The following is a 288,358-nucleotide window of genomic DNA, read 5'->3' as shown; positions in this document are numbered from 1 at the left end:
TACTGATAGTATTGCAAGTTTTGGGAATGCACATGTCTACAATCAATTAAGACCGACAGAGATTTATTTATTCTAGTGTATTTTGTCACAGTTCTTTTTAGCCAGGAGCTACGTATGAGACCCGACTCCATTGCCACAGAATCAATTCTTTTAAAAGAGCTTTTATGCAGTTTTTACAGTAAGGCCATAAATCAGAGAAAACATGATTTTTCAAAGAGGAAGTATTTTTAGATTATGAGGCTTCATGAAGATTAATACGAGGACAATATTGAGAACAATATCTGCCTCAAGATATCTGCAAGTAGTTGTCACAGACAGCATAATTTTAACCTTTTTATATTATAATGTTTATAATGTTAATCTTATTTTTAAAAGATTTTAATAGGAATCAATGGAAAGTGTCTTTCAAAATAATTTATTTTTCTCTTATTCACAGCTTTCAGACATGACAATCTTATGTCACATGTCAGTGCATGTGATTTACATAACTCTACATCTACAAACAAAAGCAGCCGTGAGTTTGTGACTGAAAATAGCACCCACTTTAAGTCCAAAGTTACAGTTGCTTGACTAAGATCAGTTCATGTTCCTGTACTGGATCAGTGTTTAGTGTTTTAGTTTCAGACAAACATAATGATTATGGGTAGATACAGTCTGAGCCAGCACATCTGCACTGTGTATGCGCAACAGTCTGTTGGTAAAAATGATTATGTTAAACGGAGAGTGGAGAGCAATACAGAACCTGGTTGACAAGGTGGTAGACACTGCCTCCGGCTGAGGGTTCACACAGCTAGGCCCCTGGCCATTAATTTGTTGGGCTCAAACCACATACAGGCATGTTCTAGCGCAGGAGGAGCCTCCTGCTGACATGGGCAGCAGTGTAACATAGTGGTAAGGAGCAGGGCTCATAACTGAAAGGTTGCTGGTTCGATTCCCCACTGGGGCACCGCTGCTGCACCCTTGGGCAAAGTGCTTAACCCACAATGGCCTCAGTAAATATCCAGCTATATAAATGGATAACCTTTGTAAATTGCGACATATTTAAGTCATGCTGGATGAGAGCATCTGCAAAATGACAATAAAGTAGTGTAAAGCTGAAGACTACAGCCATGGTCCACCTTCCTGTTATCACAGTCCCAGCATTGTGGAACCTTGAATAACCCCATCCTCTCCAGGCCTGAGGTTCAGAATGGAAGCTGAGCAACAATCAAACAGTAGAAATAAAGGCACGCTGTTCTCTTTGTGAAAGGAGTTTACCACAAGTGGATCTCCTAAATGCCACCCCACTCCCCATTGTCACACACTCACTCACTATCAGATAACTACGTGATCACGCGTCTCCACCTGCATGGAGGAGACAGGAAGGCGCGCAACAGCAGAACCCTTCACAAAGTCTGCACACGGACAAAATCTGCACTGGGCATTTGTGTTTTCTAAATGCGCCATGTGTTATGCGCTTATTGTCATAACTGATCTCGCTGCTGTGAGACGACGGAGCAGCGTGAGTGAAGAGGAGGAATGTAATGCTCAAAACAGGACACTTTTCTTCAGCTTGGCACTTTTATTGGCCGTTGGGGTTTATTCAAATTGGTTCATTTGCCGCTGTATAAAGATTGGAATTAAAGCTATAACTCAAACACCCATTACATGTAAAATGGAGTGTGTGGGGTTTTTGCTGGCTTCCTTTCATCATCACCATATCACCGCAGACAGCTGAGAGTTTAGGGTTCTGTGTTTATTGGAGGGAAGTTATGGTGAAACCATGCTGAGTGATGGGCCGGGTAACCAAAATAAAATTACACCTTGCCTAATAAATATCAGCATATTGAATAAGGGAAAAACAGAGAAGCCAATTTCTAGATTGTGGAGATGAGATAATGTTTTCTCATTTGTAAGCCTTTTTTGATGCAAATCTCTATGTATACAGACTGTGACCTTCAGCTGCACTGTAAGGAGCGATTGTGATTACAGAATGTAAGCTGCTTTTAAAAATGGATCTGGAAAGTCTAACATTCCAGCCAACACATTCCCCATGTTTTTACTCTGGACTCTCCTTCCACTTGTGCAGGAAGAGGAGTGAGACTGGCCATCACTTACACACTCATAGCAGGGGAGCTCACTGGCCTGGGGAACAACTAAATGGCTGAACTGGAATTAAAGGCTGCCAGTACTTCTGATGGATACCCTCTCCGTACAAGAGCTGTGGTCTGTGACACAGAGACAGGTTTGCACTGATGTCCCTGCACATGCAGAGAATACACTCATACTGTCCTATGCCCATATAAACATGCAGATTCAAAACAATTCAGTGTATTGCCTGCATTGTGTGTTAAGTTTGGGATCAGACAGTAACTATTAGACCACAGCCTTAATGAAAATAGTCATATTTAATGACAGAAAGCATCAGTCTATCATCTCTAACCCATGAGTACTGGTAAGAAAGACACTCCTTTTTTCACTGCTTCCCCCTGAACACAATGTCCCTCACCCTAATCAGAGCAAATGCTGTTCAATGGACACCAGCTGCTGAATGACTCGTGTAAATTTAACAAGTCCACAAGATGAAACAGAGAGTATAGCCCTTTTTTGCCTTCTTCTTCACTTCTCTCTAGGAAGGGCTCATGCCGGGCTGACAGGAATAATTCAACTCATGACGAACATACAACTAATATTTATAAAGTGTTCTCATGATGGCCATGATGAATGGCCATTTCTCACTTGTATGAACGTGTGTGTATGTTCATGTTTTTATAGCAAAGCTGCACAGAAAACAGCCTGCTATCTTTCTGTATCTGATAGGAATCTCAGTACAGCTTAAAGATGCAAATCAGTGTTTTCTTCCAAAGTACTTAACTTGTGTACACTTAACATGAGACTGATGACAGCCTTTCAGACTGTCTGGCTTGTTGGGCTTCAAGTGTTTAATTATGCGAAGCTACCATAAAGCTGCGTTAGAAACGATCTCAGAAAATTTGCCTGAAAAACACAGTGACTTATCTTCACACACTTATTGAGAGAGCACTTCCGTGAAAGAGCAGCGCATTTAACAGACATAATTGGCAACAGAGACTGATGAATTAATCATAATTAAAACATTGGCACTGTTGTGATGAATAGCAGTCATTTTTAAACCGGACAAATAAACGACAGTTTATTAAAAAATAAAATGCTGTCAATTAATGAACTGCTGTGATCAACTTTCCTTTGAGGCCTCAATAAAGAAGCCATGGAGGTGCAGCATAGACGTGCTGTGGATGCAGAATGAATATGCATTAGCATAGGAAATTTACATGTCTTTAGTGTACTGCTCAACAGCTGAGGTATATGTTTTCATGGCCCGAATATTCACCAAAATAAAAATCTTAAGAGGTTATTGATTTGAGGCAGTTGGAAGGGAGAGGCATGTAACTGTGATGTGATGAAGTTAAAAAGCAAAATAATTCCTCTTTAATTTTCAGTTTGACTCCAGTGGAAGCAACTTTTTCTATCCGTAAAAGTTACTTTTCAGGTTTACTCTGACCACTCATCTCTTGAAGCCTGTGCAGCCCAAGAACATGAGGTCCATTGCTGTACAAATGAAGGAGTGTTAATTGAGCATGTTTATACGCATTTGCACCAGGGAAAATTGAAGCTTACTTTTAACTTTCACTTTAAGCAAATTAATAGAAACCTAACACTGACCTAGATTTCAAGAATTCTAAGCACTGTTGACAAATAATGATGCCATTTTGAAAGAAAATCTCATTTTAATCTGAAAAATGACCAACTCAAACACAAACCTAGGCTTCCTTAACTGCATGCCCAGTGATACACTGAAATTTTGGGAATTGCCAAAGTCATGATTTTATCTACCCATCCATCTATCTGTCTATTTATTAATTAGAAAGGCATTATATCTGGCACTGGGATGTGGGCAAAATAACAGAGAAAGAGGAGAGAAACTTCCACAGCTTCAACCCTCATGAAAACACCTCTGTGCAGGTGCTGTGCAGAATTGAATTAAACATTGAATAATGGGAATAGAAATGTGCATGCGCACACACGCACACATACACACACACACACACACGCACACACACACACAAGATTATGCAAACAGAAACAGAAAAGTTGCTTTTGGTGACTGGAGTCCCTCACTGGCTGGGTGGGGATACAAAATCCTAGCTGTTGTCCACTCAGGCGCCATGTGGACATGCTATCTGCATGTCAGCCTGATGCTTACGTGTAACAACGGTACTGGGAAACGTCCTTGGAGACTCTCTGAAAACCAAGCATGGAGAAGGCAGAGCTGCTTGCGGCTGCTGTAACTGCCGAGGCCACAGAACAATGGCCTCTACTCCCACGCAGACAGGGCCTGCGTTCCTCTATGGAGTCATCTGCACTCGTGAACAAATGGCAGCTGCCATTTACTGTCCTCGGGGCAGGAAGTGTCTTATTATACTGTGGGCTGTGAATGTGTGCCACAGAAGGAGTGAAGTTTCTCCCGTTATGAAAATTTCTTTATACTCAATTTATTCAAACCCTCACATTTTGTAAACATTCACCTGTGGAGCCATATAGAATGTCACTGCCGGTCACAGTGGGTGGAGGTTTTTTTTTCCTTGTTGGACACTGTCAGCCCTATGTAGGCAGCAACAGGCCAGCTGTCAAACAGAGCAGCATACGCTGATACTGACGTCAAAGGAATGTGTCGGAATCAATGTGAGTATGCATGCCATATGTGTAAAGTGTAATAAGTCTTCAATGAGCAGAAAGTGTGACACTAGCTTGGTTATGCTAGCCAAACAGGCCACATTACTTTTAGATGATTATGCCTACTAGGCCCATGGTGTATTGTCATCTACAAGCAAAGTGTGTCACAGAACAAAACTAGCGCACACATATGTCCCTTACGTGCATATTCCTTACAGTGGGTACAGTGAAATTATTGACATTCAAAAAAATTGAAATGCATAAACCTAATCAATATTTGAAACTGATATGCAACACTGTCCTTGCAAAAGTATAAAATAAAGTTTTAAAAAATACACAATTACACACAGTAATGAATGAATATGTTCAATCACAAATCAAAGGGAATGGGAGAGAAAGTTCGAGAGGTTAAGCCATCATGAAAACTATTCCGTGTAGCTGCTGTGCAAAATTGTTAAAAGTTAAATAATGGGAACAGGAATGCATATGCAAACATGCATGCACGCACGCACGCACGCACGCACGCACACAAGATGATGCAAATGGAAACAGAAAAGTTGAATTTGGTGTTTGGGGTCTCGCACTGGCTGGGTGGGGATCCAGAATCCTGTTTTCCACTGATGCACCATGTGGGCATGCTATGTGCAAGCGAACCTGATGATTAAGTGCGTCTAACCACCCATTATCTGATGATCATTTTGGTTAATTATTTAGTACACGTTAAACTGGAAGGTAAATGAGTAAATGAACAACACCTGGCTTTTATTCTCTGAAAGTACAAAAACTGTTTAGAAAATACAAAAGGTGATTTTTTTTATAGCCATACACTATATTTTAATTTTGACACATTTCCAAGGGGAGGGCAAAATGTTGAACCAAACATTAATATTAACGTTTACTAAAGCTGAATTGACAGGTTGCACCATTGTATACAAGCTGCTGCAAATGAAAAATTATTAAAAACGATGGCCAAACAAGACATCTTAGAGTGAGAGAGTGGACACAAATGTCCTGGAACCATCTGAGCGTGTCTTACTGCTATCAAGGTAGTAGACGGTCAGACCCACTTACTGTTTAGCAATTGCTTTTTAACAAAAATATTACAACCTGTTCGCAAAGGAAAGTGGGTTTGAAGATCTTCCAAGAACTTGCAACATCATTCAAAACCATGTGTAGAGGAAAACACGAAATTTGCTCCTCCATTCACTGCCTCTCAGGTTTTGACAGAACACATACTGAATTACCAACCTTTCCACGATGCCAGTTACCATGCATGTAAAACACTGAATACAGAAAAACAGTAGTTTAAAAATATACTGTATTTTTATTTTGCTTGAAAAGATTTATATTTAATATTCTAACTATAGTTGTATATTTCATATTTTTAAAATCATCATCTCCTCAGATTTTCATCTCCCCAATATGTGTTTTTGTATTAGCTGATTTTTTGGACAATTTAAAAAGCTAGCACCAATTCCAAGGCCAAAACATATGATCAGATTCCTGTCACATTTACCCAGCACAGAAAAGGAGGAAAGAAAATGGTCATTTTTGTCGATATTTTTCACCCTCTGTGCTAATCCTAAATTGCATCATATATTGTGCCCTCTAAATAAGGCCCCAAGTGTCTAAGATGTCTAAGGTTACTGGTTGGAGTTCACTTCTGGGATGAGAGCCATACAAATGCGGAGCTGCAAACTGTCTGGAATCGGAAAAAAGCAATCCAGTTTCACCAGTCATATGCTGAGGGCAGTACTGCATGCTGACCTCTGTTGGCTCTTCACCATCAGACTGTTAAGAGTTCAGTCCCAGTGGCGCTTCGCTGCATGACTGAGGCAGCACTAAGCGTGGGAGATTTTCTGCGGGCCTTCACTCCTCTTTATACAGGTGGATGGAACACTCAGGGCTGCCTTCATTACTACATACTGCTGCAGATGGACTATTCATTATAGATGAGCACTCTGACATGACAAGATAGGATGGATGACATCATTTTCTGATGAGACACAAATAAAACCAGGGAAAATAAGCTGCATAGACGACTAGAATATATGGCTCGTAATCAGAGGAATTTTCTACCATACTTTTAGTCAATCAGTCAGAAATTGTCAATCATCGCTTTTCATTAAAAAAAAAGTGACAGTGCAGGAATATATTTAGCCTCTGTGTTTACACACAAGCTGCCCCTGCCATCATCGCTAACTGTATAATTGTTAACGAGTGTCATAATTTAACTGAGAATAAATGCTCAACTAATCATCAGTATTCTATGTTTTACTTCAGAAATGCTAAGCCGTGTTGATTACACATTGTGATAGGTAAATAAAAAGGTACCGCCAAGTCTAAAACCTTCAATACTGCAGCATTTAGCATATATCCTGCTAATAGGGAAAGAGGAAGTAATGTTTTACCAGCCTGATATTAATGAAATGTTGTGCATTTCATTTGAATAATCTTGTCTCTTCTCCCCAATCAAAGTGTTAATGAACTCAATTTCTTTTTCTAAAATTCTAAATAATTCATTCCTCTCTTGCTTTTCGATCATTCATAATAAATGCAATTTATAATGAATAATTAACAAACTCATGTTTTGTGTTACTAAATAGACCCCTTCGGCCACTGTGGAAGCCAACTCCAGGCTCCATGTGCAGGGAATGGGAGGCGGGGTCTCTCCCCTGTCAAAATGCATGATTCCTCCGGGAGTTCTGTCAGAATTTTCTCAGACCCCTGTTGTCAGGGCAGGAGAAGATACAGTTCAGCTGGAGAATAAACTTCACCTCACCGTCAAGATCCAAAGCAGCGTGCTCCCCAGTGACAGCCAGTGAACTGCTGATAATGACAGAGCTTGACTGGCTAGCGTTGAGGGGGATATTTCTTGGATACAAACACAGAACCCAAAAGGGAATATTGCCCTCCCCTCAGTCTAACTGAGACGTCAGAGATCATGGTTTGTTCTCATCTCATGATGAAGGATAAGGGATGGCCAATCAACCAACCAATCAATTTCTTTCTCCCACGATTTGGCCTTCTCATGAAATCTGTACATTTCCCCACAGCTCATCTATGGTTTGCAACACTGCAAATTTAAACAAATATGCAACTTCAGGGATCACAGACTATTTTCATGCCTGGTTCAGTTAGAGAGGGTTTTTCAAATCAGAGATTGTTCCTGCTTCAATTTGACACAAGGTAGACTCACAAGGTAATCTCACACTAATTACACTGCAGTTCCTCTATGAAATTCTCAGCTGTGAAAGTAACCTTTATATTTTCCAGAAAGGAGCTGCCCATTCATAATGTAATGCACCATACTGCGTATGTTGATACCAGAATGCATGTGTATGTAAGAAACACAAGTCAGAACATTCATAGAACCTGACCGTTAGCAATACATTAATTTGCTAAATTCATTCTTTCTTCCCCCCTGTAAGCAAAACGTATTCAATATAGCATCTGCATAAATGGCTAGCCTGTCATGAATTAACTTCTTCAAACTCAAAGTAATGTTGTTCTGCACCATGATAATACAGTCTTTACTCTATTCAGAAGAGGCCTAAAATTTTGTCTTGTTGAAACACTCAAGGAAACATTTATTCATGGTTTTCCACATCTTGACAGTACCATGATCACATGTATTAGACTAAGGGGACATTAAAGAGTGCAAACTGAATTAAAAGGAAAACTGAATCTCAAATGGAGGTAAGAATTAAAATCAGATAGCCTGCGCTTCACGTCATTTTGATCAAACATGTCGATATCGGTAATGAAATACTATCAAGGGCGATAAAGCTTACTACTTTAAAATAATTAAGGGATTATCTGTTCTGTCTTTTCATCATGTGTTGATGGCTTCATTGCGGCTCCACTTAGTTACGACCTCTTTACACAGAACCATCTCTGCTCCTAACAAACCTACTTCATACATCCATCTCACTTCTGTAAACTACACCAGGAACACTACAAGCATTGCACAGCTTAGATGATCCCACTTTGAATTGTATAGATTACTTTTCAATACCAATATCGCTGTATACTTATACTGCAGCTGTGTGTTCTTCAGCTAAAAGACCCAAGTCGGAGCTTGAAGGAGATCCAAATGTCTTCTGCTGTAGAGTGCTCCCTGTTTTTATTTGAAACTAAAGTCTAAGACCAGATAGAAAGACTACATTAATATGAAGGAAAAATTACATGTTACTGTTTGAAGTGATGATGCTGTCCTGCATTCAGTACATGCCCCAAAACTAAATTCCTCTTTCATCTACACAGGTAAGTTGAAGTAAAGCACAAGTAAATAATGATTTTTTAAAAATCTATGGCTTTCTGTGGATCTATCTATGGAACCTGATCCATAAAGCTGGAGATAACAGTGTGTGATTAAAATCAGAAAATCTATTTTATCTCCAATGTTTATTTAGCTCGTTTGTTTTGTTACTCGTTGTCCCTAATGTAATCGCTTCCTGCATGAACTCTGTACTTTTGCTACATTCTAGTAAACAGTCAAAAGAACTTCCACTGGCACTAGAAAGAGCACACAGGCAGTTTAAATAAAACCACTGTAGAGAGGTATCATTTCAAAGCAGAGCAGGCTGAGTGGGAGCACTATGGAAATGAAGAAAAGAAGCCTGTGTCTAATGTGTTTTCTGCTTCCAGTTTGTAAGTATATCATTTTTGATATCTGTGAGTACATTTTACTATACCACAAATCATTTTTATCATCTTGAATTATATGGTATGGGCTAAGATATGGCAGGTATTTGATGGAATGGGTTTGGACTGACAGATTGGATTAGAGTCTACATAAATGCATGCATTGCTCTTGACACCCATGATCCATCACATGAAAATTACGGTGTTGCAGGGGCTTAGTTCTTCACACAAGCATGTACCTGAACCCTGATAGAAACAATATTTTTCAAGATCTAGTTTATCCACAGGAGCAAACAAACAAGCTCACGGATGTTCTCTGAAAATAACTAAAATAATTTTGTCAACATAAATTCATCACCGTCCAGGCCCTAGGGAGGACGCCCAGCGGGCGGTTGTCTGTGGCCTTGAGTGTAACCAGTGACCTGAATCAAAAGTAAACCACAAAGCGTTTCTCGCTGCTCCCTCCTGAGCTCCTCAGAGAAGCTGACACATTAATAACCAGCTGGAGCAAAGGCACAGGAAGATCTTACAGACTGGGTGAGGCCTGCTGAAATGGTGCTGCTCTGTTTGTGTCACAGTTTTGCTATCGCCTGCATCCTCGCAAGCAACCACAAACTCCAGCAGCTGCTCCGTGGTGCCCACACTGATTGAGAATCTGTCCGCTCAGCTGAAGGTACACGTCTCTGCCTCTCCACCAAGTGTCACAAGCTGACCAGCAATGCTCAAAACACCCACTTGCTTTCTTCACGCAAGATGTACACAGCTAGCTCTTAAAATGGCTGAGCTCCTGTGTCAACATTAGCAACCATTATCAGCCATTATCATATCTACGCGGATATTTCACCATGGCTTTGATACTCATGCGCAACGCTTTAACTGAAGATTATTACAGCAGGAAGTGAGAAAAGCTAATGAAGCTCTTTGTAAGTAAATGATGTGTGTCCAGATAGTGGTGGAATGTGCGGAGACACATGCAAGCCAGTGGGGAGAAAACGATACTGCTATACTGCTGGACTCCCTTCGCAGAACCACTGACGTGCTGCAGAAACACCAGAAAACTGGCAAGGATCACACCGCCGGATATCGTCCTCATATCCTTTTCACACACGCTCCCATCTCCACTGTAATGCCTGCACAGTCCTACTTCTGCACTGTAACATCTGTACACACTCATACCCGATTCATTCTCTTTCTACACTGTAAAGGGTGCACACATCTTGGACCTCTCTGTAATGTCTGTCCTAAGGAAAGCCATGGTTGTGTATTTAAGCTTTTTGGTTTAACCAACAGTGTGTTTAGATGCCGTTCCTACACAGTGTCCAGCCCCAGTGGTCCACAGTAAGGGAGGACTGGTGTGTGTCACCATTAAAGAGGCACGCTACTGCAAGCCTATGTGTAACAAGGTACTGTACAGACATTTCCACACTAAAAGGACAGAGCATATCTACACTTTCAGAGAACAAACTGCTCATGTACACCCTCAAAGGGCACAGCTCATCTATACTCTCCAAGGTCAGAGGACACTGCTAATCTACACCCTTACAGGATACTGCTCACCTATATCCTCACACTAAGAGGCCGCTGCTCATCTACACCCCCACACTGAGGACATACAGACAGCACTAAGGGAGACCAGGGTTACAAGGATCACAGAGATGACTAGTTGAAAGAATTTCACCAAGATATGCATGCACAGGCAGCACAGAAAAGGTGAATGTGGTAGAGGAACCACTATGTTCCAAAAATCTACAACATTCTATCTAGAACAAACCTGTGTTTCTACAGGAAAATCAGCTTTAGACATAAGCGTAACTCAATTAACAAGGACATCTGTTCTTCACTGTGTACACTAAGCAAGCCTCAAAACTTAAATGCATATTTATTTAATGAACATATTTTGAAAATGCATAATGTGTTATGCATTAACACATATCATTCAACCCAGCTTGCCTGTTAATGTCACAAATGTTTTTCAGTGTCAGCCAGGCTTACTGGAATGAACACACTACTTCACTTTTCATTTCTCCCACTTATACCTTCTTTATAGCCTGCATTTAAGTATCTGCACATTCTGAGGTTCATCTTTTGCCAAGCATGGCCACTTATAGGCACATTTTATGACCCCTTGAGTGCTCCAGTTACTGAATGACTGCCATTCCTGAAAAACGGTCATTGCTAGAAGTGACAAGTTTCACTGATTGGCTTTTGATTATGTAAACAAATAACATGCATCTACTTATACAAGGTATATCTGTATTGCATACAAGCTCACCAATAACCAATCATCCTTTCTCTGTCTCATTGCTGAATCTGGCTGAAATCCTCACTGCCAGCCTTCCTGACACAACAGTGCCCCCTACTGTCTTGTTCATTTACATACTGCAACACAGCATGTTTTTACTTAGGTTGAATTTATTCATATATTCCAAGGTAATGACATTGATAACAAATTCGACCACATACTAGCCTTAACTAAACCTTATACCAACGCTGACAAACCCATATACAGTACCAGCACTAACTACATCACTATGTAGTCACTGACCAACAAGCATACTAGGATAACTGAGAGTCCAACTGATAGACCAACACTAACTAAACTCACACCTTTCATTTAACACTTCTGAGTCACAATAACATACCACGCACAGAATTCAAACACTGCCACGTTAGCCTGACTAACCAGTGCTTTACCACAGACATGTTACTGTTCACTCCATTGTACAGGACAGTATTATCTGAGTACACAATGTACTCCACAGGGGTATGATTTCAGCTTCCTCAGGAGAAGCCGACTGTATGAGATATGCAGCGCACACACCAGGTACCTGTGGAACACGTTCTACGTTGGTGGGAACAAACTGGCAGTCTGCAACAGTGGGTTTCCATGTTGATTGGGTATCTTTTTTGGAGGGGTGGGGGGTGGTAAAGAGTAATCATGTGTATGTTTTAAAGGTGTTTACTAGTTAGAATCTGCTGGACCGAAGTCAATGGGTCCAAGTGTGACCACGTAGTTTACAACAAAAAAAGAATCCATTTTACAAACTATATCCATAATAAATGTTCTCTTGGTGTCACTGTGGTGGCATGGTAATGCAATCGCACTGCTGTGACATGACAGAAATGTTTTGAAGAAGTAATGCTACCTGAGATCCTTGATCGGTTGTTGATTAGACTGTCTTTGCCTCTGTGCGCCTGGGCCCCATGGCAGTTGTGCTTGATATTCAGTTCATGAAGACTAATCTCCCACAACACTTCTTTCCAGAGTCCTCTATTCAAATCAGCGGCGCTGTGACCGCCTACTTCCCAAAGGACCAGGACTGCCTGAAAACCAAAAGTGACCACAATCTGGAGAAGCAGATAATCCAGACCTTTGTGTCCGAGCTCAAGAGCGATGGCATCGATGGGAACCCGGAGCACGAGTGCCTTATCTGTGGATAACTCCCTTTGTTGGCCATCTAGCCGCAGTAAGTGGGCGAGTGGCCTTCACTCACAGAAGGACTCTGTTACTGTTTGTTGCATTTCCGCAACTCATTTTAAAACTGGTGCCATGTTCAGTAGTTTGATCTGCATCACTTACCAGATTCTCCATTTTCTCCTGACAAGATCTCCAGAGGGTATCAGATGAAAGTAGGATTACAACAAGAGCAAGAGCCAAGGAGGAGAGCCACCTTTTGCTGATGATCATTTCACTGGATAGACACGCATTCCCACAGAGGGGAGACAGCTAGCAGGAGGTGTTAAAGCCAAGATGTAGTTACTGAAACACCATGTGCTGGATCAGTACTTAATTTTCATCTTTGCAGTACGGCTATCTATCTGTGGCTCTTTGATGTGAATTAAAAAAAATTCCAGTACTCACGAATTGTAAAATGTGTGTGCTAAGCTCTGCCTTTGGACATGTGTGTAAAGCAGTACACTTTTTTCCCCAACTGTAGAATAACCAGCTTATAAAATTAACTATACCTGTGTCATATTTCTTCAATTCTGTAGTGGTAAACTTGTGTTCCTGCTGAACCCCGAATGAAATTCTGAGCTACCTTGACTAAGCAAACTGTATTTAAGGTCCATAAACTGTGGCATACATTCATTACTGAACAAAGCTGAATTCAATGACAGCTATAGTCTTTATTTAGCATGACACATGAGTCATGCTTCACTTAGATTAAACAATATTAATTCTCCTGCAGACAATGAAAAAGATCAAAAATCTCAAAGCTCATTGTGTATCCAATGACTGCAAAATAACCCACAAGACAGACAGACACAAAGGGGGTACTGGACAAGGCTTTAAAATTAAAATGGGTTCAAACCTGACATCAGCAAAATTAGCATTTATTATATCCAGGCATTTTCTTAATGTGTGGAGACTAGGCCTGCTGGTCTTACATGACAATAAAAAAGGTTTAGGGATGTAGAGGGGAAATACATCTTGACAGTTGGATTTTAAAATAAAAACCTTGCCCAGTAGAGCGCATATTCACTTCTAAACACATTTAATATGAATCACATTAATCAAATGATGGAGTCCTCTGTGAATAACATTTTAAAGACAGAGAAATGGGCAGCAATACCATACAATTTGATAAACAATTTGACACTATATTATAATGCTAAATTATTGAATAAACTTTAGACCATCTCTGACATAAATTGATCCCTCCAGTCATTCAACTCACAACTTTCCCTTCAAAAGGCTGCTGTCCTTTCACCAAGGTTTTTGAAATGTTATTTTAATGTCAGAGCGCTGTTGGGTACAAGCATATTCTTATCCTACCCAGGCTGGGTCTGTCGGAATCTTGGAAGGCGTCCAGGCAATTATAACAGTGCGGCTCTGCTTTATGTGCATGAGGCCGAAACGCAGGGGGCTTCAGCCATCCTCAAAGCTGCCATTAATTCCCTCCGTCACCTTGGCTTTTTAAAGAGCAGCCCGCAGTGTCTCTCTGTACCTCCAGCACAAGCCATCGCCTCGTTAGCAGTGAATCCGCAAAATGTAGCTGACCCTGTCTGAATCGTCCTTGTTATGAGGGATTCCTAGGCACAATTACTGAAGGCTTTCATTCAAATAACGGGCAACAATCCGCCCCTTTTACCCCCATGGGGCTGTTCTGGAGACATTCAGATCCAGATGAGGGATTGTTTTTAAGTGGAAGCCAAATGAATGCCCTCAAGATCAATTAAGGAGGATTGGTCAAGTGACTTATCTACAATTCTCACAGGAGAGGAAAAAGTTAGGGAAATTTAGTTGGTAAATTCCATCGGAGACAATCCAGTCAAAGGCATTTAGAACAAATTATTCAAAACTCTCAACCCCCCTGGTGAAGGGATTTACAGGATCAATGTGAAGAGGTAGGTTAAAGCCTGCTTTTTAGTCATTAATTAATAATATAGTCACTTTAATCATTAAGAAAATGCTATTAGCTATAGAAACCTACAAAACTAATGCTGAAATGCATATAATCATTTGGGTTTGTCTGAAATAATCCAGGTTAAACCCCTTCCTCAACATCAAACCATCAGCACTCAACCTGGGATTTGAACAAATCCAACTTGCCTAACATGTAAATGTCGTCAGGGGACATGTTGAAAATGCTTGATTTCTGGATCCATATTGTAATTAATTCAATTTATCTAATTAAATCAATTTGTCATTCAAGGTGAATATCGTTTGCGACTGCAACATAACATGGGATGAAGTGGATTACTCTCCAATAAACAAACAATTATACAGTTTTCCTGAGAGTCTGGTAGTGATCTGAATGTGCACAACACAGTCTCAGAAGAAGGGTACTCTCCCTTTCATATCTCAATTCTCACCCTGTCTCATCAGTCAGAATGCTATGTTTCCCCTCTCCAACAGATTAGAAGTGAATACATACTTGATTTCAGACTAACTGCAAGGAGTATTTTAATGTTTCAGTATGGGCCCTCAGGCAATGTTCAGAAGGTGGTCCTGAACTAACTAGGACATTTATATTTCAGAGATATTATCTGGTAAAATCTCAGTTGAAATGGGTAGTGTTCAATAATCCTTCTATTCATATGAGAAATGTATCCAGGAGATTTTCTGAGACAGTAATTACCATGCAGATTGGTTGAGTAAGTGTAGCAAATTTAAAATGAACTTTTTCCTGCAAAATATAAGGAAAGGGGGCTCCTTACTATAGTTCCAATCATAGTTAAGGCAAGGGACAACACACATATAAAATAGCACTGGAATTATCCATTTCACATGTGGAGTACTATCATGGCCTCTAGGTGGCAGTCTGGTATCAACTGTATTCTACTGATTTCTTAAATTGGCTTTAAAACAACATTTTACTGTTTTTATTCTTTTTATTGTTCTTCTTTTTCTTTTGGATTGTGCTTTTTGTGTCAATACCTATTTCTTTATTGGACAACCAATTCAATCACCAACTGAACAATCACCATTAACTAAAATGGACAGACCACACAAGCAGTTGATGGGCCTGCTACAGCAGCCACACATACAAACTTTGCTTGAGAGACAGTCTGTAACTAGTACTGCCAATGTGTGTGTGTGTGTGTGTATTACGCAGGTACAAGATATTCAACTTCAGAAAAATAAAATATATACATACTGTATATTTAAAATTGAAAATTTAAATTTTTTTCATGGAATCTCTTCACTGTTTACATTTGCACATAATTACATAACAAGCTCTACAGGCGTCACTTTAGTTTAACACGCCTAAATATTTATGTTTGAACATGATCTGATGTGGATCAGTTTTGTCAGAAAACTTAAGCAACTGACCATATGAATACTTTTTGTCTTTTCTCTGTGGACTACATTTTCATTGCTTTAACTGGGGCACTCCTGTTTGCTATGAGTCCCTTGCTCTTGTAGGAATATAAAAAATTGAAAAGAGCAGAAAAAGTAAAAAAAAAAAACAAAAAAAAAAATTGAAAAATGAAATTCTACACTGTAGTAATTTCATACACCACTAGAGGTCAGTCTTCAATTACAGAATGGTATATATATATATATATATATATATATATATATGAATATGCAAATATGAAAAACAAACTAGTTATACATATACATATACATTTACAATAGTGTGCACTAATGCCAAGCAGTATTCCATTTCCCTGTTATATGTAGTTATATTCGGTTTGGCATAATTATTATCATGTCAAAGGTAACATGAAAACAGGGCAAAGGTTTATATGATTCTCTGAGGCTTTAAATGTAGTCATAAAGGAGGACAATGCAATCCACAAAAACCCAGCTGCCATTTCCTACTGCAGAATATATGGGTTTAAAGGCACCCAGATCTAGTAAAACATTTAATGCAACTACATACTAAACAATGTGTAACCCAAAGGGAGGCCACAAAATTCTGGATCTCTTTCAGACAAGGTCACGCACAAACATTTCTAAATATCCAGAGGACATGGGCACGGGTGCGAGGGCTTCGTTTCATCCATGGTTTACAAACCCAAATACTTGCCAGGTATGCAGAATGGAGAATGCATGGTGTGAGCTGGGAAAGGGGCAGAGTCACTGGTGGGGGGAAGTAACAGCTCTCAATCACTTTATATTCACAATATTATAGTCACAAGTGATGAACACAAAATGCAGGAAACATATCCATTGTTCTTAGGCTCTAGAACCAGTTCATTCAAACCTATAGCTGGCATAAGTATTTCATACAATGTGATGCCAGTATTCAAACTGTATGTAAATCTGAGCACAAGCCAAAAGTAAGAGGTGGGTACTGGCAAAAAAAAATCTCCAGGAAACTGATTATCCACTTCCACTTTGAGTTTCTGGAATCATAATATTTTAATCATAATTTTGCAGGCTGGACTGCACACAACTAAACCCAAGGTCATTACTACTTTTTTTGCAATATTCCTACACTGTGACATTAAATAGGAACACATGATTTTTACCCATGTGATCCCAATTTGTTAATTCTGGTAATTTCAGCCAAAAAATCAAAAAGTAAGTCTGTACTTTATTTAAAGAACCTGTTCTGAGTCTGATTAATGAGACCACTGGAGAAGACAGATCAGAGCATGAAGCAATAGGCCAGCAGGCTTCACAGAGGCAAAGTATCCAGTGCATCCAGGGGCTGTCTCCCCTGGTAATGAAGGAGATTTGTGGGAATGGTGCTCAGGAGAATACCTCTCCCCATATGATTTAAGGGCCGGAGGGGCTTCACTGACTTCCTGTGACAGATTCTGTATCGATTTCCCCCTCTGTCAGCTCTTCACATGCCAGAGGGCGCTTGTGCTTCTTCACGAATAATGCAGGCAACAGATCAAAGCCTTAATTAAAGAGATTGAGCTAATGTTGCATTCTTTACACTTCCTGGTACTAACAGCACCAAACTCTACCATTCAGCACTTCTCAAACAGCGTTATTGGTTTTTTTTTTTTTTTAAAGTACATGGGCTCTCGGGTACCCATAAATAACCAACAATTACAGTCAGATGTGTTCCTGACAGAGCCAATCCATTTAAATAAGGTCCTGTTTACCAGTTTGCCATTCTCCAACAACATATTCATTGGCAACTAGTGAACAAAAACTTCACGGGTTTGACTGTAAAGTCCTGTTGTTTCAAATTATGACCTACTTCAAATGCTAATACAAACCTACCAGAGTGCTTAATTATGCATCATCAGTGGTCGCATTTTTAAATGCCTTTGTCAATGTCATAATGCAAGATACAGTAGCTTGCATAGCACTCAAAGAGTAGTACTTACAAGTACTATTCTTTAAGTTTTGCTTTCATGTTAACATGGTAAAATGCGTTTAAAGGTCTGGATTTGTTTGGGTATTTGTGATTTTCCTGTGATTCTTAATTCACTAAATGGAGCCAATTCACTACATTCTTGGGGGAGGCAACATCCAGGCTCTCTCTCCATCACTTATCCTGCTCAAAGACCAATGGGCAGCTCTACACTGTGAACTCCATTCCTGATACAGACAGCAATCATAGCTAAAATTCCAGTCCACAAAGTTTGTACTCCTCTGAATGTCCCAGAGGCTCATCATTACATCAAAGGTGCCAAGCCATCATTTATAACAGAAAACAAGTGCAACGTGTACGTACACACACACACACACACACACACACACACACACACACACACACACACACACACACACACACACACACAACACAACACAACACAACACAAATACCAGTTCTATGAGTTATATGACCAAATAACAAGAATGCCTAATGTGTTCTAATAATCTGCTGTTCTCTAAATGGAGAATTAATCTCTCCCACTGGCTATACATGTCTTCCTCCACTATACGCATTTTCATGTGTTATATTAAATATATGGGAAATAACTGCATATGTTTACTAACATGAACATTAGGATTTCTGGGAATGTTCCGCAGTAATATGGATGAAGGCCGATGGTGCTGGAGGGAATATTTATGCACACTGCACCCTGTTTGTTTTTCATTTATGTGTATGCCCCGAGACCTCAAATGAACCTGCTGAACACTCGGGCCTGCTATGAATGTACAGAGGGCGGTGGAGAGATTATTTCACTGTAACACATTTACAATTAAAGGGTAGGAGGAAATCATTTCCTGCAAACTTAACAGGGGGTTTATTTCAGTATAACACAACTGCCTACACATCATCACAGTTTTATTGGGAGAGTTCTTCTTAGGCTAGCAGCAATACAGCCCTGTTACCTTCTCCTCAAGGTGACTGATGCTAAGTGAGGCTGGGTTTAGTGAGTGCTTGGATGGAAAATGTTCTGGGGAGGGAAAATCATTTGCTGCAAGGAGTGTTGGGCCAGTAAGGGAGCAGTCTTCCTCAAGTACCACACATAAGATCATTGTCCCTGTGCAGTGTAGGGACAGAGCTGTTGAAGATGTCCTCTGGGTAATATGCTGATATACTGTCTTGTTGTGATCATTAAAACCCCACAGCACACACCAGAAACAAAAGGTGTTCCCCAATGTCCTTCTAAATCTGGTCATCTGATCATCACCCACAATTTCCTCTCTCTCTACTCTAAATGTATGGGGGATAGAAAATTCTAGTACAAAATGGCTAAGACATCACCCACATAGCTGAGTGCTAGAAAGCCCTCCTCTGCTGAGAGATTTATAAAAGCAATCCATTATTATTTAAATTTTGTACAGTCATGTAAACATTCAAAATTACACTGCATAATTAAATTCTTAAATATTTATACCCTATTTTAAAAACTGAGAAAATGAATTAATTAAATTGGCAGATTGGAAGGCAAACTAGGTACTGTGTTATGTACCCAATGACTGGTAGCTGCAGGGCTTGACTGGTTCCCTGCCAGCCTGTCCATGGAAAAAAGCCTTGTCCACAATGTGTTAAGAGTATAGCAGATCCAGACACACAATAAATCAAACACACATTTGTGCTGTCTCTGCTGTTGGAGCAACTCATCTCTCTGCCTTTCTGCATTTTCTCACAGATTCATATCTGACAGAATTCTGATCGGGGGTAGGGAGGAGCAGGTGGGGACGGGGGTTGTTACACTCTGAGCGTCCAATCACACAGAAAAGGAATTAAAAATATAATTTCACTGCTGCTGAGCATTTGGATTCATTCAAATATCACCTTATAAATCTCAATTTGTTCAATTTTTACCTGTGTACTTCACGAATGTGATGGAGTTTGTGTCGTTATTTTTACAATGAAAATTTAAATACAGATTATGTGCAGTAACACTGCACAGCATACTATGGATGTTATTAATATAGCTGGAGAAGAAGTGCAGTCACTTTCGATAGTTTGCATTTTCTAGGTCATTCTGTAATTACTATGATATTGGCATTTAAACTCCAAAGACCCCCCCACACACACTCAGACTTCCTCTCTAAAGGGGGTCACTCAGCTGTGAAAGGCAAAAATGTTATCATTCAGCTTGCAATTACACGCTACCCAGCTTCACAGAAAACAGGTAAATTAATATTGCCTTCATGCTTTATTAAGACCCTCTAAGCAATCACTATATATGTGGATTATAAATTTTCTTAATAATGCAATGTTGCTTTAGACGTGTCGCATTAGACCTGATGCTGTACTGAGAATCCTTAGACTCTTGTGAAACAATTTTCCATTTCAGAAGGATGGCCAACATAAAGATTAGCTATTAAACACCAGCTACCTGTTCTTGGATGAGTATGAGTGGGTTATGGCTCTTGTGGCCTAGCAAACAATTAGCAAATAATATTAATGATCAAAGTTAACCTCCTTTTAAACACTTATCAAGTAAATACAATCATATTTTAATGTGCGTACAACTACACATAATGTAATTCCTGCACAGTGGTTGAAGGTAGTGGTCAAGGCATGTGGAAATGAGAGCTCTTATATTGCATGTTTATTTAGAAACAATGCCCTAGGGACAGAAGATTCTGAAACACAGGACAACTTGTCCTCATCTGCATCCATTTCCAATTTTACAATGTAAGGAATTCTATCTCAGTGTCTGTATGGTAGTCACTGTAAATCTCACCATTCTGGTTTAAACCTTTGTTTTGTTTTTGTGTGTATTGAGTGTGTGTGTGTGTGTGTGTGTGTGTGTGTGTGTGTGTGTGTGTGTGGTGTGTGGGGGGGGGTACCTTTCCAGCTGACCTTTCCTGCCCCTCTATTTGGTTAAATTCTAAACTCACTGTAACAAAGTTATCCTATCGAATGTTCTTAAATTCTTCCATGAAACTTGTACCTGTGTTTTAACAGACCTCAAGATCATGCTAACATACAGAATGACGTTACTTGCATTACACAGTAATAAAGAGACATACATATAATACCATTCAGAACTGTTCAGACAGCAAGAAATACCAGTGTTCACACTGTCAAGAGAGCATCACATATTACCAATCATAGTGACCTATCCCCATGTGCTGTAAGAGCTTTCTAACAACAGATGCTGGGGGTACAGCTTAGTGTAGCCTTCAACCTGACATCGTACAAGTTTAACATTAACAAGAAAGGCACATCCTGCTGATGCCAACAAGTACCTGTCCTTGACATGCTGTCAAAACAGTAGCTATCACATGCAGTAGTGCAATGGAGACATAAACACATTTCCGAAGCTGAATAAATGAGAAAGGTTTCCAATTAGATTCATAATGGACAAACCCACAACTGAAAAGGGACTATTACACTATAAAAAACAAATTGTTGACCACATATATGTTACCACAAACTGGCTGCTACCAACACAAAATGGCTTGTGAGATTATCACACTTCAGCGAGCTATGTGTGCATTATGTCTTTTGGTACCAAGCCAGCTAACGATGATGTTTTTCCACATCAAAATAAATAAAGGCATTGGGAGACACGTTTGAATACCAGTGCACAGTTATTCATCCAACAGATACAGTGGTACTCTGACGAAGCTGAAAGGACTTTTTCCAGGTGCATAGGCTAAGTGTGTCTGACAAAAAGATCTACATTAACCTCCAAAAACACTGTGGTCCCTAACTATAAAATGGCTGAACTACTTTTGGTCATTAAAAGCTACATAAAGACCATTATTTCCTTTAAAAAGTACTGAAGACAGGTGGCAGCATTTCACAACTAATAATTTATGCAGACCAGGAAATTTAATTGTAGATTTGAAGCTTCACTAGGAGAAGGGCAAAAATAAATTGGACAAAAATATTAGCTTTAACATCACTGCTTGGAAGCATTTTTATTCCAAGCCCTATTGTCAGACTAAGTTCTCTGCCCGCCTGAATCAAGACCGAGACATGATTTCCCCACATAATGCTCCCCTTATAAGTAAAACTGCCACCACCACCACCACTCTAAACCAGCGGCTTTTACCAAGCTTATATCTCAGATAAAAAGGAAAGAACATTAGAACACAAATCTGGTTAAAATGGACAGTTAGCAATAAAAATATTAAGTAATGGAATCAAGAATCCAGATAAAATTAATAGAAACATACTCTTTACATACAGAAACACACCACAACTTAAATTATATCTCAGTGATGTTTAAACACAATGATTTGCCTCTCCCAGGTGTGCTATATAATCTTGGAGATGCAAGGCTACTGTAGTTGTTTAAACCTTGCATCTTGCAAGGTTTAAACCTTGCATGTGTATGGCAGGGCGATACACATTGGTCATACACATTGGCACATTTTTGAAAGGTTAATAGGTCTATATCAATCCCTTAATTTAAACATTTTAAAGAGTTTCCTAGACTAATAGTAAAGTAATCCTATGGAAATTGACCTTGCAGTCATCGTAGCGAGTGAACTACTCTCTCTTTAATGGTGCCTTTTCAAGAGATGAGGCATTTTCAAGACAAAACAAACCAGCACTAACCAGAGCCAATAGGTATCAACGCTGCACCTCCTGTTTGTACACTCCGCTCTTAATAATGCACCTCCTCTTTACTCTCCATGCTTTGTCTCTGGTGAACAAAATGCTGAGGATCGGTCATGACAACATAGCAGTGTAAATCTATGCCGCTATGAAATTAAGTACCAAACAACTATAATCAATTCTTACCAGATATATACAGCTTTAAAAAAAATAAATAAAAATTGTGTTACTGATATCGATCCATACTGAATTAAACTGTAAAGTGAGAGCTGCTGAGAATCAAATATAATTATGCTGTGTTCTCCTTATTTAGAAATATCTTAATTCTTCATAAATGCAGAGCCTTGCCAGGATATACTGTAGCAAAATGAAGGTATTTATGACATAGATCTATATAGAAAAATTTTACTGCACATCTTCAAAAGCAGAGACCACTGCCCTGCTTTATTTTCTGTACTACGCCTTAAAATAGTTTGCATGCAGAGAAAACAGTGATATAATGCATTGGCAAGCCTGAACTCACATCAATGCACAAACCATTCAGTTGATCTCAATGTGAACACACTATATTGCACAACTTGATATATGAACTGTGACCGTGAAATCCATGTGATGCAGAAGGTTTTCTGTGTTCAAATCCTCACCTGTTTCTAAGAAAAAAGAACACTTTTATTCAGCTTTTATCAACTGCTCTGTCTTGCTCCTAAGTAGGTCAGCCTCACTTGTCACCTCACCTTTTCTTCCTCTTCATTCTTTCCAGTCTAACTCTGTTGCAGTCTTGATTTTTTTCTTCTTGACATCTGGTGACAGCTTCCTTTGCTGGCAGAACAAAAAAATGTAAATCAATTGTGTGGTTTTTGAAAATATTCTCAGAGGATATCAAACACTGTCACTGTGTCTCTGATAGACTCAGCAGAAGTTTTGAGTAAGCCAGTCATATTAGTGGTTTTAAAAGAAAGGGCACAGTGGGCTGAAACTTCATAACTAATGGGTTATTCTCCACTTACAACGTTCACATTTTTCCCCTTTGAAGACTTTGTCCATAGGTCTTTAATACAATTATTAAGTGGCCCAAATTTCTACCCAAATTTCGCCACAAGACAAATAAATACAAAACAAATACTTGTTTACAGACGAACCATTTACACGTAGGCCAGTACACGTCTCCAACCGACAACGAGAACCTTCAACATGTGTTTATTTTTTTTTTAGAAGTTATTGTATATCTCTTTAAACGGTCTTTTGTCAACTAACTGGCTAGACAGCTTTGAGTGCACACGAGTTGAAGTGGCCAAAATATTCGACAGAAGGTCTGTTAGCAAATCATTTTCACATTAGCACAGTTTTGCCCCTCACGCAAACATAAGCACAAAGACTGCCACGAGACAAACCTCAATCCCGATTTACCGGTATCAGGTGCATTAAGTTTCCTGAAAATTAGAGCACATTTAACGAACTCTTCATTCCTTACACGTACATTACAAGCGCAGTATTCAGCCGGAGCTCAGAGGTGAAACCGTGAGTGTGTGAAGGCCTTGGACACCCAGCTGGGAGTGCCGATGTCAGGCCGGGTCATGATTCACGCCGAGCCGGAGACAGAAATCAGATCGGAACCTGCGCATCATGGGACATTTTCTATCGTACGTGAACCGCCGTCTACGGCGCACACCCACCGAGACACACGCCATTCATCACAGATCCCTTTCAATGAGCTATTAGACCTGCCAGTAAGAGTATTGTTTGACGTCTGTAAGCACCGTCAGCAATCAATAACTTTAATTCAGTGCCATTTGCTCCTTTAAAATTTGTCACATCATTCTTTACTTTATCCAATTTCCTGAGCGCTGTGGAAAGAATGGTTTTTGATCCAGTGCCACGAAGCACATTAAAGTGTGAACGCCTGCTCATTTATATGACCAGGAGTATATCATTTTGACATTCATTTGCTAAATTAATAGTAAATATTGATTGAAGGTTTTCATAAAATCTAGATTTATGCCGCACACCTTCATGAGGCTGGCAATTTTCCTCACAGCTCAAATTTGCAGACTCATCAAATTATTTATTCTGTGAGATTACTATTAATTTCCTCCCACATGTTCATACATAATCTAACAGTACATGGAAATTGACAGGTAGCTCATTATAACAAAATACTCCACATATTCAATTGTTAATTGGATATGCAAACGTGTATGCTAATAATTTATTCAATATTTTACAGGATTTTTAAGAATAAATTGTACAAATTTCTGTCTTTTAGTACGCGATGTGTTCGTCATACTTGCAAAAATGAACTGACAGACAGATATCTTCATGTGGTTGAGTAGAGTAGAGAGAAGCGCAAGTATTCATGGAATAGGCATCCAACCAACGAGCCTGTATATCTTAGTAAGGTACTGGCCAAGTCAGTCTGCACGATTTAAACTGAAAAAAGTGTACACATCGATACAGCATGCTAAATAATGTTCCATTTTTATAATGGATGTAATGATAAAATGTTCTACATTCCTACAATAATGTAATTGAGTTTTTGGTCTCGATTTTTAAAATGACCATTCTCGCAAAACCTGGTATATTGCTGACAGAATTAACCGACACGATTTTCTAGAACATGAATAGTGTAATTACAGTCCCTACAGAGTATTTACAGTCAATCCAGGAGAACTCGTTTACGCAGAGCTTTTTAAAATGATAAATATTAATACTTATTTTATTCAGCCAACGCTGCTTTTAATTGCTACAAGAACAGAAAATGAAGCTATCAGAAATGCGTAGCGGCTGCAGTATTACTGCTGGTCACTGCAAAAGCCGAATTCATTTATTCATTGAGTTAGAACCGATAAAGGGTAATACTTACAAAATCCGGCAGGTGGCTCTGTCTTCCCATGTTTCTGACTGATGAATAATTTCATGCACGATTGTGATTTTGAATTAAAATCAAGAACGTTTCACTGTGGTAATAGTTTTTTGTTTGTTTGGATTTTTTAATTAAAGTGATTTAAAGCATAGTTAACAGCTATATATTGTGAACTGCTGAGGAACTTGGTAGCTAGGTGGACGCTGCCTAGCTGTTAAAAGCAAAATCTAAAAAGAGATTGACCGCCTTTTATTTTTCTTCCACAGACTACTCGTGTTAGATAGCAGTTGTATGCATACTATTCCGCTGCTTAAGAGTGTTGTATGATGTATGCTCTGCCAATACACCAAAATGTTTAAACGTATAATGTATTTTAAACTTCTGGGTCTAAAATAAAACCCACAATAGACCATTCGCGTGTGTGGTACTAAAAACACGAATTAAAAGCCCGCTACACAGGCCTCCAGATTAGTGTTGTCACTATAGTGTACGTCAAGTACACAAGTGTATTCACTCCAAAACGCCTGTAAAAAATGGGTGTATTGAATGAAAATGCAATGTTGGTACGTGATAAGGACTGTAATAAAACATAGTGACAAAATGTGATACACCCACATCTGGACTGGAAATTATTTTAGGATACAGCAGCAAGATAATGATGTGTCGGCTGATTATCGACCCCCAGCTGTCAAGAGTGCGATGATGCTGGCGGTTAGCACTATGGCCGTTTTTCTAAATAATGAATTTATCTGACATTGTAATGATAATTTAGACTAATTCCCCCCTCGACCCTTCATTCTTTGACATCCGATGCCTGGCATTTTCAGTCGGCCACTGCACATGTTTGAGAGATAAATCGTTGAATGGGCCGGCTGTTAGATGGTAAGAATGTAGAGGATCGCCTAACATTGAATAAGTTGAATAAGAATATAGGCTAACGGCACTCCGAAGATGGTTGCATATGATACCCTGGTAACTTGTTGAAATCACAAATGAAAATGTAATATGTTGTGCCAGAACTGTTCCCAATCACTTCCCCTGCCGATTACGCTGGCTGCTGCTCGGGGAAAGGTAATTTAGTACTTCATCCACATAAAAAGTAGACCTGTTCGAATCCCGGTCACGCAGGGGATCAGTTTATTTTCGGCACGGACGCGCTCTTCATTAGAATGAGCAATAGGCTACAGTCTTCAGCGTCTTAGAAGATTCTCTATTTGCGGAATTTTCTAAGAATCTCCGAATGTGGTGCATTGAGGGGCAAAATGGTTCCAGTTGTAACTAAGTTTGTTTCATGCCCAGCTTTCACAACCCTGTCGGTATACTGCGAAGAAACGACAGTCATCTTGTCCTTCGTCTAAAATCGTTTGAATTGGATGTTTGCCACTGTTTAATTTCAAGATGCACTGTTGCAGTGAGCAACAGCGGCCCTTCAAGTAGCTACTGAATCTCCCACAGAGAATTGCTTGTTCGCAACAGAACACATTTTAATGTGCCTAGCCAGATTCGCCCAGTGTGTATGATATCATTTAGTTAAGTAAGTGGCTGAACAAAACTAATCAGCGCGCACGCTTTTGAAAGATGAAAATGGACCGATTTGTCATCTTTCGAGCTGTACAATGAAAAGCTGAAAGCGCGCTGGCTTGCTGCTGCCGCTTGGTCGAGACGATTGTACAGTGCAATTGAGTGCACGCACCAGAGTGCGCTCAGAGGGGAGCGAGCATCGCAGTCAACCGGAGTTCGTTGACCACTTGCACGTTTATTTTCTCGCTTCGCTGTGTTTATCTGTGTCTCCGTGAATTGTTCGTGTGCTCCAGGAACTGGAACTACTCCTTGTTGATTTCGGTTAACTGCTGTAGCGTTGGAGTAGATTTTGGGGAAATGGTTATTGTGTGAAATCGCCTGGATGCTTACGTGGGACCACTTGTCTCTAATGCTTCAATGGATTTGAATGTGAACGGAGTGGATTTGTCCGGGGAATCAAAACAATAAATCTCTTCAATCCTCTAAACGACAGTATTGTAAGTAAACAAGGAAAGAAAACGCGATGATTCTCGCAACTTTGTACATCGTGTTGCCTCTGCTGGGTAAGTTTAAATACCATTTTCACACTTTGTCAGTTCGTAAATACTTAAGTATAGGGCATTTAAAAATCATTCCAGAATAAGTGGGATATACAGTAATGTACTAGGAACATCTATGAAATAAAATGACAAAATGTGAGTTAGACAAATGAAATTAACTGCTGAATATTAGAGAATTTCATCAATGAATCCTGCATATTAGTTTGAAAAGTCCCTGTCGTATGACCTGGTCCAGCTATCTAAAAAGCTGAAGTGGATTCAGTTCTGTCGCGGTTTGATATACACTAGTTATATGTTTGTACAATGTGCAGTCTGTGGCAGTAGCCGACTTCATTTACCGAACTCCTTGTGTGAAACACGAAATTACGCCGATTGTGTGAAGTTTTCTTAAATGTTCATCTAGACGCAAAAAATGTAGGCTACACATATAAGCACGTGAGTGTTTTAATCTTTGCAACAGCTTGTGCGTATTTAATCATACGGTCGCTGAAAATATGGTCAGTGAGTATCATGGTATTTCCAAATACACTGGCTTAACTTTTGTAAGTATGGTAAGACATTTCTTTATTATTATTATTATTATTATTATTATTATTATTATTGTTTCAACACAGATGTGCTGTTGTCTGCTGAGGAGAGCGTGTTGTCTCGCACGGGCCGGCTGGACTGTGTGAAAGCGAACGAACAGTGTTTGAAGGAAACAGGCTGCAGCTCCAAGTACCGGACAATGAGGCAGTGTGTGGCAGGGAAGGAGACCAATTTCAGCATGGTGGCGGGACCCGAGGCGCAGGACGAATGCCGGAGTGCCATAGACGCCATCAAACAGAGCCCACTCTACAACTGCAGGTGTAAACGGGGCATGAAGAAGGAAAAGAACTGCTTGCGCATTTACTGGGGAATTTATCAGACTTTACAGGGTATGCATCTGTTCCCGTTTGTCGTTTCACTTCCTCGCATTAGTCCAACTGTGCGAGACAGCTTGGTCCCGTCATCGTACCATGTCCACCACCAGCAACAGAAAGCATCCAACTTAGAGAATGACTTATAACAGTATATCTGCATCCCGGGAATAGTTGCAGGAAGTAAGCTATATGGATGCAAATATTCGGCAATTCTCTCCATAACCACCTCACAAATAGCAGGCATGTACATACACAGATTCGAAAAATTAATGGACTGTAATATGCCTTCGAGACGCATGTAGGTTTGAAAGAAAAAGGTAATGGTGTTATGTTCCGCTGGCTTCCTGGGACAGCTGTGTTTGTGTCCTGAATAGTTGAGTGATTACATCAGAACTGTGGCAAAAAGCTTTGAAGTCCTGCGTTAAAAGGATTCCTTTAAATTAATGGCGCGTGAACCAATTTAGTCACTTGCTATTGCTAATCAAAATTTACAGGCAATGCCAGTGGGGTTGCGCGCTGTCCCGCCGCGCGAATGACCAGCATGCTTAATCATCCATTAATAACGTAATAGTCTAGTGAGAAAGAGATGCTGAGATAAAGTGACATGGATAACACTGGCCTTATATGAATACATTTGAAAACAATTGATATGTGTGTTGATACACTATAGAAATTAATATATTTTAAGCTACCACACGTTTGAAATAAATTAAAGCACAGGACTGCATTTTTCAGGCACGAAATTACACAGTTATCTGAACTTTGCTTCCTAAAAATTGTGCGATGTTCATCATTTCTGTGCAAATGGCTCCACAGTTGATGAACTCCGTCCAGATATACAGTATCTCTCTGTATAGAAAATGACAGGATATCCACTTGAGTTTACATTACTTTTTACAACTAGAATAATTTTGTAATTTTGTTGTGATTGTTTTGTGCTGGGCATCCTTGTAGAGCATTTAAAAACGAAACCTTCCTATCCCAGTATTTACCACACATAATGGCCAGGTATCTGGTTTGCATATAAATCCTTACATACATGTTCCCAGTCATATATAAGTTAGTATTGCATCACATCCAAATGATCCCAGTTTTGACATAAACATAACCCCCCAGAGAAAGGCACTAACTCCTATTCTTATGTCCTGTTCAGGAAATGATTTACTGGAGGACTCACCCTATGAGCCAGTGAACAGCAGGCTCTCTGATATATTTCGGTTAGCCCCCATCATATCAGGTAAGACCATTGTGTTTGGGTCATAACTTTTCCTAATGCTGAATGTATAAAAGAGTGCTAGACACCACCAGAAGCTGGTGCTGGTTCTGGGACACCCGGAGGAAGAGCGCGTATGATTGCAAAAGCATGCGCATGGCCGTGTGAGGAGGTGCACGCAGTTTAGGTTAGCTGTGCAGAATAAAAGTGATCTTCCTCTGCTTTATGTGTTTTTGTATCCCCCATCTTCCCCTTTGTTTCGTTTCCTTCGTGGCCCTGGTGGAGTGCATGTATCATTGTGGTGAGCCTGACCCTGTCAGAGTGGTGGCTGTGCACACGCTGAGAGCGCTGATGAGCTCAGAATGGAGGCCGGTGGGACCACATTACAGTAGCACAGTGAACCCGAAGGGGCGGCGGAGTCCAGCACACTCTGCTGACTAATATAACAAGTCAAAGAATTTGTTTGCCTTTACTGGAGACGTGGCTCTTTGTTGTTGCCAGGTAACAATGTCTTTTAAAGTAGGATGCTGACTGGGTCAGTTTGACAATACTAGTGGTTTTGGAGAGGGGGGGCTGGATGGCTTTAGAGAGCCAACTGCTGTGTCTAGCCTCTGGAACAGGTTCAGTGTTTCATGGAGGTGGAGAGACATGAATTGCCTCTAGATGGCGATCTTATTCACTGATTTGCAATCTGTCAGGTATGCAGTCAGAGGACTTAGAGGGCTTTGATCTAAGCCTCCCCTTGGTGGGTGTAACATGGGGGAAGTGGGGGTTGGAGGGATTGTGCATTAGACAGCAGGACCTGGGGATGATAGTGATGGAGGCAGGGTGAGAGGGGGTATGAGGGGGTTAGATACCTATACAAGGACAAAAAAATATAGTAGTTAAAAAAAGCGGTATCGTCTCTCTCGAGTGAGGAACACAGTGAGCAGACGATGGGTTTCACACACAGTGTGTGCAAATTCTTTATCCAGTATACTCATTTGTTTTTTTTTTTCCATGTTTTTTGCTAGTGATGAGGTCATCATTTCATATTGTCAGCTATTTTGCATATTTTCGGAACTTCTGCATCATAAAATGCCCCAGGCTCCAGTGCTGCAAAGCCCACGCTGGCTTCGTCATGTGGGGATAAACTCAGCAGAGAGTTCTGTGCATGGCTGTGAATCAGGACATCTGTCAGTCTGAACGCGTCTCACCTCCGTCTGCGTGACACTGCGTCATTGCCGAATCCAGTGGTACAGAGCCCTGAGCGTGAGTTTGCATCCTCACCGCCATGTCATTTTTTTTCTGGGGAATGCAACTGGATGAAGGCCACCAGTTTGTTGACTTGGAATAAATGGACTGATGTGAAATGTAAAAAGGCAACTTTGTTTACTCACTAAGATTGCTCAGTGTAAAGTGAAAATGGAGTGTAGATAAGGTGTGATGTTGGGAGCATAGTCAGAAAATGAAGTGGCTGGAACAAGGGCTGACAGTGTTCATTGGGGCTGTTCGGATGTGTAGGGAGTCTGTTTTGTTAACCTCCACATGGGATCAGTCAATCTAAGTAAAGAGAACTTTGTATGAACCTGTCAGATATAATACAGCAGGGATAAGACCAGAGCCCCCATGTCTAACAGAGCCCTTACAGAGAATGAGATAATCGTTTCAATATTCCTTCTGTTTTTTTTTTTTTTTTTGATAAAAAAATTTAATATGTGGATTGGATCACATGGGGATCAGATACTTCTGCACTGCTGCAGTGTAGTGTGGGCTCCAACGCACACAGCACTTGAAAGAAGAATAATTAGAGAGTTATTTCTAGCATGCCTCACCCCTCTGAAATAAACAGTGAGATTTATGGGAAGTGCTGGAATGTGAGGATGCGCCATATTCCCCTGGTGAAAAGCTTGCTTGTATATCTTGCTCAGAACCTCAAGCCAACAGGTCATCAATTCCTGCTTGTATGGGTGAATTTATTCCGCCGTGGCGCAGAGGCCGAGAATGAGAGCGAGGGTCTCAGCCTGCTGCGACTGACTTGCCACGCGCAGACAGGAGAAAGTCGCTGAGATTAGAAGCTGTTCTATGAGCCGGAACAAAGGCGATGTCCTAATCTGTAACTGAGGTCCCCCTGTAGAATTAAATACTATAATCTCCTCTGACTCGCCCATCACCATTATCTTCAGATTATGGAAATTCAGCGCCGTGCTTGAACCTCTCGGCACCCTCATGCTCGCGTAAATCTGTCTAATGGATAGAGCTGAATTTAGAATAAAGGACTGTGATGACAAATAACTAAATGGGCACACAGATGTGTGATTTCACAAACTAGGTGCTTTTTGTCAACTAATCAACCCACACAACAATAACCGTACACCGAAATAGCACCTTTCCAAACTGTTAAACGAACACCAAGAACTTTGAGCTTAATACCTATTGTTAACACTTCCTACACACTGGAGTGGAATTAATGTATTTTCACATGAATTCTTTTTTGGGTAATCCTAGAGCTTGTAACTTTGGGCTAGTTCAGAATGATTCACTTTGCTATACTGTCAAAGTGTGTTTATTTAGCATACTCACACTCAATCACAAACTAAGTATCCTACCATCACCATACACAAGTGTTTATTTAGCATACTCACACTCAATCACAAACTAAGTATCCTACCATCACCATACACAAGTGATATTAGTGCACTATTCAACATGAAAGCTTTAGGAACTCCTTTTCAGCCTTCGTATTGTTTTTAACTTGAGTTAAACAAACGCAGCGCCTTCAAGAAAATGGCCAAATATTTCAGATATACTGTAAAACAAAGTGCTCAAACATGCATTATTGATTTTTTCCCCTCCATTTGCTTCTAAAGACGTTCTCCTTTGTTGCACTGTCTGCATTTCCACATGGTCAACTGGCTTATTAACCCTTTTAGGCTTTCATTGCCTGTAGCACGCACTTCTTTTCATTAGTGAGACATTGCTTTTGTGTCTCTGTTAACAAGGGATTAGTAAAACAAATATGCAGCTCCTTCCCATTTTGTACTGGCCTCTCAGTTTGCCCATTTACGGCATCATGTGTGTTTGTGTATTTTTGTTTGTGTGTGTATGTGTGTGTATGTGCGTGTGTGTGCGTGTGTGTGTGTGTGTGTATGTGTGTGTGTGGTTCCATGAGAGTCTGATGCTTTGACTTTACCAGGTTTACAGGTTGAAAAAGCAAAGTAAGAGTATGCATCAGTTAAATAACAGCCCCACTGCCTGACCTCTTCAGACATGCTGTGCTACGTGAACGCTGCACATGTGCCCTTTTTTGCGTGTTAACATTTGAGAAATAGCTCCACTTTCCTCTTCTTTTCAACATCAAGTAAATCAGTGATCCATAAAAACAAACAGCAAGAGCCCATTTCTCTGAACTTCATGTGGACGTTGAATCATTGTCAAACTATTGAGCACTGACTGTGGGAATAGCACAGTGGCGAAAATGGATGAATGCGCCTGCCTTTCGATACTCATGAGATTCATCCATCGCTTGCTTCCCCATGTACATGTACATGGTTTTTTTTCAGTCATTTTTCCTGGGGAAAAAAAGAAACATGAAAATTCTGTGTGTTGCAGCCATTTTGGGGACACCGTCACAATCTGTGTCTAGGGAGTTTAAATACGCAGACAGACCGAGGTGCCGAAAAGGCCAGATTGTGCCTTCGATCTAAGTGAAAGCTTTAAAAGACTCACACCTTTCAAATCCTGGGCGTATCTCCATGGGAAGCAACGGTGCGATTGTTCAGTTGGCAGATAAACCCCTTTAATGTCATCTACTGTTCAGAGCTCCAAGGAGAAAAATGAAAGGGGAGGAAGAATCTGACGGGTAGTGTAATACCAGCCGGCCGAGAGTACGGCACGGCTGTCCTGACAGTGCGGAAGCGATCGGATAGGATACAGGCTAAAAAAAGGCTGAAGACATCAAACAATCTGGAAAGAGAGAGCCCGAACAAAGGCCAGTCTCTGTGTAATTGCGTCATTCTCTGATTTCTGCGGAATCCATTTTCCAATAAACTGCGTGTCATGCGAGATGACAGTGTGTCACTGCTCAGAGAGGTAATCTCACTTCCAAAATAAACCCTCTGCAATTGGGAGTGTGAGGGTTGTGGGGTGGGGGGTGGGGGGTTTGTTGGTAGTCAGGTGCAGTGATTAAATGTATTACATCACCTATCTCTGTTGTGTAATTAACATGGGAACAGAAAGTTTCCATCTCTGACCATACAGGGAGATAAATGTTCTTACCTTTCCACCATGATACCAGCTGTGATTATTCAAAATGCAATGCAGCCAGTTCAGTTGTGAGCATTGGTATCACTATTATTATTCCATATAGTATATCGGTTTAGACACGTATTTATGCATTAGGGAATTGTTGTTTTTGTGAGGAAAATAAAATCCTTAATTGTACACCTGTATGAAACCCTGCCTCCCCAGTGGGGTTGCTCGTCAGTGAATGCGTGCCAATGATGGATGCAGATATGCCTCCCATAAACAGAGCTTTCAGCGGTGCTATCGTTTTGCTCAGACCACACAGCGCTGCAAATCCCCTTGCAGACATGGCGTGGAGAGCCTGTCAGCACCGCTTAAGACAGCCACACACTTCCTCACGTAATACCTCCAAGCTCAGCTCCGTGCTGAGAGGAAAGAGTGCCTGGGTTTGATACGGCGAAGAAGAGAAAGAAGGAGAAGAAGGGACACGTTTCTGTGTCTGTCTTCTGGAAAGAGCCCTATTTTAAATCTTTAATATCATTTTGTATTCTGTCAGCTCCACCTCTGCGTTCTGTGATCAGAAAAGACTCTCTGCGCCGCCGGGGTTGTTGACGCTAAACTCCTTTGCAGTTCTCGCAGGCAGCCGTCTTTTAGTGTGAAAAAGGAGAGCTTTACGCCTTCCTTGTTTTGTAACGTCAATATTGCCTCAGCTGCACACTAACTCTCTCCCACGTATCCAATTACTGTAACTCTTGACAAAAAAAAAAACTCAAAACTCCTCTTGCCCTTGTAAAATGTCACTTCAATTGCTTGTTAGATGAAGCAGTTGAATATTCTGTGGTTTGTGCTTGTCTAAAATAGTGTCAATCTCAGCACACGTAAAGGCCTTTGAAGTACCAGAGTAGTGCTAGTTTAGTTTGTGTTTGTGTTTGCCTCTCGATACAGTGAGTACTAACTGTCTGCTCCCTCTGCACTTCTCTCCCTCTATTTAAAGCTCTTTGCTGAGCGTAAGACTGCGAAATCCTGTGTGTACACATCGTCGCTGGGGAGACGTCTCATTTGAAAGCTAATCAATACTAAACCATGTTAAAAAAGAAAACTGAGGATGTGCGTACAAGAAATTATTGATTTCTGTAAACAGCAGCCCTTTTTTGCCAAAACTCTTCCTTTTGGGCAGATCGAGACAAGAAGCATTTCGTCCTTAAAGCCCAGGTATTCTGTTGCAAAGAGAACACAGCAACCCAGGGAAACGGCTGATGGCTGTAATTCTACCAGGGTTCTCAGAAGAGTGAAATCATTATGCTGTACTAAAGCAGGATGCTGACTATCTCAGCACTAATTGCTTGGAGAAGTGAGTATAGTCCCAACACCACATTGTCTGCTGACATGGGCCAGCGTCCACTGCTGTTGGAAGTCTGCAGTCATTTCTTTGTCACAGATAGAGCTTAACCATTTATTTGACTGTGGTATCCTGACAGGAGCTAATGCAGGAGATTGAATGTACCCAAGCTAGAGTCTCATATGGGGAGTGGAAGAGGACTTCAAAATATATTGTCATAAAATAACGCAATACAGGATACTGAAGGAGGTCTTATCCAGTACTTTAGTGCCAAAGTCCACGTGATCCAGTGGGGCAATTATGGTGACATAAGCTCTGAAAAGCAAACATCCGCCTCTTACAGTGTTCACTGTTTCTTCAACACACTCCATCTCTGAACACTTGAACATGACTCACCACCACTCAGCTTCACAGAAAGAGAGAGAGAGAGAGAGAGAGAGATCGTGGGGGAGAGACACACAAAGAAAGACTGATGGAGATGAGAGAGACCCCATTTTGTCATTTGGCAGGTGCTCCTACCCACAGCAGAATGCAAGTACATGTATTACTATCTACTGTATGTGAACCAACGGCACTTGGAGAAAATGTCTTACCGCATCTCCATTGTTTGAGCGAGTGACTTTCTCTCAAGGTCTCAGCGTTTCCACAGCAGATGTGTGACACGCTGATGATGGGCGTCTCGGCGTTTCACGCGCACGTCGTTGCAGACACGCTATGCAGCTGCCAGCTGACGGAGGAATTACGCCGGTTTGATGGCAGCACCAGCGCCCCCTCTCAGTGGCTCCAGAAATCCCTTTGTTAAAGGTGACCAGATTTGAGTTCTCCTGTGAGGTTTAGATCTAAGCAGCCAGAGTGATTCATCATTGTTAATAGGAACTTCTAGCTGTGCCAAGCAGTGGCTGACAGGACTGTCAGCTTTGCTCTAATACAGTTCAGCCCAGATGTGAAAGAATTTTCACAGTTGCTGATGCCAAAACGATGAACTGGTCCTATCTAATGTTAGATTAACGCAGCGCTAAGACCTCTCAGATTGAATGCTAATAGCCTGGTGCCATAAAGTGATGCCAAGGACATTTATCTGGCATAGGAGACCCAGGGAGAACAGAGGAGGGCATGCAGGGTTTGAGGTGGTTGGCATGTGGTGTCAAGGTTGCAGAGTTGATTCTCAGGTGGGCAGCTGGAACCCGTAAGCAAAGTGTTGAACCTGAATTGCCTCAGTAAATGTCCAGCTGTGTGGATTAGCCCTGTAAACCATGTGGGCTCTGTAATTGTGAGCTCCATTAAGCCATGCTGGATAATAGCATCTGATGAGCAAATAAATACTAAGAAACGACAGTAATACATAATGGATTAACAGCTGGTAAGAAACGAACACAGAAAAAGCCAGTTCCCTCTCACCTCCTCAGAACACAGAGAAAAAGCATCACTTTTGTCTCAGCATGACTGCCACCCTCTTAATCAGGACTTTGGAGTTCTGAACATCTCCGACTGGATGAGACAAGCCTGCTGTGTTTCTGGTCTCTGGAGAATTCTCTGCTCCCTATTTCTCCACATCAAAGCCTCTATCCTGGAATTTCTTGGAAAAAAAACAAACAAAATTCTGTGGTATCCTACCGCCTTTGGCTCTGTGCTGTTTCAAACTCAGAGACTTACTCTTTATAACCTGTTCTACACGTAGTATTTAATCATTTCTAATTAATTTACCAGTTACATACACTACAACACTGATATTGCAAGATTATTTTATTGTCATGGATTTCAAGTAAAGAATTAAGTATTTTTTTTTTTATTTTGTGATTTTGATGGTTACACAATCAACTGTTCAATCAAGTCCAATCAAGTTAAAGTGAACCAGAGGTGTGTTTAATTGCAGTCTTTTCACCTGTTTGTATAAAGGTGATACTGTGTAGAGCGATATTACTCAGTCCTATGAATTAAAGAAAGCTGCACGCACTGAATCAGTCATACAGTTATTATCATTCTACAGTGAGGTCATTCTTTATTTGCATACTGTTACAGGCAGAGTGCTCTTCAGGAAACATTTATATTCCATTAAGATTCTTTCAGGAAACAGTGTCTAAGATGTAAACAATTGATGAAACAAATACACATGAAAATAAGTCAAAAGATAAAAGATGAATTTCAAATAGCATCAGTAAGATTGCAGTCTGTACTCGCAAACAAAGAGGATCAGAGATGGTGTAGCAACTGAGTGTTCGGACAGTTATAAACATCTGTGCTAGAGATAAAGAGATGTTACAGAAGTAGTGTATTCTGAAACTGATGTTGGATTGTCCTCCACCTCTAGACAGCACAGCAAGGTGCTTTCCCATCCTCATCTCTTAAATGGTGAAGTAACTCCTCCTACCCCTTAAACCATCCACATCCCCCCACCCTTCCTACTGCCTTGCAACTACACCCACCTTTGCCCTTTGCCCCTTGTTATGATACAGCGTAGCACAGCATAGCATAGCATATCGTAGTAGAACTACCACTACTACCATGAAGTAGTGCTGTTCATTCTCACTGAGTCCTGAATGAAACCATCTCTTGCAGAGGGAGGGCCTGCCGTTGTCTGGAACAGCACAGTGCCTGCAGGGCGGGGTGCACAAAGCCGGGGTCGAGCAGTGGAGCCACAGGACCCAAGTAGAAACAGGAGGGCACATCCCAATTGGGCTATCCTGGGTAAATCACCTGTGGAGATACTGTATACTGTGCCAGACCATGGTAGGAGAGAGAGGTGCTGGGGGTAATCATTTCTGTTCAGATGCTCAGTTGGAATCAAGCTACTCTTTTGCTTGTTTTAATTGACCATTGGAACCGAGGTATTGGAAATTCATGAATATTTTAGAAAGCGTATGCATTTATTTCTGGAGGTTTTCTATCTGGCTTGTCAGTGATAACAAAAGTGAGATTAATAACCTTTTATTACTAAGATAGTAAAGCATTCGTCCATTACAGCTCCACTACAGGCCCTGGAAGGCTGTAGCTATTTTAATCATGTTTCTGGCTATAAATAAGCCTTCAAACACTGTGGCCAACCAGGACCTGGGCTGAGCAGCCCGATTTTACATCATGTTGTTGTATCACAGTTGTAATATGACAAAGTAACATGTGGCGATAGAATTTGAGTGAGCAAGGGAGTGGAATGAATGGACTGACATTGCTGAGATGCTGCTGCAGATGGATTTGTGGTGCAGTTTGGCTGATATGTTTCGGTTTGGCTTGGTTTTCTGTGTTTCTGATCACTTCAAATTGCACTGTCATGTTTCTGTTGCACTGCTACACACTTACTTATACTATTGTTCTTACCACTGCATTTTTGCACAGCTGTTCTCATTTGTGAAAGTTTTCCACTTTTTTGCTCACTTCAAAGCAGCTTCCTCTACACCGACAAAGGAGTAGTCAATAGAAAAGTGCAAGCTCCCAACTCACTTGCTTGAAGCCAACAGCGTTTTTCCTAAGCAACTAAGCAACCTGGCAAGTTGCTTGAGGCCACTCACGAAGAGTCCTGGCCTACATAAACCCACTCTGCCCAGGTGGAATGAAGCCAGTTATATCTTTCCATTATGAACTCCTCCGTACCTGGCTAACGACACAGGCCAGAGACATGGACGTGATGGGTTGTAGTGCTTAGGCTGTGTCTTTACTGACCAGGCCTCTCAGAAGCCCCTTGTACTGCTGCACTGACCGCCAAACACCCCCTTGCTGCTATGACTGCTGCACACGCACCTGCTGCTCTGACCACTGTGAACATATGACTGCGGCTCTGGGTATTTATTGGGAAATGGGAAGCGTAATTTTCTCTCAGAGAGGAAATTCACTTTCTCACAGAACCACGGAAACTAACAAGATTCAGGAACACACTCTTAGGAGAAATTCTGTGCCAGCCATACAGCAGCATAATGCTTCCCATGCTTGGAATTCCCAAGGCTTTTCATTTCACTACCTCACATAAAGTGAACACAATCAGTGGAGTCAATGTTGTATAGTGCCACATTTACAGACCAAAGGTAAGTACTGTTGAGAATATGATTATGATTAATATATCTGTAAACTACTACCCTTCATTGTGACTACAGAGATACAGAACAGTGAATAGAATACATTGTATTTAAAAAGCAACATATTAAAACAATACATGAATAAACCAACATATGGATAAAGGGATACAGTTATAAAGTGACATGTATATGAAGTGATATATGAAAATAGCAAAATATAAATATAGCAAAATGTATGAATAAAGTGATGCAATAATAAATTTGTATATCTGAATGAAGTGGCCCGTGAATAAAGTAATGCACAAATGAATTGTCAGTGCAGGGTAGTGTGTTGCCATGGGGGGATACGTGTGAGATGCTGATGTGGCACCTGGTCCCTGCGACTCTCTGACAGATTCAGTCTGCAGTCAGAGCTACTGCATAGATCAGTAGGCCCTGCAGAAATCCTGCACAGGCAGCACTTCCCGCGAGGATGGTGAGTGTACGGCAACTGGCACATCAGATCCTTGCATCTTAAATAAGATGTCACAACAGTGCTTACTTCACCTCTCCGGCTGCGCTTTTTGAAGAAACACGAAATGAAAACATTAATGGACAATAAAGAGCAGATAAAATGATGGCGTCGTTACTCTCCCTTGAAAAGTAGCCCTGCTGTGCATATTTATGCCCATGAATAATGCAGCCCTCCAGCAGGCAGAAGGAAACTGGTCCCATTTGGCTTCTGTGTTGGGGAAAGAGGAGCCCTGAGAAGGTGCTGAGTTTGGGTGTAGTTTAGCTTCCGTAAATCCACGTTCTCTCCCCACTTAAATGCTATGCAGACAGGTAGATGAAGTGTTTATCCCTTAGTTGCGGTGAACCGCTGAAATCAGACTTGTCAGTTTTTTAATTAAACAGTGAACGAATTTCATGTGATTAATTGTATGTCCCTGTGTTTTTTAAATCTCATCAGTATTTGTCATATTTTCACTTTTTTACCTGTCGCATTATAGATCCTTTCTTTGTCATGTCGCATGTCATGTCACATTTCACAAACATATTCCCGTTCCACTGATTATTTAAAGCTATTACATTTATTTAGCCCATTTATTACATGTCAGTGTCTGTGTGGAAGCTTTTTTAATTATGTTTACTTTGTACATAATTATAATGTTGATTTTAGTTTGTACTCTGAATTAAGTTTATATAACTCTTTACAGCTGGTTCAGAAATTTTGCATAGACTTTAGTTAAGCTTTGCTGGTTACACTAATGCTGTATGATTTGGTAATTGATAGGTATGATTGAGCAAACATTTGAAAGCTAAATACGCCTTTGTCTTGGGACCAGAAGATTTAGCAACCGAACGAGCATGTATTCCTCTGAGTAATGCATGTTTAAATTAATTAAAAAGTCAAATCCCCTAAGAATGCTTTTTAGCATTGTTGAAGTTAGTTTGAGTGGCACTTAACGGGGGAAGTATTTCTTTGCCTACATATCAATCACATTATTAAAAGGTATTCAAAATTGTCTAAGATAATTGCTCATTTAAAGCAGTAATGTCTGGTATAATGATTTTTAATGGGCTATAAATGTCCACGTTACCAGGAGGATACAGTAAATCATGTCTTTGGCAGTTTCGAAATGATCTGAAATAAGCACCAAATGAGCAGCCATCCAAAGCTTGTGAATCTAGGCAGACATTGTCTTGGAACTGATCATTTTTTTTAGAGTTTAATCTAACTGCTATGTGTCTATAAAAGCAGTCTTAAAAAAATAGGTTTCCCCCTCACAATTTTTATCAAATTGTCTATACTCAGAAGTCTACTAATTTTGCAATTAAGAATTTTAAGAGTTGGGTATATTAAATGTATTTCTGGCCATAGATAACTTGTTGATATTGTTTACACAGGGTAATTGGAGTGACACTGGAGTATCCAGCAGTTTTTACAAGTAAATACTTTTACTGTCAAAAGAAAGTGTAATCCTCAAGTGGGAAGATTTGTACGTTTCCAGTCCCAGTGGGCTGTTATTCTGTTGTTTCAGAAGACTTATATTTTATTTTTTTTATTTTTCTGCTGTTGTCTCTGACTTACATAACTTGCATAACATAACACGACATGATCTGTTCTGGAAGAAACTTGGCATAATACACTTGGTGTATTATGTGGATGCCCAGAATTGTATTCATTCATTTATTCATTTATGTATTTAGTTTTCAGAGTGCTCGATCCTCAGCTACACCCTGTATAGCTATAAATGTATTCAGCAATTTGCCAGAATTCATAAGCTGGCTTACAACAGCAAAGCACAGGGCATCCATATTTGTTGTCAGAGATGTCTAGGGGGTGCCCTAATGGAATTGCATAGGTAAAGCTGGTATGTGATTTCATATGGTGGACATACCCTATTTCCTTTACTTTCCTTTGGAATCTTGTCTCAAACTCATTAGTCTCCTATGCCAAAGAACACAGGGGTTGGAAATCTACTGTACTTACCCTGCAGGCAATGGTCTAATTAAATTTACGGGGGAAAGATAGTAGTTGTGTCATTTGGTTTTCTAGCCATGCCCCATTGAATTTCACTGTGTAGAAAATGCATAATTTTGCACATTAACACAAGCAATTTCTACAAAACTAACCATTACAGAATCATGACAATAGACATATACATGGATCATGTACCTTTCCATGTGACTTACCATGTTATGGTGGCTGTTTATCTTATGGTGGATATCCAGTAGTACTTTCCTTGATCTGTGCCTTAAATAATCAGCATACGTTGCAGGCAGGCACCTAATTCATACTGGAAAAACACATTCTTTGATATACAAATTGCAGTAAATATTGGAAGCCAATGAGAACGCTTACAAATTTTTAAGCAAACAATATTTATTTACAGTTCCGTTTTCAACCAACCAGCAGGCTGAAATCTGAGTGTAGGTAATTAAAAGCAGAGCACTAGTTTGTTTTCCAGAATGTACAAATGGATAGGTTAATACACTGTCTGTGCACGCCTCTGCATATTTATGTACATAGATAGGGATTGTGGTGACACTAGTGGCATGAATTTCTTAAAAGGAAAACTGATCCAGACTGATTTTGAGCTTTTCGTATTTTAAACGTAAAGGACACATTGCTTGCAGGTGGCGCAATAGGGCAACAAGAACCGAGGCGGTTTATGTTGTAATGTGTGTGTTTATTCCGATTAAAATTCAAAATATTCACTTAAAAAACCTAGGGCTTCACCTACTGCAGGGGGCATGTTTTGTATGAATATTCCAAGCTGTTTATTGTGCTGTTGGAGTGTTTGCTGTGAGGGTTTCCATCTTGTTGCATACCTTTCATGTGTTTGTTTAGCGCTCGACCATTTGCATTCTGTGCCCCAATACAGAGTGAAAGAACTAAACAGGTCACCTAGATTTCCAAAACGCCTGAAGGACTCCTTGGTGAAAGAGCAGCCGTGCATACATAATTCCATACTAAAGGTATTTATAATACGTCTATCCCCAAGACCTTGAAACTTTATTTCAGTGCTCAGAGAGACTGAAAACACTGAAAATGGCTTCAGAAGAGACCACTTGTGTGTGAGCACGAGTGCACAATGTCTGTTTCTCTGTGTAGTTCTCAGTGTCTCAGCATATGCGTGCATCTCACGTTACATAAACAATGACAACTTTGGAGCTGCATACCATATTAAGCACCAGTATTTGATATAACTCAGTGTAGATACTCACTTGCACGTTGCACATTGCAAGGCTCTCAGTATCACAGCAGGGTAAATGTTTCAGTTCTAAATTCTTCTATTCAGAATGTTACTTTTAATACGCATGCATTATTGCAAATTGACTTTTTTCCAAAAAAATATTCAATAAAATGCTCACCTCAGACTTTTGCCACTTCTTGCACTAACCACTTTGGTCTTTGCTCAGGCAACACTTAAGCATGGATATAAAGTTCACTTTGTGGGTTGTTCTTGTACGGTCTTTTGTGCCCATCTTTACTCCTGTCAGCTAGGCATATATCTGTACACATTCAAAACTAAACCAGGATAAAAACTAAGCCGTTGTAACAGCTCTTCTTCACACTTTCTCTCAGCAGGTGTAAATTATGCTGGCATCTATACTATAGGCCAAGCGTGTGCAATGCTATATTAAGGAGCAAAGAGGCTTGAAAAGCTGTATTCAGTCTAATAAAAATGTAAGTGTGTACAAAACCTTACTACTTGAGTTTTAGTGTCTCAGTGTGTGTCTCATCTCTCTCAAAAGTAGTTGCACTTGAGTCAATAGTAGTTGCATCTGGATTGAAGACAACCGCGTGCACCAGGATCAAAGGTAATACTTCACCTGGATTAGACATTAGAAAGTGAGGAGTTTCTGTTCCGTCCAAGGCTAGTCTGACTTTCTGTCCACAAGCAATGTCTTTAATATCTGGTGTTGTTTTCCAGGTGTACAAGGTGAACCTCATCAATATTTCACTGCATGAGATTCGATGACACCTCAGAGGCTGGGAAGTGTTGAGGAAGGGGCGATGGGGTAGTAATTTGGCTTGCCGTATTGTGGAATAGATATTGTCAGCAGGCTGTCTGGCCCTTCTTGGGGAGGCAAAGGTGTGCAATGCCGGAGGGGGACAGTTCCATCTTAGTCTTGTTGGTCCAGCTCTTAGTATTCAGGTTCCAGCCTGGATGCCTGTAGCGCTGGTCCATTTAAATAATTTATAACAGCACTTTCAATAGACTGCAACCAGTGTACCAGCCTCAGTGCTTTTCTGCTGACTGAATGATGGGCACAGCAATTTCCAACCAATGGCTCCCAACAGGCACAGACTGCTGAGTGCCTGGTACCAGTACAGTACACAGCACAGGGATGCTGCATCACTGAGTCCCAGTTTAGTCCATGGCACAGAGACGCTGCATCACAGACTCATTTAAGCACTTCGATGTGGAATAATCTCCTCCGCAGGCTGTGCGTGAATGAGGAGAAGCTCCATATTTACCTCATATTTTATAGGAAAAGGAAACTGATTTTGAAGTGGACACAGTGCTGAAGTGTCCCGCATGTTAATCTGAGCTATGGAACAGCATAGCGATTTTCTCCACTGCTTTAGAGCGGGAAGGAAAGAGCCTGCCTATTTTCAGAACTTAAACATCAAATTTGGGGTGCCTCAGCTTAGGTAAAGCATGGAGGTTAGAAGTGTACACTGTTAATGGAAAAAGCTCTTGAGCACCTGCTACAGGTACAGAGTTAGAACTGTAACTGCAGGCACCACGAAGCCCCATCTGAACCATGCAAGCTACTACCATACAACTCTTATCAATATTAATTTGATTTTCATTTGGCATCTTACACTGAAGAGTCAAATATATCAGAAAACAAAGGCATTACAGTATTAAATGTGTTTCTATTTATGAGCAGAAATCATAAGCTGACATTTAATGCCGGATGTTTTCACTGTAAACATAATAAATTAAACTGACTTATTGCATGTAAATACTTACAGTATGAAGAGCTGTATTTTATTTATTATTATGTGTCACTAAAAGCATAAGATATGTAAATGCTGGAATATTTTGTTCTCTTCTTCAGTATGAGGAATGTTTCATTTTGATTTTCTGAATCTTTTCACTCCAGGCTATTTTGTCAAAACATTTTTTTTTTCCAAATGCAATCTCTTGAAGTTGTACCACAATCCAAGCTGCAGGCCATAAGCATGTAGTCTGGGATACAGCTGACACATCAACAGCATATTATTAAAATGCGTTCATATGAATTTTGAAAGATATTTCATGAAAGGCAACAGAGCCCTTACATAAAGTCATTTGATAGATGTAAGACGCTGGGAGATTTAAACGTAATGATGTTTGCCGCCAGGGAAGTTATTTCACCCGGCTTGCCAGCGTAGTTGTGGGAAAATGGATGGTCACAGTCTGCTGAGTCTAAGAAGCAGAACAGCAATGCTTCATTGACCTTTCTTTGAATTGATATTGACCAAAAAGAGAAGAAATTCAAGTCAAGCCTGTGTGGTAATGATGGAGTTAATGTAATGGGAAGAGTCCAGAGTGTGGGTTTACACCCTTAGTGAAAGCCAAGGCAGTAAGAGAGTCCCAATAGGAGACAGAGAGCAACAGAGTAAAGGGCTGCGTCCTAAACCATATTTTGGCTGACTTACATAAGCACTTCCCCTCAAAACAGCGCAAATTCACGGTGGAGAGTACCCCGGTCTGAAAGGGGAAGGGGCTTTCTCTTGCCCCCAGTGTCTCACTTTAAGGGAGTGTACAAGCTTGTACCCTTTACAACTGGCGTGGCATGTTAGTGTCCCTTTTTTTCGGCATTCCAGCGTGTGAGTTTGCACAGGTCGCATTTTGCAAATTTTGACTCAACAGCAGAGACACAGAAAAACACTGTAGTGTCACCACAGATGGTATTGACTTGTACTGTACATGAACATCTCTCACAGTCACAAAACAGTGGTAACGTTGAACCGAATGATTCCGGTGTGTTTTAATGAGAATTAATAGAAGCTGTGACTAACCACTTTGCATTTGCATTTATTCATTTTGCAAGATGCCGCGTCACTTTTGCAGGTGAATTTCAAGGCTCAGATTAATCTGGATCACAGTGATATGTGTCCGGTTATCAAACTGTCAAGAGTTGAGAAAAACACCATACCATGTATACCTGTGAGGTTCACAGTACAGGGCTTAGTGTTATGTGTCTTAATCCTGTAGAAATCAATGCTTAATAACCCAAGAAAATGTGCTGTTTCACCACCAGCAGCATTCCAACCTGCTACCCTGGGGTGGCCCAACCATACCATAACAAAATGTTTAATACCAATCACTAGCCCTTTTTTGCAATAAAGCCAGATTTAAGCCAGATTCAAAACTGTGTTGTGTTAAAATCCACTTTTAGATTAGTGAGGTTTTCCATGGTATTAGCTAAGATTTCAATGTGACGTCCAGATGTAACCACATCTGGCAATTCTGTGGTTTCATGTCAGTTTTTGAGCATCTGACACCTGCTAACTCTCCAAAAGAAATTCCAAGAATACATTGATATACATGACTGTGTTTTTGTAATTATACAGAGTTGTAATTACACACAGATATTAGCATATAACTATTTCATGACCCTTTTAATTAGGGTCCTGTGTGACAACAGTGCTATGGGGAAAAAAATGCTCTACATCAGAAGCTCTGAGCCAACTATTAAATCACTGTGCTCAGTAAGTCACGAAAAGCACCTCAGACTTCTCGTCTGTTACATATCTCTTTCCTTTCCTCTCTCTGCTCCCTCTCTGTCCACTTTGCATTCCTCCACTCTTAACTTTATGAACATCCTATATACACACACTCTTGCAAACATGCACATGACCGCAGATGCACACACACACATGCACATACACACATACCGAGTAACACATACACAGATAAAAGCACACTCATAACCGTGCTCACACACACACACACACACACACACAATCCTTTGCCTAGCACTCTCCCATCATCACAGTGTGTCACTCAGTGAGAACTTTTCAGAACCGAGATGCGAAGGCCAACACTTTGCGTGAGTGTTTGACAAGAAAATTGAACTTGTCCACTAACAAAATAAAACGATTAAGGTCTATGGGGGAGAAAAAAAAAATCTGTCAGACAGCACTTCAGGGAGCTGGCTTTCCAAAGCACAGTGTTACCTATTTAATGGTAGAAAGGAAGAAGAAGAAGAGGAAGAAGAAGCAGAGAAACTCAGTGTTTCAAAGCAGTGGGTTCCGCTGCAACGGGCAGCAAACAGCAGAACAGCAAACTCTAGCAAGCATCACATTACAGGGAGCACAACTGACAGGCGGGCTGAATAATCCTCCCCAGCACTGACGGCCAGCGGGCTGAAAGACATTAGAAATAATCGCGCTGCTACGGAATGAGGGAAATGAATGCGCAGATATGCCAGCAGCCCATACAATTTCTCTCCCTGACAACAATATGAATTTGTATCGAGGGAAAAACAGAACAATTACTGTGCGTGCGGTTTTGACAGAGTGCTGTAGTGTTGAGTAATGAGGTGGCACTTTGTTTAGAGAAGCCGGGATGTGCGCTGGGACTGAAAGGCAGTGATACAAGCATTATTAAAGGAGGTCCAAGCTCATGGTAGTAGGAGGGAAATCAGCTTTGTGTCTTGATTGAAGTTGTTTAATCAAGGATATCATTCTTGGAGTGGCCCTTCTGGCTTTGCAGCTGATATTCATTAGCTTGTGGACATGCTAATTTGGAACCCAAGGTCAAACCAATGTTGAAAGTAGCACTGGGTAATAAAATACACCATTTTTTAAAATTTTAATACATTGTGAATGTATGATATTTCATGAAATTGTCATTCTTTTCTTTTACTCCGAAAAATAAAACATAGATATGTAAAAATCTTCACCCCTGAGTGGCCAATTGAGCAATCGTCACTGTACAGGAACATTGTTTCCAACATATGCTCTGCGTACGCAGATCCCCAAGGTCTCTCCAGCCTTTCCGCAATGTATACACACCAGTCTCGCAACCAGCAGCAGGTAGCTCACAGTTTCACAGAATCTGTAAGGTCACACACAGCTGTCGTAATGTTGCAAATGTGTCCCAAAGCGTGTTTTCTGTGGTAATGCTGGGAACGCATCGGCATGTTCAGGAAGATGTTGTAATCAGCGTTTCATTTGCATTTATCTTATAGAATTTACTAATTAGGCTTGCAGCTGCAGGGCTTTCCTTCCCGTGGGCCCAAGGCTGAGTTCCACTGCCAGCGTGAGCCACGGGGCTAACCCCCAGAACACATACAAACATTTTTAGAACAAACACGCATAAGGAGGACCGGCATTATTCTACATCTAATAAAACGCTATGTTAACTGACACATGATTTAATCAGATAGTTAAATTTTTGTCTTAACATGTAAAGCAAAGATAGAAATCATAACTGAACTGCAGCAATACTTCATATCTAAAGTCAAAGTAATTTTATGAGTTATAGTATTATTGTATTTTGAACACACTTGCTTGAGGAAATCAGCAAATAACCCACTTTTCTTAGTAGAATGTGCTGAATTAAGCTGTCTAAAACTCAAATTTGGTGATCAGAGTCCTATTCATATATTCCATATATTGAAATAGCTCATCCAGTAACAGATTATTACTAATAGAAAAGTACGATAAACTCCCCAGATAGCACAAAACAGTCTCACAACATTGTTGAGACATTTTACCAATATGATACTGTGGCTGAGAGAGAAGCATAGTGAAACAGTTTGTCCTTCCCAGGTGGGAGTGACCTCAGCTAAAAATGGCATCGTTTACCTCAAATATGCCACATTACCAACCTGTTAATGAATTAGACTTCTAGTCATTACAATATGCAACTCAATACTGGGTGGAGTTAGTCCTCTGTGGAAACATTAAGGGCAAGCAGTCCATCCTGTCACATACATTATATAAATGTTATTTATTAGATGTTGAGGTTAACGTGTATGCCTGTGTTATAATTTGGAAGGTGAGAATTCAAAAAGTCATTTCTGTGCCAATAACCTTGTGATAAACTGATAGCTGGGAGAGTGATTAATGGCAAATCATTAACACAAGTCAGATAGTTCCCTCACATTAAAACTTTATGCCTCCATATCTCAGAGAAAATGACTTTGATAATCAATCACTCATAACCATTATTGCTGGGCCTATATTTGTCATCACATCATAATTTGATATTTTCTGGACTGCTCCTTACTGCAGAAAAAAAAGATGACAAAATCATAAACCTATCGGGAGCATTACTGTTCATAAAAACATGGAGGTTATGATTTCCCTGTGCCAAGAAAGCATATGAGCATTCTGGTGGCAGGAGAGAGGGAAAGTCTACTCTGTGGTACAAAGGACCAGTTCAGTGTGATTCTTAGGAGGAAGTGCAGAGACAGGGCCTGTTCCGATTTTTTCTGACTCATACCTGTGCCTGCATACAGACGATCCTGTCATGTCTCTCAGAGTTTAATCATAGCTGCCTTTGTGGTAGTGGGTAGTCTCATACCTGTAAACAAGCTAACCTCAGTGGATGTCCGCTTATACACATACTTTGCATAGTCTGTATTGGCAAATTGCTTAGGTTTTCTGGCATTTCTTTTTTATGCTTTATTCCCATTTATGCAACTGTATTTTGGAATAGGCCTGTCTCACTGTGACAACCTCTTGCCTCACTGAGGCAAGACAAATAAAATCCCGCAATAGTCTTGCTAGTTTTCATTCTAAGAGTCACACAGTGCACTACATTGGAGTGGACGCTCATTGGAGGATAGGCACTGCTCTACTGATGTCATCTGAGCAAGTTGTAGGTGCCCGAAGAATCACAGGGTGCTCGAGGGAAGTGAGACAAACACTGCTGACATACCTTCCCTTTCCACAGCAAAGCAAAAACAATTTGTTATTGACTCCCACTCATTGTCAGCCGATGACGTGGCTAGAATCGAACCCGGGCCATACAGCTCAGGCCCTAAACCGTCGACCTGCTCAGAAACCCAGCTTTTGGTATTTTAATTGAAGAAACCAAGGCAAGGTCACTTCTCAAATCTATAAATAAATGCATGATGCCACACTTGCTTACACACACTTCACACATTCACACACACCCTCCCATGCTCACACACTCCCTCACACACACATACATACACGCACTTCCTGACATCGATTTTTCACAGCGCTTTCCCAGTTGTCAAGGACATTAGGAAGTGTTTGTGGCAGGGAGGAGTTGTGTGTGTGCTATTAGGGGAGAGCGCTGAAAGGGACACTGTGAGAGTAAGAGCAGGGTGCTCTTCCTCAGACAGGGGGAACCTGATGGATTTAACATGACGGTGGCTGCAGATCATCCCACAGGCAGCAGGAACAGATATGCATTTATGAGAGCGGTGTGGTAATTATCGCGACTTGTCGTGAAGACGGATGCCATTGGTCTCCTTGTGGTGTCTGTAACGGGAAGATGAAGTGCCTGAAGCCCTGGGATTGTTCATGGCGGTGACTCTAGAGGACATCTCACGGCCCTGTGTCATTACACTCCAGCAGGTCAGCTGTTTACTGGTGGATAAGCAAGGCTGTGTATTTCCATACAAACTTCAAACGTATGCACAGTTACATTATTGTCATTTAACAGACACTCTTATTCAGAGCGACTTACATAGCTTACTATTTTTAACATGTCACTCATTTATACAGCTGGATATTTACTGAGTCAGTTGTGGTACCTTGCCCAAGGGTACAGCAGCAGTGCGCCAGTGGGGAATCAAACCGGAAACCTTTCGGTTACAAGTGCTGCTCCTTAACACTATGCTACACTGCTGCCCAGTTTATCACACACATGCACATACACGCATGCACACACAAACACGTGTGCAGTCACACACATACACACACACACACACACACACACACACACACACACACACACACACACACACACACAGACACACACACATACACACACGTGTACAAATATACATACATGCACACATGAACCCCCATACATTAATGAAAACTTGGGAAATGAGCTCGACTCTCTACCCCCTCCTCCTCCTCTCTCCTTCACTCAGATTCTCCCTCTTTAATATTGGCGGAGGTTTTACTGCTAACACAGGCCCTGTAAAGCCAGGGCCCCAGGGTACCAGGTTAGGTTGCTGCTGGTGGTAAAACAGCACATTTTCTCAGGTTATTAAGCATTGATTTCTACAGGATTAAGAGACATAACACTAAGCCCTGCACTGTGAATCTCACAGTGAGCAGCACACATACGTACGTACACACACGCATGAAACCGTGTACACACATGTGGACACCAGCACTTTCACACATACATGCACACATACAAACACAAATATGTACACACATTCAAAGCTTTCCAGTTATTATTGTAATTATTCATTATTACCATTCCACTCACTCAGTTAAGTTTGCAAACACAGAATTCAGATACCCTACGGATACATCCTTCAGGGTTGCGCAATGAGACAAGAATTCTAATTTACTTCAATTCACATTTTTTAATTTCTGGTTACTAATACATGGCTATAGTATGTGATTACAGAGGGCACATGGCTACAGGGTGTGATTACTGAGGGGACAGGGCTACAGGGTGTGATTACTGAGGGGACAGAGCTACAGGGCGTGATTACTGAGGGAACAGGGCTACAGCAGGGCTGGCACTATGGGGGTGCTTAGGGGTGCACAGCACCCCCAGACGGACCTCAGTGCACCCCCAGTTGTCTCCTTATATCCCGTAAGTATTATTACTTTTTTTAAGATAGGACATTTTGTGCCCCACCTGTGGATTGCAAGTGCACCCCTCTGTATTTTCTCTGGGTGCTGAGCCTGGGTTACAGCACATGAATAGTAAGGGAACAAGGTTACACTGCGTGATTACTGAGGGGACAGGGCTACAGGGCGTGATTACTGAGGGGGCAGGGCTACAGTGTGTATGATTACTGAGGGGACGTGGTCATTGTGTGTAATCCTCGGCATGACTGTTGTGTAATTACAGAAAGAAACACACAGTATTCATGCAGTATGCAGTACGCACATGCAATGCACACTGTATACAAACTGTTCAAACTGCTCACATCTGTTTGACTTTATTATTCTTTACTGTATTTACATTGGTAGATAATGAAATACATTTAGTGAGAATAAAACTACTTGAGATCAAGGTAAGTGAAAAATTTACATCTGCTTTGTTATTTTAAAAACCTAATAAGTCAATTTCATCATGCACACAGATGATTGTAGCTCTAGCTTTTGTTTCTTTTTTGCGGCAGAAGCGCTTTAATATTTATGTGTGTTTTGGCAACAGTTCAAAGAAAATAGGAGGTAATTTACTGTCTCAATATTATCTTTTAATTTGAGTAAATAAAGGAAAGACAGAAGCTAAACAGAAACTGACAAAAATATGACAAGTAAATATTCACACACGATCTCAGCAGTAAGATCAGTGAGCGTAGCAGGGTAGCAGTATTTAGCAGTAGAAGTATTTTCAGTACACATGACAGACGTGATGGCCCTACCTCATCTTGTACTCATATATATGGTATTTTATACATCTGGTATAAATGTGTGTGTCTATATAGATAGATAGATAGACAAGTATAGTTTGGACAGAACTTTTATTCTTTATTTTCAGTGTGGATTATTGGACTGATACACAGAGGAAAGTTTTTTTTTATTTCTCCAGTTCTTTACAGGCCTAACTGAAATACTTTCCATGTGGAAACGGGTATAACAATCATGTTACCATTTGTATAACTTCTTGAGAGCAGTGGTGTAGGGTAGAGGCCACTGTAATGCTCAGAGCACTGTACTGTGAAGCCGACCTCATCAAAGGGAGTATTTTATAGGGTCCAGGCTAAGGTTATCAGCTGCGTAAATAAATAAACAGTAAGTAAGCTTACAATGTAGAAACATTGACAAGATTAATATGTGTACAATGATATATGCTTTTATTAGTCATTGCCATGCTGTCATTTCATAAATGTTAAATGAAGCGGGACATAGGGCTTTTAGGTTTACAGTTGCATTAACTATGTGTTACTATTGCAGCAAAAGCCCCCCAGACTTATGGTAAATCTTGCAACTCTCTTATATGTAACTGCAAACAATCTCATTACCCTCTCTGAACCCATCCCAATTAACATGAACATTAATACATTCCACTGTATCTCTCAACTGTGGAACAGACCAATACATGTAAAGCTGTCAAGCTGATTGTCATCACCTCAATATGTGTGTGTTCCAACTGTGTGTATATGTGTGTGGGAGAGAAAGAGACAGGTAGTTTTAGGTAAATATACTTGGCAAACTAAGGGCGTCACTCACAGGTGTGTCTCTCTGTGCCTGGTATTCAGGGTCATTAATCACAGTGACCCACTAAGAGCCCGTGAGGTCAGTCTCAGAGTTGCCCACTTCAGCCCTGATGCACATCAATCTCAACTGAAGTGTAGGATAAACACATTAAACAAGGTTTTCAAACCCTCTCACTCAGCCTTGTCAACCGGTATGAGGCTGGACCCTTCCTGGTAACACTTCAGAGTAATGCTCACATTTTTCTAATGGATAAATGCATTTTACCACAGGAAGAAATGCCTGACAAGCTTGTGAGTTCTGATGACCACAACTCAGGGCTCTACACATAAGAAAGCCTTGATTCTAGCTCTACCTGAAACCTTGAATAATTTCACCAGAAATGTTCCTCTCTAAGAGGACCTTTCAGTGTAACTCATTTAGCTTTGTTTACTGCCCAATTTAAAAGGAGCCTTTGTTCTCTGTGGCCAAGCAAAAGCCTGCAGGAACTATTTTTCAGTGTTTCCGCATCTTTATCTCTGTGCTAAATAACACCTGTAGCCACAGGAGGATTGGAGGAATATCTGGGAAATGTCCGGAAAACATTCCCTGGCAGCTGCTGTGCGCAAAGTCTTCGGGGTCGCTCCCTGTTATTATGTCTCTCAGTAAATCTCACGGTTTGTTTTAAAATGAAACAGTGCTTTAAACAGAATGGTACAAATGTAGCACCGTTATGGGGTGTGATGGATTAATCAGTGCTTTTAGCATTAGAGCTGGAATGGACAGGCATGCTCTCCCTCAAACAGATGACAGGGTCACTATAACAGATGTGTGATAAGACCTCAGGCTTCACTAAAGAAACATATTGAGACAAAATTATTTACATAATCTGTCCAAGTTTAGGGTCTTACTTGAGTGTATAACAGCTGTGGTCCCGCTAGGATTTGAACCTTCAACCGTCTGGTCAGAGGTCCACTTCCCTAACCAATCAACACCTCAGTTTCACTGGAATTGCAGTGCCTCTGAATGGTCTTTGCAGAGCAGCACAGGGGTGGCACAGCTGCCTGGGTGCTCAAGTCGCAAGACGTGATTACAACAAAGCGACATGGGTTACTGCCACAAAGTCACCAAATGACTAAAAAACATCAGTTCCAGAGGATTCAGAGCCTTTTCTCTCTGTGAGCACTGACTGGTACATAATATAACAGTATGTCTGCAAATATACAACCCACAAGTGGCAAATGTAGGTTTTCTCGCTTTGATGTGTTTTTCAAAAGGCTGAGGTCTATATGACGCAAGGCAGGAGACCCGTCTGTTTTTACATCAATCGCCCAGCAGGGGGTTTGGTTTGGACCCTCTCTGACAATAATCAAACAACCCCAGTCACCACTCTGGAGAAATGATCAAAAGGCATTGCTCTGTCACACCTCATCAATAGGTGTATCAGCTGTCATTACTGTAGATCTATTCAGAATCTCACAGTTTACACTTTGTTCTGTTCAGTAAAAAAAGAGCCATACATTCTGCTGAACAGACATGTAATATACTTAGAAATAAGTTGTTTTAAGTTATTGTTTAATATTACTGTCATATGTTATGGTTAAGGCTGAGTTGAGGTTGTCAGGAGGTTGGGAAATTAATAGAGTTATTCAGAAAATTTCTGTAATTCAGTTGTGTCCCAGGAGTTACATTATAAGAAGACCATGTAATTTGTCAAGGTAAATGTACATATTCAGTCACTGAAATGTGCTCAACTGGATGGATAATTTCGCTGATAATGTTACTAAAAAAAAAATCAGTTTCTCTATTTTATTAAAAATTCTTCCTACATAATATGGAAATTTCCCTGGAGGGAAAATGTCCTGAAAAACCCCCTTTCTCTATCTCTAAGCCTTATTTTCTGGGTAAACTCTGATAGCAACCTTGCACAAGACACATTTCAACTGAAATTTCAAATGCACAAATGAATGAATAATATGAAATGCACAACCAAAATCGTTGTATATGTATATGTACACATAATTATTGTCATAATTATTGTTATTAGTATTATTATTGTTACCATCGTTTTTGCTGTCTTATCACATGGTTTCAAGAATGTCAGGGCACTAATACAACAGATTTGCTGGACTAGTTTGTTAATGTTACAGGTTTGGACAATTCTGAGTAGTTTTGTATGAACTACCATTGAGACAGAAATGGCATACTCCATTACAGGGCCCGCAGACCAGCTGCTAAATGCTACACACAAAAGAAAAATGTGTCTTTACCATTATTACTGTGACTGACGCTCCCGACGCTCACAGACTGACACTCACAGAAATATGAGCCTGCAGACATTATTCGGCCCAGGAAGTGATCCGTCCATGCGTTTGGCACAGAAATGACTCCTCGAAATCAATAACCTCTGGAGCTGAAGCAAATTGTTCTTTCCTCTACAATCACTTGAGCAGAATAAATCAATTATTAATTGTGTCTATAATGGGATTTTAGCTGAAAATTCATTGACATTCTCAGGTTCTGCTGTCATTTTAGGATGTAAGTCCTCATCAGCCCCCGCAATTGGCTCAATTACAAAGGACGCTTGTAATTCCAACGAGTCGTTTAGAAAATGGAGTGTCTGACACTTTCAGTTGCGATTAATAATCTTAAATACTAGTTAGAAGGAAGGGATGACTAAGAGGCGTGGGAATGTAACTCCAGGCTCTCATTCATGAGTGCAGTTTGGCCATGTGGTTCCCTTGCTTGTGCACCACTGTTAGATTATTGATCCATAAAAGAGATCCAGGGTATTTGTTGCCCTTCCAGTGTGGAGATTGGAAGGAGCCCTCTCTGTTCTCTCTTATTCTGACGCTACCCCATTAGAGAAGATGAGCCATACCCCAAGATCAAAAGTTGCAAGGAGAACAAAGGACCTATGTATTGATACCTTTTTAATGATGCACTCACACACACTCACATCACAGCTTTCTTTAAACATTTAGACATCAGTAAGCAATTCATAGGTCTTTAAATATACATCAGTAAGACTGGCTATTTAGCTGTAAGTACATATCAAAGCAGACACTCACCCAGAATCCTCTCAAGATGTATTAGCCCTGGACACTTCAGTTCGCATTTAGCGCAAGTGGCCACTGTTGTGATCCATCTGAGGTTTGGATCATGAGTCAGTCTTACAAGAGCAGAGAGGCGGTTCACCATGGGAAACTGTGAGCTTTATTTCTCTAAAAGGCATCCTGAAAGAGCAATGGAGCAGTGTTACTCAAAATGATTGTTAGAAGTCTCAAGGGAACAAGGACTTTGTACAGAAAATGCATTCACAATCTAACGATATTCAAAGGTTTGAAATCAGCTCAGTTTTAAAGCAGGTTTTTATTTGTATTGCCCATCTTATCTCATCTTCTGGGGTTGTCTTAACTGGTTTATTTTTGTGATATTTGAAAGACATCCCGCTGGCTTGGGATTCTCTTGGCTGAGGCGAGCGCCTCTGCATCTCTGCGCTCCTGCCCTTGTCCCGTCACTCACCGATATTGTGGCTGACCTCACTGAAATTAGGCCTCTCTCCGGTCCGTCCTCACGGTGGCCCCCGGGAGAGGCTCACGGCGGAGTGTTCTCATCCCTCCTGACAGACGCAGTCCGCGGGGGGCTCCTGCCACAGTGAGGAGATGGCACCTCTGCTTGCTGTTTACAGCCACTTGCATTACGGCACACGCAAGAAGCCCCGACCTCTCGCTGCAAAGTCAACGGAAACAAGTTCACAAAGTCAGACCCAAAAGTGATGCGCTTTGTGAGGGGTGTTTTTTTTATCTTCTTTCTTATAAATTCTGAGAATTGTTTTGCCTCGAACCGTTGTAATTACGTGCCAGTCTCTGGAGGGAGGCGTGAGGCGTAACGGACTGTTGCTCTGTTTGAGTCAGACCTTTCAGCGGACATTATTCAATGTGTCAGACTCGCCGGCCAGAAGTGAGAGCAGTCCATTTTTATAACTGCATTATTGCCATCTCAATATGAGGTTCAGCTCACAAATACTCGTGCCGTGGAATCGATTCTCGCCCAGACATTGATGGATGGTTTTGTTCTTGGAGTGTCAAAAAAATATGGGACATCTGTTCTTTATGCATCTGCAGATAAAACAACAGCGTCCTGTATAACCTTTCCTGTAAAAGTCTAATCAACTTCTCTAAAAAAGAATGGTTTCCACACTATTCTGCAGACGAGAGGCGTGTCAGTTTCCTCTCCCTCCAGAATGTAAGCCCCTGCTGGCTCAGTGGTGGCACCAGGTGAGTCACCGCGGGCTTTGTCACAGGAGTGCTGAAGAACGTGGAGCTTGTGCAAAAATCACAGCCACCTTCGCTAACGAGATTATTTTACTGTTGCTGTTGAAATGCTCAGACAATGTGATTATGCGTGGGCCAGCCGCTGAGCGAGGGCAGCAGGGTTTCCAAATAATTGCAGGGGAAGTAATTCAGTTCAAAATGATCCTGGGACGCCTGTGAAGTCATTGAGTAATTTAATTAAATAATGACCTCATGGCTGTGAGTTTAGTTCATTCTCAGTTTTGTGGAGGTACAGAGCGGATGTCCGTGCAGGGATGGTGAGGGAGGGGGATTTTTTTGTTTGAATTGAAAATGACAGTGCGCAGAGATGGACCCTGGACCCAGTCTGTTCAGAATGAGAACAGCTGAAAGATTTGTGCTGTGGTTGGATGCCCCATTGTGCTCTAGGCCTCTTTCTTTCCTTCAGTGCTGAGAGGGAAAGCTTGGGAACTGGATATTTCCTGTAATTAGGCTTCCTATATCCACCATATCTCTGTCAGGCCCTTCCAGTACCCGGCTAATGGTCCCAAACAGCCCAATCTCTTTTCCTCTCTCTCTCTCCCTCCCTCTCTGCAGCTCTCTTATTCCTCACTCCAGCCCTGTCCAGTGTAGTGCGGCTGGCAGACTCATATTTAACAAACATCAGTCATTAATTTAGAGTGCTTCTTCCAAACTACCGTGTCTCTCTCCATCATCCCCTTCAATCTCCCTTTCTTTGCTTATCTCTTTCCCCTCTCTTTGTCCATCAACTCCTCCATTCCCCCTCCCTCTCTTTCCCTCTCTCCCATTCTCTCTCCCCCTCTCTCTCTCCCTGACTGATGTATTGTAGTGCTAGTGCACTGTTCCCTTATAAGGAGGGTCTAAGCACAGGTTTTGGGTTCCTTGCCAAAGCTGCCCTGTTTTCTCCTTTTTCTGCATGCTTTGCTGTGCTTACTGCCAGGAATCCCAGAGCAGGAGGCATCCATCATCAGAGTGCACTGCATCACAGATGCCGAATTAAAAACGCTCCACGGAAAGAACTGGGTTATATGGGGTTTAAATGTTGAAAACATGGATTTGAAAATAAATATCATCAATCAAAGTTCCTATCATCGTGTGGAGTGAATGACACCAACGTAAATCAGATGCATCCTGTGAAACGGGATGCAGCCTCCTCCCTGAAGAAAGGCTCATTGACTTGAGAGAAATTACTTTGTTTAATTCGCTGCCTAGTGCCACCCCAGAGCAGCTTGTGAACAGGTAAATAATCACACAGGTGAGATTAGCAGGTCTCACCCGGAGGGAGAGCCGAGGCACAGCTGTCTCAGAAGGTGTGCAGTAGACCTTGGATTCACAGAAGGCTCTGTTTTGAAAAGTAGCAGTGAAATAGCAGATATTATTCAAAGTGAGTCAGTCTTCTACAGGGCCAGGCTTCAGAGATTACTCATGCGGAAATGCTTCATATTCATATCCAAATGCAAAAGACAGCTGAAGCTCCTTCATCTTCTCATTGCTGTGTGGGCAGAATTGGGGATATTAAGCAGGTCATCATATGGCCCGGGGATCAATTAACTCAGAAGCCCATGATCTAAAAAACGAAGTGATTTAAAGTGGGTCAGAGCACCACAACAATCCAGGGGAGAGTAACCACATGCATCTGGATCTGGATTTAAATCCAAATGTATATGCTTTTGATTTCAAATATGTTGGATTGTCCACCACTCCAACAAGAGCCTAAGCCTCCAATGAATCATGTGGGCTCCCTTTGAAGAGTAAATTACATTTAGATAATCTCATCATTATTCACTCAATTATTCATTCTTGGTGTTTTTGGACGCTTGTAACTTTGTGTTTGATGTGGCGTGTGAAGCTTGAGTCTTCATCTTCCTCAACAACAAAGCTTTGAATAAGCAGCTTGTTTTATTTTGGATTTTTATAAAAGATCACAGTATTAATTCAAAATTAATATTTCACTAGAGCCACGGTTGCACATCACTTTAGATGAAAACATGCACAATATATAGACCAAATCTGCATTCTGAATAGAGAAAGTGTTTGTGTGTGCATCTTATCACGGCTGCTGTTTGATTGAATTAATGGGTTTATGTTTTGAATTGAACTGTGTTTTCCTCATGGTATGATTTCAGCAGCTTCGTCTAATGAGCTTGCTTGTTTTCAGAGGATAAAATGTGGTGGCTCATGGCTAAACGTGGCTGAAAACACTCCCCGCGACACTTAACTATTAAGATCAAAATGATTGACACGTGAGAGAAACTTTCATGTGACTGGAACTGCCTGGCAACACCACTAGCTGCCAATCATGAGCAAAAGCCCTGTAAAATGATGATCCAAACACTGACATGGAACATCTGTTCCTTTATTATTGCTACTACTGACAATAACACTGTGGTTGTTGTTTCTGTTTTTAATTGCCTATCACACAATGGCATACTATATTTACTGCAGAGTTTACAGCTGTTCCCATTTTTATTCTACCGACTTGACACACTCCTGTTATGTGCTTGAGTCTCGACACTCATGAGCATATGCAGTTATTGGCAACAGACTGCATGTGGCACATACCCTGATCCGCAAAAGCAGTGGAGACTAGATTGGAATGACCCATACTAGCAGCATTGACATCTGTGGGTTAGTGGTATAAAAGTAAGGAGATGTGGGGTCAAGTTTAACTCTGAGAATGGTTTAAGGATGATCTGTTGGGGTGTTTGTCAGACAGAGGTCTTGGCTGGGTATGCTGTGAGTCACAAGGAGACCTGAGTGCAAGAAAGGGGGGAAAATCATTTTAGTGTCAATTTTGAAAAAAGGAGAGGAACTTACAGCTTTAAAGGGAGATCAGCACAGGGCCAAGAATTGAGCCCTGGGGTACATTCTCCATGTCTGAGGTAGAAACTAAACAGACATATTTAACTTGGTCATCTCATCGATTTTAAAGTTAGACTTTTAAGGGAAAAAAATGCTTGACTGCTTATTAGTTTAGAGCACTGAACAACAGAACAAAGCTAATAAAACAAATATTTCTACCCTTGGTTCACATTGCCTTACGGCTTAATACTCAGTGCAGAAATTTCCATAAAACCCATCTCCAGTAATGCTAACATACATTACTTCCCTCTTGTCCCTAACAGACACACAGCACACACAAAATAATTATGCTACCAGAGGTTAATAGTAATAGATTTGTTTAATACATAAGCATATCTGATGTTAATTGTAAGGCCACTGTAGGCTTTCGGTTAAGGAGCTGATCACATGCATTGTACATCTGTGCACAGTACTATATGAAGAAGATAGTAAGCTGTTTCTGTCGTGTCATCACTCATCTTTGAAGGTGGGCGTTTTTGCATTAAGGAGGGCATAGGGGTTGTATTTGCAGACATCATAAAAGGACCCCTCTTCTGCAGTCTCCCCAGAGGGGGCTCCTGTTACAGCCTGATCTCTCGGCTGCTTGATAGGCAATGAAACCACCGACAGAAGAAATTCATCACTCTGTAATGCAATATCCACGGAACAGTGTATGTCCGCAACCAGAGACTTGTCCCTAGGGGTAAATAGGAACATTTAAATGCAACTTTTGCCATGTTGACTGCAGGAGCCAAAAGGGGAGGGGGGCTGCACCCTGCAGGGATCAATTATGGGGGTCCTGCATTATCTGATTCACAGTGCTGTCATGTGGGGTTATTGGATTGGGACACAGTTCAGAGAAACTGTGACATTATTAAGATCCAATGGAAAAAAAAGCTGAAGCCTTTCTGCCCCCTCCCTTTCCATGATGCCTCTGTACTTTACTGCCTGTGCTGCGCTTTTAGTTTCAGCCCATTATAGAAGCCCACTGTAGCCTCTGTTAGTGCTAATCAGGCCAAGTGGGAAGTGGCCGGCGTTTTAAGGCCCTGCTGAACAGCCATTACAGATGAGCAGAGGGACACACACCTGTGACTGGGCAGGTTTATGTGTCAGTTTTAGTGGCCACCGTGCACATTTAAATACTGTTATTGTTTTTTTGTTTCTGTTTTTTTTTACTATACCCAGAAGAAACTTCACTGATCTAGTTTCATATGTTCAACTTCAACTAAAATAGGGTACCTATCCACTGTGACCTGCATCCTATTCATGCCCCACCACGCTGCCAAGTTTCTGCACCAGTTTCTCTCCATCACACACAGTGGACTAAGTGAGGCAATTCAGAGGAGCAGGTTCAGACTTGAGGACAGAATCTCTGTATACTTAAATACTATACACAGGTTCATCACATGCACCTCCTCACTATTTATCTCATCACAAACAATCTCACATTGTTGTTTATCTCGTCGCAAACACACTCTCACCATAGTGCTGTTGATCTCATTATAAACACTCTCACCACTGGGCTGTTTATATCATCACAGTTTCACCACTGTTTTTTTATCTCATCACAAACACACTGTCACCACTGGACTGTTCATTTCATCACACCCGTGCGCACGCACGCACACATGCTTGCACGCACACACACACACACACACACACACACACACACACTACTCTACACTATACTGTGGTTGTCACACACCACTCGATCAATCACAGTATAAATCATCGTATTCCTTTATGTATTTGATTTCCAGATGTTTTCGTCAGCAACAAAAACAGAAAGGAATGATTTCCTGCCTCATCTCTCACATTGTGGCCACTGTCACTGTGGTTGCTCTCTTCTCCTAAGGCCTGGCTTAAAAAAGCCAACAATTGAAGAAAGAGGAGCTGAAGCTTTGTATATTTCCATTGTTTATTCTGCATGTCCTCTATGCTCCAGTGCTCCTGTTCAGTGGATATCAGAAGCTCTTTGAGACCTGATCTCTTCTCACCTAAAGACTCACGTCTGTGGAGCATTTGGAGGCCACCAGATGGATATGTAAACTGGATTTATATTGGAATGGCTTTTTAATGGTTCCCTTCTGTTCATTTACAGTCATTATCTATCTGTCTGCTGGGTATTTATACACGGCGACTATTTCCTGTCACCAGCTCTTGGTACTGAAGCCGGGAAGCTGAAGGAGAGAGAAATCAAGCCTACTTCAGTGGCGTGTTAAGTAAACTCACGTCAGCTTACAATTACTGCCCAGATTTAATCAAATCCTTGACCCTCCACTGATCACAAATTGCATAGCCTGTAAAAATAAAATCTTTTGTGTTCATCAAAGGAGTGTGGGTTCCGTTATATGCACCTGCCACATAAGCAATTACTTTGTGATTTTTTCATTAACCTTTAGGTTAAGATTTTATTCAGATCTAATCTAGTCCTTCACCGCGGAGTAAGGGAGGGGGAAAAAGCTCAGACCCCTTATCAGAGAGGATAATTACATATTCCACTGTGCAGAGCACCGCAAGGAGATAGACCTGGATCAGCCACCGCCGTCGAACACCCACCCCGCAGACCTGTCCCAAAATATGCCACCCCTTTTTTTTTGCAGTATTACAGGCAGTCGTTAGTGTAACCAGAGTTACATGGTTGTAACTGAATATTAGGCATGAGGGGGGTGTGCAGCAGACACAGGAGGGGTAGGGACCTCCAGCTGCCTTGATGAGACCAGATGGCTCCTATGCGATTGGGCCAGGGGGGCGTGGCTTTGACGAGAGGCATCAGTAATAGAGACACGTGCGCTGGAGATGTCTGGCTGTGCAGTGGCAGAGGGTGCTGCCAGGCTGTCCTCGTTAGGCCCATCTGCCGCTGCCGCCGCTCCCCGGGTTCTGCAGATGCACCCAAAACACCAATACACAGTGTCCCTCAACCGCACCCAGGCCACACCCAAGCCGTGCCCTCCCACAGAGGAGACAGACATCTGCTGGGTGCTTGAACCAGTGCCACTCTTCAGTGTGTGTCATACCAAACGTCCACTGCCTCGCAAACACACAAATACGTGGGTTTAAATGAACATGGGTCTCATTTTTGTAATGAAATCATGTGGTTTGTGTGGTTCCCGTTTAGAGGTACATTCACAAACGTCTTATCACATGACATCAAAAGACAAACTGTGGCAAATTTGAGTTCTGAACTGCACTGACATTACAGTCACAACACTGCTTGGACTGGGGAGCACACACACACACACACACACACACATACAGAGAAACATTTCTAAAGTTATCATAATGCACAGTATGTCAGTGTATGCTCTGAGGCAGTATACACTGTGGTGGATGCGTTAAAGGACTGTTGAGACTGTGTTGCGCTGATTTATTTTTCCTCTGACAGCTGTAACACTGGAGTGTTATGGTGCTGTGACAAATCTTCCTGGGTTTGCTGCCAGTAATGGTGAAGGCTTGGAGGGGGAAGTGGAGATTAGTTATTTCCTAATGCGAAACCCTGAGGACAAGAGTCACATGTGTGACTGCCATCGTCTCATTGAGCAACACCCAATAACCTCCATAAATCACCTTTATTAGTAACCTTGATCATTTAGACACAGGTTAATATATTATCGTTAATGTGTTACCAAACTAGGCCATGGGCAATCACCACCTCAGTTGTGCAATGTATCATGAGAACAGTGCTCCATGTGGTTCATACCTTGCGTCCATATATGTGTGTGTGTTTATTTCTTGCTTTCTTTTCTTTTCTAATTACACACTGAATGACAGAAGTGATAGAAAACAATTGGTAAATGTGTAATAAACTGCCATATTAATTGTTAAATTAGAAATCAGTGTGTGAAACGGTTGATTCATATCCTGTAATTTTAGATTTGTTGTTTTAAAATGCATTTCTACTTTATATCAGAACATGGCTGATGAGAACAGGCCATTCAGCTCAAGTACACATTTAATGCTGTCTAATACTTCCGGGATATCGGAATAACTGTAGGTTTACATGTAGCCTCTTCCCTGCTGAAGCTCTCAACAGAGCAAGTTTTATGTGCATATGAAACATATTCTCAATTTTTAATGTAACCATTTCTATCATTCTCATTTCTTTCATTTTTCTTCTAAACTATTGAAAAAAAGTACTTATGGTTACTTTTTTATTTTTTATTTGTTTCTCAAAAAACATTTTGGCTACCCTTATTTCTTTTTTATTTTTAGCACCTATTTATACAATGTGCATAATCTCTGAACTATATTTATGTTTTGTCCAGTCTTCTCTTATATATGAAACTCTTCCACTCTTATATATGAAACTCTTCCAGTGATCTATTTTATCACTGTGGAGACCATTTATTGAAGTTATTTTTCCTTAAATTTGGATGAAATGATGGATGAAAATATAATAATCTCACTCACAGTTTTGTCAAAGTTATTTCCAGTCAATGACACTTAAATCTCTTGTCTTTAGTTAAAATGAGCCTAGTTAAAGTGGAGGAAGTGGCTTAAAATGGCCAATATACATATCAATAGATATGAATTTTTAAAACAACAAGAAGCATTTCTGATGAGGGTGTGGGAGTGCTGGGGTTTGGTTTGGTTTGGAATCCGAGGAAGGGAGTCACATCTTGCGTGGGCCGAGGCTGTTGACCCCCCACATAGACATTATACACAGGAAAACAAAAAAAGAAGGATATGGGGTGGAGGAAGGCTGTGGTGAACAGCTGACATGAAAAGAAGGTGGTGAGTGGGTTTTTTATATACTTGAGGATGGGCTGGGTTTCTTACTTGCATAGGAATTGTGTAAAACTCCTCCAAGATCTTCATTTGTAACTTCAATAAATGTTAGTTTTTTTGGTGACTTGAATTGCAAAATCTGTCAGGATTATTATGAAAAAAGCATTAAAAGTGATCGTTTACAACATCAAAGAGCTCCTGTTCAAAGTGTGCATGTGCTGACATATGTCCAGCAGGTAATAGAGGGGAAATTATGAACCCCCAGTATTATTGTCTCCCCTTGCTGACAGAAGATTTTGTCATGTTATCATAGAACATAATGCTCAGGTGGTGATCTGATCCCAGCAATCAATAATAACGTATTGCTGCATTAAGGCCCTTCTCATTTGCCCCAAGAAAATTAACCCAAATATCCTCACTAGAATTTAGGTGGTCAGTTCCTGCAATTGCCACCACCTTCAGATGTGTTTTATGTAGTTTGAATCACTTTGCTCTCCAAGATTTGTGTGCCACTGAACAAAATGTAAATCTTACAACCTGTGACTTCAATTACTTTATTAAAAACATACTTAATGTAAAAAAAACAGTTTTTGCTGTGCATTGCACAGACCAAGGTTGCACAAGGTTGATTCTGTGAAGTCCACCACTGTTGTGCAGACACCACAAGGAAACAGAGCATTGTAACGGTCACTGTCCATCTGTCAGACTGCCTTGGATCCCTTCCATACGGGTTGGACCACTGGCTTCCTAACCATGGCCTTTTGAAAGTGCTCTGTGTCCATGCTCTTGAGTTGTAATGGAATATAATGGAGTGTTTAGTGCTGTATGCTCCTGAGGTGCAATGGAGTGTTCAGTGCTGTATGTCCCTGCTCCTGAGGTGTAACGGAGTGCTCAGATGTGTTGACCTCTTTATTTATTAAGCTGCCTTCATGAAGCCTATTTATGCAATGTCAAGTGCCACAGCAGCACACCGTTCTCACCAGTTCCAGTCCACTCACAGTGGTTATTGGTGCTCATTAAAGAAATGCTGTTGTGGCTACATCTTGAAAGAGTCCAGACATGTTAATTAATATGGTTTTTGTGAGAAAGTTGGCAATTAGGGGAAGGTGACAGCTGAACGATCTGTGGTGTCACATTCTCTGATGATTCTGGCTTCTTGTCAAGTGTATTGACACTATGGGGATGAATTCCAATGAGACGTGCCGCTTGATTTAGGTGAAGGGAGGATCGTAAAGTCATTACCTCTGCTCCATACATTCACACATCTAAACTAAATTCTCTTCTTTCCTCCAAATGGCTTGTGACTATTAGCCAGGCGTCAAGCAAATGATTAAATCCAAATGCAAAAGTAAACGGGATACGATGCCGCTAAACATTATCATTAGGATCAGGATCATCAAGCCAAGCTTATATTAAGTTTATATAATCAAAATTATTATGATAACCAAAGTTTAGATATCCAGTTTACATGACTACAAATCCCTCCTTAGCAATGTCACGCTTATACAATCAGCTCTGGAGTGTTTTGCTCTGTGATGGTGCATTTTATATTCACCCTTTGATAATACAGTTTCGAATATATTTAAATCATTTGCCAAACTGATTACCTACATACATTTTTGGATTTGATGACTATGTTGGTCACAGCTGCATAACTGGAGAAAACTTCATCTTCAGTGATCCCGGGGTGACATTTATAACTATTCTTGCTAAAAAAAAATCTCGTGCTAATTATTCTTTTCTGCCCAGGTGAGCCAGCGGTGACGAAGGAGAACAACTGCCTGAACGCAGCAAAGGCCTGCAACCTGAACGACACCTGCAAGAAGTACCGCTCTGCGTACATCAGCCCCTGCACCAGCCGCGTGTCCACCGCCGAGGTGTGCAACAAGCGCAAGTGCCACAAGGCCCTTCGCCAGTTCTTCGACAAGGTCCCGCCCAAGCATAGCTACGGCATGCTCTTCTGCTCCTGCCCGCTCTCCGACCAGTCGGGATGCACCGAGCGCCGCCGCCAGACCATCGTCCCCGCCTGCTCCTACGAGGACAAGGAGAAACCCAACTGCCTGTCCCTGCAGGCATCCTGCAAGACCAACTACATCTGCAGGTGAGTCTGCCCTAGCTGCCATCCTGTAAGACCAGCTACATCTGCAGGTGGGACTGAGGCTTGGGTAGATATTGATTAATGGCCAGGAAGAGAATTTCAGTTTAGGGATTCTCTGTCTCTGGGGCAGAGCAAATGCTTCCACTCCAAGACGAAAGGGATAATGTAAAGACCAGATCAGAACTATAATGGTGTGGGTTTTGAATTTTATTTGGATGCTAAAAATTGAAAAGATCATAAGTTGATGAACAGCTACATGCACAGCATCATTTAATAGAAGATAACTCTGGAGTAGCCCATGGCAGGATTGGGTGAAATGTCTCTGTTTTTCAATAATAGTGATATATATCTTCATAATACTCAATATACTAGATGGAATTTGTTTTGTGGGGTGACAAAGCTCTTATTTGTGTTCCTGCTGTCCTTATATTCCTTGCTTATTTAGAAACCCAGCCTTTTCACTGGATAAATATTCATTCCTGCCAAAGAGAGTTAGGGAGCTCAGATAACTGCCTGTTAACCAGGCCTCTGGAGTTTCCAAATATATCTGACCTCAGAAGCGGGTTGCTTGGAAGTGTTACTCTCATAGTCTTGTCTTTGTTTTAGTTTGCAGTGTGGTGCACACTAATGAGAGGGAGAGGATCCGAGCGTCAGCTGCCATTCCTGCAGTGATGGAGTAGTTTCTCACACTGTTTTTTTTCCCTGGAACTGCAGGCTGGAGTGGGGTCAACTTGGCTAATGTTAGTCTTTAAGGAGTCTAGTCTACCTCTTTCTATAATGAATGTAAGGGCAGCTCTCGGAAAGGAAAGGTGCCATATTCTCTTGGGCAGCACTGACCGTTTGTGCTCATCCATATGTTATCTATAGAAACACACAGACACTGTATAGGGCTGCCCTACATCACACACAGATACTGTATGTAGCTCCTCTACACCACACACACAGAATGTATAAACCTGTTCTACATTACACATGGATTATGTATAGGGCTGCTCTACACCTCATACAAACAGAACATGAAGCTCCCAGTGCAGTCCATAGTGTTGTGCCGGTACTGACTAGAGCCTGAGTTAACACAACCTGACAGGACTTTGAGCCTTCTGAGGCATTAACAAACCTTTTGGACTCTTTTTAACTGAAGGCACATGATAAAGCAAGCTATAACTGCTGGGAAAAATAACACAGGAGACTCTCATAGCTGCCTCTCAGACATCAGAGAGTAATCTTCATTTGGGAGATAAACAATGTCTTGATGCAAAATCAAATATGGCATAAATTATCATTCCGTATTCCACTGGGCATATCAAGCCAAAATAGGAAACCTAGGCTAATGCAGTTTTAAACATGATGCACAAACTCTAACCTCAGACTCTTTAAATGTCACCTTGGGAATCACTTACCAGGCTTTATGGCATTATAGTGTATAAACATATATTCAGTTAGATGAAATAGGTTTTATGGAACTGAAACGGTCTGATTTCAGAGAGGGTGATAATGACTCGGTTGAATCAGAGACAGCTGCAGCCACTTCCAGAGCGGAGCACTGTGGGATTAGATGGAAGCATTAGTGCAGTTAAATGAGGTCTATTTGGGCTCAGGCCCCAAGGCTCTCGCTACACAATTTCATGAAAATTCAACAGTGAGGGTAATTTCTGGCAGCAGGAGGAGAGACAAGGTTTACAGAGGATTGCTAAGTTTAGACGGATTTACACTACAAGCTAAAAGTACTCCTTTCCCCACAGTCTTACGTATGGAGTTCATGTCATTTCCCATTTTTTTCTGAGGCACAGAAAGGCATAAATGCTTTAAACTAAGTACCGGCCCCAGCATCACATCCTGGAGCATGAATAATGTACCAAGCTGACCAATATCTTATCTCATACTGACCACTGTGATCTGTGCGTTGTTTAGATCAGAAGGGTCAAAAGTCATACAGTGGGGGTGACCGTTTGCATAAACGTCATGTTTTTCAGGTCACGACTTGCCGACTTTTTTGCCAACTGTCAGCCTGAACCTCGCTCTCTGTCTGGCTGTTTGAAGGAGAACTATGCTGACTGCCTGCTCTCCTACTCTGGCCTTATCGGTGAGTCACAATGCTACTTTTCCTAAACTCATCGCTGAGTCTCACCCATAACACTCCTGTTGTCTCTTAACTCATTGGTGAGCCCCACACTGTTTCTGCTGTTTCAAAACTCAACATGGAATCTCATCCACATCACTCCTGTCATTCCTAGACTCACTCATTAATGATTCTCTAATGTTTGCTAAAGGACTGGATAGTTAGCAAACATCACTCAAAATCAGTACATGTTGAGCTGCAACTTTGGATGTTTTATTTATGTGTTTGCAATGAAAACGTGTAATGAGCCACATTCAGAGTAGGAGCGGTCTAGGGGATTATGGGAAGAGAAGTGGGGCACACGAATGAATAGAGACCTGCTTTTTGCATTCCAAGCTCCTCACCTCTCTTCCATTTATGGACCTCACCTTCAATCCTCAGAAATGAAGTCATTTTAATTCATTCGGCAAGAGAAGAATGAACAATGAATTTCAGTGTCAGTACAGTCCAGACTGAAGCTGTTTACTTTTTCTGACAGAGACCAGCTCTCTCACTGTAGCTCACTTACCACAGAAACATTCCATAGTCTTTTTTTTTTTGCTCTAAGACTGGAGTGCAGATAAAACTCTCTATTGGGTCTCTGTCGTTGTAGTAATACTGAGGCCCTCATCAGGTGAGAAAGGCAGGGTCAGTACAGTTATACAGAGAGACTGGCTTTACGGAAAGAACAGGTGTATAGGAAAAGAATCAGGTGTACAGAAAAACTAGACGCACAGAAAGGGACTGAGTATATTGAGACCAGTGTACGAAGAGAGTGGGTATACAGAGAGTCCGGGTGTATAGGAAGAGACTGCTCAAGATGTACGGGAAGAGATTTCCTCATGTCATTTGACATGAGCAGCAGGGATTAATGGTCAGTGCATAATTCTATTTGTATTATTTTATGTCTATTCTAAAATGTGGAAAATAGTAAAAATAAAGAAGTAGGTGTGTCTATACTTTGGACTGGTACTGTATGTAGTTTTGCATTGATGTGCAATGATGTGGAAGACCTAGAGACCTCTCACTCCCCACGCAGGTACAGTGATGACCCCAAACTACCTTCGCTCTCCGCACATCAGCGTGTCTCCCTACTGCGACTGCAGCAGCAGCGGAAACAGCAAGGAGGAGTGCGACACCTTCACACAGTTCTTCACAGACAACAGCTGTCTGCGTAAGTCAGCTCCCTCCCCCTCATCACCCCCTTCCCCCCCAAACCCGCCATCCTGTCCTCGTCACTCAGCTCTTTAAAGACAGCCGGTGACCGCAGAGCACAGAGCAGAGATAAGACTAAAAAGGCTGCCGGTTCTGAGGCTACGGATCCCATTTTCACAACACTCCTATCAATGATGTAAAGGGGAAAAAGTGCTTTGTCTTTCAGTTCAGATTTGTTCTTGCATTTATTTAATTAAACCTCTTTTGACTGTTAAATATATTAATAATTCAGCACAATCCACCCTAACAAGAAAGCGGGAGACACATTGCAGGGTTTTTTATTTATTTATTTATTTATTTTTTAAATACCACAGCTACAGGTATACCTTTTGTCCCTCTGTATAAACAAGCCAACTGTGTCATATGCAACTGTCACTTTTTTTCCCATTAAAAACTGAGAAGGACTTCATTGGGATTAGTAAATACACAAAATGATCATTTAAGTATGTGTAAGACACTGCAGAAACAGTGATTACACGCTGTGTGGTGGTGTTCCCATGGGATCTGCCCAGCCCTGAACCTATGTGTGGTAGAAGACAGAAGGAAAAGGAGATGAAGGCTGTGGTGCTGAGCTGAGACACAGGGGTGATATCTGCGCTCCAGGCTGTGGACGTAAATGAGGAAGACCACTTCCTGGGAGGTTAAATCTGGTTAAACTGCAGCTGTCTCTCCCGGGGGGGGGGGGGGGGGCACCCTGGCAGGAGACGGGCAGCTCTGAGCTCAACCCTCCGCAGCCCTTCTGTTCTCATTAGACCCCCCCGTGCGCTAACGAGCGCTGACAGATCGGAGGCCTCGTTCCCGGACCTGTCAGCGCTCGCACGTCTCCGGCGCAAGCGGGCCTCTCTCTGACTCACTGGAGGCCTAAGGAGGGCCCCAGTCTGGGCAGTACAGTCCAAAGACCCCTGTCAGTCAGAACCACGGCCCACCAGGCTGCCCTGCTTCAGAGCGGCTCAGAGTACCTGAGCCTGGAGTGCCATGTTCACCCTGCTTCAGCTATTTATAGTTCTTTTAACAGGGCAAATATCTGCAGTTCCGCTCCTCAGAGTTCTTTTGCTACTTAAAGTACAGTGGTTGCAGGAAATGTCAGGGTGTGCAATCCACAGCAAGAGTGAAATACAAAGAAACACACCTTAGTAAGGAAAGAATAACAAGGGTGATTTATTACTGTGAGGCACGTGGCATCTAGGTACTAGCTATAGTTACTGGGAAGAACTTATTACAGCTCTTGTGGTACAGAATAAAAGCAGAACAGTACAAATAGGCTACGGAAATTACCCAGTCCTGTATGTGGCAAGGATTTGTAAGGCTCAACATCTACCCATTTCAATCAAAAGGCTGTCATTATCAGACAACCTTCTGCTGATTTCCACCATTCACAGTCAGCTCTGCCCTGTAGTTCCTTTTCTTGCGGGTCTTAATTTTGGGTGTAGAAGTAGTGTAGTTTCTACGATGAATTAAAGAAATTGTATTATTGTATTGTAAATTACATATATATAAACTGTATTTTAGGATGCTGGAGTAAGCGTTCAGGGGGGCTACTAACTCTTCTCAACATTCATGCCTTATTCTTATGTTGTGTCTAACTTGTATGAAAATACTGAACATCAATACTGCACTACCACACTGCATTTAGCTGTGTGGGAAAAAAAATCAATGATAGTGATGTTGACCATAATGATGATGATGACAATGATGGTGATGATGATGATAAAGGTTAGCATGTTTCCCCCAAGAGAGGGAAGCTCTTTATAACTCACACTGGGCGTTCTGCCATTCTCTGCTGGTTGCCATGTTGACACGCGGCCTGGGGTAGCTGGTGTTTGGAATGGTCCAGCAACAGCAGAGGTTTAGTGTAAAGCCAGCTGGTGGCCCTGCAGTTACAGAAGCGTTCTGGAAGTGGACGGTTGTGCCTTTGGCCCCTAGCTGAGTCACACAAAAGCCTGAAATGACAGTGCCTTTCTGCCTGCTGCTAAAACTCAGGGACGGTCAGGCTGCTCCAAGCCACTCAGGTACAGCGGGCGTAGGGACACACCGATCTGAGGAACCACAACTCAACTCCCTTTGTGCTCAGTTCAACCACATTATTTGATTTAGGAAAACAACACAAGCATCAATCATTACATTACATTGTCATTTAGCAGATGCTCTTATCCAGGGTGACTTACGTATGTCACAATTTTTACATGTTATCCATTTATAGAGCTGGATATTTACTGAGGCTGTTGTGGGTTGAGTACCTTGCCCAAGGGTACAGGAGCAGTACCCCAGTGGGGAATCAAACTGGCAACCTTTTGGCTATAAGCCCTGCTCCTTACCACTATTCTACACTACCACATGCAGCAAGCATGAGAGGGATGCAGCATAGAAAAGGGCGTGTGAGTGTAAAACTGCATACGTTAAAGGCAGACAGTGCTGTATGCATTATATACAGACAAGAGTTTTGAAAAATACTTATTCTTTCCTGTAGGACATCACAACAAGGACCTGCATGAGATGAAGGAGTAAGCCAATACAAAACAGGGGCATAGAACTCTGAGCAAATCACCATTAAACCCCTGCCAGCCTGCAAGTCCTCCCTTTACATCCCACCTAAACAGTGAGCTACAAAGCCCAGATGCAAAGATTGTTGGAGCTAAATTGCCACATAACAATATGTCATTAGTTACTAGAGAAAATACCATTATGTGGCATTGTTGGAGCACAAAAAGTCATATGAGCAGTAATACAGCGCAGGACACATGTACACACGTACACTGTTCTCTCTCTCCTGGACAGAGATCAAAGGGAACAAAAGAGCCAATTTACCATTTTTGGTTGAATGGGCATTTATTAATGAGCCCGCAACGATGATAGCGTTGCTCAATCACAGCCATTGAAGAGAGAGAAAGGATGTCAACCCCAGCATCGTGGAAAGAGGCGACCATGAACAGACTTCCATTAGAGGTCAGACCAAGTGGCTGCCCGCCCAATCACGGATCCATTACTGCAGCAGGGGGCCACGCCCTCATTGTTACCTGTGAATTCAGCCAGGAGTCAGATAATGGCCCCACTTATCAGGCCTGAATATCCCAGCGAGCGAGTCCTCAGAGCGTCACAGGGAGGGGGAGCCGCCCTGGCTGTCAGCGTTCGTTTCCGCATGAAAATGAAAGAAGTGACAGGAATTTGTTCCACTAACTCCTTTTTTTATATTCATGAAAAAAGTTTCTAATTGAACCACAGCTTTACCTGGACCCTGATGGTTTGATCTTAAGGTCATGTGGTGCTGTATAACATTAACACACAATTACTCTTCTCTACATTGACACCAAATTATTCTGTCAAATTCCTAATCCTTTACAGTCGCTCTCTCAAATTGGTTTAGGCTGCTGTGAAAAAGGAACAGCATCACGATTTAATATTTACCAAACTGATATTTGCCCATTACCAAGCTCAAACATAAACTTCTCCACTGCAGAAATGGTGAATGGGCGGATTGTAAATATTTGTTCATGGATATGTTACATTACCATACAAATATTGTCCAGCTCACTGTGGGTCCGCCGCAGGCATGTCTCTCCCGTGAGGGCAGACATTAAATTCCTGTGAAGCTTGGCATTCTACTCACTCCTGATTCCATTCTTTTCCAATTGGATATACTAGGCTCGTCTCACAACAACAGCCATTGTACTCATCCGGGAGCACTGGGGCGTTGCGAATGCATTCCACCCATATACTCACGCACCAACCGCAACTATTTTTCACTCCAAGTGTCCTAGCGCGCCAAAGTCAGCTAAGCGCCTCTTGGAGGATGAGTACAGCTTCACCATCATCTGAGCAAACAGCAGGCACCTGACGAGTCACAGGGTTCCAGAGGCCAGTGAGATGGGCAATCCTTGCCATCCACTCCTGCGGAAGGAGGCCAGGTTCTTCCATTGCTGTGGGCCAAAAGAGCCAAAGTTTTACTTAAGGTGACCGGCTTACTCACTTAGCTAGCCCTGAACCCCTCCTGACACCAGTCTTATGCTGATCAGGTGTGGACTGCTCCCATTTGCAGACAGGCAAATAGGGGTGTGGTTTGTGGTTTGTGTGCAGGAGTTGCCTGGGGGACTGAATTCAGCATCACAAGCCCAAATAGCCCAGTGTGTGTATCTAATCAGCCAGCCTAGAGGAGAATAAGCGGTGTCAAATGTACATCTGTACATCTGTTCATTTGTGTGAATAGTGAGTTGCTGATGGCTTTTGATTAAACTCTCTCACGTGACAAGAATAATTTCCAATCATCTGCCCTCCCACACACATAAACACATGGACACACACACACACACACAGTTGCATATAGCCACACATGCATTATCACTGTCTATGATGTGACTATCATAGGGACCAGCACTACAATGTAACAGAGATTTAGTCTCTTATGTGGGAGATCTGATTTGTGCGTTTCTGTGTGTTGGTCTCATTATACCTCATTACTATTATATTAGTTATACCAGACTCACATTTAGACCAGGCCTGTATATCACATTGGACATACATGGAGACCATTAAAACAAAAGGCAACTAACTTAACATGTGTAGCCTTGTGCACTATGCATAATAAACTATAAACACTGTTAACCAATCAAAAGCCAATAAAATTTATTGATTTTATCGGGATCAGCTTGTGACCAATGCTGAAATGCCCTATGGTCACTGTAACAAGTGAAGATCAGAACAACCATGCACTGGAATACAGGGAGCTGAAGATTCTTGAAAAATTGAGCTGACCATTAAAAAAATAAGCCATACAAATTTCCCACTTTCACCGGCGCTTTCTGTATTTTAAATGGGTTCAGTGACCCAGAGAGAAAAGGTGTAATTATTCTCAGAGCTGCACCCACGGAAGGGCCATCTATCTTTAGATCCCCCTGTCCGCGGCAGGTATGCTGAGCACCCATTATAAGCCACACCATCCACTCAAGTTTATTATTACTGCCTACTAAGATATTCATATCCCATAAACAAAGTAAATTATGTTTTATTTTCGAACAGTTAGATAAAAGTTTCCCTGGTGTCTTCTAACAATATTATAAAAATTGTACCATTAGAGAAAGTGGAAGCAAGGTTTTTATTTTAATATGAAAACAACACTAATCCATGAAAGATTTTGTATCGCACGCCAAGAGCTCCCCGGGCCTCTCTCTCCCACTCTCTCACTCCCCCTCTCTCTTTCTCCTTGTCCCCTCTCTTACATTATTTCCCTGCCCCTATTTACCCCTCTGCACTTTTGTTATCTCTCTTGTATACTTTGGCTGCTCTCTCTTCTTCCATCTGAATGGTTGGCTTGCTGTCTTGCAGGACTCAGTATGTTCTATGTGGTTCTCTGTGCTCTGCAGGAAATGCCATCCAGGCGTTTGGTAATGGCACGGATGTTGGGGTGTGGCAGCCCGTGCCTCCAGTACTGACCACTGCCTCCACCACTGCCCCGCCCCACAGGGGCAGGGACAGGTCTCCCAATGCACTGGATGCTGCCACCCACACCAACCACCTCAATACGGTCGACGGAGCTGTCTACCACTTCTGTGGGAGCTTGCAGGTGAGAACCCTCTACTAGAGTCACTATACCTTACTACAACGTCCAGTTAGCCTCCCAGTAAAAAAAGCCAGTAACCCCACTGTCCTTCTACACTACACCCATGTTGACCCTTACTACAACATCCTCTACACCTCCTACTATCGCTCCTTTTATTAGGACTTGAATCTCAGTTCTGGACACCAGCATTTACAAAAGAGTGTCTCTGCATGTGACTACCATCTCCATGGTGAATATGCAGACTTTGTCAGAATCTTGGGGTTGAAAGCCCTGTCATCGTGGGGTCCTTGAGGCTATGTAGCTGTGTTTCACTGTCACCTGAGGGAAAGGGGTGTAAATGCTACTGGGAAACAGAAAGGCCCAGAGACTCTGAGCCTGTGTGGTCACAGCTGGGAAAAGACAAAGCAGAAGGTCAGATTGGGAGAGCAGTGTCTGCAGATTTTTGGGAAATAGCTGCTTCCTCTCAAAATTTCCCTTTCCCACATACAGGGCTATAGCCTGAAAGGGTTACAGTTTCAGATGAGTCTACACACCCATACATTGACAGAACATCAGAATCAGGTATTTGCACACCCAAACAGACGTCACTCTGCAGACCTGACTGCTCCCTCTTCCCCATTCCTCCTGCATGACTGAAAAACTGATTGTTCTCTCTCTCACATTCCCTTGTTCAGACTACAGAACCGACTGGTCTCTCTCTCTCACATTCCCTTGTTCAGACTACAGAACTGACTGGTCTCTTTCTCACACATTCCCTCTGTCAGACTACAGAACTGACTGGTCTCTCTCTCTCTCACATTCCTTCTGTCAGACCACAGAACTGACTGGTCTCTCTCTCTTACATTCCCTCTGTCAGACCACAGAACTGACCCCTCTCTTTCTTACACGTTCCTCCTGTCGGACCGCAAACTTGTGCACTTTATCAAATTCCTCTTGAAGGATGCCGGGAGTAGAGACATGTTCACGTGAAGTCACTCTCACCTTTTAAAAGAAGGAAGGGCGCTGAGACAAGCATAGTTGCTTTGCACACCACACTTACCTGCTTGCCCCCTTTAATGGCACTGTTTCACTTACAGTAGAGCCAACAAAACCCACTGTGTAGAGAACAAAGTAACCTTCAGTCTCCTTGGAGAACAGAGCTGCGTGAAGACATCAGGGCTTGGGCTCTGGGAAAGAGTCCACAGCGGAATTAGCATGTCTGTCATCATCAGCACCCACTCCTGGGAAGTCACTTGTCAATAACTACTCTATGCGCTCAGTTAGTATTGTATTTACATGCAAATATGACATATTACGCAGATTGATTTTCACTAGAAGAAATTACAAGGCTCAGGGGACCTGTGGTGTACTGTCTGTTAAACTGGGAGAGCGATGTAAGGTTATGGGAGTTTGTTTAGTAAACTGCTCTCAGGAATGCAAGGTGTAACTCAAATCTTTACAAATTACACCCTTGACTAATTTTAAATGGTCCTATTACACAGATTACTGTAGTAATATCTTGTAAAATGTTATTTAATACCACAAATGTATGTGTTATAATGATCACCCGAATCGTCCCCTGTGAGCAGAGATGTGAGGTGACCCAGAAATGCGCCACTTCAAGTGCAGTGAGCGCATGTAGAGCTGTGGTCTCACATGTACAGTGGAATCATCTCAGCAGCTGTGATACCTGTAAGGGTTGAGGGAGTCGCATGTAAAATGTCTGTCACTCACTGTGACTGGCAGGAAGTGCTGGATGAGGAGGTCCACACAAGTCTCTCAGGCTTTCCAGGTATCACACACATGCACACATGCACACATGCACACACACACGCACACACATGCGCGCACACATGCGCGCACACACACGCGCACACACAGACACCACACACGTGCACACACGCACACACACGCGCACAAACGCGCACACACACACACACACACACACACGCACACATGCACGCACACATGCACGCACACACACACGTACGCACACACGTACGCACGCACACACTCACATTGATTAGACTGTAGCTAGGGGTATGGGTGTCAATTTGGTTCACACACTCTACTGCTGGACAGAATGAAGTTAATGACCATGTGTTTCTGTATCGGCCCTCTTCATAATGTCTGCAGAGAGTGGCTGGCTGTGAGAAGTGTGCTCTAATGAGACGCTCTGGGGACGTGGCCATCTGATGAGCTGTCCAGTCCATCCACTGTCAGTCCCTCCTGTTTCCAGCAAAAAAAGTCACAGGAAAGTAATGAAAGAGACATGCTTTTACTTTTAGTGAGAGAAAACGACTGATCTACTGGCATTGCCCATTGAGGAATGAACCTTATGGGTGACTGAGAGCATGGCTTACAACAGGGTTAATGTCTGACTGAGGGCAGGAATTATATATTACTGAGGCTGGGATTACTGGATGACTGAGGGTAGGGTTTATTCCAGTTTGAGGGCAAAGTTCACAGATGACAGATGGTAGGTGAATGTGGGTTTCTTGGAGGTGAAGCTTTCACTGATTCCTCAGACACCTGCTTGAGGACAGGCCAAAATATGAACTTGGGTAGCTCTCGGAATATAGCACTGTAACCCAGTTCACCTATCTGTATACCGTACTCATCCAGATCATACTATTGTGAAGTGCACTCGCCCAGACACCTCTACTATATTGGACACTCACTCAAGGCAGTTTACTGTAAACTTCATGGGCTCAGGTGATATTACTGTGAAGTGTATGAGTCCAGGTTATACTACTGTGACATGCAATAGCCTAGGTCATGCTGTGAAGTATAGCCTACTAGTTTGAGATACATTACTTTGCCTACTGAAAAGTGCTTTCTAAAACTCTCCCTACTTTCTCTGTAGTTGCTGAAAAAGAGCTTAAATTTTACAATATGGTAATACCCACACAATACACACAATAAGTTAATACCCACACACAATACATCTGCAACTGTGTTTAAAACTGCATTATAATCATCTGGGCTCCAACGGCAGTGAAAAATTCTGTTCATTTCTCTTCATGTTGTAACATTGGCACTGTGTGTAACACCAGCTTTAACAGGTTCTTTGCTAAGTACTTGTGTCATTGTGCCTGGTTCAGCATAGTCCCTCCTGTACATACTGTTCACACACAGCCATATGTAGTACACACAAAGTGCACTGAACTGTGCAAACTGGTCTGGGCACATGTACCCTGTACTGATATGAGCACATGCATACTGTACTGATATGTGCACATGCATACTGTACTGATATGTGAGCGTGTGTAACAGTGGTTTGGGGACATTGAGTTGTTCCGTGTCACAGTTGAGGAAATGGACTCTGTTACATCACTGCAGCCACCTCAGTCACATTTTGCACCAACCAAGAAAACAATTAGATACTGTTGTGCCTCATATTAAAAGACTCTGATTATATCAGATACCATCCAAATATTCAACACAGCTATTCATCAAATTGGCTTAATAGTGATAACATGATTTATTACCTGGCTGGGTTATACAAGAGAAGGACCTCCTGGCTCAGAATGAATCATGTTTTTTGGAAACGTACTCCACAGCAATGCTTCTCTTCTCCGTTTCATTTGGTGGCGAGTTTATAATGTTCTAAATCCACTGTGGAATCACTTTATCATGCGGGCCGTCTCCTCTCCTCTGTCTGTGGGGAAAAGCAAGCAGCCCACAAACACAGTGCAGGGTCGTTTATCACACTGTCACCTCCCCGCACGCACGCTCGCACGCGCTCACCTCATCAGTCATCCCTCACACCAGTCTCCCAGTCACTAGCCATCTCTTCCCAATGCCAACGCTCCCTCGTTTGCCAAAACCCTTACCCCCCACAACACACAAAAACCCACTCACAGTCATCTTGTTGAACCCCCCCCCACCCATGCTCCCTCCCTTGCTGAACCCCCACCTACCAACCATGCTCACACAGGCTCATCTTGCTCATTGATCTCCCCAAACTCACACACACACACACTTCCTTTCTCTCTCTCTCTCTCTGGCTTGCTAGTCTTGCTTAAATCACCCCCCTTGAACCAGCATGGTCTCTCTCTGGCTCACACACACTCATCTGGTCTCTCTGTGGCTCACACACACACTGGTCTGGTCACACTCTGGCTCACACACGCACTCGTCTGGTCTCTCTCTGGCTCACACACACTCGTCCGGTCTCTCTGTGGCTCACACTAACCTAACCACTGCTCTCAATGCTCGCATTCCCCCCCTTTCCAATGACTGAGTGAGAGGGGAACCTCAGTTCTAAAAGTAAACCATGGGTCTCGGTGCTGGGGCGGGGGTTATATTGGGCTGTTGTCTCATTACCACAAAATAAATTCCCAGGACGGAACATGAGAGGAACAGGAAGCAATGCTTCTTACAGCTGGAGGCTAACGAGTGGTAAAAATACCATAATGTCAAGTAGAAAGAGAGCACAAGAATAACATGGGGAAGGCGGATCATAATAGTCCTATCAAACATCACAAGGTGCTGATTTTAAGAACCGTTTTCATAAAGTGTGCTTTATTACCATAACACTCTAACTTATAAGTTTGTGTCAACCTAGTTTCTCAGGGAAAAATGTTTAGATGCTCTTGAGAAGATCCAGTTCATGCAGACAAATGGCAGTCAACAGCTGTCAGCATCTCTGGCAACATGAGACCCTGAAAATCCTAAATGAAACTGGGTAGGCTTGAGTCTTATGCAGCTGTTATTCTGTTCAGGTAAATTAATAATGATTTACAATAAATAAAAGGATTTAAATGTGAGAAAACATGCCAGTAAATTGGTTGAATGAACTCACATCAAGCCATTATCAATGACCATGACTGCTGAGATGCTCACATGGTTGTCTAATACTGGGAGAGAGACACAGACATGAGCTCCATCCAGCACATCTGTATATTTGTTTTCTCCAACAACTCAACTCCTAATCATGCCCTGCCAAGCAGAGGGGTTACTAACTCACACCAGTGTAGCCCCCCCCCCCCCCCCCCCCCTTTGGGTTTACATCTCTGCCCTTTGTTTCTGCAGGCTCAGAAGTTGAAGTCTAATGTGTCGATGGACCCAGTGCTGTGTGTGGTAAGTTGATATACAATGATCCACTCAATCACTCAGTCATCTCTGCGTGTTAACCTACTTTATTTCAACCAACTACAAACACAGCACAGATTGCGCAGGCATGTTTTTGGTCTTGCCAGGGAAACATGTTCATGTGATTCACAAAGATTTCATTAGCATAGACACTGAGCAGTCCAGGGTGCAGCACTAGCTCCTATGCTCCTTGGACATTCACATTAACACAGTCACTGTAAAAAAAAAAAAAAACTGTTAAATAAAAAGCGATGGAAAACCATTTGGTTTCCTGAACACTGTTAATGGAGTTGCGAAAAGTGAACAGGTTTGAAGGTGTGGCAATGCTGTCAGTTTGATTTTCACTGTTAGAGAGACACAGGTGGACGACAGACTGTGTAGATATCAGGGCATTTTTCCCTGAAACATCTCCTGGTCTTTGGGTCTGTCAGGCTGCAGTCTGTTCCTTATCTACTGCCATTTAAAGTTCAGTAAATGCCACCACATAATAAATCAACATCATTCTATGAAGTGACATTTAGTATTCTAGACGTAAAGTCCAAAGAGCTTCAAAAGAGGTGGCCCTTTTCTGCCTACCAGTGTAAAGGCATCTCATTACAGTATTAAAGATTTTTTTTGTATTCTTGAAAGCAATATGCCGCAGTGTACAGAACAGTTAATGTGAATTAAGTATTCATAAACCTGTTTTGTTCTGAAATGAAGTTATGTTTTTGTCTGATTGTCCTGTGCCTTGAACTAAAAATTAATGCTCAAGGTGGAAGGGCCAGACATTCCTTTAAAAAACATTATGGGCTATTAGAATGACCTATTAGGGTCTCTCATGTAGCTGCTGGTGACTTTAATCTCTATGCTTACAGGATCCTCCAATCGACGATCAGAGCCCATCGAACGCCATCTCAAGGAACTGCGCCTGGCGGAGGGCATCCTTTAGTCTGAGCTCTCTGTTGCTCACGATGGTCGCAGTGCTATACTGCACTCTTGAAGGCCCCCCCTCACAAGAGCTCTTGTAGCTGCTTTGGTGTCACACATGGACAGACATCATTTGTACAGAATTTCTTTCTGTTCCAAGTCGCCTGTTGTACTTCATTTTTTGGTTCATTTTCTCCAATTCTGGTTTTAGAGGCTGTGTTGAAGCTGTGTGCTAATTGGTGTAGCTGGATTTTTCTCTGTTCTCTCTGGTTTTTGAAGGAGAGTTCCTTCAGTGTTTAATGCTAAAGTGAATATTTGATATGTTGCTACATTCCAACACACAATGGCTGCTGGACATGTGAAGGCTGTTGGGGGAAAGACAGCGGTATGTCCCAGGGACTGTAGCACAGGGCGACAGGGTGAGAAATGGTACAGGATTTGAAGTGCGACAGGGAGTGGAGGAGGCTACAGTAGGAGTAAGGACTTACCTGAATGAGACAGGCAGTTTTTTTAGTGTTGAAAATCTTATATGTGGTGTTTGTGTTATCAAACATTGTCCATCTTTTCCAACCGGACAACAGCTGAGGATGAAGATGAGGATGAGGATGAGGATGAGGATGAGGATGAGGATGAGGATGGTCATGAAAGGGAGGCCCTGTAGATGGACAGAGAAGGCCAAAGGTCAAAGGTCACCTGTCCTTATGGCTCTGCAGGGACTTATAACTGACCTGTTCTAATGTTCTCTACTTTCAATGTTCATGTAAAGTGACTACACAACCCTGCTGCTAATGAATCATTTGCGGGCAACACATCCTTCTGATGTGATCTTCATGTCCATCTGATGACAATTATCGGGACTACTGTATCTGACAGCACGTAATATACAAACACATGCACGTAAGCACATACACACACACCTACACACATGCACACTTTTGTACCTTTGACTCTGAGCAGGTTTCATTCCCAAGACAAGAGACAGGAGACAAATTCTTACAGTAACTGTGATATTTAGCTCGTCTCAACTAGCTGTTATCTTGCAGATAGAAATGTTGAGGATTTGTTTTTTTTGTTTTGTTTTTTTTGGAGAGTTAGGAGCTAGGTTAAATAAAGAATAGTGTGATCATTGTAATGATGATGCATTTGAGATCATTTTCTGCGTGTTAGTAAAAGTGGCATTCGCACACCTGTAATTCTCTCAAGACACAGGAAGAAGAGCAAAATTGGTCTGATGAGGTGTTCTCATTCAGCTGAACAGCTGAGCTCTCTTCTGTGTGCTTCTGCACTGTGCAGTACAGTTAAAAAGAGCATTAAATGCCAAATCTGATTCAATCAGACATGGATTCATATAATGACCACTTCCTAGAATGCATCTCTGTAATTGCACATTATCACACAATACAGCCAAACCGGCAATTGTGTTCTCTTTACCAATTCACACCTACTTCACACTAAAGCTGTCAGTTGTTTTAACTCCGGAAAAGAGGACTGGATCAAACATGGTTTGACACCTGAACTAAATGGAAATATAAAATGTAATCCTTGTCAGTATTTTGTTGCGTTCTTTCGTATGTTTGTTAGAGTGTACGTTTACTCCGAAAATTACTAATGCAATATCACTTGTGCGGCATCATGGCATTTAAATGAGAGAAATGGTGTGATGATTGAAAATCTCATTCAGTTCTAAAATGAAGATAAATAACTGCCTATAACGAACCTATGCGCCCACCATCCATTCACCCCGCACACACAAGTCGCATGTGCAGTGAATTTCTTCGTCATCACACACACACACATTTGATAGTTTCAGCTGTGCTGCTTTTGTTTGTGTGGCTTTTACGAAATCTGTGTATATTACTCAGTGTTACCCAGCTACCTACAATGTTCACTTCTATTTACAGGGCATTATATGATATATGTATGTGCTTAATTAATGCCGATTGGGAAGACTGTCTCAGTGTTGTCGCTAATGAGAACACAGTTTGTGTGACTGGGATTTAGTATTTTCTTGAAAAAATCTATATAATTCAATCTGGCTTAATAATTATCATGACATATAAGAAAATGCATTCTTTTTTGATGACATGCTATATATTTTTATTCTGAGCACAATTTATGTATTCTTTCATGGATGAGACATGGATATTGAGTTGAAAGCCTTTTTTTGTCACTATGGCTGTCCAGCTGTCTCTTGAACAGGAATATTGTACCATAGGTCCATTTCAGCTGTTGCCTACATATGATATTGTTTATGGTAAATACCCAGTTATTTTTCTATTTCTTACATTGATACTTTATTTATTGTATTAATCTCTCCCATGCATTCATGGAGCACAGAATTGTATATGGATAAAATAATATGAATAGCGCATGGAGAACAATTAATGCAACAAAAAGAGAAATCATAAGTATTTGTTTATCCAATTTAAGCAGGCATTGTTTATCAGGCAGCCATGTGAGCTGTTTTAATTGCAGTGTTTTTGACAGGGATGGTGGGGATATTGATGAGGCAGCTCTGGTGGTAGTGGTGGGATTGCTGGTACTGCTAGAGGGCCCAGGGGTGGGGGTATTGGGGGCAGCAGTAGGTGGGGAACAGGGGAAGCTTAAGGCCCCAGAAAAGCAGTAGCGGGTCAAATTATTTAATATTTGTATCCCTCCATCTGCATTAATTTGGTTGTAAAATAAAATGATCAAAAATGTTTATACTTACAAAAAAAAAACAAATTAATGACACTTCAGCTACTGGCCACATTACTTCTTAGCTTGTGAAAATGTACAATTTATTCTGTAAAAACAATCATTAAAAATGTTGACTCATCCAACACACCAGAGTCCCGTAGTCTTTTCCCAAATTCCAAAAGTCTGTTTGTGAACATGGGGGTTTGTGGATTATATTTTCACTTAAGTTGCCATCTTGTTCTGAGGCTGACTTGATGAAACACATGACAAATACACTATTGGAATCATGAATACTGAGCACATCTGAATGTTTAAAGTGCTTACTGCACCGATACAGGATCTCTCACCTTATTGAACAGTTTACACCCCATGTTCATGGGAAACGGCAAATTATTAAATCCATTCATTATTATTAAATCCACAGACAGTAGATAGTGTCTACTGAGCCTTAGACAGATGAACAGCACAGACAAAGCTTTACTTACCCTGAGTTACAGCACAGACAGCCCTCCCTCTGCTGTGTAACAGCACACCCAGCCCCCTCTATGCTGTGCAACAGCAGTTACAGCCCTCCTTACAGTGTGTAACAGTACAGACAAAGCCCTCCTTACACTAAGTAACAGCGCAGACAAGGTTTTCCTGCCAGTGAGTAACCGCACAGTAAAAGCTTTCCTTACACTGCCTAACAGCAGTCAAAGCTTTGCTTACACTGTGTAACAGCGTACATAAAGCTTTGCTTTCAATGATTAACAGCCCAGACACAGCCCTTGTTAAGTTGTGTAACAGCTCAGACAAAACTTATATTAAAATGAGTTACAGTACACACATGGCTCTTCAAAGATGCTGATAGTCAGAAGGAGACAATTACATGAATAAAATGAGGTCTTTTGGTTCAAAAATATGTCAGTGTTAAATAGAATCTACAGCAAAGATAGCATGAACATTCTCACAGGGAGCTGCCCTATTTCTGAGCCATCATTAGGGCATATCAAGGCTAACTTCTCCACCTAACCCTTTCAGCCAGGCAGAATAAGTGCACACAATCCCCAGCTGACAGCGTTCACTCTCACCTGACATATTGCAGTGTGACACCACTCACAAATACCTGCATAAAAGCATGCCATTTTCACGGACTGCATTTAATCCAATTGACGCTGTTTAAGAACTCAGTTCAACCGCTGTTAAAAGTGGTGTAATTTATGGGATAATTCTGTGTCATAAACTAACACCACCCAGAAGACCTGGTCATGGTCACCATGTCAGTTTAGAAAAAAAATGTTCAGACATGCTCCTAGCTAAATGTGCAACAGATTACAAAAACAACAACTTTCAGTGAAGTGTATTTTTCCATTCACTGTGAAGACATGTGAAGACAAATATGTGGAACCAACACTACCCTTCAGAATCCATGAGTAAAAGGTCTGCCGTTTGGTGGCACAACTTGTCTTCACCCAGACGGCCCAGCTGAGGCAGCAGAGACGGGGTCAGAATAAAGGAGACTCTGGGCAATAATTGCTCTCTGAAAGTGGGAGGACCAGCGACCCTCAGGCTTGAGATAAAGGCCATGCATGTGAAGTGCACTTTCTGCACATGAAGAGGATATCACGTCTAATTACCTCACCTCTGACCTTTCAGTGCCTGACACAGGGAGAGGCTGTTCTCAGAAAATGGCCTACAAAGACACCCACTGAGCCTGACCTTTGAGTTTTCACAGATTAGACCCAGTTTGGGGATTATTACATCATATTTTTCTATTTCATATCTGAAATCAAAACTAAAGGTCAAGGACACTCACTTTGCTTTAAAAGACCAGATTGTATTTTTTGTCATTTTTGTGACTTTTTCTACCTTAGATTTCAAGAAGGGCACAAACAATAACATGACAACAATAATAAATGATAAAGTTGTAGAGTGGTTCTGCAGTGGACTAAGAACTTGGATGAGGATTGCAACACTGGCCAAACTTAGTGTCAAAGTTTTTAGTTCTTAGTAAAGTTTTCTGCATGTAAACAGGTGTGATTTAAACTGTTCTTCAGGGAAAAAAACAGAACTAATAAAAATATTATGTGTAATATTATGTGCACCCAATCTGTTTTTTGCATTCATCTTTTTATGAAACATGAAATTTATGAAATGTGCAGTATATGTGCCTCTTGCTTGTGAAAGTGGCATTCTAAATAGCTTGCCATTGTAATTACTGGATGGGATAAATTTCTAGGATACAATATTACCCTGAAAACCTTATTTTCCTTTCCTTGTTCAACTCCAACAAACTAACTATGGGTTTTTCAAGTTTTCAGTCATTTTCAAGTTATCAGGGCTGTGTACTGAAATGGTAATGTGAAACACATACCTGTAGATAACATGCATGGCTTTATTACACAATTTATAATAAAACAAGTGTAAAGAAAATGGTGAAAATGTCACAGACCAGCAATGATAGAATGATAACCATTTACGAAAAAGTATTACTGTCAAACACATGCAGTGCACAGTCCTGAAATTATAGCCCTCTGGCAAAATTGAACTGTAAAAAAGATATTGAGCATTAGTTCTTATGAATGTGGGGAATTGGATTTTTGATAGAAAGTGACAGAAATGCTTCACCACAGTGGAACGGTGGGACAGACTAGGTTTCCTAATGAGTGTGAAAAACCTTCTCTGTCTCTAACATAGTGAGATGAGTAGGGAGTCCTGCTCTCCTGTCTGGGAAATGTAAACCTAGAAGTGAACATTGTCTGGATATGGTTGGATTTTGTATAGAATAATAAAAGAAAATGAATATATTTATTAACATACTGAATACATACATATTCTATACATAACATGCTGAACACTTAGATCACACCTCATTCTAATGGTCTGGTTACACAAGTGGATTCTCTCTCAGCACCTGTGGTCTTTCAGGCTGTGCAGCTTTGAGACTGTGAATGTATGGCTCTCCAGCAGATCTATACCAATGAAACAAGATGGAGTTGCTTTATATTTCTGCTTTGTGCTGGGATACAAACACGTGCTTGGATATAAATAACGGCTCAGGCGTTCGGGCGCTGACCGCCCCGTCCTTGGCCTGCCGGACCCGAGACCTGCTACGCAGAGCAGAGTGATTGTACGCTAACCCTGTCAGCACCATTAAATCAAGTCACTCCAGCTTTTAATGAGCACCCCTTCTCATGCAATTCCAATCAGCCCCCCAGGGAAAGTTAAGAGGGGGGTGGGGCTCATTCGTTCCAGCTAATGAAGGGGGGTTGCGGGGTGGGGGGATACAAGAATTTTGCCTCTGTTGGCCCCTCCAATAAACCTGGGACACAGTCCAAGGCACTGCACTCTCTGTTGGATCACCTTCATCACCAGATAGGCTATTTGGTAGACACTCTTACCCAGATCAACACGCAAAGCAAAATTACTTAAGCACATATTATAAGGCATTACAAACAACAGTGAAATATAGAAACAGTCATAACTATATACAGTAGAGAGAAACATACAGAAATGTATAACTACATCTAGATGTGGGTACATCTAGACCACAATATATATGTATGTATGTATGTATATATGTATGTATGTATTTATGTATATAAAAGCATGCACTAATTTAAGTGATAAATATTATGGTCCTCAGATGTGGGCTGAATATATAACCGTGCAAAATGGAGGTGTATTTTGGTTCAGCCTTTTTACATTAATTTCCTAGAATCTTTTTTCACTTCCAGTGCATGTGACCTTCCTGAAAAGCATTCCAAGCCTCATTACATCAACATCATGAGACCTAATCTGTGACTGTGGGATGAAGCACGTCAGAGATGAACAGCTATGACACAATGACACAGTTCCATTTGGCTTTGGAGAGGATGACTTTCTGTCTGAGAGCTGTATCTTCCAGCAGGGGGTGGACCTCTCTGCCAGTAACAGGAAGTGGGCCATGGTGATAGCTTTTATCACATGACCCACACAGGCAGAATGAATCACACAGTGGAAATATTCACAAGCTGCTCCCCCACAAGAGCACAGAACACAAAAGAGGTGCTTTTTAAAGACCACGAATGTCAGGCACCCCCTAAATGACCTCTCCACTCCCACTCTGACCCAGACAACACTGTGCTGTGTCATCCCGTGACATCAAGTCACTCACTGGGGCAACACAGAGAGGAACTGTTTCTTTGCCTTGGTTCTGGTATGATGGGAGAGTACTGCTTGAAAAAGGAGGGGGGGTTCTGATGCACTAAGAGACCTCTTTAACAGGGTGGTCATCCTACCACCTAACTAGAACAAAGCTCTCCTTGTTCCGCCTGAGAAAATTCTGGCCAGTGGTCAGTGTGGGGAATGGTCAGGCTGAGTCTCAACATCATTACAGCTCACAGGGGCCTCGCTCTCCTCGCTAAGGGGTGTGTGCAGGCCATGAATAGACATCCACTTTGCAACTCACCCAGCCTCTCTTTGTGATCTGCCAGTAGAAGTGGAAGATTACTAGGCATAAATGGAACATAATGTTATGACGGTTTGAAATTACATGAATTTTCTGCACAGGTTTTTCCACAGAATAAACACCAGGCTAGCAGTCGGCATCTGTTTAGACGTTGTAAGTAATATGAAAAATGAAATGCCAAGATGTTAGCAAGCACAAACAGAGGGAAGCAAGAAATGGCACACAAAAAACAGCCATCAGAAACAACAATCAGATTCCTCCTGAGACACCAGGAGAGCTGGAGATATGAGCATTGCAGTTACTTTCACTGTCTTTTAGGAATGTGTTATTTTATTATAAATAGCAAACAGCTTTCAGAAAACTAAAAAAAATCCCATAATGAAAAAGTCACAGAGTCTATTATTTGGTTTTAAATAAATTCCTTACAAACTGTGATTCTTCCCGAGGTTGCCTGTGGAGGACCACCCTCTCCTATACATCTCTGATCTGAGGCTGAGAAAATGGACATGGTGTCCCAATAAAGACACACATGCTCTTCCTGTCCAGTATACTCCCATTATTAGAGCTTAGGGAAGATGCTGGTGTAAACTCTGACACTGTGGGCTTCTGACCCTTTTCTGCATCCCTGTCTGCTTCCTGCTCTGATTCATGCTCTTTTACATGCTGCTGGGTTTCAGTGAAGAGGATTGCAAGGAAAACATGAATATTTTATTGCTCAAAATATACAGAAAACATTCTGGTGTACCCCTCTACGCTGCCATAAATTTTAAAGAATATTTGTCTTGTAAGAAACCTAACATGATTTAATTCTGTTGTCTATGTAAGATCTATCAAACACAATGTTTGGTTGTTGAATATGTTTCCTACAGATGTTGCTAAGGAGCTTGTGTTTAAGAACATCTGTAAAACAGTAGAGAAAGCAGAAATACTTACTCATCATTATTCAGTTCTGCAGAAGGACTGAATAATGATGAATAATGACCAGTAGATCTACAGAAATAATGGTAGAACTAACAGATATTGATTAGGAAGGCAGACACTGTGCACTGTCTGTGCACACATCTTACGCGCTCACTCCCCAATGTCATTCTGAGGCCTGCCTGATGGACAGTGATTGGCAGTCAGTATACCCAAATTCTTCAGCAAAATCAGCTTAAGTGTTTTTTCACTCCCGTGTGCCTGTGTCAACTCCCCTCCCCGTCGGCCATCTCTCTGAGGAACGCATTCCAAACAATTAATAAAATACACTAAGATGTCAATCAGCTGCCTGTCTCCACCTCGGCAGTAAATCAGCGGCTCATTAATACCTCATCCCCTGGCAGGGTGATTTACTGCAGAGAGCGGGCTTTAACAGCAGCGGCATCCTTCACTCTGTCCTCCCGACGCGGCTCCATAAAACACCCCGCGCTGGCGAATCAATTCCGTTCAGATCAGAGACGCCGAGGCCCCCGTGCACCGCTCGATACAACAGCGTGAGGACAAGACCCCGAGGCAGACCCCATTAACACATACCTGTACCTGCGGAACACGCGTCACTGTAACCGCGGCCTGTCCCATGGAGGGGAGGGGGGGGCGGCGGGTGGTCAGTCCTCCTAAAGCGATGGACCTAACGACCAGGTGTGTTTGAAGGCCCAACCCTGGCCATCTGTGTACAGCAAACACAAGCTGGGACAGCCCATGCCCCCCCACTCCCCATCAGTGAACGTGCAGAGCATTTCAGAGACAGATGAGGCATCGCTTTTTAAAATTTCATGAGAATCATTTTTAGGGGTAGGTCTTGACCCGTAATGTACCTGTGTGATATTTCAAACGTCAGTAAGCGGGCGGCGATTGTAAAGAGACGGATAAATAGGTGAGAACACAGCACTGCCGGGGTGATCTCCTGACAGAGGAGCGGTGCTGCTGTCGTGCTCCTGCCCGGGGCAGCGGAGAAGCCTTTCTCCTGACCGCTCGCGGCGGGACGCGGGCCTGGGAGACAAGGGAGACAAACCGCCGTGACTGATGTGGGTTCTGCTCCGCCAGACGCTGGGAAACGAAATGGGGATAAAGAGGATGCCGTGGGAGGAACAGAGCTGAGGGGGGAAGTGAGTGAACCGTGACAAAAGAGCATCCGTGTCACATCCATCAGGCCACAGCGGGAGAGCTCCGTGCTCTCCACCCTGCTAAACCGAGCACGCTCAGAGAGGGTCAGCTTGACCCATGCAGACAGTTAACCTGGCCCAGTCAAACAGACAACATTTGCCTAGTTCATTCTGAGAGGGAGTGAATCTGGTCTGCTCTGAGAGAGAGCTCATCTGGTCCACCCTGAGAGTGTGAACCTGGTGTGAACAACTTACTTCCTCAGCTGGAGATTACCTGTGAGCAGACCATTCCCTGCACATTAAAAAACTAACACAAAAATGATCAAAACCATTAAATCTTAGTTCAGAAGGCCAGACTTCACTTTGACATTACATTTCTATCCTTATCGTTTTCTCATCCGGTGCCAGTGACGAACGATCCAACAGCATCTCTATCTTTTACAATGCATTCAAACAGCTGCCTGCAATAAGCAAACTAATGAACACAGTCATCGAAAATCAGCGACAAGATTCACCCCAGTGAGTTCTTCAGAGAAGAAGTCCTTCAAACACCTGCAGTTTAGCTGTGCTCTGGACAGATGATTGCCCTTGCTCATTAGTCTATCTTTTCCCTCCGATTTGAAGGAAGAGAAAATCAGCCCATTTAAAATGTGGTGAGCAACATAATTCACAAATCACTTTCACCACAATAGGTTATATTCATTAGATTCTAAAACATTCAGTTGCACTGAGATCTCAGTTACACATCTGAGTCCCACCATCCTTCACATAATGTTTGATATACATGGGTTTCAATTAATGTTGAACTATGGCCACAATACTCTCTTTGCATAAGCAGTCAATTGCTTGTGCTGGATTCCTGCAATGGCCACCCACACAGAGGTATGTGGGGCCAATGGGGTCAATGGGGAGCCCACCCTTCCTGCATGCTCCAAACCTCAGTCATCTTATATTTATATGTTGATCCATTATTTAAGTTATTTTTGCACACGCAGTCTGAATATGTGCATCACTTCTTCAAGACAAGTACAGCTATAAAACTGTGACACACAACACCAGGAGGGACATAAAGCTCTGTAAACCCCCCCCCCCCCCAAACAAACACACACACACACACATACACATACACACACACACACACACACACACACACACACACACACACCAAACCATATGTGCTGCAAACACCATGTATGTGAAAACATATTCAAATTGTCCAAATTCATACCGCAGAGAGTATGGTACAGTTAGACCTGTTCTTCCTGTGGGTGCTCAATCAGGTGGTTCTGCATGACTCAGTCTGTTCAGTATGGGCCACCTGGTTCTGAAAGGAAGACAGGACAGACAACATGCATTCTACAAACTAGTTCACACACCAAGCAATATATTTTCATACACAGACTTTTTTTCTTTATTACAACAGGTAGAAGCTTCAAAGCTTTTTTTTATTTATATATGAACATATGTCTGTATGAACAAAGAAATCATGTGAACTGTCCCTTGCTGATACAAATTTGTGTAAAATATTTCACTTGTAGAATTCACCTGATACAAAAACATGTCAGAACTCTTATTCATTTGTGTTTACATATACAAGTGTAGTCATTTTACATCACATTTCAAAACAATGGATAAAACAAAGAGAACAGAAAAAAACTAAAACAAAGCAGTTGTAAAATCAACCAAACCCTCACTTCCCCAAATACAGGGTCAGAGTAAAACTTTACCAGTAACAAATCATTCCTTTGCTCAGTGCAACAGATATAAAAATACTTTTGTACTTATGATAAGGGTGGATACATTCAGTACAGGTGAAACAAATAGGTGACCCAGGAAGATGGCATCAGTATAAGGGACATAAACAGGTGAGCTAAGGACACATGACACGTGGTGTTGAATAGAATTAAGAACGGCTGGTTTATTAAACTATTTTCTGCGTCAGTGTAGTGGACGGCTGTTTACAATGACACATCCACACCCTGAAGTCACACGCTAAATTCTGAACTGAAATCGCTGGGAGTGAAGAGCACAAGAGGACAAGCAAAGTGGCAGCAAAGATGAGACTGAGAAAGACTAAGAAGTGACTGAGAGATAGAAAGTCAGTTTATAAGGACACATCCACACCCTGAAGTCACACACTAAGACCTGAAGTGAAATTCTTGCGAGTGAAGTGGACAAGAAGACATGCAAAGAGGTAACAACAAGGACACTGAAGAAGAATAAGTGATTGAAAGAAAGGAAGAGGAGACTGGGACACAGGAAGAGGATCCTTGGAAATAGCAAGGCCAAGCGCCTGGAAGAGGAGACTGAGACGAAGACAAGATTGAGAGACAGGAAGAGCACAGGTAGAGAAGATGGAAAGAAATGGCAAACGAGAGGGAGAATAAACTGACAGTGTTTGTCTATACCTCTGAAAAATCACTGTCTCTGCCTTTCTGCCTGTCTCAGACAGGCTGCTCCACAGCCTTCGGGCCAATGGCATGTATGAGTTATTCATTCAGCTGACTGGGGGGATGTTGATATTCATCAGTTGGCGAGTCTGTTTCATAGCTGTGACAGCTCTGTGTTTGTGTCCTACCTGAAGAGACTGAATAATACACTGATGATGGGGAGGTGTGTTGGAAACTGAGGGCTCCGCAGTCCACAATCTCAGATCGGTTATAGCACACAGAATTTGGCAAACTTGCTATGCAACATGACCACCTCACCATGTCAGTCTTACAGTCACCGTGATGGAATGATAAAGGCTCTAAAAACAAGGCAGCCACGCTGTTTTATCAGCTGCAAACAGGAAAGCCAAGCTTCTTGCCTTAGAATGAAAAATCATTCATGGTATGAGTTTACACTGAATTAAACTTTGACCACATTTGTGTGACCAAATTTATAATAGTGTTACAAACAGTAGAAGAAAGCAAAATAATGCAACCATAATCTAATTTGTAAACATATACATTTTTTGTGAAAGTATGTTTTCAAAACTGACCACAGTACAGATGCTCCTTATCTTTTATCAGGGGGATCAGAACCTGAATGCTGTAATGCTCTGTAAACGGAACACATCAAACGCATTATGAGGGTCTCTCTCTCTCTCTCTCTCTCTCTCTCTCTCTCTCTCTCTCTCACATACACACACACACACGCACATACACACACACACACACACACACAGCTATGTGTGCTGTTCTGCTGTGAGAAGGGCTGTAGATGATTGTCAACTCGTTTCATGAACCAACTGGAAACAACACACGGATGTTCAAGATGAACATTTGATATTTTACACTTACAAAGACAATAATTACAACCAAAACAAAGACACATCACAAAACATTTTGATAAAAGTACACTGTATGACCAACAGAACCCAGATTTTTACAAGAAAAAGTAAGAAGAAAAATAGTATTTAAAGTATACTGAAAATCCTGATATGTACATGTGAATAATAACTTTTTTATATTACAACTCTGTGAAAAAGAGTGACCAACAACTGACTTCTCAGGATTATAGGATTATTACGACAGCAGAGGGCAGAGAACTGCACTGGAATAACAAAACGAATAGCATTTCCATCCTTCATTATTAAAAAGACAAATCATCACAAAAGTACAGACATTGTTTTCTCATTACCCTTCACATTTGCTGAAATTGCATGAAGTGGTTAAAGATGTCCCCTGTGGAGGCTGAAAGTGGCATCGCGTGGCCTTTCATCTACTAAGCTGGTCACTGTGAGATGGCAAACACACAGAGACCAAGACCAGGGGCCCGTGCCCATGGCAACCAGACAGCTATGTATTCTGCCAAACCAGTAAAACCTCTGCTGATTCCATCACCACATTTCCTAAACTCAATGTAATGACGTGAAAACCATTGCACTGGTGGGAGAACGACAGACCCTTCCACATTTATGTGAGGGTAGATGCTGCTCGGACCACCTCCCCAGCCCACAGAGTAAGCGCGGCTCTTTCTGTAGAGCAGCAGCAGAATGGGTACATGCCAAGAGCTCCTGTGTGTGATTCAGAGCCACAGCATTTCATGTCTAAAGAAGCTCTCAGCAACATGTGCCAAGCTCCTGTGACTGCATTTGTGTTTAACCATAGGCACAGACAACATGCACCTGTGTGCCCTCTCCCTTTACAGAGACATCAATGTCTCTCATGTCCAGTCGTCCTCCTAACAGCACCCCCAGCTGGTCGCTCCGTGAGACACCCCTGCGGGTGCTGCATATGGCTGCCCTCGTTTTGACAGTGTGAGCTCGCGGAAGCCTGTCACGCTCCTGCTGGCTGGCCCTGCAGGATCAGAGCGTGGAGCAGGAGGTGGAGGGGATGCAAAACAGACTGTCGGGAATTGTGGGTACGTGGTTAGCTAACAGAGTCTGGTTCCCAGGCCTGGTTTAAAAACAAGGTTGCAAGCGCGATCCTGCTGCCCCGCGCAAGGCCACGTGAGGAGAAAGTCAATCGCAGAGTGCGCGATGGTCCCGCGGCTCAAACGCACGTCCCCTGATGTGGCACGGGGTGCTGTTTGCGGCTCTTCAGACCCAGGCTCCTGTCTTTGAAGTCGAGAGCTTTCTGTGGTGAGGTATCGATGAGGGCACTGCCAATGGCCATACCTGCAGAGAACATACAAACAAAAAAAGCAGAGGTGTGGTGAACTTCAAAGACAAAGAGACTCAGAGGCCAAAAGCACAGTGCTGACAACCCTACCCACTCCTGTTTTGTGTGTGCCCCCCCCAAGGCTGTGCCCTCCTCCTTCTATCTGCAGCAAATGCACACTTCAATCAATGTTCCTTCTGAGACAATGCAGTTTACAGGAGACTGTGTGTGTGTGTGTGTGTGTGTGTGTGCGTGCCTTAGAAAGTGCATGCATCACTGCACTCGCGGGTGTTTTTGCTCTCCTGTCAACCAGCTGAGACCAAAGCACATGTTTTCAGTTCAGGATTTTAACTACAAAAAGGATTTTAAGGACAAAGACCTTGCTTTCATTTAATCAAGAGCAAACAAATATACAAGTGCAATTGCAGACTTCCCACTCTCAGTGCTACCAAGCCTAATCCTGTACTTTAGGGTACTGACAAAATCCATTTTTCGCATACACGTCCAATGACTGAAAAGCTCCTTGTCTTTTGCATAATGTGGGCCCAAAGTGTCACACTGTTTCACAGAGAATTAAAGGCTGATTACGGATGTGTTTCCTATGGGGACTGTGAGACTGGAACAGAGCTAAAAGCCAGAGTGATTGTTCCTCTTCCTCTCCAAACATTGAGCCCCCTGCCCTCCTCTCTGGTGCAAGAGCCTGTGAGAACTATATTCTCAGAAACACACAGGTAGCCAGATAGGAATAATGACCCGATGGCCTGCCTGATCATCTGCCAATCTGCAAAGGCACCTGTTCTTAATGTTAAATGTTATTCTTAATGTTATCCCCACATACATCACCAGGGCCTTGAAGGTGTGCCACATTTCTCTCAGCTTAGCGAGTTCCACACTCCCAAACATTTACCTCAGATATTTATCTCAGATAATTTCTTCCCAACCTGGTAGCTGTTGCCGTGATGAACACCGTTTGGCACCGAACAGGCTGCAAGGCTCCATGGGTATTGAGGTGTGCCAGCGTGCTGTCAGAGTTCTGTTAAAACCGGGTCACTCCCATGGATCATTTCTCTAGCTGTCACACAAATCAACCGAAATGCACTTCCTGTGTTCTTCTGGCCCAGTGCTGCTCCTCGTTACCAAGGCAATACAATTAACTGAAGGAACAATTCATTACTCCAGACTGCCCATCTAGAGGAATTTAATTTACCAAGTTGGGATAATGTAAAATGCTCCAGTGAAAGACGTTTTGCATTAAGGAAAAGCATGAACTTCAATGAGAGGTTTTCCACTTTCTGCATTTACCACACAATATTTTGACACAATGGGACATAAACAATGTGTCAGATCATGTTTTTTTTTTCCATATTATACCATAAAACAAGCTCAGTCAAGAAAACCTAAAACATCTGTAAACAAAATCAGTCTTCTGGATGAATGCATTTGACCAGCTGAGCTACAAATAATGAAGAGGTTAAACAATCAAATGAGCGCTCAGGAGAGTTCTGAAGTAAAGCTGTCTTCGTTAACAGAACATTAAACTCATTTTTAATGAGATTTTCTGTCAGGTGAGCTGGCGAGATGATTAACTGTGCTGCACTGGAAAAAACAGCACAGCTAATTAAAGTAATGGCTGTTTGACGAATTTGCAGAATCTGCTTTGCCCCAGTGACTTGGAGGTGAGTCCACCCAGGTAACCTGTAACGTATCAATAACGAGGCTGCAACATTCCGACAACACGATAAAGGCTTGACCCAGCTTTCCAGGGCCTCATCCAGCAACATTGCTCACGCTGAATCAAATGAAGTTTAATTCACTCCTAACATACAAACACCCACATGCAGTATTCATAGTCCATAACATCAAGCACAGAACTCAATTCAACATTATTTATTAACAGCAAAATAAAACATACCTGGAAATGGTCTCATGATTTCCTGAGTATTTAACATGATAATAATACAAAAATACTGTCTGATCTTATTATCTAATTCCTAGTGCCAGAACATTTGGTTCCGCTGAATTCAGCAGTAGTGGCAAACAGAGGGAGCACATGTCAGACACATCCATCCATTTCTCTCTCTTACAGCAACAGAAATTATCCTCCATCATTAGGCTTTAGGGTTATTAGTGAACAGCTGAACACCTAACCTCCTGTCACAAGCATCCTGGAGAGACAAATAATGAATCATTTTTTATCATAAAGAGCTGTTTAAAATGTCTAAGGGGTAACACCTTTAGAATATTTCTAAATGCCATGCATACAAAACTGTACACACAAGATAATTGTCAGTTACTGAACATCACTGATCAACAGCCATTGCTTTTTATTACTGCAGAAAGGGGGAAAAGCAGGCATTAGCACAGTGCTGTGATTTGCTTTCGCAGGAATACAAAATGAGACTCTGTCGACCGACACACAGCTGGGTTTTGATGTCTAATCTGCAACTAAGAAGGGCTTTGAAGTTGTTCTGACTTACAGAAAAACATTATTTTGAAATCATCTTTCTGGTCAGAAGCTTTAAAAAGATACAGGAGTTGAACTGAGCTTCAGAATTAACAGTAAGAAATTCAATCAGGCAAGCTGAACAGCCTGAATATAGAGTCAATGTGTCACAGTGCAAAGTGGACAGTTCACAATGTACACTAAACATGTCACAACACAGGGTGAACGCATTAAAACATAACGGGATATTGAGTGGGCATGTCAGAACACACAGGGAACGCTTAGGAATGTTCAGTGAAAATGTCAGAACCCACAGCGAATGCTTAGGAATATAGAGTGAACAGGTCAGGATGCACAGAGAAGGCTTAAGAATAAATAGAGTAAACAGGTACACAGGAAGCACTTTCAAACGCAGAGTAAATGGGTCAGAGTGTACTGTGAATGTGTCACACTGTGCGGTGAATGTGCCTCAACAGAGAGGACGCACATCAGACGGTACAGAAAATGAATCAAAACTATCTGCCTGCTGCTGTCTTTCATTTGAGCCCTAAGAAAGGAAGAATAACAAGATACTGCCAACAAAAGCAACAACCAATTTTACCATTCATCTCCATGAGGGTGGCGTACAGTTACACCTTGGGTATTATTTTCACTGGTGATTATAACAGCAGGCCCAGCTCCGGTTTATGTTCCAGTTTTTTGCTGACCATTGGATATTTTCCCATTATCTTTTTGTGGGGTCTTAATTTTTCAAACTCCCAGGTGAGAAGGAGAATCAAGGAGAATCTTAGCTTCAGCGTGTTTATGGTGTAGTGTTCTTTCTCTGATCACAGCAGACCCTAATGAAATAAAACATAATGCAAGTTTAAAATATGTTTTCCACTGGTCTTTTCAGTTTGCAGTCAGGCAGGAAACTGTTTTAAGGGCCAAACAGCCGGGGAGTCAAGCGTACTGAGCCTGACTGGGTGTCAAGACAGAAAACACACAGGAGGCAAAACAGGACTGCTATTTAAACATCTTGTGGGAACAATGTCTGCCCAAAATGGCTTCGTACTACAGAGCCATAATTCCACCATGCGGAGTAATCATCAGACCCGATGACCCCCTTGAGATGGCTTCTCAAAGGATAACAGATCTACCTCCACGTTTAACAGCTGGGAACAGGCAATGTGGGTTGAAGGCTTCCTTTCGGTTTCCCCAAAAATAAACCCATCAAGGTGTAGGTAAAAGAGAAAATACAACTCATCAGATCATATTACATTCTTCCACAGCTAAAAAGTCCAGGTTTGAGCTCACTACACCAGGTTATGTGATGTTGTGCATTGGCCCTAGTTCCAATGGGTTATTGAGTGGCAGCCCTACCATAACTATCATCCACAAAGTCACAAAAGACTAGATTCTATTCTGCAGTAATTTTTGAGGATACCATGCTCTCCACACATTCCATGCCATGCTCTCCAATCATTTTTATCCAATATATACTGCTAGAGAAATTATTTCCATTGTGCTTATTTAAAAGAAACTAATTTTATCCATATACAACAGATGGTTTAAAGCAAGCCTAGAAAAATCAATTGCTACATATAAATTAAACGTTTAGAGTGAACTGCAAACCATTTTGCACAAGAGATCATTGGAGCCACTGAAAAAACATCAGTCATTTGGTACTACAGAGATGCAGCCACAGCACCAGGAACACAGAACCAAAGAGGCAGGAATAGAGAGAGACAGAAAACCAGAGAGACAGAAACACAGAACCAAAGTCATAGAAGCAAAAACTAGGTAGCACTAGATACAGAATCATGAATAGAGAGAACCAGGGAGAGAGACACATAAACAGAAAACAGGAAAAAGAGTGAAAATCAGGATGACCGTGCCACAGAAGTCAGAGAGAAGGGAGGAGAGAGAGAGAGAGAGCGAGAGAGAGAAAGAGAGTTAGTTACAGAACAACTGATAAAAAGAGACCACAGTAAGGGGTGAGTTATTTTTCTCTGCTTTTTGAATTGCATGTTTTGGTAGACAGATAATTTAAGACTACAGCAAGCATGAGTGAAAACATTGATCTATACGTCACAAAGACTATAACACAAGATACAAAGTCTGAACCTCAGAATGTCTATTCCACAGGGCCACATCTACCAATGTGAATAGCATATCATTACATTTGTTGCATTGAGCTGTTTGTAGGTTATCCTGTTAGAACATTTTGACCATGTGCACTGAACATGTGTGAGCTTATCACATAATACTGCAATAACTAGTAGCATTGTAAATAAACTGCTAAAATAAATTTTTTGCATTATCACATTATGCAAAAAAAGGAAAGCTTTAAGTTCTGATTGGGTAGGGGAGCTAAGATGTAGCCTGAAGAGTTGGGTCTTCAGTTTTCCAGCAACTCCACTGTCGTGATCACTACAGGAGGCACATTTAAGCACATTGGGACCAGAACAGTCAGGGGTACGAGCACATTGCTGAGAGACAGCCAGGCATTCTGAGGTTGCTAAAACCCACGCAGATTTTGTGAGATCTGAAATGCAAAGACAATCACAGAGTCTACACCACCTTGAATCTAAAACACACAGCCTACACTACACATATTTCACCTTTCAAATTCTGTCTCATACAGCTTTCACCACACACAGCCTATTCCACTCAGAGTCTACACCACGCAGAACATATACCACACAAACCTTTTAAATCCACCATTTAAAGTCTACACTATGCCAAGCCTATATTACACAGGACAGGACCCATGAAGGCCACTGGTATAATCTTCATCAGGTAGTGTAATAGCTAACAGTCAATCAGCATTTACACAATGGTTCCACTAACCTTCAGGGATATTTTTCATGCCAAAGTTTCTGTGTAAACAGTGTAAAACATTAAGCCCTTGCGCTGTGATAAGAGGAACTGTGACAGACAGCCTGAAAAGCCAGCAGCTCTGGTTTTGTTCCATTTAAAAACAGCACCACTCTTCAGAGCCTTTTCCACCATTACTCTGTGTATGCCTGCGTTGACGTTCCTGTCTGGCTCTGAATCATTATAAAGGGGAGAGAGAGACAGTAGCACTATAAAGGCACCTCAGCAGAAAGGTCAGACTCATCTGTCTCCCTCTCACACACAACTCCGCAACACAAATGCACAACCCTACCACTCGCACACATGTTGAAAGCTTGCAAGTGCTGGACGTGTGTGTTGGTTTAGCCACCCCGTCTTTCTCTTGCTTTTCTCAGACTGTGTCTCCCAGTCTACTTAAAGATAAAATAAGGGAATATATGTATTCATCAAAAATTTAATGTATGTATGCACATGTGTGCATTGATGTATTTGTGTAAATCTCTTCCATACACATTAGCAATCTCCACTATCACAATGTCATGCGCTTAATAAGAGCCAGGGATGTCTCCAGTGATGAACCACCTGATGTGTTGGAACAACCTAAGCACAGGAGTGGTAAGATGGTCAGACAAATACAGAAACAGAGCGAATGTATGGACGCAACTGTATATACCAAACAGAGTTACTTTAATACAGTGGTAGTGAGGCTTAAAGGGGCTTGTCTGTACCTGAGATATGTACCTATACAACACAATGCAAATACATCTGGAACATCTGCCTCCTGCCTCCCTCTCCTCTTCATCCACATCACTGCAGGGGGGTGCACACAGGTGTGTACCTTTCCCCTGTAACTACACACTAGGCTACAGTGTACACTGTGAGGTAAATTTTCTGCCACCACTGTTAAAGTCTAAATGCACTTTAAATAACCCAGCTACACAAAATGTGCAGAGTAAAAGTCATAACGAATTCACATTCTTAAGGACATTTCATGAACTGCAAAGAGACATGCACTTTTCCCTTTACATGCATGAAAGCTAGCAATTTGCGGTTATATAAGAAATGTCCACACTGATTCAGCAACCGTCACCCAGGATGTACCATAGTGCTGTTAACGGAACACAACAAACATCCCTAGGACCATACATGTTCTTTCTCCCACCTTTTGGAAGCAGTTTGGTCTATATGAGACATTTTCAGTCTGAAGCTCAGATAATGGGGACGTAAAGTTTGTACATCTGTAAGTGCAATGGAAAACAGTGAAGACCATGTAAAAAGAAAGATGTGTAAATCTGGTGAAAGCTGGATTGGGCTCTATGGACTATGGATATTAGACACAATATTCAGTAATCACTCACCTGATATCTGTCTGCAGATGTATCACACACGCACATACACACACTCATGTACACACACATGCCTGCTGGTATGACTCTATACCCTGATATTTACAGATCAGCAAGAAAAAGGGAGTGAGATACAGACAGAAGAGAAAGAGAGAGACATAAAAATACAAATAGGCAGAAGGATAGAGAGAGACTAAAAAACAAAGAGAGAGAGAGAGACAGAGAGAGAGAGCGCAGCCTAATGGGGGAAATCTATGGGAGAGAAAGGTGATCCACAGTTAGCGGTAATGCGATTCCTGCACTGGGGTTATCAGCAGTCAGAGACGAAGACAAAGCAGAGAATGTCCAACTTCCTGATTGATCCTATTCTGCTAAACATAGACGGCAGAGGGCGGATCTGGAGCACTGAGACTCAGGTCTAGTGACAGACACACGCAGAAGCCTACACTAGCATCTAAAATTAGGCCTACTCTCATTTAGGTTCTCCTTTATGTAGCAGCACTGCTCACCTCATTTCTTATTGAATAATTGTTTGAAATAGAGGTCTGCATGCAAGTGCTCCGATACATACATTATAGAAGATACTCAACCAGGTAGGTGATTAAGCCTACACGTCTTGGTGGAAATTGGTGAGGAAGGTATTGCCAAGAGGAGAAATGATGTGCACACAAAAAATAGTCAGAGAAGTGACTCAATTCCTAATAATTCTAAACATATACACTGTATAGCTATAGATTATGTATATTATTATGCCAGGAATGAGGTTACTGGGGATGCAAGGGGGCAAGACTATATGATTCCATAGCAATTGTACTGTTTTTTTATGTGTCAACTGTAAGCCTTCTAAATGAAGTTTCAATTTAAAAGGACTGTTGAAATTAAATACATTTACAGTGTCAAAGAGTGATTTTGTGATTAATAATATCTGTGCAGTTTTCAAAAACATAAATATTTCAAAAGCAGAAAGACATCAATAAGGTGTGAACTCTACATGCACTGAACACATAAACATGTGCACATAGACACAGGATTTGCATAGTAAAATTTCACTCATAATTTACAGGAATTAAAGTTACTTTGAAGAAACTTACTCTGAGAATTCAACCGTGTTGACCACACCACAGCATGTTAACTACTTTTATTACATAACTGTTTTGTTGGCTCAAGGATGGTCAGCTCCCAGTTAACTAGTTGATACTCAACACCAAGTACAGTCTACAGTAGATGTTACATGAAAAAGGTAAAGAATAGAAAAAAGCAGATAGATATCAAAGGTTAGCTAGTGTGTGAACTACTGTTCAAACACAAAAGAGGTGAGATTATTAACATGACAGGCAGGTATCATTACTGTTACTGAATGTGCTAATTGTGTACACCCACAGAAAAAAATAATTTAGGCTTACGCTTACACCTTCTCTATAACTCAAAGCAATGTTTACAAAGGCAAAGCTAAAATGTATGTTTGTGTGTGTGTGTGTGTGTGTGTGTGTGTGTGTGTGTAGGGGGGGTTAGAAAGAAGAATCATTGTCCTAAAGGCTGAGAGGAGAACGACACCCAAATATTTATCTGCCATATAAAATTGTCAAATGTATTTGCTATGTATATGGGCAGTTTGCTTCAAGATCAGCAATTGAAATAGGTATGTCAGATTCCTCAGTCTTTGTTGATTTTGTTGGTAGCATTTTGTCTACTATTGGGAAACTGTACTTGCAACCCATGCTTTCTCTGTTTGCAATGTGCAACCACCCACAGAAATGTATTTTTACCAGGACAGATACACAGGTTACCTATCACATAGAATTCACACCTTCATATTAACAAAACATGGTTACTCTGAAAGGCCCAAATTGACAGGGACGGTAAAGATTGTTTAGGAGGAGAATTATGCTTTGTGTGATGACAGTCATTTGCAACACCAGCTGGAGATCCTGCCCAACCAGCTGACACCCACCCAGCCAGTATTTTTTTTTTTTGATGTACTGCAGATGTACATCAATCCCAACAATGACCTTTCGACTGTTTCCAAAATCCCCACGGCAGAAATCTGTCACAGTTACAGAAAACTTTAATCCATGAAAGTTTAATTTATAAAATAAGGTTACAGTTTTTCACATGAGCCTCTCAATCTGTTGGTGTTTATATTTGGGCATTATAAGCCCTGCATATTTGCATAGACCCATCTTTAAACTACTTCATGCTTGCTTCCCTTCAGTGCTAGACAGCAAATAGTGAAAGAGCTACCTATACAATTTCTTCTTCAACTCATTTTTCCTTGTATATGCTCCTCAGGTTGCCTCCTTCTGCTCCCTGATTCGCTCAGTGATTAAAGGCTGTTTGCTGACCAATATTCTACATGTAGTGTCGGGGGAAACGACTGTGGACTACATCCATTTGCGAGCATCTGGCATAGCAGACTTGGAGGATTTTCTGGGCTTGCTGTCTGGTCGTGTGTAATTGGCGCAGTCTGTAGTGGCCTTAAGACAGAGGGAGGTCCCTTAATAAAGCTGTGGCAGAGGCGGGGCTTACTGGCTGTTGGGTGCAATGGGAGGAAATGACATCACAAGATTGTGGTGTGTGGGGGGTGGGGGGTGTTTGGTTAAATAAGATCAAACAGGGCTGGAGATCCTCAAGGATTTCTCTGACCCCCACCTGACTGCTGGATGTGTTCTTTTCCTCTCCCCCTCCATCTCCCCCACCCCCGAGATAGAAAGCCTTTCTTTAAAATTCTGCTTGAAGTTTGCCAGGCGTACTCTTTGTGCTGCCTGATTTCCCCAGTGAAGAGCAGACTGTTGTTCTGAGGAGTGAGTCTGAGCTTTTAAGAGACGCACTCAGGTGGGTCCAGTATCAGTGTTAGAGGAAAGGGTTCAGCTCTGACTGAAAGGATCCATACATTTTCACTTTTTTCAATCACTTCTGTTTTAGGACCTCTAAAAAGCATGTGGGTTTTTAAAAATGCAAGCCCCTGTCAGTCCTCCAGGAGAGCAGTCAGCTATAACAACACAGAGCTTGGAACAGCAAATATTAATTTCTTCAGTCAGTATTATTAATTCATAAAGCCAGAAAACTGCATACACAAATGCCTGACTGTGACTGTAACAATGTTAATGGTTAAACCCAAGCTTCAAACCAAGTGCTCACTTCGGCAGGATGAGTAGCACAAGATTACCTTTATGCCAGATAGCATGCTAATAGTGTCCTTGAGAGCACCCTCGCAGCTTTAAAAAGCCCAAAGTAACCTACACAACATTTAGAAAACTCCATCATTATAGCTGCTAGTAAAGACAGAAAGACAGAGAGGGAGAGAGACAGAGAGAGGCCTGCAGAGAGTGTGAGTGAGTGAACGTGTGTGTGTGTGTGTGTGTGTGTGTGGAATATTGAGAGACACTGAAAGTGAAACTGAAGCAGTCACCAGAATTATAACACAACACAAACTAAATTACATCACTCACTGGCGGACACAAACAAAATGCAAAACAAGACAGCATGACCAAAAAAAACTGCATACACTGTGATACTGACCAGGGTAAAAACCCTGACCAAATGTGAAACGTACAGAGATACAAGAACGTATTACATCCCCAAAAAAGGTCTGTCCTGAAACAGAGAACAGAGAGGCTAGCATTCCTTTGGGAGAGTAGAGGGGAATATTTTTTATTGGCAGCGCAATATGTTACCATCTCAGACAATCTACTGGACCGTGTGTGTAAAGACAGAGAGTGAGAGAGGGGAAGATCACTGATCGCTGTTCTGCTCATTTTTTAAGACTTTTTCTCACTTTCTACCATATATGTATACATGTATGTATGGTTATATGTACGTATTTACTTATTCTACTCTAGAATATTCATTCTGCTTTGGCAACAAAGGTATGTTAGCCATGCAAATAAAACTCACTGAATTGAATTTTGGGAGGTAGAGGGGAGACTGCAGAGTTAACAAGCAACACAGACCACGAAGAGGGAAAGGGGGAAAGCTGTATGCGTTTGGACCATTTTAAAAAGACAGCATCCAGAACACCAGCTGTTAGAACTTCAAAAAGACACTTCATATACGCCTCTCGCACATTTCATGGGAAGAGGTCAAAGAAAGGAAAAGTCACCAGAAGAAATGAAAGAGACCAAGAAAAATAAAAATAAGCAGCTCATAAAAGATTCCTCTTCAAGTGAGTCCACAGAGAGAGAGATGGAAAGAGAGACAGGGAGAAAGAGATGGAGAGAGAGAGAGAAAGAGAGAGAGAGAGAAGGAGGGAGAGAGTTTGCTGTCAATGCCTGAGGTGACTTCATACAGACACACACAGATCAATGGTAAAACACTGCTGTCCCACTCAGTCTCTCTCTCGGGAGAGAGAAAAGTCTGTAATTCACAGTGCAGTTCCTCTCTTTCTCTGTGTCTGTGCTCAGATATCTCATATGACCTTTCTGTCCCTTTCTGTTTGGCATGGCCCAGAGGAAAGCCAGCTGAGAAACACAAACTAAAGTAAAGTAATCTTCACTTTCCTGCCATCTTCATAAGAACAAGCACTCTATTGAGCTGCATCTTTCTGAGCACAGAACATTCTAGTATAAAAAGATCTTCTTGGTCTGACAGGCTGAGCAGTATGTTTGAATCTACCGGTAAGTAGCCATGAAATTACTGTTCTATTTACTATTTTGCCGTCGTGCACTCAAGTCCAAGTCTCAAAATGACTACAAATTATTGTTCTTATGGAGTGCTGCAGCGAAAATGTTTCCTTGTTTTTGCCAGAGCCTGAATGCAAGCATTCCCTCCTGTTCTCTGCAGACAGACATAAGGCTGCAGACAGCCTGCTGTTTCAATATGCAATTATCAAGGTAAACATGCAGAGTGCTCACATTCAGCCGTCACGCTGAACAAAGACAACAATTAGCGGAGCCGGTACCACGCGGCAGTCGTTTCACACTGCCCAGATGGCGGCTGCCAGGAGCGAGAGTGCCCCGCACACGCCACAGAGGAGACGCTACGGTCTTTATTTGACCATAATCGGAACAATAGTGGACGCCTCAAACCTGTTTGTAAAAGGGGGTGTCGGCGACGTGATTAATGTATTCACCCTTCCATTAGTTGAAGTTTAATCGGCTCGTCTCCCTGCGGTTGGCGGAACGAGGCCGAGAGCCACGCCACGCCACGCAGACAGGCTGCCTCCTGTCCGCCGCATGTTTACACTGACCATTCATCTCTTCACCTCAAGCCCTGCACCGCCCCTCCATCTGCGAACCCCACTTTATCTGACCTGCACCTCTCCCCCATCTCTCTGTGTAGCTCTGTGATCTCTGCTCTCTTTCACATACAGATTTAAAATTCAAATTCCAATCTGCTTTACTGGCATGACCGTAAAGATACAGTGTGGCAATATATTGCAATGTTAAGTGATGTATTATAATGAACATTTATAAACAACAGCTCTGTGATCAAATATCACTAAAGCGAGATATACATTTATAAAAACAAGAATAAAAAGAAAGGAACCAGAACAAATCCTTTCACTTTCTTTCTCTTACAAAGAATACCCCTGTTGTGGCCCAATATCTCCCCACTGTCCCTCTTTCTGTGAATGCACCCCTCTCTCTCTTTCTGTTTGGCTCCGGCATCTCAGCTCAGCTGACAGAGAGGCTGTCTGCGCTAAGTCTCTACACCTATTTGAGATGATGTCCCCTGTCCCCGAGGTCCCCCTGCTTCCTCTTTCCCTCTTCCCACCTGTCACTGCTAAAAGCGGGCGCTAATTCTATATCTGTACCTGGGTCTGAGATTTGCCCGCCCTCTGTCTCCCCCGTTTCGTCGGCCTCCTCTGTTTCCACAGAGCAGCCTTCTCCTGACATCCAAAACCTGCTACCTCGCCAAGTGCTTCATTAGTTTTCTATCACAGCCTCCGCGATGCAGAGACTTTTACACCTGCTCGTATTTCAGCCAATTTATTACACTAACCTCCTGAGCTCAATGTCTCTCTCCCTTTCTCTTTCCCCTCTATCCCCTGTAGCAACTTGAGGCAGTGGCTGATGCAAGCTGATAGCGTTAAATGTGGGGAACTGCCCCAAATATCACTGTATGCAATGACAGGGCTTCTACTGTCCTCACACCAGATAATATCACACTGTATTTAGAGCTGCTGAAATATCAAATACTGTTTGAGGAGTGTGATGACCTCACCCATGTGATGACAAAATAATCAGATAGAGAAAATCAATTGCAAACAGGAATAATTCCACAAATTTTGTGTTTGCCTTTTTTTTTTTTTTAATAAACCGATGCTGAAGAGCCAATCCAATTGCAGATGTCCACATACAGATGGTATTTTACTCTCCAAATTGAACTGCCAGGAGGGAAGAAATAGATTCCCTGTCTGATAACAGACTGTGTTTTGTCTGGGTGCGGGTGGGGGTTTGAAGCAATAGTTAAATGGGGGGAGTGGAAACAGACTGGCATCCCTGGCCATGCTAACAGAACACACTTAAATCGACGCTATCCCCTGACGCCCCCGTCTGCACGGCCTCAGATAGTGCCGGTCTCGGCGGATGTGGGGAGCTTTACTATCTGCACCTTCTGTTGTCACATACACATGACGAGAACACTGCGTTTGTTAATAAAATAAATGGGGGGGGGTCATATTTATAAACAGAAATGCAACACACCCACGCCAAAGGCATATCCTGGACAGTCCCACCATTCCTCTGTGACAGACTGCAATACAAACATTGACTGTTTAATTTCACAGTCGAAGTGAACAAATACCAGCCGATTACAGAGAGCTGAACTTATGCCGCGTCCCCCTGTGTCTCACAGGCAGTCAGTTGGGAGACCAAGGACCCATTGAGTCAGTCTCAGAATTAATGGAGGTCTCATATTGCTCAGCCAACAATAGCTAAATTGAAGTAGTCAGCAGCTCTTACAATTGCTGGTCTATCTTAGTGGTGTATTAAACAGTGAAAATTGAAGCTTTATATAAGACAAAAAAAAACAGCTGGATTTTAAATTTGATCAGGTGGTCAATTAATGGTTCATAGTAAATCACTACACAATGCATCATTACACTGTTTGGTGTCCTGAGGGAATCTGTAAAAAAAATTTTTTTTTTTTTTTCCCTGAAATTTGCAATGATATTACTGTTGTCAATCAAGCTATCCCCAATCACAGCTGAAGACAATGCTGAGTGCACTGAAAGAGAGAGAGATGCGGTGCAGGGACAAGGCACCTGGGGAACAACAACCAATTACAGGCTGGAGGAGTGCAGGTGCCAGCCCGGGGGTGCTTTCAGACAGTGGCCCGAAAGGAAGTGGAAACAGCTGAGGTAAGGGGGGGGGGGGGGGGCACAGACGGGGTCGGGCGTGTGTGCGTGTGTGCGTGTGTGGGGAGTCCTTACCAGACTGGCCTGGGGGGGGCACGCCAGATGATGCCCGGGGGAGACACATAAAGACGGTGAACACGGCGGCCCGGCTCCCCGAGCACGGCTCTGTGGCGATGGGTTTGGGGGCGCCCTGTGGAGAAACAAGGGTTACATCAGAGATGGAACAGCTGCTGCAGGCATGCTAATGATGGAGTAAACAAGTCCAGTCAACGCCCCCCCCCCCCCCCCCCCCCCCCCCCACCACCACCACCTGCACTAGCTCCCCATCTACAACTCTGCCCATCCATACTCTCTCTGTACATATTTACCCCTCCTACAACCACACTACGTCACAATCTGCAACCCTCACCACAACTACTCCACTCTCTCAATCTGCTCCTTAACTACACCCCCCCGACACACACACACAATGCACAGTGTACCCACATGTACACTCTCAATCTACACCCCTTGTCTACATCTATTCCACAGCCCCTAATCTTTAACCCCACATTGAGCCCCCCATTCTACATCAACTCCCACACTTTTAATCTACACCTCTCCCTACACACACACATACCCCCACTTTTAATCTCCACCTCCCTTAACATCTACACCCAAAATTTTAATCTACATCCCTTACGCCTGTCCCTATCAGCATAGGTCATCCTATTTTCTGTCCCCGTCTCACATGTCAGGTCACTGACTTTGTGCTCAAACTAGTCAGGCAAAGGAACAACAACTGATTATGCGTTTTTTCAAATTTCCACAAATTGTCTGCAAAGTCATTTTCCCCTTCGGGGCACGCAGGACTCCACTAAGAGGACATGCATCGATAACCATTGAGGGCATGGGTTCGTGAGTGAACCAGGTCACATGACAGAAGGAGAACCCGTCTATAAATAAGGCAACACGCTGCATTTATGTTCCCGTAGCTCAGCAACTATTCAAGAACAGTTTACAGAAACAAATTAGAGAAAACTCTGTGCTGTGTGCTGCATTATTTCACTCACACCCCTACAAACACAAAAATTACTGTATGCTGCTCTGATGTCTTGTAAAATTAAACAAATGTTCCGTTAAGCTATTTATAAAAAAGACAACTGTGAATAACAGCTCTTCTTTTATGGTTTCTGTTTCTCCCAAACACTACCTTTGGGACTGGAACTCATATCCAATACCGATACTGGAAAGTTTATGGTAAACAAAAAGAGGTTCCACACAAAATGGATCTTCAATTTGATTTGGTCCTTCTGGACCTGAGAGGAGGCAGCAGTGTAAGTAAATGAAAGAAAGATGGCAATGATGATAAGGATGGTGATGAAGATAAGCAAACCAAGACCCATGTAAAAAAAAAAAGCCCCTGAATGAGTTATCTTTCCCCCACCACTCCAAAGTCTTGTCCAGAAAAGGTGCACTTAAACCAGTTCATAGGTGCCAGAGACCTGGCGCTTTCTGTAGAAACATACTTCATTCCACTAAGCTGTGAAATCACAATCATTCTCCCCATGTAAGGTTCACTTAGAGCTAGGCCTGGCTCGCTGCTGCCTGTCTCATTAATGCCTTTTCATTCCTCTCTCACCATTTCACAGCCTTTTCACATCTTCATGAGTGCAGGATGGATTTAAGTGGCCCTCACAGAAACCCTGTAAAGAGGGAGGCCAGACAGACTCAAACACCTGGTACTAACAGGCTGCTAACCATATTTATATAACTCTGATCTACAAAACCTCCCGGTGATATGTATGCTTTTTATGTACAATAAGATTCCCTGACATACAGTATGTGTATGCATGTATGTGTTTGTGTATGTTTGATTTTTTCTGTCAGAGTTGTGGTGTGAATGCATCTTAGTCTTTGAACCCTTAGCAGGACATTGCTGTGCTGCGTCTCAGAGACCAATAATGCCACCTCCTGTCTCTGACATGATGAGGAGGCCTGTAATGGAAAGCTCTCGCTGGAACGATTATGAGGAGAACATTACTCAGAACAATCTCTCAGCACTTTCAAACGGGATTCGGTAAAACTGTTTTATTCGCCCGGCTCGTTGTCTGACCGGGCCGTAAAGCGGCAAGGTCCCCTCACATCCACTCATAAGGATTTTACACTGTCCAGATGCAGGACAGAAGCGCTCAATTGGGCAGGACAGGGGCAGGAACATAGGGTCTCTTTCCATAGCCAGAGACCATGGCTGCACCTGGCCTGGCAATGAGAGAGCTCAGGCAATGAAGAGGATGAGACAGGGGGAGCTCTAGCTGCCCAGTCTGCTTAACTGATTACAGATCTATTTAGTGCCCTAAACCTTGGTGACAGGGGCTGTTCTGAGAAAGCCCTTCTTCAGCGGGGTCCGACCGGCAGTCCCTGCAGCACCCTGCTCATGCGATGCAGGTTGATGGATGGTGCGGACGTTCCGCTTCACTTCCGCTCATTTCCATGGCGCAACGCCATCCTGCCCCCCCCCCTCACTGCCGCCCCCTGGAGGTGACCCTCGTTTATATCCATATACCTCCTTCCCAACTGCCTGACAGGGCTCCAGGAGCGAGGCTCCACACATCAAAGCTCACATCGTGCTCCACTCTCAGGGTGGCAGGGACAGGGCTCTGAGGGCGTATCCATCTCATAGAGCGTGCTATGCTGGGGATAGCGTTTCGTAAAAACCTCCACTCGTACCAAGAGGAAAACAGAATGCCAGTGCTGGAGGCTTCCCATAAACACACATACAAAAGGCACATGTTTTACCACGCTCCGCTGAAAGGTTCCTATTGAAAGATGATTTAGCTGAAACAAGACGCTGGTGATCCTCTCTCTTGATCGTCCCAAACTCCGAATTCACGCATTTGAAAAAAAAAAATTCAAAGACAACAAAAACACAAAAGCATGTCAGGGCACCCATTTGAAGTGTGGATGAGACAGAGAGAGAGGGAAGCACTGGAGTATTACAGGAGGAGGGAGACAGGAAGCGCTCACGTTGCACGCAGCAAAGGAGCCGCGCGTTTTCCCCCACATCAGGTGAGCGTCTCCAGGTTTAATGAGCTCTCGCTGGGAATTGAGAATCTTTGTACAGCTCCAGATAAACAAACACTCGCTGGGTGAGCAGCCTGGCACTACTGACTGCACGCCGCATGGCTCTGCAAGAAATGAGGCTCTATTCTTATTACGGCGAGGGCCCGATGTGATTGATCGCCGCTTTCTACACGGCAGGTGTAGGTGTACGCTGGGTCTGAATCACGCGCTCCTGCTCATGTGCGTTTCACTCACAGAGAGAGAGAACGCCCTTCCACGAAGCTGAGGGACTTCTTGTCAGAGCTCAGAGTAGGATCAATAAATCCAGAACACCGCTCTCAGGCACACCAAATCACCAAACCCATTACCATACAAAAATACCTGACATGGACTAAAGTCATAGCCGAGGCCTTAAAACTCCACCAAGTAGCCAGGGAAAAGGAAACGTGTTAGGGAGAGATTACCCAGTGGGAAGGGTGGAGTCACCTCACGGCACACACTGACGTACAAGAATCGCAACGGCGTTATGACACCTCACGCAAATTCCAGCTCAGACACACAACAGCTTGACTGACACTGTGGTTTCCAGCAATGTTTTGATAAATTGGCTCTTAAAACATTTTGTCCAATTTAGAAGTGAAGACACACTGACAGCGCTTTCACACAAATGGGTATATAATCGGCACATTCTTTCTTATTTGACCAATGTTAGCCAGCGCACGGCCAACCCGACGGTGCAAAAGCAGACTGAGGCTAATTACACAAAGCGCTCAGCATTCCTAATTAAAGCGCATTTCTTCTGCCTCAGCTAGTGACAGGGTTATCAGATCACAATTACCAAGGCATTACCACTACAGATCTGGGGTGAAATAAGATTATAATCCATTAAAATGGCTGTAGCTTTAATGCTGTCTGAGTGCATATGAAAGCTCACAATGATGTTCAACAGTAATTAAAAAGAAAAGCACGCAAAAAACAGGGATTAATTTCTATCTCTGTACTGACATTATATCACAGAAGAACTAAAACATGAGCTATAATATCTACATCAAAACAAACAAAAAAAAAAAACTCAGATGTATTTCATTCCGCTAATGAATTCTTTAGCTTGATTAACTGCAGCGCCAGTCAGAGCAGCTTCCTAGGATATTGAACGTCTTTGGACCTGATACCCCAACATCCCCCCAGAGAGACACGAGGAACAGGGGTCAGGTGACCGCAGAGGTCATGCGGTCAGACCTTGTTTACACTGGCCCTGTCGAGGGGACCAAAAGGACAAGATGGCATTAGCCCGATACTTCAGCAACATCGACCTATCGGGAGATGATGACAGAGTGTGTCTGTAGCATCCTTCCCGCTGCAGCGGTGCTGAGACATACGCAGCCTCCCGGTTGGGTCTGCGCAGTTGTACATCTGCAGTCTCGTCCTTGCATCCAGGTGCACCTCTGAGAACAGGCAGGGGGGAGCAGTGGGAGAATGTGGGTTTCTGTTGTGAAAAGACACTCCATGCACTTACCTTTCTCATGCTTAAAGAGACGTTCACAGAGCCATCAGCTCTCAGCTACCCTTTCTGAAACGGCCGTAACCTACCACACATATGTCAGGCATTTTACTTATGTTTCTATACTTCGATACATCTGCAACATGCTCACTTCCTGTCTCTCTCAAGGAGACATGCTCACTTACTGTTTCTCCTGTGTGGCTATAAAAAACAGGCTCTGGCACATAGCCGCTCTGACTGACTGACCACCACAAGTGTGACCGGAAAATTGTTTTAAATTGACAAATTAAAACAACGGTAAAAGTGTGGCAGGTCTACTGACATCTGTCCCAAATAACAAAATAGAGGCAGTTTGTGAGAGGGAGAGAGGAGGGGGGGGGGGGGTAGTGATGAGACATTTTTAATTAACCTAATCCATCAAATAACTATCCGTATTCAAGATGCAATTAAAATAAAATAGAGCCAAGAGACATCATGTTTCTGATAGTAACAGACATGTAAAAAAAAAAACAGGCATGCATGCATTCCTGTCCTCAACAGTACAGCCACAACTCTTTATTTGTGTTCTGTGCCTAGTATTAGTTGTGGAATTGTTCTATATTAACATAATAATGTATTACTATAATAATACATCAGTAAGTCTGGATGTGTCTTTTTATATGGTTGAACTGAAACTAATGTAAAAGTAAGAGAAAGTGGTAAAAGACTCAACACACGGATGCACATTATTCAAACCCACATAACAATTAACATAGCTAATGAACAGCTTCGAGAACTGAAATTTGAATATTTCTCTCCCAGTTTCCTTTCCGTTTCAAGCTCCCATCTCCAATAAAACTAAAAACACAGATTTGACCTAGGTAGCAGCTATTAGCCTGAAGAAAACCATTATGCTACTGAAGTGGGCAGCTCTGGGAAGGATTGCTACACGTCCACAAGGCTGGTGGGGGGTGGGGGGGGTGGGGGGGGTGGGGGGGGCTGGTGAGAGGAGGTTGTGGCTGCGCGGGACAGCAGTGACTGCAAGAAACATGCCGTTCCCTCAGGGTGGGTTCCTGTTAATACAAGGGATCACTTTTCAGCACCATTAAACCCTCCTCCTCCATAACAGGCCTGACCTGGCCTCTGATCCTCAATGCGGCACGCACACACACAAACACAGAGACTCATTCGCCGGAGAAATTTCCTCCAGGAAACGAGTGGTTAATGGACCTGACCCTCCCTATTTCCTGCCCGGATTAATTTATCCACCCAGCACTCAATTACACAGAGCCAGATACCCCAAAACACACACATAAAAACACACACAAAAACTACCCTCATATACTAATCACACACACACTCAAACACCAACCATACACCCTTGAATCTATTTAAATCAAACAGAAAGTGCTTCTTTTTTCATGTAATTATATGTAAATGATTGAATTGTGCCTTGCCTCTGTGCTATTTGGTTTGATATGTGTGGTTTTATGTCTATGAACAACACCCTGGGAGGCTTTAGTGTGATGTCTGCTACACAAACATAAAAAGTCTTGACTGGTACAGAGCACAGCACAACACACACACACTCACACACACACACACACACACACACACACACACGTGTACTCGCAAATGCTGTTTCTCATGCTCACAAGTAGCTTGGTGTTTTCTAAGAACTGACATTAACACTGCAGCTCAGTAAATGGTTGACTTACAGCTTCATAAAGTCTTCACTGGTTGAACCTACTTAACAGTGAATTAAACCAATCCTGAATGAGAAAATTGCAACATTCAAATGAGATGTATTCTTTTATGTAATATTTGAGCATGTTTTTATGGAATAAAACAGTTTGTATTCCAGTTGTGTTGAAAAACTGAAAATGAAATGAATGAAATTTGACTCATGTTGTTTATAATTTACTCAGCATGACTTAACACTGTGTAGTTTGCTATGTTCCCATAACATTAAAATAAATGGTAAACACACAGATAGAGGAAATAAGCCTCTCTTCGCACATCCATTTATACGCAGGTATGTACAATAAAAATACTGATTTGAAAAATATTAATACTTTAAAAGCCATCATTAACAAAGCATTAACCATATGATCAGACCTCTGGCACAGCCCTGCTGTGTGCAACTATCCACACATTTTTGTCCATTTAATTTCGATATTCATTAACTCGTAATTTATTAAAATGACACCTTCAAGACACCGAACAATACAGTGGAAAGGAGTAAAACGATTGATGGACGACTGGTGAGGATTAATATCAGAGCAAACTGCAGATCGGAGCTTTAAGAGCTGGGAACTCTGTCCAAATTAATTAGGGAAAGTAGAGCTCAGGTATAAATCAACAGCCCACGGGTGAGTGGGGGGAGGTGTAGTCTCTCGACAATCTGTGGACATTAGAAGTGGTGGTAGCAGACATGTAGACCCACAAACCCCTTCACCAGCGGAATGATTAATTCCTCTTATTTGACATAACTGATTTGATAATGGGGGGGCACAAATGCAATCCTGGGCCCGGGGTGGGGGGGGGGGGGGCACTGTTGATGAGCAGAAGATGCTAACAACTATATTGCTGCCACATTCCTGACTCATGCCCTGAAACTTGTTCACCCTACCAATGCTTAGCTGAATTCTGACACACTGAGAAACTCAGGAGTCCAGGCGAAATGTGCTAACACACCTGCATGAGGTTTTCCATAACGACATGCTCATGATTTTGGATCAGCGCATGGAAACCAGCCTCCCATTTTACGTGTATAAATATTGCCATTTACTGTCTGTCTGGAACCCTTTTCTCCCCTCTGACTCACAGGAAAGCTGTTCGTGTGATCTTTATCTGGGAGTCTAACTAAAACTCACCAAGCTAAAATGGAAATTTTCTTTGGGAGACCTACCAAGCAAAGGGTCAGAGCCCCAGTCCTAAACCTCCAAAGAGTTTGACGTCCAAAGCCATACCCTGCAGTCTGTGATTTCATTGCTTCACTTCACGTCAGCAGCTGAGGGGAGGAGGCTCTTAAATGGCACTTCCTGTGACAGGGCAATCATGCAAGCAGCGCCTCTCTCTGCAGTTTTTTTTCCCCACTAACACTACCTGGATGCTGCACTATTTGAGCAATAGCTGTCCCTTTGAGAAGAAAAGTGGCCATGCTGAAGCTCTTAAACGTGTTTCAAAGTGACGGCTAAATTGTCTCTTGGGCAGGTGCATGGGATGGTGCTTTGCTTTATTTCCAGCCCTTTTGCCATTTCTGCATCTGCAGTCTCTCCTGAATCCAGGATTCCAGTAATAGCCCTCTCCCCCTATGCGCCTCTGAAGGACACACATATATACATAAAGATATAGCATCTACACAGACACACACACACACACACACACAAACACAGACACACACTGAGAGCATACATAAGTAGACACACACAAAACATACACAAATACAAACCATATCCTCTATCTTTCTGTCACTACCTGAAAAAAAGGAAAGATGGTTCTAATGAACCTCACAAATATTACTGATGAGCAAAACAAACATGACAAATAAGACTAAGACAGGAAAAATGAAAAAGTAGTCCTTGCGGATTTTTGCATCTGATAGTGTACATACATGAATGGATTACATATTAGGGCCAGAAAGAAGGAGGGGGAGAAAGAGAGCAAGTCACCGCATTCCACAAAAGTCACTTCACATGCCAGGAGCTCTGGGTAAGGATGTGTGGGCCATGACTCCCTGCATTGCAAACAGGAGGCCACTTAATTCAGACTCATGACCATGGAGACTGATGTGTCACACTTCTCTCAGCTCAGTCCTTTCAGCAAGCCCACTCCACCCTGTCCATCAAAGATAAATTCATTCTGAATCTCCTCTTCAAACTACACACCTCACACCAGTGCTTCATGCGCCTTGCACTTTAAATGCCTACTTCATCATCAGTCCTCTGAGACTGAGAGTGTTCTGAACACAATAGGAGCAGATTCCTCCCAGCATATTCACATTTAAAAACAAAGCAAGGGCTGTTGATGTATAATTATATTGCCTTTCAAATTTACAATGAAATTAGCACATTTCTATGCACAGGGATATGCCACATTTGATGTAAAATTCACTTTCACAGTCAAACAGGTACACACACACAGATTTTAAGCATCTTTAAACATCATATGCCTGACTGCTCACAGCTGAGGACAGGTAGAGCTGCTCCAGGATCACTGTGACAGTTTGGAACAGGGGGGACATGAGGATTCACCCTGCATTCATTTAGCCTGACCACACCTTTTCAAAAGATATGACTCACAGTACGAAAATAATACATCATTCAAATTACAGAGGGACACCAAAACAAAATGACCTTTTCATTACCTACAATTATTCCTGGACCGGTAACAGAAATGAATGCCCCTTAATCAATTTCAAAGTGAGCATGTATCAAATGGCTCATGTAGGGTAGGTGGGCTCTTTGTTTTAAAAGCCGTCTGACTCTGAGACTCGGTGTTAATACTGCATTCATAAATATTAAAATCATAAATCAAGCCAGGACACAAACTAAGAGAATTTACATATGAAGAGACAGTTAAAGAGAAAAGAACTGTGGAAACAGGACCTTTGACTCCACAATCGGCTGGTCTTTTCAACTGCCCATTAGAAGGACACAATTATACATCATGCGGCGGATGGGCGAAGCCTGGGGAATTAACGGGCTGTAAATCTCACGGCTGGTTGTGCAGAGAGGGGGCGGACAGCACGATGAGGATCACAGCGACCTGGAAGCATGTTCCAGAGTGCAGTGAGAGTGTGACACAAAAATCGTGGGGAAATAACATCCCCGCTACCTGGATCCCCTTGTGCGTAAAGGCTATGGAGACCGTAGAGTCGATTGGCGAGTAGGTGAACGTGATGCTGTGAAGTGATGTCTCTAATCCACACTTCAAAATTGAGAGACTGAGGGAAATAATTGGCTCTTAGACAGAGGGACTTCCACCACAAGCACTGGCCTATTGTATAGCTCCATGGAGCTGTAGTTTCAGTGTCCAGCACCGTGACATTACACATGGACCTCCACGCAGAAATACTAGGGAGGGACTGACACAGGCCTTTTCATCTGCACTGAGTTTTGTTCTCCAGAAAAAGAACATCACATATTTGGCCTATTTGAAGAGTTCACAAAACCTGAAAGAAACTAGTTAAAAGAAAAACATCTCTAGGAGGCCAACACATTAAAATAAATTAAATTTGCTTCCTGAGTTGTGCTGGGCTGCAGGGGAGACCACGGTGAAGGTGGGGTATTGGCATGGGGGTCTGTGATTTTGGGGGTTGGGAGGGTGCTGGAGGGCAGTTAGGTGTGAGAGGGTGTAGCCACAGGGCAGCCACTAAGATTGAACCTAATTTACTGCTGTGGGACCAGTGACACTTTGACGGTCCTCCACAGAGAAACACATTACTTATGCTTTCTCCGAGAGGCAATTTGTGCCAAGAGAAATTGGAAGGAAGAGAGATGCAGTGCAAGAGAGAGAGAGAAGGAGAGAGGGAGAAGTGCAGGGCTACTGCTCAGAAACCTCACAATCTCTTTATCGTTCTGCAACAACTTGTCCTGTGCATCCTTTTCTCCTCCCTTCTCTTTTCAATTCTTAATTCTGCAGACATTACAGCCCTGCTCCCTGTCAAACAGCACACATTTGCATCTCTTCCTTGTCTCTTAGTCCTGAGAGAGGACCTTACTGTGTAAAAACTGGCTCTGGCTCTTACACACACAAACACACACACACACACACAAACACACACACACACACACACACACACACTCACACACACACACACACCAACACACACACACCAACACACGCACACACAGACAGAGTCTCCATACACGCACGCAACCTGTGGACATTTTTGAACATCCTGGTTGCCACAACAGCCAGAATTTGGAATGTGCCATGAAAGGACAGTGACAAAAGAATACAAGGAAGTGGCCCCAGTTTAACCAAGCCCACATTACAGGCCAGCACATGAAGGAGTTCTAGAGTAATCTTAACCAATCACGCCTCCACACATATCACAAGAGAGAAGCAAAATCTGATTTAGGACAACACTGTCCTTGCAGTGAGTAAAACAACACCAGACAACACCACTGTGTGTATTGAGCCCTTCCCCTTCAAATCCCCCCATAACCACCAAGCCACCCCAGACTGCCTAATACAAAAAAATAATACCCCTAACTATCCGACCTCCTTCACTGCATAATCCTGCCAAAACACTTTATACCTCAATAACCACCAAATCAACCTAACCACCTAATCCCCCTTAACCACCAAATCACTTAACCCGAACTACCTGAAACTCCAAGCTCCCTGATGTCTCTAATCACCACTAATCCACTCTAACCATCTCATCCCCTAACAAATTCCTATATCCCCTCTCTCCCCATGAAAGAAAACACTGGTGAGGAGGCAGTCCTATTTGGACTAAACCCCCCACCCCCCAAACACACACGCACACACACACACACAAATGGCCCACACAGTGCAGGTCCAGAAGACTCTCCTCCCTCTGAACAGAAAATAATAAAAAATCAACTCTTGACGCAGACGGAGGAATGAATTGTTTCTGGAGAGAAAATGTCACTGCTGGTGCACACACCCTTTATCGTTCCTTTCCTCAACAGTAATCACCATCATTAAAACACATCATTTCAGAGGCCCCGTTATTTTTTCATTTCTGAAAGAGACATAAATTAATTTAAGTGCAGATTGTGCGGCGCACTTTCAGTTGCTGTTAAAGTGACAGCCGCAGGCGAGCTCTGTGGAGGTCAATCTCAGACGTATCGGCATGCCTGTGAGGAATTTAAAACAGGGGGGACAGGTTCCACACAGACACGGAGAGCTTTGTTCTGTGTCATTTCACTGAGGACAGCATAGTGTTCACCTATTATGGGCAAGCAGATAATTACTCTAATCTGAAGAGGATCTCAATCTTTCACTGTGAGATGGAAAGAGGAATTACTGTATTCATAAGATACAGATGGCAACGGCAATACTCATCTTACAAAAAACTCTAGTGAGTAGCATCTGCACCATCTTGAAGGTTATTTGCTGTTGTCCAGAGTGTTCTGCATGATTTTCTTATGAAATGAAACCTGGGAGGTTTTGGACTCAAAATAATTTCAGTGGTAAAGAGCAAAGTTACACTGTAGCATGAGATTAATCTTAACTATCTGCAAGACCACAGGCAGGACTCCAAGCACCACACTGTTTACAGCAGGAGCAGTGAGGGAGGGGATATGAGTATGCATTTCCTGGGGTGTAAAGTTTTGATGGATGTGTCAGCGAGGTGTTAATGTAGATGAGTGTGTCATAATGAAAGGTGTCGATAAGTGTGCTGGAAAGGGGGGTGTGGATGACTGCGTTGGAAGGAAGGGTGTATATATGTATGTTGGGGAAGGTGTAGATGAGTGGGTTAAGGAAGGGGGTGTAGATAAGTGTGCTGTGGAAGGGGGTGCACATGAGTGTGGTGGAGATATGGGTGTATTGGGGAGATGGGGGTATAGATGGGTATATCGGGGGTAAAGATGAGTGTGTTGGGGGAATACATCTCTACTTCCCTCATTACTCCATTATACCTGGGCCTGGAATAAGAGGGTCATGGCAGTTATGGTTTCATGGAGGGATAATCTGACACAGGTTATTGCGAAAAAAAAAAACAACTGAGGAAATCTCATGATGATTGGTGTATTCTCAGCAATAACATCATACGGATGCAGGAGTAGATGGAGTGGAATGCAGCCAGTGACACTTCTGCCGAAGCAGTAGAAAGATGAAGCAGGCTAAAGGTGCCTGTAGCGCGGAAGTTAATTAATCCCTGCCCCCGCCCTCCCTCCTCCTACATCTTTGAAGCTACATTCACATAACTTCATTTGCTTATTATACTATGCCTCCTACTTATATGTGCCTCTTAAAAGCTACATTTCCCTCCATTTGCTGACATCAGTGCAATATATCATAGGGTCACTATTGCTGTTAAATTAAAAAAAAAAAACAGCCAGGTTACTAAGAAATCAAGGAAATGATTGTAATTGTAATGACCAATTAAGAGACAGTTTTACAAAGCTGTTCTTTTTGTTGTTTTTCTTGTCTATGTAGTTAAATAGTAATAATAAATGTGAAAGATGCTTTTATATTTGGTGCATTGCAACTATTCATATAACCTTAGTGTATGCATCTTACTGTATACAACCCACTTATTACACAGTGTATCTACACACTGAGTTGTGTGAATACATTGCGAGATATAAAATTAGTGTAACAGTACCTTCATTGCGTTGAAACCCCTTACAGATTCTTCCTCAAATTGTTACAATGCTTCATGGTAAGTATTACAGGTCATTCTTAAATAATGAAAAACTGAAAACTATAATACAATTCTTACATAAAATATGCCATTACAGACAACTGTGTAACAAAGCATATCAATTTAACAACACCCCCGTATGAGTGTCTCCCTTTTCTGGGAGTCCACTGTGTATGCTGTTTTTTGTAACACATACTCATTAATCAAGTTAAACAAGAGTGAGTAGTGCCTAACACGTACTAACAATAATAGGTACAAGATGCCTTATACGATACATATTTACAGAAACACTTTCATCAACATAGATCTTTTACCAACATCTCAAGCCGCTATAGTCTAAGAAATTTCAGCTCAGAACAAAAAGCACCTTAACCATGCATAATGGATTGGGAAACACTGCCCCAAATGGATAAGCAATCAATGCAATGAATTTCAGTGAGTTTGTTTAGTTCAGAGGCTAATGTAAGTATCTGCTGTGGGACTAGGCAAGTTAGATGTCAAAGGACATACTAAAGTCAACTGAAATCAAATAACAATGCCGTTCACAATAAGGATATTCTTAGACCAATAATTCATAGACAGTTCATATGGGACATGCTACAAATCAATAAAAAAAAATCAATGTTAACATGTCACATAGTACATTATCATGCATGGTTAACTCTGGAGTAATTTTAAGCAGCCTCATTAAATGGCCATGAATGTGCTATGTGCTTATAAATACTTCATGATGCATTCATGAATGTGTCACTTAGTGTGTGTCACAACAAAACCATAAGGTGTTATGTCAAATATATTGTTAAGCTTTAATAATGCTCTGTGTGGTTGTTATATCATATCATATATCTATGTAGATTGACTTGCAAGTTATTACCCAATAATTTCAATGACAGCCCCATTTTTGCAAGTGTTTGTTTACTGACATAAAGTGCATATGCTTATATACTTACATATACATGAGTCATTTTTTGTTGAAATCTCATATTAACAGCTCATATTAACAGCTCAGCCAACTTTAATGTATTCACTGTAAAGCTCACTTTTTGAAACCATGGAAACTTCAACAATACAAGCATTACTCATGCTTTTATGGTTCAAAGAGCCCAGTTATGCTACTGACTCTAAAATATCTGTACAATATTGATAATCATGTATCCAAGAATTATCACTAAAAAGTATCCAACTGCTATGACCCCTTTTGTACCACCAGAGAGCTAACTTGGTTAGCTGATGTTGTATGGGAATTGTTTAATTGTATGGGGATTTTCCTTTGCTAGAGCACATAGTAATATCACTGTGATTATGCTATAATATGAAATAATCTTGCATGTCCCCCTCCCTTTTTTAAGAATCTCCTAAACAGGTTTTTGGTGATAGTTGGGGTTGAGTTCAGCCTCACAGCCAACACATCCAAACAAAATTTCATATCCAGTGTGACCTTTGACATGATCTGGATGTGCAGAGGAGTCTGCCTTCACATTCAGTTCAAAGGACTTTAAACAGTAGCAGTGACTGTTGTTTCACATTGACATTATTGCCTAAGATCCACATTCAACTGTATTTCCATTTTCAGTCCGAAGGCTTGCCCCGTGTAAGACTTTGCCAAAACATTCTTTCCAAAAGCTGATTGCACTGCAGTTACTTCACTCTGGCAGAATTACTGCAAACTTCAGATCAAAGAATTTATGTGCTTTTTGCTGTACTTTCATTACTTGTATTTATGTTCCACATTTCATATACACCTGGTTAATATCAGTCATGACACAGCAATAAGCCATAAACACAGCAGCCAGCACGTTCCTCTGCACTGGAGAAAGACTGCGCTTTCCCCCTTTCGTATCCCAGCTAAGATATTTGGCATGTTCACCAAAGACCTATTGGCACACTCTGGAACACAGCACACACCCCTTTATTGTTACACCACAAAACACATCTCTGTGAGACAAAGAGGACTGCTGGGCTAAGAACTGGGGGTGAGTCTAAAAGAGACAGATGAAATGGAAATAACTCACCATACAGCCATATACTATGCTTATGATCTCCTTTTTATTTTGCCTGGAATTCTACATTCGGTTTGTTATGAGGGCTTTTCTGTATGGGTAGCCTGGCATTGAGTGAGACTGCATTGAATCAGGTGTCACATCCGATGTGATACTCTCAGGAACTGAAACAATAGCAGACACACATTCAGACATAGTGGAACATCCCTTGTTTCAGCAAGAGATTTTTCTCAGCAAAGAGCTTTTCCTTAAACTGTGCCAGCATTGGAAAATACAGGTCCTACCCCGATTCTCTGCACATGTGTGAAAACTGTTAACCCCATGTACAGAAATCAATCAGGATGGTCACAGGGACAGGAGGGTGCCACACTACACCATCTGCAGTTTCTATGTTTTGGCACCATGGGGGGCTGTTTGTGTGTGTGTGTCTGTGTGTGTGTGTGTGTGTGTGCGTGTGTGTGTGTGTGTGTGTGTATGAGTGCGCGTCCAAGTGTGAGAAAGAGAGACTGTGAGAGAGAAAGAGGGAGGAGAGAGGAGAAAACAGCAAATTTGCACTAAACAGATCTCACAGAAAAGTCACAAAGCCAACTGCAGCAGCAAGACAGGCTTAGTAGACTACACTGGGCTGTCGTATTCCTGTGATGAATGGTCTGCAAGGACCTCAGAGCAAACAGGACCAGACTCTGAATGCTATATGTGCAGATGCAGCCAATGGACACTTTCGTGCAACCTTTATGCCATGTGCGCAGGTGCAGTCATTAAACACACAGCAGCACGGCCTGGTCACTGTCTGCACAGACGTAGTCTTTAGCCAAAACCCTAGATAAAAATGTGTCTATCCAGCAGAGAGGGTCTTCCCGAATATCCATTTGAACCTGAATGCTATAAAGTGAGCACTATTACTGGAGGAGGCTAGAATATTCCTCTCTCATTAATCACCTCCCTAATGCTTTATGGAAGCAAACCTTTTACTTCAAGCAGTGGAGTGTATATTTCACTTATTCTGTGCTATCAGAGGTAAAGATTAATGTGCTCTCTGGGACTGCAACGTGTAAAAAGGTTGAGTGGATGAGAAACGGCCCTCACATGCTGAACGTTACACACCCCATCATTTCCAAAATGTTTGCTTGAAATTCAGTATTGACTTTTCTGAAGGGAAATATCGACTGGAAGCTGAGGAGAACTTAAAAAAAAAAACTTAATAAAAACATTAAAAAATAGGAGAACGTTTATAGAAATAGATATTTAATGAAGAATTGAAATACTGAATGAAGTGAATCACTGCACAGATTAGCAGAGTGGTACAATCATAGCTGGCACAACACAGAGCAGACACAACACGTCCCTGTACATATTACACACGGCTCTGCAGACTCAACTCAGAGGGTTGATTACACCTTGTAAAATACATCTGCAAGCTGTAAACAGACTGATTGCACACTGTACAGAAGCAAGGAAGGAGGCAGACCACTCAAGCACTACATTCTGTGCTGCATGTGTCCAAACACATAAATATGCTTTTGATATATCCTTGCAGAAATTACACCTGCTGCTGAACAGCGGCGTCTCGGCCTCTCTTTCAGGATGTCTGACAGTTTTCAATTACGTCTCATAAGCAATCTTCAGAAATCCAATTCTGTCAGCATCCTGCACTAGCACAGAGATGGAGGGACTGAGTCAATTGACTCGTTTCTGTCTCCCTGTCTGTCTGTCTCCTCTGTTTCAGGCTGCCAAGGGCTGGCTCAGAAATGGATGCACTGGTTGTGCACTAAGGCTGGAGTGGGCCATGCAGAAAAGAGAGCATGGACATACTACAGTACAAATTTAAATGGGTATAGTCACCAAATGTATATTGTATATGGAGAGAGCAGTGAAATAGAATGCTAAATGGAAGGTCTCCAGCCTACAGGATCATTACTGGATTAAGAACAACGGCTTGCAGAAACACAATGCAGCTGTAAAAACTGCAAGATCCAATTACTTTCTGCTCTTATCTCCAAAAACAGTCAGAATTCCACAGTCTGTTTCAGTACCTTTGATTGGATTGTTAATTGTTTCTTAAATACTAATCTGGGCAGTTCAGATTCACAATGAGGGGAAATTTTGGCATTTTTATTAAATAAGATAGATACTACTAGAACCCAGATTCCTTTTTTTGGTCCTGACCAAAGCATTTTATGTTGTATGTCATAAAGTTGCAAAGCTTGAACAGACTGATATAACTGCTGATTAGTGACTGAAGAAGGGATGCTAATGAAACCATCAATTTTTTATGATGAGTTTGGCACTGTGTATTATGATATTCTGATGATCATAAATAGCTCTACTGGAACAGCTCCCATTTATTTTAGAACTGCCGTGGGTATTCCTTTTCTCAAAAACAGATTATGATGCTTCCACATATTAAATATAGGCCCACCTCCAAACTAAATTTTCTTTTAAAAATTTTGATGCCTTTTTCCCCTTTTATACAACCCTGTTTTGGAATAGCCAGTTTGATATGTTACGTTTGTCTCACCACAACAACTGCTGTACTCATGCGTGAGTGCTGGGGTGTAGCAAATGCAATCCTCTGACACACTCACAAGCCAGCTATTTTTCACGCTGCGTGCTGGCCAACACACTACAGTGAGCTAAGTGCCAACCGGAGGACGGTCCCGGTTTCACTGACGTCATTAGAGCAACCTGCGGGTGCCTTATGAATCACAGGGTGACTGACAGTGGCAAGTTGAGAACTTGCTGCCTATATACCCGCCCCTATGTGAGGGAGAATGAAGCCAGTTTGCTTAGCCGCTGTGGGCCCCTGGTCATCATTGGCTATAGACATGGCTGGGATCAAACCTGGGCTGTAGAGCTCAGCATGTGCTCAAGGCAAACACCTCAACCACTGAGCTACTCGGGATCTCTTGCCAAGGTTTCTGATAAAATTGCCTTTAAACAATGAAAAACATTTTCTGTGTGATAAAGAACCCCCTGTACAGAAAATTTTCCATCTGGTTTTCAGTTGAATGATAGTCCTGACACTGTCCTTGCCAGAGTAATAAATGACCGTGTAATGACTACAGACTCCAGCGAAAGTGGAGTGTTATCTTACGAGGTTAATGCAAACTTGAAAAACAGCAAAGATACATAATTTATTTATTTACATAGATACATAAATACAGACACAAGTAAATCATTCATTCATTCCTTTCATACATGCTACTCCAATACCTGCCAAAAATGAAAAAAAATAAATAAAAGTGCCTGCAGACTACAGACATAATGCATGCAGTTACTAAAAAGACAAGCAGGTACATAAGTACAGTACAAAGACAGAATTCACATTACACTACACAAACAGAACTAATATTACACTACTCTACAGAGAGGATACACACAAAACACTACGGACAGACATGCACTGGACACTACAGAGAGAGGACTCACACACAACACTACAGAGAGTGGACCCATACTACACCTGAGTCACACAGTACACACCGCACCTAAACAGTAAAAGCACTGGACTGTTTGGCTGTGGCTACCCCACTGTTGTTTAATCACTCAGAACAGGAAGTCGTGGAAGTCAGGCCAATGTGCTTGTGGCCTGTGCTGAATGGCCAAACATTCTAATAAAATGAACTGCACACTCACCCATACTAAATGAGACTGTGCCAAGAAGAATAGAAATGCAAGTCTGCACATTTTCTTCTCTTTTTTTTCCCAGGACCTTTTGATCCGGAGATGGCTAAAATGCCACAATTACGCTTTATCAGAAGATTCTTCAAAAGCAATTTCATCATAAAATGCCTGATGAAAGCGTCTTTGTAGTCCCCCCCCCAGAGGCCATGAGAGACTCTGCTGCAGACTGGCAGCCACAGGCATGAACCCCGCAACCGGCCTGCTTCTCCCCACGCGCTGGGGACCGGGAGGGCGACGCTTCTAACTGCACAATTTAATGTGCACGCATGCAGATCGTATCAAAACAAATCAGCTCTTCTAGAGGGGAAAAACACATATGGCTGCATCTGTTCACATAATCCGGGGGGGGGGGGGGGGGGGGTGGTGGTGGTGGAGTGTCATTAAATGTCATCACTGTCAGTTTTCTGCCTGTTGGAAGACGAGCTCGTCCCTTTGCCTAGAATGCTGCACAGTGCACCTCTGCTCTAAACACACTTAACTTGTTTTGGTTACAATGGATTCAAACTGTCAGCATATGCAAAAATGAAACTACTGAATTATGGTAATGTTTCAACCAATATCATATCTGGCTGTTGGTGATGCATCCTCAAGTAACAATAAGCAAATATGCATTTTAGAATAATGACTTGGATGCGAATGTTTTGCTAGAGTTGCTTTTACATCTGTACCATTTTTTTAAAAAGATTTATATATTTGTAGTGCCATTCTAGATAGACTTCAAATATTACAGTACACACTGTCTGTACCAATAAATGACAGGGATGACAACAAGGCACTGCTGCGCTGTCCTTCAAACAGCTCACTTTGACTAAAGCAGGAGTGATGGCCGTGACTACAGGGGCCGTTCGCTATGGGACTAGAACCCTCTCCTCCCAACCATCCGCAGCTCACATCCATGTTCACGGCCAACCCCCACCACCATCCGCTGGGAAACAGTATCAGTAAAAGGAGATGAGCTATCGACTCTTCTCCGCTTGAGCCATTAATGGGGCAGCTTCAATTATTCAGTAAGTCTTGTACTTGCACATGTCTTTGTGCTAATCTGAGGTAACACTCTCTGCCAGAGACACGTCCACATATTAAGTTTCATGAGGCAGCGCATTCGGCTCTATCTGTTCCACTGCCTAGATTTACTACTGTATGAGCTGGATCTATTATAGCTCATTGTACGTTAATTAATCCAGAGAAAATAACGTATTCACCGCTCCATCTTAATGTGTCACCGCGATCTTTGCTAAATGCGAGACAGCGGGAGACCAGCAGACCGCCAGAGTGTGACTTGATGGAGCATGTATGTGGCTGTGGCGTGCTCTCGCTGCATTAGGAGATGATTAAACTATGGTGCCAAATAAATGACTGGAGTCATCAGAGAGGGGAAACCACGTAGGAGTTTACCCCCTCGATCTGCGTGGCTGTGAGCGTGTGTATCCGGGTGTGTGCGCATTACAAAATGTCAGCGTGGGAGCGTGTGCATGTGTACGTGTTTGCGAGTGTGAATGACTGCTAGTTGGGGGCAGGGGGTGTTTCGTCCAACTGGAAAAAAAATACAATGTTTGATGTGGTAGATTTCTGTAGAGCAACTTTGGCGACAATATTTCCCTAAATGCAAAAGTGAGCCAAAGTGTATCAACGCAGGAAGAACATTGGCTGGGTCATCCTTTTGCCATCCCTCTGACAGACTCATCCATCACGCGGTCAAGTCCGCGAGCATCTCCATATGTTGTGCACCAGCTGCACGGCGGATCCTGACATCTGCCAGCTTCAGACCGCTGTCTGGGTCACCCACACTGACCTCGAAACTCCCACACAGCCACAGAGCGCAGAGAGGAGTCAGCGCAAAGAGGAGACGCGGGACACAGACAGGAGTCACAGGATGCAGAGAGGAGTCACAGACAGGAGTCACACAAAGTAGAGGGGAGTCACAGAAAGGAGTTACACAAAGTAGAGAGGAGTTCCACAATGTAGAGAGGAGTTAAAGAATGCAGAGAGGAGTCATGGAACACAGAATGCAGGGGAGTTACACAGCATAGACTTTAGCTCATTCTAGTGTGGATTCTTTTTTGAAGAAAAAAAAATAGCAAACAGCAAATTAGGCTGACACATCAGAATACGTTTAAGAGTAAAAATCAAATCACTGCAGCTAAACTGTCTAAAATAATAACATTTTCAAAAAGACCAGGTCTAGATCCTGAAGAATACTCATACAGCGTGAACTTTAACTGCACCCCAGTGGTGCAGCTCAGACCCCTTAGGCCATGCTCATAATTCATGCAGCGTTTTCTTTTAGCTTTGTGATACTGACAGTGTCTATAAAACAAAGAGAGATTCATGCCGTATCAGTGCTCTTAGCCCCGCAGTGTAAGTGCTGTTGTTCTATACAAGCACAGAAGAAAAAAAGCCCATTAAAGTGGCTGTGTGGTGTTCAGCAGTTCTGCAGGCTGGAGGCAGAATGGGGATCTCTGCGTCTGCTGGACCTGCTCTGTTTGACAGACCGCAGATTTGCAGCGTTCCGAGAAGAAGCAGAAACCCCTTTCAAACACACGGGCAGGAGACGGGATGACTGAGAGCTGGAGACAGAGAGGCAGAATAATCCAATGATCGCACCTGGTGTAGTCAGGCTCACCGATCTCTCTGGAAAAGGCTGAGTGTGTCACGGTGAACAGAGACTCAACCTTACGAGCTACGCAGATCCTCAAATCTAACTGCAGAGAGATGCAAACACCTGCAGCACGCACTGTGCTCTCACATCATAAGTGCAAAGTAAAAGTGTGGCAGTGTGAGAGTGTGCCCTGTGAGCTTCTCCAGGGCTGTCCTTTCACATTTTCATTTTGCAAGTGAGATTCTCTCTGTGCATCTCCCCACAGTTCTCTTCCCTGTACCATTACAGGTTATCATGTCAACAGCATGACACTGCATTATACCAAAATCTACATGACACCACACTGCAGCACATTAAACATTACTCAGTGCCACAGACCGTCAAACCACATTACTCAATACTACAAACAAAATCACACAGAATAAATGAATACAATACCAGCAGGGAACTCATACCCGAACTCATCCCTATGATTTTTGCTTCATCATAACAGTCTTTACAGTGGAGGTCATCACCTCTACCAGTGCTGTATGTTACAAAGAATGATATCTGATCATATTAAACCATTTATGGCCATTCTTCAACCCCATCTTCACTATAAGCCAAAAAAGACAGGTGCTATTTGCTTTGCTGCAAACAGGCAATTCCAGCTGAAGTAATTGTACTGGTCAAGATTGAGAATTAATGACTAAAACACAGTGTTAATGTGGACAAGCTGTGCTTTCAGGCCTCCATGGCATCTGTTTGCTCAGCTGAAGTCACTCGCCTGATGAACATTTAAAAAAAAAAAAGGGTCCAGACACAATTGTGACAGCCACGGCAGCAGGTGCTGATGACTCTGAAATATGCTGTGGCTCCTTAAGCCTCTTTAGCACTTCAGTCATTCGGAGTAGCCGCCCTCCACTGAGGACATCACTGGCTGACAGAGGGGCCGGTAAATTCAATGGCAGAGCAGACTGTATTGTGCCATACTCTCATTTATTGTTAAAGCCACAAACGCAACAGTCACCAGAGAGAAACCCATATCAGATAAGTACATAGAACACACACAACAACACGCATACATATGCAAGGCACCCTCAAGTGCAGGTGCCTCCCCCCAAAACTTGTACCTCCACAGAAAAAAACAGGCTCCAGTCCTTTGAAACAGCCAATATACACAGTTAAATCAAACCCAAGCTGCTTGTCTGCTTGGCTGACATTGTGTGTGCTTTGCGACTGTGGTTAGATGGTTAGAGCTGGTGTATGAATAGATTTGTCTACCCTCCCAACATGTGCTTCTATACAAGCTTGTGCACCTGCTTTCCTGTATTTGTACACGTGTATATGTGCATGTGTGAGTGCACACATTTATATGTTTGTACACGTGTGTACATGTATATGCGCATGTGTATGCATCTGCATTCATATGTTTGTATATGTGTGTACATGTATATGTGACTGCATCTATGCCTGCATTCCTATATGTGAATGCAAATGTGAATGTGTCTGTGCAAATGTGTTGCATTCTCTGCGTGTGCCCCTGCATTCACACATATATGTGCCTGAATTCAAACATAAGAGTGTGTGTGTGTTTATTTTGCTGTTACTGTGCCTTGCTGGTGCTCACTTACAGATAAGATTGCGGACTTTTGTGGGTGTTGATAATCCACAATCAGCCTGAGGTTTTCTTACAGGTGCAATAAATATTCTTTATCTCCATGCCAACAGTTTCATTACCCTCACAGGAGCATTAAATCCAGGAGATTGGAAAATAAATACATGACATTAAAACATTAGATATGAAATTGATTCATTTCTTTCTTTAAATAGCATTATGAAAACACAGATGGTCGTATTTCTCCCGAGGAGAGAGTGGAACAGTGTTTGGGAGTTCTTGTAGGGGCCAGCGGGCTTTGGCACCTTATTCACTGCAACCTATGTTGATCACCCCACTCCACCAATGCCCTGGTTAATAATGTGCAGGGGCCGTTCCTCAGAGAGCAATCTGATGGTGTGTTTGGAGGGTTGGCAACATGTGCTTTACTACCTACAGTAGTATAAATATTTTCTGCTTTGGGTCAGAGCGCTGCCCAGCAGCAATTCCTTTTAAGCTGATAGCTCTGTGGCCACTTTCTGCCAGCTGGACAGGAGGTTATCTAAAGGGCCTCAGACAGAAATGGTCAAATGAGAGCGTCTGCTATCGGTGAGAGTTTGGCTTCAGATGTCATGGTCAAGCTTTCGTGTCGACCCACTCCTGACCCGACTGTCTGACCAAACAGTGATTACTGTTTAACTGTTCGGTTCAGTCCTAAAAGAGGAGCAGGAATCACTGTGGTGGTTTGCAGGCCTTTACTCTAGGTGCTTAGGTAATACCAGCTCTCAAACATCCACAAACAGAGTTTATCAGAGACCATACCCACAAGTGACCATGGGCATTTGTTTGGAAGGGTACAAGGCCAGAACAGAGGCCCTTGACACCTAAGCATGGTCAGGGCTCAATAAGGAACCTTGACCTTTAAAATTCAGTTATTTTTTCACTGATTCCTCACTGGAGGAAACAAAGAAGAAAGGTGAGCCAATGTTTTGCGTGTTTTGCGCTAAATGGCCGCGTTCCTGAGAGAGGCGATGACGCCTCCCTCCGTCCCCCCCCGAGAAACCTGTCTCCACAGAGACTGTGCGGGCACCGCAGCACTGCAAGGTCACGGCACGCCCCTTAAATCACTTTCCCATAATTGAATGCTGAAACAATAGCGAGCGCTCGTTTGCTCCAGCTGGGCTCAATATTCAAGCCAAATTAAAGCGCTTTAACGTGGCGGCCACCAGAGACCGGGAGCTGACAATGAGTCGTCCGAGCCCTCATCAGTCTCTCCCTGACAGCTGGGTGACAGTGATAGGAGCGGGTCTGGGACGGCGGCATGTGGACTGACTCTAAATTAGGCGGACGGCCCTATAGCACTCATCTGAAATGTCCCTGGGACACGGCGCCTGAAAACTTTTTCCCCCCGTGCCTGTACTTCAGGATCGAGTTTGCCTTGCGATGGTCATAACGTTCAGGGAGGCCTGCCCTGACCATGCATGACCGAGATAATTTTACTGTTATCATCTACATAAGCCAAACGCTTAGGGTACTCACTGTCAATCTCAGAGACATCCCTACTTCTGAAATGATCATGCCCCAACAATAACACCATTCACACCCTGCCGGGAGACGCTGGCTACAAAAAACCCCCCACCCCGTATCAGCAGGATTCAACAAGCACACAGTAACTCCAAGCCCCTCTAACTATAGGACACCCACAGATGAACTTTATTTAAATAGCGTACCACAATTCAATATTGTGGTACAATTTAAAAACCAGAGAACAATACCATTTTAACATTAGAAATGTTAAAATGGTATTGTGAGAGGAATTTCAACATATTTCAGCCTTTACTATAGTACATCAGCCTGTACATATTTAACTATTCCTGCAGATGAACACACATGCAAGTGTTTGGTTTGGTGGTTTGGTTTCACAATAACAGGGTTTATGCCTCCAGTCCCACCAACAGAATTTTTTTTTCTACATATATACACATACACGCATGTGTGTATATATACTGTATATAGATGTATCTGTACTTATACAATTTATGTAGTACTGCACATCTTTGGTAGACTTGACAGACTGTGTAATTACAGCCCATTTTTAAGGATTCGATTATTATATAAAAAAATCCAGATTTCATCACTCTCCAGATTTAAAACTCTTCAAGCTTACCCAGATATGAGTTTTGTATTTTTTTATTTCCAAAAGCAAACACTTGACTTTTACAGGACATAAATAATTAATAAAATCCTACAAAAGAATTATGTTCTTAAAACCAGACCTGCTTTGAAGAAAATATTAGAAAAGCTTCTAGCTGAAATCTGCTGCCAGCTGCATGACACATGAGTTTACCTGCAGCACACCTAGCCAGATATTGTACAGACACTGACTTGTGTGTGTGTGTGTGTGTGTTTGGTGTCAGGACTGCTCACTGGGGTGTGAATACAAAAAAGTACTGGAATCTAATAAAAGACACTAATATCACTGAACTGTTTTTCTCCCTAGAAAGCATCGCAGTCCAATAAAGACACTGCCATGATTACACTCAACTTTCACCTGGTCTCGCTGCACTGCCAAGAAAGTAGATGCCTTTAATATGCAAGCATAAAAGTTGATTTAATTTGAGTTAATTACAATCTTATCAGCCTGTTTACCTGCAAAATAAAGTTTGAAATGGTGTCACAAACATTGCCAACATAATGGATTTTTGGCTGAAGCACACATCCATATTAAACTACCCATCCAAACCTACTGCTTATTACCCAAATCGTGCATGAAATTTGATGATGACTCTATTCACTTGCCTTTACGAATGGCAGATAAACAACCCTGTCATTTATTATGCAATTATGCTAATCAGAGCTTGTAAAGCAACAACAGATGTTGCGTAATTAACCTTTATGAAAAGAAATGGTTCCAATTCACTGTTCTTCACCTTCAGCTCATTCTCAAAAAGACCAAATCTATTTTCAGACAGAAAAACAGAAATCTGCCTTTCACAATTCAGGGTGAGATGGACTTGACACATGCACTACGAAACTGAATAGGAGATGGTGAATGGCTTTGAAACACTTCAAAAAATAAATATAAAAAGAAAGAGGCACTTCATTTTACTTCTCTCAGGGACAACATGGCTCTGTGGAGGCACAGGGATATGGGGACAGCTTTCTGTGGGACACCCAGACATTATTATGGGACTTTAACATGCTGCTGTCAAGGATTTCAAACATTATCTGATGTTATCTTATGAACAGTATGCGTGGACAGGATGGCTGTTTGTAGTTAAGACCAATATCATTGCACATAAGACAATGCTCACCACTGTTATGGTGTGATTTACTCCACTTCTGAGCAGTGCCGTCAAACTTTACAAAAGGTACCAAGTGCCAATTGTGATAAGAGACTTTTGCATATTCAATAGCCTGTCCAGCCTGGTGCAAGACACAGGGAAGGGCATGTACTCCAAACATACAACAACCCCTCCCCCCCCCACTCCCACCCCCACCACCACCTCCCACACACACCTTGCCTGGAACTTCAAGGAGCTCTGAGTGCCAGCCCACGTCCTAAGTCTCTCTTATTCAAATGCAGAAAAGCTCTCACCGCCAACAAACCAAAGCTTAGATTCTTCAAATTCATAAATAACACTTTTTAAACTTCCTTATAAAACTGAAGTTCTTGAGGAATCAGGGCCTTTGAACAAACTAAATTCACCACAGCCACAGAAGTACAGTCATATTTTAACTTTCATAAGTCGATCTGGAGAAGAACATCTGCCAAATTACTAAATGAAAATGTGAATGCATACATCTACATTCCTGCAGGTTTTGAAGTTCACAGTGTGAGGGGCTAACACCACTGTAACACCACACTACCAAACCAGCAACATATATTAGAAAATGAAACAATGAATTTAAAAAAGTCTTCAGCTATTCAATACTCCTAACATGGGTTTCACCTCAATGAAATTGGGCATATTTGCTCTGGTATAAATAAATCTCTTGTGAAGCCTTTGGGAAGGGAAACATGGAAAAGCTTAGGGAAATGCTCTTTGGAACATTGGAACAGGGTCAACATTTCTAAAACTGTAAGAATATGAGTTCTATGTTATGATTTCCACAATCCCTCCATTGTCTCTAGACAGAAAGGTGGGGGCTGTCTGCAATAGATGGGTGTGTGTCATTCAGCTGTCACTTCTGCGTCAGAGAGACCTGGCTGCTCGCCACAGAGGGCCCCTGCACTTTAAACTAATGGATTCCCCAGCAACACTTCTCACCCTGCTTGTCGTACAATTAAACATCACAGATTACAAACAGGCTGGTGCCCGACGCACCGATGAGGGCATCACAGGTGAGACTGCCGCCACGCCTGTCAGCAACGCCATGGAAACCAGGGGCTGTTATATAAATATGCAAATAGGTGTGGGTACCCACCTCCATCAGCCCCTGCAGCAGGTCTGTCTGCCCACCCCCCACCTCCAGGGCCACATCGACGGAGGCAAACGGACGGCTCGCCATCTGCTGCCGCTCTCTCATGAGTTGCTGTGGAAAAGAGAGAGAGAGGGAGGGAGGGACGGAGAGAGGGAGAGAGGGGAAAGAGAAAGAGACGCTTTGTTAATGAGGATATGGCAGGCGCACAAAGCTTTGTCACAAAGCCCTGACTCCAGACACCCCAGAAGAAGACGAACAGAAACCGTAAAAAGACAATAACAGCAAAGAAACAAAGGCACAAGACTCTGCACGTGCCATGTCGCATGAGCCACACCGGACACTTCGTTCGGAACCAGAGGGCAGTCATGCGTGGACAGAGCTGGGGTCCGATAACCTGCAGACAAAGCCCGGCTGTCTCCTGCCCCACTACTCTGGGGCTGCAGTCATGGCACTGCACAACAGCATTTAAAGGCTCCAATCTTCTTCTGCTTCAAAAGTCCTGATCATTAGGAGACTGGTGTCTCTCATTCTCTGCAGGCTATAGGCTGCTGGGGATAGCGCTATTATGGAACTGAACTAATACCACTACTGAACAGAAGAACTGATCCTCTGGGATCACACTTGGCCCTTATATTTCAGTTTACTCCACATTGTGTCCATTCCCTTACTCATAACCCTGCTCTTACTGCGCATAAATATGGACAACATAAAGATACAGGTGCTGTATCTGACACAGTCAAGATGGCATTATGTTCTTATTTTATATTGGTTATATTGCTGTTTGTTTTGGGCACCAATGCAAAGGAACATCAAACATGAGCTGAAGAGCACAATGGCTAAATGTCAACCCGGAATGGCGAGGCATAACTGGCACTGACTCAGAGCGCTCTTCTAACCCGGGCCGAGCAGGGAGCAGGCGTGAATCACGGTGCAGCGTCCGCTCCAGTGGGGTGACCTCTACCTCTCTCCCCCCTGGCTGACGTTAAGGCGTTGAGAGCTGGTCAAGGTAAGGTGGCCGTGGGCCGAGAGGTGATTAATGTGTCTGGACAATAAGAAAAAGCAATAATAAAAGCCGTTCGTTCTGGGGGAAACACTGACGGTCACGGTGCCCTCTCAGAACGGACGTTTACTCTCAGAACGCTTTTTCTGTCTGAGAGCTCCCCACCTGTAAGCGGAAAATTAAATGGTTAATTAATTACTAATAACAGCAGAATGGAATGGTTTGACTTGGTGGTGGTAGTGGTGATAGCAGGGGGAGGTTCCTGGGGGTTGCACAGTTGATTTTGACTGAGCTTCACTCAACTGTGGTCATGTGTTCATTGCCCCCAGCAGGACCACATGAGCAACTCGACCAGTAAAAGCTTATTATCAGCATTTAATAGGTGGATTTGATTGTCCGTCACCTACTCCCCACCCTGTTCCCAGTAGGTAAAAAAAGGAATACATATATAAATGCAAAATATGATAATACCTTGACTGGAATGCGCACTTCCATTAAAACACATCAGCCTGCTTCACCTCCAGTTTGTTTAAAACACCTCACCTGAGGAGGGCACCTGTGAGCTCAGATGTCTGAGGACATGGGCAAGAAAGCTCTCTACTCGTTATACCAATAGGAGCCAATTAATAAGCTATTGATTGTAAAGTGCCTTGTACTCTCACTCAAGTTCATGGCCATAATATTTCATTATGACAGACATTCCAATAGTCTCTTTATGATTCATTTGTTAATCACCATGTGGCAACAACCAGACTGGAAAAAGACCATTACTCAAGATCTACTGTCACTGGATGAAAAAATCCAGACCATATCCAAAATGCACACAAACTGATAGGAAGGCCTCATGACCAGTAGTTACTGTAATATACTACAAACTGCATGCTGTAAAATGATACACCATACAATGTTGTACATTTCTAGGACACCAGATTTGGGTGAGTAAATCTCAAGCCCCACTGACTCTCTGGAGAGGATAACTATAGATCAGGTTCTGAGACCCTGTGATGTGTAAAACCATGATCAGTCTTTCAGACCCGGACCCTGGGGAAAAAGCATTTACCAGTGTGGGGGTTTAGAGAGTGTATTTGTGCAGATCAATAGTAGAGCTGTTCAATTATGTTCTGTACTGCAGCATGTAATTCCTGAGAGTTTCTCACAAGCTTTCATCAGACGGCTCTCCCGATTAATGCGGGGTTGGCTGATATGGAGCCATTCCGGCCAATTTGCAGCTTTCTGTAGTCACACAGGACAGAGGAAGGTTAAGGAAAATGTCCAGAGCACAGGGAAAGTGAGAAACTACAAACGGCATGAATGTTTAGGCCTTGAAATGGACTTGAAATTTTAATTGATACACAAAAACACTAATGATATTCAGGGCATAAAAATATAACCCAAAGATTTCAATGTTGAATGCAGTGCACAACTCTGCGCTTTCTGTTTGTGGTGAATTTAATGGGCAGTGTGACCATTAAGGGTAGATTCTTTCAAACTGTCATTCTATATATATCCATTTATAGTCATACTCCCTGCTCCAATTACACTGAGTTGGACCTAATTACACCCAATGAACAGGGGAACAGGCTGTGCAGAGTCAAGGGGAATGACAGTGCTGTGTGTGTGTGTGTGTGTTTAAGGAAGAGGGCTCACAAGAAAAAGTGAAAAAGAGAAAGACAGAAAACAGACTTCTGCAAGTGGCCTCTAATGAGGGCAGAACTTAGAATGTCAGATCTCAAGAAAGCATTAAGTTCAGGGGGTGTGCACTTTTGTCCAGCTGACAGAGCAACATTAACTCATGAGGAGTCACTTTAGTTACACTGCACTGTGCAAAGTTAGTTTTGATACAGGTACATCACACACTCTGAGAGCCAGCCTCTTTATGTACACCCTGAAGTGATAAAGCTAGTAGTTTCCTGGCAGAGAGCAGGAATGACTTAATTGTCACACTGTAGAATTTACTTAACAAACAAGAATTGACCAAATGCTTGTGTTTGCAATAAACGAGCGGGCACTGTTGGTTTCTACAGAGAGATATAAGAAAAGCTGACTCCAGATGAACAGAGTGGCAGTGCAGCAAGTAGAAAAGAATAAATGCTTTAGTCACAGCCTGTTCCGAGCGCCCAGGTTCTCCAGGGCCAGCACACACTGTGGATCCTCATTCCAGCTCTCTCCCGCATTTAGACGAATCCTGTCTGCCCAGTCTGTGCACGTTACAAGCGTCCACACGCAGCTTTGTCCTTGGCAGGTTAACGCCGAGATTATTACAGCTCCCCATCCAGGGAAATGACAATACAGGCCGTTGCTGCTCTCTCCCCGGCAGCGAAGCGAGGGGGCCGCGCCCACACCGTCCCCCCGGGGTCCACTACAGCAGATATTCATTCAATTAATCATTTATTATCTTCTTATTAAATGCCGGCGCTCAGCTGAGCCTCGCGCTTCACGATATGATTGTTGTGGGTTTTCAAATGAAGTATTTAAAAGGTCTCCCTTTTGGCGGGCGGCTGAAAGAGCGGTCCCGAATGACTCCGGCGGTAATGCCGCGGCGTGCCCGTCTCACGCGCCGCGCGTAACAAATGGACCAACGCGTTTTCCGGGGCTTAATCTGAGGCTTCGACTGTCAGCTGTCCCCCTGACAATGGCTCTATATGCAAGTCTACGATTGTGGACTGAAGACAGCATGCCTTAGCGAGACAGCTGCCTTTCTGTAATAGTTTGAAAGTGTTACCACAAAATAACACTTAACTCACATAGGATGGCACCTCATTGCAAACCAAAATCTTTATTTGTATTCAGGGAAATGGCTGAGGAAGTTGGCAATGCCTAACCTGGAAAATGGAGAAAATGAAAAACAAGTGGTGGCTAAATGCATGCAGAAAACTGCCCCTGTGCCCCTTATTCCCATAATATAGCACTACCAAGAATATTAGCCAGTGCTACTGACAGGATCTGAGAAAATGTTAAAAACTCTGAAATGGCCAAAGGGCTGAGGGACACAGACAGAGGGCAGAGGGATAGAGACACAGGGCAGAGGGAGAAAGAGACAAGGGGCTTGGTCAGATAGCCTGTGCAGAAAGAGAAAATGTGAACATGCTTAATATGTTGCCATGTGCTGCAGAGGTAATACTGAACAGCTCTAAAATTGCAAGGAGTTGGGCCCACGCTAACTGATCCTGCATCCTTTCTCTCAGAGATATAAACCCTCTGACTTCCCAGAATGCCGTTCATCTCTGTTCCCTCTGACAGGAAGCAGCCCAGAAGGCCTCACACCGATTCCACACCACTGTCAGGAGATGGGATCCAATTACATCAGGGTCCACCTCGGAGCTGAGAGGCTCACGTCTGAGAGCAGATCCTGACTGAGACAAACTGCAGGGCTGTCTGGGGACGACTGCTGGGGGAGGAGGGGGGGACCACTGGGGGTCGGCAGAGGGGCAGAGAGTCACGGCAGAGTCATGGCAGAGTCACAGACGGGGGGGTTAAACAGCACACTGACAGAGCACATACATCAGGAGCTCCTGACACTGCAGGCTGGCTACTGGGAGAGGGAAAAGTGGGACAATTTAGAGTTCATCAATCGTTCCACATCAAATTAGCCCCCATCATCTTCCGGCCCCGACAGGCCTAATCCATCCTCATTCACCCCAGTGAGGACGGCCAGGCAGGCATGGAAGCACGCGTCTGATGGCAGGAGAAACGAAAGCCTGGCTGGCTTTGGGTGTTTATTTCATTGCAGTAATGGACTTTTTTTTTCCTCTCAAGGACTGCCTTTGTTGACAGCCAAAAAGCACCATCTGCAATTATTTACAGAGGCCAGCCCTTCAGCAATGATGTGAGTAAATGTTGGTTTAGACTGTTGATCACACATATTGGTATTCCATCCTCAGCTGAGAAAATTAAGAGCAGATTTCAAACAGCTGGGGTTCAGTCTTCACCGGTGAAGCGGGAGAGCCGTTAGCTTCCATGTATGTAAACAGCTAGACTTTGATAGCTTAGCAAGAATGCAACCCATAATTTTAAGCCTTATGAGATGCTGCAGCATTTGAACACTACAATGGATGATAAACACGCATCTGCAGCACATACAGAGATTAGGGCAGACATGCAGCTGCATTACATACATGAGATGGCTCCCAAAGAACATGCACCCCTAGCCCTTTCCCCTCCCAAACCACTCCCCTTTCTGTGCTCCATTTTCCTCTTTCCCTGGTAGCTGGCCTCTTCTCCAGAGATCACAAACTCTAATCACTCCTAAATGTGTCACTGAGTCAACATGAATGCCGCTACAACGCTGAATTTGTGACCCCTCGTTAACATTTTTACAGCTGGTTTCCTGGATGTGGCCTTTCAGCCATAGTCAATTAAACCACTCGCCTCAGTGCTGTCACCGTGGGCTCCGCCACCAACTCACTGTCACCCCCCCAGCCCTGTTGCCAAAACACTGTCACTTCCAGATCAATTACCGCGCTCCACGGCGGGTGTCTGAGCAGAAGACCCAGGGGGCTGATGGGAGGAGACAGACGACCTGACAGAGGTGGATTGTGGGTAAATGCCCTATCACACATCTCCCTATCCAACTCGGCTAAAACCACAGTGACAGTGCCAAAGCGTAATTAGATAAGGTGACACAGCGAAGGACGAGGCTGGCCAACACCAGCACTCTCCTCCCAGAACACAGCTCCCCATTCTACTCAGGTCCTGAACAGGACAAAAATACATGTTGTTGGACTGGGAGCACTGGACTGTGCCAGACAGAAGTAACACAAAGACACTATCGGGGGATGGTAACAGATATACTTTCAGAGGACAGCAACACAGAGATACTATCAGAGGACAGTAACACAGAGGTACTATCAGGGGATAGTAACACAGAGATACTATCAGGGGATAGTAACACAGAGATACTATCAGGGGACAGTAACACAAAGATATTGTAAGAGGCAGTAAAACAGAGACTCTCAGAGCAGAGTAACTGTCTTCAGTGCTAATGCAGTGTCCTGCAACTTTATACAACAAACACTGAAATTAGCTGACTGTACCTTGTTTCTTATAAAATACCGTTTGAATTAGAGCCAGTGCCAACTGAAACCTGAGATGGCCAGCACTGTTATTCCACAGAGGGCAAGGCCTTAGTCCAATTAAGAGAAATAAGCCTACCACATCAACCCATGAGGGCTAGAGTGATTGTAAAATATGAATCAGCAGAAATACAATGGCTCGGAGCTCCATTTTAACATCTTTTTAACAAGAAGCCTTCAGAATCAATCTTCAATCAATACTAATCTCAAACCGACGCACCAAGGTGAAGTCCTGGTCCAGCACTATTCCATGGGAGGGGTGGGGTGGGGGGGTGATGTGAAAGTAATACAGAGCAACTGAGACCCACATAGTGCAGAGTGGACCAGCCTAATTATGCCAGCTATCTTCGACTGGGGTGGGAAGGAAAAACCACTGCTAAACAATTATAATTCTTACAGGGCTCATTAATGCTAAAATAAACAAATATTCCGGAGTGAGGCTTCAGTCGTTAGCACAGCCAATTAAACTTTGATCAGTTTCAGCCAGCCAGCCATTTGTGAAGTGATGGAGTTCAGGCAGAGCACTGTGTGGTGCTGTGTGAGGTTGGGTTGTGTCATGGGAATGAAAACACACGGACAGAGTGTGTACCAACTACAGGCCTGTCTTCACACACAAATATAATGAGACTCAAATTGTGAGGGTTACATCTGTTGCCTTTGCCCTTTAATGACAGTGTGTCTGGTACTGGGGATTCGTTAGTTTCGCATGTGTGTTTGTATGGGGGGGCTTTACTGTAAAGCTGTACTGCAAAGTCTACTTTACAATAATGAGAAGGAATACGTTTTAAGTTAGCTTTGTTGTTGCATCATGGCAACATTAATCAAAATTGCTTACATTATAGAATTCTACAATGTCAGAACAAAGTGATTTTTGTCTCACCACATCCCCTCCCTTACTGTATATTTTTTATCTACAGAATGCCATTTCTTGGTTCAGAGCAGACTCAGAGATATGTGCAATTGCTACAGCATAACTCACGGTTGCATGCTATTTTCCTCTAATGATCTCCCTGTGCCAGAGCAGTCTCCCGGGTCAAACTCCCAGGTCGGAGTTGCCCAGCTACGTTGCTGCTTTAACAGCTCTCTGGTCTGCAAAACTGACAGCTTTGCACTTTATCAGTGAAATCCCCAGGACTCTTTGGTCCTCTTGTGGTTTGGACTGTGCTGCTGAGAGCTGGGGGATTCATCCCTTTGCTGATTACTTCCACTCCTTCTCTCACAGCATCAAAATAATTGTCAGACGGGAGACAATCCCACACAGGAGACAAAAGACAATCCTATGCCAGGGATAAGACAGCCCCACATGAGAGACAAGACAATCCCACACGAGCAACAAGACAACCCCATATGAGAGACAGGACAATCCCACATGGGAGAGAGGACACAATCCCACACAGTGAATAGCAGGGGATCCTACTAAACATGCCGTTATTATGTTACTTGTTGATAGCTCCCCAGTGAGGAGACATAATGCTCAGTGACAACACAGTGTATGGCCACTTTCATCCGCCTCTCTGTCAGGGTTTCAGAGCAGAAGCAACAGCAGACCACATTTATTTATAAGCCTGAAGGTCATTAAGAATACCGCAACCACAGATAATGATGCCTTCCACAGTCACACTGCCCTCTGCAGTAACATCACACTCTGTAGTATGAATGCCTTCTGCAGCTGTAATGCCTTCAGTAGTTAGAATACCATCTGCAGCGGTAATGCCATTTGCAGTAATAAGGCCTTCTGTAGTAATAATGCCTGTTGAAGTAAAGCTTAGCTTCCATGCTGATTGGACCCTCTCAGTCCCATTCTTGAGACACTCCTGGTTATATACAAAAGAAAGTTGTCATGAAGACAGAAACTTTGCTGAATTTAATTTTTACTACAAGTAACACATCTGCTAAGCCCTGACCACAGAAACCAGTACAGTACAAACACTACCCACAGAAACCAGAACAACATGAATGCTGTCCACATAAACCAGTACATCAGTGACAGAGTTCCAGTTGGTCTCTCTCTATTCCCTTTACTTGTAGACTAGAAGGAACAAGCAGTGTTGTAGCTGAGCATATGAATGAGCTGTAATAGACATGCTATAGGATTATTACTGTGATGTAACAGGCATGTGTCTTAACAGAGATGTGCACATTTGGCACCAGCCCTGCACAGTAACTCAGCTCTCTCCTGCAGATGAGCCAGCCTTCCTCTGACAGGAAGTGCTCATTTTGAGTACAGAGAAGTGAGCAAAACTGTTCTGCCACACATCTTCAAACATGTTTCCTTTACAACAAATCCTTCAGCGAATACAAAAGCTCCTGAGGAATAATTAGGGAAACAGAGGGGGAATACCCTTCATTTTTTAAGCATGCTCCATAAATTAGGTCGAGAAGCTCTGCCCATCTTAATGAGAGAGAGCTCCAAGCACTCAGCTGAACCAAAGACAGCTCCTGGAACACTAAGTGAGAGGGAGAGCTCTCAATGTACAGCTGAACCGACGGCCACTCAAGGAACAGCGCTCATCCCTAGGTTCTGGACACTCACACAGAGGAACCCACATGTCAGCTGGCAGCAAAGACGCTAATTAATCCGTGGAGACATACGGCTTCGTTAAGCCTGAAACAGATCACTGTGTTCTCTTCACCTGATCAAAGCAAGCCAGCAGAAAAACAATAAACTGCTATAATTACACATCCAATTAACAAATCTGACAGAACAAGCCTGTCTGCCCTTCAGGTATATGAAAACGTACCCACCACTACAGTTTTAATGTATGTAGATAGATGTATGTGCTCGGATCCTGACATGCACATACCTGACCCTGTCCTGGTGTAACTCATGTCCCTATCACAGATCACAGAGCATTATGTATGTTGGAGCAGGGCGGTCAGAGAACGGCACCGCTGTTGAACAGTGCAACTGTTGGAGAAGGACAGTTGGAGGAAGATACTGCTACTGGAAAAGGGTGTTACTTTTGAACTCACTGGTTTACAGCCAATTGTATTCACCGGCCCCACAAGCCTCATCACCACAGCCTCCTCTACCGTGCTGCAGGCCTTCCGCTGTCCCACATCCCCACATAATCATCACACCGAGGCACCAGAGGGTGACATACTAAGACATGTCCCACAGGAGCAGAGAAAGACGGAGAGAGATAGGCAAAAAGACAGAAGTAGAGAGTAAAGGGGAACGAATATCAACAGCTATTCCCAGAATGATCTGAAGACCTTTTAGAAAGAGTGGCATCCTCTCAGTGCTCACATTCATCTGATGTTTTCCATTTTATTCAATTCAGCTGATGTCCAAGCTGTGCCACGCAAGGTCAAAATTATTAATGGAATTATTAATGGAATTACTAATGAAATCATTTTCTCCCGACTGCAGGGGTGCAGGACCAGAGGCTGACCTTACAATAAATACACAAATGAGAGAGATGCGTACAGTCAGCTGTTCTACCTCATTAGAATATCAGTAGATCTAACAACAGTGGCCCATCACAGATTGACCTTGGCTAAAAGAGAGTTCTTCCTAGCCTGTGGGATGCCTTTAAGTGGACACCATTTTCTGGAGTGAATATAGCATTACTTAGTATTACTTAAGACAAGTAGCATATTAGACACCATAAATGCATGTACATGTGTGCTAACATGAGGTCGCACTGATTGCTGATAGTTAAAATAGTTTTTAAACCCAGACACTGGGAGGGTACCCAGAGCCAGAGGAAGAGCAGAGAGACAGGATGAGGCCTGAGAGATAAGAGCAAGTCTTTGACTTTCACGTTTCATGTGGTTGACGCACTTTCACTGCATGGTGAGAACAGGAGGAACAAGGAGCAGGGAGAGTAGCATGGGGTAGAAGAGAGGGCATTTATGTAAGTATGCTAATTGCTCTACAGCTGTGTTTCCTGCCCGTAAGGCCCTGCAGCGGGGAGCACAGTACAGAGGGCATCGGAGCTGAGCTGGAACACAGAGCTCTGTGGAAGAGAGCATCTTCAGCAGCCATCTATTCAAACTGAAGGAAAAAGCTGGTAAATAGTTACCGCTGTGCTGAAGGAGAGTAAAGCAATCATTATGTGACTTAATCCCTACCAGAAGGTATATGAAACGCTAATGAAAGTGCTGTTAAAAGGTCCACTTAGGTAATAACTGTCCCCAGTGCAATGGTGGCAGGTTCAAATGGATTGAGCCTCAGTAGATACACAGCACAGACACCCAGGGCTAAAAAGCAGCACTGTGTCTCATTTGGACCAGAACCTGCAGTAACTCTCCTGTTGAGTGCATACAAAAGGCCGGGGGGGAGAACACAGCTCAAGGGGGCATGCAGAGATCTGCTCAGTGGTGCGCAAGCTGTGGAAATGCCATATACTTGAGCAACAGGATGACTGTTTCTCTCTGCCCCCAGAAAGTTTAAACACAGACAGAGCAGCATGGCGCCACACTCTCATGCTCCCTGCAGCACTCATACAGAAATCTCTCACTTCATCACTTTGAGTTTTCTTTTAAGTAATTTTTTTCAAATATTCACAAGGTGACTTCATTCATCTTGATGGCAAATAAAAGTCCAGGACAGTAAAGGAGAGACAAGCTGACAGAGCTGTAATTTTGTTGGACATTTAGTGGTCTTTTCTTTATTATACAATATATAGAATAGACATGATATATCTAAAAATATCTAAATCATGAGCTGGATGTGAAACAAATGTGAAACAGTTGTTAATTTTCCACCCTATCCACAGACAATGCATAATGACAGACAAGTTTATTTGTGTGTGTACGACACTGTGTATGACTAAACAAGAATTTCAGGAACAGGAATCTCTTCACATGGAGCCTGCCATTGTCTGCTTATCATTAAACACCTTGAAACCGTGAGGACTAGAACTTATGCTCTACAGTCTCAAAGTGCATGATAGCTGTGCATGACTGCGTATGGCACTCCTCAGAGAGACAACACTCCCAGGGAGACTGCACTATGAGAGAGACCGCATGGATGCAACACTCCCACAGAGAAAATACACTGCGAGAGAGACCACACAGACAGACCACTCCCTCGGAGACACTACACTACTACTCTCCCACAGATCAGACAGAATGAAATTGCAGTGCTGACACAGAAAGACCACACTCCCACAGAAACAGAGAGAGCCCACGGTCCCAGAAAGAGACAGAGACCACACATTCACAGGGAACAAAATCTAGTTGCTTTATCTGCTAATCAGGAGCAGCAGCAGAGGCCTGCTCATTAATATTCAGCACAGTTAAATTCAGCAGATAATGGGGGCGGATTGTAATGCAACTGCATAGGCCCAATCTAACACACCAGCTCAATGACTACAGGTTACCCGCCCCCCTGCTCAGTCTCGCTTGCATTCTGTCAGCTCCTCAGTCTGATGGTACAAAGTATTTATCTCAGTAACACTCAAACACACACACACTTCTACAAGCAGACACATTTGTGTACATACATGCATGGGCATAAACACACAGTCGCACACAGTTATAGATGCAGGCATCTTATTAATAACATGTAGCTGTACACCAAGCCTCTTCCACAAAAAAACGTTTAGCATTCACCACATCAGAGGCCAAGGCTTATACACAGAGCGTAGTGCCCAACTGACTGATAGAGATGATGAGATAATATAGCAGAAACAGCCATTAAGTATGGAGATGTTACATAGAAGTCCCTTTACAGTGATTCAGCCTTAGCCACCCTGCCTGTCTTTTTAGCCTCTTTTTAGATGCTCTCTGCACACTCTGGTCTCTTGGAGACAGTGCCTCAAAGTGAACACTGCAGCTCTCCTCACCCTGTTCCCCCTCCTCTGCCTGAGAAAAGGTTGCCACAGATACAAGGCTAGTGCGGCGAGAGTGATGAGAGAGGGGGCTTCCGGGAGGAAGTAGGATTCTGGGACAGACGGCACGGTTAGTACCTTGCTCTTTTATGGCATCTGCTGCATTCTGCCTGGAAAAGCCTTGTTTGCTTGGCTTCCTCTCTGGTTGACATCACATGTCTAGATGCTGCCCCGGAGAAAGAGTGCGCGACAATGAGACAGGCCAGTTTTGGAGGGGAGTTCACCTGTCAGGGCGACCACAATGCGTCATATGTCTTCCTCTCTTAACCTAATAGAGGAACAGTGGTACAGCTGTGGTGAGCTGGGGGGGCGGCAGACAGGCAGGCTTATTACTGTGTGCTGGACAGCTGCCCGGGTCAGAATGGGTCAGACCGGGTCATTTTGAAAGAAGAAGCATTCAACTTCACTTCCTGTGAGAGCACGGAGTGCATTTGCATATGCATATGCGTGTGTGCGTGTGAGTGTGTGTGGATGTGAGTATGTACATGTCTGTGTACTTGCACACAACAGGGCTACTTTTCAGTTACTTTTCACTTCAGAAGTAAAACACAGGATGAGACATCATATCCGCCATTGTGCTTGCTGAGTGCTTCTGCCTGAAGGAGCTGCATTGTCTTTAATAACACCTCAGCTTCTATCTGAATAGCACACAGGGCATCCTGCTCAACCCTTACTTCTCAACTAACTCTTCTCTATGTGCAAACAGAAAGATACTTCGCCAAACTGTATCTTCTCTGCAGAACCTTGGCCATGAGCCACCTGCTTATTTTCTAATTTAATTTCCAAACTTGTTGTGGAACGGCTGTAAACGGCACAGTTGCATGGCCTCCACCTCCACGCTGGCTGTTTTCCAGTTCTCCCTGACCCATCTCTGCACACTTCTCCTCCACAGCGGATTAAAACAGATGGTTCTGCTTCCCAGCTAAATTACATTAGGTGCAGAGGGGGTGAATCTCTGACCAGTGTTTACGTTAAGAGTATAGAGCCGACAGCTGGCTGCGAGGACAAGATAGCACCAAGGAACCTCTTTCTCAACAACTCCTAGATCAACTTTCTTACACACACAAGGACACACACACACACATGCAAACACGCTCACGCTCACAAACACACACACAAGCTGGTCTACTGTAGCACATCAGCCAGTGGTTCTTGCTGCAGGGGGCTCTTAGACAAAGTGAGTGTTTGAACTGAAGAAAGTGATTATTTTGCAGTGATTAAGATCTCCTAATCACATGAGCATGGTGTAGGAAACAAGCAGCTCCATGTCCATCTCTAAACATCTGATCCAAGTGGCAGATTACAGTGTGCCCATAGGAACATAAATGCGTGGTTTACCTGTGGTTAGAAAACCGGTTTTCATCCTTCCAGAGGTGTATTAATCCCATTCCAGGTCTGCTTTTCTTGTTTTTGGCAGGCATTGATTTCTGTTTGTACAGCCACAGTAGAATACAGAACTGTAGCCAGTACTTTAGAGAACACAACCTCATGTGTGAGGATCGTATTCATTGACCCATAATCATATGCATATAAGCCAAGTATTTCAGCACTGTCAAAGACACAAAGCAGAAGCAGATCCTGACCTCAGTCAAAGACACAGGGGTCAGACACAGTAACGAAAGCCTGATGCTTGAGGTGTCAATGTCTATCAATGGAGGAAAGGATTCAAAGAAATAAAAGAGCACAAAATGGTCAGTAGTATTTGGGGCAGGGCTACACGGCACCACTGGCTGTAGCAGTGAGCCACACGCTGTGGCATAGTGAGGAACCAACTTGCATTAAAAACCAGGCATCTCCTATTATCCCTAAAGAGAAATTGGTTATATTTTACAGTTGCCATTGTCATTAATATTATTGCTGCTGTTGATAATATGGTTATTGTTACTCAATTGCTTTTTTCTTCCAACTATTGATTGTGTTGTTTTCATGATTTATCTGTTTTGGCAATATGCTACAAAATTGTGTTTCTCACGCCAATAAACCCGATTTGAGAAATTAAGACAGAAAGAGAGAGAGAGAGAGAGAGAGAGAGAGTGTGTGTGTGTGTGTGTGTGTGTGTGTGGGGGGTGTTTAAGAGGGAGAGAGAGAGAGAGAGAGAGAGAGAGAGAGAGAGAATGACAAAGTGACAGATTGCATTACTAAATCCCAACACGAACAGGGTGAGTGTGGCTCCAGGTAGTGACAGAACCCCTTGATGTTGTGACGAGGTTAACGTCTCAATTACCCCCCTCTCATCATCCCCCCCAACCTCAACAGGCTGACAGAAGCATAGTAGTTATGCAGTGATGGGGGGTGGGGGGCGACTGGGATATACAACATCAATTAGAGCACTGCTTCACCTCTCACCACAGAGAGCGTTACCCCGAGTACCATCCGTCATTACTGTCATCTGTAAACTATTGTGCAGCAACAGCAACCATGACAATACTGAATCATCGATAATGATAATAACTGTCACAGTAATTGCTTCTAAAAAAACTCTTTACACTAACCATGCTATTGACCATGGTTATTCCTCCAGACAAGTTCATTAAGACGCTCCACAAATTAATTGCAGTAGAATGCTCGTTAAATTTTCACAAGGTCACTTTTGGCAAATGAACCAACACATGCATATTCCGCAATCTATAAGAGCATTAAAAACAATAAAAACTTTTTTTGTAGATGGATACTTTGCAAAAAGTAATTTGATTGATTGGATGGTGTCAAAAGCTAATCTTTCCACAGGATTTCAATATGACATTTATAAAATCAGGACTGGAGGGAGCACTTCTGTCTTCCCCAAATAAAGACCACTGGCCTTGTGTGGAGTCAGGGGTGCACTGTGCTAGGGAGTCCTCACTCACTGTGGTCACTGAACAGTAATGGCATTTGTCAATATGATATCCTTGGTTAGATCTGTCAAACCGGATATATAATCATGCTCCAATCAAAGCTTCTTTCAAATCTTTCTTTCAGATCTTCTTTAATCCTCAACTCTCCATAGTGGCTCAAAATGTTTGAGTTAGTTCTGCTGATCAGTTACTGAAACTGTGGGGGCAGTTGGGCTAGGCTCAGACTAATGTTGCTGTCACAGTGGGGTGTCGGTCAGGACACAGGAGTCAGGTTCCGGGTTTAGAATTTTATTGAGGTTTTGCTGGGTGTGAGTGTGTGTGTGTGTGTGTGTGTGTGTGTGGTTTCCTGCAAGGGAAGGGAAACACTTTGTCTCGGCACAAATAACAGACAAACACGATCTTAATTAATGTGCACACATAACATGCATTGAATAAAAATACATATAACCCTTCACTCTCTCCAGACAATTGTAATACAACCAGTTGAACTCAGGCATAGTACTTACGCTAGTTAGTGAGTATGTAGGCACAGACACACACAATAACAACACAATACTCTGTCCCCAAGGGCTTGGTCTCCCCAGTTCTTCACCACACAGGTATTGGTGCAGTACTGAGGTGGTGGAGGTCACCACTACTTTTACATTGTCCCATGTCCTTGGCCCTGTTGGGGTTCTTATTGGTGGCCAAAGAAGAGGAACAGGTCAGAGGGCAAATGGTGACCTGGGGGCCATCCTTGGGGGTGTGTCTATGCCTCGGGTTACCTGCAGCAGGACCGCTTTGGGCAGGTTTCAACTGAGTTGTAAACAAAGTGTCTGTGAAAGGTGGGAGTTGTGTGCACAAGCAAGGACTAAGGCATGTGGCCCTTTTCTACAGTTACATTACGTTTCATTACATCCATTTAGCAGACTTCCAGCACAATACAACCTAAGTGCATCCATTCAAGTTGAAGGAACGAACAGTTTTTCCATTGCTCTGTGTGTTGAGTAGGTGTACTTACTCGTACCGTATGTGTACTTAAATGCTGGAACCAAGGTCAGGGGTGTACTGTGAATAGCTGAATAGCACATCTGTATCAAGTATTAAGTGGGTTTCTTCCACCTTCTGACAGAGGGAAAAGGTCAAAACAATCTCACAACATCCACTGTCATATGTGGTAAAACAATACCTGCCAAACTTGGTGAGACATTTGTAAAGAAATGTTATCACAGACAGAGTAGGAAAATATTGCAATCTAAATTCAGTGCCATTACTTCCATTCTACGCTTACGATAAACTGCTTTACCGCAACATTTCTCCATGGGAGGGGGGCATGTTTTTATCTGTATATTGTTTTTTTTTGTTGCCCTTAAAACCATCAGATGTATTGTAATAAGATATATATTGATACTTTCTGTAATATGTACTTTTTCGATGAGGTGTCTACCGGCTCAATATAGTTAATCATTGCAGTGTCTCTTGAAATATTCCCTCAGTGAAAAACACATTTTTTACCAGCCCATCCACCTACATCAGGCGGGTCGATAACGCCAGGGCTGCACAGCACATCCCTCATCGAGTCCGCCTGTCGATACGAGCCACAATTTCTGACCGGGCCAGGGACCGCTCCACAACCCTCATCAGCACAAAATGACATCTGTCACTCACAGCCAGATCTGCCAATCGAGGACCTCACCACAGACACAAGAACGAGCACAAAAATCATTGGGAAGAGTACATATGCTCTCTCTCTCTCTCTCTCTCTCACACACACACACACACACACACACACAAAAGCTCCCTGCACTGAACCAAAACATATCTGGATCTTTACACAAAGGAAGTGGTTGCATTCACTTTCCCAATCTGACCAACGGCGCAACCGCTTCACACATGTTCTTCCATCTAAAGTATGTGAAACTGGACAACCAATGGTGTTGACTTTGAAACTGCTCCTTGGGTAAAGTTCTGAAAGTTTTAATTCAATGATAACTGCAGTCAGTCATTTAATGAAGAACTTCTCATTCCAATCAACAAACAAAAAAGTCCATCTCTCTGCATCATTAGGTCCAACATAATTAAAACAACAACAGACATGAGCATTTGATTAAAAGTACATGTTGCTTCCCTGTGCAGTGCTCTCATTGCTCTTCTTTAGTGTGTTCATTCTTACAAAAAAAGTCTTGAGCTAATGTAGCACAGAGCTTTAATGGCAGGAAAAAGGAAATGCTTTGTGATTTAATTAAGGAGCTTCCCTCTGGTGCAGAAATGGGTAATACATTGTCCCTTTGACTTGAGGCTGGCCCTTGTAATATAAGTTGTATAAGTCCACCTGGTCCCCTGAAACACACTGCTCCACGCTCAGAATGACTTACTCTCTGCTCCCGCAATTAATTAAACCTTTCTCTGGATAATTTAGAAAAAGACAAGAACATATGTAAATCCAGGCTTTGCACAACGCATTGTACATGAGGACCCACAGTCTGCTCTTTAAAGAGGTCAGCGATCAATGTGCATGATCGAACTGAAGTGCCGCTATTGCCTGTGATTGATTACAGTGCATGAGGGTGCTTGTAGAGCTGGCGGGGACTGATCCGGAGACAGTGAGAGTGAAGCTCTGCCCCGAGGTAATGCTCAGGTAATTACAGCAGAACAAACTTCAAACAGAGGACAAATGCAGCAAAAAGGCTTTTGAGCAGCTGGATTATTTTATTCAGGAAATGAACACTGGGGATGCGCGCTTTATTTCATCTCCCAGCTGCCAGCGTGAAGGACAACAGAGTGATTGTGATCTCTGCAGGGAAATGAGAAATCGCCCCGAGCACTGCAGCTGATTTCATCTCGGCTCCTCCTCATGGCACAATCATCACCCATATTTAATCGCTCTTGTTTGAAATCACAGCTGAAGAGCCATTCGCCGTGGCAAGAGAAGAGTGAAGGCAATTTGCATCTGAATCAAAGTGGGCAAATTCTTTTAAGTTTTCTGCCACTCCCCGTGTGTGACACGCTAAAGCTCCACCCTCTTCAGTCAATAAGCCAATCACTTTCCAGTGAGTGTTCACCGACCAACTCCACTGTGGTCATCCTCACATAAGGGCAGTGTCTGACTCAGTCTGAGCGTCCATCTGTGATGCTGTCTACAGCCAATAATAATGAAAATGAAAGATGACAATATTTACAACTTTAATATGTGGTGTTATGACAGTAATATCAATACAACAGTTGCTCTAAATGGGTACTTACTGTGTGGCACACAGGTAACATTTTCACAACATCTTGTAGGATACATTCTACATTAGCTGTATTGTGCTTTGGAGCCTGTATTGACACATTAGGTTTAACACTGGTCGCTTAGAGTGAAATTATACAGTATACATCAGGCCACATTTACTAAAGGAGTGCACACACAAGCAGTAAAAGCCTACAAAAGCATTAGCGGGATTTATTTATCTGTAATGATGGGTTAAATTCGCAAACAAGTACTGCTCAACGGAGACAGCACCACTGTGTGTTATTCATATGCATAACTATCACTGGAATACATATGCTACAACTGGGAAGGGATTTTTTCTATGGTATATGGTATTTCCTCAAATAGTGAAAGGCAGAAGCCTCGTATTCATATGGAAGCCTTACACAGGAAAAAACAGCTTTTGACATTTTCTCTTCAGGCCCAATACATAGATGTAAACTGAGCATCATAAAGAAGCTCAACATAGACTGAATTTGGAAGTCCAGCTTGGAAGCTGCTCTTTTTTTCCTATACTTTCCTTCAATGATACCTTTATCTGTCAATTTTTATCTGTTTGTCTACAGTTAGACATAAGCTAAATACTGTATTAGACAGACAGATAGATAGACAGACAGATAGCTATATCAATATATGGATAGAATGACAGATTGATAGGAAAACAATTTGCCTCCAGGTTCTCCAAAGAGTTTCCACATATAAAATATAGCCTCTTCTTTTTTTCTGTATGTGCCTATCTGCCTATTGTATGTGTGACTGACATTTCTTTAGGTAAACTACAGTCTGTAGTATAGCATTTTTGCCTGCACTGTATTTACAGAAAAATATATTTTTTCATCAACATGTCTCTGGCAACTATGCCATTTTCGTGTATTCAGCTATTTCACTTGTAAGGCACAGTGAAATTATTTTATGCATCATCAGGTTCTTCTCTCGCATTTCATTTATCAACATTGTAATCTTTTCTCCTTCTGATTGCCCTTGGAAAACTGATGTTTTTGCATGGGTTCTCACTTGGACCAAGTAATCTCCAATGTTTTCTATGATGTTCCAACCATGAATAATGACAGAATGTGTTCCTTTAGAGAGACTGGATAATTACCTGCTTTACACAACAGTCTTAGTAAATCAGTGGTTAACTTCAACCTGACTGTGACCGCCATTCACCCAAATACGTTTTTTGTTCTGATTAGAATTAGTAAGGGTGCTGCCTCTTTGTGTCTTACAGTATGACCGCCTCTCAATGTACCTGCCATCGTACATCACTCCAATCCTCATATCATACATGTAGTGCCTGTCCTCCTTCAACAGGAACAAGAAGAGAGATCATCTTCTACTCTATCCAAAATGAAGTCACCAAAGAGACTGCTTAGCACTTTGCTTTTTTCTGTTTCTTAAATACCACTCAGTAGACCTTCAATGCATGGCTAAAAACCTCAATATGTTACATTTAAGAATCATTAATTTGCAAAGTGGTTTTAGCAGTATATTTCCTTTAAACAACGTGAGATGTAATATCATGGACAATTAAACTTTAGCCATAGAGGTCCGGTTATATTAAGAGTCCAATCAGTTACGCCACATCTGGGACTTCAGTGTCTGCCTTCGGTAGAGGAGGAGTGCTCTGCATGAACTCTTTCACTCATCTACACAACATTTATTCAGTGCTGTTTTAGTGGGGCAACTGAGCATTACCTTCACAGTAACTGGGAAAAAAGTCCCCCGTTCATCATGTTTAGATCATCTTTTTCATTAAATTATGCATGTTTACATTCAAAAGTCAAAAGACAGGATTTTGGGGGAGAGTGGAAAGGACAACAGGCACATTAAATATGGAGAGACTGCCACTGTCCTATTCTTCACTGAACACACCAAATATACAGCAGATGGACAATACACAATTCTACATAATGCCAGAATGTGTAGACTGCTATAATAACTTAAAATGCTCTATGTGCTAATATCAGCTCCCACAACCACAATAATCAATAAGTATAGATTAATTTTATCTGTATTTCTAATATAGAGCATGTAGTGCCCTACATTTTCTATATATGTGTGTATGTGTATGTGTATAAAATGATTATTAATAAGGGTTATTATTATAATTATTACTACTACTACTGTATATCAATTCAATACTTTCATTGCTGTTTTTACAATTGATTACACCCGCATTCATCATCTCAAATGTTAATTTGAGATCTCTTTCCCCAGTTTACACATCAAAGAAACACTGGCACTACTACAGATGATGACTGATTACCATCTAACTTTTGGAAAAAGCAAGAGCAACTAGTAGGGAAGTTGTACTGAATACTGATGAACTATGCTTATTATTTGTATAGACAAAAAGCCACAAACATTATCAAACAGGATAATAGGATCACAGCTCAACACATCTGATGATGAAAAATGCTCAGGAAACTAAAGTAATCATTACAACAATTTCCAAGACAGTGGTTTATATCTCCATTTAGAGATATTCTAAATAAGCTACAGACCCGACTAATGATCTTACACCATAAGGGACAACAGTGATACAGCGTGGCCAGAAGAGGTAATACAAATATAACTTCTATAATTGGCCAAACCACTTTCCCCCTCCAAATCCAAATCAACTGGTCAAGCAGAAATCCTAAGCGCTGTATTCATAGAACACTCTGGGCTGTTCTCAAAAATTGTTAATATGTTATCATATATCATGTACACATAACAGCAGTGTGAAATCATATTTAGCTTCTCTTAAACATAAAAAACTATGTGAAAATTGGACCAACAAATTTCTCAGAGCAAATGGAACCCAGAAATTTTAACTGATCAATACTTAGAAAACTCTGAGAGAATATTATCTTGAACAGCAGTACAGAGTGACATCACTGAGGTTCACCAAGATGGCTATAGAATAGCACGTGCCAACAGGTGCCAACAGTGCATCTATACACAAGCAGCTATGTGGACACTCTGTTGATGTCATGCAATATGACTGATTAAGTGTGCTCGACGCCAATAACAGCATTTATTATCCATGACTATTTACAGACCACTGGTCTGGATCAATGGGAAAACCTCTACATGTACTGAGCCCACGGGACAAACTGACTCTCTCTTCATCTAATAATCTTTCTCTCACTCCCTCTCTTTCTTTCTCCCCATCTCAATTCAATCCAATTGGGTTTATTGGCCTGTTAAGTATAGACTTATACTTTGTTGCCAAAGCACATGCTGGGATCAAATGCAGATGGTACAAGAAAAAAAAACAAAAAAATACATATTGCAAAGAAGGATATGCATTAAATTAATAATGAACAATAAATTAAATAGGTCTTTGGCTTTGTGTCTTGTGCTCTGTCTTAGATTGTGGCAAGTGACAGCATACATAGCTGCCAAGGCACATACTCTCTCTCTTTTCTCCTACACAAAATGGTAGCCTACCTGTCTATCACGTATTCATATTCAAGGAATATTTCCTTAAGGGGAAAGTGAAATGTCCTTGCTCCACTGTATGCCTGTTTAGTCAGGAAATGTAACTCTGTCTCCACCTCTTGAGCAAGAGAATGACCTGTACTGTCTGGCTCACCGGTCTCAATGGTTAGGCTGTGTTCATTCAGTCTGTACTTTCTTGGTTTTTTCTTATCCTTGGTGTTTTCTCTCTATTTTCAGTTAGTCTGCCATGGTGTATTTTTTGGGGCCAAATAGTATGCCATTTTCCTCTCCGATTCCAGGAAGTGATGTGATTTTGAGTTTTAATTTGGTTGATTAAAATTGCTTTGTTGCTAAGCTGCCATCCTCAGAGGGCTTGGTGCTTGCTGGTGTTGATGCTCTTCACTGCACTCAGCGCTTGGCTCTTCAGGGCTTTGTAATCATAGGAGTGGGGGTCAGTGCCTACTAGATGTACCCAGAATTTTGCAGCCATTTTTTGGATTTCAGTTCAATGTAGTTAGTGGTCTAATTCTGCCTCATTCTGTCTTACTCACTTTTAATGTTTATGTTACAGAGACAATGCTTTTATTGGCTGTTTGTTCAATTTTCCAAATTTTTAATTTATAAGTGGACTCCACATTTCACTGCAGCTGGTTATATGACCAACCTGAATATTTCCTACCACATTTAAATTTTATCAGTTTTAATTTGGTTCTGTTTCTTTGTGGCATAAAATGTCTTATACTATTTGCCTTTTACTTCATGCACTTCAAGCTGAAGCTTCCTGTTGAGCTTACTTTTAGGCCTAAATAGCTGTACTTTGTAATGTTCAAGTGTTCGATGTCCTATGGTGAAGTAGTATTTGCGCCCGTAGATCTGATTTTTTTTCTGGATTTTTTTGTACCTCAGTGAGGTTCACCTGCCCAAAGTGAACAAGGAAAATTCCACTTTCGTGCTCAATAGTGTTTCTCACGGTATGAATCTGTTCATTTATTCCCTAGACTGGGACAGTCAATGGGAATCCATGGAAGGTGTCCCCTTCTGTCTGCAGGAGCAGGGGCTGAGCTTGACTCCCATTAACCTACCACCTCTACTGCCCCTTTCTTTTCTGAGCCATCTCATCAACCCCACCCACACAACTCAGAGGACTATGATCTCATTGATAATCACTAAGGCAGAGGCAAAGAGTATCACAGGCATGTAGTGTGACGGAGTCACACAGTGTAACAGGCATGTAAAGTGAAAGAGACACATAGTATAATAGGCATGCAAAGTGACAGAGACACACAGTATAACAGGCATGTAATGTGACAGAGACACATAGTGCTATGGCCATGCAGTGTGATGGACAGACAGTGCTTCTGTTCGCAGTAAGTGTGCATTCACCTGCGGCAATTCTTGTCAGAACGTAGTGCTGAAGAGGGCAGAACATTTAGAGGGTCTGTGTCTGGATGGCCTGTTTCTCCCTTACAGACCTTCCAGGTCACTGATGAAGGACCCCCACTCCACTGACAGCTGCTCTGAGAACAGCTCCACATCTCTCTCAATGAGCAGCTTAAAGCAGCTAAGTGCCTCAGACACTGACTGTAGAACAGTGGTCCTGTTGCTGCAACTGCCTAAAATACATCTCTCTGGTGACAAGCTTTCCAAACAACTTCAAAAGAGGGTATTATTTTAACAACCCCTTTTCTTCAGTCCAAAGAATCCAACTGATGGCCAAGGTAACGTCTAAAGACAGCAGCTATCCACTCTAAATTGGGCAGGAGAGAATGATCATTTTCAATCTGACATCATGCATTGTCCACCAAAACTCACAGTAGTGGTCTGTGGACTTCATATAAGGCAGTTTGAACAGCAATATGCTATTTGCTGCATTATGGGTTTCTTCATAAGTATTATTTTGTAAGTTTACACACAGAAAATAGCTTCTTTGCCCTCAGAGGTTTTCTCACTTACATTCAGATGAAGGGGCTCCAGCATATTCACTACACTCTGCCAATGGTCAAAACATTTTAATTGAATTATCATTATCGAACACCAAAAAACCCTCCACATACCAAAAAAGTGTTCAAATATTAACATTAATCCCAAGTCTCACAATGGAATAACAAGGACATTTTTGTACACCGTGTTTACTCGAACGAGAGCGTTCCCAGTGCGGCCCTCAGAGACACAGCAGTGTCAGCTCCACACTTTGATCTCTTCCTTTATATAAAAAGAGTAGTAAGGGCCTAACAACGCGCTTGGAGAACACCAGAATCTCTGGGGGCCAGAATGCCCCCGCTCTCTCCAGCAGCGGCAAGAGAGGGCCGAGCTGGAGAGGGGGCGTAATCTCGCCGCACGCAACGCTGAATCACTTCAAAGAGGAGAAGGAGACAGAGACAAGGGGGTAAGTCTCACACTGCGAATTTCTGGAAATGCTGAGAACAATACATCTTTAGCTGCAGCCCGCAGAGATTCCACAGTGCACACTAAATAATACATTTTACGTGCGGAGGACAGCTTCGTGCCACACATGCCCCCCCGTGGGAACGGACCGGGAAGGTGGAACTGAAGAGCAGTCCTGGGGCATTACATGGCAGAAAGTCCTGTCCTTTGTGTCAGCCAGTGAGGGAAGTGCAGGAAGTTTTTGTCTGTGTGTGTGTATCTATATTGAATTGAGGGACAATACAGAATCGGCAGCAGCTCTCAGTTCTTTTGGAGGTCAATGTCTGCCTTTGAGCGTCTTTAGTTAAGTTCTAACAAATCAATAAAAATCTACTACGAAACACGGCTGTGTTAAACCAAACCCATTTAGGTTTATTGGAAAACTCCGAAAGTAATTTGCTGTACCATATAAATAAACCCCCACATTTCTTTATCTTTATGTCAAATGTGTTTTTAGCTGCTCTGTATTGCAATGTTACCCAAACTCTGTATGTCAATATAGGACCGGCAAAGCCTCTGACACCCGCGCTTTGGCATGCTCAGTGTTGTCTTGACTGAAGTCACATGTAGTGTGTGCAGACTGTCTCTTCTAGATTGTAGTTACTTGTCATGTGTACAGTCCGTGTCTTTTAGATTAAAATGTGCAGATCACATCCTCATGTTTCTTCTTTCCTCGAAAGGGCAGGAAGTGTGTGTGTGTGTGTGTGTTTTGGGGGGTGGCCCATAGTGGCTGAGTGGTATGTCTCAAGCTTTGGTCACAGATCCTCTTTCATTGGCTGTGCTATGTGAGGGTGGGGGGGTGTTACTGGCTGGGAGTAACAGGGGCATCCTGATAATCTAAACCTGCCTCTCAACATCTCTGACACACTTGTTTCTCAGTGCTACCTACATGACAAACCACTATCTCTGAGCCAGGTTCTGAGAAAAAGCTCATGGTTGTTAGACATATACCTCTCCACAGTGCAAATAACTCTGATAAAAGGGTAAGAAGACAAAAGATAAGACAAACACAAAGCACATTATTTTCATGTCACCAAGCCCCATATTCTCTGTCTGAACACATACTTTCCACTGAAATTTTATTTCACAAGTCAAACAGTAAATTGTGTTACGTAGATCAGAAACTGTGAGAAGCAACCTTTAAAATCACACCTCTTATGCAGTATTGTTACCAGTGCGGCCGGCTGGTCTATGAAGGCTGCATTGTGCTGCATAAAGAGAGGGGGACGTGACCGAGTCCCTGATAACCTCACAAAGGCAGCGATGTTACAGTCCTGTCTGACATGAAGGAACAAAACTGCAATTCACTTGCATGAATGAGCCGTCCTAATCTGGTTAGGATACGCATTCATGTAAAATTAGGCTCTGCATTCCCCATCTGAGACCAGCACTGAGAGCTTTTTCATTTCTGTTGCCTGTAGCTGCAGAAGCTTTAAATCAGTTAACAGTCAAATCCGAATGAGTCAAATTTAGTGTTTCGGGCTGTTCCAGTTCTGATGAACAAAGGGTGAATATGCGTGTGTGTTGTGTGTGTGTGTGTGAGAGAGAGAGAGAGAGAGAGAGAGACAGAGAGAGCGAGAGAGAAAGAGAGAGAGAGAAAGAGAGAAAGAGAGAGAGGAGTAGAGAGAGACAGCAATTCAGAACAGCCAATACCACAGAGAAGAATGGAGAAATTGTATACCATGTTCCACTCGGACCACAGAGAAACACCTTACACCATAGAGTTCTACAAGAACAATATGGACAGAGGACAGACTATCCTATAGAGTTCCACTAGAGCAATATAGCCTGTGAAACACATCCATAGCTCACAAAGTACAGACATTACAGATTAAAATGTTTCCAACACATTCAGCAGTATCCTGTAACTGGTATGCATTAAAGCTTTCAGATTTTACTTATCACAGCAGCTTTCAGCATGATAAAAGGATTTTGTGCTAGGTCCTGTAATTGGACTTTAAAATGGGTTAAATTATGATGTGACACAAAGGACACATTTTAGCTTTGAGCGGCAGCTGGGAGAAGAGTGCATGTGAAAAGCCGCTCTCTGTCTTTGTTCCCAGTCTGCATCATAAAATCTAATTTTAATAAAGTGTCTTTTCCAAACAAACACAGGCATGACTCTCCCTCCCTCATCCACTCGCACACATGCCTTCAGTCCGGTGAAACATAGTTTGACCATCTCATTGTCATTACTGTAGCTAATGATCCTGATGCCAGGATGTGTGTGTATGTATGTATATGTGTGTGTGTGTGTGTGTGTGTGTGTCTGTCTCTCCCTCTCTGAAAATGTGCCCTTGCATGCATGTCTGTATTCATACATGCATCTGTGTGTCCACACACTTCTATATGTCTTTGCAAACATGCGTGTCTGTATGTGTATGTGTGTGTGTGTGGGTGTGTGCAGGTGCCTGGAGGTGCATGTCTGCAGTGTGTGCGTGTGTTTTGGCATTTCAGATGCAAGTGTACATGTATGTCACATGAGTTTGAGCAGATATGCATGCCCGCTTGCATGTGTACACTTGCATGTGTGTCTTTGATGTATATGAGAGCACAGATTTCAATGTTTTTGTGTCATTGAAATAATACACAATTGAAGCACACAAGGAGGAGATGGTGCTTAACTCAACATAGTGAGGTAGTCATTTCACATGGAAAAGTAATGATGATGTTTGTGGCCCGAGGACACATGGTTTACTTTAAAACAGGGCAAGTGAGTGTGTTTGTAACATTTCAACATGGGAGCCGTCACTTCTGTTTGATTAACATTTCATGACGTGTTGTATCGTAGTGTGTGTGCGCACTTACTTAGGTTTCTTTGTCTCTAACATAACACCCCACCCTGATCAAAACACTGGGGCTGAAGTCTAATCACATCGTGCCCCAGTAATCCAATGAGCTGACTGCATTCCCTGCATTTCAAAGGCGTAACGTTAGAGTGCCACTGTTAGGAGATGGTGTCGGTGCCTTAATTAATTGAATTATCACAGAAGAAAGGGCGAATCACTTCAGTGTAAAATGAAGACAGCAGATTAGTGAACAGGAAAGTGACATAGCTGTCAGATGTTTTAAAGGAACCATCAAACACCAGATGGCTTGATCAAAAAATCTCATCCTTTGTTTGCGACTCTGACTCGTGAAGTTATATTCAGAATGTTCTTTTAGCCTTTTCATAGGTTGACAGAGCGCTCCTCTGACAAAGACGTCAACCGGACAATGGCTCGAAGACGAGCAGATCAGCTTAGCCCCATTTGCAGTAAAGTCACTCTCTTATCCTGCACCTGGCTCCTAAAGGATGATGAGATACACTGCAATGTGATACACTGAAGTCAGAGAGCAGATTCTGCTGCTGAGCTCCACATGGCGGGGTGGTGCAGAGAGGGATGGTACAATATGGTCAGTAAGACTCTCCTTGTCCCTGTGGTGTGTCACTGCTGTCCGGTCCTGAATACAGTTCGCACAGTCACATGTATTCCCCCAGCTGACAGTCTGATCATGGTCAGCACACAGACAAGAAACACACATTTGTCAGGAAACCCTGAGGACAATTCAGCATTGGAGAAACACTGATGTGGCCAAGCCCCCCACATGTACAACCCATCCTACTGATACCCAGCGGATGTTGCTAAGCTTTCAAAGGTGGGAATCACACCATGCGAGCAAATGTAACATTAAAAACATAATAATACCAACAAACGCTGTCTGGAAGAGGAATTTACTGCCGCCTTGATTTCTACCAAATTTACTGTGTTCTTTGAAACTGGACTCATTTTCATATTTCCAATCTGCATGCTAAACAAACGCACATAATTTTAGCAACAGTGTTCACTATTTCCCTCCCCAGACAGTTCTATATGCAACTCGCTAATCAGAGAGAAAAGAAATATTAGCCAGGGGATTTCTGGGATGTGCAGCAGTGTAAATTGGATATTTGCAAATAAAACAAGAGCTGTTTTCCTTATAAATGGAGGTGACAGAGAGAAGGAGCAGAACATTAATAACGCTGATATCTGCCGCATTCATATCTGGAGTCAGACGTATTCACACCCATTATTAGTCCTGTCGCGTGAACAAAGAATCTTTAACAGACACAGTCATAATGGCTGAGGAACCGCTGAAGAGCCAATATTTCACTCTCTGTCTTCATCTCTCCCACAATTACAAAAAGGGCATTCCACCACCGCACTGTCACCCTGCGCACACCCTGACTCCAACTCAGCACACACCCCTAACCCTACCCAGCACATACCACTAATCCCACCCCACACATTCCTATACACTCTACCACACAGACCCACCACATGCAACACCGTGACTCCAAGCCAAACCAAGCTCCCCGCAGTCACATCCAACATAAAGCCCACGGCATGAAGACAAAGCCTCTCTCAAATCTCCTAATGGCTGCCAGTTGACAGGCACAACCAATATTCCGTTTGGGGCGGAGAGGAAAAATTACCCGAAGAATATTCTATGACCGAATGAGTTTGTTGCTCCAGCGAGTTACAATGCTGTCACTCTGTTAAGATGAAAGAAAGCGATATAAACATTGGATGGCATATTTCACTAGAAACAGAAGCCTACAGCCAGCTTGAGCCATCAATCATGTTGACAATGAGGATCAGATCTCCAGCGCAGGAGGTGTGTGTGCCTCATTCGGAACGCATTGCCCACAGCACTTTCCCAAAATAAAATAAACAGACAAACACAAATAAGAACTGCTGTGCTCCGGCGCTGGAAGCAAACGTCCTGTGTGTTCTGTCTCTTAAAGCCACAGACTTTGGGTTCTAAGGCATCTTTAAGGACTGACGTTGGGGCAGTGCACCCTTTGAGAAGTGTGCAGCACGAGGACCTTCATGGTAATCACCTTGATGCTAATGGGGGAAGTCAGCTGCTCCACACAGATAGCAGGATTCATTAGCATCAGGCAGCCTTGAACACAGCACTGTGTCTGACCGCACACAGATGTTCGTCGTATCAACACTTAGGTTTTTTTTTTTTTTTGAAAATTTAATCCTATCCATGTCAGGTTTATTTAAGTTTGTTAAGAAAAGGGTTGCATTTGGAACAAGGGAAGGGCAACAAGCTGGTATTTGTTAGCAACGTATGGTTTAAAATTATTGATATATATGATTTTTTTAATGCATTTATTCAGGGATGTCTCTCTCATTATTAGTTTGCTGAGGGGTTTTAGTGACAAGGAATATAACTATTTTTGGTCCATGATAAAATGTCTAACTGTAAGGTAAAAGGGGCACAACTACAGCAAGTTGTGAAAGAGGCACACCCCCTCCTCACTGTATGAGGCACAGCAGGATGTCTCTGTTGCTAATTAACGGATCCTCTGATTAGCCAAGCAATGTAAGCAGCTGGCCAGCATGCCTAGCCCCAGTGGCCTCACATGTGTTCTGAGTGTAGCCTTACCTACCGAATCCTCATAGAAAAATGAAATCCTTCACCTTGCACAATGAAGCTGCAGATGAGAAACGATGATTGGTAGGATGGAGCCAAAGGGGAGTGTTAAATACTGACCTGTCAACCCCACATTTGGAATGAAAATAACTTTCTAACATTCTAACACGCTCAATTCACCCTTAATAGCACAATAGCTTAAACTGACCAATCCTTAAAAGACATTCTATCAGACAAGATGAAGTGGCCCAGCTGTAATGTAAATACCCAGGACGCAGGATTAGTCCATTTAGATCCAGAGGTTGCTAAAGTACAGAAGAGAGTGGATGGACTTCTTTCCATAAAAACGGACCAAAAAAAGAACATGCTGCAGTAGTGACAAGGGAACTAGACTTTTGACCAGAAGGTTACAGGTTTGATTCTCTTGTACATGGTGACGAAGCTTTACAGAATGTGCTTAGCCTAAACTGTTTCCATATATAAATATAGCTGTATAAATGAGTGATGTGATAAAATGTAAGGTACGCAAGTCACCCTGGAGATGTACCAACGGCATCTGGTAAACAAATAAAAATGAGTCAAATAAACAAACTTTTTGGGAGACAAGAGCCGAATTTAACGAGGTTAGTTGTCAAAAATAAAAGACTGTTTCCTGATCCTCCGGGATGCGACCCTATTAAGCAAATCAAAGGAAGGCTCTGTAAGAGTATTAGAATTTCAAAGTAGATTTGATTGTTTGATCTCACATCCAAAATTATTGTTGCAAAGTCATTAACATAAACCAGCTTCTGAATACAGCCTGCTGCTGGTTCCAATCCATAATTAACTGGGATGGTAAGATTCAATATCCACCCCCAGCCCAGAGCTATGTTTCCAGATGTCTAGACCCAACATCCTACTGTATACAAATTGAGACAGTAAACACAGTCAGAAGAAACAGCATTTTGATGTATTACTGAAGGAGGTTTGCTCTATACAAAACTGCAGGCTCGGATCAACCAGACCTGCGCTAACTCTATGAGCATCAGCAGCCAAGCCCCACAACCTGATTAGCAGGTTTTATATTCGCTGGGTCCATTTCTACTTTTCACCACCACAAAACATCCACAATTTATGATCAATTTCCTGCAGATCTCTTTAACTCATAAACATAAGTAATTAATGAAGCTTATGGAATCCTAACCAAGAAAACACAACTGCCAATCCTTTTTAATGACCAGAGAGCAAAAAAAGCCATAAACAGAGGATACAAACAAAGGGATTTAAGTAATTAAATTTGCCTGGAATGTAATGCCACAGAGAGAGAGAGATAATTGAAATTATAAATTAGGTGCATTTGGCCATATTGACTTTAATTCTTTGAGTAACTGTGGTTGCTTACACTTGCAATTTATCTTTGCAATAATCTTTTAGGTTTTATATGTATCAAAAAAGGAATACAATAAAAATACACTATGCAGCATAATTGATTTGCATTATTAATTTCAGGCTGCACAGTAAATAATGAACCGTGGGACCCAAAGCACCCTCTGAGGAAAATTACGAGTTGTGCTGTGTAAGCACTGAGCCCCACCCTGAAGAGAAGCATCATGGGAGGGCACCTTGTAAAGGAGGGAGATGTACTCAGCTAGTCAAGTCTCTTCACACACCTCAGTTTGTACAGACAGTGCAGTATAGACAGTATGAATGTAAATTAATGATCTAAATCAGTTTGAGACCCTCTGATTGCCCAGAAAGGAAAAAAAAAACACGGACAAAGCTTCTCAGGTTCAGACCAACAGGGGAGAGGGGGTTACAGGCTCTGTAGGTAGTACCACATTACCCTAAATAACCGACCGGGATGCACCATAGCTGGGATATACCACACATTTACACTCTGAACGGTTTCCAGCAGCAGCGACCTTCAAAACGAACATGCTTCCGCATACCTATGACTCCTCTAGTGTGACAGCAGGCACACTACATTGCCTCTAAGGGGACTGTCCAAGCTGCCCTGCAATGTGACACTCCAGCAGAGAGTCCAAGGAACCTCACGGTGAAGCTGAGGGACACAGGTTTGACTCCTGGGGATACTGTTAGAATAAACACTCAGGCATACAAATCAGGCACAGGCTGGTTGAGATCTTCAGCAGCAAGGGTTGAAAATCCACCCGGAGAAAAGTTGTCTGCTTAGCCAAGGATATCAATATTAACTTCTGTAGGCCTGTGTATGTGCTGGCTTTTGCTCCTACTGTATCTCTTCTCTTGAAATCTTAATCAGCCCAATCAATCATTTTGACATGTTTAACATGGAACTTGGAACTTGGATGTTTTTGCACTACTAATGATTTCATCGATTAGTTCAGATAAAGAAATATAGATTTCAAGATACTTTTACCCAGAAATGATACATGCCGTCTGAGTTAAAGTAGCAGATTTTACTAAAATTATTATAATTATTGGAAGAGTTGAATATTCTCTTCAAACTGACATTTCTGAGAAAACATCATTTTTGCATATCTATTGTTCTGCCTATCTGGGATTTAATTTGGCTGTTAGTCATGGTGCCTACATCAGCATAATACCAAATTTCACTTGCAAAAATTCACCAGATTTACATCAATCACAGGTCACAATCAGTTACCACCACAGACATCCTGTGAAGACCACATATCCAGCTCCATCACTCCTTCTGTTCTCCATCCAGAGGGTCCGAGTTGATAGCAGCAAACTTCGGTTCTGTCTGTGTTCCCATGATAGTTTATGAATGTTCTGTTCTAGACCACGCCCCTTTATATAAAGTGTTATTCTGTACTCTTTGTCACAGCTCACAGCTCAGCTCAGCTGTGGGCCATTTGCATTTAATTACAACTTTCTGAGCATCGCATTTGCATATGCATTTGGAGTAGTGCCAGCTCACCAAAACATACCTCTCTTTGCTTTAGGTGAAAATGGTCTCTAAACTGCATCTACATAAACATGGTAGCACACAGAAGCATAACTTAATCTTGTTGTGTGTCAATGATCTTCCAGTGGATTTTTTTCCACTTCACGTTGCTATTTATTTTCAATAAAATGTGCTTTTAGGTTTTGATATGAGTCAACAAAATGCGTGTTACTGCAGACTCCGGATGCAAAATTCTTGACCCGTGGCAGACACGGAATGTGATTTCCATATTTTCAATTAAATATCATATATTTGAATGCATATGAAATGTTGCCAACTAAAATGAGCGCACCAAAAGGATGTCAATTGTTAATTCTCTGTAATGTCAGTTAAAATGAACTGTGCACACTGTGTTCAGCAACAAGAAAGGATCTGCAACCAGTGAATAGAATTAAAAAAAGTACTGGAGGGATTTAGATGATGTAATCGATGATGTAATCTCCATGCACAGAAAATTGGGCAAGGAAGCAAAGAAGGTTTTGCATCATTGTTGCACCAGTCTCACAGGATTTTTGACTTCATTTTAACTTCAGGGTCATTTAGGTAAAGCCTGTAGAAAATACAGATGTGGGCTGAACACTGGTGAATAGGTATGGACTAGGCAAACAAAGCTAGCCATGACATGTCTTAAAGGCACCACCACCATACCAGGCAGTCTTACACAGCAATAATGTCACACACTGTGTTTGTTCATTTGGTTTTCAGTAACAGCTACAGCCCATAAACTGCCCCTGCTCGGCGTGTGCAGCCTCTGCCTCTGTATATCATGTCATTCTGAACTCACCAACTGAACAATAAAACCCTGAAAATCACAAAGAATCTCTGTCAAACTCAGCCCACGGCAAAAAGAGACAATTCATTGCTGAGCGTCTAACAATTACCACGCATTAACAGATAAGCTAGCCCTACATAAAAGCTTCTGAATGGCATTTGTAATGTGACTCCCATATTCAGATGAAATGTGATTCAGAGATAGGACAGACACAGAGCTGATCACATGGCTATGATTGGGGGAAGCTTTCCCTCTGCATATCTAGAGTGGAGAGAAATCTAAACGCTCTGATATTGCATAGGCACATATTTGATAAAGCAAAAAGCACTAACAGCAGGAGTCTCACTAGGTTCTGAACCGTAGCTTTGCCTAAGGAAAATTCTGCAGAATCACCAGATACTATGTACGCCGTAATCTGAATTAAAGCGCTTGCTGATTATTGTATTGATTTTAAAACGCAGCACTGACTCCTGACACTTATCCCAGGCACGCATTTGCTTTCATTTTTTATTGCAGCGCTTTGTGCTGGACAGAAAGGAGAGAAGGCATCTGTTGGGGTTTTAAATGATATATGACTGCATTCAGCTCCGCTTTATGACACTGTCAGAGGTAATAGGTTCATGAAGATCAGCGATTAGAGGAACAACTGTGTTTATCAGCACTCAGCTCGTTAGCATAAAGCCATTTCACAGGCTCGCTGACATTTACATACATTTCATGAGCGATGAGCAAGCCACGTCCACCTCTCTCACACGGCCGTGCGTGCTGTGTGCGTGTAGTATGTTGCGGTAAGTGCATTTGTGTAGTATTTGCAGTCTGAGGTGTGTGGAGTGTGAGATTACATGCAGAATCCACAGTCCTCAGTTAAGACATACATCTGTGATAGTGGGTGAGTACTTCCAGATAAAAGAGTGCTGGGTGGAGAAAGAGAGTTTGGTCAGGAGTTGTCGGCCTACCTCTCTCCGCCGGGATGCCCAGCATGTCTGTTTGATCTTCCACACCACAGCAGCAACCAGGAGAAGTGACAAGAAACAGCTGAAAGAGATGGCAGAATAAACAATTGATTGATTAGTCAATCTTAAATTAAATAATTACCATTTACATCCACATCACTGTAGCAACTAGTGAGAAGGGCAGGAGAAATCAAATGTAACTTCAACAGGGGTTGGTACCGAAACAGGAATCTTCGGTCTGGAATGAATCAGTACCATAACATTAGTCAGTATTGTAATACAAGTCACTACTGTAACATAACACAGCACAGCAACAGGAGTCAGTGCTGGAACAAAAGTCAGTTTTGTAAAAGATGTCCGTACTTTAAAAATTCAGGAATCAGTACTCCAACATAAAGCCATGGTGCACGATGACCTCCAGATTGTGTCATCTTTACCCAACAAGCTGGAACAGAGCAGTCTTTCAACTGAATCTTTTACAAGCCAATGAAAGCGAGCCGCTGTCAGTCTTTTGAAGGATGTTGATTTGAAAAGTTTCAGCATCTTCAGCAAAGACAAGCGGTCTTATTGTACGCCGGTGAATACCATAGAAACTGCACATTCAGGAAGTGCAGTCAGGGCTTAATTACTGACATTTAGAATCTGACCTTTACTAAACCTTCCTGTTCTAAACAGCTGTATAACAGCACATGAATAACTTTATACAAATACATCTATAAATAAAAGACTACAGCCAGACCTTCATTTCTAGATCAAAGCCCAAATAAAGTATTCCAGCATGTTTAAACTTAGTCAATTCCCTACTTTTCTGCATTTAGTTATTCAAGAATAAATTACAGGAAGGATGAACAACTCTCTCACAGATTCTAATCCAGAGTATTCCCCCTGGATTGAGGGTGCATATTTCTGGAAGAATTCCCATTTCTAAAACATACACACTAAAATGCTTTCTTTTCCATCCACTGATACCACCATATATAAAAAGGTCTAGGATCTTGAACAAAAATACCTCCCTTATTTCTTACACCTGAGACTTGCCCTCTATCTCAACTAAAATAACTGAATTAAAAGAGTAGCTGTTATGATTTCCTCAGGTTTAACAAATAGGTAACAGACACATATTAATATGCTGAGAGCTGTGTGTATCCTGCATTCTTGCAGTAATCTAATCTTCAGTACCAACTGGCGCAGTTTCACTAACCAATCATCCACACCAACATCATTCAGACTTCCTGCTTCGACACTGTGTCTGCTCTTCACACCACTAAACCATCCTCAGCAAACTTCTTCACATCATCTTCACCACTCAAAAATAAGATCTGAATCTGACATAATCAGCTGCATGCCGGCAGGTTTTTACTATAGATACATTAAGACACACACACACAGTGTCCACACATGAAATGCCAGGGCTTCATCTCCACGCCTCCGGCTCTGCCTCCCTCCCTCCCTCCCCCGGGTTTGTTTGTACAACATTAATAATGCATTCAGAATATAGCCGCATGCACAGATGACACACAGGGACCGGATACGGTCTGAGCCATGATTTCATATTACATTGCAACTCTATGTCTTCTGTACTGTTACTTCAGTTAATTGCCCCATAAATACATCATGAGCGATGTGTCCCCCGCATGTAAATATTCAACAGGAGAACAAACACAAACACACACAGATGTAAAAGCTGCTCTATTGACAGAAGGGCTGAAACGTGGAAAGACAGCTGTGTCTCTATCAGGGGCCCAAAACTACTCACCAAACAATGCAGCTGGGATTTCCACTGCCCAGCTACACACTATACAATTACGTTTCAGAAAAAAAATACTGAGACCCTGCAGTCTACTCTATTTCAGACATGTCTGCTACAATACAACACATGTCATGAAATGTTAATCAAACAGAAGCGACAGCTCTGGTGTTGAAATGTTATAAACACACTAACTTGCCCTGTTTTAAAGTAAGTCATGTGTCCTCGGGCCACAAACATCATCATTACTATTCCATGTGAAATGACTACCTCACTATGTTGAGTTAAGCACCATCTCCTTCTTGTGTGCTTCAATTATGTATTATTTCAATGACACAAAAACATTGAAATCTGTGCTCTCATATACATCAAAGACACACATGCAAGTGTACACATGCAAGCGGGCATGCATATCTGCTCAAACTCATGTGACATACATGTACACTTTCATCTGAAATGCCAAAACACAAACGTACATACTGCAGGCACGCACCTACACACAGACACACACACACACACTGTAAGGAGCTCTTTGTACTGAGCAGAACATTTACTGTATGTGTGCATCCACAAATATTTACATGTGAATTGATCTGACAAGTCATCTAACCAGGTCATGAAGTCTCTTTAATTGCAGCAGAATACAGAAATACCATTTGGTTTAAGCATCACACTAAACTGGAAATAACAGTCATAGCTAAATCTTCTCAATCTTCTTTGCTGCTCTGGTGATGCAATGGAAATGCCTCTCCATATGTTGCTTGATTCTTGTACCCTTCTGATGGTATACTATGAAGGACAGGTTGCCCTGTGTGCCAACTCCGTTGTGCTACCATAATAGAACTAATGTGAAACGAACTTCAATCAAAGTCTCCAGAGATGGGGGGATTTGAATGCCTGCTGGAATTAGACAGGTGTTTAATAGCCAAGACAGATGTTAAAATGCTGCATTCAAAATCTTAACGCTGGTACATACCACTTTGTGTAATTTTGTGAATAGTACTACTTGATTTGGTAACACTCAAACGTATTTGTTTTGTAGAGAAGGGCAACAACGAGATAGACAACTGGGGAGGCAGAGGGTGACTGTATGGACAGGGAATGAGCATAGTGAGGTAAGTAAAGGAAACAGAGTCACTGGCTAGTAGCTTTCCAGCATGGTGAGCTAGACACAAAGCTCAGCTAATTACCTTTACACACACTGGGAGAAAACCCGACCATTCAAATTTACACATGTGAAATAGAGCTTACAAAGGAAATACAGTGAAATACAATAGTAGACCATGCAATGAGGAGAGCTGCTGTTTCAGAGGTGCTAATGAGAAAAACATGGTACAATGGGGAAAAAATACCATAAAAGTAAGCAAAGTCTAGAATTTTTCCTGGGACAGTAGATATCCACAAAATCCTAACATTTAAATCACCCACAGGGAGGTGCAGGTAGAGGATGTAGACTCATGTGGTCGCACACTGAGATGGAGTCATTGTGTCTGATTCCCTGGATGACTGCCGTGTTTAAGCAATAACATATTCCAATACATCACGGTGAAGAGATGAACTCTTGCTCTGTAAATGTTAGATACTGCAACAGAATTTTCCAGTGCAGTCCTTCAGACCCCAAAGCCTCTCCACAGTACTGTCCCCAAATCCACAAAGTCACACCGTTCAATTATGCTCTGTCCAATCAAAGTCAGTCCAAGATTCCTTATAAGATCTATTAACCATAAGTGGTCATTATTCCACAACATAACGGCTTAGTGCACTAATGGGGAGCTGTGAATGCTAATTGCTGTGATTATGGGTCTATTCAGCAGAAGAGACCGTGAAAGCCGATTTAATTCCTCGAAATGATGTGCCTCAGTTTGGGCTCATCAGTGCACCCTCCCCTCCCCCCTCCTAAACTAGCATGAGGAGGAATCAGTGACACGAAGGGGTACTGACATGTTCTGAACTGTCCAAAACACAGCCAGTGCACGAGCCCTGCAGCTCCATCACTAAACCCCTGTGTGAGCTTGGACAGCTCACAACGCAGAGCTCAGAGTGGCAGTGGCTGCCAGGCTGTTTCCGGTCTTAGCCGAAGGGGTTAACCATCAGACACTTCTCATACATAGACTGGTTCCACTCAAAAACACAGCGGAGTGTTTCTGTGCTCAGAAAGGAGTAGAGTAATTGGGCTAAAATGAACTGCAGTGTCACCAATTAGCAGAGGGCTGAAGACACATATCAGCACTCTTTAATTCTAACCATTTCTTCTGCTCATTTAGAAAACTTCTCTAAAATAGGAGAGTGGCATAAAATGAGTCTTCAAAGAAAACAGTTTAAACTGGCTTTCTAAAGCTAATTAGGTTTTTAACTGGAATACTCTTTTCAAGCATTTTGGGTCTGATATGATTTTCAATTAGTAGTTAATGTTTTAAATCCACAGGGAAAAAATACACTTTCCTCAAAGCCATCAGGGACAGCAGCAGAATATGTGTTAAGATTTTCAGTTTAGGGAGATCCAGAAAAGCAAATGCTATTTTCCCACAATGCACCAGGATGGTAGGACAATGAACACCTGCACAACACTTGATAAAACAGTTTATAAGTTGATTTATGCTGAATTCAGATTTGTGTAGACACATGGCAAATGAAATTCAACATTACCAAATGTAAAGCTGTACATGTGGAAAAGTGGGTTATTATGAGCAGAAAGTGAACATTATTTTCCCATTTTATAAGATGAAACTGAAAAAGAATTTTCTTCAAAAAAGAGTAGATATTAACTCAAATACCAAAAAGATTTTAACACAGAATAAGCTTGTAAATGCAAATATGTTTGCACATGAAGAATGGTATAAATATTCAGGACTGTGACACACACCTAAGGGTGTTTCCTCAATAACAGGACATGGAGAACTATTTCGGACAGGTGTTTATTTGGCTACAGAATAACCAAGACAGGGTACAACCTGAAAAAAAAAGAAAATAAAAATCAGCTTTCATTTCCAAGATCCCTGAATAAAACTGACAAACTAAAATATGAGAGGAAATTAAAAAAAAAACCCTGACAGGAAAAAAAAAAATTTGTTGTGTTTTTTCACAGTTTCTTTTTACTTTGCCATGGCCCTTCTTCTCACTGTTGTTCTCAGTCCCCGGTCTTGCTCTTGTTCAAGGACACAAAATTGAGTTCATTAAGTACGTGGTGCATGGTCTGTACTAGGTGCAATACAAAAAAAGACTCCAGAGTAGTATGTTACTCAGATCTATCCAGATATAAACATTGTGCTGACGTAGTAAGGAAAGCCAAATCAGGTAATGGTAACCACAGCAAAAAGAGTATGTATCAAAAGAGGCAACATGAATGTTGATAAATTCCTTCATCAGAATACATTTACATTACCTCTGCGTGTTCTTGTCACGACACTATGAATAGGACAAAATGTCCCAGACAAGTACAGAGAAGGGCAAAAAGACTCCTTCCAAGTATCAAACATACAAACTATGGCTTGGGGAAAATTTTATTGATTTTTTTTCATTTTGTAAAAGCTGTTATTCAAGATGAAATGTGTCAGCAGAACATAAGAGCATAGGTGGAAGTTAGTTAAAGGAATTTTTCAAACTAGTGCTAGGATGTATTTTTTCAAACAGAGATATTAACTCAGCTAACCACGTCTTGCTGTGAAAGCAGATACTCACTGTGTTCATGGCCAGAGTTGACAAAGTTCTAGATTCACTCTAGATCAGGGGTAACCAACATGACCCACAGCAGCAGTGAGAATTTATCAGTGTCATTCAAGGGCCATGGTAAAGTATTAAAATATTGACAAAATTTGGACACTTAATTCAACTATCAGAGATTTGAATTATCCACTTTTGTATTTGTATGCAAAATCTGTTTACTCAAAACATGAGTGAGAGGGAGGTGAGAGAGTGGCAATTTTGTCAAACACAGACTGCAGTTTGGCTAGTGTTATGCTTCCGATGAAGTGACACGGACAACCTAGGAACTACTTAATGGAGATCACCCTGATGTTTGGTTATTCTGCGCTAGCATTTTTACCCATTTCAAAAGATCCAACTATAACATGTTCATTCACAGCATTAATCCAATTCTTTTTTTCTTTTTTCACTGTCAAAAATGAAGCACTGAGGAGCCATCCGGCTCCAGAAGTGCCTGCACCCATCTGAGATTTCATCTCTGCTTGTGCTGCCCAAGAACATCTAAAATTAACACAACTCACAAAATTACAGGATCCACCATGACTCACAGAAGCTCCACAACATATCACAGGACTCCATAATTTAGCACACCTCACAGGCTTATAACTACAAAACCCTAGTGGATTACTGAATCCACCTTAACTCTACTACTACACGATACACCAGAACTCACACAATCAAAGGTTCTGCCATCTCCCGTGGGATTACCGATCCCACAGCACCTCTCAAGATTTCAGAGCATTGTCTGTCAATCCCAGACTCCACTGGGGGCGCCTTGGTTCAGACTGACGCTGTGGGCCCTGCTGTTATAACCCAGCTTTTTAATAACTACACAGAGAACAGAAAGAAAACACAACATGGTAAAAAACAAAACAAAACAAAAAAAAATATCAGCAATAGAGAGAAAACATTCTCTCCCTTTGGCGCAATGTGCTCGCTCTCCACTTATTCTAGGACAGAAAGGCCTTGTGGGCCAATCTGACATTTCAGTCAAAACTCCAGCTTTATTTTCTCCCGTGTGTCTGCAGGCTTCGGCTCCTCAGAACCAGATAATTAAACGGATCCTGTGGAAAACCCAGCCGTGCAACACCAGCGCCCTTTTAATGTGAAAATATTGGCAGCTCGATAAACACGCCTCAGGCCAACTCTGCATACAGTATCGGGCACGCGGGGCCAAGATCAAGTTTGAGACCAGAAGGTTCGGAACCCATGGACATATCTCTTGGGTTTGCAGCCATCAATGAGCTATGTCTTCATGTGACAAAAAACGTGCATTTGTGACTCAAACCATGAGTCAGAGGTCGCTACTATTTATATGGCTTTCCAGATCGCGCTTAATACTGCTGTTGTGAGCTCGTTTTGATTAGTGTTTGATTGCACCAGTGAAACACGTTTGCCTGAAACATGTTTAAATCATTTGGTTTGAGGAATCTATATTGTATTTGCACTATATTATGCAAATATAAGAACACTAATTAATTCTGCATGAGGAATGAGCAACATCCAGTGTGAACTGGGTTTAGCATTCTGTCTCCTGAATTGTGGTTAAAAGTGCCATGTGTGTGACTGCTGATCTGTGTGGTAATACCTTCTAATATGACTATAATAACCTAGGTGTAATCTGTCTCCTAATGAGTGTTTACAATGGTGATATACTGCAATCAAGTGCTCTGACTGAAGCTAAATGTCTTCCAGGAACTGAACAGCATGCATGCCTGAAAGCCTGGAACACAAATACAGGGATAGACACTGTTCAATCCATCGACAGGGAAACAGACTTTGCTCTCATGTCCGTAAAATTGTGTTATTTCAGATGAATTGGTGCTACTTTTCCATTTTAAAGAAAATCTGATTTCGGAGGACTTGTTCTTAAAAGTCTCAAACGGTTTATCCAGATTGTCCCTGGGAGACTATGATAACAGGCTTTTGATACAGAACACCAGCCTTGGGAACAATCCTGGATTTCGTTTTCTAGGGGTTAATTTTTAAGCTCATCTCATGGAGGATCACATTTGCAGTATGGTACGATGTTTGTCTGAGGCTTTTGTGGTATAAGGCATTGTTTTTCTGCCAGACATTTGCAGTAGGCAAACCTCGTTTTCTGTGAGGCGTCTGCAGCACATGTGCTAGACTACGTTTTGACAAGGCACTTCCATAAGAGGACATCAAATCTCTCAGAATACAAGGTCATTGTAAAGAAGGCAATCCCTTCATGTAAAGTTTTATTTATTTATACAGTGGCTAATGAGAAATCTAGTAGCTCTGAAATGCTAAACACCATGGTGAAATGGCATAAGGGTGAAACTGCAGTATATTCAGTGGAATAAAGAAAAGTGGACAGAAACTCGATGCACAGCTTTGAGAATGTGCATTTCTTTATTTGAATTTACATTCATTTTTTTTAATGAATGAAACGCCTCCTGAACTTTTACCTCATCAAGTCTGCGGTACACCTCAGCAGGTGACCTGAATGAGACTGTGTGCCCCAAGGCAGGGACAGCCACACTGCACCTCCACCCTGCCCATGCTGCCCACCCACCTGCAGTGTAAATGAGATGTAATAATAGTGTGAATGCAGACACAGAGTAAACCGGGTGCAAGAAGTATAAATACAGACACAGTACAAGGGATGCATAATAACAGTGTAAACGCAAAGACAATGTAAACAAGGTGTAACTACACTGCACATACACAGATACAGTATGAGTGAGGCATAATAAAAGTCTAAATGCAGAGACAGTGGAAAACAAGGGAAAATAATAGAGGTTACAGTGATTCAATGATATGTGAATAGAGGTGTAATACCAGTGCAAATCTCCATCTCTGGAGAAGCCTGTTCTCCCCTCAAAGCTATTATGAGGCATATTTCTGCCTGTACTACAGTATCTGTCGAGACATGGAACTCCGAGCGGATCCCGCACCCTCACCTCCGTCTCCGAGTGCCAAGCGCAATCACATCAGAGTGCCCCCTGCCTGCGGGGCAGCTCATTACACACTCAGCGTCAGAGCTCCCCTGCCCGACACTTCAGCTCACATCCTGTCAACAGGAGCCCAACGCTGGCGCAACGGCAGGAGAGCAGGATACTGCACAAGCGGGCACACATCTCTCTCGTCTCACTCAGACACACACACACACACACACAAACACACACACGCACACACACAAACACACACACCCACATGCACACAAACACACACGCACACAGCGACACACACATAAACTTCATAACCGCATAAATACACAGAAAGAAATGGGCAAACAAACACACAGGGCCTGCACAAGCATTAAGCAGACTGGGTGATCGCTTCCACAACCAAAGTTGCCAGGGCAGTTAAGTCAAAATAAAGATCACACCCAGATAAGCACTGACCTGGCAAATAACACCATACGGGCCTTACACCACCTAATATTAATCCACAGAAAACTATACTTTTCAGCTGGTGCTGTAGCTGAAGATTTGCATCTCTTCAGGAAAGAAGGACATTGTTGGGTTAAAATACAGTACAAAAATGTACCCAGGGAGGATTTTTTATTAAAAGAAAGGGACTCTTTTTTACATTAATCAGAACTGAGTCAGACACAACTGGTCGGGAGGGCAGCCAATGTTAACAGCAGAGTCAACAACTGGATAGCATGAATTCAAGATGAGCTGCAAAGCAAGGAGGCTGGGGGGTCTGATGAAGGTTTTTGGTGCGACTGTTAGATGCACTACACTCCACGAAGGTGAACAAAAGTCCACTCGCATGCAGACCAAATACAAACTTCAATATCCTAGTTGTATTGTCTGTATCATCTAATTTCAAAGTCACAAAAATAGGTAGGACTTTTTCATCCACAGGGAAAAATGAATCATAAGACTGGGTTCAACTACAAAGCAATTTATTCAAAAATTGAAGAGGTAGCAAACAAACTAATCATAAAATAATTAAGTGGGCTTCACTTTAAAGAGAACAGATCCCTAGAGAATCCCTGAGCAATGATAAGATAATAACATGGAATTTTAAAAACCCAAAACTAACACCTGCCCATCTCAGCATCAACCCAATGAAAAGAAAAATTTACCAGCACTGAATTCAACATTTTTCTATGGAGAGAAAATGGTTACATCTGAATACATTTAAACAATCATAAAATCAACCACTGTAAATGACATGGACACATTTGTCTCACCTGAAAAATGTCACAAAGAACTGGACCAGGTCCATGATGCTGTTGTGCTGGGAGAATGCAATCTGTCGGGGAAGAAAGGGCGAAAGGGTGTTATACAAAACCCCACTAGGTCATCAAGACAGTTTTATCATAAAGATGTGGACTTTCTTCTCAAGTGCATTTAGATATCTGCAATATCAGCCTATTTCTGCTCAGACCTCATTTCTGCTGAGACCATTTTTTGGCCCCTATTAACAGCCATACTATCATGCCATTATCACAACCCACCCCACCTAGTAAACAGCTCTTTGGAGGGGAGAGACAGGAGAAGGCCTTTCTCTCACACATTTCAAAACCTCAATGTGCTGTATCATCCAGCTGATTAGAGAACCCCAGAGAGGCTATGCAAGTTGCATGTTTGCAATGAATAAACTCAGAAAAAAAACAATAATTGGGAAAAGAATAAAATCACCACAATCACTGTCATAAGACAATACAGATCAAGAGACTTTTTGGCATGTTTTTTTTTAACAGTGTTTCCTTCAGGAAGAGAAACTAGGTGACAGGAGTGGTGTTGACAACAGAAATCTGTTGTGGGTGATAATGAAAACCTATTCACTCTTTTCTGCCAAAGACAACCTGACTCCAAGTCAGAAGTCCTCGTTCTTGTCACCACCAGGAATCAGTCAGCGCTAAAAGAAATGCCTTAGCCAAAATGTGCACTAACAAGACATGAAAATAGCAGGGACTCTCCTGACCACTGCAGACACCCAGGGGGAAGAGATCTACTCAGAGAGAGAAAGACGGAGAAGGAGTGTGAGAAGAGGGATGAGAGAAAGAGAGGGAAGGAGACAATAGAGAGGCTCTCACTCTAAACAATAGCCCCACACACTCCAACCCACAGGCACACATAGGACCACTCCCCTGCTAACACAACCAAACTAACCAGCACCTATCCATTCTTCTATCCACAGTAAGCAGGGCCAGAAGGTTGACTAATGGGTAAAGCCACCACTACATATAAAGTTCTAATGCCATTACATAAACCATACAAATACATAACAAGGCCACATCTGACAACATTATAATATTTTGTGGACGATCTCTTTATCATCCATGAGGTATATCACAGCTGATAGTTGAATGGTGATGTAATCAAAATGTTCTGCTGCACAATTTTGAGCTAGCAACCAGATGTTCCAAAATAGATCTAGATTAGTTTATTTCCAGGAAGGGGGTCACAATTTTGTTTCCAGATTATAGGCCTGAAATGTTGTTCCTCATAAGATAAACAAATCCTTTCCTGTGTGCGGGGAAAACACAGGGTGGTTTCAAAATCACAATCACAATCAACGGAGCAGGTACAGTACTTAGCAACACTGAACAGTGCGGAAGCAATCTTTCCAGCACTGACTGTATTTACATCTCTGTTTGGATTCATCTGTCCATCTTTCACTGTGCAGAAGAGTGGCTTTTATGCATGCTTTCTGATTGCTCAGCTCTTACCAAATTTGTTTACTTTACAATCCGGATTATCCAGGGCAACCTACAGCACCTGCAATTGTACCTCTCATACATCCTGTTACTCCGTCATATGCCCTTCTGGAGTTACTGTGTCAAGGAGCTTCACTGGTGCATTCAACAGAAGTCCACAGATATCTTATTTACTGAAGACATACTCAGCTCCATGCCCCTGCTGTCATCCCTACTTCGTACATCTAGAAGGTTCCAGTGCTGTCCATGTTGTTGTGATAGCTACAGATGCTTTGTATTTGGCCATGCTCCACTGATGAATTTTCATAATGAGACTTCAGGAATCACAGAGGAGGAATTTTTCAACATCACACTCAGCTGAATATCCGTTCAGTAAACAGAACCAGTAAAGGCAAACAGCGGCTTGCAAATCAGGTTAGATGGCACAGCATTTGTTTGTAAGGTCTCAGACCTTAGAGCCATATTGGTTATTTCTGTAGGAAAACCCTGAAAAGTCTTTAACTCTCAGTCACGTATAGGTATGGTAGTATCCTGCCAACTCACAGCTTGGCAGGTGGCATATCCATCATCCTAATAGAGGGCCGAAGACACCAGCATTCTAACCACACATCAGGAACGTCTCGGTGCATTAATATTTGGGTAACCTGTGAAAAGGTGGACAATTTCTCTCCCTGTGTTTCATCTGACCCAATACAGTAGTTTAACACACAGATCCACGTGTCTCTCCTGCCGCAGCTAAACTCTCTCCCTTCAGGTAATCCTCCACAGAAGACCTCGTCTCCAAAGTAAAGATGTTGAGAATAATTGGATTATAGCGCACGCATAATTGATTTCCCAGACTTTCCCACAGCCTCCAGCATAGCTCAAACTATTAGTGGAACCTATATTTGTATTCCCACATAAAAAGGAGAGGAGAAAAGAGGAGATGAGGAGATGCCTCATTGGAAGAGCTGGTATTACTGCTGTTTGCACAAGGTCAGTATAATACATCCATAACCTATCCTGACAAAACCTTTGAACATAACACAAAAAGTCTTTATGTTCAAAAACTGAATGTCAGAAGAAAACACATACGAACACAGCCAGGGAAAAACACTGGATTTCCGAAGGGACTGGCCATTAGAGGGTGATCTGGAGAAAGCTGCAGTGGCGCGCTGTGCATTTCCCAGCATCCCTCCCCCGACACTGGTGCAGGAGCCCTTCAATTTACAACAGCTGCAGTGAGGAGCATCAGAGTAATCAATAGAGCAGACGCCCAGCGTTCTCACAGGGCGAGAGCCGTGGTGCTGCAGCAGCGCCAGCCTCCACTCAAAGATATGCACACGCAAATAAGTCACATAACTCTCCTTACGGTCCGGTCACTTCCCCATAAAGATTTCTTCCATCACAAAAGGGGGATTTTTCGAAAAGTCAGCACTTTGACACACCCCCTCCCCCCCCCAACCCCACCCCACTCTGTGTAGCTTTGCACAAATTCCTGCACATTCTTGAGTCCATTAAGGGACTCCAACAGAAAATAAAAGTAACACAAACTGCAAGCACTGTGATTTCTCTGGGTGTTTTTTCCCCATATAAACCTTTTAGACATTAGTGAGTTATTAGTGGAGGGTGGCATGGTTTTGTGCCCCCGGGACTCCTCTCTGTAGATCATGCCTCAGAATAGTCCAGGCAGACTCACAGTTCCCACGGTGTCAGCCTGGACTGAGAGAGAAGAGCAAAGACTGAACTGCTGCATACACATCACATACTTCAGTGCACACGCCATCACATGTGGTGCACCGCATGCTCCAAGTATACTCCAACCCAAACCACAGAGCACAAGAAGGGGAAAAAATAAATGAATGCATTATCCAATGTACTATTCAATGTGTGCATCTGATGCTTTTTCACTCTTTGAATTCACTGTAAAGACCAAGACCATTTTTATAAAACTGTATAACTGTTAATAAAAAAAAAAATTAACAAAAGAAACTACATCAGCTGAATGAAGTCAAAAGAAGGGCACGAGCATTTAATGTGAGTGTCAGGTGGAGGATTTAGTTAACTGTGAAGAAGACAAGTTCAGGCTCTGTCAAGTACAAAGGTTAGTTAACTGAGGGACAGGAAATAGCTCAGGATATGAGGATGCATGTGGAACAGCTGCTTCTACAGACTGCTCATTAGCATGAATTATCATATTCATGAGGGACCCTAATGACCACAGAATGCCACAGGCAGAGATGGGTGGCCATAGGGAAGCCTCAAACCCATCCTTGGCCCTCAGTCTTTCAGTGCAACTCAGAATATTGTACCACCTGAGAACAGATCCTCAGCTCTGCAAATATGAATGATTCTCTTTGTAAGCAGCCAAGCAGTGCCTGCTGTCCATTGAAATGCACAATCATAGAAACATAAATTAGCCTAGGATATTCCACACACGCTCATACATGCACACGCACACATACACACACAAGCATCAACATTGCAATCTCCCTTTTAGATAAGCTCTCTTTTAGAAACCCAGTGAGGAAAAGTGGGGTTATACAGAAATGAAGGCAACGTAACACGGCAAACTGCTTTCCATTCCAGCTTCATTCTGAAGGCAACCAGTAATATATGTTAGAGTTATCACTTGACAGCAAGGTTTTTCCCTGTATGTGTACACATCTGCCCATATGCGCACTCTGTGTCCTTCATCTCACTTGAAAAGCAGTGAACGGTCAAGGACACTGCAAGCCTCAGGGCGAAAACAGAATGTTTTCCCTGAAAAAAGATTTTCATGATGATCACAGCACATGCACATAGAATTTGATATGATTATAATACAGAACAGGTTTTTCTTATGACTTAAATTTTACTTTAACTTTGCAGATAACGCCACAGGGCCTGGGCCCATTTTCCCACATGTTTGGGGGTCGCAGTGACAGACGGCCTGAGCCAACAGTGTTACGTAGCCTGGGACCTGCCTGCGTGGCTCCAATCTCTGCACTACGATACCCCTCCTGAAACTCAGAATTCATTCCTCTCATTTCCCAGAAAGGGCCATTAGCACTTTATTGGAAACATTTATCTCAGACAAGATTTCACCATTGTGGATTTCCATTAATGTGTCCAAAAATAGTCTTTCATCATTAACGATCACATCCTGATCAGTGTTTTGGGATTTTCTGCCTGTTGTTTTCATCTGCGCTGTTTTAGCGGATGTCAGCAGATTGAGCACAGGTGCATCATGGGACACCGTGTAATGAGTGTGGAGGAGTGATTCCTAGGACAGGCCGAAATTGATTGAGAGTATTATCTGTACATCAGGGCAATTCAAATGATGAAAATTAAATTCCACACATGTAAAAGCTGATCTACTATAAAGCCTGTGCACACACACACACACACACACACACACACACACACACACACACACACACACACACACACATATCTGTGGTCAGTGTTGGGGGATCTCAGATTGTCCTGCCCGACCTTTTCTGGCACAAAGCTGATAGCCCCCTCTCCAAAATAGCCCTCAAGCACCCAAACTAACAATGAACATCCACTATAGACTAGTAAAAGCACAGTGAAAGACAGGGTTTCTCACATTCTGCAAAAGCAAGTACTTCACACTGCTCTCCTGTTACATGTGGAATATGTGGAAGATCAGTTCTGAGAGGCCAGTTAGCCATATTTTATGTTTCAAATTACCTTTGTTCAATACAAGACATTTTGTCACTTTAGTGCATAAATATGAGTAACTGCTGAAATACAGGACACAGAGCATGCAACCAATTAAATTACAAAAGACATTTGATTTAATGATGTCTGCTTGCTGAGTAAATAAGTGACTTTCAGTTGCTAAATCTAATAAAATATGTTTACGCTAATAGAGTCAGAGAACCGCATAGCTAATCTATAGAAATTTATTTAATTCACAGAACTGCTCTCAGGTGTAAAAAGGAAAATAGAGCTAAATCAGAGACAACATTCTGGGACAATATCTACGCTCCTCATGCTGGTGCTTTTTAATTAATTTTTACTTTGGGGGGGGGGGTATTACTCTTATACTTGTGCTCATGTTGGGTGCCAGAGAGAAGCCTTGCGACAGTCATACCCTCCCCCATACTGAACTGGAGAAAAAAGGCTGATTGGTGGTACGGGTTAAATGAGCTGACCATAATCGTCAGTCCTATTAAATATGGGCATAAGTGACTCTGTTTGGTGAAACTCTATCATGTCTTCAGCAGCCCTTCCTGACAGCTTGAACTAATCTTACTCTGTAAAATAAAAAATGCCTGTGTAAATACCAGCATCTCACTGAAGTGTGACGTCACGACAGCAGCTGAAACAAGGTGCAAGGTCACAATGTCGGGCTGGATCTAAATCTGTTCCGCAAGGACAGGCAATTACTACTCTGCGCATCCTCCCTACAACCAGCCCTCTGTGCCTGAGTGATGTCACCAGGCTCAAGGCGGGACACTCAGAAAAACACAAGGGGGGGGGGGGGGGGGGGCTGTCATTCAGAAGAGTCACTCCCCGAGAGCACTCTGCCAAAATGTTCTCTGTTAGGAGCGGTGTGATATGTCATGCCAATTTTGTGCTTTCAGTATTTAGGCAACTGAAAATGAGTGAGGTGATGAGAAGAGTGAGCAGAGCTGCTGCCCGCTCTCTCACTCACAGTCCCTGCTCGCTCGCTACTCCACACCCCACCCGCCGGTGCAAAAAATAAAACCGCATTCTTCACCATGTTTAACTGACCCGCAGAGCTTTAGCTGTGCTGTCTTTCAATGTGTAAGAAAATGGATGTTTGTGAGGTTTGTGATCAGATTAAACCCTGAGGAGTGAACACGCAGGCTTATCTTTCCTCGGCGAGAGCGATCTCTCTCACGGGCATTTCTGACACCATCTCTGTCACTGTCACTTTCAAAATGTCAGAGAGGACGACTGTCCACGGTCACCAAAGAAGGAGACACAGAAGACAGGCAAAGAGGGTAACTGAAGGTCGAGCTGGGATCTCCTGCAAATACTGTGACCCTGAGAAACTGAATCCTGCCACTTACCTCAGGGCCAAACCGCATCACATTATTAGCTACACAATATGTAATGATTGGATGAGTAATAAGATTAATGACAAAGCTTTGGTTTCAAGATGAAGGACAGTGTCACTCACTACTCCTCTGTTTCCCCACATTAAATAAAGTGGGCTCTTTCCAGTCTCCACTGACCAAGCTGGATCAGCTGACCAACAGCACTGCCAAGGTGACAGCAAAGTGACCTGGATTATTTGACCTGTAACCTCAAAGGGGCAACAGCAAGACCCTAGTCTATCCGACAGACTTGGCTCAAATGTTCCTGCAAACCTCAGGATTGCTTTATTCATGAATAACTTTCAGTTTCCAGAAACATCATCTTGCCACATAAACACTCCATGGGGATTACCTCTGATATTAACACATCTGTGACAACACAGCGGAGCTTCTCTACAGGGTGCTTCTAACAAGGATTCCTAATTATTTCAAGTAAAACTGGAGCGTAGAATGTCTCACCAAAACTGGAATTCACCCACTTAAACGTTTACTGCATGCGCGTGTGTGCAGGCAGGCAGGCAGGCAGGCAAAGTTATTGGCATTTTCAGAGGTACATGAGAGAAGCAGAAAATGAGTTAGCAACAGTAGTCCAATGATAAATATGGTTATCTAGACAGGAATCTCCCCTCTGTCGTCACACACAGAGCACACGTCAGGCAGTGAAAGACCAAATCTCATCCACCCATCTGCAGTTAAATCTGTGGGCTACCATTTCAAAAAGAAGCATCTTGCTTTTCTTTTGGCTCACAGTCTTGCACAGTTGTGTACCTTTCTCTGTCACATTACAATACAGAGGGGTACTTGAGGTTTTCACCTCAAGCTATCTAGAATAGTTTCAAGGAGAATTTCACAGATATTAAGCCACCTCATGATTGAAAAACACAATGCATTTCAGTGATTATTTGGATGAAAATGTTTACCAAGGGCAACAGGGTGAGGACCTCAAAATGCGGCAATGGAGAAAATGCTGTGTGTCCAATTGTGTCCAATAATAAGTATAATGTCACACAGTCTGGAGTCTTCATTTCAATGGTCAAAACATCACAATTTTAATGATGTTTATACAGGTTTTAACATTTGCTGAAATGTTCATCATCATAATCATTATCATCATAACCGTCATCATCATCCTCACTTCATCTGCTCAAGGTCGAAAACAAAGTCAAATCAGCCAGCTCAGCATTACAGAGATCCTATATATGTCTGTGGGAAGTGGCACGTCATGGTAATTAAAATCTCACATTTCCTCCGTCTATACGGCGCTCAGGAATAGGGTCGTTACTGGAACCCAGGAACTTCTGATCAATACACAAGGCATCAGAGCAAACTACAGGTCAATGCACTTCACAAAAACTAATTCTTTAAATGTGGCTGGAAATGCGTTTACTTGTTTTCCCGTTCTGTAATTCCGCTGCCTCCCTCGTGCCCACACATAAAAAAGTATTCTTTTGGTTCTTGAGAAAGGAATAGGGGTATGAATTTGGTACATTTTGTCAGCACTAGCTGAACACAAGCAAGGGAAAAAATGTGTGACTTAAAAGTCATGGCCATGTGAGCGACAGTTCAAAGATGCATTAGAAGTTTGGACCAAAGTGGTTTTCGATTTTGAAGGTTTCCAGCATGGGCCTTCTCCTATCTGTGAGAAATGTAAATGATTTCAGGGTAGGTGCCCCACAATAACGAACCCAAGTTTGTCTCAGTAACATGCTTTCCCAAAGACGACACTTTCTTATTACAAAATCAGTCAGTGACAGATCTACATTTCAGGACTTCAGTTTCAATTAAACAGAAATGTTCAGTCTTCTCTTTCACCCCATTTTATCACACTTAACTGTAATACCCTATGTATCTGTCAACGTAATATATTACTACTTAATTCAAGTTTAATTTTATGGATCATAACGTTAAACTATGAATATGTTGTTCGACTGTTATAGTTTTAAAGCCATGCTATTTGAATGATCAATAGAGAGACACTGAAAACTCATGGATCATTACATGTGATTCTGCTGTGAAAAATAAATTTCATAATGGTTTCTGCTCAGTGTTGTTTTAATCCTTAAAGAAACAGGCTGGAATTTATTTTTTAGTAAAGACAGATAGGATGAGATCAGATGGGATTTATAGTTTAAAGTATCTACACCAGAAGAAGGAACACAGCAGAAATGCACGGTGCAAGTCAGATCATGCGCAAGTAGTGGTTTTTAAATACCCTGGGTGCCACAAACCATGGCATGGACATTAAGTCACATGGCTCTCACCTGAATCTTGATTGGCCAGGAGAAGTTGCTGACGTACACGTAGAAGGTGATGTTGGAGTTGGTGCGGAAACTGAATTTCTCGCAGGAGAAGCTGTCTCTGTAGTCTTTGATGTTGGTCTTGGAGATGATGGGGATCTCCTCACCTGATATAGTCCCAGCTGCATATATGGCACATGGGAAGAGAGTTTAGCGGTCAGAGTTCAGTGTGACTCAGCAGTAATACAGTCAAGGTCAGCAGGGGTAAAAACGAACTCTGAATATGAATCACTTCATCCCACATATAGTTATCACGGTTTCTATAACCATGTTTACATTATTTCAGGTTTTAATTTAATTTGCTCAGACGATAAAGGATGATGGAAATGAGTCAGAAGTAACTTTTAACCAACCAATGGGGCAAAAAACACTTTCTAAATGTCCTTGGCATTTTGTGTCTACAGTAAGTTTCAAACAATACAAACACTTCTGCTGCCATTACTTTATGATAGAGCATGGTATAATTTTATGTCTGTTTTAGAAATGATGGAACATTGTATATACTACAGAGATTGACACTGCATGAGTAATGATTACATTGTCCCCCCTATCAGAGCAATTTGAAATATTCTAATTGTTCTGCACATGTATTCAGTCCTCCAAATTTTCATTCCTATTCGCATTTCTGAAACAAAGATGTGGAAGTCTCAGCCTGAGACAGTGCTACGTGTGAACGTTTATCTTAATTAAAATCACCACACTTCAAAATGCTCCGGTGCTGGAATTCAGAACTGCGGCTCCTCTTTTGTTGAGAGAAGTATTCTCAGAGGGAAATTTTTTGGCAAAGGACTGCAGCCCAAAATATTAATGGAACCATCTCCTTTGGGCAACATGATTTTATGTGTGGAACCCATTTTAACAGCCAAGTGACCCCTTCATTACTGAGAAGAGAATGAGCTATACCAAAATTCTATATGTTTCTGTCAGAGAGTATATGATACAGGATGCACAGTGTATTAAACACAATTAACGTGTGATTGGTAATAAATGATCTCTGTATGGAATGAGGCTTGATTGGAGCAGAGTCATCGGTACTATGAATCTACAGAAATACAATTATAGTGAACAAAGTAAGACTGGATTCATTTCATACTGCAGACCTGCCCCAAAAATAGTGACCCCAGTGCTTTATGGGTATGTCAAACACTGCCGATGCGACATTACTCTGATAATCTGACTCTGATAGTGTGTACACTACTGTTAGGCATGGCACAGTTTCTCTTGTCTGTGCAGATCTCTTTGTCTTGCACACACACACACACACACACACACACACACTTCCACACACAAATGTATGTTCTTTACACATCACCTAAAAAGAAGGGTGGAGACTTTACCTGTAGAGCCCAAGGACCAGGTGATGTTGAGATTGAAGTTGTTTGATGCATTGATTGACATGTCCAGATTCTTATTAGTCTAAAATAAAGTAAAACATTATAAAGCATGACATTTTCAACAGAGTGCCACTATCCCTGAATACCCACAACCCAGTCAGATTTATATCTGTTATATTGTCAATCTAAATTGATTTATCCAACTTCAATGCAAGACCAATTTTTAATGGAATATAATTGAAATATCTGGTAGGAAATTAAAATCTATAGTGAAATGAATATATATTAAAGAAACAAAACAATCTGAGTAGGGAGAAAACCTAATTTTCCATTTTGCAAATATATTCATCATTTCTGTTTTTTTTTTTTTTTTTACAAAGCAGAACAAATATGTTCTAGACTTTAACTTTTTTAATGCAAGAGGAAACCACCTCTATTTCGTTTCCAGTTTTCACACACAGAGCAGAGATAAGAAATAAGAATGCAATGTTACTCCAGCGCAGGAGAAAGATTGGAATCATCGATCCCTGAAATGTTCAAATAGTTTCTTGCTACAGTGAATTACCTGTTGGGTCCAATCACCATTGGCAATGATTGCTGCAGGTAAACGTTTGAAGGCTCTGGCATTTGGGTTTGAGTGACTGCAGGTGAGGCTAAGTGTACCTGTTCTGGCACGGCCATAAAGTTAATGGCGGTGTAGTGATGGTCGTCCTCTTGCAGAAGGCTGAAGGTGAACTGGTAGTCGATCAGCAGATTATCTGAGGAGGAATAAAATACAGTCAGGGTCGAGTATGCCAGTGGCAGCAGAGAGGAGACACAGCAAGGGACGAGAGGGATTCTAACCGTGTGTCAAATTCAATGAAGCCATCTGATGGCAAAATACCATGTATTTTTCTTGCATTTCACACACACTTCTGAAAAAAGGACAGATTGATCAGAGACAGAGTTCAGAAATCCCAGGGGTTTCAGAGCTAATATTTCAGATCCACAGGTAAACTGATGTCTTGAGACAGACAGAAATCAATGCAGTTCTGATTTCAGTAACCTATTTTAGCAACATTACAATTAAGTGGTACAATTACTGGTACCCTAATTTACTACTTCATTTATTCATGAAAACAATTTTCAGGAAATTCTTGTTTTTACCACTTACTGTTTGAATATTTTCAGGCAAATGTTTCACATTTCATTGAAGCAGTGCTCTTGCACTTGACATCCTGGGCAGAGTATAAATAGACAATTTAAGTATCAACATGGTCCATACAGGAGTTGAACTGGAGTGATTAATTACTGCACAAACACCACACAGAGACAGACTGCCTTGTGGACATGAGTCTGTCAAGTTCCCACATGGTGGTACCACTTACTGGACCCACAATCTCACAAATCGTTCTTGGCTTAATTGGTCCAGTATGTTCAAAATTTCCTGAACGACTGCTTGGAGGAACTATCGATCAATAAAAGTTTCATATCTATTTATATAGCAACAAAATCATTATCTGCAATCTCCTACTTAGACAAAACCCACCTGCCAAGTTCACAGAAGATTTAATTGACTCCTCCACATGAACATTCCACCCGTAACTGAGACCAATTGAAATTATGTTAGACAAATAGCTGTGTTTTGTTCTGTCGCTGCGCAGAGTTAGAGAAATTAGCGCAGATCAGATCAAAGACATTGTCTCTCGCTCAAGGCACACGTTCTCACACTGTTTATCCCATAAGCTTTCCAACTTCACAGAGTTTCCCAACAGTCTTGTGGCGGTCCAAGTGTTAGCACAGAAGTTATGAATTCTGCTTGTTGGTGTTTGAATATGGTACATATTAATATGCACTTAGGGCAATGCAGGACCCGGTCATACACCTCCACCCCTCCCACCATCGCCCCAATTCAATACACACAAACTTGTAACGCATGTGTGTGTATGTGTGTGTATGTGTGTGTGTATGTGTGTGTGCGTGTGTGTGTGTGTGTGTGTGTGTGTGTGTGTGAGAGAGAGAGAGAGAGAGAGAGAGAGAGAGAGAGTTTCTGTGTGCATGTGGCTGTCCTTTCATGAGGATTCAGACAGATAGTGTTCAACCTACAGATGATTTTCAAATTATGAGCTTTACCCTTCCAAAATGTTTGATTTTACACATGATACAAAATAAGTCACTTCCAACCGAGTTTAATCTCTAAATTGAATCTTTCAACAGAGAAAATAGAACAAAATGTACATCTCTTCAATTTGCATATAATTTGCATTCAATAAGAAGTGAGCCAAATCTTCCTTGAAATAATAATTACACAGATATTAAGATGAGCTAAATCTGAACATAATTTAAGACTTATAAAATTTACCTGTGAAGAGTATTTTAATCATGAGTCTTAACACCCAAACATTTCAAAACCAACATTTTTGCACTGAGCAGGAATAAATGACCATGCTGGAACCTCTGAGCTAACAGGTGAAATATTTAGTTTACCCAATTTAAATATGCATAAAATTCCATAGCAAGAGCTGTATAATATTTCATGTTCAAACTCAGAGCCATTCAGTGACTATGTGAAACTATTTCTGGTTTCATCTACAGAAAAAAAGTTTTTTTTTATGTTGAGTCTGAGACACTCTCTACAAAGCACAGAAAACAGTACATGCTGGCCCAAGGCAATGATGTGGGGAGAAGTCTCCTCTGGACAGATGGATCTTGTACTGAAAGAGTACGGCAAATTCTCAGAAGAAGCATAGACGCATACAGATGTTTATGGGGAAGAAGGGGACCAGAAAGCTATGCCTCCATTGCCCTATACTGAAACCATTCTGAAGGGTCCCAAGCACAAGATGTAGAATTAAAATTTCTACAGGACATTCTGACAGTCAGAGGCACATACACACACACACACACACACAGGTGGGCAGAGGACTTCCTCAGATAAGTGAGGTGATAGGGAGTCTCAAAAACACAAATATGCACAGTGGCATCAAAAAAAAGAATTAAGAAAAAAAGTCAAAATGAATAAAACAAATGCTACTCAAGCAGTGTCAAAATACTGGCACAACTGTTCACAGGTCACAACACAGAATGAAATCATTCTCACCCCCCCCAACAAGCCAAAAGGGACTGCCTTGAACACTCTTTGGTTCCAACATTAATGCCTGTACTCTATAAACTACTTTCACAGGTGACCACTAACGAGGCAGTGTTACATACTCTCTTCTGTGTGTATGTAACAGATGTGTGGTCGGTTTTATACAAATGCACATACGTATAGAGTCACTACTACACACACAGGACATACATGGAACATGAAAACGCTATAGCAATATAGCATGTACTTCATGCGCGCTTCATGATCCCTGAGAATGGCACAACACTAACTCCCAGCTGCCCAAACACTCACAGTATGTTGTACCTGTTTTAACTACATGACCAATATAGCATTCAGCATTGACTTCCCCCTGACCAACACAACCGTCAATGAAAACCGTATTCCAAAAATGAAACAGGGAATACAAAGGTTAATGTATTTATTGTTAAACTAACACACTTAAAAATGGTTTGGGCTTGTGTTAAACAGGGAGGGAAACATGGCGCTGTAAGAACAGTCACACTGAGAGGGTGCTGGCACTGAGCTGCATCATCACACACAAACAGGAGTACACATGCATGCACAAATACACACACCCTCACATATGCAAAAATATGCACACATTACATATACACATGCATCCATGCATATGCGTGCGTGTGCACACGCATGCAGATTTGCTATTTTATAAAGTATTTACACACTGATAATGAGTCTTACTCCTTCAGCTGCTGATATAATTACCTGTGCTCCCTGTAAACTCATTCATATTCATAATGAAATCCGTTTACAAAACACACAATTTTAAAACTCAGCAGTCATGTCAATGTTTTCCTGGTCACATCAGCACAGGGTGGAGTAACGTGCCATGCTGTTCTACTCTTCTGGGAAAATCTTCATTCAGAGGTGGCAGAAAACTAATACAGAAGCATGCATCTATTTACAAAAGTATTTATGGCTGTTTAGCATGCTCCTATATCAAAGCACATAGTTATCTCACAAGATAAAAATGAATTTTTGCTCCAAAATGAAACCTGAATGAGTAATTATTACAGCAGGTTAACCTGGAGACTGTTCATTAGACCTTAAAATCTAGCTTTTAAGTTATAACTAAAGGATTGGTCAGAACTTACATGACAGAACTTATCAGGTAAATAGACTGGTTGTGATCTGTGTATTTCAAAATGAGGGTCACAGGAGATACATTTAATCAGTATTCACTGAAAGTATGACTAATTATGAGGCAGTGTATCTATAAATAGCTTCTTCTTTTCCTCCAGTAATGTGTTTTTTAACCTCTCAAGAACAAACAATAATTGTAATGCTTTACTATAAGTGATTATAAGGTGCTCTAATGGACATCTGTCCATCAACAGACCAGCTTTGCTCCAGCGCATGGCATAGATTCTCATAAAATAGCTTCCGTGAAGTCCTTCTGTGATGGCAAAGTTAATCTCCCTGTTTCCCCCATGCTGAGATATATCTGTTAGAACCCAAACTATTCTTTGTGCAAGGTACTCTCTGACAATGTTAAGAACATTATTTTAAGTAAAATTCGACTGACTGGCTGAGAATTGGGCAAAAAAATCGCCACCTTGGACAGTGTCATTTCCTGCACTTTCCTCATGCACATCACACTGCACTGCGAGAGTGCCATCTAGTGCCCTCCCACAATGCACCACTAGACTTGCTGTTCGTGTTTGCTCACAAACATCCTTGAGAGTCCAACAGACAGAGCCCACGTTCGCAAGCTTTAAATCATCCTCCTCACTCTGCACACAGATCAGACAGGAGAGAGGATGAGAAAGGGATATCCATTCTCATTTCTCTGAGGAAAGGTCTACTTGATTCACTTAATTTAACTGTACGGAAATACAGCCCTCCTCATACTCTTCTTTCACACAGACAAGTATTTGTGGGCTTTTGTGTCTATCTGAAAGTCAGGAATAATTCACTTTCAGCTCCTGCTGTGCTCACATTAACTTCAATAACGGTGACACCATCATATTCCACATAAACTCAACTCTGAGCAGAACTCAAGACCCCTCCAGTGAGGACAATCCAGGACACTGACACCTCAGTGTCCTGGATTGTCCTGAGTAGGATATTTCGCCCCAGTTGGAATGGTGACTCGACACCCTGTGTCTGTCCCTCCAAACGTTATCTCCATTAGCTGCAGTGGGTCTATCTGCCTGGAGTTTTAGGACTCCGGAGAAGCAACCTTCTCTGCTTTCTCTAACAATGCCCTTCAAAATAAAATCAGACACTGCAGTATTCAGGGTTTGAGCACATCGGGTAGGCAGGGTCAAGCTAGACAAAAACTCAACAGATTTTTCCAGACAATCTCAGACCCAGTTTAATTTCCATTTGATGAAATCTCCTAGAATACCTGTGGGTCTGGCACCTGTTCAGTTTCTCTGTGCTATTACAACATACTCAGACAATGCTAATCTCCACTTGAAGCCAAGATCAGTTCCTGTAAAAACACTTTCCGCACACCACCACTTGCCATCTGTGCCTTAAAGGCCTAACAAACCTCATCCAAATGCTGCAAGTGAATTCTTCCATTTAATATGGTTCATGACTCTGCACTTCCATATTTTGGTCACAGGTCTTTCCTCTTGGTGGAGGACAATGTAAGCACGTTTATAATGATGCTGTGTGTTTAAAATTTGGGCTTCTCTCCTGTGAAATCATCTCTCTCCTGTGAGAGCAGGCATACGGCCCAGGTGGGGTGATGGGATACTCACAATAACATGTTCCCCGCAGAGGGTTGCCGAGGTAACGATTCTCGGAGTCGCAACTGCAATTAAAAAAAAAAGAGCGAAACAGAATTTAAGAACCTTTTTAGGCGTCAATAAAGTGGAACATTCATTAAGCCTACAAGAAATGTCTCTTATGGTATCTGCCTGTTTTTCAGAGAAATCGCCGTTTCTTCAAATGTGACATTATTCCATCCATAACTGCCAGACAGCACAAAACAGGAGAGGTGTCGATTTCTCAGCTACAGGGTCTATAGACAGACACCAGGGGAGCGAAAGTCAACAGCACAAAAATCAACCAGGACTGATTCAGAGAGGATGGCGAAATGCACTCCTGTGTGAACCACTTCTCCCTGCACACTGATCCAGGTTTAGCGGTCTCTTCAGAGAAAAGCCATTAACATGCTGGAGGATTACAGGTTCAAATCCTGGAGAAAGCAAACAACTCGCCAGGTCACCATCTCTCAGAGCGGACTGAAGGCCTTCTCCATATTTAAGAGCACACAGGCAGAGTAAATGCTGGAATGGAACACGTTATGGATACAGTGGGAAACTCATTTTTGTTACTGTTTTATCATCTGGTTCAGTTTAAAAACCCAGCTTCATTATTACAGTAAAAGCCCTGTGTTTATTATTGTACAAAGACGGAACTCAGAGATGAAATGCAGTCCAGCAGCAGAATCCATTGTTGATATACACTCACCTCATTCGGCAAAAGTTTAAACAAATCTGATATAAATCACTAAAAATTCATGAAAACAATATGAAATGTTTTGAAAATGTGGTGCAGTGCTTATAGCATGTAACTTGATCTGTCAGTGAATAATCTATACCCAGTAGTATAAATACCGAATATAGCAATTACTAAACTTTCAAAAACAAATGGAAAACATCTAGGCATTTTCAAAAACAATTTAAGTACCACATTATTGCACTTGAACACGAAGTTACAAGTTCATCCTATACATACACACTGCATCACTTGTGTCTGCGGAACTTTCCTCTGAGAGACTGTGTGTGGCCTAGTCTAACCAGAGAAAGCAGCATTGTTTTGCAGTCCATTTGTCTCTAATGATTATTGGTCTCTCGAATTAATCTGCAGCACATAACAGACAGATTAAAGAGCATCAGGAGAAATGTGGAATATTCTCCTGTGGACTTTAGCAACCCACAGAACACTTAACTCCCAGACACCAAGGGCAGCCATTTGTCTCAAGATTAAGCAGATTATAAACTGTACTGTGAAGAGGGGAAGAATGGCCTTTTATCTGGATGGTGATTCCCATGAAGCCCACAAACAGAGGGCAGAAAACTCAAGCGAGGAGAACCCCAGAGACGATTAATCTGTGGTAGGGCTGGGCGATATAGTCGTCACCATATATCGATTAGCTATTTTTAGCATAATAATAGCTATCCCTGGTATGTGGCGTTAGGTTTCTTCCCGTGTTGTTTTCGCTTTAGTCATACCTGATGCGAGAGCACACCTCCAGTGTTCCGAGGCCATGTGAAATGCTTCCGGGGGAAAAAACGCCACTTGTATCTATTCAATGTTGATATCACAGCAACAGCACTATGCTGCTTCCATTGTGGTAGATAGAAACACATTGCTATAAAGATAAAGAGTGAAAACTGGAAAAATGCTATGCGTTTTTCAAAGCCACTAAGTAAGTTAACCAACATATAGATACAAGTGATATTTTTCTGCCCCAGAACAGGGGTGGCGGGTGAACTGGAAACAGGGGAAGCCCGAACACTACCTTTAAATCCATCATTACTTTCAACCTGTTCTCCTTTATCCTCCTTGATTAACAATAAAACAAATAATTCACAGAATAATCAACACCAATCATGTAATTAGAATAAATGATTATGCTCGTGAAACACCGCAGATTGTCTGTAGTTTGTGTGCTTTGTGTACAAAGCTACAATGTGAGATTGTTAATCAAGGAGGATAAAGGGAAACAGGTTGAAAGTAATGATAGATTTAAAGCTAGTGTTCGTGCTTCCCCTGTTTCCAGCTTACCCACCGCCACTGACCCGGAAGCATTTCACTGAACTTTGGAGGTGTGCTCCCACATCAGGTATGACTAAAAGGAAAAAAATACAGGAAGAAACCTAACGCCACATACCAGGGATAGCTGTTATTGCGCTAAAAACAGATATTCGATATATTGCGATGGCTATATCGCCCAGCCCTAATCTGTGGTTACAAACTGCATGACCAGAGTGCTTCCTTGCAGCTCTCACCTCCACAGTGCGAATGTCCTCAGACATTCACAGAGCAACAGAAGGTAACAGGCCGGGTCACCACTGATAGATGCCATGCAGACAGAGCCAGTGTCGACCAGGTCATAAAGTGAGGTTGGAGACCATGCTTTTGTTTTTAGACACACCCTCTCCACCCTTGAGCCCCCCAACTCAAAGCACAGCCACTCAGACCACACAAGCTCGCCGGCCTTGTAACCGAGCCCAAGCTAAAACAAATGATGGTAATGCTGTTCGGCATTCAGTGTTTATTTGTTTGCACCTCTACAGTGCTCTCTGACCCCTGTTAGGAGATCGTTTACCTCTCAGAATGCACACTTCTTTTCTGACAAGCCCCCTCTATTTGTTTATTCAGGTTTGCAGTGTAATTTTCTCCAAATGCCATCTGAATCCCTGTGTGGGGCCTGGCTGACAGATTACACAAACTGAGGGCCTCTCACACCATCCATTCTCATTCAAGCAAAACAATTAAAGACAATTAGCAGACCTCTTGACATAAATAACACCAGTGGTTCCCAAATTCAAACAAATACGACAGAAAAATGAAAATAATTACGAATCAACCAAAGAGAGTGTCATACACTTTCAAATAAAACTCACCAACACATTACAGTATGCCGTCATCAATAAACTTGTCAATTCAAACCCCTAAAATTCTCCAATCAGAGAAGGTCACAAAGGATGAAAAAGTACAGCCTTTCCTCAAACATGTCAATCACATTTCACCATAAGTCAACACGTTTATAAGATGGAGCTCTGATCTGGAGAATAATATCTTTGCAGTGTCTGTCAGCCCTTGTATACAGATGCTGTAGTCTTCAAACAGATCCTATAATGTGCTCTGAACGCAGACAGTCAAGTGACAGTGGCTGGCTTCTCATAGGCAGAAACTGCAGACTGCTCTCCACATGGAGCCACTTAAGAAGGAATTTATTTATTTTCTTCTACTCAAGGTTTATATTTCACTCTTTCAACTGTTCTCTCTCACACACACCACTGAAAACAGGATTACAGAGCATCTCGCTGTGTGACAGGCGTTGAGATAAGAACAGGAATTGGATCTGTCATGCTTCCAGTCTGCCACAGGGACAAATGCTCTGCACTTCCCCATTCCGCGCATGCTGAACCCCATAGGCCTGACCTCAGACCTTTGAACCCCGGCCTCTACTTCAGGAGCACTACATATGGAAATCTTGAATATTCTCTTAAGTGATTTTAAAAGTTAATGTTCATGAAATCACCTCCCGATTAGGCTATTCTTTGTGATTTTTGTTGTTGTTGTTTCTATATTTCTTATTTCCTTTTCTTTTGCCTCAAATATTTTTAAAATAAACAAATAGATGAACAGATCCAATCACATAATAGGAAAAATGACCAGCTGACATCCATAGTATATACACGTATGTATAATTACATATATTATGCAAGCATGGCCTCCCTGCTGGCTGATTGCTAAAGGAGTGGACGTGTGAGTGTCTGTGCTATGTGCTGCATTTCCCCGGCCCGCGTTCACCCAGCAATCAGTCTAACAGTCAGACTTGTAGGATAGACTGAGCTCTCAGGCCTTGACAAGCAATCTGGTGCAGACAGCCATGTGGAACGAGGTTTGTTGTGTTTCCGTACGCCTCCTCTCCATCCCACATCCACAGATCTGTCGGCATCAAGCTTTGAGACAAATCCTCCCCGACAAATTTAACAAGGGAAAGATTTGCTTTTGCTGCTGCAACGGAGGTTTGAGGTTGTACCTGTCTTCACTCATAGCTTAAACAGTGCAGTGTCTCTCGCCTGGCAGTTGACTCCCAGGCAGCCGGGCAGCTGGATTCATTACACTGGTGGGACGAAGGAGCACCTCTACTCCACTGCAAACTGGCAACCCAGGGGTGCATTCAATAACTCTCATTCAGCACATATTGGAAAACACTTTGCTTTTCTGCAAGCAGTTCTCTTGGAACTCTGCAGCATTTTGCCACTAGGACTTTCACTTTAGTTTTGCGGGCGTGTCAAAACAGCAAAGGTATTTGGCTTGGGTTTCTCTGCCATCGTGGTGGTGGTTGCCAGTGACAAAAAGGCTGATTAATCACTGGTGCTGGATTATCACAACTTTGCAAAAGAGACTCCAAAAGAGAGACTTTGCAAAAGAGAAGGCATCAACAATGCTTTACAAACACAGACAATCTGCTTTATATAGTATTTTGCTGCAAGAGAGAACATTCACCACCATGTTAGCTAAGAATATGTTTTCTATTTTTTATACCGCCCACAAATATAGACAAATTACATTTCAAAATAACTGTAGCTATATAGGGATTGGGTAATACATGTATTATTTATAGTAGTCTGTATCAATTAACTGAAAAGCAGACTAAAAACAAATGCACTTTCTTCCCCACTAGGAGTGCTTCGTTAGGGGGCATTGAACTTTGAGCATAACTTGTGGTTGACATCACTTTACAAAACTGTTTAGGGTATTGAATGCATCCCCAGTCTACAGTACACTGTGGAAAAATTAAAGGGTGGTCTTGCTCTGCTGGAGGTCCAGCCTCTCCCACCCACACATACACACGGGTATATGTCCATTTTGTGAAGGGGAACACGTACAAGGGAAGGGGTTTACTGTGAAAGGAGAGGAGCACTTCAAGACCACAGGGATCCACAGCCTATGAGGGTCTTTCTTTACCTGAAGTAAGACAGCATCAGCTGATTGGCTCAATTTGAGCCTGACTGAACAGGTGGATACAGCCTATCAAGAATAGCCATTTTTCCATTTAGAGCAGCTCAACTTCACCTATAAAAAGTCAGTCATGACATTTGTACAGTGGTGGCAGAACAGTAACGCAGTGGTGGAGCAGAGCAGTGATAGAGCAGAGTAGCAGTGAGTGGTGGTGGAGTGGGAGTAGAGGGGTGATAGTGAAGTAGTTAGTGGTGGTAGAACAGCACTGATAGTGGGCGAGCTGTAGTGGAACTGGAAGGGTGGATGATGAGTAGTGACTAGAAATATAACGTTTGTAAAATTAGGCATTGTGCATATAGTAGGCCTGTGGAGAGACACGCATGTGGCTGAAATCGATAACAGCGGGGGGGTCCATTAATGCACCGGAGTAAGGCGACGGAGCTCACAGAGTTACACTGCAGAAAAGAATTGAAGGGAACCCCATCTAATTTCAAATAAATAAACCCTCCTCACAATCTGAACCACAGTGCATCTCTCAGCCCAGGCAAATCTATATTTTAAATAGCCACCAACAAAACAGCAGCGGACAGCCATCACAATTATCCCAAAACTGCATTGATGAAACCAGACAATCGTGTTAAATACTCTGCTGATCCACACATAATTTATGTCATAGTGAGATTTGTGTCTCAGTGTTGCAGCACGCACAGCTTGGCACTGCATTATGAAATGTTCAATAATTGCGATCCGGTTTCGGCCTGTTGTCACAGTGCCGTCCCTTGTCCTCAGAATGAGCCTATTTTCCCAGCCTTGCCTGTACCAGCCCTTTTCAATGACTAGGCTGTGATCATTAAGGCAGTATTTGGTCAGGATCTTCCCCTGCTTTCCTTTCTGACAGTGACCAAGTGTTCTGTCTAGGTATACTTTATGGTCAACTCCTGATAGCATTGTATTTTATTTTGTGTTTTAGTGTTTGCATCCCAATGGCATAGATAAGCGTGTTTGAGATGCTTTATAATTCAGGCTACTCCCATGCTAAGTGTTCTTGTACCGCTGTCCTGAAGCTGATTGATTGTGGTGTGTGCTTCAGGACCAGCTGGCTAGTTAGTTTGGATTTCTGTACTTTGTGTGAGCCCAGAATTTTAATGCTCTTTTGTGCATGTTAACAATCAATGGATAATGGCCTAATCTGGCCCTGCATGTGTTCTTTAGACTCTGTCCTTTAATTAAAATGTTTTGCGGAATTCTGAAGAGAGTGTTTCATTGGATTGTTTGTCCCATTTTGTGCGATTCTGATTTATGACACAAGCGCCACATTTTGCTTTGTCTGAAACCACTTGGCTGAATGAAACTTTCTACATTTTTTCACCAAGTTTTAATTGGTGATTGTGGGGGGAGGGTGTCATAAGCCTGGTTGCAACCACTATCACTAATATTAACTTCTATGGGGCACTGACAGGATCCTGGTGTATGTAGCTGGTGGAATGCTCTACGATAGTACTGGACAGATGCAATGTGGGTCTTATTAAGGGTAAGCAGTCCAGCATAGTGGTAAGGAGCAAGGCTCATGACCGAAAGGTTGTAAGCTTGATTCCCTGCTGGGGTACTGCTGTTAAGCAAGGTATTTTACCCAGAATTGCCTCAGTAAATATCCAGCTGTATAAATGGATAACACGTGAAAATTTAACCTATGCAAGTTGCCTGGGAGGAAAGTGTCTGCTACATGACAAAAATGTAAAAAAATTACTTGTTTATCACTCCTTCTCAGGAGGATTCTCTTTTTTACTTTAGGTTAACGGGTCCTGATAGACGGTACCACAGGATCCATTGTGTTCTCTCCTTACACAGCTCTACCCATCACCCACCACATTCCCTCCATACCCCCTCCTCTCCCTCTCTCTCTTTCTCTCTCTCTCTCTCTCTCTCTCACCAAGACCCTTGTAAATCAACCCCTCCCTATCTCTATCTCCTCCTTCCTCCACAGTAAAACTCAACTCTGGAGTAGGTGCAAAGGATGAACAGGGCAGGAGATTTAAATGCCGCTCCAGAGTATTTTTTTTTTATTTACATGACCTTTCAAGACCCGGCATTTCACAAATATGAACTTTCAAACAAACAGAGGCATCTACTGGTTTCCCCATGTAGTCTTCCTCCTGGCTAATGGAGTCTACAGAACACCTCTGTGCTGTTAATGAAGTATTCATTAAAAGCACTCCTACTCTGAACACCTGTTAGAGACTGTTACAGAGGGAAGCTTAATATAATCTTGAAGAAATCATTTATTCATAATCAACAAAACAAATGATGGATTTGGAGTTCATGCTGCGATTTCCATCTGACTTAAAATAATTCTTTCATTGACTGAAAAGTATTTCAGCAGAATACCTGATGCATTAAAATGAGACGCCATATTAAGAAATGGACGTTGGAATTAACTTTGAAGCCAAGCTGTGCTCAAAGATCTGTCACTTGACTGTGTAAAAGCTCAGTAATGTTAAATAAAATGTTTACCACTACTGAACGATAACACATTCCTTCTGCCAGCCAGTAAGAAATACCACTGTCATGGTATTATTACTCTGCTCAAAACACCCTAATCCTTTAAAACAACATAAATCAGGAGAATGCTGGTGAAAAGCACCTGTGCCAGCCCTATGAAAAATCATACTCTAACCTTACAATCCCTACAGTTACTGTAATGCCAGTCTCAATTTCTAGGCTAGAACCTTCATTTTAAAGTGAAGAAGACAATTTTACACAATAAGGCAAAATAATGAGGTTAATCAAAGTCACTCCTGTCTTAAATTCATAAAATTAGGTGCTGAACTGTTTTTTTGAAAATGAGGATAATTCTTTCATATAACTTTACAAATAACAGCTTACGTCAAATCCAAATTATTTACACCCGTAACTATTTACATAAAAATGGCTTGACCTCTCTCCTCTGGAAATGCCAAATCACCAAAAACATAAATCTGAAATGACGCACACTACTGTATGTGTCATGGGAAAAATGTTCCTGTCTGTTCCTGTTATATGACTGAAGACCGGGGCTGAAATGAAACACTGTGATCGGTGAAATAAGGCATGAACACACTCAGCAATAAAGCTTCAGAGGAAACATATGCTGGGAAACGGTACCGAAGATAAGAGCACAGGTGTTTATGTGACCCTGTTCCACTCAGTACTCAAACAGTACAGTGACCTGAAACAATACACTGCCAGCTTGCACGGTGTTCACTCCCTCTGCAGAACTAACACACACGCATACATGTGCCCCTGCACACAAACACTCATACGTTAGTGTTATCCATGAGACATTGGCTCTGACAGACTCCAATCCCACATGAATGGTTTCACTTAGAGCACAACCCTTTTCACCAAAATACAGTACCAGTCACAGGTTTGGACACACTTTTCTTTCTTTATTTTTACCATTTTCCACATTTTAGAATAATAATAAAGCCATAAAAACTATGAAATCAGATAAATGAACTTATGCAGTAACCAAAAATGCATTATAAACAAATCAAAACTATCTTTTAGTTTAGATTCTTCTAAAAGAGGCAAAATATGTTTTTTTTGGAAATAAATTCACGCACAGGCATGAACTTCACTATTTATATTTGCCTACGAAATAAGTTTAAAGCGTTTAAGCATAAGTCTTTGGATCAAAATGTCTTTGAATGAATGTTAATCATCTTAATCAGGTGAGGCTAAACTTTTGACTGGTGCTGCATCTACAGAGCATTTTTTACATTACAGTCAGAGGGTTTAAGAGAGGCTGCTGAGGGCACACACAAAGGCTGCCACCCTCCACCTACTGATACATTAAGTACATGAAAGCCTCACTTCCGCCACTCTACCACCTCGATTAAACTTACTCTGCAAGGTGCACTGTTCAGCAGAAAAGAAAAAGCAGCAGCTGCAATCACAAGTGGTGACACAATATGTTAGAGTGTGTGAGTCATATAAAGGGGAAAAAAGTACTAAAAAAGGACGGCTCAGTCATATAATGATGGTACGTTCATGCTTTACATTATTTAGAGCATCGACCAAAAATAAGGAAGTATACAAATTCTGGGCAGCCAGCAAAGGATATCATTTGCAGGTCCTGTCATGCTTTTCATTAGGACAGAAGGCAGCGAGGGAGTACCTCTTCGTAGTCTCCTGAAAGATGCTGGCAGAGCCCAACAACAGCCCCATGGTGAGTCCTTTCATTCCTAAACCTGTTGTCTGCCGGCTCCGATCCTATTGTTCCATATTAAATTTGTGAGTGTGAATGGGGTGTGCAACCTTTTTTGGAATTGCCAATTGGACATTGCAATCATCTCACTGCAATAATTTCTGCAGCTGGACAGGTGCATTGGAGAGAGACCAGAGCAATCCTCCATAACACTCTCATACAGCCAACAAGCATTCCTTTCGTTGCAAACCATGCCTTGCCTGGTACCTAGCAACCTGTCAAAGCAAGAGTAAATGAAGAAATGGAGATATGAGAAAATACAGAGACGTTTCTTTAGTTTTCAATACGCAAATTTCCTCACTTCAATACCAGAGAACAATTCCAACCACTGGTGAAAGGACTTCTATTAAAGGCGGTTGCAGCACTATCCTTTACCATGTTGCTGCATTTTTAAGCAAGCGTATTACGAGAGGTCCTTCATTCCCTTGTGAATAAAAGCAGTGTGAAAAGCAGAGGCTCAGTCAGATATGTCAGTCAGATTGTTGTGGGTTCATCTTTGTCATCTCGCAGTGCATAGAGTGAAACCAAGGCTATACTCACAGCTGGCACTGCTCTCCTTTGATTCCTTTAGTTGTGCAGTAACACTTCCCTGTGAGGACCTGGCAGGAACTTGCGTGGCCATTACACTTACAGGCTGCAGGAGAGAGAAAGGAGGGAAGACATTATACTTTCAGGCTACAGCAGAGAGGGAGTGAGAGTGTGAGTGAAAGAGGTAGAGCAACAGAGAGAAAGCACAACATGGCCTGCTGGAACATAACAGACTACATCAGAACTGGGTCCTTTGAGTTAACAGGAAAAAATAATAATAAAATAATTTTCTAAAAAAAAAAAACATCCAAATATCAGGGAAATACTCATATTTTCAAAGTAGATACGGATATAGTTCAACATTGCACAATAAACATACTTAGGTCTGAAAAAGGCAAACAGAAAGTTTCAAAGTGAAAGAAACAAATTTATGTGAACTAAAAGGAGAGCATTAAGGGAGTGTTACATCATGCAGAGAATGCCAACTCATGTTGCATAAACTGTAGTCATTGAAAAGTAACTGAAGCTATTTCACTACAATACATGGCAGTGAAGCGCCAAGTCTGCCAACAGGACAAGACTATTTCTGGAAACTTATAAAAATCAGTTTCCCCATTCTTATCATCATAAGGCTGTGGAAAGTCAAAAGCTGGCCCCAGAGAAGAGTTCCATCAACTAGCTGGTTCTGAGGCTGCAAGCACAAGCATCACCTATAAGCAAACAGTTTTTGGACAGTACCATATAAACACAAACAATGAAACTCAACCAAAGCATACGGCAACAAAGAGGGGTCCAAAACTGACTACATCAGCTACTTGACCACAGTGACCGATAAGAAACTGGGGGAAAAAAAAATCTGAAAAGTTACAATTCTGTGAGCACAGCCAACACAAGACCAGTCAACAGAAGCAGGCCTGGCTTTCAATGACCTGGCTTTCACACTGTAATCAACAAGTGGTTGACACAGACATGCATGAAGATGTAAGGAAACGTATTAAATGAATTAAAATTCATCCAGGGTCCCTTGCACTGCAGGGCATTCAACATCTACTCATCCTCCTTGAGAATGAAAGGGCTGCACTGTCTGGGCAACCATAAACATCCTAGCTTTTGCTAAAAGCATCACATTAATAGGTGTAACTGTTTATCTCCATATGCAAATTAACTACTCCATTTGTTTGTTTTTTAGTTACATAAATTTGCTATTCATGCACTGCACTTTTTAAAAATCAGCTTCATAATGTTTTCTGAGAATGTCACTGTGCTTTAGCAGCACAAATGTTTCTTTGTAATTGCAATGAAGTAAAGCGAGGCAAAGCGAATTGAATCAAATCAAACTGAATCAAACTGAAATGGAAAGAAACGGGGGAGAAAGAACAAGAGAGGGAGGGAGAGAAGTAGAGATGGAGAGATGTAAAGATAGAAAGAGAAGGTGAGAGACACAATGAGAGAAATAAAGGAGCAAGAAAAAATTGACAGTAACTGCAATAACAATGCTCCACAGTCAGTAAGCTACAATGTTTTATTAGTGAGCTTAAACTCCACATTACAACAGCATCCCTGCATGAACTCAAATTCTAATCAGCTGCAACCCACGTTTATTAAAAAGGTTTTTTCTTCCGAAGCAAAGGGCTTAAAAACCTGCAACAATGAACCAAAGCACCACATTGAAATCTCATTTCAGTTGTATGAAAATTTCTGAGGAACAGAACTTCACAAAACCCTACATTAAATGAATCTGCATAGAGAAGAGAGCACTGTGCTCAATCACTTCATTAAATCACCAGAAACAAAAATAAAAGTTCAGAGATGTTCTGGGCCCAAAAGCAATGGCAAATTGCCAATCAGAAGCAGATATGAGGACAGTAATTGTCACATACACATTCTTGAGCTGGGTCACTGCTTGATGTTTGCATGGAGTAGCACTACCCCCAAGAAGCACAGGACACAGGACATCTCCATGGTCATTTCTGACTCTTCTGACCCACCTATGCTTGAGCACATGGCCCCTTGGTGAATTTTAGTTCAGACCCTGTTCTGATGAACAGGGTGTATTTTGTGTAACATTATTTATTTCAAGAAATCTATGGAAACATCCTTTTAATACAGCAATGTATCCACACAGACCATTTCTTCATGCAGGTCATCTTTGGATGTGTTTTTTTCCTTTGTATTTACCACATGATAGATAGCATATCTAACCACACTGGGAACTGCAAAGCAAACAACACTAGGGATCTCATCTGCAAAGTATGATTATATTCCTGTGAAAACTAAATAATTCTGACATGTTCAAAACAACTGGAGTATGTAGTGAGGAGCAAGTCACAAAGAGGGTGGAGCCTTCTGATGAGCAAGTGACAAAGAGGGCAGAGCCTTCTGATGAGCAAGTGACAAAAAGGGTGGAGCCTTCTGATGAGCAAGTGACAAAGAGGGTGGAGCCTTCTGATGAGCAAGTGACAAACAGGGTGGAGCCTTCTGATGAGCAAGTGACAAAGAGGGTGGAGCCCTCTGATGAGCAAGTGACAAAGAGGGTGGAGCCTTCTGATGAGCAAGTGACAAAGAGGGTGGAGCCTTCTGATGAGCAAGTGACAAAGAGGGTGGTGGTTTCTGCACAGGCTCTCAGAGTCCTCCAACAAGAGAGGCCCACAGCAGCACACTTTGGAACAGAGCAGACAGAAAACCCACTCAACAGCCTTGCCCATTTTCAGAAAACACAAAGAAACAAGTAAGGAGGACGCACAAGCACTTGTGCTGAAAGGCACTAGGGCTTCTCTGCTTTTCATCTGCGGAGTGATTTCATGCACTGCAGTCCTTTGTGTATTCACTTATATTCCCACATGCTGGTCTTTCCACAAAGCCAAACAGCCAAGTCTGACAAAGAAATGCATTGTTTTCTTTTTTTTTCCTTCCCCACTCTCTCTCTGTTTGATCAAGCTTTGCCAAACACATTAGGAGGACCAACATTTTTCTCTCAAACACAGAGTATGCTTTTTGAAATAAATACACACATTACACACATTGCAATTTATTCCACAAACAGCTAGTTTCTGTCCAAACCAACACAAGAGCTGTACTGTAGATAAAACCCCCCTCCTACACACATGCACACAAACACGCATACACACAAAAAGGCACATATATACACTGCCTTTCTCCCCCTTTCTCTCTCCCTCTCTCACACACACACACACACACAAGCACACAGGATGTCAGTGAGCAGAGGAATAAGCTTAATTGTGTTCTGGAGTGGCAGAACTCCAGGGGGAGAGCCAGGGCTGCCGGATGATTTATGGCTAAATTAGGATCTACAGAATGTACTCAGACAATAGAAGTGGAGCATCGCAGTTCTGCAGCTGCTGGTTCAGCATTTACACATGGACCTGTGGGCACGACAGAACTTTCTCAAACTACAGAACCTACTGCAGCCTTCCCTCCATCTCTCTCTCTCTCTCTCCCTCTCTAATATTGCACAAAAGAGAATAGGGCAACAGTGAACTTCGGCTGAAGTGTGTGTGGTCTTCAAATAATCAATTCATTTCAAAGCGAGTAGTGGAACTTTCAACAATACTGCCTTTCAAAGGGAGAGAACACATTCCCCTCTCTCTCACATGCACTTGTAGTTTCACTCATACACCAACAAGCCCATACATTCACCCACACACTCACGTATACATTCATGCACTCACTCACACACAATCACAGTCACACATATACTCACAATCACTCACACACTCCCTCACACACTAACAGCAAGGAGGTTGAGACAGAAATTGATGTTAATTACCACACTTTAGAGACGATATAATTATATTACATGTTTTTGCTGAGATAGATTTTATGGATTTGCAATTTCTAAACCCTAAGAGTGTCATTACCTGCCATCTGTGTCATAAAGCTCATAAACTGAGCCTCTCTCCAGCAGAGAGAGAGAGGGACTAGGGGGAGGGAAACAGAGAAAGAGAAAGAAAGGGGTAGAGATGATGAAGAGAGCAGGAAAGGGAGGGAGAGAGAGAGAACAGATGTAGCCATTAACCACCAGACATCAGATGAGCAGCAGTTATGTAAGGATTAACTGAGAGGTGTTTACAGCATAGACGGATGGCTAAATACAACAAACTGGAGAGACCCCATTAAGAGAGATCACTGTAAGGCTCCCTCACTTTAGCTGTAAACACTGTGAACATGAATAGTGATATCGTCAGTGGTATAGTGGTTTTCAAAAGAACATCCTAGAGAGCAATTCAGTTGAGAAAACGGGATTTCTAATTTCACTGACGCAGAGAGAAAAGAATATCTGAGAGAAAAAAAACATACTTATATTTTTAGGAATGTGTCTGCTATTTCACAAAGTGACATCACTAAGCATAATTTATGCACTTAAAACACTATACAATCTGCTTCGATTGATTAAGTTCTCAGTATTTACAGTAACCACACTGTATATAAGGTCTTGTATATAATATGCTACCTCACTGGCTACCTATTTTGTATTTTTTCTGTAATAATACCTGCAAGTTACAAAAACAGCAAAAGCATAATGCTGGCCATAAGAAAGAGTGAAATGGAACCTGAAGCAAACCTGCATCACACTAATGCTGACAGCACAGAATCCCTGTCCATTGCTGGGATTTTATATAAATCACATTTCCTGTTTGTGGCACAGCCTCCGCTGGGGCCGTCATTCCTCAGGCTAATGCACCAAGCATTCTGCCCTTGCAATTACAGAGCTGCCCTGTAGGGGCAGTGTAACAGGGACTGTGCCAAACCCAAAATGCTGTTTACAACATTGGCATGAAGCCAGATATAGGTAATACTAACCCCCTATAGAGCTGGCAAACAGAAATTTGACTAACAACAATTACTGCATCCATTTGTGGACCCCTGTGGTACTCCAACACCTCAAACTGAGACATCTTCTACCGTAGAGCTCCTGTACTTCAAGATAAGCATCTGCTACCATTGCCATGTAAGGTTTGAGAGACCCCACACAGGGTCTCTCCTGCTATCCCACAGACACAGAAGTGCCAACACCCTAGGTGCCAACCCATTAACACAAAAATACTGCTATCAGAGACCCCATACAGGGTCTCCTCCACTATCCCACAGACACAGAGGTGCCGACACCCTAGGTGCCAACACACTCACACAGACACACAGACATACACACAAAGGCTGCCATAGACTGTTACCTGGCTAGGCCTCTAGTTGAGGGCTGAGGGTCAGACCCCCTGCGGACCAGCAGAAAGCAGGTAACAGAGGTAATTGTCAGAGTTAAGAATGCCAGATGCAAGAATGTAGCTGAAATACACATTTCTGTTTCCCGCCTCTGAGGACAAACAACTTAGAGAAGGTATATAAAGTGCCTCAATGTATCAACCAGTGTTCAATTACTCCGCGAACCCAAAGAGACTTTTTCTGTGACGCTTTGCCGATCATTGTAAAACTTTCTCATTGCAACTGCTCGAATGCCAATAAAACCGTACCGACTTCCAAACTACATCGGACCCGCGCCTCTTCAATTCTTACAGCCACTATGCACAAATATGTGCATGCACACACACACACACACACTTGCATGTATCTGTCCACTCAACATTACCTGTCTTTACATATTTAGTACCTGTCCAAAATACCCGTGAACTTGTGGATGGTCTGGATATATGTGGCTATGTTGTATTCCAAAGTATATTTGCTTTTACCAAAAACGAAATAGTGCAGTACTGGACAATTGTTGCCTACAAAGAGAAAAAGATTGTTACCTACAAAGGAAAAAACTTTTGACAGAACGAATGAAATGACAGAATGAATGAAACTACACTTGGAAAGGGTCAGGGGTCAGAGATGAGAGCAGGGAGGGAACACAGGTCAGAGCACAGTCGAGGAAATAAGTGCAAAATGGTGACCTTGCTAGCCCTTCAGGGTCATATTTCACAAAGTAAAATTGTGACAGAGGGCAATTGTTTGTGCTTGAGGGGGGCTCTTCTGTTTCAGAGCAGACAGCAAAGGGACGAGGAGTGACGTCTTGAGTAAACTTTGTTTTTTGTCCGAAGAGGACACAGTCGCCACATCCTCTCCAGGGGACCCTCTTTTAATTTGCGAACGTGGCGGTGAATGTGGCAATATGCCCGCTTCCTCACCCTGTCCACGGTGCCCGGCGAGAGCCGCGACAGTACCCCCAGACGAGTGATAAATTAGGAGAGGGCCAGAGCAGATGTCTCGGGGCGTCCCGTGTAGTTTGGTATTCACAACAACGCAGTTGCACCCAAACTCTACTCTCTACAGCAATTAAGCATGATTAAGAGCTTATACATGTGTCCCATTTCACAACTGCTGCACCTGAATGTGACTGTGCCTGCTTTTTGCTACAAAAGGCTGGCTTTTGTATCACATTATAGTTGCTCAGCAGACACATCTATCCAGAGCGACTCACATACAGCAGTTTACATTTTTATATGCTCCATGTTTCCAGTTATATTTACTGAAGCCATTCAAGTTTAACACCTTGCCCAAAGGAACAACAGCATTGCCCCCCTAGAGAATCAAACTGACAACCTTCAGGTTACAGGTCATGTTCCTTCGCTATATCACACTGCTACCCTTGTAAGACCCTTACTGCTGAAAAACAGCCCGCAGTGGAGCTGACAAGTTTGCAGACTTTCCCTGCTTTCCAACTGCCCTATCAAATCACTATTTCAATGTAATTTTTGTAAAGCTGCCAAAAGTGACAAGATGAATAAATATTTTATAAAAATAAATAAATTCTCAAGAGAAATGGCAAAAAATTCTCCCATTGGGAAGCGTATGTCCATCTGAATTCTGCTCAGGGTGGACATTTATCAATATTACACAGCGATTCTCTGCTGAGACATGAACAGCAGATGCACAGGCTGGTCTTATTTCACAAACTGGAGTCATTCTTCTTCTCAACTGATTATATTTTTCGAAAAGGACATGACACAACTGACTGAATATTTCAAATATGCAGGTACTTAACATTTTAGCCAAGTACTATAATAGTCTCAGAACATCACCTGGCATTCAGTACAATTCAATCGAGCAGTAGACATCAGAGGAGAGCTGAACTATTGAAAGTTGAGTCTGTCTGTAGAGTGATACCGTGTGGGAGCAACAAAGCCTAAAAGTCATAGTTACTCTGACATATCAGAGTTTCTGTCCCAGGTTTCTGTTGAGGGCAGGTGTGTGTTTTGCCCTTGGAGGAGTTCCAGGTCTGTGTGGAACAGCATGTTTTTGTCTCCTAGAGGTCTGGTGTGTGTTTGCCTTGGCATCAAAATGTAGGTCCCAGGGCAATAAAAAAAACTGGAGGGCTAAGATTAATACTGTGTGTGTGTGTGTGTGTGTGTGTGTGTGTGTGTGTGTGTGTGTGTGTGTGTGTACGCACTGGGAACTACAATGTAGGGAAGTACAATGTAGGGAAGTATTGTGAGAGCATTTCCGGGAATATTTTTATTTCTGCGTATCTGAATAAAGCAACCTTCATCAAAACGTATGCCAATCAAGATAAAACAAATGCAACAAAGAGACCTTAAAACAAGATCTGACAGAACATGATTAAATGCCACACATCTTCTGACAGAAGTCAGTTTAAAGGACACTGATTCTTCCTGTCATAAAAACAATGCTAAATCAATTACAAACATGCAAGGACTGCAGGAGCATTTAGTTCTGAAAACAAACCTCAAAATTATGCGCCCAAGATAAAACGCTAGTCTGACCAAACGAGCACAAGATAAGCACACTCTCATTAGCCATGTCAGCACAGATAATGCACACACTTTCTGTAAAATCAACGTAGTTACTAAATGTGGGAAATCCCTCAGTTGTTACACAAGAAGGTTCTGGATTAAGACAGTACCAGCATAAAGAGACATAAATCCCCAAACTGCAACTCAAGATCATATCTGCCATACTTCAGCAGCAACCTGTGCTGTGCCCCTCATTCTACAGCACTGAACAAGCCAGCACTCCTTATCCTTCAACACTGACCAACCATGCTATTGCATAATTTAGCAGTGACTAATTCCTTTCTACTCCACACCAAACTGCTTTTCACCTTTCAGTGGTCTTTCCCACATTTCAGGTAGACACATGGCTGTGGCCATATTGCCAGGCTAAAAGAGACTCACATGAGTGAACTGTGATGTGCACTACCTGATAAAACCCTTTCCATTCACTTTTTTTGGGAATAGAGAGGCAGTTTTGAAGTCATCAAGGACAGAAGAGAATGGATTAATCGACCCAACAACGGGGGTAAGCACATGGACCTTGTGGACAGTTTGCCTCTGTAAGCACTCCTGATAACATCAATTTTAACAGCTGTAAGCTTTTCCTTTCTTAAGCTCCATTGTTATACAAAGGCTGTGCAGCCATTTTTGTGGGAATTTGTTTGCAAGTTTGTGTGTATATGCATATATGTGTATGTGTGTGCTTGAAAGCGTGTGTGTGTGTGTGTGTGTGTGTGCGTGTGTGTGTGTGTGTGTGTGTGCGCGCGCGCGCGCACAACTTGTGCATATGATGTGTGATAGCGTTCTATTTTTGTCCCTTTTTATTTAATCCTGTAAGTAACCAATGCTGCTGGCTGACAGCAGCCATTGCTCATTTGAGGGAAACAAAGCTGTGTAGAGCTGGGCAATACTGAGGTATCAATAATTAAAGGCTCCACATACACCATCCTCTTGGAGAATTAATAATGTGTGCGAGAGGCTGGAACAGTGACTCATTAGAGGAATCTGAAAAGCTCTGCAGATCATAAAGGTGTATATCAAACCCACATAACAATACTCTCTCAGTAACATCCCTGGCCAGAAAAACAGAGCACTATGAGCTATAAAAAGCAGAGATGAAAATGATCACAATGTTGATATATTAGTACGCTGCTGAACCCAACAACTCTGGTGTGCCACTAACTCCTAGAGAATGCTAAAAACACGACTGTCACTTCTAATCAGTATGGACTCAGAGCCTAACACAGCAGATCCTCAGTTATGACTGCACTATAGAAATCCACAACAGGCCCTTCTGTCAGATGGGAAGAATCTCAGAGGCACTGGGTTGGAAGCATTTTGATGAGGGATGTGTTCTGATGAAGGACAGGACGTTCTCTCACCAGAGCCTTGCTCTGATGTGGGACATAATTCCTGTTGTTCCAGCTACCTGTAAATCTCTGCGGGTCAGTCAGAGTCACTAAGCATGGTATGACTGACAGAGCAGGCTACAGGCTAATACTACTCTGTGGGTCTGCAGCATCTGCTGGAAGGTTTACTGGGCAGACTTGGCGAAGAAGGTACAAACATTAATGATGGCAATGGAGAAACAATTAAGTGCGCACACACATATACCCACATATGCACACACAAGCGCGCGCACGCACACACACACACACACACACACACACACACACACACACACACACACAAAGTTAGAGAGGTTTGACCAGCACCAGGCTGGAGGGCTTACAGATGAAGCTGTCATTTTACAGGATTTGTTCCGCCATTCATGCCATTAACAGATTCCATCTGACCCCACGAAGGAGCTGTGCTCTGAAAAGTAGCAGGACTTACACGCTGCCACAGGCACATCGGCCCTGGGCCTCAATTCACACCCCAGCATGACACACCTGTATGTACAGCTTGTGGAGGGCCAGGGTGTCTGCCTGATGCACGTAGAAAAGAGAGGTCTAATGTGAGAATGAGTGTAGCAAAGTAAATGGCAAAGAATGTGAGAAGGAAAGGAGAAGCACAGCTGGAGACACACTATATCTGAAAGAGTCTCAGTCACTCAGCCTCATACACACAGACACACACAGACAGACAGACACACACACACACACACACATAGACACACATACACACCTACAAGACTCTCAGTCTGTAATGGAAATCTCGAGTCCCCAGCAGGGGAGTCCAGAATCCATGAATATTCTAATTGCCCTCCGCACAGCAGACTTCACACAGGGCCGGTGTGAGGGTGCATCAGGTAGGGGATGAAAGGAAATCGCCTGGATTTGGCTTGGTTGGACTCCCTGACCAGCACAGGCCCCCAGGCTGCCCGGCTGCCAGCTGCCTCTCCTGTGATTACAGCCCCTGTGTCAGTACGTCTGTCTGTATTAACTTCTACACTTTAATCCGGAGTAAGCGTGAGTTAGTCACAAAACATTACCATCATAAAATATCCACACCTTTTTTTAGTCATCAAAGTCAAAAAGTCACATTTGGGATGCTAACTTACACTACTAAAAATGGTAAATGTGAACATTATATTTTGTCTAGTTTTCACCCCATTTCCTCTTTTTCTAAGAGAGAAGCTGTGGTGGATGTACCTGCTTTATGAAGAGACTTTTATGTTCTCTGTCATTCTTACAGTGAGTTCAAACTGATTACAATTTTCTTCAAGTGACAGAAGTCCAGATAAACCAAAATCAAGTTATTTCGCATTCATAAAATATCAGAGTACTATAAACTGGTACAAGTCAGCCTGAATAGAATCTGAGGTTACTCTACTGATCTCAGGTCAGCCTGTGAGCTCTCTTTACATTTCCCCAGTGATTTCCCATTAAGTGTGTGAAATCTCTCTGCACTGTAACCACTGATCTCAGATCAGTCTGTGGAATCTCTACATCGCAGTTTACTTCATTGATCTCAGGTCAGTCTATGTAATCTCTCTGCATTTGCTCCACTGATCAGACATCAGTTTGTGGGATCTCTCTGTGTTTACTGTACTGACCTTATAGTTGTGATAAAGCCCTCCAGTTGTGTTGGACCCCCAAGTCGCAGAGAGGAAGGACAGGTAAATATTTAACAATCACTTTAATTTGGGTTCACAGTCAGATGGGTTTGCAGGAAGTGGGCTGACTGCAGGCCAACACATGCACCACATTTGAAAACTCCACAAGGTGAACCTGTCAGTCTTGATGGGTTTAGAGGTCTTATCTCATTTTAGAAAACGCCAAAGCCATACAGAGGCCTACAGCGTCTTGCTCCATTTGTACAAGGTCAGTCCTCAAACCATCAAATGCAATCCTCCGACGTTTCAAAGGACAAAACGTCCATCTTCCTAAAATTTCATTTTCATGATATTTCATTTTCAAGGACAGCTTTGTTCTGTGATATTTTTCTCCTTTGTGTTACGGACTCAATGCCCCTATTTTGCAAACACCACGTACACAAAAAAGATCTATACTACAGCTTGCTGAACCACTTTGAGAAATTCTCATTCTTTTTCCTAATCTACCACAGATCAGTGACTTAAAACCATTACAGTCAGGGTAAATCTCTCTGCAAAAGACTGTGCTGAACAAATGAAAAATGAAACGGCAGTTTTGTGCAGACTATCGGTCCATTAAACAAGCAGTGGTAAAAAGGTACAGTACAAACACCCTTCCAGAGTCAATACACTTTTTTTAAATGCAGCTGCATCACACCAGAGTGAAGGCGGGGGATTGTGTTTAACTGGAGTGAGGGAGGATGGTATGTGTGAGGAAGGGTGGTGTATTAAAATAGGTGTTAGGGAAAGGCTGTGTGGGTGTGCATTAAATAGGTCTAAGAGAAAGTGGTGTGTGTTACACAGGCTTGACGGAGGCAGTGTGATGCTCTTGTGTCCAAGAGTGAAACAGAGGGTCACATTCATCCCATCTATTCCACACTACAGACATCTACAAAACACCAAAAGGCTTCACTCGACATCAGAACTATGAACTACTAGTGAGAATTACATCAGAATTACATCAGAACTACTAGTGAGAATTATTAAGTGTTAACTATTAAGTGATAACTATTAAGATTCACAAGCAAAATCTCAAAGGTGCATCTGACAGCCAGAAAACCATGATCTGACTTGCCCTCCCCCTGTTCCTGGCCCTGTCCTTTACTCAGTTTCATTCTCTATCTCATTCTGTTATGCTTGTCCAGTTCCGAGTTTGACTCTAGACCTCTCGCTGTTCCCCCTGCCCCTTTCGCCAGTTTCACCCTATTTCTCCCTGCTATGTTGGTTCAGGATCTAATCGCCCTCAGACAGCACATCCATAAACATCTGCCCTGTTAAGTTTAGGCACATTTCTACACGTCAGCATTCAGCATTCAGCTGGGGGACAGTCTCCCCTAACGCAAATGAGCTGACGAATCATTATGAATGCAGCGTGCGGTAGAGAAGAGATTTGCTGGTGGCTACACATGGTTGTAGGAACTTGGGGGAAAAACCTGTTTGTTTACTTAAGCCACAAAATAGTATTAAGTGCAACCATTTTGTATTTTCCATGGATGTTCGGAACTTGACACGGTATATTTGACATGGAATTTTTGTTTGTTCTAATTCAGCCACAGTTACAAGGTTGCCAAGGTTATTTTCATTCATCACTGCTGTACAGCTGGCTAGCTACAACTGGCTGTTTAGCATCTTGATCTAGCATATGTGTTGAATCCTTTAAACAGGCAAACCAAGGCAAAGTGACAACTGAGCTGGATGACTTCAGTCAAGCAGCAGCAGTCAGCATAGACTGCACAATAGAGCAGTTATGTGCTTGTCAACAATCATCTAGGTCCATAAAGTCACCATTCATTTCTTTATCCTCTTTAGGTGATGGCCTCTTTGCTCAAATGCCTTGTTTATGGTTCTGCCTCCTTCTTCAAATGCAGACACACTCAAACACAAGCTCATACACGCATACAAACACATAGTTCGCCCTTTCACACATCACATCTATACTCGCAGTGAGGTGGCTTAGCCTTGAGGGAAGGTTGTAACACCACATCTCTTGAGAGAGGTGTCCTCACAATTGATTCAGCCCCATTAAATTGGACCCAAGAGACTCTGGCATACAGGAGATAAAGGACTCAAAGCAAACTGTATGACAACATAAAAAAATAAATGAAGGATGAATTACATGCATTTCTTTCTACAATGATAAGAAAACAGAACTCACATGACAGGCAAGCAACACAGACTAAAACCTTCAACCTTACCCCCATACAAAACATCAATTGTATATTTTGTTAACAGATTTACAGGTATTGTGTATTGTAGTGAAAGCCAAAACTGCTCAAGCAAACAGCACTGTGGCCTACATCATTGTAATGCCCAGTTACTGCCTGCCCCCTGTCAGCCACTCAAGAACACCACATAGGCTGCTGTACTAACCTTGGCACCGCCCGCCATTGGTAGGGTCTCCATAGTAACCAGGCATGCACGTCTGGCAGTGTTGTCCGGTGGTCAAGTTCCTGCAGTGCTCACACACACTGCCATTTACACAGATGCTGTGACCATTACACTGGCACGCTGGAACACAAGGGCACAGGACCAATTAGGTGACACCATGCCAAATTTGTGTCAGTTCACAGCAAATCAATTTATAGCAGACAGGTCTACCATAAAAAGCCCAAACCGGTCTGGTTTCATTAATGACCCGAGCCTACAATCATCGGCATAAAGGGTATGTGTCATTTGTGCCTGCACATCCGTAGGCCTGTGGCTGTGTGATTCTGTGCATGTGCGTATCTAAGTCCATAACTTCGCGTGGATGTGCATGTGTATACACACTCACCGGGACAGTTGATGAAGGCCCACTCGTAGCCCCGTTCTCGAGGACACAGCCCAGGCTCCAGCACCATGTCTCGGCCCTGCTTGGGTGTGCTCCGCATGGGCCCGCGGTATGAGCCCTCCATGCACTGGCCTCTACCTGTGTTACTGGGGTCACTGCACCAGCCGCAGTCCGGCTGCTCCAAACACTGAGCACACGTGCGCAAGCCAGAGCAGTTCTGAGCTGCAGAGAGAGGAAGACGGAGAAAGGGAAGGAGAGAGTGAGAGAGAAAGAGGTTTAAAGGGAGAAAGAGAGAGAAGACATGTCACACATTTATGCTTCCACAGTGTTCAGCTTAGCTGCTACCGACCATTTTAACCACTTCAATTATTTTCACACTCCATATCACACTAAAAATGAAAATGACAACACCTGGGGTTAATTGAATCTTTTAAATGAGTAAATGTGAGCAAAGAAAGAGCAACATTATGCCTCTCTGTATGACAATATGGAACATTCAATGCCTGAGCTCTGCCGCTTTTGGGCTGAAGGACACAGGTCTGGAGCTCCTTTACAGGATAAAGGTCTAAGATCATCCACCTAGTGTGGGGAATACTGTGGCCTTCCACTGTCCCCTAAGCTGAAAAAAAAATCATCTTCAACTAAAACACCTGTAATTAATTGGGGATCCTTGAGGTATCTTAATCTGTCATAAATCAGAGTTAACCAAATTCATATCAGTAATTACAAAACAGACTCCCATGTCTGGATGAAAATTAGCAAAGAACTATTAAGGATAAAAAAGACTGTGAAAAAACCCTCTGTGAATTTTATATCTCCTTTCATATTCAGCATGTTCCTGCATGAGGAGGAGATATTTCCAAATCTCCACACAGAAATCTGCCATTTCCAGAGCCAGAGGAATGTGCTTATCTGTTGGGACTAGAACACCCAGGCAGGCCCACAGCCTGACTTGATTAGCGCATAAGGGGACAAGCACATTTTTGGAGACAATTTATTTAACACATTTTTTTGATTTGCCAGATAAATGTCTGAAATTGAGATAAATAAAAATGGAATACATTTATTGCAGTTTTGTCACAGTCTGGGTGTACACATTGTTACACACAGGATACTAGGGGACTACACAATCACAGCTCACCTCTTGAAAACAGTACTGCTGAACAAACCTAGATTCTTTCTCTTTAGCATGTTCACTGTAAAGCTACTAAGCCTCTGTATGATTATAGTCAAAACTCTAGTTCTAAAAAGCAATAACAAAAACTGTTCCCCCATAATTAAAATGTATCATCACATCCGAAAAACCTTCGCAACCTCACCTAGTAGTCCCTTCTCCAAAAAGATCAGTCATCTTTTTCAACTTTCTTTTCCACCCTTGCCCTAGAGTAGTGGAATGAACTTCCTTCAACTGCCAGAACAGCAGGGATACTGTCCTTTTTCTGGTGAGGACTCAAAATCCACCTATTCATGCTACACTTGGGCTCTCCGAGCTCCCCTCCCCTAACATTGTAATACAAGCCATTGGTTGTAAAACGGATCACGATCTGTGCATAGAGAATAAAGACCTGGCGGCACTTCAAGCCATTTTGCTGCAGCATAGTGTCAGTGTGTTGTGGCAATGTGTATATGTGTTGTGGCAATACAAACCTGTGGCAGTGCAGATCTGTTGGCTGGAATTTGGTGGTAACAGTTTAGGGTGGTACTGTTTCCTACAATGGCACTACATTTCAACAATGGCACTAATGATTCAGTATCCATGTGGCTAATTGCCTACCCTACTGAAAGCACTTCTTGTAAATCACTCTGGATAAAAATGAATAAATGTAAATGTAAAACAAAAGCAGAGAAGCCAACAAAAACAAGATTTATGGCTTTCTAATGGTAAGACACTCGATCAATAAAGGCACAATGAAGAACACTGAGGCTAAAAATAAAGCAATATAAACCTCTGTGACATTACAGCCTTAGGTCAAAATGAAAAATGGTACTGTATAGCCAAACTATATCGCAAAAACTGAAATTACATTACCTATTGGAACATACACACAATTACAAGTCAAATCACAGTTATAGAAGGCCCTAAAAAGACACTTCTCTGTAGAAAATTACCTGTGAAAATATAATCACACTCTGAAAAGACAAGTCTGACAAAGTAAAGACTTGGTGAACCTAGCAACTAAGACTGACCAACACAGTAGAGCCTGGATAGCCACAGAGGACAGGCTATGCAGTCTACAAGAGGTTGAAAAATGTGAGAAGTACAGCAGGGAGATACTTCCCTAAAATAATACGGATGAATACAGATGAATCTACAATTCTCTGTCATACAGAATATAGACATTGCCCATCCTCTTTGGAGAGGACCCAGGCTGTGCACTGCTAGCAGCTTGGTTTACTGTTACCTGCAAAACTGCACTGGCAAGGACCCTGCAATTTCATGTAACAACCCTTTTTATATATTACTCCTTTATATCCCGTTTTACAAAAATGTTTTATTTTAATTGAATATCTTAATAATTACCTGCATTGTAAATTAATTTAGTTTTTGTTTTCCTCTGACTTTGTTTCCTCTGTTTGACATGTATATGCTCTGGCACCATGAATGTGTTCAGCATGTTAATAAAGCAAATTGATACTGAAAACTAAACTAAGAGAGAGAGCAAGAGACAGGCAGATAGGGAGAGAAAAGCACAGGGAAGGAGGGAGATGGCATGGGAGAGATGAAGGGTACATTGTATGTCCTTTCTGATATGAGATTTTCAGTGGGTGGATACTTCTTCTCTACAAACACAGTCCAAATAAGAAATCTAGAGTGGAAATAAGCATGAAAATATTTCTTGATAAAAATAAGATCAGGTTGTTGAGTATGGAAAATTCAATGTAGTGTTTTATTTCTGCTATAGAGAGAAAAAAGAAAAAAAAATCAAATTCAAACTAACAAGAAAAAGTGGATACCTTTGTCTACAAATAATCAGATGGTTCATGAAGATAATTCTCATAGGGGCCTGTGAAGGGTCATATATACCCTACAGCATCACTATTAATATTGCCTTCAGTATTATTATTGTTATTATTCACATCTGCATTAGCCTCTGCAGGTAGCAACAAAGCCACTGAGGATCACAATCAAAGGGAAATCAGAATGTTTTGTGATTTGTCTGAAAGCTATGACAGAAAAGGAGGAGATATGAGTCTGAATATTCAGCAGGTTTGCCACAGCAATGCCCTCATTCTTCAAAACAAGTCACATGGATTTGTGGAAACAAATACAGCTAAAAACCATGCCATGAACTGTCCAAACCAGAGCAAATGGTCATTCTCCAGGTTACCTGATTCAGATTCATTCTCGGGGGTTAACTGGGGGAAAGATTCCAAAGTAAGCAGCAAGTGAATGGCTCCATTACTTCAGAGCCATGACCAACACATCATAATGATTGGGATACTTCCTGCAGGGAAGCTGTACTTACAGGGGTGAATAGACATACAAGGATAAATGCCTTGCAAGTACACATGTCTCAGGTGGGTGGGTTTTTGATGCCTGTGTCTCTCAAATAGTCACCCAACAGCTATGTAAAGGGGTGATTACACGTGGGCCAGGCTCAGAGAAGCACTCTATTCTAGAGTGAGTAAACCCACTCTCATTTGAAGTGGAAAAAATAACTCAGTGATATCCCTAAATGCATTTACTCACCACTGTCCTCTGATAACACAAATTTATGATAATGCACATTTAGCCGATGCTGCTCACAGGAAATACATTACTATACAAAGCTGCTCTTTAGTAGAGCATGTTTACACACACTGTTGTTCTGAGAAAATACAGGCTTTCACTGTGCGTTAACGTGTTTCTATGCAGCGCTGCTCCATGCACTTTGCCTTTCAGTGCATCACAGATGGTCTTAATTAACTCAAAGTTTCTTCTTTCTGTTGAACTCATCCACAGAATTGTGATTCATTTTCACTTTCCACTGCTCTGAGGAACAGAAAGTTCTATTTTCTAATTACTAACGCAGTGGGTTCTGTTCTGTCTCAGCATGACAGAAATATTTATGAAACAGTGAATTAACGCTGCCCCGAGTGCACTCCTCCCATCTTTTGTAGGTTTTCAGATTTATTTACTTCACCGCTAATACCGGAACGCAGAGGCTCACATTTGACTGCAGTGGCCCACACAGGATGACGGGCTCTGGAGCCGGGTTTCACCCAACACATCTATTTACACACATCCTACCCACCTACCCAACAGAACTGAAAACACACAGAGGAACGTGCCTGTGTGTGTGTGCGTGTGTATGTGTGTGTGTGTCAGAGAAAGAGAGAGAGAGGAAAAAAGAGAGCATGTGCACCTGATTGTGTATGAAAAGGAAAGAGCATGTAAATGTGTGTTTATGCAAATGTGTGTTTGTTTAGGGTTTTTGTGGAAATAAATTGACTATTACATTTCCATTTTGAACAATCCGATCTCTGAGTCAGCGGCTCCCCACATAGTGCGATTCACTCTCGGACCGTCTGCTGTCAACAGGGCGAGTGGATGAACGTATGGAGGTGTCATTAAGGTTAATGTGGCCGAACACTCCCGCAGCGCGCCAAGCAGTGGGATGGTCTATTGTTCAGGATCACTACAAAATGAGCAGTACTCTTGTCAGCCGGCACCAGATGGAGGATTTCTGGAATACATATGATCAACTATGGGGCAGAGCAAACCAAAGCCAGATTCAAAAGACTTCATGATTTAATGTTAATCTATCTGCACACTGGCTGTTCAAACCTTCCTATATTCTTGTGACAGGCAATTTAATTTTACTGTGGCCTACCTTTCACTGTGTGTTTTTAGACTTTATCTAAATAACAAGTCTTTAAACATATTTCTGATATTCTGCATTGATATTGCAAAATAAAAGATATGACCTGATCCCCCAACCACCACTGCTATATTGCTTTAAACTGCAGACATATTATCTGAACATATGTGCAAGCCACCATTTCAAAAAGATGCTTGCTATGCATTTCAACTACCTCACGCATAACTCTCAAAAAAAAAAAAATGGAGCCTGCCACAAAAATATATGTTGAAGGGGGGAAGGTAAAAGCAATTTTAGACTACCACAGAGAACAGGAAGCAGGCACTGTTCTAATTACATTTTTAAATGTGACCTTCAATCTGACGGGCCCATCTCAGGAGCGGCTGGAGCCACACTGCATTAGAGGGACACTCTCCCACAGCTGCCAAAGTCACTGCCCCGCGCTCCCGCTTTCAGCATAAACACATCCTGTGGCTACAGGAGAAAAGGGACTTTAGTCCCCGCTATGCCAGCTGTGTCACCCTCTGACCCTGAAACAAATAACAATCATGGAACAAAAGAGCAAAATTTGCAGCAGTGTGGTGTGGTGGTAACAAGCAAGGCTCATAAGCCAATGATTGTCCATCTCAGTCCAAGGTGAGCTATTGCTGTTGCAACCTTGGCATATGTAAATATTCAAGCATATATGTAAGCTATACAGGCTGCTTTGGATAGGAGTATGTGCTAAGTGATTACAGTGTAATGATCTGAAGTTCCACATGAAAAACTACACAGAAAGAAAATCCAACAAAGTTTAACCCTATAACAGCAAATTACAAGCCATCCTGGGATGTACTATATTCTATGTGTTTCACCTCCTTTGGGGGTGTCAGGTTCTTCTACGCTGACTAAAAGTCTTACGCTTAGCAGGCCATGAACCCCTGTGGTTTGGAGTGAAAATAGTTAAAACATGAAGTGCCACAAGGTACTGTTCTTGGTCCTCTTCCTCCGCCACTGCTTTCTTCCTTTTCCTGTTATCCTTTGGACAGTGGGGAGAGTGTCTGTTGGGCATTTCTTCTAAACCTACAAAGTTCAAGGTCTTGATGTATTGTCTGACCGTGATCACTCTTTGGAATGTCAGAGAAAAACATTCAGTGTGTCCTTTCTTCGTCTTAGAAACAATGCAAAAATAAGAAGAGACAGTCCAGTCTGAGCTGTTGCTGCCTGTGTGAAAGCTAGGAACCAATTCTTCTGTTACTGATTTCACTGGAGACATTGTGCAAATAGACATTTTAGACAACATTTAGATTTAGGGCTCTGCAAAGGTTCTGCACTGATTTCATTCCCATTTCCACTTTCGCCAGTGTTCTTTTCTCCTCTCCTGTTCACTGTCTGCCTCTTGGTAATGATCAGTGCTGTTAGATTTGCACTTTCTTGTCGTGATGACTAAATGCAAACAACAAAAAATATATCAGTAAAAATGAGATATTCCCTGATTTGATGAAAATTGATTGTACAAACTGCACTTGTACAAGTGCATAAAAGTACACTGAAAAAATTTAAACAAGAAGTGAAATTACAAAAAAAAACACTTTCACCGAAACATTTCAAATTGTTTACAGTAAAATGGGCAGAAAATGAATACATATTTCATTCACCTCAAAAGCTAAGAGTCTGAAGAAACTAATATTAAATAAGCATATTGATTGTTACCATACAGTGTGGGAATAAAAAACAGTTAATATCCATTTTGACTGAAGCCCTACTCCCTGAATGAAGGTCAGAGATGCTGCTCGGTGGCTTTGAGCAAACAGCTATGCCCTTCATGAAAGAAATATTAATAGGATGCTTATTGTAATCAGAAATATTTTAGTGGCATGTATTTCCTCCAGAGGCTAATTTTTTTGAATTGAATAAATGAATTGGAAAGTGATCTTTAATCTAATTATATTCTGAAGCACATAAACATATACTGAATGCATTTGCACATTACATAAAAAAATAATTTCAGAAAAGAATTGAGAATGAGCTCCCATTCTGAATGTAAAATCTGTGACATCTACAACTCCCTCCCAGGCAGGTAGGACACTGTTACATTAAATATTGTAAAAACCACACAGGTTGCACTCATTGATTGAACCTTGGATGAAAGTTTTCTAATATCTTACTGATAAATCTTGAGCATTTTCTTACTTGCAAACGCCGAATTGTCCCCAATGCCCTCGCGAATCTATCAGTTCAGGAAGAAACATTACAACCCCCAATCTAATGATCTCCTGAGTCTTTTTTAAATGGGAAGGAACACAAATAATGCCTGTACTTTCCATCGAGTCAGACAGACGTCAATACAGTATAGATTTTCTGAAATAAACCGTCTCTGCTATAAAAGCTGCAGTACAGCATGTCTGTTGCTGTGTCAGTGGTGTCTTGTCAGTACCTTGAAGCATGATTGAAAACAACATTAAAGGTTCATGTTACAGCTTCTGTAACATGCCATTACCTTCAGGGTTAACACTTTTAAAATTCAAAAAACAAAAACAGACTGCAGTATGACTACTCCTGTGTGACATGCCACACCCTCCCTGTTCCAAAAGGAACTGAGCTTTCCCACAATACCTCCCAAACCAGAGCAAAAAAAAAAACATCACTCATTCTTCATCAGTTCATTGTACAATCAGTTCATTGTATTCATGCTGTGAAGCTCTGGCCATATTTCCAGCTCTCCCTGGACCTGTAGACTTCATAACATACCCCCTTTCAGCTGAGCGAATCCAGGTCAGAGACAGGTCTGTGGTCAGATACACTTCTCACATCACCCAAGCAGATTGAGGTCACATACAGGTCTCAGGTCAGATATGGACCTTGGGTCAGATACTGAAATGGATACTCACGCATGCAGTCCCCAGTCTGCCACTCGAGGCACTGGCCATAGGGGAAGGAGATGACATAGGCGTTGGAGTCCACGCAGCGCTTGGTGCTGCTGCACCACATGCACTCCATGGCCTGGCTGGTGCAGTTGCTGCAGGAGGTGCGCAGGGAGCAGGGCGTCTTACACGGCCGGGCATTCTGATTGGGGCTCACTGCGGACAGGAAACATGATAAACATTTCAACAACGTTCTCAGAATACTGGGTATGGATCTGAAAACAGCCCGCAGTTTTGTATGACAGCAGGAAGGTGCTTTGTTCATGTGATGTACGTAGCTCAAGGGTAAAAAACCCGTGCCTCATTTGCGATTCACACACACAACCTTATGGATGAAGTTCAGCTCCACAACAACAAGGCAATACTGCCATCTACTCAACAGCTATGAAGTCTGAATCTCAGTAGAAAATACTGAGTCAAGGGCGATAAGAAGCAAGGATTTGTGAGTCAGCCCCAAATTAGCAAGGGCTGGTGGCCTGAGCAGGCGAGGAAGCGTGCGTGTGTGTGTGTGTGTGTGTGTGTGTCTGTGTCTGTGTGTGTGCGCAGAGTTAGAAGTGGGAACACAGGCAATAACTACAACACGTACTTAAAACTCCTCCTCCTTTGACCCTGTATTTCTACATAACATTACAGTTTTACCTGGATTTTGGTTAGAGCACTGGACATACAGTCAGGAAAATACAACAGAAAAAAAATATCTAAAAAGAACCCTCTCTCTTAAAAACGAGGAACCCTCCACACCTAGGTATTGTGTCATTGTGTACTTAACAACTCTGTGAGAGACAGAGAAATAGAGCAGGGGAGAGAGCAACAGCGGGAGACTGCCTGTGAAGTTCACCAGGAATAGGGAGAGAGGGATGGGTCAGGGCATTGGACTGTCAAATATGAGAGAGGGTTTCGTGTTGGTGTGTTGGGGTTTCAGAGCGTGGGTGTGTGTGTTGGGGTGCCAGGTCATCAGAGAGGATTTTGTGTTAGGAGTATTGCGGTACAGGAGCATGCCTGGTGTCAGGGTGCCGGAGCATCTCACCAACTGGTTTCTCGCAGATGAGTCCCTCAGTGGTGGCGGTGCAGGGATTAGCCTTCAGGCCCGACACCTCCGCTCGATCCAGATAGGCGCAGAAGCCCGAGTCACTGGGCTCCCCTGGGAGCCACTGCAGGGAGGTGTTAGTGAAGGGGGAGGTGTCCTCCCACCCCCAGTATGACACGTTTATCTTCCGCAGCCCCACCCACGGAGATATCTTCTGCAGAGAGAAGGACGGGGGGCACAGTGGATGGAAGGTGAGTGCAACTCACATTTTGTCTTACACTACACCTGGGAGGGAAGGATTTCTGAAAGAGTAGACAGGTAAATATTTATGCAGGCCATCGTTATGATATATTAAATAACCTGGAAGTGCATTGGTGGCAATCCAGGAAGTCCACACACACAATTAAAGTCTGGAATATGAGCCAGCAGGCATACCACGTTTACTCTTTCCTGCCTGATGGCTGAAACTAAGTGGGTCTGGGTTTGGTTAGCGCTCAGATTGGGGGACCCCCTGGGAGAACCAGCTTTCTGCTGGAAGTGGTGATAGATGAGTCATCCCCTCTGTTGCAGTAAAGCACTATGAGATGAAAGGCCACATATATATATGCAAACCTGATTATCTTTCTAAATGAAGGTGATGCACTGATATTGATGCATTTCAAACTGCTTCAAACTGAATCAAGACTGAAATCTCCCCAGCTGAGGCAGAAAACACTATCAGGTACCAGAGAGTCACACCATCTTTGATGGGTTTACTTCCATCAGCAACCAAGACAGTGCCCACTGCTTCACATACAGAGAATACTGTGCCCTTCCCTCAATGTACGTATCTCGTTTCACTTGCCACATCATAAGCATGCTAACCCCTGACACTAACCCCCCAACCTCAGAAGAGTTTAAAATTTTCTGTTCCTGCTGTGACCAAAACGGCAGAAAGGCCTCCTCTGGGGTACTGACCTTCTGCAGCACATATTTCTGCAGCTCCTCGAGAACGAAGTCCACCTGCTCTGAAGTGGTGAGAGAGGCGATGTTGCCATCCAGGTTCTTGCAGTAGTGCTGAGCGTTGTCGTAGCTCTCACGGCTGGAGTTGATCCGCAGGCAGGATTCCCCAACATGGTTCCACCCGTCCCCACAGAGCTGAGCTGGGGAGCGGGCAAAGGAGGCAGATAAGACAGTGTCAGCCTCACTGCTCAGTGGTGATTGAGAAACTAGCTAGTCGATGCACAGAGAAGCACTTCTCATAACATGGTGGCAACACGCATATCTAACTTTCAAATGTTTTTGCACTGTACACACTTGGGTGTGCTGAAGTGTGGTGTGGTGAGAAAGATCCTAACCAAAGTGCTGCAGGTTGAAATCCCAGGAAGAAGGCCTGCTCTAGAGCTCTAGAGCTCATGGACAAAGCGTGTGACCAATTACAAACATTAACTACAATAAAATAAATTTAGCTTAGAAATTATTTCAAGAATGTTCATACTTTTGACATATTTAATCTTACTGGATGGTGATAGTTTGAAATGTCAATCTTATTCGGCAATATTATCCACTGAGGACCCAGTGAGGCCAGCTGACCACACTTTGATGCTTTAATGACAAATCCAAAGAATGGCAAAACTTTTCAGTGTGAAATAAGTAGAAAAATAAGCCCACAGGTAGTGTTACATCCTTTTAGCTGCATGGAGGTAAATATTTAGTTTTAACTAGGACAATTACTCATTTTCCTACAGCGACAGAGGTCTGCATGCGTTAAAAGCTGACTCAGTTCTTTCTGACTAGTGTTTACGCTCCCCTTTGGATACACAAACACATATGTTCCTGCTTCGCAGTGGTGTTCTTCCAAGCCATGTCCCACTTTTCCATGAAACATCTTCTCCGCAGAGACGCACTTGAGTGCAACTCTATGGATATGCAATCAGTGTCAAATGTCACACAGCAGAAACTTTTCTGCCCACAATGAAAAGCGGAGTACTGAGGAACTTCACCCTACCCGCAGCTCCATAAACATGCCTGATTAAACCCGTCCAGAGTTTCTGCAGTGCTGCAAGTGAACGCTTGCTTTCCTCCTCACAGCCAAACTTTCTGGGCTGTAATTTGTGAGTCAACTGAGGCCCTGCTTTCATAAACAACGAGTAAACAATTATAATTGGCCTACTTCCTCCCCGTGTGTTGGAAGAGGCTTTTTCGGTCGATGCCTCCTGCTAAAGCTTCAAATGTGGAGCACACAGCAGCAAAAAAAACCCTTTTTCTCAGATATGAAAAAACACCATATCCCACTGGCAAGATTACAGGAGCGTTAAATAATGCATCAAACATGGCATAATTTCTTCAAGCATTCAAAACTCACATTGGACATGAGCAGGTGGTCTGGTATCAGATCGAGGGGGGAAAAAAAATTTACAGGCTTGCCCAAAGCCATGTTGGTGTCAACATACCCCTACAAAATGCAATTTACTGTAAAATACAGATAGCACCGGAGGGAGATCCCCCTGATCTCAGCACTGGGCTAAAAGGCTGCTGCCGAACTGTATTTGTCAGCACCAGAACAGAACGAGGGATCAGTAAGGGAGGAGTCGTCTCAGCAACACCACCTCTCTCACCGAAAAGGGCGTGGCACTCCTGCTGTTGTGGGTCCCATTGGCAGTTGAGGTTCAAGGAGCAGCTTCTGCAGTTGGCTAGCTTGCTGCACACCTGCTCACTCCTCACATGACATTTGGTGTAGTTCTTCACAGCCTACAGGGGACGCACAAGGGAAGATACAGTTACCGCTGACTAGTTCTCCCACTGTACTAAATTTCACTGAATTACAAATGATCTATTGAAATTTGTTCTGTGTGATATGTTATTTAAACCTCCACACTTTAGTATTTGGTAGAGCCACCTTTTGCTGTAAAAACAACTTTAAGTCTTTTGGGGTGAATATCTACCAGCTTTGCACACTGTTTGGGAGTGATGTTTGCCCATTTGTCTTGGCAGGTTTGCTACAGATTTTTCAAGTTGGTTGGAAGCATCCCCACAGCATGATGCTACTACAACCATACTTCACTGTAGTTTCTTGACAATTGGGCAGTAGGTTTGTATCACACATAGTGTTTTGATTTTTGGCCAAAAACTCTATCTTTGACTCATCTGACCACAAACACTGACCACATTTTAGCTAGGTCAGTCTCATGCTTTCTGGCAAACGTGCTTTGAGATTTTTTTTTTTGCCACCCTCCCATACAGGCGAGTTTTATGGAGAGCTTAATACTGTTGACTAATGCACCTTCACTCCACTCTCAGCCACTGAAGTCTGTAGCCGTTTCACAGTGTTGGTCTCTCTATGGCTTCTCTCACAAGTCTCCGTCTTGCCTAGATGCTTTTTGAGGGACATATTTTTCTAGGCAGTGCCTTTGTGCTGTGATGCAGCTGCTACTTCCCGATTATTGCTTCAACAGTGCTCATTTGGAGATCCAAACACTTGGACATTATTTTGTATCCATTTTCTCATTTATGCATTTGTACTGTATCTCTAACCTCCACAGAATTCTCTGTAGTCTTCATAGTTTTCACACCTTTCCTTCAGATTCACAGCCTGACCAATGATCCTTAAAAAGAGTGTGGTTTTTATCCAGAAAATACAAGAGTAACTTTAACGGTTCACATGTAGAGGCCAGCAGTAAGGAAATTGTGTCCTCATTAGGGTATTTTTTACATCTGTGTAAAATTGGAACTTCCAGAGCACAGGGGTTGAATACTTAAACTGTAAACAGCATATTTCAGCTTTTTTATTGTTCTTAAAAATATTTGCTAAAATAAAACCTGTATCTTGTATCATTTGTTATTCTGTGAGAACTGGATTGGTCAAGGGTCTATAGGGTATATATACATATATGTCATTATTTGTAAAATATCCATTATACATCTATTTCAGTATGTACAGTATGTCATCTAATGCAAGTAATAAATGTAACCAAAGAGATTACTTATTTTACCACAGAGTGGCACAAACAGAAGTGTTAAAAGGTGGACTTAAGAAATGTAATTGTAAATACAAACATTTCCACTTTTTCGTCCACTGCCATGTTTCCAAGCAGACATCTGTCTTTCTGACAGCACGGATGCGGGTGGGGCAATGGATTGTGGACCTCGGTGTTGCTGGAACAGCTCTGGATTTAACTAAAGAAATGGACAGGAGGCAGTGAATGTACATCTTATGCATAACTTCCAGAGTTTTCAGAGACCTGGGTTTTCATAAGCTTTAATCGCACTTTTCCAATGCAGATTGCCTCTAACAGCACAAACTGCCCAGAGCCTTGCAAAGAGGAGAGGCCCATTACCCATATCCATGTAGCAAGACAACTACACAGTCATCGGTCAGCGTGGTGCCTCAAGGCATTGTAGGTATAGTTTCACATCTCCTGCAGAGCTCACTGCTGTCTCTCAGCCATCAAACTAGCAGGCCCCACCCCAGCCCCACTGCCCTGAAGACATACCCATCCTGCTCTCCTCTACAGTGCCCACTACTGGCCAACTCACCACAGTGCAGTTGCTGGAGGTCGAGATGCATTTCTTTTCCTCACACCATTGGCAGTCATTGGTGTTGGACGTGCAGGTGGAGCAGTCTGCGTACCGGTAACACCTCTCATCTGCTATTGCTTTTTTTGGATGGGGGAAGGGAGAGAAAGTGACTAATAGCAGAATGAGAACAAAATAAGGAGTTACAGTGTGTCAATCAAATGAAATGTGTTTGTCTCAAATGCCAGCCTCCCTCTGCATGTCTGTGTGAGGCCACAGAATCAGACACAGCTGCGCTCGCACCTACGGAGAGGGGAGCTTCACAGAACGCATTCACAGCTCCCAAGCAGACAAAAATAGATTGATGACTACCGTTATGAGATTAATCACGGATAATCTGCTATTTCATTATGTAATTACAGTTAAATCCACCTTTGATACCTCTCAAACACTGTCATTAATTACGATCATTACTGTGGTCCAATTCTGCTAAAAGATTACTATAAATAAAATACACCGTTTCTATGTTACATTATTGTCATTCTATGGTGTACATATAGTTGTGCTTTCACTACAATCATGATTCCATCAGACTATACTGATTGTTTAATTTTGATTAAACAATTTTTTCAAATTAAAATTTGATTGCTTTTTCCAATTACATTTTCATATCAGATAGAATTATTTCTCTAAAAAGGCATTCAAAATAAAGAATGCATATTTACTTTTAACTCTTCCTTCTCAGAAATGGAGTTACATCTTCTCCTTTTGAAAATAAACATGTCATGTGTTAAAAGGAGACTATCATTAATTTTACTGTTTAGTTTTACTAAGTATACTAATGGAAAAACACTGTGCCACTGTACATGTGTGCTTTTCGTTGGCATTTTACGGTAATGTTCTGCTGGGATTCGAGAAGCAGTTATGTTATTATGTTATGTTATTTTTCCATATCCTTCTCACAGCCCATTACTGAAGCCCACCTCTCCAACTCCTAAACACACAAAAGCAAATACTCTGTTTTTCAAATGAACAGACATCACAGCCCAGGATTATGTGAAATGGCCTCTCGCTCAGTCATGAATGCCTCAGTGGTATCTGTGCAGAGAGCCTGCTCTGAAGAAGCCTTTGTCCTCTACAAATCTGCTTTCCTAACATGTGCTGCCTTTGTGTGCCTTCTGCACTTACAATGACAGCAATGTCAAACCTCCCATCATGCACTTCTCTCCCCTGCAGGGGAGGGACCCCTCAGGTTTGTCTACATGCATTTCTCTACAAGGATAATGCATTACCAGGAGGCATAACCAGCAATACACAAGTATGCCAAGAGACACACACAATGGACATCTCATATGGTGTGAAAAAATAACATGAGGGAAATCTACAGAGCACATACAGTTTATTCACCGTTCCAGGTAGTGTGGCCGTTTCTAAATGAAGATTAGGATGGTGAGAAACTAGTGCAGTCACTTATGTAAATTCTGATTGAGAGTAGTAATTGCTTTAAAGGGTAACTGAGTCAGTGCAATAGTGGTGATCATTCAGGACTCTGACTGGCTTAGTGGAAGTGGTCTCTGTTCTAAAAGCATTTCGGTGACTGCAGCCGGGCCAAGAGAACCTGAACTATAAAAGAACACACTTTGCTTTTAGCCAGAATTTTAGTCAGAAAAGTGCCACAAAACACGCACTGCATCTAAAATGATTAACCCAAATGTGATACAAGCCAGGCTGTGGAAGGCAGACTTACAGACTCTGGGGGAGCAGAATGTGGCAGGGGTGCTGCTGTTGCTGTGGGAAGGGTCCCACGGGACACAGCGGCCCCTGCTCCAGATGCATCGGACCCCGGGGCCTGCGTTCAGACACGCCCTGTCCTCCCGGAATGCCTCACAGCTGGGCGGTCGATACACCAGCACATCATTCAGCAGAACGCTGGAGAACCCTCCAAAAACGTACATCGATCTGGGAGGGAATCAACACAACAACCACCGCATCACACACAGCAGAATAAAAGGGTCTGCTCATATGTAAAGCTGTGTCAAGATGTGTTCACACTTGTATTCAATCACCACAAGTAAAATAGGGGGGCGGTAAGGGAGCAGGGCTCATTTTTTTGCCTTTCAAGGATTTTGAAGCACTTTACAGCGAAGGAGGAGTAACTCACACCGATGTACAGCCTCTACCTGGGTGATGCATGGCCACCATTTTACACTACTCACTACGCATCAGCTAAGGTGGAGAGGGAGGGATTTTTGTGAGCACGTCATGTAAACTGGGGCACGATTAGATGACCAAACAGAGAGCCAGACTGATAATTTGGCAAGGACGACAGGAACAATTTACAGTAAGTGGGATTCTTAATGACCGGAAGGAGTCAGGACCTTTTAACATCTAACTGAGCGAGCAAGGGAACAAGCCACTGAGTGAAAGTGAGTATATAAGAAGTTAATAAAGCATGTGTAAGAGTGAGAGTGTCAGTGATGAGTCGGTGGGCAAAAGAGTGAGTGAGTGACTGACTGACTCACCCGTTGCTGACAACTGCTGAGTGGCCAAAGCGATTCACATCATGGTGCAGGTCTGGCCTAGGCAAAACCTTCCACTCATCACAAGCTGCAGTGGGAAACAAGCAAACAAACAAACATCAGACAGAGCATTCCCACCACAGCACACACAGGCCGGGCCAGGGGCCTTCAGCCCTGCATTACACAGTTAAAGGGCTCTCCTCAATGGAACACAGTGGGTTTGTGTTCATTGATCTGGCTGGATTTCAGGATCAGTTTCTGATCTGTTCTGATCCCAGAGGCACACCAGACACCCAAAATACTGACTCTACCATACCAACAAAGGGGAAATATTATTGGCATGCAAGCTGTGTGCAATTCAGTGACTAACAATGTCTTCAGTCAAAGAGGTAGAGTCATTTGAAGAAGAACTGTTACATGGGCTTCACACAACCCCCCCCGGACTTCCGTTTTACCTTATTTGAACTTAACTGGGTCCAGCCCATCCTCTCTGATACTATACCACTTACTTAGCTTACTAATGTTAACTGCATGACTGTTCACAACAGAAGAAAAACAATTACAACAAATTATTTGTAAATGTGATACCTTCAGAAATGCAAAAAGGGACAGACAGAGGTTCACCTGAGGGTGACAGAAGTGGAGGCAGCGAGGGTACAGATGTAGAGAGAAACTGAGGGTGGAGAAGCATAGATAATAAAGATGGAGATATTTAGAGGCAGGTGGAGCGGGTAGCGTATAGCATGCTGCAGCCGGTATCATGGCAGAGTGACAAGAGCGGATGTAGGAGAGGTGAAGCCGTCTCTGGTGACAGACAGGGACAGACATGGTAATGCGAACCCCTTGGCATGTGGTTCCTTCCAGCCCACCCAATTAGTGCTGCGTTCCCCATTACACGCTTCGTAACTATGTAATTATCCCTGCCTCGGATCAATTAGCCCGCCATTGAGGAACCGGCTGCGCTAATTTCCTGCTCCGGATTGGATTACAGATGGCCCAGGCAGTGGGCCTCCATGGTTCTGCAGCTCTGCAGCATCCACATGGCAGCGGAACAGAACCCAACCAGAACCCGTGGGAACTGGGACCCCCAAGACACCCACAGTCTACAAAATATATCCCTGTATCAGCAAAAGAGCAGGCCATAAGCACACACGCACGTGCACACACACACACACACCTACACAGATGCACACATACGTACCATCGCACACACACGCAAAAACACAGGCATACATATTCAGACATTAATACACACACTCAAAAGAATACACACACCCACCCACACACACACACACAAACGCACATCTATGAGGCCGCTTTTAGAAAACAGAAAGGCCATGGTGGGCAGATGTCTCGGGAACAAAAGCAAACAGAGACAGTGTCAGGGTGAATATCAATGTTTCATGGTCTGCTATTAATTGTGCCAGGGCCGCCGCATGCCAAAGGCAGGAGGTGATTAGCAGGCTTTGTGTTTGCAGAGTGGAGTGCTGTGGGTTTTTACTGTGGACGTGACGCCATCACGAACTGCAGCGACAGCCTAAACAAGAGGAGCGCGTTTATGACTTAAGTGCCTCGAAAAAAAAAAAACACATCATAAAATATTAATCCGCTGCAGCTGCCATTATAAAACCGTGAGGCTGGACAGCGAGTCCTTAATGTGATTTTAATCCCAGCTCCTCAGACTGCTGCTGTGCCACACACACAGGGACGGCAACAAAAACCAGGTTTAATAACAAGCGGAGGAGGGGAGAATAATTAGGCTTTTAACACTGGAACAAACGTGACACAGTGTAAATACTTTATGAGAATGTTAAACAATAAATCACTCTATCTGTAGTTATGGGTGATAGTATTTGAGTTAAGCATCCATGCACTGTTCTAATATTTTGAGAAGTATTACATTATTATATAATTGAGATCTCATATACTAAGAGGGCCATAGTATATGAGAAAGTATAGAAGCATCTCTCTACACATTTATTAAGGGAAGACGAGATTTGAGTTGGGATTTAGGTACCTCTCTGTCACCCCAGCACTGCAGAGAATGACATTACTGAGGCCCAGCAGAACCCAGAACCCATTATTCATAAACTGGGACACAAAACTGTACATGTGAACAAAGGCTCCGGTAAATTCTGCCTTCTGAAGGTGACACTGTCAATAATGGACTGCTCCATGGGGTATCCCTATCCTTCTGCCTCTCAATAAAAAAGACTCTTATAAACCACAGCTATCATGATAAAAAAGTAAGTTTAATGCATCCTCAAGTTCAGTTTTAACTTCCTAAATTCAGTCAATGAAAGGCAAAAATAATGATTCTGTTTAAAAACTACAACACTCAATTTCTGTGAGGATACTCCTCGCATTGCTCCTCACAAATAAATGGCTTAATTGGATAACATTATATACCCCACACCCTCCCTCCAAGCCATTTAGCTGTAAATAAATGTTTGGTTCCAATGACATTGCTCATTGTCAATTTACTCTACATAATGTTTTGAAAGATTATGTTTACAATTATATTTTAGTGACTTTTGATGGGTTACAATCAAAACATCTGGCACAGTATTAATATGTAAATGTAGCATTCATACCAACGTTAAAGATCCATCACACGAATGTTACTTGGGCATAAAGTGTGCAGTCATGTTGCAAATGAGTCTTGTAAGAGCTCTATTAATCAAGACACTGCTTCCCTAAATGATGTAAGCACCCCTTATGGAGACAGTTTATTTAATCAAACATAGAAATATGAAAATTTGAGTTCCTTTCAAAGGATTTCTGTCCAACCACAAAGAACTGTAGCACTGGACTGACGTTAGAAGGATGCAATGATTGATCTGTTGCTCAAGAGAAGGGCATCCCAGCATGCTTCACACAATGACATGAGGAGAATCAGGGCTGTAACACTGGACCAAAATGCATGAGCTCATGGCCATCACAGCTAAAACCTGAGGGTTTGCACAGATCCAGCATTGCACCTGCTTCCCTGATCTAAATTAAGCAAGCAAATATGGCACCTTTGGCACAAGAACCCCTTTCACCTGACCTTCCGTGAGGCATGACATTCAGGGACTAGCAATGCACCTCCTTCTGTGGGAAGGGGACAGGCATCACACATCTCTACAAAAGCATATGTTTTTTGATTGGAGGGGGGGGGGGTTCTGTTAGTATGAAGATACCATTAACTACATGAAAAGGATGGACTGTGTCATCACCAGCAGGTTTCATATCAGAATGCATGCTCATCATCTACAAATCTCTGAGAGTCAAAGCTACAATGATACCACCAGCCTCAATAGTAGACAGGCCCATTCCAGTTTGGCAGTATCCCCATACATGCTCAGCATAAATAGCCCCTTAGCTCTGTTGCACATGCCCAGTACATCAGCATAAATAGCCCTTTACTTCACCTGCATGCGCTCAGTTCAAACAGCCCTTTACCTCTCCGTTCAAATACACCCTTATCTCTCCTGAAAATGCTCAGCATGAACACCCTCTTACGTTTGTAGTCATTAACTCTGTCCAAACATCAGAAAAGCTTGGGTAGTGCTCAGTATAAATACACCCTTGCCTCTCCTGCACATGCTCAGAACAAATACCCCCTTACCCTGGCATGCCTCACATCTCATAAACATGCTCAGTACATAATAGCTCATCTGATACCCATACGGCAAGAGGTGGCCAATCTGAACTCTGACTAGCACTGTCTGTGGAGCGCCACCACAAATGGACACACAGACAGATTGCAAGGGTCAGGTGGGTTGGCTCTCAAGTGCAGGATTGTGAAAAATGATTGCCACGCCTAGTAGAGACCACCTGATGGATGGATATCCCAGCAGCCCCCGTTTCATTTCCTCACAGGATATTGGCTCCCCTCCCATTCCTGCCCCAGCAACAGAAGCCGAGCAGAATAACACACACACACAATAACAGAGAGAGAGATTGTGGCAGATAAATAAATCACAGCTCTCAAATGTGAGATTTAATGAAAAGTGTTTTCTTATTACACTGCTTTCAGCTACTTTGTCTGGTGATTATATAAAACAGCCCGCATTAAAGATGGAGGTACTAATGTCTTTCAGGGCGAGATGTACATTTTTAATTAGAGTTCATTTTCCTGGAATCTAATTAGAAGTATGAGGGAAAAGAATTAAACACAAATGAAATCTGCTTCCGTGTCGACCCAAATTTAATATTCCGTCACAAACACAAAAAGCTAATAACTCAGTCCCTCCAAGGTTAGGAGAAAACAAAAACAAATTAGAACTTAAAACTCCGCTCTCGGAGCGTGTGTTAGAAAGGTGCAGGCAGACGGAGACAGCAAGGCAGCTTCAACAGGTAGGACGAGTTCTTTAAAGCTGCGAGATAAACAAGTTAAAGCAGAAACAGTGGAGATCAGCCCTGGCCGGATCAGATTGAACATGACGGGAACATTTTCAGAAAAAAAATAAACAGCCACCTCCATAAGCAGAGGTCCCTCCTCCGCTTGCATCTGTCACTGCGGGGGAAACGGTCTACTCCACCCTCACCTTTTTCAGTTCAATGCTGTCAGCATCACTGGCCATAAAAGCACATGAAAAAAAAACACATCCTGCTAAACAAAGGAAAGCGGAATTTAAGTATGCTTCCAGAGTACCCAGCACTCAGCAAGCGGCCTGATCTTGCAAATGCATGCTTTTTGGCGTAATGCAGTGATGGCAGCAGTCCTTCACAGAAATAACAGATGATAGGGGTCATAATACTTGCAGGCACCTCAGAGCGGCGACCCTGTCATGCTGTCAATCACAGGCTCCACGGAGCAAGCAGCCAATCCACACACTGCTCAAAGAGAGGCAGTACCATATACCAGGATAGTATCTGTTTAGATGGAAATAAACTGATGGCCTTTACGTAGGCTTACCAGCCCAAGTCTGGAACTCTGTGACTATCGTGTGACTCCTGTGTGGGTGATATGGAGCACAAAATGGCTTTCTCTTGGCATGAGAAAACAAACAGTTTCTCTGTCTCTTCTTCTCAACAACCCTCGTTTTAACTCACGGTTGGTCCCAGTTCTACATATTGTATCTACCTGTGAGGTACACCTCCACTCAACAGCACGGAGAAGCGGAGTCCAATGCAGTGTTCCTAATCCACAGCAAAGCAGAACACACCTCTTCATATGACACTACCCAAAAAGACAGAGGTAAAAATAACATGGCCTTGAAAAGGAAATCATCCATTTAAATGAGGGGATCTCCCACACACAAAATACCTTATCAAATGTGAGAGAAATCTCCCTGTTAGACAGAGCCCACTACCCAAGCTTTTCCGATGTTTGGACAGAGTAAATGATTGGAGTTATGTGTGCTGTATCCTTCATACAGGGATGAACAGCAGGGGCTGATGGTACCAGGGGAGACAGCGACATCCCAAGAGATACATACCTATGTCATAAGCGAGGAAGTCTGAAGAGAAGCACTTGGCTCCGTTACTCAGGGACGTGTCATTGTGGGTGTTTCCCCCAAAGACGAGCATGACACCGCTGATGAGCACGGCGGAGTGCAGGTACCGGGCGAGTCCACTCTCCCTCAGAATTGTCCTGGGGAGATAAAGAGACACTTCTATAGGATTGCCTGACAAAGTGTGCCTATATTCCTGACTGGAAGTGTTCAAGTAAGTGCATCTACCTGTGACTGAGGAGGTGTGTCTATAATCATGGCTGTGGGTGTGTCTACACTCCTGGCTGTGGGTGTGCGTGTGTAACTGTGACTGTAATTGTGTCCATAGTTGAGGGGTCCATCCCCAGGTGCAAGCAGCTGGTCTCTGGGGAAATTGGAGACGAGCGCCTCACTGGAGCGATTATCGCAATTGGGGGGCATGTTTTATGGGTAATGCGAGAGGAACAGTTGGTCTGAAGGGCAGACTCGCCCGAACGCCGGTCAGACACCAGCACAGACGGCATCAATTACACACATTCCGGGACTGGCTCTCCGCAGTCAGTCTCACGGCGGCCGGGGGCTGCGTATGGCCGCCGTGAAAAAAATGGAGAGAAAAAGAGAGAGAGAGAGAGAGAGAGAGAGAGAGAGTGTGTGTCACGGCCATGTGCTCTCTCCTTTCAGTCAGACTCTCGCAGTGTCATGTATCTGCAGCTCTGTGGCTGTGTCTCTGATTGGCACGGGCCCTTCCTTCCCTTTCTCCTGAGTCCTGCTGCAGCTGCTGGGTACGAGTCCCTCAGCCTTGCAGTGAGCAGCAAAACTCTCGTGATGAGCACACAGGCTCACAGCACAGCTGAAGCGACAGCAGCCAGCCCGTTGCGGTATGCTATGTGTCAAGCCCTATCTACTGCAGGAGACGGTAAACCTTAAGTATGACCTTCAGGAATATATAAACATGGAGAATTTAGCTCTGACATATGTGAGAAGGTCCCATGGAGTGTTTCTGAATGAAGTCCATGTTCCACCAGAGATGCGGAGAATTCAAGAGGAAAACCAATCAAAACTCAGCAAAATCCCAGCTGTAAAAGAGAATGTGTGTGTGTGTGCATGTGTGTGTGTGTGTGTGTGTGTGTGTGTGTGTGTGTGTGCGCGCATGTGTGTGCATGTGTGTGTGTGTATGTGATCTTGCAAGCAATGAAAGCGTACAAAGCTTTGATTGAATGTTCTGCATCAGCATGCGCAGACAGAATCTCTCCACGCTCCACATTTAAACTGCGAGTTGTTAGGAGCACTCAAGTCACCAAAGACAACAGCAGTTCTGAAAGGAGCTGTCAGAAATCGTTCCCACGAATGCCGAGCAAATGCGCAGGCAAAACACCCGACAGCCTCTATGCTCAGAAACACTCATGTCTCAGTCTGAGTCTGTATTCAAATGGGACACCAATATGCCTCTTCCGCAGGGATAGTCAACCCGCTTGGGTTAAACACTGTCAGGTTTAATAGCCACACTGCCACACCAAACAGACGACCTTTGCTGTGTTCACATTGTTTGTGTAATGAGCTGGAAGCGGGCTTTAGGACTGGGAGAGTGATTCTACTTCAAAATACACAACACTGGAAGCTTTGGTTTCGGTTAACTCGTGAACACAGCTTTAAGACCTGCTGTCTTTTCCAACTGTGTACTTAAGACTAAACAAACTCAAAAAATGTTCCTGCCCATCCAGAGGAACAAGGAGGTAATGTAATCGCACAACAATAAAATTATTCAGGAGTTTATAGCTTATTGTAAAAATGTCAGTTTAAAAGCTCAAATAAAAAGGCTCTGTGTATGAGAAAATGAAGGTGCTATGCTGACAAATGGACTACCTATGACAGATTGTGTGTTACTTGTTGAAGTCCTCTCACACTGTGTTTCTGGTGAACAGGTGTTAGCAGCTGTGAGACAGTGGTGTGTTTACAGGTGAACAGGCAAACACAAGGCTGTGGGACCTGCCCGAACTCACCACGTGCGCGACCGCACTTCATAGCGGTACAGGTCATCCACCAGGCCGTACTTGTTGGCCGGCAGGGCCTTGTAGCCGCCGTGTACGTACACAGACCTGGTCATGCGGTCGTACACGCTGCTGTGTCCGTACCCACCCTGGGCAATTGCCCCGTTCGTCTCGGGAACCAGCCACGTGTTCGTCCCTAAGGAGAACGCAGATACACGTTAATATGTCTCACACATCAACACAGACAAATACACATTAACACATCTGCACACCACACACATCAGAACAAATGAATACACATGAACATATTAATGCAAAAATGAATGAACACATATATTACTATCACAGACAATAACTCTAGTCCATCTGTTGTTCGATTCTCTTTTATGACAAATAACCTGTCACTAAGAAGACTTCTCTCAAGTAATCCCAAACCAGTACACCTCGGTATCCACTTGTACCACTCAGTACCACCAGTTTCTCATATTGTATTTGTTCAGACACAGGAAGGATGGTGATCTCTCACCCTGAGAGAAGTGAGAGTAAATACACACTGACCCTGCCGGCTCCTCTAATACTTCACCAACACACACATACACTCCTGTCAGGTCCTCTCTCATTTCATCTATACATAGACACCTCAGTCTGCCTCCCCCTCCCCACACACACACACACACACACACACACACACATATCCTCGGCTACCTAGGATGAGCTGGGTCTCCTCTGCATGGGTGAATTCTCATGGTCAGTACGAGCGGTCAGAGAGCGGTCAGAATCTCAGAAACTGAGCTGTATTTTGCTCTAGCATTCAGTAGTCCAGAGCCAGTCAGAGAGGATGCAGTCCAGTCTGAATCTCTGACACTCCAATAGGGCGGGGGACAGGTTCAGGGTGGAACACAGGCCCATTCATCACTGTCACAGACAGGCCCACTCTGGTGACACCTCTCCTTAATGACCCAAAAAGTGTTTGTGACCCAGAAGTACAGTCTCGCCCACACCCGGCACTCGTCCAGCACCAGCTCCACCAGGACATCCACTCTGACTTTGGGCCAAAGACAAAAACAATACACTGAAGTGTTTAGAGAAAAGTTACAGACTCCAGACTACAGACCATACTCCTTTACACTCAAGTGGAGACATTACTCCAGGCCTAAAATCAGAAAAGATCACACATTCTGATGGGTCACGGATGAACCCAGTTGCACAGGCTTCATTCTTCCACCTGACCATGGAGCACTGCTGCCCATCCCCAATCCACAGCTCCACCTGCCCTATCAATGGTGTTAACCATGTTAATCAATAATCAGTGAATGTATTAAAAGGGGTGGGTGACTGTATCACCCAATGACGACCTACCATGCTCATCAATGAGGTGTAATGGTGTGGTTAGTATTAAACTGTGAGGTGTGGTCACATGACAATGATTATTCCCAGAGACCCACTCTGAATGAACAGCCTACAGTATACAATAGTAACACACATGCACATCACACACACACACACACACACACACACACACACACACAAGCACAAGTCCCTTCCTGCTAGACTTGTTCAAAGATTTGAAATCCAGGTCGGTTCTGAGATCATGCTGAGCTGAAGCTGTCCTCCACTCCTGAAATGAACACACACAGCTTTCCTATATCTTTTCTCCAGTGGCAGGTGTGACTCAGGGATTGCGGTGTGAGGGCCATCAGACAGCCCCCTCCAGTCAGCACTGTTGGGCTCTCTGCATGGCTGCTGTTCATTAGGGTGAAATAAACCTCTCTCGCAAGGCGTGCACTCCTGCTAACGTGCAAAGCGTTGTTTGTTCTTCTATTTATAGTTCAGCGGGGATTCTGATCGCTCTTTACCTCGTTTAGACTGCACTCACACTCACCTCTCCAGGGAGCTCACAGACACACTGTGTGAACCGCCCCAGGGAACACTGGGGCTGTACTACACCGCCATCTACTGGCCAGCAGCGTAAAAAACAATAAACCATGCAGTAATACTCCTGCTCACAACAGTTATACTGTGTTGAGTATTTAATACTAAGCATTTGTGATCTGAAGAAGGTCACCCACACAGAGCATGCTCCAGCATCTGTGACCCCACCCACCAGGAGGACACACCCATGAAGGCATCATTACGAGCAGACTGGGACGTACACTGCTGTGGTGTTCCAGGCAAACAGTAACTCAGGCTTTAAGGTTAGATACAGACAGACTCACTCAAGGTTACAGTGTTGCAGACAGACAGGCTAACAGACTTACTCAGGTTGTACTCCTGCACGCTGCTGATGTAGCTGTAGATGGAGGAATAGCCGAAGAAGATCACCATGATGACCTCTCCGTTGTCCAGCTCCACAATGTGGGCAGAGTGTCCCTCCACGGCGTACAGCTGCCCGTGCACCAGGACGCTGGGCGTGCGCTGGGACCAGGAGCGGCTGGGCAAACTGAAGACCCACAGCTCGTCTGTCACGTTCCCCGAGCCGCCCTCCAGCTTACCCCCAAACATGTATATGTCATCCTGCAGAGAGAGAGAGGGGAAAGGGAAACAGGTGTGTCACATGCGAGGGAGACACGCATATGAGACACACACACAGGGGTCATGCCTGTGAGAAACGCACACACAGGGGACACGCGTGTGACACAGACAGGGTCTGAGGGTGTGATGACTTCCTGTGCACTACACACTGAGAGCCAGAACAGTGTCTCCAAAGTCACTCCAGGCCTCAGAGGGAGGATATTCAGTTAATTAATGACAGTATAATTACCAACAGGCTAGTGTATCCAAACAACCAAACAAACAGAACTATCAGTAAAAAAAAAACAAAAGGAAAAGCATTAGTGTATATTTTTGTTATCAATATCCTTCCAACGAAAACGGCCTCCACAATCCATGAGGTCATGAGGTCATGAGTCTATTTTCTTTACCGTGTAATGGCTAATTAAGGTTCTGTAATACCCCTGCCCCCTACAGGCCTAATGATCTGATAGGAGATGATTGTCTCCCTGGCTCTGCTAGTGAATATACTGTAGTATCATGCCGTCTCACTGACCCAGATACAGTATAAAAAACCATGCACCACCACATGCAAACATCACTCCACTAAAACCAAGACAATTTTAGCACTGCGCGGATGCAGGGTGACTAATGTGATCAGCTTTTAATGCTAAAGTAGTGACAAGCTGTTGGCAGATTTCAAGGAGATGAGAGGATGCTGTTGTTGTGTCCACTGGTGAGGCCCTTTAAACAGAGATAAGATGCTCCATCAGGCTGAAGAGCTGGGAGAACCCCACAACCTGACAGCGAGGAACATGTGGAGGCAGGCTCTGCTGTTCACGCTAAACATCTACCATTTGTGTAGGTGACCCCACCTCAGCACCTCTCCATCAGTCTCCTGAAGCCCTTTGCTCACAACAAGGCTCTAGGTTCCACAGCTGCCCTACTCTGGTTTGGTGGGGAGCACAAACTGCCCCACTGTGACCTCCGTCACAAACACACCGGTTCAGCAGAATCAACCATGGATATTCAGGACCAGCAGTTCTGCAGCGTGACACCCATATGACTGACTGCACTTTCCCCACATAAAATGATGTGCAATCACTGCTACAAATGAATACACTGGAGGATTAGTGAACAAACCCCTTATATTCTACAGACGAATATGAATAACAACTCTAAAAAACTGGCATTATCATCCAAAGTATTATATTATCACTGTACACATCAGTAATGTAAAGGTGATTATTGCACAGATTATCGACATAAAACAGTTATTGTACCTTCAAGGTACTCATTGCAGATGTGCTGCAGTAAGTTACATAAACACTACTCTGAATACAGGTGTAACATAAGGTTCTGAATAATAGAGTCCATTAACTCCACAAGGTAGATCAAAAAGGCAGAACGACGGTGAGCACAGCTTTGAATTATTGCAGAGGCAGACGGTTATTCTGCGGAATAAGACTATTGAAAGAGACTGGAGACTCCCTACACGGACACTTGAAGGGAAAATTGAGTTGGCCGCATCCTCTGGATTTAAGTGAACAGAGATGCTGTGAGGAGGAGTTCCTCTGGCCTCCCTGCAGCGGAGGAGATTAAATTCTGTCTGTAGCGCAGCGCTCTGCCTCTCCTGATACACGCAGCGTCCGCGTAGCAATCCAGGTCAAGAGCTTTCCAAATCTGCCTAATCTCTAGCTTTCCTGCGAGCATGAATTCTATGCAACTGATGAGAAATGCATTCATTCAGACTTTCAAATCACTTCCCCCCTTCACCCCTCCTGCAGTTTCTTATCAGGAGTAGGTACAGACACACAGGAGGAGAACTGAGGTACATCAACCCAAGAGCGCCACCTGCTGTCAAGATTATCCTCTGCTTCTAGTGGCTGGGCCTCAATGCTTTTGGTTCAAACTGATTTTTTTAAGTGGAAAAATTTTTATTTTTCCATCCAATCTTACTGCAATACAAAACAGCTTTGAGATTCATTGTATAGAAAGTATTGTTTGTTTTAGCAACACAAAGATGTCATGTTTAAAGCCATTTACAGGACTGACAAAACAGGATAAAATAAAAATCATTAGTGATTATGTCCTGAAGGATTTAAGACAGTATTAAAACATTAAATTGGGAGAGATGCATACAAATCTGACCACAATAATGAATATCCTAATATTCATGTGCAGTTGCTGTGTAGATGTCATTTATGATGACAAATGTTGTGCTCATTATAAAGACTACCACCACCACTATGCATCAGTGCAACAGTATATCACAGCAGTTGAGCATTAAATGCAGGGAAATTTATAGATCAGGAGAGCTGTAGTTGGAGAAAGTAAAAAATAAATCCATTCCAGAGTGAGACCATGGCCCTCAACGGATGTACAGAAGAAGAAAGGCCTCCCGTTGACTTTTGTAAATGGCTGCATGGGCTTTAACACAATACATGTTTTCTTCCTCAGAACAAGTTGTACAAACAAAAGACAGGTGCTGCTATGGGGCCTGTTTTGTACACAGCCGGGCCAACTTGTTTTAGGTTTATTGGAAGAGCACCGCCTTTCATCATAAATCTGGGAAATAAAAACAGTGCAGGGGACACTACACAGATGACTGACGACAGCGATATGATCAGGCCTTTAAAATTAATTCGTACAATTCCAATAACATGCAAATTATACGGATCAGAATCATAAGGAGAAGGAGAGTGTTCGTAACAACCTTCGCTCAGTTCCCCTCTGCCATTTATCAGACCCACTGATGTCTCACACACACCTAGACCTAACCTTCTCCATCACACTTTCTGACCATTTTCAGTACCAGAGAGTGAACTAGAGCTGAAACGGTGAAATACAGGCTCAACACTGACCCCTTGTGTTGAAGGGGGGACACAGCGCAAAATTCTAAGTCCAGAAATACTGTATGAGGGTGCTAGAACTGGTTTTAACAGACACATCCAAATGAAGCCTGGACTCTGACTGACCCCTCAGAGAGTCAATCCCTTTAAGAGTGTGCTGAAATACAGCCACCCTGATGACTGCATTCAACACAATTTCTCACTTTGTAAACAACCCAGCTGTCTCTCTCCAAAAGAAAACAGCACTGTCTAGGTAAAGCTGTGCCTGCAATCAGCTCTGTTAAAGGCAAACACTATCACAAGTTTTTAAAGCACAACTAATAAAAATGTCTGGACTTTCAATTCTAATTTCCCAACCCTTTCACCCCATTATATAAACAAAACCTGGCTACTGCTGGTCCAGCTTTTTTCCATCAGTCCAGCTTAGCTTTTCTATTAACAACCATAATACAGCTAAACAAGGGCACAGTGACCTGGAGTGGATGGGTCAGCTCTGAATGTGAAGCTAGTGAAATCCAGCAAATGAAAGACTGCGTCTATCCACCCCGACACCCCCAACCCTCTGTCCTTTTATCTCCAGCAGGGGAACAATCCTCTTACCCCGCCCCCGCCCCCCAACAGCAGGATGTCTGAGACAATCACAAAATAACACCATGTATCCCATCATACAGGAGCCAGGATCGGCCTCTCTGCCGTCACATGAGGGGAGGGGCATCTGTCAGCTTTCAGCCCACCTCATTGGGGAAATGTAAAATACAGAACAAATACAAATGTACAATGGAGGTGTAATGAAACAACAAAGCCTTTACAGTGCACCCTGTGACTCCATATCCTGTGGTCCGGAGGAACACGGATGATTGTAAGAACAGATGTTGAACCACTCATAACTGTAACAAAGGCTAAAATGTGAGCATTATGAATAGAAATGGCCAAAAAAATGGCCATTGCGTTCAAGAAAAGCATCTGGAAGGAGAAGGATCGTCCAATAATTATCCACCTTCCAAACAACTTAAAAAAGTCCCAAGCGAATGGCATGGAGGTGACTGCAGCTGTAGGCCGAAGTCACAGTGAATCACCTTAATGAAGCATTTTTAGGAGCATAGAAGGATGAGAACCTCAGAAAGAGTAGGTATATATAGTTTTGTGACATAATAGTTAGGGAACTGGGTATGTGACCACATGATGCAGGTTTGAATCCCAGAGGGGATATCGTCATTGTACCCTTGAGCAAAATACTCTAAATAGCTATATCCCACTTTATAAATGGGTACTATCTTAATGTACCATATCATTTGTGCAGAATGATGACAGCCAATAACATTCAGTGTTCTAAGATGTGTGAGAGAGGCCTGATATGGTGTTGAATACTAATCTGAAGACCAGGGAATATTGACACAGTACTATATAACTGATATACAACCAGGGAGTATTACCACATTACAACATATCTGAATTGGGCCATGGAGTATTGATACAGGATTAATTACAAGATAGAAAGCCAGGGAGCCTTGATGTACTACTATACATTATTTGGGTCCATGAAGTATTGACTCACTACTATATACCTGATACAGAGCCAAGCAGTCTTGATACAGTACTATATAACTGATATAGTGCCAGGAAGTATTGACACAGTACAATATACCTGATATATGGCCAGGGAATGGCCATATCTTGGCAGAGGCCCACTTTTGATTGGCACCACATTCCAGATGCTGTTCTCCAAGTTATAACTGTGGCAAAAAACAGACATAGTGCAATGAGGGAGTGACACACACGATATATCCATACAGAGTACGATTCAGCTCTAACACGAGAGGGATGCTCTAATGAGGCCCACTCTTTATGAACCATGAAAACACTCACAGAGAGAGAGTCTTGCAGGAAGAAAAACTCACAGAAAGAGAAACTCACAGAAAGAGAAACTCTCAGAAAGAGCTAAGGATCCTGTACACATGTATGAAAAAGCAGGAATGATTCACTTTCTCTCACATGAAGGCAAAAGCATTCCGATCGAATCAAGAAAGGAGATGGGGTCACTTTGAAATCAAGCATATATAATAACGGCATAATAATCCTTTGTGTGGAATTTGCTACATAGATTAAATAGATGAGATTAAAATTTAGAATGTAGAATCTTTAATAAACAGGTAGATTAAAATTTAATTTATGTTAACAATTAATCTACACCACTCATTCATCAATTTCCTTTCCACCACAAAGGACAACACGGATAATGGAAATTAAGTTGTGAGATCTTGCTCCAAATGAATGATAATTCTTGTAATTTATTTTCCCATTTTCTCCCAACTTAAAAATTGTCAATTTAAGCACCTTCTTGAGTCATCACTATGCCTACAGACCTGCACTACCTTCACCCTGAGTTTAGAATGACTAGCTTTGCAACCTGCACTACTGTGCCATAATCATTAAAAGAGGGTTTTTCAGATCCACTGGAGCTTGATATTTATTTCTGCCTTCTGGACATAAGACATCAATCATTAAAACTCAATTTAGCATTGCATAAAAGAAGCTGTAGCTGAAAGTGTGGACTCCTGTCACTAACACTCACTTTAGAACCATGTGGAAGGAGCTGTAGTTGAAGGTGTAGCCCCCGATGACCCACATGAACTTCCCCTGCACCACAGCCTTATGGGAAGCCCGGCCCACAGACGGACTGAGGGGTTTCATGTTGGGCAGAATCCAGAAGGACTCCGTGGACGGAACAGTCAGAGAGCAGTCTGGACCTGAACACAGGACAGATAGGGAGGGAGAGACAGAAAGAGAATTGGAGGGGGTGAAAAGAGAAGCATTATATCCTTTATATGGTGTGGGTTTCAGAAAAATTTGTAATTGGTGGAAGGTGAATGAAGTTTACTAAATATGCACATTTGCTTACTACACTCAAGTATAAAAACACAAAAGCAATTTGATCAAAAACAATTTCCAACTTCTCCAACTCCATTGCTTAGACAAGAGCACAGCCTGTTCTACAACCAAAATCCCACTGATACACACATTAATAAAAAATTATATATATGATCATTTTGCAATAATTCCACAAAGATTACATGTGCTCATGCTGATCACTATGACTAATAACCACTAGGTGGCAGCCTTGGCATATAAAAGATCCTTCATCTGTTGCATTTTTCAATCCTGTTCAAATGTTTACAACATGTTTGTGTGGAACCCTGTGCTGGAACAGAAAATCTGATATGAATACTTTGTCTCTTAAGTTATAAGGCAGGTTGCTGGTTCAATTCCCCACTAGGGTACTGCTGTTGTACCCTTGGGCAAGTTATTTAATACAGAATTGTCACAGTAAATATCCAGCTGTATAACTGGGTAACATAAAAAATTGTAACCTATGTAAGTTGCTCTGGATAAGAGTATCTGCTAAATGGCAATAATGTGATGTAATGTCAGAGCTATCCATTAGGCCTGAGGGTTACGAACGCCCACCTTGCCAGCTGTCATTGCAGACGCACAGTTTCTCGCCGGTCAGGTCGCAGTAGCCACGGTCGGGGCTGCCGCAGTTGTTCCTGCAGTACGGGATGTCGCAGGCCTCCCCCTTCCAGTACTTGTCGCACTCGCAGTACACCCTGCTGGCGATGGAGTTTCCCGTCGTGCACTTCCCGTGACCCGAGCAGTTGTTCGGACAGGAGTTGATCCTGCAGGGACAGAAACAAAAGAGATGATGGATGATAATGTAATCCTAAATGCCAGTCTGACTGACAGGTGTCATTCTGAGAGAGGAGGCGGAGCCGCCCACCGGGGCTTCTTCGCTTTTCCAGGAACTGCAGTGTGCTTCCATGACAACCGTTGCTCTCCTATTCAGTACCTTGTGAACGTGGGAGAAGGCTGAGTAGGAGCTGTTACTTGCTCTGCACATGTAGTAGTCTATGCATTATTCAAATATTTACATCCTACTCATTCATTTACCTAATAAATAATGATACATTTCAGCTGAGCCCTACTCCCTGGTTAGTGTGTAACCACGGATTTTAAAATGGCACCCTCTAGTCAAAAGTTCTGTTTCTTAATCACCACTCCACGCTGCATGCCTGTTGCTAACAGGCCAATCTTTGATCAGGGTTAACAAGCCCACAGCCTCACTGTTAAATGTAATTGACAGTATCCAAAAAAACCACAGACCCAATCCCATCACAGCCTTTGCGCTTTAATGTCCCGCCCCCTTGGCTCAGCTGTCCCCAGGCAGAGAGAGCCAATAGCTGCAGAGCGTGGAGTGCAGCAGGGAGGCATGTCCTCTGCATGTCACTGGGAAGAATGCACAGTTAAAAGGGCTGGCCCTCCTGGGAGAAACGCTTTCAGAGTCACATGGTGTAAAAAACAGTTCTTTACATCAGAGAGATTCCCCGTGGGAACGCTAGGTGCCTGCGTATGAGAATGAGAGCTCTGTAGAGCCTGTCTGTTTGTCAACATCACTCAGATGAATGTGTTTTAGACAATCTCTTCTGGGAAGCCATCTTGTATGAACCAGACAAACATGGTTTATTTATGCATTTAGAAGAAAGACACCAGCAAAAAAAGAGTGTAGTAAAAGTCTATGTATCCACCCTATCCAAAAGTCATTTCAAAAAAGACTGCAAAGATCCAAAAGGAAAAGACCCAAAAGACATATTCATCGTGGACAGGATACTCACGAGTAGAAGATATGGAATCCAGTCAGGTTGTATGCAGCATCACTGAAGAAGTGTAAGAGGGCATAGCCAGAGGTGGTCACTACTTCTGGCACCGTTTCATTTCCTCGGATCTCCGGAACAATGAGACCACTATGGAGTCCACACAGACAGACACAGACAGACAGACAGACAGACACACACACACACACACACACACACACACATTAGCAGAACATAGGAGTATGCCCTCTCTTACAACACAGCAGAGCATTCTGGGTATCAGTCTGTCTTCACACCATTGTGGCAGTTTAGTGACTGTTTCCTTGGCAACATCGTAGCCTGGGTGACAGAAAGTGTGCAGAAGAAACACACATCTGTTCTTCCCAGGTCAGATGGAGCAGTATATTACTATAGCAGTGCTTTATTGTGGCTGTTCATTCTATTAGAGCAACAAACAGGTCCGACTGAAGATAACTGTGGATGAAAGTGCTGTTCAGACAGACCCCTGCAGAGCCCCTGTACCTACTTTTCAATGCAGGGGCCATGGATCCATACCAGCCAAGGGATAAAGTGCCCGATATCTCAATGGCAATATCTTAATTAGTGCATATATGACATCCATGCTCATTTTCTACATAACATGAATCTACCAGCATCGCTGTACTATTCATGCATAGTACACCAAAGCATTTTCTCTTGTCCTAAATTGGACTATTTGATGACCATGCATTATAGATTGGCCCAAAAACACAATAAAGGAAAAAGTAAAGGAAATGGAATTGAGCCAAACAGACTACAGCCACATAGTTTATGCTAATAAATACACTTCTGATTTCACAGAAACTAGGGAGCAGCCAAATGCAAAAATGGATTCTATTACACTGACAGGATGTTGCTATTCTCTACTGTCCAGGGAGAACTCAAGTTCTAGGAGAGGACATGGATAAAGGGAGACCTTAACAGCCATATAGCTCATGCAAATATAGAACTGAATACACTATATCATGGTGAGGCAATTAATTACAAATGAAAGATAAATGAATTAGTGGTTCAATGAATCTCTAAACACCACAGGGGTTTACACAAATAGATCAAAAACGGAATAGCTGGCTGCAAGCAATTAGAACCGTTTCAGATCGTTACGCCACAGCTAATTAATGTTAAGATGAAAGTAACAATGTCTCCTCTCAGTCTTTCTGTCAATTCAAGACACTTCAGTGGAATTAAAACATTTCCGTTCCATTTTTACCTCTTCCACCCACCACACAAAATACCTGCTTTGCTGAGAGAGTACCGGAGATACATGCTACTGTGCAGAGCAGACTGACTGAACTACTGACTGACTGAACTGAGACACATTTGACTGTTCAGAGCAGACTGAGACTATACAGACCTGAAGACAAAGCAAAAATAAAACTCCCACATCAGCAATAAACAGCAAGGCTAATGGAGACAAGGAACAGAATCTTACCTAAACACAGCGATCAATGGTGCATATATGGAGTCTCCATCATAGACGTACATATGATCCCAGCTGCACTCTGTGGCAAAGTGGTTAAATCTTAACCTCAGCACAGTATTTGGGCTAGAAAAGAGAGGAAATCTTATTAACAACATAAACCTCCAGGTAGAGAGTTTTGCTTTTGTTTTACTCTAAAATTATGACACCCCAGTGTGTTTATGATTTGAAGCACACACACTTTTCAATTGAGAGAGAATAGTAATCGCAGATTATCAGTCTCCAGAACCCCAGGGGTGCAGAATAATACTGTTATCAGGGCAACACACTACTTGATCCACCAAACAATGTCATCTTTAATGAGACTTTGGCTTTGCTTCAGGGCAGTGTGCACTGTGTGAGTGTACAGATGTGTGTGTGTGTGTGTGTGTGTGTGTGTGTGTATGTGTGACTTTTCGGAAGTCATCGTAAGTGTGCATTTGTGGATGAGAATGGGTATGAGTGTCATTTTGCATGTACGTGCAGGCGTGTTTACATGGGTGTGCATGTGTGTGCATATGGGAGACTGTGCATTCATGTGCACAGTGACGTGTCTGTGGGCATGTGTTTGTGAGTGCGTGAGTCTTGGGCAGTGTCGTATTAAAGGACAGCGGTAGTATAAAAGGGACAAAAGGCCTTAATCAGATACTCTCTGAAAGCCATGGATATGTTAAGATTCATGTCTGACAGTGCTTCAGATGGACCTGAGAAAGATAATTAGAGAAATGGAAAGAAGAGGATAGGAGAGGAGACTCACTAGCCCTCGATGAGCCATGTACACTTGGTCTTGTACTTGTAGTTGACTGGTCCATCTGTGAGGTAACCTGAGGGCTCCGTTAACCTGTGGTGAGAGAGACAAAGAAATGATCAGAGCTTCCCTATTTGAACATGACCCTTCAGGGTAAAGCATGGAGTGTCCTGTGATTAAAAACTCTGCATTCTACTTGGAAAAAAGAAATCATATCCTCCTGCATCACTATACAGTGACAATACTCAGATCCAGCATAGCCAGCACCTTGTGTGTGTGTATGTGTGTGTGTGTGTGTGTGTGTGTGTGTGTGTGTGTGTGTGTGTGTGTGTGTGTGTGTGTGTGCACGCGCATGCGTGCGTGCATTCATTTTGAGCAGGTTACTATAGACAGACCATGTTGTGTACAGAAGACAGCTTGGCACACCAGCTGTATTAAATGTATACAATAACCGCCTTGACAGAATGGATAGTCAATCAGATTGCCATTACTCACAATCCACATTATTAATGTTGAATGACAGCTGGTAGTAGTTTCGAAGTCTTTGATATGTCTCAGCTGGGGACTGAACCTCAAATGTCGAGGGAAAATCAAGCATCTAACTACCAAGTTAATGGTTCAAAGACATTCCCTTTACTATGAAGACCTTACAGTTACAATTATAACCACAGCCAAACAGAGTTCTTAAAGGCTTTTAAATGGTAGAACTGCAAAGCACAGACCTGTAAGAACATCCACTACTATTAGGAAGAGTCCTCTGTATATATTCCGCTGCTGTAGTACATATATATGTGTAACAGATATAACAGAAAAAATGTACATACTGTAGAATTTTTTTGTTTAAATCCTTAATCACAAATATTAAACAAATAATACTATGTATTATCTGTGAGCAATCTGAAGTACTCTGTGAAGTCACGTTTAGTTTAAAGCATGAATTTTTGAGAAAAAGCTCCAATATGTACATTTTTTTCTTTTTGAACATATTTTTTGTCCCTGTTCAATCAGGGGTGTCAATAAATATGGCAGATGATATAAACAGAGCTGATCATCAGATTCATAATTCTGGTTAAATGGATTTAAAAAGTGTGTGTCCCTACACAAGGAAACACAGAGCCAGGTTTAGAGGATTATAGAAATATCATCCAGCCGGTCTCAGATTAAAAACCAGAAATTCCATGCTGACCCTATAAAACAGCACATGTGACACATGTTATATAACTAGTCATTTTTTATTCAATATCTAATTTAATATTGCACTATTTAATATTACCATGTGTGTGTGCTGAGTTGGCATATTTATCTATAAGCAATTTCAAGTGTTCTTATATGCTTTATTCATTCCTTAGTGATTGTTTATTCATTTCAATGCACTTTATCACAATAACGAATTGCTGTATCATTTTATTACTTTACTATTCTTTTTATTTCATTTCTGCATTTTAAATATGACATTTATGATAGTATTGTCCATGATTGTACTTCTCTGGCAAATGTTATGTCACGCCAACAAATCCCATTTAAATTGATTTGGAAATTGTGTGGGTGTGCTGTGCGAGGGTATGTGGTTTGTGGGTGTGGTGTGTGGGTTGGCTGTATGGTAAATGTATGTGGTGTGAGGGTGGACTGTGCGTACAGTGTGGAGCGAGTGTCTATGTGCATGTGTCAGTGTGCTGAGTGTGGGTAGACTATGCTGGGATTAAAGTGTGTGTTGGTTTTGGGAATTTTACACCTTCAAATATTTCAAGAAAATGTTCCAGTCCATAAACTCGCAGTATAATTGAAAAAAATCTGATCTGATTTTCTCACAGTCACTTATTGGGAAATACTGAGATCATGTAAATTTTCTGATCAAGAGTAACTGAGCTCCCAGCCGAATCTGCAGCATTGGTATGAAAACAAACTCTCATTCAGAATAACCTATGCATATATGCCAACAAAACTGAGTCGAGATGCCGCTGTGCTGTTGTCAGCAGTAGGTCCACACTAAGCCTGCCTGATGCTCATTAACAACACACTGTCAGTCTTCCTTACTTCTTTTATGGTGCGTGCGCTGGGGTGACGGAGGTGTGCCTGAAACATTGCAAGCTGAGAGATGCAGAGAATAGGGACAAAGCTGTAATCACACAAAGCAGACAACCACACATGGAAAACTGAACAACAAAAAAAGCACACACAAAATCAGTAACAGAGCACACCACTGTGCAGACACGAGAGGACATAGCTTCACACTTAGAAGGGTAAGGTTTGGCTGAGACAGACACCAGCAAAATAGGCTCCACGCAATCCTCTGCACAGGAGTACAGGGCCATCACGAGCATAGTACTGACAGTCTTAAGTCTCTTTCGTGCAGGTCTAGATACAGGGATTTTGATGCTCACTCTTAGGAGGAAAGTGCTGGAAGAATGACTCCGAGCAGCCACGCTCAATCTGTGGAGTGGGATTTAAACCCGAAGGACCGACATGACATTTCTGATGATTAAACGCAACAGATTGCGGCACAGCCTGACTCCCAGCGAGCACAGGACAGAAAATCCTCGCTCTCCTACATCAGCGTCAGAGCTCAGCCACGGCAGGCGGGACGGCGGCCACGTGAGAGAGAGAGAGAGCGAGCCTCGCGGCCTCAAAAGAGAGAACAGCCTGCCCGCACTCAGCCCCACTCAGATGAGAGATAATCTGCAGGATTTGAGCCGAAACACTCATCACTCCATGTGCACTGACGCTCGGTAATGACCAACGAACACCAGACCCTGTAAAGCCACAGATAAGAGAAAAATTGGAGACCGCCTATCAGAGGTTTCAGGGTTTACCAAAACAGAGCACACATGCACACATTGCAGAGAGCACTCAGAACATAGAGCTCATTTGAGCAATTAAGTTCATCTTGAAAAGAGATGACTATCTTAACTGAAAATTTACACTGGTGGTGCTTGGTTGTTTCGTAGTAAAGAGGAATGGAGAGGCACTTGTACAAAGCAAACATGAGCATCGCTACTCGGGGCACCAGGGACCAAATGAAAGATCACCCTCTTGTAGATGACACAAGTAACCTGTGGACAGAACACTCTCAAAACTATAAAAAAAACATTAGACAAGCATGGAGCACAACCTTCAAGCCAACAACCAGAGAAAACTAAAGAAGTAAGGTACACATTGTACCCTATTTTATCTTGAGCTGCAAAGGTTACAAATACACTGAGGAGCCGTATGTCAGAATAAAATATATCCTTCAGGCAATTTCCTTCTTTATGTAGGCTATTCTATGTAATATTTGTATGCACACACCTTATTCAAACAAATTGAATGCTTAGAAATCCTCTCTGAACAAGACCTTTGTAAATAATGTTTGATCTTGTTTTTGCTTGATTTTCTCACTGTCTTAAAATTACACTTAGTTGTCTGAAAAACATTTGCACTTGAAAATGAAACCCAGAGAAGCATTCGGCATTGGACAGCTTTTAAGAGGGTGATGCGTCCAACCAAATATGCTTTATGAATCCACCCGAACACTTTTCCTGGATTTAACCTCCAAGCAATCCTAGCATTAAGAGGATAAAACAAAACGGTGACTGAAATAGTGACACAATATGCAGTTACACACCAGCTTCCATCTTGAGTGCAAACATCTCATCTAATCAAGACAGATTAGTGTTCCCATGTTCAGATCCATCTTTAAATACTTTAAATTTTGGACCAATGAATCCAGTGTGTTTACATATTAATAGCTACATATATGTAAATGTGTCTGCATATATTAAGAGTTAATATACATCAAAATATAAATACAACCAATGCCCTCCCTGTACTCTCTCTTCCCTCAGATGCCTCAATACAGCTGCAAGAAGACATTTAAAGTGCAATAAAAGTGTGATCACTGAGGCCATCTAAGATCACTGTGCGGAACCATCAACATGACAAACTCAGAAAGGAGAGGGAGGAGAGAAAATAGCGGGTTTTTATTTTGGAATGCTGCAGGAGGCATCAGCACACAGCGGGAGGTGGGTTATGGAAGGTAAATCAACCGTTTCAATTATTTATTGCATTTTGATGAATATTTAATGCACCTTCACTGGTGAGAGGAGAGGTGGGCCAGACCAAATCCACTCCCCGGGCCCCAGATGAGCCTGTCGCTCTTGAGCTGGAGACCGGCATTCCGCCTGCTGTCGCAACGGGAAGCTCTCTTTGATGTCACCATTCCGCGTGACGCAATCCACACCCTTGGTCCACCTCCCCAGCCGTCCTGCCTGGCTGGTGAACAGGAACATTCCTGCTTTACCCAACGAGGCTATGACTTCCAGCACTGAGTTCATGTATCAATCAGTATCTGATTATTGACAAATTTCTACAGGTCATGAAGTGCTGTACTGTCCAACATTGAATAAGTATTCCAGCTGGGTAAAAGGAGAGACGCTAAGGTCTTCTGTTATTTCAGAGAGAGAATACTCCACTGCTACTCTGATACAAAGCTTATACGCTGTGCACTGACACCAGGATGATCATTCCCTTGAGAATTCTGAGGACAGCAGATGCCACACACAGCATGACACATGGCCACTCAACCTTTCAAAAAACCAAATTTTGCCTATGGATACTGGGCAGAACAAATAGCCCATTTTAAAAAAAAGTGGGGTTGGGGTGTGGGGAATACAATGTTCTCACCAAGACAAAACAATAAATGGAATAACACACCTCTTAATGTTTTACCATTTTCATACAAACGTCAACATTTTCACAAAATCTCAAAATCAAAAATCTCGAAGCAAATTCCGGCCATAGTCTCTTAATTTGGAAGGCACAGCACCTGTGTTCTTCCTGAGTGAGAAGTCCTACTCAGAAGAGATCAAAAGACCAGGCACAAAGAACGGTATAAAAATTCAATCAGTGGTGAAACAGGAGAACGGGACCAGGTTTGTTACTGCTCCACTAATATATGCAGCCATTGTAAAGAGAACATGAAAGAGAATCAACAGTCACATCATAGGCTATGAGCCACAGTTACAATTTTGTCCTCTTAAATTAAAATGGAAAAATGACTGTGCCAAACTTCTCCTAATTGGTTTCCATCCAGACAGGTCTTCCGATCTTGTTGCCCTGTTGTCTTATAGCTGGGTTGCTTAGAGACCTCAGGAGAAACTGTAGACACAGACACAGACATGTGAATCTAAGCAGTAAGATGCTTGTTGCATACTGTGCAGTAGCATGTGTGTAAACCATGAGATGCTGTCTGTATACAAAAGCATACATGTAAGCAGCTGGATGCTGTCTATGTGAAGTAGTATAATAAGAAGGGTAAAGGTATCGTTGCAAATGCATGATGGTGATCAATCACAGAACTATCATTTCGTAATGTTCCAAGAACAGTCCCATCCACCATCTACCCCCACAATCTCTCACGTCTCACTTTGGCTCAGAAAACAGTGCCATAACCTGTAGTTTCTTAAAGAAATTTGAAATACAGCCACTGTCCTTTGTAAACACAATTCACTCCTCATTCTATTAAAAGCGTCTCATCACACCATGTGCTTTTCCCTCCTCCCCGGGGGACCAATGGTCCCTGAGTGATGTCACACCTAAACATGCGTGTTATCACATTGGAAAGTGGATTAATATCTGGTGATTACGGTTGGCTGGTGTCCTTAGGTAACCTTCACCTGCATCAGTCCACTGAATTACAGCAAAAGCCAATCGTAAAAACTTAGACAGGTCATGAAGAGAGACTGACGTTTTCAGGCCAAAGTCACAGCTGAGCAGGTTTACACCATCAACAGATCCAAGGAAAACTTCAATGCCTTTTCAATTATTTAAAGAATAAGGTCAGTGTGAAGTTAATAGAATCTGAATTCCCTCTCCTTCCTCTGGACAGTCCATAAAGGCTTGGGCTTTAGAAAGCATGGGGAGGGGGGGGGGGGGGGCAAGTTAGAGAGAGTATACACTGCGGTGGAAGAGAAAGCAGACAGGGGTATCAGGTTTTTGCCTCACCCCAAATGCATAAGATAAGCAATTATGCTGAAATTGAATACTACTAATTATTATGATGAAATGCAAAAAGTGACTTTTCACCTTAAATGATATTTTATTATATTATTGTATTATATCATTATTTTATTACTTTAAATGCATGTTTCTGATTTGGCATTCAGTTGCTGAAATCACATCATTATAAGGCTGTGTGAGTCTTTATAACTCTCTGAGCATTCCATCTGCACATGGAGCGGTGCCAGCTTGCCAAAAAGATACCTCTCCAGACCCTACACCAGAGGGTGCAAAAAATGGAACAATGATCAAATGCAGGAGCAAGAGTGATGTGCAAGGTACAGATGGAGAAAAATGACACTTGCACCAGGATCAACACTTTCCTTGTTGCTTTCCGAGCACTTGTGCTTAGTGGGTGTGACTGGGGTATTATCATTTATTTCTGGGGTGTGGACTGGCATTATGAGCAGATTAGTATATAAATAGTCCTAAAAATCCAGCAGGTAGAAGGTGCCTGAGCAAACACATGAGCAAATACTCGTACCAATCAGCAGGTGATTACGAGCAAAATCAGGACTTCTTGGACAGGCCTCACAGACTAAGGAGAAGAAAAGTCATTGTGTCTGAACTTTGTTTTTTGTTTTTTCCAAAAAGTAAAGTTTAGAAAACAGGAGTACAGCATGGATAAATTAAAAAAATGTTAATTAATGTTAATTCAGCATAATCCCTAGGACCCTAGACTGTTTTGTTCAGAGCCCAAGAATGAGAGAGACCCTGGTGTCCATGTACATGACATGTCTGTGTAAGATGCCTGTGTAACATGTTCATGTAATATTTTCTTGTATTATGCATATGGCACATAGTCATGAACAGAAATTCCTTTGAGATAGTTATACCCGCTATGCCTGTCAAACATGAAATTATATTTACTTGACCATTAATGCTTGGTTGGATGCAATCACTTCTTTTCAGAGAATCTGCCAGTATTCTTAATATCCTTCAGTGATTAACCCATCTACAGATGTATTCATCTGACATTTTCATAACCCACGTTTTCACCACTTTTAAAACACACTCATTCATTCAGTCATGTAATATACTCACTCTCCACTATGGGACAGACCTCCCTTTAAGATGTCTTGTGTGAGATGTTGTTGCAGGGAGTGGTTAATATCAGCATGTGAGTGCAGATTGGTTTCCTGGGGATACAGATCCATTTTTTACTTGATTATACTCCATCTGACTCCTTTTCTGAACCGGTGTCACATCTGAACAGCACTAGTATTGCATTCAAAGGAATACTCTTTGCATTGCTGCTTTATCCATTCAGAAACAGGCACGTAAATTACTCTAAATCTGACTATGTTTTCTGAAAATACTTCCATGAAAGAGAGGAGAAGAATGAGTTTAACAAGAAAATGAATGTAGCTGTAATTGGCATGGCAACGGGAAAGAATCGGGCGATAATCTCCCAGGAGCAAGAGGGACATTCATTTCTACTAAAGACACCCAAAAGAACCCCTTCCCCCATCCCCCATTCCCTCAACACACTCATTCTCACTCCCCCTTCCACTTTCTTCTCTGACATTACTAGGGTCAAAATATCACTAAAAACTCACCAAACAGGGCCAATATATTACTCAACAACTAGGGCCGAGGTACTACTGCATAACAGAAATCAGCGCCAAAGTATTATAGTAAAACTGACCAAACAGGGCCAGGGTATTACTGTATAACTGACCAACCAAAACCAGGACATTACTCTAATACTGACAAACCAAAAGGTCTAAGGTCCAAACTGTCCAAACTACTTCACGGTTTAATTATTTCAAGGCCTTTCTTCCACTGGAAGCTTTCACTTGAAGAAAGAAAATGACACTGTGTCCCTGCTAAATGGCACTGTGTCCTGGCAGCTCTGATTGGCCAAATGAATTTTTAACACTGTAGTGGTCATTCAAATGTATGCTTGAATGTTATTATTTGGGTCAGGAAAGGGTTTATGAAATTACTGTACATTAATTCACAATATAGTGTAATGCTATTTGATAAACAGTATACCGTATACTCCACACAGATGAATGTGGCCTTGACAAAACAGAAAACTTGGAAATAATGTTTTGTTTATTCCACAGCATTGCCTTACAGATGTTGCTGAATCCCGATGCCAGGAAACTGAGATGCAGACCCTTCCCAGAGAGTCACGCTGTCAAACTAAAGCAATGATCCAAACTCATTATTGAGTCAGTCCTTCCACTTGAACGCCAAGACAGCAGGAAGGACCTCAGCCTGTGGTGCCAACACACAGACACACACACACGCGCACACACACATCCATGCACGCACCCACACACTCCCTGCCCACAAATTCGTAGTCTTCCTTGTGCATGACATCTCGCTTAAGTGTTGGAGGCAGTAAATGAACAAATAGCACATGGATGTGGTACACATGCTGAGGGATGTGTGAAAATGAAGACAAAGCAGAATTTATTCTGAAAAGACTCAGCTCTGAACACACTGCATAGACTGTAAAACCCCTCCTGCATCAATCATCAATGACATGCCCATCACAGCGATTCCACAGTTTGCCTTAGTACTCAATCTGAGACCGGAAACACTGTGCCTATATGTGTGTATTTGCATATATGTGTGCATGTCAATGAGAGTGTGTGTGTGTGTGTGTGTGTGTGTGTGTCTGTCTGTGTGTGTGTGTGTGTGTGTGCGCTAGGCATGAGACAAAATACCATTATTTTGAATTGTGCAAAAATACAAAAAATGACAAAACGTTGTGTGACCCTGAGGACATACTGTAAAATTAAATTTTACAGTAGTTTAGCACAGGTGTGGGTTTCAGATGGAGCAAGGCTCAGGCAGACAAAGCCTTCTGAAAGACCAGTATTTAGACACAGAAAGAGAGGATGGTTAACTCATATCACAGTTGCAGAAATGTCTCCTCTACATCAGAAGGTGAGAGCATTCAACTGTATTCCCCAAATTAGAAAATACCTCACGGTCAATTGCACACGCACACACGCACGCGCACACACACACACACACACACACACACACACACGTGCACACTTTACAACTACTGCACAGCACATGTGAATAATGAGCATACTGTTCTAAAAAGCATTCTGACGAACAGAGGCACAGCGGTAGAATGACGTAAAACACATCTATAGTCACATGCCCAGATCTGAAATGAAATTTAAGGCGCGTTCACAAAAAAAAAAATCATTCTGTTTATCCAGGTTTTTCCTGAAAAACCAGATGATCACTGCTGTTAATCTAAAAGTTAGTTTTTCCCATGTGCATCTCCAGCAGCGATGGCCAAGGGGAAAAAGCTGGTCATGGGAATCCACAGAGTTCCTCCATTGTGCCGCGCTGATGTAGGACAGCACCGCATGTGCACTTCATTAAAGTCATTGTGTCTGGGCTTCAAAGCTTCATATGAACAGTGATGTTTTCCAAATACCACGCCAGCAAAGATCGATATCCACTTCATATTCATTCATCCAATGACTTCCTTCATAACTGAATTATGCATTGCCTTCCTGGGCCACAGTCCCCAGGACAAAGTAACTGTTGCCAGTTTATCATTCTGGCCGCACACTGACATTCATGCACTGCCAGCTTTACCAATGCCCTATGGAATTTTCACATCGTGCCCGTCAATTCCTGATATGTAGCTGCAACATGCACAGGGGAAAATATAAACACTTGCATTCAAACACAGGTACTAAACTACTTAGCAGCAATCTTTGATCTCGACACAGTTGAACAGGGACTCAGATTAGCCTCAGATCCTCTCACATAGGTGTTCAGACAATGAATCAGACTTACAGACTATTTCAGAATACTAAATGACTTTGACACACAGTCGATGGTGCAAGAGTAAAGAAAAAAGTTCCTTTTTGAGAATGCAAACATAGGAACACACGGTTTTGCTAATCTCCAACTGTCTGCCTGATATATCTGGTTCACTGACCAGATTTAGCCAATGGGTGAATGTAATCCTGCCCCTGTCTAGTTATAGATCTCCTCACTACAGTGATTCTGAGACCTCCTGCTCTCTGGCTGAACCCCACACAAGAGTCATGATCCCAGCACCACATTTACACAGAATTTAGAACCCAGATCACTGGCTCATACATTTTAAAATATACTATAGAACCTGACTTTTTCCAAGAGACATTTTTATTTAATTAACACCTCAATCCTGTTGTACTGTTTACTCCCTAGATCCACTAAACATTAATGTACTAAATACACATTAACATTAATGCATTTGAGGCCAGGTTCATATATCTGACTTTTTTTTTTCCTTTTCCTTGGTGGAAGGTAATTCCCTCATCCTGTCCTGTGTTCCTTAAATTACGATTCCAGATTTCCAACAGCATGGATAGCACATGTAACTGCTGCTAAGAAACTTCACTTCACTTTCGCCTGTGGCCCCTAGCGGGGCATAGGCCGCCTACGGGTTCTCCAGGCATCTCGATCCTGGGTCCCTCCAGCTGCCCCCAGGTGAGTCCCATTCTCTTGGTGTCCGCCTCCAGATTGTGTTGCCAGGTGTTCCTTGGCTGGCCTCTTTTCCTTTTCCCCTGTGGGTTCCAGGTGAGAGCTTACCTTGCTGTGCTGGATGCAGATTTGCAGAGGGTGTGGCCAATCCATCCCCAGCGTCTCTGGAGGATCTCCTCATCTACAGGCCGCTGTCCCATTCGCTGCCACAAGTTTTGGTTACTGATGTTGTCGGGCCAGCAGATCCGAAGGATCCTTCTAAGGCAGGTGTTAATGAACATCTGGATTCTCTTCATGGTTGTTACGGTGGTTCTCCAGTTTTAGGCTCCATAGATTAGGACAGGCTTCACGATGGTGTTAAAGATCCTCATTTTGATGTTGGTGGTCAGGTTCAAGGAGCCCCAGATGTTCTTCAGCTGATGGAAAGCTGACCTTGCTTTGCCTATCCCTGCATTCGACAGTGTGGACAGGCAGACTCTATGGAAGTTGCTGAGAAACTATGGGGTGCCGGAAAAGATCACCAACATCATCAGGAACACTTAAGGGAACCCGGTAACCCACCAACGCCTTCCAAGCGCGGACAGGAGTGAGACAAGGATGCCTGCTGTCACCTTTCCTGTTTGTGCTGGCCATTGACTGGATTATGAAGACGTCTACAGCCCAGAAGCAAAATGGAATCCAGTGGACTGTCTGGACACAGCTGGATGACCTCCACTTTGCTGATGACCTGGCCCTTCTCTCCCACACCCAAAAACAGATGCAGGAAAAGACTTGCACCTTCGCAGAAAACTCAGCACGCCTGGGCCTCAACATTCACAGAGGCAAGGGTAAGGTCCTAAAGGCCAATGCAGCCAATGCAACCTCCATCACGCTGGAATGCGAAGCACTAGAAGAGGTGGAGAACTTCGTCTACCTTGGCAGCATCATTGACAAGCAGGGTGGGACAGACGCTGATGTAAGAGTCCAGCAAAGCTGCTAAGAAAAGAACTGTCGAAAGTCAGTTTCTACCTCATCAACTATCTGAGAGACATTTCCAGATATTATATTTCTGGAAATGTTTTTGGCCAGAATCACTAAACACCTACACAATTACATCCTTGCAGATATGGAGAGATTAAGGATACAGTATTGGGATGGGATGGGATGGTAAACAATGCAGTACTGGGCTGGAACAGTTAAGGGTACAGTATTAGGATGAGACAATAAAAGGCATTGTACTGGGCTGGGACAGTATTGCAATGGAACAGTAAAGGGTACAGTATTACAACAGGATAGTAACGGGTACAGTATTACACTGGGACAGTATTGCAATGGAATGGTAAAGTGTACAGTACTAGGATGGGATGATAAGAGGAAAGTATTGGGCTGCAGTGGGATAGTCAATAGTACAGTATTTGCCGAAATGGAGAAAAAAATGAACAGTATTAAACCATTTTGTTCCAGGGAACACACAGTGAATACAGGCTGTATTTCACACATCAATGACTACAGTCAGTTCTGCTGTGCACTGACATCTGACCTCATCAAAGAGACATCAGAGCAGGCGTCACCATGGGAACAAGGCTGTTGGTAGGTGGGTAACTTCATAGCAGCCCCATACAGACACTTCAGTTATCACTGTACCCCAGGGAGACAAGGGATTCTGGGATTACTGGGGTTCATACCCCATAGACTGTACCTCTTCAGGAGAAAGTGTGCAGATGTCTAGACAAGTTTCCCCAACCTGTGCTTTTAAGAGCAACCTGTTCAGTTTTTATCGTTCCTCAGCATGGCATCATTAACAGGCTTATAATTTACTTGTCTAGTTGTCCCTTTTAAGTAATCCATTTGTGATGCCTGAATATCACCGCTCTGTCGAAACACAGAAACATGGCAGCACACAGGGCTGGGAGAAACTGCATTTTACATTCACATTACATTTATTCATTTGGCAGACACTTTTATCCAAAGCGGCCTACAAGTGAGATACCATACAACACAAGCAAAACACCATAAGGAGTCAACAATATTTTATTCACTGATCAGTTGCATCGCACTGTACATCAACAATGAAATAATCCATTTTCAGTTGGTGAATTTATAAACTTCAGGAGGAAGGGGTGGAGATACAGCATCAGATTTAAGTGTTGCCCGAGGAAGAAGGGGATGCCCGATAATGACAACAGAAGAATGTACTGCCTCTTTGAATTCTTCTTTAACTCAAATCCAAACCCATCCGGAAGACAATCTGGAAGTTTACCATTCAATCAAACTGCAGACATAATTTATCTGCTTACATATCTTTTGCTGTTGCGGCTGTCTGACATTTTCTGGGAGTGGTTGTAACTGTCATCATGACCCGACCCTCAATATCAGGAATACATACTTGCTAAAGTACAGTCTCAAAATACCAAAGGTCTAGACTTTTTGCATATTTTGAATGCTTAGTGACTGCACTGGATCACATATCAAACAGCACAGTCCTCTAGGATTACAACAGCAAAGCTATGACACCAGGCAAAGTCTGACTCCTTGAATATTACAACACGGATACTGTCCTTAGGGTCCTGAAGCTTTACAGGGCAGAGTATCCCAGAGCGATCTCAGCTTTAAAATGCCTTCATTTCCACAGTCAAGTCCCTCATTTCCACAGACAAATCCCCTTTCTAAGACCACCTGGACAGACAGGCTTGGTGTGCACTCGCCCCTAGCAATGCAAAGCTGAGCTCCCTGGTTGGTATCGCTCCACAGCTGAGGACTTTAAGTTCACAGCAGTCCCAAAACCATGCAAACTGAACTGTGAGCGGTGTGTTTCTATACCCAACATGGAGAGGGAGACCAGTACGTGGCTGCAGCCAGCAGGTGGAGGAGGCTGCAGAAGTGCCAAAGAAATGCATAAAATCACACGGTTCACTGTGCTGCCAGCTCAATACCACCACATGCTGGGTTCCCATATTACAGAATTTTGGCGGCAGTCTCCGTGTTCTGCTCTTTGGATATAGCAGCCACCAGTGTCCACCACTCTCCCCTCCCAGAGTAAAGACTCCCATCCCAGGATGGGCACACCTCTGCCTCAACTGACATTCACTATTAGATTCAATTTTACCATCAAACGACCAGGAAACAGAATTTGTATACATTTGAAAAGCACCTTTCAAATGTACACAAATTCATCAAATTCAACGTTTTTGTAAACCCTGTTTGTGTCAAGATCATCATGCTGCAATATATATATATATATAACTGTTCTTCCAAGGTCAGGGGGGAGAACTCACGTGCAGGCAGTATTTAATCTAAACTACTAACTCAGATTAAATCCCACCTCCCAGCATGCTCTCTGACAAGAATACGTTCTGTCATGATCATCCTTCCTACTATTTTTAGATGCATTTAACACAAGAAAGTAACTGTTCTATTATTTAGAATATTTTCTTGTGTAACAGAAACTAAAATGCACATCGTAATGACACTATGTCACTTCTGTGATGCACATCACAATTCTCTCAACATCTGTTCAGCAATACTCATCTTTAGTGGTGGTACACAGGTCTTTTTCATATCTAAATGAACACAAATAGTATGGTAATAAGGTTGTAATTAAAAAAAATCTAATAAAAGAGTTAATGGAAGAAGAGAGTGTCAATGAAAGGCTCATTCAATACAATTATCCCTGGCAACTGCATATGACTGCGCAAAGGGATCAAAGCAGTGAACCAAAACACAGACTTGCAATTAGTGATATAAGCAACTAAGCCACTGAATACAGTGAGCTTAGCTACAGACTGTACTTCACAACTTTAAAATCTACTGTCTGTATTAGATCCACAGGATCTAAAACAATTCTAATGCAGGGAGAGAGAAATTGAGAAAGAGAATAAGAGAGAGACTAGGAGCACAGCTGGGAGCCATATACACAGCTGTGTCTGACTCATAAGCCCTTGAGTTACTGAGGATTTAACTTCTAACACAATTTGCAATAAAAAATGTTAAATTGGTCTTTATTTTTATTATGTACTACCTGTGAAGATACACAGGAGATCAAGTGAATTTTTCAGGTGAAATCTGAATCCCTCAGCTACCAAAAGCAGTGAAATGTAAAATCTCACTGTAATGTATTAAGGGTGTTTACACTATCATCTCACATACATTGTGTGCATGTGTCTGTGTCTGTGTCAGTGGTGAGAGTGCAAACAGAGAGAGTACAAGCAGAGTGTAAGTGCAGACTGTGTAGTGTTGCCCCTGGTCTCCCAAAGCAACAGCAACTTTGCGTCATGCTAAAATCCTGTCCAGTTTAGGGAACTCACATACAGGCCTGCATATTGCACATTGTCCAAATTAGGTCCACTACAGAAATTATAATTAGCAAGATCATAACAACTATACAGTATTAAGCAAATCTGAAAATGACCTGAACTTCAGGACATGTTAGTAACCAAGGTTTAATCCCAGTGTCACCAGAAGGAGCCTACAGATGACAACTCTTATTTCAGGTAAGTGCAGAGACCTACAAAGGACAGCACTGATCTCAGGGAAGAGATGAAACCTACAGAGGATAGAACTGCACTCAGGAGAGTGGAGAGACATACAGAGGACATCACTGGGATTAATGGGATTCTCTGCAATTTGTGATTGTCTTAAGATCCATTTATTTATCTGAATTACAGTGCACTCAGGAAACACTGCGACTGTCATACCTACACTAGTACTGTCATACCCACCCTAGTCCTTGCAAGCTCAAGAAATTCTTTCATGGGAATCCATTTTGGCTCATTTACAACATGTAAAATGGTATTGAATGAAGAGAAAACGTGCATAATCATTTTAAAATGTTAAAATTTGAATGCAATATAAATCATATCGTATATATTTTGAGAAAAAGGTCAGCCAAGTGTCTGGATTCCAGTCGACATGGCAGAAATAAAAAAAAGATACTTTACACAGACAGAAAATGCTGACTCCTTCATTCTTAAGGCAGCCTTAATGAAACAAATTCAGCTGAGGAACTGGGTATTCCACAGCCTACACTGTCAAAGATTCTATAATGAATTAAGGATCTGTCAGACAGACCACACCATAGCGCCAATTATCATGAAGAAAATCAAAAATAATTAAGGTGAGTTACATTATAGTTGCATTTTTTTTTTTAATTTAGTTAAGGACATTGATTGTGCCCTTGCTCTGCAGCTCAAACAGGATCAGCAATTCAGACGGTGATATTCAGATAATTAATGTGTCATGTTATTTTTACTTTATTTAATACAAGACTGAAGGCACTTCAGAACTGGTTTGTTCCAGTGAAGAACTTGCCAAAGCACATTTCTCAATTAAGAGACAAATTTGTTTTAAACATAACCATCTATGTTACCTGTTTACGAACTCTGCTTTTAAGAATCAACTGCTTACAAGAATCAAGTTATTTTGTAGGAATTATTCTTATACATGGACTGCACCAAACAGTAAACACAACTGGCCCTGCGAAGTACTTTCCACATGTTATGCTCACATAAAAACAAAGACTAAAAAGACTAAGGGCACCAAGGAGTTTCAGTGATTTGCGTTTGATGCCACCATCGGCTTAATACAATACGCCGTCAATGTGTAGCCCTTTTGATATTGAATATTCGCTTAGTCGTCATAATAACAAGTGAATAACCTGCCAATCGCAGACAAACGATTTAGAGAAATATCAGATGTCCACGCTGCCCTCGAATAACCTACTCTGAAATGAATTTTACTGAAAGCCTGTTGACCTCAACTTCTACCCCTAGTCAGAATTTTCGTCAAAGACTGTGAAAGACAGTACAGTTGTTCATTTTGGGTCAAAATCGAAAGCTTTATATCATCCTCCCGCAGTTCTTATTGTATCTGATTTCGCAACATACGTACGATACTGGCTAATCAAAGCACAGGGAATAAGAATGGACTCCTGGCCACCGAAACCACTGGAGACAGTACGACTCGTCCCTTTTCTCTTGCGGCTGTCACCGCATAATTTGATTGAACGTAGCCTGTTCTCTGGTGGAAATATGTCGACATATTCCAGCAGTGCCCTGTTTTCTTACCGGACCACCATAGGTAAAGGGATACATGGTAAAGCTATACGTACGACTTCCAGCGCATGCTGCAAACGAGAAGCTCCAAAGTAGCAACAGACCACGGGGGACAGTTTCAAAGACTGGGTTTTCTCATGGAAACACGGCATGTCTTCTCCGAAGTGATATGACAGCATGCTACAACCACCAAGACGCTTACTCCACTGCTTAAACCCAGCAATGCTGTGAACAAGCAACTAAATTGCAAACTGATGGAAAACAGGACACTTCAGCTAAGTTCCACCAAAACATTTTATTGCAGTGTTACTTACTTGAATCTTCCCTGGCAGTGTTGGCACTGATCCCCGACCCATCCTTTGTCACAGAGGCATGTTCCATTGATGCATCTTCCAGAAAAGCAATTTTTATCACACGATTTGGAAGGAGCGCCTTCGGTGTAAAGCACCAGGTAAAACATAAAGAACAACAGTAAATATTTGTTGATATCCTGTGATCCAGAAAGGGAACGTTTCTTACATGTACACCGAAGGAGCCCACTTCTCAGCACAATCTGAGGATCCATTTTAAAAGCTTCCAGAGTGAAACAAAGAGATATAAAGGATGCACTATCTTCGATCGTACTCGTTTCCCAGTTTCTGTGATTTTACTTAATTACTTTTTTTCAGGTATGAATCATTTGTAGAACATAAAGTTGTTTTGACTTCGGTGCGTAATGTTATCGTTTACTCATTTTCAGTTGCTTATATATTCACCAGTGTTGGATAACGGATGTTTTTGAAAATCCGAGAGATACAAATATATTATTGTCCACGAACACTTTTGATCTTTAAGTATGAGAGGAGTGTACTACAAAAGGAATTGGAGCTGCCTGCTACCTCCCGCAGCTATACCCGAAAATTACCCTACAGCGTACAGTCGCAAATTCCGAAGGGGGTAACAGTTCTGCCAGTTATCACGTTGTTTTTTCAGTACCATATTCGACACAATGCTTAGTCTACATAAAACATTATTCACAGCTCTATTCCAAAAAGATGTGCTGAGCAGCCATTTTAAAGCACAAACATTTCATGAATAAATTATTTGATTTTAAATATATGTTAAACGATTGTGGTTTTGCAAAAGCAAAATATCAAACTGACTTCCCATGCCAAAGCAAGGACCGCAGTTGTGGACAATCGTGCAGTTGTAGGTCCAAAATCCCAAAGTAAGGTCGTGTTAGTCTGCAACATGGATGTAACAAGGATAAGTGATGTTTGCAGCCCTGAAGGATACAACCAACGGAAGAAATATTTAGCCTTGTTTATATTTCTACGATCGTGTTTGCAGGTGTCTCATTCGCAGACATCTGTGCAGCGGATGAAGTCCTCGGTTTTGTTGAATTTCCGTTAAATCCAAATTGAGAAAAGTGTGCAGACACAGCACATTAGCGAGCACTATCCCTTAACTCTCTCCACACAACAGCGATGCTGCTGCTCCTCCAGGAAAAAGTCCTGCGCACCCAGCTGAGCATGTGCGGGGCAGAGTCCCTCATTTAAAGAGACAGAGCCGTTCATGTAGGGGTCAATTTAACCTGGATTCTTCTGTTTGCATGGCCATACAAAACATTTGCTGGAGCTGCTGTAAACATAAGTAGATGCTATATGTCCAGTAAATGATGTTGATTTACGGATAGGGAGTGTTTGGTATGGGGTGTTGGCTGTTAGCATTCTCCAGTCGAGACCTCAGAAACACTGTCACATCTGCAAGTTTAGAGGCTGGCGTGGGAAGCGTATCAAACACCCAACCCAGTTAAAGCACAAACACTAGTTTCAGGGAAAACATTATGGCAAGCTTAAGGAGAAAAAAAGAAGTTTGTTAAGGTGAAGTTGCAGACAGATAGTTGTCAACTGATTCAACTGATCAGTTCGTGTCCAGTCTTGGATCAGACATTCTGATAAAATGTGAATTTTGCCTACCTGTAAATAAATGTAATCTCACCAAACGTTAAAACAAAACTGAAGTGTTTTGCTCCAACTGTGTGTCTTCAGACAGAAACATGGTATTGCCTCTGTTGATAGAAACAAAGGAAAGCACATAAAATGGCAATATCTAACATTTTCACTGTCATAAGGGAGGGGCTGAGTGAGTGGGGGTTGCAGCATGAAAGAAGAACAGTTTGTGATGGTTGAACTAGATAGAGAAAAAGGTCCAAAATACTCATCTCTGACGGGAGCTCTCAGGAATTGTTTTTGCCTGCCTCATGTCAACTGTTTAATTCCAAAATGGGAGTCCCTCTGGCTCAGTGAGGGGAGGCTGGACAGATGTTTCCAGGGCTGACACAGAGTGCACTGTTACAGTGGGACACTCACTCATAAATGCGTCTCAGACAGACAGAAGTCTGTCATTTTGTGACATCACTGGAACCGTGGCCAGTCAAGGGTGCGGTACGTGGTCAACAATGGAGAATTCATAATTCATCTCTAAGGGTTGTCTCCAAGAGGCTTGGTTTATTCATCCTTTATTTATTCCCACCACTAGTGGTTTTGGTCAAACTCAAGTATTTGTGAACCGGTAATCAGGTTGTAGTGATTATGTTTACTTTCAGAACAGAGTTTCCCCTCAGACATAGGGAGTAAAAAAGGTGACTGTGTGGCCAGCCCTACAGTAGCCCAAAATGTTGACAAGACAGCTTCTCTCACTCTGTTCTCTTGGCCAACTGGAAGTCCCAGGTCTTAGGCAGGTTCCATACAAGTTCTGCTTAGGTTATCTCTGTTCACAAGTTCACATTCTGATGAAGCAACAACTCTGCTCCTGTTCTGTATCTACCAACACAACTTTCTGATAATGATACAGCTTTTCAGGGCTCGTACTCCACAGTATGAACATATTTTGGAGACCATCTGAAATGTTCTCACACACACACAGAAATATGTGGGCATATTGACTATTGATTAAAGTCTGATTAAATGGTATCTTTGCAATCTATAAATCAAATATGAGTGGTTTACTCCTGTTGAGAAATGCTCCACAAGTTCAAAATAGACCACAGATTTCTGTGGTTTAGAGGCCTTCAGCGGTGTAACATTTTGCTTTACATAACACTTACTGTCTTATTGGAGTATGAAATTAGTAATATATACAACCATAATTGTCAGTTTTAAAGCAGACAAACACATCAAACTGCTACCTGACATGAAAGTCTGAAAAAGTTTGTGAGAGTTTGGAAAAAATGCTCAAAATGTTTACAAGTAATGTATATTCTGCTGCAAAGAAGTGGAACAAAGAAACATTAATATTTATGTGCCAAAAATTACCTTTAAAAAGAAAGCATTATTTCAGATCCACTAATCAGGTCATGCCAGAATCCTACACTTGCTGCAGTCTGAGACACTGGGAGTTGAGTATGGTTGCTCATTCATCTTACAGTATAATGGGCATTCATGCAGGTGGTCTGGCTAAATCACAAGCGATTCATGGGCTCTCTGCCACCAGTGCAGCCATTACTCATTTTCTCTGTGGGTGTCATATTATTTCTGTACAATGGGGGGCATCACAGTCACTTTATACCCTGAGATTAAGATGTTCTCATCGCTCTCTGTCTGCTGATCTCCAGAAGTGTCACCACGGGGTCTTTCTACTTACATGGTTAATTCAATAAACTGTATCATGAAGTCACAAAACTGACAAAATATAAAGAATAGACATAAACTTTGTATATATAGGTAAATTTCAGCTTTGTTACCTTTATATTTACTTTACTTTACTTGGTTACTTTACTACTGCTGCTTAGTATCTAATTGTTACAGGAATGTTTGTAAATTGGTGCCTGTACTCTGTGAAAAGTAGTATTGTACACAAGGAGTTCCAGACTGATAAAGAACAGATTGTACACTATGTCTGAGAGGTCTTCCTTCAACAGATTACATTATATTACATTATTGGCATTTAGCAGGCGCTCTTAACCAGACCGTCTTATACAGGATACAGTTTTTTTTCACATGTCAACGATATATAGCTGGACATTTTGTGAGGCAATTCTGGGTCAAGCACCTTGCCCAAGGGTACAACAACAGTGTCCCAGCAGTGAATCAAACCGGCAACCTTTGGGTTACAAGTTACAACCTTTGGTTATCACTATGTTACACTACCCCCCAGAGTAATATGTCTTCAGTAAACACAGTATGCGGTTTGGGGACAGAGTTTAATAAACATGTCATCAATGAATACGTCTGTATGCATTGGATAAGTGTGATAAATATGTGTGTATATAGGCATATTCAGCGTGAACATATTCATACACAGTCTATACATGTGTGTACATTAACACAGGTGCTGGGTTCAGCCACAATGCTGCCTCTGGAGCCCAAGGAGCAGGAGGCAAGATAACCTTTGCAGGCCAGCTGTTGACTAATTTATTTCTGTCCATGGCATGAAAAAGGAAATTTGAGAGAATAATCCAATCAAAGAACAAAACAAAACTGAAAAAAATGCATCCTAGTGGTGGCTGTCCTCAAGGCTAGTCCTTCCACACAGGCAAATGCTTCTTCTACTTGGTTGAAGTACAGCTGGTCTGTGGCAAGCCATGACGACAATCTCTGTCCCTGAATAGGTTTGGAAACTCTGCCTTTTAAACAGACCTACAGATGAAGCAACATTTGCAGTGATTAGTGATGAGCTGCAGCTGCCGCCGTGTCTGTGAGTAGGGCAGGCTCTGTCTGTGGTCCTGCAGCACTCCTGAAGCCTCATTCATCAACTGTGTGTATGGAAAATTTCTATCCTAAACTGAACATAGGATCATTTGTACAGTAAGCACTTAATCAGAATTTTTTACATGAATTTTCCTACCTTCATGCAATTTGGATAAGAGAATTTCCCTCTGGTTGAAAGACAGTAGAATAGAGAGCATGAACAATCCAGTCTAGATATAGCAAGAAATAAAAGCAATGTCTATTTTCTATAATATAGGGAGGGAAATCCCTCACACAGCAAACAGCAAATCCTCATATCTCATATATATTGGGATAACAGACTCAACAGCAGAGTGATTAGGTCCCCACTTGAGTATCAAAGAAGACAAATGATTTGTCTATGAATCTTTTGTCATCAATGTTTCCATAGATGAAATCAGTAATTTGTCCCATTCATTATAGATCACAATATAGAGAAAACAGTACACAAAATACATAATGTCACCTGTCATGCCATAATTCAACCAATACAACTTTCATGAATGTTGTAAATTTTTTTGGAATATGTGTGTTTGTTTGTGTGTCTGTGTGTATGTGCATATTTTATTTATATTTGTTTCTTTTCCACTTCAGACATAATTATCTCTATTTCAGTCTCAGAACTTGGTTTTCTTTAATTACTCCTTTTCTCTAGTGGCTCTGAGCCAAAGTTATTTAAGATCAACCTCCTTGTTTCAACTAAATAAGTAAGTAAGTAAGTAAATATATATATATATATATATATATATATATATATATATGTCTGTCTGTATGTATGTGTTTGTGTATATACAGTGTGTATATGCATGCGTGTGAACAGCACAGTGTCCTTGTACTGTATGTGTCAGCATGGTCCATGCAGAATCCTTGAACAATGATTGACAGCTGAACAAATATAACTCATCCCATATCTCTCACTAAGGACAAAGATGTCTGCATACTGCTGATAAGGCTGGCCACTGTAACTGTGCAATAGACAAAAATAGTCTCTCTCAGTCTTGGTGTCCGGGCCTCTGCCACTTGCGTTCTTTTTCTTCCTGTGTGTGAGGGTCACACTTTAATAAGGACATAAGCAAGGCCATAGCATAGCAGCACCCTGCTGTTTCTGAGCTAATAATCCAAAACAGACCGGTAAATTCAATTTCCTCACAGCAAAGGGGTGCTGTTATGACCTTTATTTTTTATACTGGTGTTTCAGCTGCAAATCTGGCTTGATAGCTGAAGTAGAAGTTTCCAGGAGAGCATTATGTCATTAAATTCAAAGCTGCCTGTACTTGTCCTCCTAGCATTCATTAGAACTTAAGGTTGGTCTCATGGTTAAGTATTGATTGCTGAGCTTAGATGTGATAAACTGGAGGGGATAAGTGAATTGTATGAAAGGAACCAATCATTTCCCTGGCCCATGAGTTCCAATACTCTTGCCATCTTCCTAATATTAACAAAACAGAGTGCTGTAGTTACAGTTGGAATGGAAGACATGTGACATATTTATTTCCAAAATTAAAAATACAATGTCTTTAGAGTATTTAAAAATATGGGCCATCATATAGCACTGTTAATGCATTACTTATTTGGTTAGCACCCATATTCAAGGCAACTGTCATTTTTGCATAATAACCTTTTGTATATCTATTCTGATTCATGCTTTCATTTCAAGCCGACTCGATCACTGTAATGCACTTTTTACTGGCCTCCCCCCAAAAAAAACCACTGAGAAACTTCAGCTCATTCAAAACTCTGCAGCTCGGCTATTAACCAGAACCAAGTGGAGAGAGCACGTTAGACCAGTTTTAGCTGCTTTGCACTGGTTTCCTTTTACATTTAGAATTGATTTTAAGGTCCTCCTCCTTATATACAAAGCCCTTAATGGGCTAGGACCAAGCTATAAGCCCTTGTTAACTATTTGCCTTCAAGAATGCTGCGATCATCTGAAAATCGGGGATGCAGCCTTTGTCAATTACAACCCAAAGCTATGGAACACACTACCTATAGATATCAGGGAAGCCAGCTCGCTAAGTATTTTTAAAAGAAAGCTAAAAACTTATCTCTTCACTTTAGCCTTTAACTAGCTATGACTTCCCTGATACAGGCCTGAAATTCTAGCTATGACTTTCCGGACACAGGCCTGAAATTCTTTTTGCACTTTGCTTTGCTCTTATGCACTGCTGTACTTCTTTTAAAATGCTGTATTTTACTTGATTTTATGCATTCTATGCATTCTAATTTCACCTTTATTTGTCTTTTTGTTATTATTTTTATTTACATCTTATTTTGCATTAATTATGGCATTCTATCCCTGTTTCTGTGTTCATTCCATGTGAAGCACTCGGCGCATGCACTCGGCACATGTAATTTCTTTATTGTAAAGCACTTTGAGCTGCATTTCTTGTATGAAAAGTGCTATATAAATAAAGTGTATTATCATTATTATTATTATTATTATTATTATTATTATCTAGATATTTATGAGAACAGTATAGATTAATTAACTTAATCCAGGGTGTAACAGTAGCTCCATGCCTGAATATCAAACCCACTACAATGTTTTAATAAACTTATTTTTTTTAATGACAGAAATAATGAACATAATAGATATGCATTAAATTCCAGCCAAGAGAGACCTAAAATTCATGGAAATGTATGACTTGTGAGACCACTGTTGTTCAATTCAAGTTTTCTCTGTCTGCTTTCCATCACTTTCCATCACTTTTCTGTCAGCCGATGCAAAACTCATCCCCATCAGCTGAATGCAACCACTCTCCCTATTTCAAATAAAAGCAATCTTCCTGTGGAAGAAGACATGTCCCCTGCCCTGAACCACCATGAGTTCAACAGTATTAGTGTGTTAGAAGTGATCCTGAAGTGCATGTGAGCCTCAAGCTGGCATGCCTCTCATGTGAAGGGGAGCTGTTACACATCTAAGGCAGGTTGTAAATTGCAGAGCAGGAACGGAATTTATTGCACCAGGGTTGGGATCCCCAGGGCAACAAGTATGAGAAATATGCAATTACACTCTATGACCATGAGGGGCAGGAGCTGCTCCTGGCTGGATATTCAAGTGTTCATTCTACCCCCCAGAGCCCTCTTGTCATCCTCATACCATCTGTGAGAAACCCATTTTATTTTTTACTCTCTACATATTCTCCCCAGTGTATAAGCACTGTTTCTTAGAACTGGGTCAGTAGTGAGGAGTTATCGGAGGGCTGACTGCGGGAGGGAGGGCATTATGGATGAGCTCTGTGCTCTGGGGACGCGCCCATCTTCTCATTGCCCTTTTTTTCAGATGGTGCTGCTCTTATCTCAGATTGAGCAACACAGATAACCACTAAACTGTTTGGGTAATGCGCTAAATTCTGTAATCTTACTTTACTTTGAGAGGAACAACTGACAGCTCAGCGTCTCCCTGGAACTTCAGTTTTCCCCCAAACCCTCTGCAGTGATGTGATATGGACAGATGTTGCACATTGTGTTTCAAAAGCATATTTGTGGGGATGTAAACAATGCTGAAACCGGAGCATGGGCTTAGACAGGCTCTCCCTCATGAGCTGCTCTAACAGAGCAGGGTCAGCTTTCGAGACGTGAAGTAGCTTCATGAGAAACACCAGTTCAATAATCTAGTCTGGCACCAGGAGGTAGTGAGTGAATAACCTCTGTAATTATTTTAACAACTATTCAGTTAGTAGACACACTTAATTCACACTTGTGCATGATGAATTACTAAGCTTATATCTTATAGCTTATATTCTGTCCATTTATGTAGGTGTAGAACCTTTGGGCTTTGTACCTCACTGAAGGGTACAACAATAGTATCTCATACAGGATTTCACCTTGCAATCTTCCTGTAAGGAATCATGTATCCCTGGCATTATACCATGTTGCCACTTACCAGAAGCCTGAACAATACTGACTCTTCTCAGCATGCCTTTATGAATGTTTTAAGATGACCATCCAATATTTCTTGGGTGGCCTTCCGTTATCTCTGGAATGTACTTTTCTTGCTCAGAGCAGACTGCAGGAAAATGCGGGGCAAAAGGTGAAAATAACATCAATGACTACTGAGTGTGGCTTGGAGACAAATTTCAGACAATAAAAAGATTCTGTCTTGGGTTTCCAAGCAACTCTGTAAATATCTCATTTAAATGTGTTTACAGTCTAAAAATGGGACATAGACTGGGAAAAGAGACGTGCATTGAGCAGGCAATGTGGCTGTGTATTTTATGCAGTTGCATCACCACAGATTCAAATAAAAGGAGTATTAAGATTAGCATCTTCCAAATGTTCACAGTCACTACCATAAAATGTTCATTACCATCTGTCAATGACTTGCAAAAAAGATTATCAATAGCGGTGGGGGTAGGGGCTCCATAAATTCTAGCTTGAAAAGCACAGATGTTATACTTTTTATTGCTGTCTGTGGTTGATGTTCTGAGCACAATGTCTCAATTGTTGAGCAGACAGATTGTTGTGACATTTTTTGTTTAATTAAATAAACACATGCACTGTCAATCAAACTGCGGGAGATTAACATCGAAAAACACTTTTAAAACTCTAAGTAAAGAATGCATGTGGTGCCTTATTCTATTATCCACCCTATCCACCCAGAAGCATTGTCAGCTTACAGTGAGAACAGAGCTGTTTCCATGGGAATGACAAAAGGATATTTCTAAAGCTTTGGAAATATGGATTGTTTCAGGGCTGTCTCTCTCTGTGTTCTATGGCAGATTAACCTCCAGATGCCCTTTTAACCATGGAAATACAGCACTGTTGCCCTCTCAAAGATATTTTTAGGTTTGTTAAATAAGAATAAATTAAATTACCCTAAAACTGGAGACATCTGCTCGCTATGTCTGGCTGACAGTGGGTAGTGGGAGTATAGTTATTTTTTGGTATGTTTTTAAAAAATGTCCTTCAGAAATAAAAGGGAGCAATACTGTAAGGATTATACATACCCTAAATATTTGAGCTGCGAAATGTTCCTTTTAAATTTAAAGCAGTTGTGCTAGGAAAATGCTTCAGTGTGTAAATCTGTCTTTTAAAGAATGAACATTCTAGAAACATCGCTGCTTGTCACAATGCTTTATTTTGACACTCCCTGTGGAAGTAAAGCAGTTTTTCAGTCATCAAATGCATACTGACATCAGTATATTCAGACTGTTGTGCTGTGGCTGAATACAGTAGGTGATATAATACTACAGTAGCTAAAACATTTGGTAGCTAACAGATTCCATGACCAAGTACAGCTAACATTCACTTTTTAGTGAATTTTAACAATAGATCTTTGTGCAACTAACCTAAAATGAATGTGGTTTAAATACAACATGGCATTCCAAAGACCTAACTAGCTAAGGATGGGCTGCAGAATGTAGGCATGGGAAAATCAACACCTGCTTCAAAGCTGTAGAAATAGTAGTTCAACTTCCTGGTCATAAATCATAACCATGTCCATCAGCAATCTTGACAAATTCCAATACCCTTGCCATATTTCACATGCATACTGTCTTATCAAAGTCATCATGTGTACAAAGAAAAAAATTATGGGAAAAAAACCTTAAGGATTTATCTAAGTTAAGATAAGCATAAGTCACAGCATGGACACAATCAAATTAAATCCTCACCTATTCCCAGTCTGAATCATTGCTTTCACAAAACAGTACAGTAGACAGAATCATCACAACCATAAAGCACAGTTAATAAACAGAAAACATTAAGTTTTAATGTTTTAAGCGCTTTGGAAAAACTGCCAGATGAATTTTAAAATCATTCCTACAGTGAAACTCATCTGTCCTTTTATTGAAAAATTATGAAACATAAAATTACCTCTGAAAGAATATACCTCATAATTGTATTCATGAACTAGTTACAGCGTGCTCCTTATGAATGAAGCCTGCCTCTGAAGACTTTTCATGTGACATTCATTATTCCAGCATCCACAGATGATAGACGTATGACGCAGCAGGGAGTAAGAGGAAAACATCCCATCCCCATTTAGACACATTCACAGATGCAAATGAAGACAAGGCAATTAGAATGACTTCAAGAATACAATCCAGAGCCTGAGCTCATTGTACGGTATGTCATCCCATCAGGTTTACAATCTATCCTGATCCACTGAAATTCTTCGTCTATTCTATACCATATATTATTGTAAGTGATGATATGTTTATATTATCTCATAACACTGTAAGAACAGGTAAAATTCTCCTGAGCAAAGCAGAAAGGGCCTCCTACTCCCCTCGACTGGGTTGGTTGAACAAAGGTTTCCCCGGGGTGATCCATTTCCTTTCCTGTGGAACTTTCTTGAAGTCACTCTGGGGTCAATCCCTTTCAATAAGGTTGGGGCTTCATCCTGTGCCCCCTAGCTGCCTGTCCTGAATACATATCATGAGTTATTGCTTGTAAGCCTCTTCCCCACAGAGTGGTGGAGGTACAGATGGAGGTAAAATAATGAATTTGAATCTGGCCCAGCAGAGACATGTGATCAATGCCAGAGGAAAAACAAAGTGATTCAGAATGTGAAACCACAACACAACCAGCCTTGGCATTCTATATACTTAAGTATCATGCCAGGTTAGTATGAAAAGAGATTTGCTGTTTTTTGAATCATGAGCAGATACACGATGGTCATTCCATATGTGATGCAACCAAGTTTTACATGACCCTCCCAGATTTTTTGAAGCTGCTGCATACATCTGTGAGGAGGAGATACAACAAAGAGTCAACATTTCAAATTACTATTTTATTTTTTTGAAATGTAGTTAATTGAAATAGCTTTTTTTTGGCTATTGTTGTGTCTATTCAGCCATCTTTTAACATAGTGTAACCTTTTAACAACATTATTACAGTCATAATTCTTGCCCCCGGTATACCCTGATTTTTATCAGGTATTAACAAATATTTATATTTTATGATTATAAAAACTTAAACAGTACCAACTCTGCTTTTGTTCACATTTGACATGAGACAAAGAACCTCTTGTAGTTTTAGGGATATTCTCCATACTATGATTCTGTGACTTTGTGTAAATCAAAAGGAACAATATCCTAAATAACACCCGGGTAGATACAAATATAACAAAAGAAAGACTTCTTCCATCTCACACCAAATACTTTATTTAGTTGTGATGTCTTTTGTATTAGATGAACTCACTCTGGACTGTCTGACTCCAAACCCAGCAGTCATTTTCTGAGAAGCAGAGGTTTGGTTGTCAGGGATGTGCTGGACCTTTAACATCAGATCATCCCCTTGATAATACAGGGATACACAATATGCCAAGGAAGGGCTGCATGTGCCACTTAATCATTAATTATCTATGCATGACAAACAAGTGTTATCTTGTGTTATCAACAAAGCACCAAGAGATTTCAAAGAACAGCTTGCAACAACAATGTGTCAGATTTTTGAATAATTGCTTCTACTATCATGGAAGTGCTTCATTAAATTCAGACAGACAATGAGAACTGTTGTCAGAGAAATGTGAATATGCTCAATTTGTGTAGGTCTGTCAGGGATCTATTGCTTGCTGGAGTGAAGAACCATTTGATTGGACAGTGTCACAGTGCCAAAAGCCTGAGGACTCAGATACACTAAGACAGGAGAGTGTAAGGACTTGAGATACACAAAGACAGGAAGATGCAGGTTTCTATTTATATGAGTCTGTGACTAAGAAAAAACCGTCAAAGCATTATAACCTCAGCTGTCTTTCATATTCCCTGTACCTGTATTCAGCACCTGTAAAGGTAGTGGAACAGTCAGACAAAATGGCAGATGCCTTCAGTCATTAACATGGATGATAAAGGGACTGCAGTCTGTAGGTTGTGCCTTGATGATGATGAAGAATGGTGAGTAGCAGCCAGGGACCAGGCTGATGTAGGGTTAGTACTTGTACTAACAGAACTTGTGGAGGTGGGGGTGGCAGAATAGGGCAAGCATGGCACCAAAATCACCCGCAGGATAACCATATCAGGCTGGAGAGAGAGCAGTGAGCATGCAGAGACCTGTGATGTCAAACCCTGCCATTCTGCTTCTGATTTCAGTCAAATCCTTAATCGCTGTCATTGTTACATAATTCCAGCCACAGTAGGACTCAGTCGGACTAATCCAGCAGGTGGTCAGTGACTACTTACAGCGATGGGATGCTTGAGGATAGGCTAAATTAATCAGCCCCAGAGAAATCAAACTAACGCTAAAAATCACTATTAATTTCTTCAGCAATAATGCCTTATATGTATTACAATCATTAACATATAAATTTATTTACATTTCTGATATGTTTCAATATCAAATTACACACTTCAGTATTAGTATGACCATAAAACACTCTGCTCCAAAGGTTCCACATATATATTTTATATAATCACGCCCATCCTTTTAAATTAACTCATAGAAACTATTGGACAAAAATTGACTATAGACACTGTGGACAAAATATAACAGTTATTTCCTCCAAGGAGAACACCTTGTGCCCTCACAAAACTCACTCTAATGTACACATATGTGGTTTCTTAGGGAAAAATCATAATTTTTGCTTTGAAAAATAAAGAACAAGCTATTTTTCAATCTCACCTGATTCAGAATTTACCGCATCCTGTCCAAAGAAGGGGCTCCCCAGATTACAACAGCCTGAGGATGGCATGCCACCCCCCATGTCAGATAGACTGTGCAGCAGGAACAATGTTGAAGGAACAGCCATTGCCCAAGTAAACCATTCTATATTACACATGCAGGATGAGAGTAGTAGATCACTGATGCTGAAACAAGACAGTCAGGTAGTCAATCCAGGCAGTCCATCTGTAGCTGAAGCAGTCAGAGACACAGATTCGCACATAGCTGAAGCATTCAGACACACACAGCCACACTCAGCAGAGATCTGGGCCAACCCTTGCACTAGTCTTCAGGGACCTGATTGACAGCTAGGAGGGTGAAGACCTTACATATCCTCGGGCAGTTTTCCAAGGCCATTCTGGTGCTTCTTGGGGGCCTAATTCTCAGCATAGCTCCTTTTCTTCAGGTTCCAAAGCTCCAAGCTGGATGGTGGATGATGCAGCCAGTACAGAAATAACCCCCGCATCCTGATGCTGATAGAGAGACAGGAAGTTGCTATGACTCTTCTACTACTTACACATGCAACTCCTTTGGTTGGATTTCATCTGAACTCCCCAGACATCTCAAAAATGCAAATTAATCAGTATTTGCTCACTGATGTATTTTGACAGGGCACAATTTATGTTTACACTGTATAATGCTGTCAACCATTTAAAAATACATTTAGAGAGAGGACTTGGTTGAGGGATCAAAGCTCTCTTACAGTTTGGAAAATTAATGAACTTACAGTTACCAGGTTGAGAAGTGAAGCTCTGTGTTTGAAGGTCAGTACACCTACCCAAAAAAACAGGTGGTCGTAGTGCTGAATGAGCCAGTGTGGCAGGGGAGCATCCCCTCTCCCAGCATGGGTCTCTGGCCCCTGCTCCTCCCCCAGGAGGAAGCAGATGGTCTCCTGCAGGAGTACCTGAGAGGTGACCTGCCAAACAATGTGGTTCAGCAGAGCTGTGGAGGTCAGAATCTTCACCTCCTACCTATAAGCAAAGAGAATTAACCAAGACATGTACACACTGCCATAGAGTGTCCTGTACTGTGAGACACACTTTTACACAAAAAGATGTCAAACACCCCCCACATTCAGACCCAACCACATTGTCAGACATGTTCAGTCCTCGATGTTAATGCCTGTCCAATTGTCTCAGACAAAGAAAATACGTGGATGCACAAGTGTTTTTTTTTAAGTTGTCAAATCAAACAAAATTACATCTGACATGATTTCGCTCTACATATACCAACGCGCCACCAATCTCATAAAATTCAACGTTTGTCTTCTACCTCAAATTTACTGTATAATTTACTTATTTACTTATTACATAATAATTTACTTATTGCATGAAACTATTTGCAGACAGGTGGTTAGTCATACATTTTTTTGAGAAGATACTGTTCTTGCAGCCTCCTTAATTTTGGAAAGACAACTTTGACTGGTGTATATTTTGTGGCCCTAAATGCGTCAGTAATGTGGGGCCCCTTACGCTTGCATAAGCCGGGCCTACAAGATGGACATGATGAACCTTTCCTTCGTGGCCCCAGCCAGAGCTGCTGCTGTCTGCAAATCACAAGACACGTATCACATCATTTGACCACCCATTACTTTTTACACTGCTGCATGTTGGTTTAATCCCACATTGCCAGCACAAACATAAGTAAATCACTATTTCTCCTTTCTTCTCTGAATTCTGAGCAAACCCCTTAGGGTTAGTACTTTGAAAATGGCTCAAATGCTGGCACAAGTACAAAATTTGTTGCGTTCTGCCTAAAGGGATAATTCTATTCACTGATTAAGAGCCCTCTTGGGGTGGAAATGTGGAACTGCAGTTCTTATATTCAGTTATGTTCATGCTATGCATCATATACTGCAGTAGTGTTTCCCTTACAGCACTCCTGCTGGTGAGTGCTGCCACCCTGTGTCTTTCACAGGAGTCTCGTTGTGCTCCTATGTGACAATGATGAATCTACTGTACATTAAAGCACAGTTAAAGCAAAGCAGTGTTTTGTAGGTGTAACTCAGTAAAATGCACCCTGAGAAGCAATAACAGTTTCACAGGGAGAAGTTTCATTTATCCTAGCTCAACTGCCAGTGACTCTTAAGTCAAATTACAGAAGGCCTCTTTCTGGCATGTTACAGCTAGACATCAGAGTCATTGGGGGATGCAGAGTAGACTTAGTATTGCACTTTGCACTACTGTATGCTCTTTCTTAGTGGATTAAAGGCTCTGGTTAATTAGTTAACTGTACACTGTTACCTATCCCACCCACTTACAACTATGCTTGGCAATGTCTCTTATACCACAGATTTGGTGTTCCAAAGACAGCAAAACTGTGGATCTTACCTGCACATGTCTGTGGACCTGTGGGTCTGGTGAGGCCAATGGATCTAAAATCCATCTCAGGATCTTACTGTAAAATCCCAATACCTACTGCCTCATTTCAGAAGGGCACTGATCCAGAACCACCAGCAGCAAACATGAAAGGACTGGGTAAATCAATCAAGAAATAGACCAAATAAATCAAAACAAATGGACTAGGCCAGTTAGATAGCTGTGTCCTCATATGAAGTTAGCTGAAATGAAATACTGCATACATAAAATTTCACACACTAAGACAAAACAAACAAAACAATTTAGACTTAATTAATAATTAATCTTAATAATTAAGAAATAAGAAATATAGTTCTTAAACCAATTCTAAATACACTCCCAAATTCTCAGAAAAAACAAACTGATAAACATTAGTGGCCTATGCCAATTTTCCCAGGACGCAGAGAGTTTCCAGAATGGCTGCAGAAAGTACTCCATGCAGGGCCTGATATCACCTGACTCCTGCTTGCTCTTCTCCTGGTTAAGGATGTCCGGTGTTTACAGCAGGAAGGATGGGATTTTGGCATCCATCACAGGGGCCTTTTCATCTCGGCAAAGTGAAATTCAATCCAAACACATTATAGCAGTCATGATAGTGCAGGTGTAAACTGAGTATCTTAAAGTTGTATTACATAGTAATGCCTGGTCACCTTACCATAAGTCTCTAACGTAGAAATGTATGACAGTTTTATGGTGTGCTTTATGGCAGTATTATTTCATGATATATGATAGTGTTACTTGAAATCTCTATGTAGTCATGTGTTTCCAGTGTCAAACTCTTCAATAAAGAGGACTATGAAATGAACTTTGGTTGTATTTAGCTACAGTTGTGCTGAGATACAGTTGTGTGATTGGATATTGAGGGCATTAGCAAAGATTCTGCATATCACGAGACTATTCTTCCTGAGGGCATGTGGTCTGGGGTCAGAGGTTACAGGGACACAGAGTTTCTGATATCTCACTGCTTTTATGCCTGCTTGAGTAAACTTGCCTTCCCTCAGGCCCTGTTTTCTCCTATTAGGCAGACCCTGATTCCTGGAACAGTCTGAGCTCTGCAGCAGTGGCATACCAAAAATACCCAGAATCCACACTTACATCCTGCTGTTCTACACTAACACCCTGCTTTTACTCTAATTCCTTGCTCTTCCATACAACTGCCCCACTCTTTTTCTCTTATGCACTTTTGTAGGACAGAGATTGTACATAAAAACATTAACGTGACACTGTGGCACAC

The 288,358-nt window shown here is 42.2% G+C and overlaps 3 protein-coding genes across 3 annotated transcripts; 2 read left to right on the top strand and 1 right to left on the bottom strand.

The window, feature by feature from the left end:
• Positions 1-9,194: 9,194 nt before the first annotated feature.
• Positions 9,195-13,196, top strand: si:ch1073-126c3.2 (uncharacterized protein LOC555816 homolog). Its single transcript, XM_036547500.1, has 7 exons — positions 9,195-9,345; positions 9,918-10,012; positions 10,286-10,400; positions 10,630-10,742; positions 12,102-12,216; positions 12,605-12,806; positions 12,946-13,196. Exons 1-6 carry the CDS (start codon positions 9,294-9,296, stop codon positions 12,778-12,780), a joined length of 666 nt encoding a protein of 221 aa, XP_036403393.1. The 5' UTR covers positions 9,195-9,293; the 3' UTR covers positions 12,781-12,806; positions 12,946-13,196.
• A 14,085-nt stretch (positions 13,197-27,281) lies between these two features.
• On the top strand, positions 27,282-84,680 carry LOC118790413 (GDNF family receptor alpha-1-like). The gene is made up of 9 exons (XM_036547316.1): positions 27,282-27,620; positions 28,232-28,534; positions 29,673-29,756; positions 66,741-67,092; positions 69,063-69,172; positions 70,227-70,361; positions 75,757-75,956; positions 80,970-81,017; positions 81,887-84,680. Exons 1-9 carry the CDS (start codon positions 27,581-27,583, stop codon positions 82,037-82,039), a joined length of 1,425 nt encoding a protein of 474 aa, XP_036403209.1. The 5' UTR covers positions 27,282-27,580; the 3' UTR covers positions 82,040-84,680.
• Positions 84,681-94,581: 9,901 nt separating this feature from the next.
• Positions 94,582-271,996, bottom strand: LOC118789878 (attractin-like protein 1). Its single transcript, XM_036546598.1, has 30 exons — positions 271,772-271,996; positions 254,947-255,030; positions 254,163-254,276; positions 252,713-252,841; positions 251,511-251,719; positions 250,618-250,792; positions 249,691-249,778; positions 244,962-245,217; positions 242,716-242,899; positions 240,722-240,876; positions 235,299-235,383; positions 234,524-234,735; positions 232,798-232,916; positions 232,318-232,437; positions 230,880-231,012; positions 229,240-229,424; positions 228,283-228,496; positions 227,223-227,411; positions 219,554-219,772; positions 219,151-219,288; positions 206,011-206,104; positions 196,277-196,329; positions 191,120-191,214; positions 190,460-190,538; positions 189,087-189,244; positions 180,299-180,360; positions 170,682-170,760; positions 136,797-136,904; positions 109,713-109,827; positions 94,582-95,730 (listed from the first exon to the last, which is right to left on the bottom strand). The coding sequence occupies exons 1-30, from the start codon at positions 271,915-271,917 to the stop codon at positions 95,606-95,608; spliced, it is 4,122 nt and encodes a 1,373-aa protein (XP_036402491.1). The 5' UTR covers positions 271,918-271,996; the 3' UTR covers positions 94,582-95,605.
• Positions 271,997-288,358: the final 16,362 nt, after the last annotated feature.

Source organism: Megalops cyprinoides, chromosome 15, assembly GCF_013368585.1.
Source record: "Megalops cyprinoides isolate fMegCyp1 chromosome 15, fMegCyp1.pri, whole genome shotgun sequence".
Taxonomy (NCBI): Eukaryota; Metazoa; Chordata; class Actinopteri; order Elopiformes; family Megalopidae; genus Megalops; species Megalops cyprinoides.
Note: the sequence above shows the minus strand (reverse complement) of the source record. Positions and strands in the feature narration are given on the sequence as shown.

Excerpts from the sequence above, each read along its gene's own strand:
- LOC118790413 (XM_036547316.1), top strand. The coding sequence starts at position 27,581 with ATGATTCTCGCAACTTTGTACATCGTGTTGCCTCTGCTGG. Across the intron at positions 27,621-28,231 it reads CATCGTGTTGCCTCTGCTGG|ATGTGCTGTTGTCTGCTGAG; the intron begins GTAAGTTTAAAT and ends GTTTCAACACAG. Across the intron at positions 75,957-80,969 it reads ACTTCTGTGGGAGCTTGCAG|GCTCAGAAGTTGAAGTCTAA; the intron begins GTGAGAACCCTC and ends TTGTTTCTGCAG.
- si:ch1073-126c3.2 (XM_036547500.1), top strand. The coding sequence starts at position 9,294 with ATGGAAATGAAGAAAAGAAGCCTGTGTCTAATGTGTTTTCTGCTTCCA. Across the intron at positions 10,401-10,629 it reads GCAGAAACACCAGAAAACTG|TGTGTTTAGATGCCGTTCCT; the intron begins GCAAGGATCACA and ends TTTAACCAACAG. Across the intron at positions 12,217-12,604 it reads CAAACTGGCAGTCTGCAACA|AGTCCTCTATTCAAATCAGC; the intron begins GTGGGTTTCCAT and ends ACTTCTTTCCAG.
- LOC118789878 (XM_036546598.1), bottom strand. The coding sequence starts at position 271,917 with ATGTTTTACCTGGTGCTTTACACCGAAGGCGCTCCTTCCAAATCGTGT. Across the intron at positions 231,013-232,317 it reads GTGGACGAAAAAGTGGAAAT|GCTGTGAAGAACTACACCAA; the intron begins GTTTGTATTTAC and ends CGTCCCCTGTAG. Across the intron at positions 229,425-230,879 it reads GGAGTGCCACGCCCTTTTCG|CTCAGCTCTGTGGGGACGGG; the intron begins GTGAGAGAGGTG and ends CCCGCTCCCCAG.